The sequence below is a fragment of the Cupressus sempervirens genome, chromosome 4, assembly GCF_028749045.1.
Source record: "Cupressus sempervirens isolate cs-2001-9-10 chromosome 4, ASM2874904v1, whole genome shotgun sequence".
Classification (NCBI taxonomy): Eukaryota; Viridiplantae; Streptophyta; class Pinopsida; order Cupressales; family Cupressaceae; genus Cupressus; species Cupressus sempervirens.
This window is the reverse complement of record NC_143121.1, coordinates 859092711-859381068: the sequence shown is the minus strand read 5'-3', so window position 1 is coordinate 859381068 and position 288358 is coordinate 859092711. Positions and strand designations below refer to the sequence as shown.

Here is a 288358-nt window from a genome sequence, read left to right as displayed (position 1 = left end):
CAACACCCAACTTACCCTTGAAGAATACAAACCTATCCTCCACCAAAGCCTTGTTAGTATATTTGCCATTTGTTGTTAATAGAAAGGTATTGGAGTTCCACTATCCAATTCTCCACTCAATCTTCGATGAAAAAAATTGCGACAACACTTCCTATCCAACGTCAAGAGCAAGAATAGACTATAAGATTGCCACAACAATTATATAGAAATAACTTTAGCTCCACGATCCTCTCTTTGCTAAGAAAATAACTCTCATTGAATGTGCACACTAGAACTTGTGCTAATAGTTGTCTTCAGAAGAATCTAAAACATCACAACAAAAAGTATAGCAATTTCTATTTATAAGAATAATTGTCTTTGCTTACCTTGTTGAGATTTTCTCTCTTCTTCTTCTCCAATTTCTCTTGGAAATCCCTTCCATACAGTATATTATCTAGGAAATCTCTTTCTCTTAGAAATCTCTTCCCTACAATATGTCCATGAAATCTTCGCCTCTCAACATATATGCTAGGAAAATCTCTTCCACTCTATCAAGGAAATCTCTTCCTGCCTCTTTATATCTTTGGGAAATCTCTTCATTTCAATATCTAGGGAACTCTCTCTTCCCTTCACATTGGTTCTCCACTACCAATATACCACTCATGACTGAGAACTGAACTTGAGAGACAAGCAATGCATGAAAACTCATTTTCAAATCGTGTTGCAAACTCGTCCACTTTTTCAGTAGTTGTAGCTTGGTTATTGCCCTTGTTCTTCTTACTAGCGCAATAACCAACATAGTGATCCAACTGATGATAGAAAAAAAACTTCACTTAGATCTTTCTTTATCTCTCTGAGAAGAAGACCCTTCACTTGGCCCTTTCTTGGCCTTTTGCTTTCCTCTGCTTACAAGAGTCTTCAACCTTCTTGGTATGATTTCCTTATTGAGAAACTTCATGAATCTCCTCTTGGACAAAATCATCCCAAAGCCTTACCCAATCAGGTAGTTGATCTTTGTTGACAACACACTCGACAAAAACTTCCCAAAGCTTTGAAAAACCATTCTAGGCTATACACACTAACTCATCTTCAATAATTATCTTTAACAACAACGAACTCATCCTTGTCCAGAGTCGACTTGGATAAGTAAGATGTGACTTTCTCTCCCTCACACATCTTGGTACTATGCAATTTATAGCATCATCTTACAACTCTGATAGTTTCTCTAATAGGGTTTTGTGTGCATATCCCACATCTCCTTGGCAGTGTCTTTCCTTGATAGATGAGGAATTAATTGATCTCTTATTCTATCAAGGTTGATTCTTTGAGCTTTGGCCTTCTTGACTTCATGCAAATCCAAAGCAATAAGATCATTTGTGGGTGAAGTCATTGTTGTACTAACATAGAACCACAACCTGCTCTCCTTGAGAACATATGTAATCCAAACCATCCACTTCAAGAAGATAGACACACCCTTAGTAATGTCCTCGTATTAAACATTGGTTGCCATAGCCATAAGAAAACTTAGAGACAAAAATTTGATTTTTTTCTTCTTCTGAAATCTGTGTCACAAATCTTGCCTCTGTATTCAAAGTTTATAGCTCAAAGTCTTTCGATTAATTGGACAATAAATTCACAAAAAGAAACTCTATTTGATTTCTAACAATTAATACTCTGGGTTATTTAACTAAAATTAAATAGTGGAAGCAAAATTACAGAAGCCAAAAAACACATACACAATAGCACAAATATACCTAAGAAACCCCAGTTTGGAGAAAAACCTGCAACTGTTGGATCTTCTACTCAACCTAATAACAAACTTTCTCTTTCTCTGTGATTGCTATTTCCGTGAGTCCACTCACATACTCTCTACGACTGAAATGCGATTGCGACTGGAGCTGTATTCATTAGAATGTTAGAGGGAATGCGACTGTGATTGGAGTTGTGATGATATCTACCTGGTGTGCAACTATCATGAGACTGCCTGGTGTGAGTATGTCATTGATTAAAAAAATTGACATCTCTGCTATTGTCATGAGTCTGCTGTTGCCGTTGTTGTTGCCATGTGACCGCAATTTTCGTGAGATTGCTACTGTGACTAGAGCTGTTTGCAAGCCTAGTCCACTCTCCTTGTTGGGAGTTGTAACTGTTAGTGCTATTCTTGCATGGGGCTAGTCCACTCTCACTCACTCTCTTGATGTGAGTTGAGACTGTCGGAGCCTACCCTTGCTGCTGCCTTTAACACATGGGTGCCATAGTACACGGGTTGGGGGAGAAGGCAACATTTGGTTGCATGTGAACCATTTGACAAAATGGCTGACTGGTGCACTATACCTTTGTTCAATGTTGTGTGGTGGTATTTGGTGGAGGCATTTGATGACATTGTGATAGGTGTTTGACAGAATGCCTAGCCTATGGTAAAGCTGTGAATTTTTAGGAGCGCCCTTCTTTATGAGCTATGGCACCCTTATCTGATCCAATTACACTCCAATAGCTTGCTGATCACTTGAATGCAATGGAGTCTACTAATGCTGTCCTACAAAATGTTGTTGCTCAATCAACTTCACTCTATGTTAAACTCGTAGAATGGTTAGCGTTGTTGGAATCCAAGAACCACACTCTACGAGATACAATGCAATCTCTAGTCGCTGAAAATACATGCCTTAAGGTAAACTGAACTTTGCTACCATGCAACTCAGGGAGTTAGATACTATTAAAGAAAAACAATCGAAGATCGTGGTCGTGAATAGGCATTCTTCATTGTTAACGAAAATTGAATTGACGGTGAAGTCTTGGGCTTCTTTATGCAGCTTTGTGGCTGAGACTCCCCTTTCACGTGTTGAGAAGTTAGTACAAGGGAAGATGGACGATGAGCAGGTTAGGCAAACTTGTGAACTAAACCTACAAGTCTGTGGTCTCCTCTCCATTGATGATCCATTGAATGCTGGATACTCTTTCCTCAAGGATCAGTTGGACATTTCAAACATTGCTCTTGACAGGTGTTGGTTAGGCCCAAATGACACTCTCTTCATCCAGTTCCTCTCCCTCTCTAACAGGTTGCAGGCTCTTAGGGAAATGAGAAAATTATTCTCTCTTTCCCTTAAGATCTACCTAGATGAGGACCTCACTCGATCATAGGTAGCGGAACTCAAGCAAGCTCGTGTCCTTGTTATGGCAGCCAGACAAGAGGGTAAATATTCAGTCATTAGAAATCTTAAAGTAGTAATTTGTGACACCTTTCCTACAAGCTAGGTTTCGAGGGCGACCTCTAAGGCCAAGTGACGGGCTCAACGACAGTTCAGCACAAGCTCTTTGCGCCTCAACTATTGGAATGATAATAGTATCCTCTGGTCTATGCCTGGCTTACTTAATGACACTATTGGTTTTGCCAACCTTTTTATTATAGAGACACATGAGAGTCCCATGTGTCCTCTTTGTGGTATTTCTGGCTATCAATGGCTCTCCTCTTTTAGAGATGAAGTCCGGTGTTCTAGTGGGCTCAGAGGTTCTAGTTTGAGACCACCTTTTCAATACTATCTCCTTGGTTCACTTCGATAGCTATGCCAGATTCATGTGGATTCACATTGATTGAGGGACCTTGCTCTATAGAGATACTTATATCATTGTTTGCTACTTCCTGCCAACATCTTTGTACTATGCAGTTCATAGCACTGAGAATGGGGAACCCTATGAGGACCTTCTCGAGCACATTACCAGATTCTTTGCCATGGGGGACATCATCATTTTGGGAGACTTTAATGCAGGGACTAGAGACCTACAACCTCCTCTCCATGATTGTAGGGTTGATCCCATGTGTACGACTACTTCTGATCTTGGTTCTGTGGGTTGAGGATCATCAGGGGCCCTTTACTAGGTATGGTCAAAATTTACTTCAGCTTTGTGAATCCTCTGACTTAGTGATTTTGAATGGGTGTCTCTTGCTTTCCTGGCTCTAAACTCTTCACTTGTTGGCCACATGGTGGTGGTGCTAGTGTTGTGGACTATGTTCTCTCTACAGCCTCCTCCATCCATCTCATTTGTTGCTTTACCATCTCTCGCCTTCCTCTAGCTGACCATGCCCTCCTTAGCATCACCCTTTGGGGGCCCCTGACACCTCCTCTCCCTTGTTTATCCACTTCTTCTTGCTCCTCATCTTCTAGCGGCCTCCCCCCTCTCCCCCCCCACGCTCACACTTCTTTTTGCTTCATCGATGATGATGCAGAGCTCTTCATCCATCACCTCAAATGACTTCTCCCCCAGGACCCCTTCTCTGACTCCGAGGATGTCACCTTCATGTTCCACTCACTTGCATCACCTTAGACCTTCACTCCCTTGCCTCCCACACCTCCACCCTCTATGATATTCCTGGCCAACCCCCTCTCCATATCATCCTCCCCCCAACCCGTTGTCACTTCTTCTCCTTTTCCCACATTTTTGAGGCAGTTAGAGTTATGACCAGTAGTAGAACTCTAGATGAGGAAGGATTCTAGGCTAAATTCTTCAAGTTGGGTATCTCTGTACTGAGTCCCTTTCTTATAGTGCTCTTTAATCAAGTGTTTTGTGTTGGATTTTCTGACTCTTGGTCACGACATATTATCTATTTGATCCATAAATCTAGGCCAACTTTTGACCCAAGGAACTACAAGACCATCATGGTTGGGCATACCTTCACCAAACTCTATGTGACTGTGTCCAGAGAGCTTGAATGGTATCTTTTCTAGAGAGCTTGATCAACGACATTGTCGAGCTAGAGGTCAAGTTGGGTTTCGTACAGATTTTAGACCACTAATCACATTTTGACCTTACGGACCATCACTGAGGAGGCTTGCCACCGCTCAACCAAAGTCTACTACTATTTTGTTGACTTTCGCAAAGCCTTCAACTCTGTTCCTCAAGCGTCTCTCTTTCAACATTTTAGAGACTTTAGGATCTTAGAGATTCTCCTTACAACTATTACGAGGTTATACACGTGTGTTGTGGGAAGATTCAAGACTCCATAGGGCTTCTTTGACCCTATCCAGAGCACTATCGGGGTGAAACAGGGCTACCCTCTCTACCCCACTCTCTTTGGCATCTACATTGATGAGCTAGAGGCATTTTTTGTATGATTGCTCGCTTCTTGGTGATGGTTGTTACTTGCATCAGGTGTTGATCTCTATTCTCCTATTTGCTGATGATGTGATTCTCCTAGCGTCTTCCCTTGATGGTCTTCAACGACTCCTTGATGGCTTGGCCTCTTTCTGCAACTCACTTTATGGTCTTAAATTTTTTTAAGACATCAAAAAATTTGGGCAAGACTTGGGTTATGGTCTTAAATTGTAAATCTGGGCAAGACTCAGGTTATGGTCTTCAATTATTTGAAGACATCACACCTCCATTTTTTCTTCCAAGGTATCTAGATCGAGATTGCATCTTCATATACTTATTTGGGGGTTAAGTTTTCTGGACCTCAATTCAACTTGAGACCAACCATGAAGCCCAAGGTTAACAAGGGGCTCGATTCCCTCACCATTCTTGAGTGACAGTGTTTTCAACACCACTTCTAGGACACTGTGACTAAGATGTCCCTTCTTGACTCCTTGGTCAAGCCGACTTTTGTCTATGGCTCTACTGTTTGGGGCACTTCCCTCTTGGAGTTTGACTGGGCCTCTATTGAGAGAGTCCAAACTCTTTTCCTTCGGTGCATTATCAGATGTCCTCGATCCACACAACACAACATTGTTCTAGCTGAGTTTGGTGCTCAGCCTTTCAGATTGGGGAACATCTTTGATTTAGTTAGGCTTCTTCATCGACTTCGAAGCTTTGCTGGTTCCTTCGATGGTCATCACATATATTCCTACTTGGCTTACTATTCCTCTATGGAGGTTGCAGGTTTAGACTCTGGACAAAGGTTTCATTGTTGATACACCCAGGTCTCTGTCCTCTTGGACTCAGTTGGTATTAGTTTGGATGGTTTTCCCTCTTTTTAGTTTTCTCTGGATGCTCTAGCCCATCTTCTTCCATCTTAGTGGGAGTTGAATGAGCATGTTAGACTTGACATTTACAGACAATATGTTATCACGAACTGGAGGAATCTGCCAAGTAGCCTCCGCCCATGTATGGCCTTCTATGCTAAGCACTTTCTTGATATCCAAGACAAGATCATCTTACAGCCTTGGTATCTCACTCATCATTGGACTCACACTCTTTGCATCTCCTTGGGATCTTTTAGAGTGGGATCTTACTAGCTACATATTCAGATTGATCACCAGATTGGCAAGGAGGACAGGATCTATCAGCTTTATCACCTCGGGGAGGTTGAGCCCGAGTCTCATTTTATTTTTTGTTGTCCCATTTACTATGAGATCTGAGGGAGATTCTACTATTTTTTCAGAGAGTGTCGGTCTCTTCTCTCTTTCCTCACATATATTGACCAACACTATCTTTTACTCTACCTTCAGGAGACCATGCGACTTTGTGAGCACACTATACAGCTCCAACTTTGCTCGACATCGACCCCCTCATCACCTCTTTCTTTAGTCCTATAGTCCCTACCCTAGGATTGAAGCATCCTCCTTGTACTATCTCGGGTCACACTAGATCTATGAGACCCCACAGGGATCACACTTGACAACGACCTTCTAGAGTACTTGATTTCTCTAATGTCCACCTTTGCATTATCAACTACTTCTCTCCTATGAGGAATTCTTAGTTGTTGCTATTCCTTTTCTTGGTTCTTTTGTTGTTTTTCTTTCATGTTCTTTCTACGAACACCGTTTGGTGCTCCCTTCTATTGGTGTTTGCCCTTTGTACTGTTTCTAGTCCCTTAGACCCTCATTGGTCATTTGCTAGACATTAATAAACTTATCTTATCTTCTAGAATACAATAGAATCCAATTACAAGTTTGTTTACTATAATCCTACATATATAGAGCCCAATTGCTTTACTTAGCATGCAAGAAAAAATGTTTAATTTTTTTTCCCTAGGCTTTAAAACACATAAAAGCACTTCTTGTTTTTTTAGCAATATTTTTTTAAAGAATAAAAGACAAAGTTGTTGCTAAATATCTAACTCAAGTTTCTTTAAAACAACTCTCACCTTCAGAGCTAAACAACAAAAAACTAACAAAAAGTGATGCTTTTCCAGATGACTCATTTGGTTTATGGCCCACAAAAAACTTTTACTAACTTGTCCTAAACTTTGCTATTGCTGGAAAGGATAGTAATCTTTTTTTAAAATATCAACATGAATGATATGTTTAATAGTTGTCCACTTTGCACATTGAAAGCGATTTATTTATAACCATCTATTAAGCGCACTCAGGTTGGAGTAGTATTGGGATGGGTGACCTCCCAAGAAGTCTTGGTGCTTCACCCCTATGAGCATCACCTAGATCCAATGAGTGCTAAGTGTTCCATTTATTTTCATGAGAGATGGATTCATGTTGAATCACTACTCATGAAACATGGGTCAATGAGTTTGACTCAAAATCACACAGTTAAATCCTTATAGCAATATCACAATTTGACTTGTTGTGGAAATTATCTCCTACTTATCTATTGATGAGCTTAAGGGGCTTTCTAATGAATGGTTCATAAGGCACAAAATTCAGTGAAGGTTTTTCAAATGGGGTTGCAAGCTTTGGGTTTAATCATAAACGAAACTCTATAGTTAAGCGCACTTAGGCTGGAGTAGTACTGAGATGGGTGGCCTCCTTGGAAGTCCTAGTGCTTCACCCCTGTGAGCATCACCTAGATCCAATGATTGTGAAGTGTTACATTTATTTTCATGAGAGATAGATTCATGTTGAATCACTACTCATAAAACATGGGTCAATGAGTTTGACTCAAAATCACATAGTTAAATCCTGATAGCAATATCATAACCATCTATTAAGGTTAAAAAATTAGCATGAATATGTTTTAATATTTCTTTTTGTAAATATGTACTTTACTTTATATTATAAATATGTTGGAATATTTTATGTGACTAGGTTCTTTAAATTATAATATTAATGGAAAGGACACTATTTATTAAATATTTTTAACATGAATCATTTATTTAATGTTTTTCTTTGCACATTGACATTGATATATTTACAAACATCTATGAAAGTTTAAAAATTAACACGAATATGTTCTAATATCTTTTTGTGGATTCTTTTTTAAAAAAATGAATAATATGTTCAATGTTTGTCCACCTTGCACATTGAAAGTGATATGTTTAGTAAACTTTTGAATTTTTTTTTAATGATTAAAAAATGCAAACCAAAAATATTAGACATTTGAGCCAAAGTTGTTTGTTTTTGACATTTTCATTAGTTGACAATAATATTTAAGTATTGATTTAAGGTGCTAATAAGCTAATAATAACAATGATTCTAACAAAGGTGAAATAATAAAGGAAAATAATAATTTGTAAATTGTTTCATCTCTATGAACAACACTATCTAGATCCAATGAGTGCTAAGTGTTCTATTCATTGGTATGAGAGACAGGTTTGTGTGAACCACTACTCATGAAACATGGGTCAATGAGTATGACTAAAAATTTATGAAGTTGAATCTTGATAGTAATATCAATATTAGAATAGAGTAAAAAATTGATTACAATAAGTTCATCATAAACTGTTTAGCATGAGGTATTAGAGTACCATATTTAAACACTACCATAATACAATAAAGTATGACTTATAGGGTAGTCAACCCATTTTTATTAAGAATTATCAAAATTACTTGTGAAAAATATCTCCTATTTATCAATTGATGAGCTCAATGGCTTTCTAAAGATTTGGTGAAGGTTTTTGCAATTGAGGTTTGCAAGAAAGCGGAAATTTAACCATGGAGAAAAATTTGTAGTAAAGTGTGCTCGAGTTGTAGTGTGGGGATATGTGATCACCTACTTAGTCTTAATGGTTCACTTCTGTGAGAATCACTTAGATACAACGAGTGCTAAGTATTCTATTCATTTCATGAGAGATGGGGTCGTGTAAACCACTACTCATGAAACACGGGCTAATGAGTTTGACTCAAAAGCTACATAGTTGAATCTTAATAGCAATATCACAAAGAGAATTAAGTTGTGAGAAATGACCAAACTAGTTAGGAGATTTGTTATTGATATCTTGAGTGGGAAAACTTTATAACCATTAATATCAAATTCCAATCCTTGAGAAAGCACAAGTAACATTATCAAAGGAATAAGGATAGAGAAGAGGATTGAACTTACATCACAATCCTATTTGTCTCTATTGTCTCTATAGTTTAAATCAAACACAATATGACATGGTGTCATGTTTTCCATGTAGAGCTTGAAGGATCCAATAGATTCTTGAAGGTTTGAATTACAAAGAAGCATTTATCTTTGAGTATATGAATCCTTACTAGTAGAGGGCTATTTTCTTGGAGAAGATGAGCTAGTGGCCAAATGATTTATGGGTCCCAATCAACTTTTGTGAAACCAATTGCCAAATGGTTCATATATAGTTTACAGAGCGTCATTAAGGATCTTGAAGTAAGGAGCTAGGATAATTTTGTAATTCTAGTGGATAATGCTCAATGCTTTACACATAATAATTGTTTGGATGTGGTATTGAGCTTATAGTTTCTATCCCTTGCATGAAATGATCGGTGATGTTTGACATATCCCTCTCCTTTTGGAGTATATATTGGGACTAATAAGTGACATGCACATTTTTTATGTATAATTAAATCATAAAAAGCTACAAACGAGTAGTGTGATTTGTTTGTAGCAAGCTTTGGAAGGTAACCAATATGATAAGATATATACATGGCTAGTCAAAAGGATGCTAGTCACTTATATACTAAAAGGCATAGAAAAAAATGTTGAGGCCAATAGTTTGGATTTGAACTTGTAAAAAAAACTTCCACATGTCTTTCAAAAGAAATTTCCATTTCACGAGGGATGTCAATGTGTCTAGTATGAATCCATGTTTGATCAGTTCCATTCAATGCAATTGAGGGTCATGACGTGTCATTCAAATTTAGTTTTGTGCATGGTTAAGGGAGATCCTGAAACAACAAAAAATAAAAACAAAATCTAGCAGATCAATATCTATATCTACAATTTTTATGCATTTCTTTTTAGTTCTTTTGTGCATTTCTTATTCCAAGTTATTGGAGCTTGCTTCCAAATTCTATGACAATAATTTGGGCTTCATCTATCTCTTTTCTTCATTGTCAATTTTCATTTTTTTTGGGTAGTTGGAACTTTGATGATCTATCATTTCTAGGTTGTTGTTCATTACTTTGCCTTGGTTTTCTAGAGTAAAAAAAGTTTTATCCATGGAAACGTTTTCTTAGTGAATCTCTTTTCTCCCCTCTTCTTTATGTACAAGGTTTTGAGGTCCCTTCAAAACCTATTTTTACTTTATTCAAAAATATCTACAACAGTTTGGTTGAAAATTGTATTGTCATTAGCAAAGCGGGAGTTGAGGGCAACAATATTACTAGGGAATACAATGCCACAACTAAGATCATTCTATTGGGAATGTTGAAATAGGCATCCAACAACATTGGTTGTAAGGCTTTAAAGAAATAGAGAAAGAGGAAAACCTTGATGAATGAATTTTTGTAGACAAAATTCATAGGGAAAGGGCTTAGTTGATAGTTTTTATATATATATATATATATATATATATATATATATATTTCCTTAAAGAAGTTAGGCTGTTTAGGATAGAAATTTCTTGGGTAATGTCTTTTTTTTTTGGGCTATGACTAGCGATGCTCTTTTAGGAACACTTGAGTAAGGTTATTGGATGATAATTGTTACCACAAGATTATCTAATATATGTTAGAGTAATTAGATATTTTCTAATTAACTCTAGCCTGCTTAAGCTAAACTTTAGGTATCTAATAATTAATTTCTTTTATTAATTATTATGACACAACCTAGATTAATTTCTCTTCCTATATTTAATAATCATCTTGTAATTATTAAATACCTAGATTAAATACTCTTCTTGTATTTAATAATTATCTTGTAGTTATTAAATACCTAGATTAAATACTCTTCCTGTATTTAATAATTATCTTGTAATTATTAAATACTCTGAAGAGTTTTACGTTACCTTTTGGGGTTTTGATCTCCTTTATAAGGATGATCTCTCATTGTAAACATTGACTTGAAATAATTCATTTTTTATAGCAATTCATTTTTTTTACTTATCAAGAATGTCTCATCTATGGATCTAGCTATTCAAGCCTCCATAGCCTTTTGTTTCTCTCTTCTGTAATAGGTGTTTGCATGCAAGTGATTCTTGGGAGCTGGTGGGTTGATCATTTATCAACTTCAACATGCTATTAGAGCTTCAAATCTTCATACCCCTGTTCTGTTTGTGAGAGATTTGGCATCGAATCTGACATTGGTTTTCAGATTTGAGCTTTCAATGTTATTGGATTTTTTTCTAGCACCGACCCTTTGTCTAGCATTGTGTTTTTGGTGGTCGAACATTATGGCATTTTTTGTCTTGACAACCATTTGACCATCAAATTTGGGCTTGTCATTTGCTGACATTAGTGCCATGTCAGCACTACATCACTACTTTATGTCACCTCCTCAGCCTCTATTTGGACCTATCTTTATTTTTTGCTCATATCTTAGGCATACAGACTTAGATTTTTGCAAACGAGATATCATTAGAAAGCTGGTTCAGAGCCCATCATTGTGGTATAGTTAGTTTTTAGTTTTGATGCTATTTTGATGCTTTTTTCTACTATAAAATCCAGAGTTCTTTTTTGCACTCTGGGAGGCATATCTTTAGCATCCAATCTCTAATTTGGGAATTCTTTATATCTTTGGAAAGCTCTTTCCAAGCTCTTTCTAGTGATCTAGTTGTTTTTCTAGATTTTGCTCTAGGCACATTCTATTCAATCTTCTACATTTTTGCATTCTGGTGGATAACTTGGTTGTTTTAGGTTTGGGGATTGATTTCTTTGCTTGAGATGATTCATCATGACTTGTACTATCTATTGTATTAGTTGTATGCCTTTTCTGATCTTTGATGAGACCTTTTGTAAGCTTTTTTGCATATTACATTGATATAAAGTGCCAGTCCTTGCTTTTTAGGATCTTTTTCATCATTGTGACTTATTGTACTCACACTACATTATAAAGTGCTATGGGGGGATAGTTTTTTGCCTTTTATTGTCCTTTTTCTTTGTTGATTGAGTGTACCTTCCACAACATTAGCCCTATGATGTGTCGATGATACGTGACTTTATAGGTGTTTGTACCTCTTCCTCACTCTCGATGTTCTTGGTTCTTTCTGCAAGAGAATTTTGGCCCACTTTCTCAATTGCCTATCACCTCATCCTATCTACATTAGGGGGGATTCTTCTACTATTTCTAATGCTTCCTTGGTTCGTTGGAGTGAGCTATGTATTTAGGATTTGATCCTATGCACTAGGTGATTGTAGTGGATAGATACTTATGCATTTCAGTGAGATAGATCATTTACCATATAAACACTCTTCTTTCCATTCCTACTTTGGTTGCAACCTTATATTTTAGAGGAGGTTCTACAAATTAGCAATTTCCTTTTGACACCGTTTGCAACTTCTTCATGCTTTAGTGGTTTTCTTCATGATCACTCTTTGCTCCTTTCTTCTAGGACATTCCTCTAGTTGGAGGCTTCTTTAGTCCTTCACTAGGTTTTCAACTATCTCTTTTTGGAGTAGATTTTTTCTCATTGAGTTTTCTCTATTTCTCTATTTCATAGAGATTTGGTTGTGCTTGGGTACCTCATCAGACCTTGTTTGCCGGGATCCAAATTTTCTTTCAGTAGTAGTTTCTAAGGTTTTAGCTACTCCCTAAGTTTATCTTAAGGGGGGTGTTAAAGTAATTAGATATTTTCTAATTAATTCTAGTCTACTTAAGCTAAACTTTAGGTATCTAATAATTAATTTCTTTTATTAATTATTATGATACAACTTAGATTAATTTATCTTTCTGTATTTAATAATCATCTTGTAATTATTAAATACCTAGATTAAATATTCTTCTTGTATTTAATAATTATCTTGTAATTATTAAATACCCTAAAGAGTTTAATGTTAACTTTTGGGGTTTTGATCTCCTTTATAAGGACGATCTCTCATTGTAAACATTAACTTGAGATAAGTCATTTTTTTCCTCATCAAGAATGTCTCATCTATGGATCTGGCTATTCAAGCCTCCATAGCCTTTTGCTTCTCTCTTCTGTAAAAAGTGTTTGCATGTAGGTGATTCTTGGGAGTTGTGGGGTTGATCATTTATCAACTTCAACAATATATATGTTTCCTTAAAGAAGTTAGGTTGTTTAGGCCAGAAATTTCTTGGGTAATGGCTTTTATTTTTTGGGCTATGACCAACGATTCTCTTTTAAGAACACTTGAGTAAGGTTATTGGATGATAATTGTTCATAATGCCATATATATATATTTTGGGAATATACTTGAAAAATCCTTGGTTAATAATAGCTTCTAGAGACCTAGTTACAATATTTTAGAATTCCTTTTGATATGAGGTCAAATATTATTTTAGCACTCATGAAGTAGGCTGTCCATCATCAAGCTTTTCTTTGACTCCAAACTATACATAGACTCCTCAATCTCATCTAAGGTGAGATAATGATCCAAAAATTAATACAATACAATATTTATAGTACATTAAACAAGTCTATAACCTATAAAATAGGAAGATATGGATGATGTAAGAGCTTGCAACACGATAGTAACTTGTGAGTCTCTCATGTTGGAGGTCTTGGTTTTGAGTCTACTAGACCTAATGGATGATAATAATTAATTTAAAATAATAATAATTAATTTAGACTTTGACCCATTATCTATCAAATAAAAGGAGTGAATGATTAATAAATATTATTTGTAGCACTGGTAAATCATAAGAGTTGCACGAATAATAATATATGATATTGAAATTGTTGGCTTTTTAAACAATTTTTTTAATTATCTCTATAAGTACCTAGCTTTAATGTTTAAGATTTCTCCTCTGCATTTTAGCCTCAATTAGGTGGTTATCCCTTATTGCAATATTTAGATATAACCTTTATGTGTATGAGATGTCAACTAAGTAAAAAGGTTATAAAAAAGCTCACATCTATATGATTTTTCGAGGTAACTACATCCTTAGAAAGACTTCATTAAAAAAATTTGAGAACATGAATAAATTATACTAACCTAAAAACATGAAAATGCTAACATAGATTTTGTATTTTTTATTGAAATCCTCTAGTGACAAAACAATTTGCCACTATAGGTTCATAAATTTTATTTTTAGGAAATAAAACTACACACCCAAGTGCTACAAGTCCTTAAGTCTATTTTCTACAAAATGTATATATAATATAAACACATTAAAGCACCACAATTGCCTAAAAGGCAATAAACTAAAATTTCCAACTCCATGACATCCAAATAATTTGCAATAGAACCTTGTGACACACAAGACTATCAACAACCCAAGGATCCACATGTGTTTTACACAAAAGTATGTAGATATATGAAATCCAAAAAATATGACATCCAAAAGTGATAGAGCATGATTACTTATTCCACTAAACTAACATATGAAAAACCTCCATCCAAAACATCAATGTGGAATAGCTAAACTTAATATCCCAACATAAACTCTAATGATTTTGCATTGAGAAAGGTACAACCAACCGTCTCTATGATGCATGTAAAGTGAAACTATCTCCATTTAGAAAACCCCATGGGAATTATAATTATGAATATAATCCTCCCATAGATTTACAAAGTTGTAGATTTATTTAAATGTAAAACCTATAAATATGCATCCAAATTTGAATTTGTTAATAGATATAATAAATTGAAAATATGACAACATTTCTTATGCTAATAATATGAGTACAAACATACATTATATTAATTATTCAACAATTTCTATTGTATATTGTAGACACCTAAATTTGGTTATTGCCTTGTTATTATGTCATTCATAACATTATCCTTTTTATTAGAGTTTATTTATTCAACCTCACAAGCAGATAAAAATACTTCTCACAAATGAAGATCACACAAGATATATTTTCTCAACAACATGAGCATTGTATTGATGAACAAAAGATTAATAGTATAAGTAGATATAATATATCATTAAAGAAAGGATGATGAAGCCCTGGATACAAACCTTAGAAAAAGATTAAAGAGAGATTGTTAAGCCTCTACATGATAATGGATGAAACAACATATGTTGAATAAAATTCAATATAATAAAAGAAAAACGTGCTAAGTTTAGTTTTGGTGTATAAAGATATAATTAGTTTAAGAATATAATTAATTAGATAATATTTTTGATTAAGTGGAAAATAGGTTTTGAAGGGACCCAAAACCCTTTACAAGGTAGGATTTGGAAGGGCCTTAAGCTCAATTTAAAAGATATTCAAGACTACTCTTAAGGTGAAAAAAAAATATTTGACACCAAAGACAAGAAAAAAAACCTGTAAAAATCCAGCCAACAACTCTATCCATTTAGGATTAATGATGATTTTCCTTTAGTCTTTCCCTTATGGAAAAAATAGTCATATGAAAATAGAATTGGGGAAAGTTAATCATTTTTTAATTTGATTGTGATCCAAGCCTCTTCTACCCTAGCAACAACATTTTTCCGAGGGATCGAATCAAGCACATAAGATCCCCCACCTTCGGAAGGAAGACCAACAAAAGTAACCAAAGGAGAGTCAAAAAAATCATGAAGATATTGTTAGCATGAATTTTGATAGTATTCCTTTGAGGTAGTATCCTAAGCATTGGAGAGTATTGACATGTTGCATTCATGACTTAAGTCTGTGAAGACTGACAAAGTAGTAGACAAAGATCATACTTGTATAGATAGAGTTTTTATTTACAAGTGAAGCACATTTAAGGACATGTTGTACCTTGTGTCATGATGATGAGGTTAAATATGCAAAGTCTAAGTTGAAGATGTACGAAAGTTACAAGTGATTTACAAAGAGCAGTGTAGAGACAAAGTGCATAGAAATTAGTTTATGATGATCCTATTATATCTTCTAGCAGTGATATAATTTGGTGATGTGCAGTTAGCCAATGATAGAAGATATTCTGATGGCAACGTCAGTGAGTGTGTAAACCCTAGTATGGCATGTGTGAAGTTTTGTATAGATTATGAGCCGACAATGTTATTGTAATTGCAAATTAATTAATTATCTTATTATAATTAATTGGGAAAGCCTCAAGGCTGACTCAAGGAATTAATTTGAAGACACAGTATAAAAGAAATATGTTTTAATTATTTTTAAAATGTGATAGAGTATATGTTTGATGTGAAGTGCAAAAAGGAGCAGAGTGTTTGGTGAATGTGAGTAAGCAATCCAAGGGATTATTGGATGTGAGATTTGTGATCTGGTTATAAGATCAGAAGGAGTAGAAGTTTGGTTAACAAGATAGAGAAAGATGAAGAAAGTACATTTGGATAGTGGGTTCATTGGTCTTGCACTTCAAGCTATTTGGACAGTGGGTCCATCTGCCTTCCACAACTCCTAATAGGGATTCAAAGTCTCCTAACAGGGACTGATATGTATTGAATTTTGTTATAGACTCCTAACAAGGTCCATCCTCTAACAAGGAATATTTATACTAGTACATCATCTTGTGGGTATCATCCCCACCGAGGTTTTCCCTCTAATCAAGGGTTTCCCTAGTTAACATATCTGGCATTATTGTGCATGAGTATCTTGTTGTGGTTTTTGATTATATTGCTCAAATGGTTAAATTTTATTAAGGTTGATAATTGTGATGATAGTTGGATAATTGATTCACCCCCCTCTTAATTATATTGGTGGACTATATATTCTAAAAATTGGTATCAGAGGCTCAGGACCTTGAAGAGAAAGCTTAATAGCTTTGGGAGATCAGTGGTGAGTCATTTTAGAAAAGACAGTCCTAAGTTTGATGGAGGAAATTTTGACACCCAGAATTGGAGCTTCTTGGTGAGACATCATAAATTTGTAAAGAATTGAGCATTGTGTTTCTTGATTGAGAATCCTTTTCTTGCATTCAAAAGAATAGAAGCACAAGTAAAGATAGATCAAGATCTAAAGAAGACAAGAAGATCAAAGAAGGTATTGATCTGCTCATGAAAAGAGAGCCAGAAGATTGGAGAACAAAGATCTGAGCCTAGAGTAGAAGAAAGAGTTGAGTTGACAATTCCCAACAAAAGTATATCAAAGAATCACCCCCATAGCAAAAAATTTGAAGCAAAGGATATTCACAACAAGAAGGAATAGACTATGACGAGACATATGCCCTATAGTTAGAATGGAAGAAGTAAGAATGTTCTTGGCTTATGCAATGAACAAGAAATTCGAAGTGTATCAAATGGATGTAAAATAAACCTTCCTGAATGGAGAATTTAAGGAAGAGGTATACATTGAGCAGCTCGAAGGTTTCCCTTTGACAAAAGAAAAAGACATGGTATGTAGACTGAAGAAATCTCTATATGGTCTGAAGAAAGCACTTAGAACTTCGTATGCAAGCTTGGACAACTATTTGACAAAACTTGGATTTGCTAAAGGTATGAAAAATAGTAACTTGTATTTGAAAGAAATGGAGAATGATTTTTTGATAATAGTAATATTTTTTGATGACATAATATGAGTATGACAGGAGAAATGAAGTTTTTCCTAGGTTTGTAGATTGTGCAAAAAATTAATGACATTTTTATTTCACAAGCTAAGTATTTGAAAGACTTGTTGAAGATATTTGGCTTGGAAATTTGTAATCTTGTTGGTACACCAATGATAACTGGTCACAAGTTATCTCGCAAATATGAGACACCTACAATTGAGGAAAAGAAGTATAGATCCATGATTGGAGGTTTGCAATATCTGACTCACACCAAGCCAGATATAACAAATACAGTTGGGATTGCAACTAGATTTAACAATAAAAAGGATATTCAAATATTTGAAGGAGACATTTGATTATGGAATGTGGTATGATAGATCGAGTGATTTCACTATATGTGCATATACTGATGTGGATTGGGCAAACAATATGGATAATAGAAAGACTGCCAGTTGGTAAAGAATTATTTCTTGGAGGAAGATTGGTTTCTTGGCTAAGTAAGAAACATGATTGTATCTCGTAGAGTACAACTGAGGCAGAGTATGTGGTAGCAACAAATAATTGTAATCAAGTGATGTGGATGAAGCAGATGCTACAAGATATTAGGATAGAATTTTTAAAACCTGTTATCATATACTATGATAACACAAGTACAGTGAGTATGTCTAAAAATCCTGTATTGCATTCTAAGACTAAGCATATATCTATTAAGTATCATGTTTTGAGAGAGAAGATAGTAGGAAAAGAGATTAGATTAAGATATGTGAGTACTAAAGATCAGATTGCAAATATCTTTATGAAGCCCTTACCTAAAGATACATTTGAGTACTTGAGAGGTATACTTGGGGTCATGCCCCTGCCTACTTCAAAGTAGATGATGCAGAGATTGCATCAGTCCAGTGGTACAGGGCACTATTGTTTGATTGGATTGAAAGTTGATGCTTCCTAAATGGAGGATTATTTGTGATGTGCAAAGTCATTAAAGTCTCTTGGTATTTGGTATTGTACAATGTCTTTAGACACTTGAGTTGGTTAAAGTCTTTGAGAATCAATTGACATAATGAGGTCTTTGTCATTGATGTCAATGGGGGAGAATAGTGCATGAAAACCACCTCCTAAGTATGTATGGGGGAGAGATACCTTATTAACTAGGGAGATTTAGAAAGATTCATGAATATCCATATAGGGGAGATATACAACATGAAGATATAGAACAAGCAGTGTTCTAGAGGATTTTCAAATTTGATTGATGAAGATGATTTGAAAAGATGAGAACAACAACAACAATATAGTACTGTTTGGTATTCTTGGAACTTAGATATTTTTCATCTATGTTGCCATAAATGCCAAAAGGGGAGATTTTTAGCATGAATGTTGATGGTTTTCCTTTGAGGGAGTATCCTAAGCATTGGAGAGTATTGACATGTTACATTCATGACTATGTTTTTCATTGATGTCAACATATCAGTAAGTTTGTAAAAACTAGCGGAGTAGTAGAAAAAGATCGTACTTGTATAGATAGAGTTTTGATGTACAAGTGAAATGTGTTTAATGACATGTTGTACCTTGTGTCTCGATGACAAGGTTAAATGTACAAAGTCTAAGTCAAAGATGTACTAAAGATACAAGTGATTTATAGAGAGCAGTGTAGAGAAAAAGTGCATGGAAATGAGTTTCTAATGATCCTATTATATCTTCTAGCAGAGATATAATTTGGTGATGCGTGGTTAGCTAGTGATAGAGGACAATCTGATGGTGACATCAGTGAGTGTGCAAGCCCTAGTATCACACGTGTGAATTTTTGTATAGATTGTGAGCCAACAATGTTATTCTAATTGTGAATTAATTAATTATCTTACTATAATTAATTAGGAATGCCTCAAGGCCAACTCAAGGAGTTTTTTTGAAGATATTGTATAAAGGAAATATGTTTTACTTGTTTGAAAAATGTGATAGAGTATATATTTGATGCAAAGTGTGAAAATGAGAAAAGTGTTTGGTGAATGCAAGTAAGCGATCCAAGGGATTATTGGATGTGAGGTTTCTGATCTGGTGACAAGATCAGAAGGAGAAGAAGTCTAGTTGACAAGACATAGAAAGAGGAAGGGAGTACAATTTAATTCTATTATTCTATAAGGAATAATATAGAGATCATTTGGATAGTGGGTTCATTTGCCTTCCACAACTCCTACCAGGGTTGGAATCTCCTAACAAGGATTCAAAGTCTCCTAACAAGGACTGATATGTACTAAATGCTGTTATAGACTTCTAACGGGGTCCATCCTCTAACAAGGAATATTTATATTAGTACATCATCTTGTGGGTATCACCACCACCAAGGTTTTCCCTTTGACCAAGGGTTTCCCTAGTTGAGATATCTAGTGTTATTGTGCATGATTATCTTGTTGTATTTTCTGATTATATTTCTCACATGGTTAAGTTTGATTAAGGTTGATAATTGTGATAATAGTTGGATAATTGATTTACCCCCCTCTCATTTATATTGGTGGACTATATATTCTAATAGATATGGAGCAATAGAGACATGAGTATGAGAAGTACCCTTGATAGGTCCAACATAATCCTAAGGAATAGGACCAAAAACATCGAAAGCGGGGCAACCCCCAACTAGCAACCAATCAACAAAAGAAGCATGTTCAATTCAGAAGATGTGGGAGAGGAAGCCAAATAAATGTCACCAACACAACCATCAATCTGAGCCTCATTGGATGTAGAAGAATCAATAACAACAATATTGACACCAAAATAATCCTACATAACTACTAAAGAAAAACTTTTCTTTCTAATAGAGTAATGTTTAAAAGACCCTTCTACCAAGTAATGAGTCTTTTTGTTTTCTCTAATTCACACTAAGAAGAAACATAACCATTTTTAAGACATATTCATCATATGAAGGGGATGCCTTCATAGTCAAATTGTTGAATCTAAGAATATGTGGAAGAGTCAATCTTGATTAGAGAAGGAAGTCCACTAGAAACATCCATGTCACCAAAATCTAGATAAAAGTAGAAATAAAAATATCAAATGAACCATTATCTATTATACAAAAATTCCCATAAAGCCTTACCCACTTCCTCTAAGGAGTTAGTCCATTAATGAAAAGGTAGGTTGGGGAGGTTAACCCAAATATGGATTTTGTCAAACTTCTTAGAAGAGGAGTTAAAATTTGGATGTAGAGGTTTAGCCATCAACTAAAGAAATCATTACGTAAAATATTAGTTATATCCTTAGCATTATTGAATTTAGAAATGAAATAAACCTTATCCATGAGATAAAGTCAAATGAAACCTATAAGGATAGGTTCTCAATATTGTGAGAGCCAAACATGCAGTTCAGGAAGGCTAGTGCAAAAGCCAATAAATCAACAATTCAAACCATGACATAAGAAAAGAAAGGTCTTGTGAACAATCTCCTTCTTTATATTTAAATAAAATATGAAAGAAAATGAATTACACATAGGAACAAGGGCCTTGTGATGTAAATACAAAACCCTAGACGTACATGCAGTCAAAGTTGAACACTTAATAACAATTTTTGAGACTAATATTGAACCCAAAGTGCATTGAATTTTTTTTCAAGACTTGATTTCTTAAATTTTGAACAAGAACTTAGTAGATCCAATGCTTTGATAACACATTCGACCTTATAAGTTTAGCCCCACAAGCTCATGAATCACATGTAGGAAAAATAATTGACAAAAATGAAAACCAAATACTCAACGACTTGAGAATTCTATTGATGCCCAAAATAATAATAATGCATATAGATACAATGGATCCTTATAAAAGGATAAATAAAGTTTTGATACAAAATCTAAAGGAAGATAGAAAGAGATTTTGACAAGTGTCCACATCATAATAATTGAAACCACATTTGCTAAATAAAGCTCAATCTAAAAAGAAAAGATAAAACCACCTAAGTTTAATACTAAAAAGAAAAGATAAAATCACCTAAGTTTAGTGTAACACAATAAATGGCCTAGTTGTATTATTACTTACATAATATCTATAACCACTCCAGAACCTGTATCATTTGTAATTTACACAATTTATAATTATTTAATTAATATTTTCCTACTAATTAAATAATTTTATTATCCAATTATTTCATTGTCCTTTTCCTCTAATAATTAATTAAGTTTAAATTATTTTACTATTTCATTAACCTCTTCTATCCATAATTATTTAATGTTTTTTATTTGATTAATTTAATCAATTTTTCTCTCATTATTAATAAAATAATTTTATTATTTATCTAATTTCCATCCTATAATCAATCAATTTTTGAATCCATTCAATAAGTTTAAAACACTTTCTCAAATTGAATAATTCAAATTTAATTTCTCATCTTAAATAAATAAAATTAATAATTTTGCATTTCTTTATCCATTTATACCTTACCTGATAATTGATGTGCATTATACGTCATTCTCATTCTATTTTTTTTCTAAATTGATCTTTATAATTAATCTCCACCATTGATAAAAAATAATGCGAGACATAAATAAGACCCTTAGTTGGTCATTTTCCTCTAAGCACCTTGGTTCACTTGCACTATAATCACTTATCACATTTATGAATAGTCTCAATTTAGAGAAAGCAACTATCAAGCATTTGTCAAGTATGAAACCTTCATTATCATATCATTGTGCAATCATGGTTGTGTTATTTTGAAGAGAAACTTACACACAACTCATTCAAGCAATTCTCTAGTAACAATGAAGTCTCCTAAGGTATTTGTGTTGGTATTATTGTTTATCTTTTAATTTGTGCATAAAAATTATGCTTCATTTTGTGACTTTGTAAATTGTGAGTTTGGAATATGTGTTGCATTGTTCCTTATTTAGGATCATGTTTTCATACATTTGCATTTTTAGCATTCTTGGTGGAATTTACATTCTCAAGTTATATAAGAATTTGTAAGAAGTGTGGCAGCTCCAAAGTTGTAGGTAAGATCCATGCATTTGAATATACATATTGTGTATTTGCATTGATATGTCAGACATTTGGTATACATACATTGCAACTATTTTTCTTTACACCTAATTTTATTATGTGTATAGGTCAAAATTATGCTTTTGGTGATTTATTTTGTATACCCACATATCTTGTTATACTTCTATGGTTCTAGGAATCCTTCTACTAAGGATCTAATAGTCATTTTAGCATTTGGTTGTACTTTTATGCATGTATTTAAAATTTTGCATTATTTATTATTTTTTTTCTATTTTAGCATTTGGTTTCACAAGTGTGGTGAGTTTTGTCTCTCTTTTGGTGAAATATACCACAATTTTATCAATTCTAGTACACTTTTTGTTAATACTTTCATGCATTTAGCCTTTCCTTGGCTCATTTGTTCAAGAATTGGCTTGACTAATTTTGATACTATTAGTTAAAATTAGTGATCATGATTTTTCTTTTTGAGGGGCCTACCTAGATAAGTGATCACATAGAGAATGATCTTTATTGGGATTTCTCAAATTCACTAGGTTTTTTTCCTAGTTAATTCAGTGTCTGGATATGGTTTGTAGGAAAACATAAATTTCTTATTCCTAAGTCTAAAACCTCAAATCCTAAGTTATAAGCCTTGCTTCTTTCTTCTTTTTGAGCTCCATATTCTATTTCTCTTGATTTATTTCAATTTGTTTTCAATCACTCAAGTCAATTCTTAATTGACCCCTTAGTTCTTATTATCTCAATATGCTTAATCAACCTTGATTTAATCAAAATATCTATATCCTTAAGCTCTTATATTCAGGATATACAACTCAAGTTCAACCATTTACCTACTATTCCTAGTTGGTGATGCTTTAAGTTACATCATGTCATATCATATGTCTATTGACCCCTTGTCTTAGTTTCCCTTTTTACTTGGTAAGCATGGACATGTTGTCATTGGTTATCACACCTTTATCTCTTTTAAGTTGAGTTGTCAACATTTGTTATGACCATAAGTGCAAGATATGCACACTTACACATACCTTCGATATTGACATATTTTCTTGTAGATAATTCATGATTGAGGGTGAAGATGCACTACACAATAGTGCATATTCAAGATCATCATCAAAGTTGATTTTTGTGTAAGTGTACACATTGACATGTCAAAGTCTTGTTAAATAATAAGTCCTTTGCAACATGTGGATATCTCAAATACATTATGTTCTTGTGCTCTCTATCTCTCTCTGTGTGTGAATGTATATATCCATATACATGTATATATCCATACATACATGTGTATATATATAAAACATACACACACATATATTACACATACATACATCAATACATATAGACACACACACACACGCATATACATATACATATACATATACTTACACACATACATATACAGATACATATACATACAAGGAAAAGAGTGCAATCTCACATATCAAATTGTAAAGACCTTAACCATCAACATCTTTAGGGTAGTTTAATGATGAAATAATTTTTGTGTGGCTGTCCAAGAAAAAATCTTCTTTGAAAATTGCAGACTATGCAAGTGCATAGTTGAAAAAGTCAATAGATGTTACGGGGGACAAACCAGTAGTCATGTAGGATAACTTCATGAACATGTAGCCTTTGCATAGAATATCATAACACCTCCATTAATTTTAGAAATATAAATTGGATACTTAACTACCTAAAACTAAGGTTTGAAGGGGTGACTCATTATGCAAGTCAATAAAATAACATGTCTACTATGAAATGTTCAAAAAAAGTTTTTAAAGATTCAACCAAAGCTTAATCTAAGAAACCCTAGTAATTGAGTTAAAACACACACACACAAACACACATGCACATATGCAACTTAAATGGACCAAATACCAATTATTAATCATAAATATTTATTATATATAACATTTAATATCCAAAAAAAAATGGCTGATAAGTGAACAAAAAAATATATTTGTTGTTATAAAAACTGTTAGTGTAAATAATAATTATTTACGCTTTACTTAAGTTTACTTAGGATAAATGCATTATTTTATTATTTATTAGTTAGACACCTAGGAGTATGTGTACTCATATGAGTTATCATGTTGATAACATAGGAGTAAGCAACTCTATTTTAGCACATGGTGTTTACAACATTGGAGTTTGCATAATTAACTGAGTTGTCATGTAGACAACACAGTTATTCACACTCTTATTTTAGCACATGGTGCCTACAACACTGGAGTTTGCATAATTAACTGAGTTGTCATGTAGACAACATAGTTATTTGCACTCTTATTTTAGCACATGGAGTCTACAACATAATTTTACATGACACACCTATGTAAGCTTATCCTCTCATCATCGCACTAACTCCTGTGCTCAATGGAGGATAATCCACTTTTGGTGGATGTATGCTTAGTTGTTGAGCTTGTCTCTTCACTCACTCCTAGACATTTTAGAAGCATTCTAGAGGCCTTTATATACATGCTCTCCTAGTGTATCTATACATCGATTATTCTTGGAATACATTTTATCTCACACCGTTGAGATTTTCCAAGCTCTACTTTTTTCCTTCTCTAGTTTCTCTTCAGCACAAGTTATTTGCATGTAAGTGTTCTTGGCAATTTGTGAAGTTGATTTTCACAACTTCTACACGGTAGCAGAGCATCCCTGCTACTGCCTGATTTGGAGATTTTGAAGCTGCAATTTAAAGACAAGCTAATGTCATTTTTCCAACACTAACGTCATTTTTCAGCCACCTGACATCATTTTTCTACAATTAGGTTTTTTTTTTGGTGACCAGATTTATTTTCTAGTAGATAGCCATTTGATGGCCATACAACTGTCAATTTTTTTCTCGAGCTTGTAATTTTCTAGAGAGCTTATTTTTGGAGGAGCAGTTCATTTTTTGTCCATAACTTGAGTAGATGAAGATCTTTTTTTAATCTGAAAGAAGCCTCAAAAAGCTATTTCCAAGCCGGTGATAATGATCAAGTTTTATTTTGTTACAAGGCCATTTGAGGTCCTATTTTTGGCATTAAAGTAGAGGCTTCAGTTTCCTCCCTCTCTGCATTTGGCATCCAATTTTTTTCTCATTTTTTGTGCTTTTCATAGTTGTTTCTTTGGTTTACAAGGGATATATTTATACATTATGTGGGGGGTACATTTTCTTTTTTGTAATTTACTTCAAAATTGACCCTTCTACTTCCATCTTCTCTCAATGTCAAACCCCTCTATGGCTTGGTTGATGCCACACAACTACCACAATTGGAAAGCACACATGACTCAGCTTCTTATGTCATGTAACTTATGGTCATGTCTGGATGAGAACCAATATGTCTTGTACTAGTGCCCTTTTGAGGTTCTTTAGCATAGGAACAAAATGGATGAAGCCATGGGATTGATTGCACTGAACATCTTCCATAGTCTCCTATTTCACCTGGATGGTTTGACCACTCCTTGGGCTATCTAGAGAAAGTTTCACAACTTTTTTGGCATAGTGAATGAATTTCGAGCACTACAACTTGATGCAGAGTTGACTTCTTTGACACTTACTACCTTTCCCACCATTGAGGACTTCTTCATGAAGTTCAAATCTCTATGTTCAGTTTTGCAGGGATGTGGGAAAAATAAAATAGATGATGAGTGTATTTTTTTTTATACTCTCAAAGTTGTGAAGATAGTATGAGATCTTTTCTTCCACTTTCTACTCCACTATGGATGCCTTGGGTAACAGACATCAGATGCCTTCTTTTGAGATATTTTGTGATAGGTGAACTCATTAGCAATCCAAGCTCATTCAAATGGATTCACTTATAGGTTCACCATTATAGGCATTTCTTTTCAAGGATACATAAGAGCATAAGCTGAAGTAGATATCAAATTCCTCTTCTCAACACTCTACTGGTCCATCATCTTCTTCTAAGAAGGCAAAAAAGAAGACCAAGATTTCTACATATTCCTATTGTGAGAAGGGACCTCATGATGAATCACATTGTTTTCATAAGAGATTTGATGGCTATGAGAAACAGATTATAGATTTGCAAGCTCTTCTTCAGAAGAGCACTCTTTCCTCTCCATCCTCTTCTACCTCATAAGGGTCTGCCTTCTAGTCTTCTTCCATATCTTGGACATCTACACTAGATTTTGGATAGGGTCATGCATTACAGGCATCCATTGCATCCCCTACCCAGGTCCCTTGGATATTGGATTCAAGTGCTTCTCACCATATGACATCTTCTCAAGGTGTCTTCTCTACTATTGAGGATTCTCCCATTTCTCATATTCTCATGGCGTTAACACTGCCCTACCTATCTATGAGAAAGGTTTAGTTGGCATTCAAGATGGTATATTCAATGATGTATTATATGTTCCATCTCTATCTACAAACCTTCTCTCGATTTCTCAAATTACATGCAATGGATCAAGGAAGATAGTTGAGTTCACTGTAGATTCAATCTTCATTTGAAATAGTGCAATAGGAGGCCTTATTGCTATAGGGACTATTGATCATACCACCTATCTCTACACCTTCTCACACTTTGGTCCACCATCTCCATTGTCAGAGTGCAACTCTTCTCTTTCGTGAGAGCATCATGTGGTGTAGTCAGAATACTCAAACCTTTGTATTATTCCTGAGATCACTATTTTGACTCCCACACCACATCTAGTTGAGGTCTTTTATCTTTAGTAGGATTCTTCTTTAGCTTTGCCTGACCCTCTAGCTCTATTCATCGAGCCTCCAGGTGCACTTGTTGAGGATTCTATTGAGGAAATTCATCTCCTCTTTTATTACAGTGTCAACACACCTTCCTTGGGGATTCCCTTTTAGGATCCTCATTTTTCTTCTTTGAGCATCAATTAGGCCTTCCAATTTCACTTCTCATTTGGAGGTTTCCATGTTCTATTCCCTTGTTTCTTGCACATTGGAGTTTCATTGGTTCAATCCTTTCTACAGGGGCTCCATCATTATGGGGGGGCTGTTTGTACTTAAGGTTTTGAGAGAGTCTCTTGAGCCATTTCTAGGCTATGCTTGGGATTATAGAAGTTGTCCTTGGGGGGTCTCGTTGAGGCCTTCCTTCCTTCATTTTTTTTAGCATATTTTTTCTATCTCTTTTTGGAAAGGAGTTTTTCTCACTGGGTTTTCCCTCTTTCTCCATTTTCAGAGAGTTCATTGCATTATTGCATTGCACTGTACTTGGGTACCTAGCATGGCCTTGTAATCGAGGCCCATTATGCATTTCATCATAGCTTTTGTGAGCTTAAATGCATGCATCAAAGTTTCACTTAAGGGGGGTGTTAGTGTAAATATTATTATTTATGCTTTACTTAAGTTTACTTAAGATAAATGCATTATTTTATTATTTATTAGTTAGACACCTAGGAGTATGTGTACTAATATGAGTTGTCATATTGACAACATAGGAGCAAGCAACTCTATTTTAGCACATGGTGTCTTCAACACTAGAGTTTGCATAATTAACTAAGTTGTCATGTAGACGACACAATTATTTGCACTCTTATTTTAGCACATGGTGTCTACAATGCTGAAGTTTTCATAATTAACTGAGTTGTCATGTAGACAACACAGTTATTTTCACTCTTATTTTAGCACTTGGTGTCTACAACATAATTTTACATGACACACCTGTGTAAGCTTATCCTCTCATCATCACACTAACTCCTATGCTCAATGGAGGATAATCCACTTCTGGTAGACGTGTGCTTAGTTGTTGAGCTTATCTCTTCGCTCACTCCTAGAAATTCTAGAAGCATTCTAGAGGCCTTTATATATAGACACTCCTAATGTATTTGTACGTCAATTATTCTTGGAATACATTTTTCTCTCACACCATTGAGATTTTCCAAGCTCAATTTTTTTCCTTCTCTGGTTTCTCTTCATCACAAGTTATTTGCATGCAGGTGTTCTTGGCAATTAGTGAAGTTGATTTTCACAACTTCTACTAGGTATCAAAGCATCCCTGCTGCTACTTGGTTTGGAGATTTTGAAGCTGTGATTTAAAGACAAGCTAATGTCATTTTTCCAATGTTGACATCATTTTTTAGCCAATTGACATCATTTTTCGATGATCAGATTTATTTTCTTGTAGATGTCCTTTTGATGGCCATGCAACCGTCAATTTTTTTCTTGTGCCTATAATTTTCCAAAGAGCTTAATTTTGGAGGAGTAGTTCATTTTTTGGTTGTAACTTGAGCAGACAGAGGTCTTTTTTGATTAAAAAGAAGCACTGAAAAGCTGGTTCCAAGCCAACGACAATGATCAAGTTTCATTTTGTTATAAGGCCATTTGAGCTTCTATTTTTGGCATTGAAGTAGAGGCTTCAGTTCCCTCCCTCTCTGCATCTAGCATTGAAGTGGAGGGGTGCATTTTTCTTTCTGTAATTTACTTCAAAATCAACCCTTCTACTTCCATCTTCTTCTCTCAATGTTGGAACCCTCTGTGGCTTGGTTGATGCCACACAACTATCACAATTGGAAAGCACACATGACTCAAATTCTTATGTCATGTGACTTACAATCATGTTTGGATGAGAACCAATTTATCCTGCAGTGCCCATTTGAGGTTCTTTAGCATAGGAACAAAATGGATGAATCCATGGGATTGATTGCATTGAACATCTCCGTTAATCTCTAATTTCACCTGGATGGTTTGACCACTCCTCAGGCTATTTGGACCAAGTTTCACAACTTGTATGGCATAGTGAATGAATTTTGGGCACTACAACTTGATGTAGAGTTGACTTCTTTGACACCTACCAGATTTCCCACCATTGAGGACTTTTTGATGAAGTTCAAATCTATGCATTTAGTTTTGCAGGGATGTGGAAAAAATAAAATAGATGATGAGTGTATTTTTTTTATACTCTCAAATTTGCGAGGATAGTATCAGATCTTTTATTCCACTTTCTACTCCACTATGGATGCCTTGGGTAGCATGCATCAGATGCCATCTTTTGAGATGCTTTGTGATAGGTTAACTCATTAGCAATCCAAGCTCACTCGGATGGATTCACTTATAGGTTCACAGTCATATGCATTGCTTGCCAAGGATACATAGGAGCAAAAGATAATGCAAATATTAGATTCCTCTTCTCAGCACTCTACTGGTCCATCATCTTCTTCTAAGAAGAAAGCAAAAAAGAAGACAAATTTCTACTTGTTCCTATTGTTAGAAGGGACCTCATGATGAGTCACATTGTTTTCATAAGAGATTTGATGGCTATGAGAAATAGATTGCAGATTTGCAAGCTCTTCTTCAGAAGAGCACTGTTTCCTCTCCATCCTATTCTACCTCATAGGGTTCTGCCTTCCAATCTTCTTCCATATCTTTGACATCTACACCAGATTTTGGATAGGGTCATGCATTACGAGCATCCATTGCATCCCCTTCCTAGGTCCCTTGGATATTGGATTCAGGTGCTTCTCACCATATGACATCTTCTCAAGGTGTCTTCTCTACTATTGAGGCTTCTCCCATTCCTCATATTCTCATGGGGATAACATTGCCCTACCAATCTATGGGAAAGGTTTAGTTGGCATTCAGGATGGTATATTCAATGATGTATTATATGTTCCATCTCTGTCTATAAACCTTCTCTCAATTTCTTAGATTACACGTAGTGGATCAAGGAAGATAGTTGAGTTCATTGTAGATGAGATAGTGCAACAGGAGGCCTTATTGCTATAGGGATTGTTGATCATACCACCCATCTCTACACTTTCTCACACTTTGGTCCACTATCTCCATTATTGAAGCACAACCCTTCTCTTTCGTGAGAGCATCATGTGGTGCAGTCAGGATACTTGAACCTTTGTATTGTTCCCGAGATCACTATTTTGACTCCCACAACACATCTAGTTTAGGTCTTTTCTCTTTAGCAGGATTCTTCTTTAGCTCTGCCTGGTCCTCCAGCTCCATTCATCGAGTCTCCATGTGCACTTGTTGAGGATTCTATAGAGGGCATTCATCTCCTCTTTCATGATAGTGTCAGCACACCTACCTTGGGGATTCCCTTTCAGGATCCTCATTTTTTCTCCTTTGAACATTAGTTAGGCCTTCTAGTTTCACCTCTCATTTGGGGGTTTCCATGTTCTATTCCCTTGTTTCTTCCACATTGGAGTTTCATTGGTTCGACCCTTTCTACAGGGGCTCCATCATTATGGGGGGAGCTGGTTGTACTTATGGTTTTGAGAGAGTCTCTTGAGCCATTTTCAAGCTATGCTTGGGATTACAGAAGTTGTCCTTGGGGGGTCTTGTTGAGGCCTTCCTTTATGGTTTTTTAGCATATTTGTTCTATCTATTTTTGGAAAGGAGTTTTTCCCACTGGGTTTTCCCTCTTTCTCCAATTTCAGAGAGAGTTCATTGCATTGTACTTGAGTACCTAACATGGACTTGTGGCCGAGACCCATTATGCATTTCATCATAGCTTTTGTGAGCTTAAGTGCATGCATCAAAGTTGCACATAAGGGGGTTGTTAGTGTAAATAATTATTATTTACACTTTACTTAAGTTTACTTAGGATAAATGCATTATTTTATTATTTATTAGTTAGACACCTAGGAGTATGCGTACTCATATAAATTGTCATGTTGACAACATAGGAGTAAGAAACTATATTTTAGCACATGTTATCTACAACATTGGAGTTTTCATAATTAACTGAGTTGTCATGTAGACAACACAATTATTTGCACTCTTATTTTACCACATGGTGTCTACAACACTAGAGTTTGCATAATTAACTGAGTTGTGATGTAGAAAAGATAGTTATTTGTACTCTTATTTTAGCACATGGTGTCTACAACATATTTTTACGTGACACACCTATGTAATCATATCCTCTCATCGTTGCACTAACTCCTGTGCTCAATGGAGGATACTCCACTTCTGGTGGACGTGTGCTTATCTCTTCGCTCACTCCTAGAAATTCTAGAAGCATTCTAGAGACCTTTATATACAACTAATCCTAGTGTATTTGTACATTAATTATTCTTGGAATACTTTTGCTCTCACTCCGTTGAGATTTTTCAAGCTTTGCTTTTTTCCTTCTCTAGTTTCTCTTCAACACAAGTTATTTGTATGTAGGTGTTCTTGGCGATCTGTGAAGTTGGTTTTCACAACTTCTACAAAAACATCACATTATTATAGAAAAGAACTTATATTACTACACAAATGGACCAATAGTTGATCACTAAGACCAAATATTATTATGAAATTCTCCATTAGATATGCATTGCTACCCCAACAGTTGTACACATAAGAAAAGTATTTTTCAATAAGATAAAAATACTTTTTAAAATATAATGTCAAGAAGTTTGGATTCTTGATCTCTTCAAAATAATGTCGTGGGTTTTAGATTCCCTCTTTGTAAGTTCTATTGAGGCATGCACTGTATTGGTAAACAAATTTGTTCTTTCTAGTTCTGACTAACAAGTGCCCCTAATTTTTGAATAAATTCTAATTACAAGAGTTTGGAAAGTGACTTCTTGAAGACTTCCTTTCCTTTGAATTGTTAGGTACAACTCCCTATTGTGAAATTTGCAATAAATTTTGTTTATTCCTAGATCTAAATAGGGTATGTTCTTAACTAGAGAACAGGAAAGGTAAACTAAGAGAATACTATAAGGGATTCAACATAGGCAAGAAGTAACATTTTGAGGATTAGTTAAATCTATGAACTCACACATCTTATGAATTCATAGTTAATACACACTAAAACTGATTGATCTATTTGGGAACTAAATTACAGGGAAAGATTATATTGAATAAAAACATATAAAGGATCTCTTTGAGCTTATAGTGACAATTCCTATCATATTTAGCTTGCTATATTAAAACAAGGGTAGTAAGACTCTATTTATTTCTTGTTTTAATCCAAGATGAAGAGAAACAACAAGAAAATAACAATTATTTGAAAATGGAACAGAAAATGGTTGATACAAAAATACCATTCAATTGACTTTGCAACATCAAGTACTTCACACCAAAAATTTGCCGACCTTTTATTAATCTTTCATTATCATACATATAGGATTCTGAGATGACCATTACAATGGAAGTTTAATCAATTCATCTTCTCTAAAATGAAAAATGGCAAAGAGCCAATTCATTTATTACAATGATTACACAACAAAAATGGAAAGGGCAGAATATGAATCACTTTACCTTCTTCCCCTTTTCTACTTTTTCCCTATAGGCTTTGGCGGTAAAAATGATTGGAATTAACTCTTCATGCTTATGGACATGCACATTTGTGTACCTCAAGAGCCACTTAGAATGCTCTCGGGCCAGATCTCTGGAGGTGCCCAAGTGGTCTTGTAGTTCTTCCATGGCCACGTGCACACATCCGCCAAGCTTCTAAAGCTAAATTTTTTTGTCCTGATGACTAAAAGATATTCCTATCAACTCATCTATGAAGTTCATGAAGTTTTTCTGCATGATAGTTACTCCAATTATTGCCTTCCCTTGTCCACTAGACTGTGAATCAGTATGCAATCCTCTTAGCAGTTCATAGTCTATGTCCTACTCCTTCTTCGCTTTAGCTTCAATTTCTTTAAGTCCTTCTTTCGCTGCCATAATCATTTCAGATTTGAACTGCATACTCTAGAACCACTCAACTAGGGGCTCATCTCCTTTGGGTAAAATCTTCGCTTCAACGACCTCCTTCACTTTCATGTGGATGATCATTTCCAACAAAGAGACAAAATCATCACTCTTGACCTTTTCTATAGCCAAGGTGGCCCTATTTAATGATATATTATCTTTCTCTATTTCCAATCTTAAAATAGCATTACCAATCTGGTCTATAACAAAGAGTCCTTCTGCCTTGATCTTCTCACTCCACTCTTTGTAGATTTACCCAAAATGCTTATCTTCTTGAAGTTGAGATATAAGTGCTTGGATGTCTACAGTAATGGGAATTCTAGATATGGGCATCCTAAAAATGCTTGCCAATGGAGTGACCAAATGTATAATATACCCACTCAATTCTTGTATCTCTGCTTTCATCCAAACCTTTGGCAACTTAAGACTTTCTAGTTTTCCTTCAATCACCTTGTTTGTGGACTTCCATAAGCCGAATTTGGTATTGTTTATGGCTTCCCTGAGATCTACTAAATGCATGGTGAAATCCTCTATAGTCATATCCTTAATCCTTCCTTCTTTGTTAGGTTTGGCTATTTCCATTATTAAATGCCTTGTTTCAGGATCTTTCCGAAGGATAGACAAGGTCTTCTATTTCTTCACTTTAGTCAATGCAGATCTAGAACGAACAACAAGGGATAAGGTATCCTTGTTGGGAGCACCTTTTTCTTTCCTCTTTCTCTTCCTATCCAAAGTGTATTCTAACCATGAATATGTTCCTATTACCTTTGAGGCCATCCCAAGAGAATCTATGCTAAACATATTCCTTTTGATCGGAGTGATTGTTTACACGGTCGAAGAGAAAGGATTCTTTTGAGCTTGAGAGACAAGCTTTGAGGACTCTTGGCCTTTCTCTTTCTCTGCAGTCTTATTGGTTACTTCATCTAACTCGATGGACTCACTACCACTACTTTCACATGAGGACTACTTGAGAGGAGAAGTGTAGGGCTTGTAGATGGGACTAGACTACTAGTAGGTGAAGGAATCGAAGTAGCAATACTATCTTTTGTCTCAACTTCTAGCTGTGCACCAACCATTGGAGGGAAGCCGTCTTAACAAGTCTTAGTCAAAGGAATGTTTTTACCTGGAGGTTGGTCAACTCCACCCACCAGTTGAGCTCGTCCTTGAGTTATGGCCAGGGTCACACACCTGATGTGTCAGCTTGTGAGGAAGTAGGGGCAAACATTGAAGGAGCTTGGGTGGGGGTGCTTTTACTTTGGATTCTTCTTGTTGTAGTCCACTCGACCCACTTCGTAGTCCTTTTAATAATTTAGGTCATCATAACATCTAGATCATCCCCAACATCTTGTTAAGGCTCTAAACTGATAGGAGTATTTCTTAACTTTGTTAAATATGTATTACTCTACATATTCTGTCCATCATCTTCAATTCCTTCAACATCATGGTTGATTTTATACATTTTTATTTGATCTACTGTGAGCCTGGAAAAAGTATGGTCACGGCTCTCAAACTCATCTTTGCAATCGACCCAATAGTCTTCAATATTGGTGACATGTTTGATCACACTACCAATATGTAGAACATCCTTTGCATATCTGTTTGGATCAAACATAGGTCTCAATACCTCGTACATCCCCAATTGATACTTCATTTCGAACACTTTTAACATGTTCTTTGCATCAAAATAAGACTTATAGCTGAAAGCTCCCACCTTCATCAAAAACTTTTAACCTTTCTTCTTCAAACTCCTACTCAGCACATTCACTTGGATTGCTTGTCTCACGATCTCAATCAGTACAATCATATCGCTTGGATACCTCGACAACTTCAAGGTGAACCTATCAAAAGCTGCAAGAAGTAAATATGAAAAAGATGAGAATTGGATGAAAAAACTTCCAAATCATTAGGGAAATTTTCTACCCTTGGGAGGCCCGACCATAACTGTAGAGAAGCTAACATGTAAATTAGAAAAGAGGACGTATAGAAGGTGTTGTACAATTTTGCAGCATTGAGAGCATTGGATAGGTTCTCACTTACCTCATGAGCCCAGTCAATATATTGGGTATCTGAGTAGATGACTTGCACCAAAAAGAAATATTGCTCAACAAAATTTAAATCTTCTACCTCACCTTTCAATCTGTGCAGGAGAACTAGGATTTCTACAATCTTGGGTTTGAGATTAGTACCAAAAAGGGTCTTAGGGACCTTAATTTTGGTGCTCCATGGCTTTTGAAACCATGACTGCATAATCTCCTTTCTCCAGACCATTTTCTTCATGGAAAACTAAGAGATAGCTCCACCAATTCTCAAATCTGAAAACTCCTCTCATTATGGAATTCGTAGACAATTTACCATTGATTTTCTGTCAATGAAAATCAATACAATATCATCCAGAAAGACAATCTACTTGGTGTCTGGATTGTAATGACTTATGCATTCATAGATCAATTCTGGTGCTTGGACTGCCACTGGGAAACTAGCTACCTCGATTAGCCTAAATTCTCAGAGCTTCTCAGTTATGGGATGAATAGGATCCGATCTTACTCTCTTATGAAATTATTGCATATGATAGAAATGGAGAGAGGTTTTCATGAAATTTTGCAACGTAAACTTGATTCCATTCATCCCATCAAAACCCTCAAATCTGGTTGTCATTCTGTTTAGAGATGAATTCCAAATGTAGGGTTCAAAAGGAATAGAAAATGCAGAAATACTAGTTTTTGAAAAAGCGATGTAATTTTAACAGAATAACAGTTCAAGTAAAAGTGGTAGTTTTGTAACTGTTCACACTTCCATCTATATAGAAACTTCAATTCACCTGTTGATCTTCAAAATTCGCACCACATGAATGATTTAAAAGAGAGATCTATTGGAACAGTAAATGCATAATTTTAATAGATAATAAGGTTTCCTTTCACTATTTTTGTTGGACCAATGGTAACATTTTATCTCTCATATCTAGTTTCTCGTTTTCCACTAAGTTTCAAAAAATTATAAACAAAGTACCCCGTAACAAAATATCTGCCAAAGCAAATTCTTCTTAATAGATGTTTCTCGCAATGTTTATATTGTTTTCATTTATCATCTTGAGGAATTTAGCGCATGAAATATGGGTTTAATATACTCATCAACTTGATTGTCTTTAAAATCCAGAAACTGTCTTCATGGGTTGAAAACTATCGAGGAGAAGATGATTTTCAATTCTCCGCCCAACCTTTCCTTTTAACTTTTTTTTTTTGACTTACTCCTTCCTTTTGGGTTCGAAGATTTCCATAAGGAGTGTGAATCTTCATTAGGGACCCACCTTTCATTTCCTTTCCTTTACAATTAACTTTTGTAGAAAATAGACTTCATGGGTTGAAAACCTATTGAGGAGAAGTCAATTTTGAGTTTTTCGCCTAGGATGATTTTGAGAGTTGTGATGAATCTTTAATCATCCTAAGGTAAATAATCATAAAAGGAAACAATAATTTATCATAGTGGCACCTCATCATCTTTTTATCATGGCTCATATGCATCATTTGGTGCTCTTTGTAGGAAATTGCCTTCATGGGTTGAAAACCCACCAAGGAGAAGGCGAAGTCTGGATTTCTGAAAGCTTCTCTTTTCATGGCGAAAATGATAGGTTGCAAGTAGATATAATTCTTGTGAATGATCTTTGCATGTTATCGAAATCTCCATCTAAGGGGGCTTGAACTTAGACCTGAACACCTAGGACTTTAGTAGGACACACAATTTCCACTTTGCAAAATGGTTAAGAGATAAAAAGTGGGGCAACACACTGCAAGTTCAAATTGTTAAAAAGTGAAGTACACCCACACAATTGAGAGGGTGGGGGGAGGGGGGGTAAATTAGTTGTGTTCCAATCAAACTCAAATTAAACTTATTAAATCCAATTTCAAATACCAAAATAGTGAGAAATTCCAAGAGATACAATATGCACACTAACACAGTAATCTGTCAACAAGGGGAACCCTTGATCAAAGGGAAAAATCCACTATCAATGGCACCCAAAATATGATGTACTAATATACAATTTTCTTGTGAAAGGATGTGATCCTGTAAAGAGCCAAATATAATACAATCACTACAACAATCCTCGTAAGAGGGCAAATCTCTGTTAGGAGACCATGAACCCTTGTTAGATGGCTCTAGCCTTGTAAGTATTTTGAGGGAAGTCAAACGGACTTTATATTCAAATTAATTAAATAAATTTATACAAAAAATCTTCAGGATATCAAATCCAAAAGAGTGAACTGACAAAAACTGCAACTTAATTGCCAATATAGTTCCTTTGGACTTCTGTACCATCAACCAACTCTATCTCTAGTCTGTTCTATTATGATGATTTTTCCTTTAAGTTTGCATCAACTGATCACATACATGACACACATAACAATGCTATTTTACCCAACCAAAACATCTATTGGAAAATTGGCTAGGTTAGATATTTTGATGTTTTCATTTATGACAACATAATAGTCCTGTAAAGTCAATAGATTACAAGGATGAAGTTTTGGAATGCATACTTAGAAAATTGTCTAAGTATTATGTAGTTCACCTATTAGAACAATTAGAGCCTTGATCAAAAGGATTCATAGAATTCATATTGGCACGTACGCAACTTGAGGATGTACAATACAGAGTATGAGGACTCTACATCTAACACTGCAAACTTGTATGATCAGAATGGATAGAGTTATGATGAATTTTTCCAGTTACAACAGTGTATAGGCATCTTAGATGTTAACCCTAAATCAACAAGATTTAATATTGTATTTTGATAAATGTATAAAGGCATGAAGACAGACAAAGAAGATATTTGTTAATTAACAAGGTATAAAGGAAGATTGCTAAATGCAAAGTTGTGAGTGAGTGAATGCAATATTGATGTAAAGTTTTTATGATATGAATTCTGATGTATGATTAGAGGAATGTGAATTGTTATAAAGTGTTGTGAAGAGAAACAAGGCAATATAATATATTGAAGACATCAACAACACTACAGAGGTTGTTGTATCTATCTCTTTGTATTGAAGAACTTTATTGTATATTGCATGTTTGGGTAGTGGGCTCATCTTGCATGCATTTGTAATTGTATTTGACAAATCCTAATAGGGTTGAGGCTTCTAACAAGGTCTAAGTCCTCTAACAAGGACCAAGACACTATACGATGTAACAAACTCCTAACAAGGTGAATATCTTTAACCAAAAACTTTTAATTAGTTGATCATTTTGTGGGTACCATCCCCAACGGAGTTTTCTCTTAGATTGAGTTTCCCTAGTTAAACAAAAATAGTGTTATGAGTTATCTTATTGCATGATAATGTTTACTCATCAACATAATTAGTTTACTTTCTTATGCAAGTTATAAATTTATTAAAGATATCCAATTTTGGAAAAAAGTTTGTGAAATACTGGTTCACCTCCCTCTTAGTATTTCCCATTTCTAACAATTGGTATCAAAGCACAATTACTCAAAGAAGGCTTAAAACTTGAGAAATATCCCTTTGTATATGAAACAATTATAGAAGAACCTAGAAGAAGCTCTTGAGCAGATTGATATTCTTACTAAAGAAAGAGATACTATGAAGGAAAGATATGAAGATGCTAAAGACTACATTGGAAAATTGAAAGATGAGATAGATCATCTTAAGTCCAAGAAAAATCCTTACATCAACATAAGGATAGTGATGAAGTTTCAAGACTAAAGAAAGAAAATGAGATCTTGAAGCATGAACTTAAGATTAGAGAACCAAAATTGAGGTTGATAGATGATACCAATAAAGTTGAGTCAGATTTGAAGTCTAAGCATGCAGATATGAGATCCAACCATACCGAAGTGACATTGAAGCTTGAGTCTACCAAGTTGAAATATGTAGAAATTCAGCAATACAATACCATTATGAAAGGACAATTAACATAGTCTAAGCAACAACTTGATAAATTTTATTCTAGCAGTGAGAAGATTGATGAGAAGATCTTTATTTAGAGACCTTCTTATGATAACTGGTTTTGGATATTTTATTGAAGAAAATTCAACCAAGAGGTCTAAAGAAAGAAAGGAACCAAATTATGAAAATCATTAGCCTATGCAAGAAAAATAGATTTGAATAAGATTGAGTCAAATCAACATGATAATGTATCTAAGGAGGTTGAGAAAGCTAAACAACCTAAGAAAGTTGATGAACCTAAACAACTTGAGAAAACTCAATCACTTAAAGAAGTGAGATATGAATTTAAACATGTTATTGATTTTTATTGTTATAATTGTCATGGTCTTGGTCATAGAGCAGTTAACTGTAAGAAGCCTAAATTTGATAATAGTAATAGCAATAGTAGAATGTTTAGAGGTACTAACCCTGTAGGAAGAAGATTTGATGAAGGAATCAATATAATGAGATGCAACATTGTGTGTTATATGTACAACAACTTTGGACACATTTCTAGAGATTGTAGAGCACCTATTAACCAACCTAGACCTAGATTTGGAAATATTGCACTAGTATACCAGTTATGTAACAATTTTGGTCACATAGAAATATTATATAGAATGGACATGAGGAACAACATGAGGAATCCAAATTTTAGAAGGAACATGAACAAGAATTCCAAAAGGAATGATAACAATAGTGATAGCCAGAAAGATAACATGAAGGAACTTGCAAACAAATTTAAAGAAGTATTTGTCAAAGCTAAAGATCCATCAATTTCACATGTGGTGTTGGAAGAATAGTCAAGTGAAGCACATAAAGGTAGATTGAAGTGAGTTATAGTGATTGATCCATCCTACTTGAATTGAACACTTTTATAAATAAAATAGCATGAAAAAGGTAAAAGAAGTGTCAGACAAAGAATTGAGGTATGCACAGTTAATATGAGGTACGACATGATGATTTGAAGCTATGGTTAAGTGTGTAGAAGATTTGAAGTTCATATGTAAGTGCACAAAAGGAAACAAGTCTCTTGGTAATTAGAAACAACTTTTATTGATTGTGTACTTGCACAATTAATGCATAATTGAATTGGATGTGATTTAAGGGTCAAAATTAAGTTATTGAATGCCCTTCAATTGTGCAAGTGTTAAAGGAGAGTTTAGTAGTGAATTTAAGGTGAATTCAAAGTGTTTTGAAAGGAGAATTGAAGCAAGCCCTAGTTTCACAAAATCAATGTATTTATTGTTTGTGCAATCATAATTTGAGGTTTTAATTTGAAGAAATGGAAAATCCTACATTAGGTGATGTGAATGAGAGGCCTAGGTACAAGTTTAAGAAGCACCAATATATTTCTATAGAGGGATGATCCCATAGGAGAATTTAATGAGTTTGCCATAGTATTTTACATGTAGAGGATGTTTTAGATTAAGGTAAAAAAAAGTTTTGAAGGGACTTGAAACCCTTTACAAAAACTAAAGATAAGCATTAAAGCACCATTAGGTTTTACAAGGACCTGAAACCTAAAGTTTTAAACATCGAAACTGTAATCACCTAAAAATGGTCATCTAGACTATTAGCCCCCTTCTCAGCATTTTGGCTAAATTAATTTAATCATTTACCTAGACCAAATTGCTAATAATCAATTTATTTGATTATAACCTATAGTTGACTATGTTATCCTAAGTTCATTATTTGATTAAAAGAAAATGTCCCCTTTTAATTAAATAAAAGACCCCATTCTTCTAACCCACTTAAAGTGCAGACATAAAGTCCTTTTTCTATTTTACAATTAAAAGAAAAGGTTTGTGAGACTTTTGTCTTATATGACAAGTCAACTTATATTCTATTGGTTGACTTGTGTGTGCACATGGATCACTCCTATTTTCGAATTCAACCGTTGATCATCCACCATCTTCATCTTGATCTCCATCATCCGTACATCTTTAAAAGGGAGAGAGCTTTCCCCCTCAAAGGATCCATCCTCATTTGAATATTTTTATGCTGCAGGTTTTCTAACAGGTTTCTTCGGAGCTTTGTGGAGAACTTCTCATTTCTTGTCTCATTCTCTCATTCCATCACATTAGCATAAGATCATATGGCATTCTTAGCATAGTTGCATTTTAGTTTAACTTTGATTCCTTTGAAAATAATTAGATCACATAGATTAATAGTTGGATTTGTAACATTCCCATCTCATTGTTAGCATAGCTTGCATTGTGCATCTCATCCTAATCTAGTTTCATTTTTGCATTGCATGATCTAAGAGTTCTTTGACACTAGCACTCTTGCTTGTCTAAAGAATCTCCCATTTTGTGGTTTACTAGCAAGGGATGTATTTCTAAGGCTCAGCTGAGAGCTCCTATATACTCATTTGTATGCCCCTTGCACTCCATGACTAGGGAGCTCTAAGTCGGCATTCGAGCTTTCCAATCTATGGAGAATTTTGGATAGAATGATTTAGAGAAGTGCACCTTTTCTAGTGTACCTTTTCCAAAATGACTATGAGATCGCTTGTTATCTAAACGCAATTGAACCTGTCATTTCTTCCACCAGCGAACCCGCGGTTAACATGACGGAATCAGATATCAAGTATATCACCCAAAAAAAAATTTAAAAAAATTAAAAAAATGAAAATGTGCCTTGGTGAAAACCACTTCTTGTGGCACCTTGGTAGCAAAAGTAAAGAGAAATAAATTTATCCTATGGTGAAAACTACTTCTTGTGGCACCTTAGATAAGTACCATGATGAAAACCTGGCAAACAGGCATCATGCGTAATTCTTCCATCATCCATCTATCCCTTCTTCTCTCTTTGATCTTGACAATGTTGAGCTATCTTTGCATATTGGCTATCTTATCTACCAGATTTTCTATTGTGCTCTCCCATTCACTCATAGCCTCTATCTTGAGCTTTATTCTTATTGCTCTATCCCATTGCTATACTATCTAGTTGACCCCTTGCTCTTGATCATAATAAATGAAACATGGTTCTCATAGGTCTCTTGACATGGCTACTCTTTTGGACTACACACTTCATGCTATCTCACTTGTTGGCTTCATTTCTTATCCTACATGCTATCTTGCTCATTTCTTCCATTGCTTATCCAAAATATGCTTCATATGACTATTTCACCTCTTTCCCTAGCTTGGGTACTCCTGAGGAGTCAGTCCTTGAGGATTACTTTTACTTGCTTCTTACTCCTTTCTTATCCATCTCTGCTTATCCACTGGCTTGTTTCTGCATCGTGTCCTATACCTTGCTAGACATTAGGAGAAAATGATGTGATCTTGCTCTAGAACTAGTGATATCTAAAACCTTCTAAAAAATCCAAAAAATCATATATGATGCTGAAAAAATCCTAAAAATAAAAAAATGTCCTAAAAAATGATCATCTTAGTGAAAACCTAGAATAGGCACTTTGATGTATCACCAAAAAAAATACAAAAATATAAAAAAATTGAAAAAAAGTCCTGAAAAAATCTGTCAAGTGGTGAAAACCTGGAAATAGGTGCTACTTGAGACCCTTGCACCTATGTCTATCAGTCTCAATCACCTACTTGGCTACACATTTCCTAGCTTGGAATTGTTTCTTGTCCTCGTCTTGGGGGCACAACTGCTTAGCCTATTGAGGTATTCTTGTGCATTAAGGTTTCTTGGACAACTCACAAAATAGTGTTTCTCAACACTTCCCCCACTTTGACATCAAGTGTTTTTCAACACTTTTTAGATAGTTTACCTACGGTCTCCGATGTCACAATATTTCTCACTATCAGAATCAAGTCTTGAAGAAATGGCCAAGTGACTTACACACACGGACTTTAACACTTAAATGACTGAGCTATGCTGATCTTTATCTACTTTGTGTGCTGTCTATGATGATTTCTTTGCCATGTGTTCCCTCCATAATAGTCTTTCAAGGATGTCATTGACTAGAAGACTAGGGGCATGGGACATATTTTCTTGATTTCTGCTTGTGGGTATACTTTTGTTTGTCTATAGTGTTGTAAGCATTTATGTTGGTCCTATTCAACACGTTGACTTACAAATCTATCATCCTTGACTGTTTTGCAAGATCGCACTCAGGGTTTATCATGGCGCTCATGCCTTGATACAGGTGTAATCTTGTTAAATTAAACTTAGGGAATCTAATCGCGTAGTTATCTTGACTTACATGTCTCTGATGCTTAGATTGGATTTCCACATACATATCTGATATTGATCATATTCATATCCTCATAGTTATACTAGTGATGGTTGTATGATCTCATGATGTCCCTAATAAATGCTTAATGATGAAATTAAGAGTCTAAATGTTATGCACTTCTTGCTGGTAAACCAATTTGCATATTAGCTTGTATTTTAGGTTCATTTTCTAGCTTAGTCTTGCATTCTTGCATATGGGGAGAGCTCTCTCTTCATCTTTTTGTGGACATATTACCTAACTCCTTTCATATATTTCTTTACTTTCTTCTTGTTCATGTCTTTTCACCTTCTTAATCTTTCACTTCATCTCTTTTCTATCTCATCATCACATTATATAAATTTTTGACCTCTTAAATAATTTCAACGTCCTAGATTCATTTTCGGGATCAAAATCCAAATTCGAGCTCATCTTGATGGTCAAAATTGTCTTTTAAAATTTTACCTTCTTCTGAGCAGTTAGCTGACCGTTTGAGGTCTAATCTTTGAATTATTGCTGGGGCATCTTCATTTCTTCATGTCTTCATCACTTCATATCTACTTCAATTCATCATTTCATGTCTAAAATCACCTTTCTACTCGTTTTGACCTAATTTTTATGCTATATCCTTTAAGGTCCACTCTAGTCAAACTGGGGCATTTTATCAATTTCTTATAGTCATTCTTGGGTTCTAATCATTTATCTGTCATCTTGAACATTAATTTATTCTATTTTTCTCATGTCTAGCTAGTTTTTGTATCCCCTTACCTCATTTCAATTTCGATCCCGAGGGGGCAGAAATACTCTATTGCTGATTGTTACAGCTATCTATTTCTTAGGAGCATTTGTTTGACCTTATCACTTGCTCTCAACCTATTCGCTTTGCTAGGTGTTAAAATTCTTTTTGGATCTAAACATCATCTTCCTAATGTTCAGTACTACCGCTATTAGGCTGTGCATTTAGGACTTGCTATCTATTTTTGCATTTCATTTTTTGGAATCAGATATCTATATCTATCATCGCCTATTTGGCTTCGATTTTCTTTGACATAATGTGTTCCCAGATCGATCACGCATTAGTCAAAGAGGAGAAAATGTAATCACCTAAAAATGGTCATCTAGACTATTAGCCCCCTTCTCAGCATTTTGGCTAAATTAATTTAATCATTTACCTAGACCAAATTGCTAATAATCAATTTATTTGATTATAACCTATAGTTGACTATGCTATCCTAAGTTCATTATTTGATTAAAAGAACATGTCCCCTTTTAATTAAATAAAAGACCCCATTCTTCTAATCCACTTAAAGTGCACACATAAAGTCCTTTTTCTATTTTACAATTAAAAGAAAAGGTTTGTGAGACTTTTGTCTTATATGACAAGTCAACTTATATTCTATTGGTTGACTTGTGTGTGCACATGGATCACTCCTATTTTTGAATTCAACCATTGATCATCCACCATCTTCATCTTGATCTCCACCGTCCGTACATCTTTAAAAGGGAGAGAGCTTTCCCCCTCAAAGGATCCATCCTCATTTGAATATTGTTATACTGCAGGTTTTCTAACAGGTTTCTTTGGAGCTTTGTGGAGAACTTCTCATATCTTGTCTCATTCTCTCATTCCATCACATTAGCATAAGATCATATGGAATTCTTAGCATAGTTGAGTTTAACTTTGATTCCTTTGCAAATAATTAGATCACATAGATTAATAGTTGGATTTGTAACATTCCCATCTCATTGTTAGCATAGCTTGCATTGTGCATCTCATCCTAATCTAGTTTCATTTTTGCATTGCATGATCTAAGAGTTCTTTGACACTAGCACTCTTGCTCTTGTCTAAAGAATCTCCCATTTTGTGGTTTACTAGCAAGGGATGTATTTCTAAGGCTCAGTTGAGAGCTCCTATATACTCATTTGTATGCCCCTTGCACTCCATGACTAGGGAGCTCTAAGTCGGCATTCGAGCTTTCCAATCTATGGAGAATTTTGGATAGAATGATTTAGAGAAGTGCACCTTTTCTAGTGTACCTTTTCCAAAATGACTATGAGATCGCTTGTTATCTAAACGCAATTGAACTTGTCATTTCTTCCACCAGCGAACCCGCGGTTAACATGACGGAATCAGATATCAAGTATATCACCCAAAAAATAAAAATAAATAAATAAATGTGCCTTGGTGAAAACCACTTCTTGTGGCACCTTGGTAGCAAAAGTAAAGAGAAATAAATTTATCCTATGGTGAAAACTACTTCTTGTGGCACCTTAGATAAGTACCATGATGAAAACCTGGCAAACAGGCATCATGCGTAATTCTTCCATCATCCATCTATCCCTTCTTCTCTCTTTGATCTTGAAAATGTTTAGCTATCTTTGCATATTGGCTATCTTATCTACCAGATTTTCTATTGTGCTCTCCCATTCACTCATAGCCTCTATCTTGAGCTTTATTCTTATTGCTCTATCCCATTGCTATACTATCTAGTTGACCCCTTGCTCTTGATCATAATAAATGAAACATGGTTCTCATAGGTCTCTTGACATGGCTACTCTTTTGGACTACACACTTCATGCTATCTCACTTGTTGGCTTCATTGCTTATCCTACATGTTATCTTGCTCATTTCTTCCATTGCTTATCCAAAATATGCTTCATATGACTATTTCACCTCTTTCCCTAGCTTGGGTACTCCTGAGGAGTCAGTCCTTGAGGATTACTTTTACTTGCTTCATACTCCTTTCTTATCCATCTCTGCTTATCCACTGGCTTGTTTCTCCATCGTGTCCTATACCTTGCTAGACATTAGGAGAAAATGATGTGATCTTGCTCTAGAACTAGTGATATCTACAACCTTCTAAAAAATCCAAAAAATCATATATGATGCTGAAAAAATCCTAAAAATAAAAAAATGTCCTAAAAAATGATCATCTTAGTGAAAACCTAGAATAGGCACTTTGATGTATCACCAAAAAAATACAAAAATATAAAAAAATTGAAAAAGTCCTGAAAAAATCTGTCAAGTGGTGAAAACCTGGAAATAGGTGCTACTTGAGACCCTTGCACCTATGTCTATCAGTCTCAATCACCTACTTCGCTACACATTTCCTAGCTTGGAATTGTTTCTTATCCTCGTCTTGGGGGCACAACTGCTTAGCCTATTGAGGCATTCTTGTGCATTAAGGTTTCTTGGACAACTCACAAAACAGTGTTTCTCAACACTTCCCCCACTTTGACATCAAGTGTTTTTCAACACCTCCTTATAAGGACATGTCCAACTCTGGAAACATTGATCAATAATAATTTGCTAAACCCAATCTAAATTCTAGTAGATAAGGATACAACTCCACACTTTTTGACTATAATTGCAATTTAAGAAAAGTTGATTCCTATATTCAGAATCCTTTTTACGTAGGAAACATCTATTAACCACATAAACCCCTCTTTTTTGCAAATTGTCCACAGTTAAAATTTTGTTTTGAAGCAAGATTTTAAAAAAATGTCAATTTTAGGAATAAGACCTTTAATCCAGGCTTTAGTCCATAAAGGTCTAATTTCCTTTTCCTCAGTTCTAAAAATAGAAGAGACTTTAAAACAACCTCTTGGGTCAAATCCCCAAACCATTTTATCTTCAATATGAGGATATAGGCTAAAAGCATTCAAGATTAACTGGATACTATAAAAGGTCATATTACTTTAAACTAGATTAACCCATTCATTATTAATCTAGTAATTCTCCACAAAAATACCAAAAGTTTGTTTACATCTGTCAACAAGAGTTCTATCCTCAAAATCCTCAATTAGAGGATGATCCAAAAGCCACACATCATCCCAAAACTTGATCTTCTACCCATTACCCACTTTTCATATACAACCTTTGATTAAAATATTTTTAGCTCCCTGAACAACTTCCAAATAGCAGAGGAAGATAAAACATTAGGATAAGAAAGAAAATGAGCCAAAGAAGGACCATCAAAGAGGTATTTATGTTTCCAAATAGAACTCCACTCCTTATTGTCATGATAAAATCTCCAACCCTTCTTAGCAAGAAGAGCTTTATTCATACTCTTGATAGACCTGATCCCCAAACCACCATCTAGCTTAGGCTTACAAATTTGATCCCAAGCAATTAAAGCCATTCTCTTCTTATCCTCAAAACTAGACCAGAGGAAGTTCCTTTGGATTTTGTCAATAGTATCCATGTATTTAGCTAGAATCCTAAAGAGACTCAAAGCATACGTAGGAATAGTTTGGAGACAAGCAAGTAATTTTTCTAGCTTGACTCAATAAATTACCTTTCCAACTTGCCAATTTCTTGTTAAATTTCTGAATAAGATCTTCCCAAAAAGAATATGAAGGATTTGGCACCAGAGGGAGTCCTAAATAAATACAAGGAAAAGAAACTATAGACTAACCAAGAATATTAGCAATTTTATTTTGTCTTGAAACATGGGTATTGATGAAATACAAATAACTCTTATTCTAGTTAATCAATTGACCTGACACATAAGAGTAGAGATTAAGGGCCTTTTTGAGGTTCCTCACTTCCCTAACCTCAACCTTTCCCAAGAAAATTGTATCGTCCACAAATTGTTCATGGGAACAAATAAGAGGATGAGAAGAGGGCCGCAAACCATTGATATCCCCTAAAGAAACCAATTTCCCAATATATCTGCTGAAGCAATCAACCATAATAGTGAAGATGATAGGAGATAAAGGATCTCCCTATCTCCCCCCTAGATGGTTGAAAGAAATAAGAGGAATCCCCATTAACTAGAACAACAACCATAGTAGTAGAGATCATCTGCATAATTATCTTAACCAATTGACACTAAAACCAAAAGATAATAAGATCTTATGAAGAAAGGACCATTCTACTCTATCATAGGCTTTAGTAATATCAAATTTCATTATAAAGTCCTAATTATTAGAAAGAGATAAAAAATGGATATTCTCATGCACAAAGATAATAGAATTAAGGATTTGTCTACCAGGAATAAAACCATTCTACTGCTCAAAAATAAGAGAAGGAAGTAGAAGCAACAACCTCAAAGTTAAGACTTTCAAAATAATTTTATAAAATTAATTGCAGAGATTGATAGGCCTGAATTGATCTAGAGAATCTGCACCAAGCTTCTTTGGAATAAGTTTCTTCAACATCCTTTTAGCCCCAAAAAATTCTTTAACAACATCACATACATCTTTCCTAATTAGATTCCATTCTTTTTGAAAAAACAACATAGGAAAACCATCCAGCCCTTGTGACTTATCCCCACCTAACGAGCAAACAAATTTATAAATTTCCTCTTCCTTAGGGATAGCACACAACATTATATTATGATCTATAGTAACCAAAGAAGGAATAACATCCAACAACTCAGCCTGATGAATCAAATCAATTCTAGGATCTAAGGACATCAAAGAAGAGAGAAATGAGACCATCTCCTCTGAAATTTCCTTTTCCTCAGATAACTTCGTACTTCATTTAGTAAGACTTGAAATTCATGTTTTTGCTCTATGTTTTAAAGTAGATAAATGTTTTTTTTTGTATTTCTATCACCTTCATCTAGCTAAATAGATCTGGATCTCTGCCTCTAGTAAATCTCTTCTTTAGTAACAATATCACATGATACTCCACCATCTTCTCATTTTCTTCCATCACTAAATCCATAGAATACCCTTCCTGCTGAATTCTATCGATCATTTGCAAATCCTCTTTAATTTTAGATTTGTTATAAAAGTGTTCCCAAGACATCTTTTATCCCAAACTCTAACTTGCTTTTTAACATTTCCTAGTTTAGAAGCCACATGAAATAGAGTTGTTCCTTCAATATTTATGTTCCACCATTCAGCCAATCGATCTTTGAACTATGGATGCTGTAACCACATTTTCTCAAATCTAAAAAGAAAATTCTTTCTATTATGGATAGTCTCAGCTGTAAAAATCAAAGGAAAATGGTCCAAACCAATCTTCTCGAAAGCCTTAAGATTACACAAAAAATCTTTAGTCCAATCTAGAGATATAAGAACTCTATCCAAGTGATCTTGGATACATTCATCACCAACCCTTTTGCTACTCCAAGTGAAATCAATCCCAAGAAGATCAACATCCGTTAAATCTTCCTTGTTTATAAAATCCATAAAATCTAGTCTACTATCCAGTTGACTGACATTTCCCCCCTTTTTTTTCATGCTCATAAAGCAGAACATTAAAATCTCCCAAAAAAATCCATCTACCATAGTAATCATTACTCTTTATGTTAGAAAGAGTAGCCCACAACTTTTTTCTTGCACTCTTGATGTTAGGTGCATACACATTAACAATATACCATTCATTATTCTAGGCAATACTCTTTATCTTGACCACCATAAAATGTTTATTATCATTCAACAAGGTACCTGAGAACAATGATAGCTTCCACACAATCATTGTTCCCCCTGAGGCTCCTTCTGAGCTACTAACCATAATACAGTAATTATTAAAAGATTTAAGCTTTTCAGCTTTCTCTTTATCCATTTTGGTTTCCCAGGGAACTAAAATATCCAGTTTGTGCTCTCTAAATTTTTTTTTGAACAATATCTAATTTATGAATACTATTCAACCTCCATATATTCCAAGTAATAATATTCATCATAATTTTCTAGGGGTAAAATCCAGAATAGTTTCCTATTTCCCATCAACAATATTCTATAAAATTTCACTTTCTCTAGTTTTTTTAGATTTTTTCCTTCCTAGTTTCTCTGGAGTACCAACATTCGGTTTTAGTTTTGGAAAGCACATTTCCAATTTACTACTTCGAGTCTCCACTCCTTTAGATAAAGTGTTACCTTTCTTCTTTATTTTCTTTCTTTGAGTCTATTTCTATTTACGTTCCTTCTTATTTGAATTCACATCTATTCCTTTGGATTCAAGGACATTCTCAAAGGATATAGTCTCTTGACAAAGGGGAGGCTCTTGAAATTGAGGTTCATCAACCTATTCATTCTCTAAAGCCAGAGTACGACTCCTTTCCTCAAGAATTTCTCTTTCCCTTGTCTCTTCTAAATCTTCCCATTCTAACTCATTTTTCTAATAGATAACCAACTGATTCATTGGATCTACAATATTCTCTTTAACTTGCACACTATAAATCTCTTCTAGTTCCATCTACTTACTTGAATCTTGATTATCAAGGATATCTTTATCCTCAATCACCTTCTCAAGCATTTCTTTAAGTTTCCATACCCTTTTCTAGATCTTGGATTCTTTCTTTTTCTCCACATTAGCCTACTTAGGTTGATTTTTACTTTTCAAAGGGTAGTTTTTCGTCCAATGACCCTATTTTTTACAAAAAAAACAAGCATTTGTAAGATCTTCAAAGATTATCTCTTGCATCCTTTTACCAAGTTTTGAATTCAATTCCACCTTCTAGGGAAGGTTCTTCAAATGAGCAACTTTCACATAGATTCTAGCACACTGAAGTTTTGATTTTGAAGCTGTGACATTGTCAATAGCAATAAGTTCACCAAAGATCCAACTATTCCTTTGAAGATATCTTCATGCCATAACTCCAAGGGTAAACTAGGAAGTCTTACCCAAACCAAAGTGGCAAGGAAGAACGCATCGAATAGATCCATATTTGGCTCCCATTTTTAATCGTAAGAGTACTATTACCACAAGACCAAGGTCCACCACACAACACCATGTTTAAATCTTCATTACAAGTAAAAAAAAGGAAAAGAAACCATTCATCATAGGTGTGATGTCTATTTGACCACGGATAACCCATTTTCTTTTGATCATTTTTCTCAAAGCATCAATATCAGGCCTAGCCCCCAAGAATTTTCCAACTAAAGAAAAATCCATAGTTGAGATAGAAAAATCAATAATCAAATCTGAAATAAAGATTTGAAACTCACCTTTCTCCCAATAGGATTTTGATGTAACTGGGGGAAAATATGATTTTCCTCCAGGTCTTCTCCCAAACAAAGAAGATCACTTCTGTTGATCACCTACCAACTTCTCCTTCATCTGGTCCTCTGTCCTACACACATTTGCATTCTTATCCACATTTTTTGAAAAATTCCTTTCCTACAATGGGTCCCTTTTGAGCATGTGACATTTGGGCAGGGAAACGGAAAGAACGTTCCCGTACCCACATCTTGTGGAGCAGGATCCCAATAGTTTGTCTTTTTCTTCCAGGGATCCATCAGACCTTGCAAAACTTGTCAAAATCCCCATTGTGTGTAATCTGATAAATAGAGAGAAGGTTAGAGGAAAAAGATGGAACACAAATTACATCATGAAATGTACCATCATCAATGTCAATAGAACCTTTCCCACATACAGTCATAACAATGTTATTCCCCATCAAAATGTGTGGAGTAGGAGAAGCCTCAAAAGAAGAGAACAAATCTTGAGAAGATGTCATATGGTGTGAAGCACCTGAATCTAGTAACCAACCAGAATAAATCTCACTGGCCTCAAGGAGGGCTTGCTTTGACACCATGTTTTTGAAATTAAAGGAGCCAAAAACCATGGGGTTGGCCCTTAGTACAAAAAAAAGTTCAATCCATTCACGATAGAAAAAATTTGCTCAGGACCTAAGAGAACATGGAAAGGGCTAGCCTTTTCCAACAAATCCCTTCTTATAGGAGTACAACATCATATCAAATTGAGGAGGGTTCCTTTTATGAGGGTTTCCAATAATAGGGTCCACCCCTCCTCCACCATAAAGGCCTTTTTCTACCAAACTTGGAAGCCCAAGTCTTGTGATCCTAGGGTAGTAGAAGAAGAACCAATGACCATGACAAATACATTAAAAAACTAGAAACAACATCCGAACTAGTAATAGAATTAGCAACATCAGCTATATGGCAAGTAGTAGGAACAACAATTGCAACAAAGGCGTCAATAACCACAGAACTACTAACAAAAACAACATCCTTTTGAATGGGGCTAACAAAATCACCATCACATTGGTCAACAACATCACTCTTAGATTTATCCACCTCCACATCCTTAAGCACTGAGCCAATAGGACCAACAAAGCTACTACCCTCATCTCCAAACCAACAACAACCTCTATCTTGTCCAAGATACAAACACCAGTAGGCAGAACAAGCCCATTTTGGATAGCTTGACTTTGAGCTAATCTGTAATAAGCCTCTAACACTTTAGTGTTATTCACATCCTATTTATAGGACTTCTTGTAGTCTGTATAGTGCTCTAACAAAGATCCCTTCCACCAAGAAGAGGACCTCTTAGATTTAACTCTGACAGTATCACAATTAGCTACCACATGATCCATTTTGAAACATTTTCTACATCTAAAAGGAATTCCTTCATAATCTAAAGTCTAGGTCCAATATCCCTTTGGAGAAAAAAGCTTTATCTCTGCAGGTAAACCCTTGGAAGCATCAATTTCTAGTAGAATCCATAGCATAGGTAGAGTGCAAAATATCTAAAGATGCAAATATAAAATTAAAAAATCTCCTAAAGGTTCCCCCAAGTCTTCAAGAACAAAATCTAGCCTAAGATGGAGGGGAAGGTTTGGAAGATGAACCCATATAGGCATCTTACAAAAAAATTCAGAGTAAGGATCAAAGCCATGGTGCCAGGGATTAATCATCAAGGGGAAACACTCTTCCTAGGTAAAAAATGGTCACAAAGAATGACCCTTCTATCCTCATGATTATCAAATCTAGCAATAAAAAACCATTTGCTAGAGGGAAGATTTGTACTGCATCTGAAATATGAGGTTCCCAATTCTTAGAAATCCAGGTGTGGAGCTCTAGGAGAGTAGGCCAAAAGCCCATAAATCGATAGATAGCAACATCCTCAATAAGAGCCTTTGTTCTCTAATCTATCTCCAAAATTGTTTTGTCATCTAGGTTCACCAAAATACAGTTGTAAATAGTGGAAGTCTTAGAAACAACCCTAACAACAGCCTCTGAGTCCCCATCAACAACCCCAACAATGATTCGTGAATAAGAAGGACCCGAGGAACCAACTATATAGGGCCCTTTCCACTAGAAGAACCCTTTGAAAAATAAGCCACTTGAATATTGGAGACCATAGAATCAATAGGGAGAACCAAAGAAGGGCCCAACTTAGCACAAGCAGGCATAGAGCACAAAAGGCCTTTCAGGCTCATCTAATACTTGCGATGCTCCAACCAAAGATGAGCTATTTATGCCAATAGGGGGCGTGGAGCTATTAACACCATTGATAAGACCAACCATAGAGATACTCACCAGATGTGAAGCCTTCTAAGTAGAAACCCATGCACACATGGTCAACATTTTAAAATCTCTAGAGAAATGATACCATGTGAAGGATCTCATTGTATGTATATTTAAATTACCATGTAACTTGTATTAACACTTATTTGATTTTTGTGTGTTTCAAGTTACTCTCAATGAGTATATATGATATAAATAGACGTGTCTCCAATAGAGACATGTCTCTTATTAATTTCTTAAATTACATTAGTTATTGGTTTAACATATATTACAAATAATATTTGTAAAATATATTATCATGATTTTTATAATAACTTTATATATATATATATATATATATATATATATATATATATAATCAATAATAATGTTCCATGATAATAATAGTGAAGGATAGATATCAAAATTTGAAGGCCAATAATCAATTCAAACATTTGATTTCATCGACTGGAATCGTCCAACCAAAGCTACAATCATTAACAGGTGGATCGTTTGTTGTTTGGCTAAGGGTGCGAGCTTGGGGCCTGTAGTTGTTGTGCCTTTACTTATATGTCATCATCATTGTCAAACTAGACAAGGAGATGATTGTTGAGATTGACCAATGTACTTCTAATCTCTCTTCTAATGCAATGATTTCCAAGTTTAGGGGGTTTGGACCCAGTCTTCTTCGACTCCATGCTTGGATTTCTAAGAATTAGGACCCTATTAAGGACGATAATCAATTCAAACAATTGATTTTATTGATTGGAATCATCCAATCGAAGCTACAATCATTAATAGGTGCATCATCTGTAGTCTTAGGGGTTTTTCATGACTCCTATGTTGACCGTTTGGCTAAGGGTGTGAGCTTGGGGCCTAAGGTTATTGTGACTTTACCTATATATCATTATCATTGTCAATCTGGACAAGGAGATGATTGTTGAGATTGACCAATGTACTTTTGATTTCTTTTCCAATACAATGATTTGCAAGTTTAGGGGTTTCGGGCCCAGTCTTGTTCGACTCCATGCTTAGGATTTCTAAGCATTGGGACCCTATTATTTCAGATGCAGTTCATATTTTCCCTATGACCAAGGGTTTCTTCATTGTTAAATTTAAGAATGCAGATGATAGAAAGGTCATTCTTTGTGGGCATTGTTTACTTGGGAAAATTATTTTTCCCTTGATGATTAAACCCTAAGGATTTTGACCTTAGTTTTGAATTATTCTATAAAATGCCTATTTGGGTTAGATTCCCCTACCCAACACTTCATCTTTGGCTAGGTTTGATCCTTGATGCAGTGGGTGATGCACTTGAAGACTTTCTTACAGTGGACGTTGAGTCTTCTGATATTCTCAACTCTACCAATGCTCGCATTTTGGGTACATATAAATGCTTCCAAGGGGTTACTGAGGTAATTAAGCTCATGACACCTAAGGGTTGTTATATCCAACCTTTAAGCTATGAAGGGATCCCTTTCATATTTAGAAAATGCTTCAAAATTGGGCATGTTCTAGCGAAATCAAAGCTATAGAAAGTGAAATCGAAGAAGTCCTCATTGGTGGTTACACAATTGTTAAGGTATCTTACCAGATTTAGATTATGCTAATTCACATCTTGTGGATCTTAAGTGGATTCTCAAGTAGATGTAGTGGCTACAAATTTCTCTGCTATTAGTCTTGATGTTATTTCTCCTAGGTTTGTTGCAGTTCTGGTCTAGCTTCAGGGGATCTTGCTAGATATGTTCCTCTAGCTCCTTTAGAGGGTGTTAGGATTGTTGTTGGTATGTTGACTAGCACAACTCTGGTGTCCACAAATTTTGTTGATCTTGATCATGCTATTCCTCATTTGGAAGATGTTTTCCCTCCTAAAGATAGCTAGATTGCAGTCAAAGGAAAACATTTGAATAAGATTTTGCCTTCTTTTTAATATGGCAGATTGTTTTCATTAGAAGGGTGCCAAAGGAAATACTTATGTTTCCCTTTGGTCGTCATTTTTTAGATTGCGTGAGCCTACTTTCAAAACCCACAAGGGCAATTTAGGATTTTTTTAATCTCATTTCTTAGTTGTCACTTGTAGTTGTCTTATGTAGATGGAGCTCTATTATTGTATCCCTTCATTGTGATTCCTTGTATGTTGGTTTTGGGTTTCTAGACAATAAGAGTTTATCCTATGGTGGGATTTGATCTTTGTGGGGATTGTTCTTCCCCTCCTTTAATGTTTAGGGTTTTGGGGCCCTTTCAAAACTTGCTTTTGCCTAATTTAAAAATAATATTTGTTTAAGTGAGCATCCTATTTTATTAAATGAACATATTTTTTTTCAATGACACATTTAAAGTGGATTTATACGATATCTTATTTCTAACAAAATATTATTTATTTCACTTGCTGGTGAATTTATATATATTTTTTTAACATAACATTTATAGGTTCTCATGTGTTCTAGTATTGGTTCATTTTGACCAACATTTAGATTTTTTTAATTTACATGTGGATTATTTTATTACAATATATAATATAAATGTGGGTATATTCACAAGTGGGTATACAACTATTGGATCCTATACAACTACTAGTCCCTTTGCTCTATTCCAAAAGGCTACATGTGAAACAATGCAAGGTCTAGTGATATTCCATGTGGCTAAAGCTCAATGGTTTGAACCCATTGTGATAAATAAAGAAAAAATTGGCACATAGCTTGATTACAAAAGAATTACGAAATGGGGGCAGTAGTTATATAGGGGCTTGTGACATGACATCCTAGCTTGTTGGAAGTAGTAAAATGCTCGATGGAGGCAAAATATTGGCTGAACTATTTTTGGAGTACCAAAGGAATCTTTGTTATATGTTGGGAACTTGCATAAGATTTGAATTATATTCAAATAGCTAAGAGGCACCAACTGTTGATTATTTGGTTGCATAAATGACCTAAATGTAGAGTATTAATACCAAAATTTGCTAAATTTTGCATTCACCAAGAGTTCAAAATCAATCCTTTCGCACTAATTTGATTTTTGTTGTTGCAATTTTAAAGCTTGGATTATATAAGTTTTATGTTAGGAGTTGATTAAGGTTGGGAATTGTAAATTGCTAATTTCATGTCAATAATTTCTTCAAAATCAAATTAGAAACCCTAGATAGCCACTTTAGAACCCTCTTTTCTAAAAATCATGAAACATAAAATGACCATCTATTTAAAACAAACAAGAGGAAATTGCTAGAGGATATAATTACACAAATACCTAGCTCCACTTATACTCAAAAAAATAATAGGGTAATAATACATTTCAATATTTCTTTAAGGAGTAGTGCCAAATGTTGTTACCTAGTCTTTCCACCATTTGGTATCACAATTGCGGAGGCATGTTCCAAATGTATTTTTAGTTGTAGAAATTAGTAGGTCATTGAATAAGAATCTTAATCTAGAAAAAGATCAATATAAATGTTATTGCTTATATGGATATGGTATGATAGTAAATAGGGAAACTATTTTTCCATATGAATTATATAACTACGTTTCCCAACCCTATTTTAAATATATTCATTTAGATAAGGCTAAAAAGTTGTGGCCAGATTTAGGAAAAAACAAATGAAAACTCACCAATCCAATGAGTGAAAATAAAGGTTGCTATTTCATAAATGAATAGGTCTTTGAGCAGTAATTATTCATACATCTAGAAATTATTCCCCTACACCATCAATCAACTTCATTAATTCAGAGGATATATATCAAAACACTTCTGGAGTATACATAACATTAATACAATATGGTGGGAATTGAAGTACTATAAGATTAGACTATAAAGACATTGCCAAGCAAGCTATATTATGAGAGGAGTGGTACATCGTCATATATGGTTGATTGCATTGGTGACTCAAGATTGAGTATGTGGCAATATTTTTACAAACCGTCTTACATACAAGGAATTCTATCCAAAAAATTATACATCGATGATGGATTTAGACAGAAAATTCCAAGAGGTTGGCATGAACTGCCAAACAATCATTATCTTGTCGGGTGAAAGCAAATATGGAGCCAACAAATATTATCAAGTATGTTGGTAGTTCAAGTATCTATGGTAGCTGTATTATTAAATTAATAATAAGGATTATCATAATGATCATAAAATGGTAGTTATCTTATGGGGGTTTGAAATTTGCTAGCACCGCAGAGGGATGTGAAAGGCAACAATATGTTAACAGTGCAATGTTGAATATAGTCAAACTAATAATACTATTTGGTTTTGATAAAAAAACCATGATAATCAAGATTTAATATGAATCAATTAACAACCCACGTAGAAGTAAGTGATTCGGATATATAACAAATCAATTAGTTGGTAAATGAAGTGGTACAATTCATTATGAAGAGATATAATTATTAAAAGACACTTTGTATGTTTTTTTTCATACATCCTCTCGTACTTCGAATAAGATATAAGGAAACAAGGGGCGCATGTGCCAAAGTTCCTGCCTTCATGATTTTATGGTTGATTGAAGTAGGTTTTGGTTAAAATATAATGTATTTAATTTAATAAATATAACAAATAAATAGTAATGAAAAATATAATATTATAGTGCTAAACTAAATTAAATTACAGAGTATAGTTAGTATATTATTAAATTATATAACTACAATGATATATATTAATTAAAGCAGTAAAAGAATATATAAATAAACATTATAGTATCATGCTAAATTAAAATTAGATGAGATCCTAAAGAATATTTATCATACCAAAGATATCTATCAACTAATTATATCTAAGATATAGATAGAATAATATAATTTTTTTTAAAAAGAGTTAAATTGATTAATTTTAAATATTAAATTGTTTGATATATCTTGTTTAAGTGGTAAATTCATCCAATTGAAAATATGAGATTAGTGAATTTTTATATATGACTGGATAAGTCTAATAACATGATTAAAATTTTGAATTATAAATAAATTGATAAATATTTGTAGATTTCAAAATAAAGTAATATTTATTATTATTTTTTATTTAATTATGTTGTATATGAATAATACAAATAATAATGTATGAATTAAATTTCTACCACTTAAATTCATATGAATTCTTCTTCATAAACTATCTTAAATAATAAATGCGTTTAAAATAAGAAATATATTTAACTTTATATTTGATCAAAATATGCATATTTGAATAACATTTTACAAATTACAAAAATAAACATCAATTAAAATTGATTTAATTTAAAATAATTGATTTTATTTAGATGATATTAATGTGGTTTGTATTCTCGCAGTTGAATTTCTAGAAAGACGGCCTGGCACAGGGTTGAAATATAAGGACATTTTTCTCGAGGGTTCTTGAATAGACAAGGCTTTGATTGTTGTGCTAAATTGTGGAACCGAGGCCCTCCAAAGAGATTTGGGATTGCTTTTCTTGGTGAAGGTGTTGTGAGGAACTTTAGGTTAAATCTTTGACTTTGGATTTTCAGTCATAGAAGGGTAAGGATTTTGTTTTGTAGTCATCAGACATGGGTTCAGGAAGGGGAAGTTTGGAAGGTGTTCGCAGGGGGATTTGAACTATTTTTTTTATGGTGATAATGTTGGGATCTCTTCTAGTTATTTCAGCGCTGATTTTTGTGGCTATACTGGACATTATTGTCTTGTCTATTTTGCTTAGGGTTTTCAAATCATGCCATGGATTGAAGATGGACTGGAATACCTACAATTTTCGTTCTTCTTTGGTCGACATTCCTTTCATTTCTCTTATTCATTCCATCATTATAATCTGTAAGTTTGTCTCAGTGTTTCTCCTGCAAGTCCTCACAATTGATTTCTTTTTGTCTTTTGCTAAAAAAAATGAACATTTCAGAGCCCATTTTGAGGACCAAATGCTAATTTGATTAGTCCGTTAGATAATCAAGATAAGAATAATAAATAGTTGGGGGAGTTATTCCAACTACTTATGGTTCTCTAGTAGCATGCATGGTATGCTTAAACATATAATGTGATACTCCAAATGCTTTATCACTTCTTCAAATTCTGTAATTCAAATATTGGTATGGATATCTTTCCTCATTGCACATAATTTAAGTTGTCAATGCAGAAGGTGCAAATTTTTCTAAAGCATATGTATTGATCGTAGTATGATATTAAGTACCTAGTGCGATATTGGGGACTTTGGGCTCTTAGTCTTGGGCTTAAATGCCCAAAGATATAATAATATAGCACGAGAACTTAACAACAAAATATGAGCTATCCTATCAAATCACAAGCACATTTCTAGGATGAGAATTTAACAACAAAATATGAGCAATCCTATCAGATCACAAGTGCATTTCTAGGCAAAAATTAATGCATTCGCAATGTTAATTTAGATTCTCACTCATCTACACTTCTACAACCATTATGCATTAGGCAAGAACTATGATGCATTTCGTCTCTTGTATTTAAAGGGCAATCATAATTCATTCAAGGGGATCTAAGATCTAGATCATAACTTGCATTCTTATTTGCACAATTATATATGAACATTCATTAAATCGCTTGTATTGCATCATCTAAGATATCAATTACATGTTTGCACCTACTATCTTTTATCATTTTCACAAGCATTTTGATAATATTGTTTGATATAAAAGCATCTTAGGTGAATTAGCAATCTACATCAACCAAAAAAAATCCCATTTGTTTGCTTCAATTTAGGCAAGCTTTGGAATAGACACTAGTCATTTATCAACAAGGAATTTATTAAATGTTGTAACCATCACTACCACAATTTATATGTATGTAAAATATGGAGTTTTGGAATGAGTGAGCATCCATCAAGTCATGCATGGATTCTCTTCTTTATAATCATGTTACCAACATGTTTACCATTTCAACACTAATAGCTCATTTGGTAATATTTCATATTATAGTACTACAACCATTGTAAAAGTTATGGATGTTGTCATTGACCATGATATCCACATACTATTTTGTGGAGATATAGACAACACACTTTAATTGTTTACAAAGAAATGTCACTGCATGGAATATAATAATTGTTTTGCACCAAAATGGTTTTGTTCAAGAAACCTTCATATGAATGTAGTGGCATAAGTAAAACCACAATATTACCAAGAATCTTTTTTATGTAAAATATGGACATTTGATTATTTGACAATGTGACATACAAGGAAGTGGATTACCAAAGTCCCCAATATAGCACTAGGTACTTAATGTCATACTACGATCAATACATATGCTTTAGACAAATTTGCACCTTCTACATTGTCAACTTAAATTATGTGCAATGAGGAAAGATATCCATACCGATATTTGAATTACAAAACTTGAAGAAGTGATAAAGCATTTGGAGTATCACATTATATGTTTAAGCATACCATGCATGCTACTAGAGAACCATAAGTAGTTGGAATAACTCCCCCAACTATTTATTATTCTTATCTTGATTATCAAATGGAACTCACACTATTTTTAATCATTAGCACTAGACAAAAACTAGGATAGAGATATAGATAGAGATAAATACCAATATACAACAATAACAAAATAAATGTATATGTAGAGGGAAAAAAAGGATAGATAATATAGAGGAGGAAGAGGAAGAGAGATAAAATAGTAAGATAGAGTGATAACAACATAAGTTGTGTGTGTGTGTGTGTGTGTGTGTGTGAGAGAGAGAGAGAGAGAGAGAGAACTAAATATAATTATTTTTCTTAATAAAACAAATAGTCAAAATAAAATCATGATTATAATAAAAAATTAAAATATATTATATTTTTATTAATGAAACTAAGAATTTAATTTTTATATTAAAACTCACATTTCCATAAGAAAAAATGAAATATATTGAAATGTAAAAATATTTTATAAGTAAAACTAATTGTTTAATTTTACACAATTAGAGAAGGTTTACTATTTAATATTTTGTATTTCCAAACTTTTCATACAATTAAGTAATTTTTAATTATGAAATAATATCTATATAATTTAATATGTACATTTGTAAATAATAAATAGATGTAATATATATAAATTTGATGTCGATGAATAAATATGATGTAATAAATAACAAATAAAATATAATTATTTAATTTTAATACATAGTTTATTAAAACATAATAATAATTTATATATCTTTTATAATTGAATTATTTCTTTTTTGTGGTTATTTCTTTAGTATGTTTTTTTGATATAAAATATAATTATTAATTTAATATTAAAATATATATTTAAGTTTTAACTGTATTTAAACTAAATGATAAATTGTTTAAATAAAAAATATTAATAATAATAAATGATATAATTTATAAATTGTAACACTTATCAATTATACATATTGCAAACACTATTATAAAATATAATTAAAAAATAATATTCTTTAATTTATTTTTATAAAAGTAAAATAATAGTAATAATTTAACTACTTTTATTATAAAATTTTCTTTTGAAAAAAATTAGAAATTCGAATACAAAGATATAACATATTGAAATTATATTAAAAAAGACACATTTATTAGTTATATATATAGAAGTATAATTTGAACTTATGCATTACATGAAGTTTTAGGAACAAGTTATATCAAATAGTCAAAAATAAACATCAATGTAAAACTAATAATAAATATATTTAAAATAAGAAATTAAAAATATTTAATAGATTGTGATAATTAATATTGATTAGACATGTTGTGTGAGGTGGAAGATAAAATGATTGAAAAAATAAAATCCAACACAATTTTCGGTAACGCCAAATAATGCCAACTTTCATGGCACACAAAAGTGGCACCTTTATATGGTAGGGAGGGGTTTATAAACCGTTCACACCAACCGGTTCCTTTGCCTTTCAATTCAATCTCTATTCTCTGAGTAGTCTCTCTGTTTTAAGATTTCTTTAGGGCAGAAAATGGAAATGTATCGCAACGCTTTCATTGCATTATCATTTCTTCTGGCGGCGCTCATCAGTGGGGCGGCAACTCGGTAGCTTGAGGTGGGCGGCATATGTAAAATATTGTATTTATAATTATAATAATTAAAATAGTTAAATTATTACTATTATTTTAATTATATAAAAATAAATTAAACAATATTATTTTCTAACTATATTTTAAATAATTGTTTATATTATATGATAATGATTTGAAGTGAAACTTATAGTTAATATTTTATGATTATGATTGTAATAATTTTAAATAACATTAATTCAAACTTATAATAATTAAGAATTACAAGAAATATTTTATTGAAATACTAAAAAAGCAAGCATTAATCAATAGATAAAATTTAACTAATCAATATTTAATATTTTTTAGACTATCTACAGCCTATTAAAAAAAATCTTTCTAGTATCTTTTAAATTAATTAAAAACTAATGCAAATTTAGTGATAAAAATAAATATTAACTAGCACTTATGCCATAGGAGGTGCAAGGTAATAGTTAATAGAAAATTTTGTACATGTTTTAACTTACCTATATACCCAACTATATAAAATTGAACAAATTATCCAAGTAATTCCTATTGTGTGCATCATTTGCCCCAATCAAAGAGCTTTCTTGGCTCTTGTATTCATGTCATAAAAAAATAGAGTTGCCTAATAGATATGTTACTCTGACACAAATTCTTGTCATGATAGATGGACCCAATAAGTCAAGAAACAAGAAAAGGAAAGATATCTCAACTACTCGACTAGTTCCTGCCTTCATGATTTTATGGTTGATTGAAGTAGGTTTTGGTTAAAATATAATGTATTTATTTAAATAAAATAAAAAATAAATAGTAATGAAAAATATAATATTATAGTGCTAAGCTAAATTAAATTATAGAGTATAGTTAGTATATTATTAAATTATATAATTGCAATGATTTATATTAATTAAAATAGTAAAAGAATATATAAATAATAAACATTATAGTATCATGCTAAATTAAAATTAGATGACATCTTAAAGAACATTTATCATACCAAAGATATTTATCAACTAGTTATATATAAAATATAGATAAAATTATATATATATTTTTTAAAAGAGTCAAATTGATTAATTTTAATTATTATTAAATTGTTTGATATATCTTGTTTAAGCGATAAATTCATCCAATTGAAGAAGCTGGACAATATTCTTAAGCTTAAATCTAATACATAAAAATAAATAAACATAAATAAATTTTAAAATAACATTTATGCTTTAAAAAAACCAAACACACTTATAATAAATAAAGTTGATAATATACCAAACTAAACAATTTGAACTTTATTAAAATTGATACAAAATTAATATTATGTATTTTAAAGTATAAATTAAAAATATCAATATAATAAAAATTATATATGTTAAATAAATGTATAATCTAATAAAATTATATATAAAAAATAAAAATTAAAAAAAAAAATCTATTAAAAGCATTGGTTTAGATATGTACAAATAAAAATAATTAAATTCTAATTTAAACTTATATAAATTAAAATTAAAATAAATATGAAATTAAACTATATAAAAAAATATTTTTTGAAAACTGAGAATTTAAAAGAGTTAAAATGTCTATATTTGATTAAAATATCTATATTTGAATAACATTTTACAAATTATAAAGATAAACATCAATTAAAATTAACATTGATTGTCTTTTTTTAAAAAAATTCATCCACTTGTCACAAATGTGGAAAAGATAAAATTGAAATTAATGCATTCATTAATAGAAGTGTTAGAAAAATGATTATTTAAAAAAAAATTATCCGTTTGGCACAAAAGATAAAGTTGCCATTAATGCTTGCATTAATAGAGGTGTTGGAAAAAATAGTTATATTTTTGTTGAAGAAAATTGAATTTTTTCATTGCCTTTTTCATCACGAGCCAATAAAGTTTTAAAAAAATTGTATTTTTCAATTCCAAAAAAAAATGCAAATTAATGAAACTTTTGCAAACATTAGTATATCAATGAAATTTTTGTATTATGAAACTAATATGGAACTTGGTGATTCCATTAGAGCCCTTTGGTGAGCGGAATAGGAATACGTATTCTGGAATACATATTCCGGAATACGTATTCTGGAATAGAACGTATTCCTGTTCTCCGTTTGGTTCAGCCAATATTTGAATGGAATTCGCAGATCCGAAAATTTATGTTTTCTAAAATTAAAAAAAATGGAATAGGAATACGTATTCCAATACCACCTATTTTGGTGGAATTGCAAAACCCCATTTTTGGGCCAAAAATAAAATAGGTATTCCATTTTTGTTTCGTATTCCAATCCCGTTTTGGTGCATCCAAACAAGAAATTCACAATTCCAAAATACATATTCCTATTCCACTCACCAAACAGACCCTCCCTTAATTTCCTGCAGGAACTAATAATACCATCTCCATTCGGTGGGGGAAGAAAAATCATCTATTAAAATGTAAGTTTCATCCACCAATCGGGAAGTAATAAGCAATACAGATAAAATGCAAAACAAGTGAGCAATACAGATAAAATGCGAGGCAAGTGAGCAGGTTAAAGGCAGGACCGAATAGAATCCAAACAAAATTACAATTCCTTAAAGTTGCAGATTCAATAAGCCACAACAGACAAATCAACGGATACATGAGCCATGTCAAATCCATCCCACACTAAAGACGAGCAAAAAGGAAGATGGAAATATAATACCCCAACTTACATCGTTGACAGAAGTCAGAAGGAGATAATAACGATTCTAGAAAACAAGGGAGGATCAACGATAAAGTGAGTGTTGCATAAGCCCGCCAGGAGAAGATAAATTTATATCAACAGACAAGGAATATACATAAATAAACAACGTTAAGTGTAAACTACAAGAGATACTACAAATCACGGGGATAATAATAATTACCATTATGAATGGGACTTAATCAAAAGATATTGAAATGATAAATTAAGAGATAAAGCATCCAACCAGAGGATAATTACAGAGTAGATGTATGAAAACTGGATGTCAGAATTAAGTGTATTCTTATAAAATCGAGGGAAGAATGGTTGCTTCAGAGATAATGATTTTAGTATATTGTGGTTTCGTAGTATAGAGACCAAGTTAATCTTGGTAGAGGATATCCATTTATGGGTATCGAGTGCTAAGGGAGAACTCAAAGGAATGTTGGGAGTTCCAAGGGGATTCTTAAGAGAGAGATTTGTAGAGACTCTTGCAAAGATAATATATATTATAGTGGTCAAGCATATGCATATGTCAAAGATAAAAGATTTAGTTAGGGGTTGGATCTCTACCAAGTAGTGTTCTAGTCAAAGATTCTATAGGCCTTAAAAAAAGCGCTCTCCATACGATGATTGCCTAATCCAGAATTAATTCTCTTAGAGGGTTAGGTGAGTTTAGAGTCTCTTTCTAAGGATTAAGAGGAATTAATAAGGGTTGATAATTAGATTGATATTTAATTACTTTAATATGTCTTACATGTTAGTAGATTTTAATATATTTTTCTTGACGTATTGATGATTGTTGCAAGTTCCAACATTTATTTTCTTAAACCAGAAGTAGGGGCATTAGACCATACCACTTGGACAAGCTATTCAAAATTTTATTTAATATAAATTAGGTCTGCAATGATAAAGATTCATATGGATTATAAAAGAAATCATTTAAGATTTCAGAAGGTGACATTAGATCTAGAAGGGGACATTACAAAAGGCAAGTACCAAGCTCTAATAAAAAAAAAAATTAATAATGTTTTTAGAATTCATAGGGGTACCAGGTTGCTAAATAGATGCAGATGAGTTATCTACTGTACCAAAATAATTTAGGAAAAGCTATTAAAATTCATTTAGGCCACATAAATTGAACAAGCCAAGGGTACACTTGACACTTGTCATGCAACCCCCCTATCATGAAGAATTTTTTTTAATAAGGATGCAAACATATTATGCTTTGGGCCAAATTTTAGGCTTCAATGCCAATTTGAGTCTCTTTCACTATATGTTAGTTTTGCGTGTAAACATACAATTTCAAGGTCACACACTAGCTTATAAAATCCACATGGTACCAAGCATTCTTTTTAGCAGAGTGTGACGGATATCATTGCAATTATAAATCATGGGTTGAAAGCCCCATCACACCTGACATTGTTGGTCAATCATTTAACGATACAATAGAAGATATTCAAGATGTTAACACATCAAATAAATTAAATAAAAGGCTAATTGAACAACAATGTTAAATAGGTGAATACATAGGAATAATCGAAGTCTCGTCTACTTTATTTCTTGAAATACTAACAAATATCTTTTTGAAATTTCGAATGCACTAGATAGAATTACATCCATGATTGTAGTGGTTGAATTATTTGATGAGCTAATCATAGAAGTCCAAAAAAAATAGCTTGATTTATTACAAACATTTATAATTAGATGTCCAAACCCTTTACTCTATTGGATAGACTTTAATGATTTCAAGAAGTAATGCAACAAATGTGTTCCATATGTACTCCTCCATAGATGTGGTGCTCGATTGTCCAAGAGTAACAATATTTGCTATGTCCTTGATTTGAAATCTATGTTTCTGTTAGATAATATTAAATATTTGTTTGTATTATTCAAAAAAATAAGTGGGTTAAAGAAAAATTACAAAAAAATTTAGATTAAGGTACAAATAGGTTTTGAAGGGGCCTCGAAACCCTTTACATAAAAGAAAAAGATAAACTATGAAGCACTACCAAGTTTTACTAGGACCTAAAATCAGTTAAAAAATCAAAACCAGGTTATACAAGGACCTGAAACCAAAAGATAAGACTAGAAAAAGCAACCAAATTTTACAGGGACCTGGAACTTAGAGACTAAACCAACTGGCAAGCAAAAGCCAGCAACAACACACTAGTACCACAACCAGCACACCTGCTTAGCAGCCAACACCTCACTGAAAAAGCCAGTGACAACAAGGGAAATTATGATTTTCCTTTTAATTTAGTGCCTTCCTTGCACGACCAGAGGTTCATATCTAAAGGGGGAGCAGAAAGCTTAGTTTTCTTTCTTTTTACCGCAATCCAACCGTCATCCACCTTCGCAGCCTCAGCTACCCAAACTCCAGAAGAAATGGAACAGTGGAACCTAGGGGAAGCAAAAGCCACAAAAATCTCCCTAAGAGAGCCAGAAGAACACTGGTCCCCAAAAAGAGCATCCAATATAGGGGTAGGAGTCAAAGTGGGCATAGGGACCAAACCTGAAGTCCAAACAACTTCCTCTACCATAGGCACCAAATGATCACCAGAAGCATCATCAGGAGGAGAATCACCCACAGATTTTAGGGGTACAACCAAAGATTTATGCACCGTATAGTGCTCAGAAGAGGCCCCTGACCACCAAGAAGGTGGTCGTCTTGATTTCTTAGCACCACAACGATCAACAATATGACCTATCATGTGACATTTTCTGCAACGAAAAGGGATACCTTCAAAATCCAACATTTGAGTCCAAGAACCCCTTGTAGAATCCAAGCAAATCTCCACAGGAAGGCCCTTAGAAACATCCAACTCCACAAGAATTCGTGCACACGTTGAAAGAAAAATATCCGAAGTGTCAAAATCCACATATAAAATCACAAAAAGTTAATAAAAGTCAAATTCAAAATTACTATTTTAGTTCAAAGATGACTAAGGTAACAAAATTTGCCCAACAATTTTTTCATTCCAAACTATAAATGGATTGAAAGTGGCTTCTCTTGCAAATGATTAAGAGTGCAGTTTAACCAATCAAATGAACGGTAAAATAGTGACAAAGTACAATTTCTTGGCAAACTTTTGAGATAAAAGGGAAATCAAATAAGATAAATTTCATAAACTTTTGACAATTTTTCTATACTACAAATGTGAACACTGTGTTATCATCTCAAAACAATAGAGGATTTTCACGATCAAGAATCTAAATCTTGAATGCATTACAATGCACACAATTTATACACAAAAATACATGTGTCTAATAGAATTAAAATAAGAGCAACCATTGATTACAACGATAGATGACTAACGATATTGTTCACCCCAAACTTTGCTTGAATTTGAGGAAAGCTCAAATTTTGAAGAAATTGGAATAGTAAACATTGAATTGTGAAATCCAAATTCTATATGAAAAATTAGGTATTGTAGAATTCCAACCAATCCATGCCAACAATATCGATGATGCCATTGATGGTGATGATCATGGACTCTTTGGGAACTGCAATGGTGACATTGATGTGATTAAGTGACTTTGAGAGACTTGGGACACTTCTAAAGTATATCTCTTCATCACATAGCTAAATGTCCACATCTAATTTTTTGGAACTTTAGTTTGCAAACTGACTTTATACAAGTAGACAGTAACTAAAAATTTGAGATTTGTAACCAACACAATAAGAACATAAATGAGAAAAATGTACTTCGCACAAATTCATAGGTTAAACTCCCGTTTTCATTTGTTTTCTATATCTAAAACTATTGAAATTCCTCTGGATTGAAAAGGATTTTCTTATTTCAGTTTTTACATTTATTTATTTATTTATTTTCCCAATCTTTTTTTTATAAGAGAAAAAATATCTTTTGGTCGGCCAATGTTTTCCCCTAAATTATTTTTTGGGGTTATGCATATTACTCTCGTTAAAATGCTCCAACAGTCTTCTCAAAAAATACTTTGGAAGTGATGATGCAACAAAAGAAAAGAACTTTCATATACTTCAACAACAGTAACTATTTTCAGCTCCTACATTCAAGTGTGGTAGCAAATGCCTAAAATATTTTAGACGGTTAAGGAATAAAAAGAAAACAAATATACTTAAATGAATAAGGCACTGCTTAGGTTTCACACTGGTTTCTTCCATGCGAAGTAGAAAATCTTCATGTTCTGATGATTACAAAATTCATTTTGCAGTAAAAAAAGTTAGCTATTAACTAAGGAAAGATTCTTCCAATATTACAAAGGTCGCACTTCTGCCGGCAGGAAATAAGAGAAATGGAGAATTAAGAAAGAAAAAAGTAGTGATTTGCTTTGGTTTGGATACTTGACTATCAGGCTCTCGTACTCAGAAAATAATCTCCAACAGAAAGATACAAATGTTTATGAAGGACGACCTCAACAGGTGGTTCGCCTTCAATGCTCGCTACTCGGATCTGCAAATTTCAATAGAGTATCAGATCCTGCTATGTTGAATGTGTGTATGAAAAACTAATGCCTGCATCTGAAACCTGCAAAGAACTCTAAAAACTCTTCACTGGTTGGTAAATCTGTGCCAGTAACCACATTTACATCCCTTAACAACATTTCCTATCAAAACATTTAGGAACATAGCCCTATGTTATGATGTTCAATAATGTAACATTTAAATGGTTTACTCTTGCACCCTGAGAAGGATAACCGGATATAACTTTACAGGGTTGTTCCATTTTTCATGGTACTCGTAAACATGACAAATCCTTTTAAAATTCCAGAAAGTTTAAGCAGATATATTTCTCATGATCAATTGAAACTAGTAAATTAGTATGTCACAGCAAAAGAATAATAACATTTCTGAAGAAATAGCAGCAAGGATAAGGGAAAACAAGCCCTAGTCTGTTATGTTTTGCTCCTGTTTAAAAAGTGTAAAACAGATTGGAGAAAAAAAAGTAACATTTCTGAAGAGATAGCAGCAAAGATAAGTAAAAAACAAGTCTCATTTTGTTATGTTTTGCTCCTGTTCAAAAAGATGTAAATAATTGGCAAGGACCTTGGATGAATTCTGTGAAGGATTTCTTTGTTTGCTGGCCTAGGCCTACTTCAAAATCTACTTTGTGAAACATTTGGATGGTTACACCTTCAATTGTGGTGTGGTAAATCTGGAAGCAAAGGAATAGGCAAAATTTTCAGAAGTCTCTTGAGCATTTGTTTTGGAGGATAAATCATTCAGTGGAAGAGGTCATAAGTGTGGCCGCCTTTAGATGTAATCAGACAAAAACGATGTTTACTAAGGCTGACAGTTTGATTCAGAGATTGTGGCCAGGAATAGAGATTAGTAAGGAAGGATGTTTCAAGCAGAAAAATCAGAAAGAAGCTCAAGATGAGGTTAAATTGGAGGCCCCTGAGGAGGGATGGACGAATGTAAATATCGATGAACCAGCTAGTGGGAATCCAGGCCCTTTGGGGGCAGTGGTTATTGTTCATGACTGGAAGGGCAAAGTTATTGCATTGGCAGCAAAACAACTTGAACAAGGAACTAATAATCTGGTAGATATAAAGGCAGCTTTGCTGGCTGTTCAATGTGCGAGAGTCCTAGGGGTAAGGAAGCCGCACTTGGAAGGGGACTCTATGATAGTGATTGAAGCAACAAGACTAAATCAGATACATGCTTGACATTTGTCTAATTTATTGCAGAGGATCAGAGATTTTTTCGATAGTTTTGAAGATTCTAAAATAAGCCACATTAGACGGGAAGGTAATAAGGAGACGGATGTTTCGTCTAAATGGGCGACAAAATTTGAAACTGTAGGCAGAGGGGAATTTGAAAGATTTGACCCTTGGGAGAATGGTGTGGCGGGGATCTTTCTATAAGGTCTTTTGCATTTAATAATGTTCTCTATTAATATGGACGTGATAAGAACTTAAATTTTTTTTTAAAATTATTTAAAAGCAAAGGTGCATGGGTAGTTTTGATGAAGGGATGGAGTGACGGTGCTCTTTCTTTTTGAAGAAAAATATGCATTAAATGCAGCCTGGACGGACAGCTTGAAGTGTACGAGGTGTCTTTATAATGAGGGAATGGAATAAGGATTGCAGGTTCTCTTTTCTACTTTTTGTTGGGTAGGTTTGAGCTGCAAGTTTCGGCTAGATAGGGAAGCAATTCATGAAGCCAACGTTTACCTTCCATGCCAAGAAGCAACAAAAGGCTTTGTTCGGACCGGTGACAGAGTACCGTTTGAAGCTCCTATTGAAATGTCCATTTGGTGTCATTCAGGCGGTTAAGACGACTTTGGGGTTGCTTTTCTAAGATTCCAAACATCACTGGAGAGTAAATGCAGACATTGCAGCGATAATCATGGTCTGGGGATTCAAATCAAATGAAAAGGAGGAGATCGTGAAGTGGGTGATAGTTGCTCTTCCCCAGTGATTTGACTGTGGGATTGGAATCTCTTTTGGAGTTGGTTGCGCCTGGGTTTGGGTTCGATTATAGTGTATGTTTTGCAGATTGGAATGAAGGGCTGAAGGTGGGACACTACTCCTTTCTATGGTGGCCAGTGTGCTATGACCAGCGAGCTTATAAAGCTTGAATTTCTGTGGAGTGTGAGAATTTTAAAAAGGAAATTCAGAGTTTTCAAGAAGCAAAGGGCAGACGTGTACTTGGGTTTCCTATGGCTCACCCTCATCATCATTGCTCAGCGACCCCAAGACATGAAAGAGTGATGGTGATGGTGGTTTTCCAGAAAGTGTGATGGAGTGCAAAAGGAGTGAATCTTGTTTTTAGGGTGGCGCCGATAGTGTTAAAATGCTTGGAGGTAGACGGGTTTTTGTGCAAATTAAGAAAGATAAATCGGAAGATTAATTTTTTGCTTAAAAGAAATGGAAAGTTTGAACCTTTTGAAGGAAATGAGCAGGACATTTTGAAAACCTTAGCTGCAACAGTGATGCTGGAGAGATTGTAAGGGGGTTTTGAGCAGGTCAAGTGCCTAGCGTGATGAAGCCGTGGATGAAGTCTCGATGTTTGAATTGTAGTTTTTTATGATGGCCAGCGGTTTCAAACCCTGGTGTGGTGCCAAAGGGTAGTGACATCGGAGTCCTGGGTGGCTTGTCAAGGAAGCTGATTCTAATGGTTTTTTGATTCCCGCGATGTAATGGCTGTTTAGCCTCATGTAAATTTGCTTATGTGGCTTATTAGGGGTGGGTTTAGAATGTATATTATAGTGTTGATGGTTTAGGAAGGTGGCTGTTATAAGCATGTAATGGGTGTAAGGATGTTTAGCTCTCTTATGTAATTATTTAAATGTACATTTCTATTATATTAATCAAATCATATATTACTGAACAAAAAAAAACGTAAATAGAAAACTCCAAGAAAAAAAGATTGGTCATCCAACTTGAAACAATTAGCATTTATTTTCAGATTTCTTAAGCCATTACCAATCAGATATGAACAGGATACTTGTCCGTTTAAAAGGCGATTGATCACATTCAAATATGTGTAGCCATTTCATTACAACTTTTTTGAAAAGCTAGTGTATATAGCAATCATATAAGCTATAGAAGACTTGAAAGATAATTTGTAGTCACATTTCTTTCAAGAGAACCTAAAAGAAAGCACATTTCAGACCTTAACAGGGACCTTGTTTACTTCTTTGACTCTCCCTACTGTTAGAAAAAAATACCTAGTACTATCAGTACAGAATCTACTGGTATGTCAGGAGTTTATAGGGTAGATCTATTGGCATTTAGGCCATATAAATTGAGCAGGTAAGAGGGGCAATTTGCACCTACCATGCTGCCCTCCTATCATGAAAAGTTTTTTGAAATATGTAAGATTGTAGCTGCGATAGAGATCTTTATCTCTGATTTTGCTATATGCTTAAATTGGGACAATGCTTCTATATTGCAACAACAGCTAGAGAAGATATTTATGATGATATTTCCATCATATTAAGTGAGCACAACATGGCATTCAATGTGTGCTAGGTGTTCATTATATGAAGAGACATTGACATACGAAGAGTTGTGCATTTGGAAATATGAAGAGACATGATTTTGAAAATTGAAGAGACCTTGGGTTGTAATATGCAGAATCTCTCAATTCAATATGTGTGTGTGTGTGTGTGTGTATGTGTATGTGTGTGTGTGTGTGTGTGTGATTGCTTTGTGTGATAATGTACTGTATCAAGTGGAAAGTGGATTAAAAACTACAAAAAAAGTGTTGAGATTTTGCCGTCTTAAGCACTACAGTTTTCTATGCAATGCAAAAGCAAATTGGAAAATGATCTAAAGACTAGAAGGATAATAGCCAGCAAAAAATCACCTAGTAACTGAAAACAAAAAGAAAAGGATATAAATCCTAATTAATTATATAGCTGTTACTTTAAGAAATCCTCTATGAGCTGCACAAACTTTGGAGATTTGAATGCCACAGTGATTTTATGAGACAAAATCTTGCCCCCAATTTCATGAGCTAGACTTAGAGAGCAGCATGAGGTGGGGAGGGAGTGGAAAATACAACCAGATGAGTGGAGGGAATGCTCACAAGTAGTAATATTCTATTAAACCAAGTTTATACAATTCAGCACAAAACATAACATATGCAGCACTTACATAATGTTCAAAAAGAAAACAGAAACAGAGGAGGGCAATGGGTCTGATAGCAAATTGAAAAATAAAGAATAAACTTAACAACAAACTATTTGATTGATTTATTCATCAATAGAATACAGATTTATAATTGCTGAAGACTCAAAGAGCTTCCTATAAAATAGCTAATTCATTTCACAACGCACTAAAACAATTGACAACAAACCAAAAACTAGTTACATCTAACTAGAGTTACTAACAGCTAATTAAAGATGTCAACAACAAACAGGATTATGGCAGCTGTTTATGGAACACATATTCCTACAAAAATAAATCTTTGAGGGCCCATTTCGTTGCAAGAATTGCCGAATGCGGCATTCATCTATGCTGGAATAAGCTCTCTTCTGGTATTTGTGCATTCTTAAAATAAGTTCTGGAATATCATTTGGACCTGTCTGGTTGACCTTGAAGAGGAGTCCGAAGATGTGCATATTTTGTGTTTGGTTGCGACAATTGAAATAGGAATTGGAATACGTATTTTTTTACTTTAATAATTTTTATTTTTTTTAGTTTGGTAATATTTTAAATAACCAAGTTTTATTTATAAAAATTGGCTTTTTTATTATTTTTTAAAAGCCAAAGTATTTTCAAGTAGCCAGTTTTCATTTTTTAAATTGACTTTATCAGGGAAAGGTATATCACAACATTTGAAACTCAAAGGACATATTATATTGTAGATTGTATTTTTTATTCTAAATTAAATCAAATTATTTTAAAATCATATTCAATATTGTTTACAGCTACTTAAATTCTAAGTGAGATTTTTAAATATTTAGGTTCATTATTAAAAAAATTGAAAGTTAATATTTTCAATTATAAATATTTGATAGCATTTTTTAAAAATTTAAACGTTAAATATAAGTATAAATTTGCACATAAGATCAAAACTAAAAGCATTTTATTTTTAAATATATTAAAGAAAATAAAAAATACAAATAAGTCAGGATAATTAATATGATATTTAAATGATCTTTCAATATAGTTTTAATTATAAGACTAAACACAGGCAAGAGCCTACAACACAACGGTAAATTGTGAGCCTCTTAATTGAGAGGTCTTGGGTTCAAATCTACTCAAGCTTAACTAATAATTCAAATGATTAATTATAAACAAATAATAATAATTAACCTTGGCTTCAGCCTCGTACCCATAAAAAAAAAACAAAAAAACAAAATATTTATAAGACTAAACACAAAATTTATTTGTAAATATAATTTTATGGAAGTTTATAAAAGATATCAAATTTGATATTAGACCTTTTTGTCATTTTAAAAAAATCACATATTAAACTTTAAATAATATTGACCTAGTTTATATCTTATGGTGAACAGAGGAAACAGTCCAAAAATGCATTTGAGCGGCAAAATCATGGATCCGCCAACCCATCAAATTGGGTTTATTAAAAAAAGGTATAAGAACAAGCTATTCTTATTTCACCTTTTTATAGGAATACCTCTATGCTCATTTTGGGGTAAAATTATGAGAGACGAATTCTAATTCTTATTTTGTATTTTGCAAACAAACGTCAAATTGGCAAATGTGGGTATTTAGACTTTCCTATTCCCACCCAATTCCTGCAACCAAACAGGGCTTGAAGATTGATATCTAAGGTGCAACTGTATTCTCATGATGTGCTCTTCTTGTTACATGCCTTTCGACTATCGTGGGATTGATCTTTTGATCATGTCTGCAAGTTTTAATTATTTTGATATTTTCCTGCCATGTGTAGGTCATGGTCCACAGACCCAGCAGGTCATGGCATGAGCTGCTGACACAGTGAGTCACGTGGGTAACTGACCATGACTCACCGGGTCACCATAACTGGCCCAAGCCAGCTCATCTCACTGAATCAGCTACCCGCATGACCCAAGGCCAGTCTTGGGACACTGATTATAATCCATTATAAATGTACAACCTACAGTTTGTTCAATGAGGCTAAAATATTAGCACTAACAGCAATAACAATGTAATATAGGAAAACCTGCATTTATAAATATCTATTTTCTCAATGAGCTAACCTTGGCTTTTCACAAAATACTAGAAAAAATCTACAACCATGTACACATACAGAGAAAAATTAATGCAGCATGCATAAAGGAAGTACATACCTTTCCGTTTGCTGAGTGAAACTCGGCTTTTAGATTTGAGTAATCCCTAGATAGCAAATATATTTGGACATCTTCTGCATGCTTCTCATTTGCTGGATTCAAATCATATAAAGAAGACAAAAGAACAGTTAGTAACCAATGAAATCTTGCTCTCTGCTTCACATCATAGAATGGGTTTGAATGCATACCTGAGCACAATGCATCAAATGCTTCGTTTATGAATCTCAAAGCTGGCCTTGATAGATTGATTGTAAATGACATCCCACTAATACCAGTAAATTTCTCTGATGCTAGGATTACCTGCAATTAGATTAACAAATGAATTTAACAACTGGGTTGTGAAAATAAACAGTGTCCATGTAAATATATTGCATGGAAATGAACAATAAGCACCAGCTACAAATGAGAAATAAACTCCCACTAGAGGACAAGTGCTTACCCCTAGAGAATGAAAATTAGATACAACCTGGAGTTTATTAGCAATGCTAGGGCTAATTAGTTCATCAACACTACAAGGAAAAGCTTAATACCACAAATGTTAGAGGTTCCACTTTGGTGCATGTTTTTCTAAAGCAGGCCAATAACAAAAAATTGATTTAGATCTTTTGATTCTTAGGGTTCATTTTTACTCTAGTTATTTTATAGTGTAACTGGTTGCACATGTGAGTTCAATTAACCTGCTTAGGCCAAAAGTTCCTGTACTAACTTATGTGGGTTGAAGATTCCTTTCAAAACAAAGGTTTGTGGGTCCAAAGAAGACATCATAACAAGCCTTAGAGGCAGAACTCATTACGGATAGGGGTTGCCTCTGATACCTCCTACAGATAGAGAGATGCAGAAGACACCATATGTCAAAAAAACAGATAAGTGGGAATGTCAGCTAATATTTTTGTGTGTCACTGGGACCACAACTTACAACACTGTGACTTTCCACAACAATAAATGAGGTTACTCTCTCCTCTCAGCAATAGGGGACACTCTATTCTTACCATAGGTGGCTCCAACAGGGACTTAACTAATAATTATAAAAGGGATTGTTCTCACAATCTATTCCTCTTTTCCCAAGAACGGTTTCAAAATATTTTTCAAACAGCACTAAAACTTAAACAAAAAGGACTTGTTGCTACAATAATATCGATAGTTTTTAAGTTGACATAAGAACAACAAAAAAGATACCAATCTACTTCCTAGTGTGGAAGAGTTACAAAAAAACCAAGCTTTGTACACTTAACCCAAATGATAAATTAACAACTTGAATCAAAAGATTGAAAGTAAGCAACTCAGTGAATCAAATATTGGAATAACCTATGCTAAATAAGAATACATAATTTACTCACAAGCCTCACAACACAAAGTTTGGTTAAACTTGTTCTTTATTATACATTCTGAAACTTTGTACAATGAAATGTGAAGTTTTCACTACACCAGAAAATTTCAGCATGGTCTACTTGCCCAAAACAAGAGAAAAATTACAATGATCACCCTTCTTTATTTATGGGTGAGGGGCTGAGAGAAAAAGGTGGAAGAATCCCAACAAACTTTGACCTATTTCCTAACTAACTTTGACTTACTCAAACTGCAAGTCCCAATGTACCTGACTTGAAATTTGATTACATGCAAATGACTTTACAAGTGAAAAAAGGTCACTTCCAATTACAACCTATTTCTCAATTACGTGTAACTTGTCAATAACAAAATAACAAAATCCATGATAAAATAAAACTATGAAGAGGTATTCTTGTCACTAGATTGCCAAGTCTCAGAGATCTTCAAATCTATACATGGGTGGGAACATTTTGCAGAAAATAACACTTTGACTTGTGCATTTGGTGGTATCAACAAATCAATGATTTTCACTCTCACCTAAGACTAGAAAAATGTTCATGATCCCTCTTATTCATTCGCTATCACCCACTTAAAATTAGTCTTAAAAGTATTATTGTGCTCTTAAACATTTCCACATTTTCACCTCCTTGTAGGCTCCAACATGTGGTTGTTCCTACTTCATGTACTTCTGCAAAATAGGACCAATGAGGAATTTTGGGATTTTTGGTGGGCATTACAAGTAGATAGACAAAATGCACTTGGGTGTCAAAATGATAGGCTTTTGTGCACAAATGCATATATATGCAAGGGAAGGTCTTTCTACACTTGTAATCAAGGTTTTAAAATTCAATTGCAAGTGAATTTGGGAAGGTATTTTACTTGTAATGAGATTTTCAACTCCAATTGTAAGTAGGAAAGAGTCTGAAGAGCACATGATTATACTGAGAGGGGGGTGAAATAGTATAATAACAATTTTGGCAATTTAAAACTTTAATCCAAACAGTTACTTCAAATACTGAAATAAACAATCATACACACGAATACAATAACACAATGTTTTACATGGAAACCCAATACAGGAGAAAACCACATCAAATAAATGCTTTCTTATATATATTGTTCTTTTACAAATTGGTTTGTAGGCTCCCACATACTACAGGCTACGACCTCTATGTTTATGAGCATCAATGCACTGGAAGCTCAGACTCCCACACTTCGCATGATCTGACCTACTAGAAGCACCAACCCACTACGAACAAATGTTTTTCCACCTTGACAATGTTGCTTTCTCAATTGATGATGGACAATCAAATATCTACTTCAAGTTTGCACATCATTTCTATAATTTGCATTCGTTTCTTCTACATTTGCATATATGTCTCATAAATATATCTTTTATGTATGTCCCCAAACTGCATGATATTATACTTCTTTTTATGCTGGTAGGAATATCAAGGCCAAAACTACTAGAGGGGCGAATCTCCGAAGGCTCGACAAGCTTAGGGTCGATAGGACAAGAAGGCTCCTAAGGAGGGTTAGCAACAACAATACTGTGAAGAGGGGATTTTGGAACACTAGGAGCATAATTAAGGTTGGGACAATTGTTCTTACTATGACAATTTTTATTGCAAAAGAAATAGCTATTTTGATTTCCTAAAAGATTAACCTCCCATTTAAAGACAAAATCGTCAAGATTCAAAGCCAATTTCTTAGGAACATCAACTTCAAGGTAAAGGGCAATGAGGACCTTGGCATTGAAGTGAGGCAATGAGGTGAGGACAAACCCTAATTTCTTCAGCATGTGAGGAAGGAACAGCGAAATCTATGGTTGGAGATTGATGATTTCTAGCTAGTGGGATGGGAATCTGGCCAAAATCTCTCAAACTTACCATCCAAAGACCAAGAAAAAGCCCTAAAAGTAGTCTTGCCCACATTCTAAAGTGATCTTTTCAAAAAGATTCCTGCATAGTGTGATTTTTAAAGAAAATAACAAAGAATACTTTTTGAAGCATTCTACAAAAACTAATTTGAAGGCCTAAAATTTGTTCATTCTGAATAACTAAATCCTTAGTAATAGTGTTATTAATGGCATTTTTCTCTGTATTAACATGGGTGTCTCATCATATGTACTATCCCTTGTACCTCCACAATCGTCCGACGCCATCTACTCAAAAACACATAAGTACAACCTATCTAAACCAGCTGGAATCCAATGGCAAGGCAAGAAAAAAACATACACGGGCAAGGGGAAAAAGCACACAAAACTAGAGGGAAAAAGAACAAAGGAGGGGCACACGAGCAAAAAAGTCAGACTCAAAAGAAGAAATAAATCAACTAAATGAAGGACATAAGCAAGAACAATGGTGCAGATCCACAAACAAGGTTATTTGGGGATCACACCCAAAGCCTCCACAGGTTTGCTTCAGCGCCAAGGGATGATATCCTACACCAAGATGCATAGCTGATCCTCTTCTTCGTCACTTCCATCGTATTTTAATTACATATCACCTAATATATAGAATATATACTAATTACATAGTATTTAATAAGTGCAAAGTAATGTTCTTACCCTTCAAGATATTCCAATTGCAGAGTATTTAATATAGAAAACAAAATCTAACGTATTTTAATTGTGTTGTATGGGTACCTCCTTACATGTTTACATGGATCGCACCTTCCAATGCTTGATTTGATTATAAACAATAACTTACCATAATGATGACAGATGACCTATCTCTTATATTAATTCCTATGATTTTCTTATCTTTAATTTTTCTTATGATTGCACTTATGTGCCAACACTAAACATTCAACCCATCTTGTTTCTTGGACAATTTTCCATGGTGACAGCTATGTCTTGCTTTATTCCGTTGGTCAAGGGATATTTGTTCCTTGCAACCTATCTTGGTTTCACCTGTTTTCCAATATTGTTCCTTTCGTCCTTTCCAGTTGGTCTTCCATTTAACTTTATTCATGTCTAATACTTTGGGGTTGTATGGGTACGATGTACATGCCACATGTGCAATTACTCTTTGTCCCTATGTTCTGTTTAAGATCAATGCAATTTTGTCACTCCTTTTAATATGTTTGTTTGATACATTTGTTTTCCAAGTCTTTTCCCGTCGATGGGTGATACAAATCGTATTTATATTAGATTTCCTTCACTTCAAGATCTACTTCCTTTGCAATGTCGTGGAGAATTCCCAAAGACTAACCTCATTTTATTTTTATTTTTCAACTACAACATACCTTAAAACTTGTTGTCGTTTACTTTTCCTTTTTATGGATATCTTAGGGAATTTATTCCAATATGAATCTTTCACCGTCATTCATCTAAAGAATTCCTCTAATCCATGAAGATTATATATCTAAACAAGAGGGAGCATATAGGTGTGAGTCTTCCCAGAGCCAGCATAGGAGCCCAAAATGATGCTATGTCCTTTTAGTATTGTGGGTATTCCCAGGCACTACACTTCTATGGGGAACTGATATATTCAATTTCTCAACACTCATTATCTCCTCTAAAGCCCCTTCTTACCAAAAGATAAGACTGAGGGAATGGGAGCCTTTTTGCTTTCCTTTATAGAAGCACCATTTGTTCTATTCTTACTTTTGGACTTAGCATTCTAAAACTGAAAATATTTGAGTTGCCTCAACCTCAGCTTCTCAAGAAGAGAACTTGCGTGAGCCTGATGAGTATTACTGTCATCATCAGTTCCTTCCTTGGAATTATTTGCAAGTACACCCGCTGAGAAGGACAAGTACAAAGCACTACTTACTCTCAACCCCTATTATGCAAATTCGCTGATTGAGATAAGTGATTACCGACCTCCTAATATGGAACCCACACTATTGTCTCTTGTTATCTTACATTTGCACATTGGCTCTGATACCATGTTGCACTACCATGTTTTGGTATGTGTTTTCCAAGGGCAGCAATCTCTCTCTCCCTGTGTATTGAGGATGAGATATGGAGAGACATGTCTATTCATGTTAATTAATATAACAATTTATTATTGTAAGAATTTGCCTAAGGGCAAAATTCACCCAGTAACTAAAAACTCAAACACAAGCACACAGTAGACCAAGAGAGAGTATGATCAGAATAACAATGTATTCAATAGTTGGTCCATCATAGTACACTAGGAGTGCCTGAATATAAAGGCCTCAGGAGAGCTTCTAGAATGCATAAAAGTTAGCATCATGATGTGTCATACAACCAAGCACATGCCCACCAGATATAGATTATCCTCCATTAAGCACGGAAGTATGTGCGATGATGAGAGGATAAGCCTACAAGGGTGTGACACGCAAAATAGTGTTGTAGACACCATGTACTAAAATAGAGTTGCGTACTCCTGTGTTGTCAACATGACAACTCAAAAGGTGTGCAAACTCCCAAGTGTTTCACAAATAAAAATAATAAAATAATGCATTAACCTAAGTAAACTTAAGTAAGTGTAAATAGTAAAGTACATATTTACACCAGCAATTATTTAACTACACACATATATATAAGCTACCAAACATTTAGTCTCATGAGTTTATCCAATTAAAGCTACCAAACATTAACAACCCGACCTAGCTTTTAGACTTTTGATTTCATATCTCAAGTTTGCAATAAAGAATGATGACTTGCAATCAGACTTTAAAACCTCACTTGCAAGTAGCTTTATTCTTCATTTTCCCTTGGAATATAGCATCTATAATTAAGCCTGTGATAGCTCAAAATGAGCAGGTATTCAAAAAATAAAAGACCTAGGACAAAAAGGAAAACAAAAACAATCTAAACAAGAAAGATCAAACGACTTAAGATTTCCAAAAATCAAATACTTGTACTCAAAAAAGAAAACTCAATTTTGTAAAGAAATACAAAGAAGACTCAACAAAAATCTCTGAAAATAGTATTTGTGAGACAATAAACTTAGGCCATTTCAAGGTAAAATTGATTGCCTTCAGAAAACGTCAGAAAAGTGCTCATCTTAGAGAATTTAAATAACAAATTCATGAACAATTGTGTAGGGTTGCCTTGTTTTGTTAAAACAAAATAGCAGACAATAGGAAATAACCTCATTTTCATATATAATTCAACATTAACAGTTTATTATACCTTTTCAAACTTGTCCTATGTCTCATATGATAGAATATAGAACACTAAAAATAAATATTTGGGTTCAAATGAAAGTATAGTGCGCAAGGGTGTCTATTTCGAGGCATGGTGCACGTGCCATGTAAATATGGTCCATATGGTCACAAGTGGTTTAATTACAAGGACTCAAGAAAGCTTTTATGCATATAATACAAACCTACATCTTGGACATAGAAAATGATTCCGCTTTATTTGCTCAACGTTCCTTAAATGCTAAAGTCATAGTTAGAAGACTTGGACTTGAAGGTAGGCTCAATAATTTTTAAAACTTCAAGAAAAACTAGACAACTCCACAATTTCATTGTATATAAAATGTATATCATGACTTAAGTTATTGTAAGATCGTCAATTTCCAATAACTTCTACAAATACAAGTGATAATCATTTGGAAGTCGTCACTTCCTCATGAAGTACACAGGGGGTAGGTCAATTAAAATCATGCAATCACACACATGGATGTTCAGACTCCCTCTCAATATCAATCTTCTAAGCTCCTCATTCAATGTTGCCTCAGATGAAGTGTCAAACACCCTCTGAATCTGATATCAATCTTCTCTTTCCTACAAGAACATCCTTGAAGAGAAAGAAACAATCAAGGCAAATAGCTCTTATAGTAATGAAAATAACCTTCAATAATTAATCTCAAATAATATTGATATATTTTAATTATAAGAACATTAGAAAATTGATTTTATACTTAATTCATGATGAATTAATTCTACTCCAATATTCGATTGACTTATTAATGTATTTATCATAATTTATTTCCTGCCTACATATAAATTCATCTCAATCTACATATTTAACATCATAGTAAATTATTTCATATTTACTATCGATTTTAAGTTTATCACTTAACAATTTAGTTATTAACAAAATTCTCATCTCTTTTAACATATTATAACTACATAAAATTTTGGCATATAGGACTTATTCTAACATATCATATAGTAGGCATAAGGATCCGTACCTCACTTTTGTGGACCCTACCTCATGTGCTTGTATGGACCAAGCACCTAAGTCTAAATTGAGGAGTTTCCATGCATTCAACCCACAATTCTTGTCATTACAATCGACGACAAGGTGTGCGAATTAGAAACATTTGTTTCTCCTTGTATTGAATGCTTTGTACTCACACTTGACATTGTCCTGTTGTGTGTTGTCTATCATAATCATGCGTAAATCCATTTTCGTAATTTGGTAACCACCAGGCGCCTGTCATTTGGGTTTGGACAGTTTGCCACCCAACCACATTCACTGTGGACCTCTCCAGTACTGGCAGCATTCATAATGTCTTACGTACACATCGACAACATAAGGTGTTGGGCTTTACTCTCTGATCCAAGGCTCACACACCCGCAATGCAAAGGGTTTGTTGCAAACATGCAACCCAAATTTGAGCATTCACAACCAACAAGGCAAGTCAACAATCAGGCACCCTCATCTTGACATTAGAGATCTTCCCTACGTAGCACCTGATAGCTATCCACTCATTCCACTTGCTGATATTCTTTGCATGCACAGTCATCGAGAGTTGCATCAAACATTCAGTTCTGACCTAGGCTCTAGGGAATTGGTTAAACCCCCATGCTCTCTTCTTGGCCATGAGATCCACAGTGATAACAATCACTTCCTTAACAACACTCAAGCCCGATCAGATTTACAATTTCTAATCATAAACGCCTAGTCTATAACATCATTTTGCGAGCGTGATTTCAAAGACATCCAAGCTCGAGGACCCGCAAGCAAAGCTTGCCCCTTGCAGAGATGTGACATCTCTCACCCCGTTGAGATTAACTTCCCCGAGCAGCTACCTGCAGAGATCCAATCTAAGATTGTTGGTCAAACAATAGTCACAGATTTGTGATTGCCAGTAACAATGTCCTCAATCCACATCCACAGAAAATTGGCAATTTTAATTAAAAAATCTGCATTACCAATTGTTAAGGTTATTATTCTTTGAATGTGATCCACTATCGTCAGTGGCCCTAAAAGTATACCATATCTGCTATTGATTCTTATTCTCTTACGTTTGCAGCTGCTCTAATACCGTGTTATTTTATCAGGATCACTGCAAATGTATTAACATTGCCTCCCTGGTATATCTTTTCCAAAGGCAGCCATCTCTCTCTTATATTGTGGATGAGACATGTCCCTTCATGGGACATGTCTATTCATTATTATTTAACTAATATAACAATTGAATATTTAACCATATACTCTCTCTCTCTCTCCCTCTCACACACACACACACACACACACACACACACACACACACATCTTCAGTTTAGTCTCATGAGTTTATCCAACTAAAGCTACCAAACATTAACACTTTTGTTATATCATATCAAATACAATGTGTATAAAATGTAAGAAGGGAACAGTGAAGAGAAGCAGGGGCAAGTATAAAGGAGATGAGGACAGATCAATAATCAGTGAGCCAAATTGAAGGCAGTAAAGCTTAATAGATAGAAGAAAACAACAAAACTCCCTGAAGCCAAACACAGCCAAGACCTTGGCAAAATCTTGACAAAGGTAGGCAGAACTTGGACAATTTCAGGGGTAGAGGCAAAAGCATTAATTAAACAAAATCTAAGGCAAGAAAGAAGAACACATGAAAGAAACCAGCATACTCCCTCGATGCTAAAGGAAGCCAACACCTTGGCAAAAACTTAACACAAGTAGGTGAAGACTAAACAATTTTGAGGTAAAGGCAAGCACAAATCCATTCAAATTTTCAGTTTTTAATATGAAAATCAGAATAGATAACAAAATTTGAACTATTAAAATATGAAAAATTAGTTGAAACTCTCGTAGAGTACCATGGTTTCTATCAAATTTATACTCGATTGACTTTCCAGGACAAGCACAACAGGAGATGGTTGGCCATGTTCCCACTAGGGGGGCTATTTTGGGCCAATTTTAAAGGGCAGAATGTGAAAACTCTTTAAAAATATGGGGAATATTTTTAGAAATATAAATAAATTTCAAATATGCATATCATATCATTGATAAAGAACTCATCGTAGACATTTTAGAAAGCTTAATAAATAGCACTGAGCTTGAATTGAGATTTTATCAAGAATTGACAAGCATATTAACAAAATTTGTTTTCATTGTCAATGTGCATAAATATTAATACTAGATAATTAAAATTATAGCAAATATACGAAAAGGCTCCAGTTTCAAGTACGAGATAAAATAAATTGTAAACTACTAAAAAATAAACATAGATGTCCATAGTCAATTGTCCATGTTAATCATAATTTCAAGATAGAGCTACAAAAATGTATGGCTATCCATAAACAACAAATGGTAGGTCTAAGAGTCTAAATCAAAATCAGATCTTGAATTTGAGTTACTAATAGTATGAGGTAATGCCTCAACCAATGAAATCTAAACCAATCTTGAAGGCGTCTCCACCTCCCCAATCTACATAGCATCTTCAGGAGTGGACGAAATTGTATGTGGACCAATTCCTCTCTACATAGAGGAACTGGCAACCTGTGAAAGAAGAAAAACAATAAGTACTCCCAAATCTAATGCATCCCTACCATGCCACCTCCACCATCCAATAGGATTGACTAAACTAATGTAGCTCATTCCATCAATGTCTCTGATCTTCTAAAAGGCTAGACCACAAAGACTTGCAAACGCAAGCCACTATGTGCAAACTTTAGTAAATTCATTTTCACTATACATTTTTGTAAAGGCCTTGAAGAAGTTGTCTTTCACCTCTTCACTAGACAAAGCCAATCACCTAGGTCTGAGCGCATACCATTTGCGATTTAGAGCATAGGCTGCCATATGAAGCAAGGTGTTGATAATGTTCCACCATCGTATTACAATGATCCTAAGATATTCCTCATAAAATCACAAAGTAGGGTCACTACTATGAATAGCTTGCTTGATCTACCCAAGCACACTATCAAAGGTCTCATTAATCTATCAAATGCAGTGTAACACTAGTACTAGGGTACGTCGAGATGACAAAACGTTGGGATGAGTTTTTAGAATGGGGGTAAAATGGGCCTCATTTTTGGGACAGCAGGGCAACGATGGCAAGGGGAGGGCAAAGAGAGAGGTAGGCGTATTGTATAGTATACATGTAAAACTTGAAATGTCAGTTATGAAGTGATGTTTCAGTAGAACATACTAAATTAAAATACTTGAACATAGCAAAATTGCAACATGAACTAGAAAATTCAACATTCAACATAGTTACATATTACATACCAAATAGTAACATTCAAAAATCAAAATTCAAATAGAAATTCAAGTACCCATCCCAGCGGTGGCATGGTTGTGGAATGATGGGGGTAGGCAGGGACCTCTTGGGGATGGGCACTTAAAGGTTTGGGAGTGGGGTGCCAGTCCCCGTGTTACACTGAAATTCGAACATTAGGAGAATTAGCATCAACGTATCTAATCACTAACACAATAGGCTCAATGAAAGAGCAAAAATATTTGCGAATGCAAACATGTTAGCATCAAATACGAAATTATAATATTTAACTATAAATTTTTAGAATTTATTTTTAAATAATAAAATCATTATTTTCTTATGTCATCATGGACCACCAATTACCATCAAGAATTCTCACTTCACACTTCTTCCCTCTGGTGTGCTTGCCCCATGCCATATACGCCACCCTTCACTGACCATCATGGATTGTAGGCCATCCTAAGCCTCAAGCATCCTCTGTAACAGAATAAAGTAGCTAGCATATCTAGTCTCCACATGCTGAAGAAATTCCTTCCTTAAAAGTGTCCAAAACAATGCAAGAGAAGTGTTACGGTTGCAAATGAACATTTGCACATCACTAGCCTCGGACACTATTGTTAATGTCCTTCAGCATATTATTCAATTTTTCCCAAGTCCTTCAAGCTATTATTCAATGTATTAAAGTAGATTAGATCTATTGCAGATTAGAAAAATTGTATGTCTTTTAATTGTCTTGTCTCTTGAATAATATCCTCACCGACTTATATCTATTTGGAAGATTATAATCAGAATAAAGCTGAAATTATATTTTGCAAGTATTGTAAGGATCCTGAAATACTAAAATTGTGAATTTGATTATTATATATTTCCAGATCTGAATATGAACAGAGATTGAATTCTAGGAAGGCTCTGCATGATTGATTTTTTATTGCCTTGTAGACTGAATGGGCAAGATATATATATATATATATATATATATATATATGTACAATTTTGGGACATGCCAATGAATAAACATGCCTCCACGAAAGTGGAGACATGTCTCTTCATAGATGACAACCGTTTATTATCTTAATAATACCGATTAAATGGACACTAATACATTGTAACTAATGCAGATTGTCATTGGCAATGTGAGCATATATAAACAGACTCGGATATGATATCTTATTTAATAATTTTCTCATGTATTGATTAGATACTAATTGATAGTTCAAATTTATACTTTGAAATGATAACCAGATTATCGTGGGTGATAAGTAATTATTGTAATCAATATAATGCTTTGATATTAATATGTATGTATATGCATCAATATACACAAAGTATATTGATGTATATGCATGGATATAATCATTGTATTGATTTTATCATCCATTGTTTATCTGACCAAAACTATTATTTTAACACTCCCTCTTAGTTAAGGAAAATAAAACCTATGCAAATATAGATCATAACAATATCACCTTACTCGTGATATTAGAAGATATGATATGCTTATGAATATCAAGTCACATGACATTCTTCATAACACAAATATCCATATTATGGTATGTGCACTGACATCAAGTCTCATGGTGTCTACCATAATAAATCATGGTATATCCATGGATACAATATCCACCATGATTATCTCTTAACGATCATAATCATTTTCAAATGATGTCAGGTCTCATGATATCTATGAAAATGTCCAAGAGACACTAACTATCATGACATGTCCACAGATCAACTCACATGAAATCCATCACGATAGTGAAGCAAATCATTGTAAAGTTGTCACCATTTAATAATGTCCACAAGGGCCCATAAAGTCATGGCGTCACACACAGGACAACAAAAGAGTTTACACATTAAAAATCTTTTTATATATTTGTATGAATAAATAATAATTTTGAGACTGAATCTCAAGTTTGACTTACATTTTAAACCATACCAAGTTTATTCTGAAAGTGTTCAACTTTTACCCTTGATAAGAGGTTTGGCGAGAATGTTTGTTGTTTGATCACTTGTACTAATATACTATAACTGATAAACATTACTTTCTACCATGTCTCTAACATAGTGATAAGGAATCTCAATGTGCTTTGACCTATAATGGAACATTGGATTCACTGAAAGCTTGATGCAACTCTAATTATCGCAATGGATATTGGTAGGATTCAGGGGCTCGCTAAATAATCCCACAAGCAATTTCCTGAGTCACGTCACTTCACTTGCTCCCAATATTTATCCAACTGAAGCTATTATTTTAACACAATGCATGCATACAACATGCAGTCCAAAAAATGTGCTTATAACACACTCCATCATCAATCCAGCTAAATACACAGAGTGAATAGTCACTACATGCACAATATTAGAGGCTCCAACCCTCTTCTATGGCATTCTTCAAAATCTAAAATAGGAAGGTTGGTTTCTTCCTTTTCCCTAAACAATCTATAGCTCTAAGAATATGAGAGTTTGCTATGCTAGTTACAACAAGATTGACAAGTGGCCAATGTTCAATATTGGCACTAGTCCATGATCACAGGGCATCAATATGCCTTATCCATGTATATCTCATACATTCCATCAAAATACTCACCTTGGAGCACTCTCTATCAAGAAATGTGGTGCATAGCGTAGTTTTTCCAGGTGAAACAAATGAGGGACCAGCAACGTAGATATCTTTGCACATTTTTATGAAATTTAATCAATGTGATACATGGAATGGTATAGCATTAGAATGGAGAAAACTGAAAATAGTTTCTTCAAGCACATCTCGTGCTTGCATGTTAAATGTAATGTCCCCTTTTTAGCATTCATAGCATGATGTTGTCGTTAGCCTATTTCCCCACGGTCCCGTAGACTAACCAAGACATTAATGGGACTTAGAGGCCATTTGGCCTAGATAGTTTCAATTGCAAGTTTTTCTGAGGGGTTTTGAGGCAACTTTGGGCATACTTACTATTTATAGTAAGTCATCTTGGGTATGGGCGGACATCCAGTGGCAACGATATGTCGATGGTAATTGCTTAAAATCGACAAGAATACTTGTTTATCACTGATAAGATTTGTTATGCATTGATAAAGCTATTTTATAAAGGTAAATTTGAATATTTAACTTTATTAATGCATAGACTATAGTTTGTGGGAAATATTTAAATTAAAAGAGTCCCCTTTATTTTATAACACATTGGAGACATAAGTTACATAAAGGGAGTTATGTTTTATCCCACATTGAGAAAACGAAGGATGGAGCTCTTGTGAGAACACTATAAAAGAAATAGAAGAGCTTCTTTTAAGTATGCTTGGAAATTTTAAAGAAATTGGAAAATTTTCGAGAGATTATGTCTCAATAGTTTGAAGGACGAAATCCCTTCAAGCTGAAAATCTTGACGCCATTGAAAGATATGGTCTTGAGATTCAACAGGGTAGCAGTCCGAAAAAACAAATACGAAAAAGCAGTCTGAAAAAGGAGAACCGAAAAAGCAGATACGAAAAAGCAATCCGAAAAAGCGGAACCGAAAAAAGCAGTTCAAAAAGTAGGTCCAAAAAAGCAGTTCGAAAAAGCAAATCGGAAAAAGCAAAGCAAAAGGGGCAGCATTGAAGAAAATTATTACAGCCATCTACAACTAGGTTCCTTTATTAGTATTGCTTTTTTAGGTGTTATAAGTTTCAGCTGTAAGTGTGCATTATACCAGCATTATCATTTTGTAATCCATGTAAATGCCAAAAGTCTTGGCCATATTTCATGAGCATTGTATTAGAAATTTCATTGCAAATTAAGAAGATAATAGTTGCTGGTGTCATTTAAGCAATTCAATATCATTATTTATCAGCTAGTTAGTTTGCATACCAACTGTTTGTAAAAATGCCAGTTGGTTGTAAGCAAAGAAACGTGAATCGGAATCGGATCGGAATCGGCAAGGTCGAATCGAATCGTGAATCGGCAATGAATCGGCAATGAATCGGCGATGAATCGGCAAATTTGAAAAAACCCGTTAAATTTAAGGATTTTAACAATTTAAAACTTATTTCATGCACCCTTTATTGAATATAACTTAAGCACACTATAACATCATCAAATAGAAGTTAAAACTTAACATACATAAACATGAAACATAAAATCCATCACATACGTAACTATGTTATCTAAGATTCTAAAATGTAAATTGTAGGCTAGCTGAAGTAAATAGAAATCAAATGATCATAATGATTTAAATCATAGAATGTATGTAAGATGATCCATAAGACATCAAATCATAAATTTATGTAAGAATCTAAGATGAAGATCCATGAAAGTTTGAAACTTTGAAACATATGTCTATCAATGATTCCGTATCAATATCTGTAAACAAAATATAAAAACAAGGCTCCAGCTCAAGCCTCAGGCTCATAGTCATCATCATCCTCAACATCATCCTCAAGCTCGGCTACAGCCTCAGCCTCAGCCTCTGAGTATCCAGTCTGCCTAGTAGCAAGGCGTCTAATGTAGGTCCTAGAGGACTGTCGAGCCATATCTCCCGCATATAAGATGGGCTCACGAATGTCGCTAGGGCCTGTGTCTGTGCGTGCACGTGTGCGTCTACCAATGCCTGAAGAACGTGCTCTAACTGCCTCAGCCTCTATATCCACCTGGTCAATCCACGCACGGTCTTCCTCAGTGAAGACTGGATCTACAACCTCTGTGAGCCACTCTGATTCTGGATCAATCTCCTCCAGAATGATCGGAGAGGAGTCAGTGCCCAAAATCTGTCTGATCCTAAGACGGAGGTTGTAATGAACGAAGACAAGATCATTCAACCTCTGCACTGTCAACCTGTTTCTCCTCTTCGAGTGGATGTGCTCGAACATGGACCAACTGCGCTCACATCTAGAAGCGCTGCTTGGCTGACTCAGAATACGAATGGCAATTTTTTGAAGTTTTGGGGTTGTGGCCCCAAACATTTGCCACCATCTATCTGAAATAAGGGAAAATAAAAATAATTAGTCTCATTTACAAATTACAAATTACAAGTTAACTCTAAAATTACATAATCAACTTTAAGTTTAGAATCTAGATTCATGAACATTGAATATATTATTTAATTTTTACCTGGCTGTATTGTTTCCCGAGCATCTATGGCTACCCTGCTAGAGAAAAGTGGCCCTTCTTTATTATTGAACTTATCAAGCTCAATAATTGCAGCACTGCTATCCTCATCAGTACTCAACCTCTGGATCACTGTATATAATCCGGTGAGAACCTCCTCATCCGCCTTGAAGTCAGGACGGAAACGAAATGCCAAATTCAAAAAGTAAGCTGCTGCATGGATGGGTCTGTGGAGCTGATTCTGCCATCTCCTATCAATGATGTCCCAAATAGGGGCATACTTCTCCTGCACTCCTGCATACTGAGCTTTAATGGCCTCCTTGGCCCTATCCATGCCCTCATATATGTAGCCCATAGAGGGCTTCTCCCCATCAGCAGTTCGTAGGAGAGATACAAGAGGCTCAGTGGCCTACATATAAAGTAAAACAAAAATTTGAGTCAAAACTTAAACATAGAATAATTCAATAATATAAGGTAAAACTAAATCATTAAACAATTAGCATAGTAAACTGTAAAATATTAAATGTTAAATTGCAATAAAATTACCTTAAGTATTTCTCTAGCAGGTTTCCAAAAACCATCATCATCAAATATGCAATCCACCACATCTATCCCTGCAGTGGTCGTAGCATAGGAAGATGAAATCCACTCCCGCCCAACAAACATGCTCCTCAAATCATCCCTTGATGTCCACAAGGACTGCAAGGTGATGAAATTCGAGGCAAACCTCGTGATCCCTGGACGAGCTAACTCTTTGTCTCCTGTGTACTTCCTCATTGTGCTAAGGACAAATGAATGATTATAAATAAACTTACATATGTCTTTTGCCCTTTCCACACATGACTTGACCCACTCAAGTTTGCCAATTTCCTCCAACATGAGGTCAAGGCAGTGTGCTGCACAAGGGGACCAAAATATGGTGGGGTGCCTCTCCATCAAAAGTTTGCCTAGAACAATTTTAAGATAATTAGAAATTCAAATTTCAAACATGTTAGAACTTAGAACTTAGGAAACTTAGAAATTCTAAGTTAGAATTAGAAAAAGTTCAAAACTCAAATAAATTTATTTTCAAAACTTAAAAAGTTAAAAGTTTACCTGCAGCAACATAACTTGCTGCATTATCCGTCACCACTTGCACCACATGTTGTTCCCCCACCTCTGCTATAACTTCCTCAATAACCTCACATAAGTATGTGGCGTTTTTTACATGAGCAGAAGCATCAATGGATTTGAGGAACATGGTATATCCTACAAGTAACAAAACAACGAATTATAATTACTATTAGCAATCAACAAATCAAAATTTGAAATAGTCAATCACGATTCAAAATTATGTATGTAGGAAAGTAGAATGATCAATCACCTCCACAGGATACAAGAAAATTGAGGAGTGTTCTTCCCCTCCTATCTGTCCAACCATCAGTCATGATGGTGCAACCCTTTTCGATCCACTCCTTTCGGTTGTCCTCAAGCTCATGCCTCATATCCTCAACCATTTCCTCCAGGAGGTATCCACTCAACTCAGCCTCAGTTGGGGCTTTAAACCCCGGACCACAAATGGCAACTGCATCTATCATGTTCTGCCAATAAGGAGTCCTGTCACAAATAGATAATGATATTGATTAGAAATTTAGATGTCAAAAACTAAAATCATAAAACAAATAGATATAATTAAAGTTTTACTTTTACTTTTAACTTTAACTTTGAAGATAACAAAGAAAAAAGAATCAATTACCTGGCTGCAATAAATGGAATGTTGCAAAAGTACCAGAATTTGCAAATCTCTTTTCTGGCAGCATCATGAATCTCCTTGTTCAAACCCATGCCCTCAAGCGTGGGTTGGGAGCCAGGAGTAGTGCGGGGCACAAAGTAACTATCCATTCTGCTTTTCCGCACTCTAGGCCGCAATAGGTTGGTGTTGGACTCTGTCTCAGTATGAGACCGACTACCACTAACACTCACATGAGCACTAGCACTAGGATGAAAAGGAGGCCTAGAAGAACCCTCCCCAACACAACCTACAGATGCGGAAGCTGATGCAGATGCACTTGCAGATGTAGATGCGGTTGCGGATGTGGGAGCACGGGAGCCAATACCTCTTAACCCTTCCAAGTTGCATTTTCTTAGTCAACTTGTCTTGTTCAATTTTTTCTAATGCCACTAAACAAGAGCGTTTTGCCTCAGCGGTTTGTTGAGTGCAAACTGTGACATCATGGCCAGGTATGCCAGCAATGTGGTATTTCAATCTATAGATACCTCCCGAATTTATTTTTTCTTTGCAAAATATACATTTTGTTTGATATTTGGTTCTCCCAGGAAACTCTTCATTATATTTCCAGCATTCATCTTTTTTACCCATTGTGGAAATTGGAAAATGAAAGCAAAGGGCTGCTGCAATAAAAAAATTCATGTAAAAAATCAAAGTTTGCAACTAATAAACAAAAACTACAAAACAACAAACCCTAGTTTGCAATTTAGTAAAACTAAAAATAAAAAACATTCAAGATTTGCAAATGAACACTAAAAAAATTTAACAAAAAATGCATACTACACTAACATGCAAAAAAAAAACCAACACTTACCTCTTGCAAATGAGTTGAGGAGTGTTGATATTGACTCCTTAATGCTCCCAATGCAATTTATGGCCTCCCCAAATGGACTTCTGATCTCTTTGGTGCTCTTCCTTCTTGCCGGTTGGAAACCTATGGATTCTCTTTTCTCTTCTTCTCTCTCACTCTTCCTCTCTTCTACTCATACTAAGCAAATAGAAGGCTCTTTAGGGTTATAACAAAGAGGAAAGTCAACTTAGAAAGCAAATAAAACATGTGTTTTTTTTTAAAAATTGAACTTTCTATCCTTGCTGCCGCGGCCGATTTCTGGCGATACCCGATGGCGATTCTGGCGATTTTTTCCATGAATCGCCGATTTTGGCGATTTAGGCGATTCATGCGAAAAAATCGCCACCAGCGATTTCCGATTCCAAAAAAATCGGGAGCCATGAATCTTATCGCGATTTCGGCGATTTCGGCGATTTCATGGCGATTTTTGGAACTATGGTTGTAAGTGTTCATTTCTCATGCTTAGAGCATATATATGCACTGAATATTGTCAAAATTAGTAGCACACTCATGTTAGGCCATTGTGTAGTCCATTTGGAGTCTTCTAGCACAAGATTCTCATTGATGCAAATTGAAAAAAGAGTCATTTAAAGCCATCTGAAATACTATATCAGTCATACGTCCCTTGCATGTGAATTGTTTGATGAAATTCCTTGAGCTTTCATCAGCATTTTTTGAGAGCAGATTTGAGGAGGGCCATTACAATGGTATCAGAGCTATAAGTCCTGCCATTCTGTGGAGGTCTTATTTGGAATAGCCAGATAGAGAGAAAAAAATGTTGGACATCAGTCCGGATCAGGGAAAGGAAAGATTCTTACAGATATTAGACACCTTGGCACAGGGACAGTGATTAGAAGAGCAGAAAGCACAGGAACAGAGTCAGAGATTGGAGCTTATGATGCAGATGATGGCTCGTCAAACGGGGTTGAATGCTAATGTGGGTGGAGGAAATAATCAGAATGGTAATAATCAAGATGGGACACATAATGGAGGCGAACAAGTTGTGAAAAATTTCGGTCATGCACCCCAGCAAACTAGGACAGTGAGTTCAAGGCCCATGATTCTCACATTTCCTCCTAGAGCCCCAGAGCAGCCCGTACCAAAGCCCCAAATCACTGATATACAGAACCAGTTAAGGAGAGATTGGGAAGCCGGAGGTCCAGATTTTACTATTGCAATTACCTTTAGGGAGTATATAGATGTGCGGATGGAGCATATGCCACGTGGACATGACAGGAACCAGAGCTATGAGCTACGGAAGAAAGTAGGGAAACTTCAGTTACCATATTATGATGGCTCGAGGAAGTCTACAGCAAGAGCTTGGGTTCAAAATCTTGACACATACTTTCAAATGAACCCTATGCCTGAGGAAGAAACTATTAAGTATGCAGCAATTCACCTGGATGGGTTAGCACACAAGTGGTGGCATCATGGTATGGTCACTATGGGTCATGCACACATTACCTCATACATAGAGTTTACGGAGAGACTGATTGAACGTTTTGATAGGCCTAAGGATCAAACCTTCCCTATGACAGGCAGAAACTTGTATGAGGAGTTTAACAGACATGTTGATTCGATACAAGGAGACATTAGCACATCTTCATGTAATGGTTTATCGGCATCATCTTCACAGGCAGAAGGGGTTACAAAAGTTGTGCAGGTTGAGCCAGTAGCATCAGAAGGTGATATCACAGGCACACCGGATTGTGTGATTGACACAGATAGTGATTCCAGTACAGTTGGGCTAGATGAAGTTACAACAATTGAGGATACTGTCATGTTTGAGGATAGTACATTTGATCAACAAGTGAGCATTCAAGACTTTGCAGAAAATGAGTATCAAGCACAATTGGATGCTTCTTCACATGAGATAGAGGCTAGTAGCTCTTAACTTGGTTTGGCAAGCCAGTTGAAGACAAGGGACAAGAATATTGTCACGGCTTTATCTCATCATGACAAGATAAATGGATTGATTGAGAATCACATTTGGATGATTCAACTGCAGAAGAGACAAAAAGGAGTCACAACAAGTTCTTCTTGTGACAACTTACAACAGATCAAGGAAGGCATGGAGGCAATGAAGATAAGTTACATACACCTACTTTCAGATCGCGATCATCTCCTTAATCTTGCAGGGATCTATTTAGATGCATTGAAGAAGGAGGAGGAGCTTGACCGGCTTTCTCATGAGCTGGAGGATACTCAGAATTCCTTGGTGTGTATTCAATTGGCTCTCCAGGATTCTGAGAGATATGTGGACGAGCTTTGTCTTGAGGTGAGCTCAGTTCAGGAGTTAGCACGTATAGCAGGGACTCAATTTTATTTTACAGTCAGGTCACATGTTGATGATTTCTTAGAGATGACAGAGTTACAGGAGAGTCCCAAGATCTGAGTATTATAGATGATAGCTATTCTGAGGTTACTCATTTGGACAGTGTACCAGGGATAGAGTATAGGAGTTCGACCAGTCGGCACAATCATGTGTCTAGTCAGCTGAGAGTTGGTGAGCGAGACATTTCTATCACTTGCGAGCATTTTGATGCTGTTCGTCAGTTGTTAGCAATTTATGGATGGGGTTCTCCTACTAGTGATGAGCAGGGAGGCAGTTATCTTTCCTTGACAGAGATCCACTCTTTATGGGAGGCTATCCAAATTTTGAGACAGAGTTATATGCAGTTGGTAGCCGACAGAGATTATCTTATGGAGTGGGGCAGTACAGCATATGATGCATTATTGGTCAAGGAAGATGAGGTGAGTGAGCTTACTTAGCAACTCGAGGTGACTTCTGAGTTTCTTGAGAGTACACAGTTGGGTTTCAAGGAGTCACAGTTTCATTTAGCTAAAGTAACCATGGAGTTAGAACGACTTTAGTCTTTACCAGATTTTGTACAATCACGGACCGTGGTGTCTAGTGATCTGTTGATGTCCATGGTCGAGGTTAATAGAGGTAGTGGAGATAATGATATATCTGTCCACGACACTAGTATTGGCATATTTGGTCTGTTTCCACTGGAGGCAGGTTCAACTGAGTTGGGCGCTGCAGCTGAGCATTGTGATATGTTTGACTTGGAGGGCACAAAGACTAGTGATGTTGTTGTTGATTCTGCACTCTTGGCTATATCATCCTCTGACTTAGCTGATGATCAGTCACAGTTGGTTGTATCACATCTGCAGGATGAGTCTTTGATTGGGATTGGTTCTTTTTACCGGCATTATAATGTAGGATATGTTCATCGGTTTGCTTTTGATCCATGTGTTGAGGAGTTGATGGCAGACAAGTTTGGTCTGGGCTCTCGTTTTTGCTATCTACTGTGTAATGACTATTCACCATCAACAGTGCATGGGTGTTATGGTTATGAGACAATGATCGGTGACCTGCAGAGTTATCTTAATTGCAGTAGGTGTGCAATGTGTGGATTCTTTGTATTCGGTGCAGTTTCATGCAAGAGTATTCATCGTTGTTGCAGAATTGTATTGTATATTCCACATAGGCTAGTGGGATGTGTTGATGTTATTTACTATGTTGGCAGTTTGGGTTATCTACTCTACTTGGGTTCTGATATTTCGAGAGCTTGTTTCTCATGGGTTCTTGACTTTGGAGTTGAGTGAGTTGTATTCGCAAATTTGATTATGGATTCCTCTTGGTTAATTTTCAGAGGTTGTTGCAGGAGCCTATGTTGACTGACAGCAGTATAGTTCATGACTACATTTGGGATCCAAGTGGATTGATTGGGTTGTTGTTCGACCATTGCTTGGAGACAAGCAATTTTGGGAAGGGCAGACTGTAATGTCCCCTTTTTAGCATTCATAGCATGATGTTGTCGTTAGCCTATTTCCCCACGGTCCCGTAGACTAACCAAGACATTAATGGGACTTAGAGGCCATTTGGCCTAGATAGTTTCAGTTGCAGGTTTTTCTAAGGGGTTTTGAGGCAACTTTGGGCATACTTACTATTTATAGTAAGTCATCTTGGGCATGGGCGGACATCCAATGGCAACGATATGTCGATGGTAATTGTTTAAAATCGACAAGAAGACTTGTTTATCACTGATAAGATTTGTTATGCATTGATAAATGCTATTTTATAAAGTTAAATTTAAATATTTAACTTTATTAATGCATAGACTATAGTTTGTGGGAAATATTTAAATTAAAAGAGTCCCCTTTATTTTATAACACATTGGAGACATAAGTTACATAAAGGGAGTTATGTTTTATCCCACATTGAGAAAACGAAAGATGGAGCCCTTGTGAGAACACTATAAAAGAAATGGAAGAGCTTCTTTTAAGTATGCTTGGAAATATCAAAGAAATTGAAAAATTTTATGGAGATTATGTCTCAATAGTTTGAAGGACGAAATCCCTTCAAACTGGAAATCTTGACGCCATTTAAAGATATGGTCTTGAGATTCAACAAAGTAGCAGTCCGAAAAAGCAAATACAAAAAAGCATTCCGAAAAAGCGGAACCAAAAAAGCAAATACGAAAAAGCAGTCCGAAAAAGCGGAACCAAAAAAAGAAGGCCGAAAAAGCAGTCCGAAAAAGTAGTTCAAAAAAGCAAATCGGAAAACGCAAAGCAGAAGGGGTAGCATTGAAGAAAATTATTACAGCCATCTACAACCAAGTTCCTTTATTAGTATTGCTTTTTTAGGTGTTATAAGTTTCAGCTATAAGTGTGCATTATACCAACATTATCATTTTGTAATCCATGTAAATGCCAAAAGTCTTGGTCATATTTCATGAGCATTGTATTAGAAATTTCATTACAAATTAAGAAGATAATAGTTGCTGGTGTCATTTAAGCAATTCAATATCATTATTTATCAGCTAGTTAGTTTGCATACCAACTGTTTGTAAAAATGCCAGTTGGCTGTAGGTGTTCATTTCTCATGCTTAGATCATATATATGCACTGAATATTGTCAAAATTAGTAGCACACTCATGTTAGGCCATTGTGTAGTCCATTTGGAGTCTTCTAGCACAAGATTCTCATTGATGCAAATTGAAAAAAGAGTCATTTAAAGCCAGCCGAAATACTATATCAGTCATACGTCCCTTGCATGTGAATTGTTTGATGAAATTCCTTGTGCTTTCATCAGCATTTTTGTGAGCAGATTTGAGGAGTGTCATTACATTAAACAACGACAACATTAGTTTCTCTCTTAGTCTTTGTTGATGCGAGTTTTGTGTCACTAAATAACATATTAGTAATTGGATGCTTGATACAGAATATCAAATATACAATTCCTCTCTTGAAAAGTTATCTCTCATGGGACATGAGTATAACTCCAATGTTCCTTACACCGTTGGATACTCGCTCAGTTTTATCAATGTGATTTGCTGGTAATCACGTAGGCGGCCTTACGTTTTCCTGTTTGAGAAAAATTTGGATCTTCGTGAGAAAATGGAGATGGTGGTTCGGTGTGAATGCTAGATGATGTTGATGGCGCGATGATGGCAATGTAGGGTGAATGGCGATGGAAGGTGAGAATGCCGATGTTTTGGTTTACTTCTCTAACTAACCTCTTCTAAGCATGAAATTTGGCTGCTCAACTACTCCTACTCCTAAGAATGGAAGGTTAGCAGATGGACGGGGATCAAATCTAATGAAGGCTAACCAGCGGCCCTACCTCCATAGATGCAACGCTTCAAAGGAAAGTAAACTAGATCACCAGACAAAGCCTCCCAACCAGCCGCTAGGATGCTAGTGGCCTAGTGTTGACCCCTATCAAACATCTACCAAAGCTACCATGCAACAATCCATTTTATTTTACTCTTACTCTAACAACTTGAAATGAAATTGCTTCAACTTGAAAAGAAAATTTAACTATGTGGAAGTAGAAAACATGCAATAACACCCAATGTTCTTAGTCAACATGCAATGAAAAAGAGAGCACTTTGGTATTATTTTCGCAACAATTTCTCCAAACCCTCCTTCCTTTACAAATGAGAGCCAATGGCCTTATATAGAGGTCCAAAATACAATGGACGGTAGAGATCAAAACAAGATCGACGATCCAGATTGGATCCAAAAACCCTAATTAGGGTTGCCACCCCATCGGCCAATGAGAAGATGCCACCTCATCAATGGACCAATGAAAAAAGTGCAAAAGTGGCAACCAATGAGAAGGCACCAAAATGGTGGCCAATCAGAAACAAACACTTGTCATATTCTAGAAGAAAGAGAAAGTTGCCACTTGGGCTTACATAAGATGATCTTCTAATATAATTCTTCCTTTTTCTTTTGTTCTTTTAGCTAAGGCAATGAACTTAGCTAGCCTTTCGTTAACTTCTTCCATAGGAGGACAAGGTGTGTGCTTTGCTCGGAGTTCTGCTGACTTTGCCACGCTGTTTGCTGCTTGTAGTATCCTTTCGTGATCCTTCTCATATTCCTTTGCAAACCCAATAAAAGCATTGAGTGAGGAAAGGGTGTTCAGATGTTTCCTTTTGACGGCAGCCTTTCCTAACTCATCCAATCTCGATCCAAATCCTGTCTCACTGACATCCTCCTCTCTAATACCCTCAAAATCAAGCGCCACCCCAACGTCGCTCATCATGGTCGAAATGGAAGTGTCGACGCTTGGGCCGTGTTGTGCAATCTCATCATGAATTTCTTCAAGTGTTCTGAATCTGGTAGTCAATGCGACATACCAAAATTCAACTATGCTCAATCCTCTCTCATCAACCAACCGGGCTCTTTCCAAATATGCCTCCGGTAGCCTAATGAACGCCTGCAGCCTAGGAATAACCAAATCCTTGATGGGAAGAAAATTCTTCCATTCCTCTTCAAATAATCTGAATTTGTTTCTAACAGTCACCAATGACTGGAATGTTGAGATGAAGGAGGGCAAGAAATTTCGCCCATCTTGGATTGTATCATAGATCCAACCCCTTACTTCATGTAACTGAGCTGATACCTCTTCTGAATTGCTCCCGCTGTCTTGAGGAAGGGTTGCCTGATGCAGCTGTTGGATTGGCTGGCAATCTCTCCAATATTTGTTTTCGGCCTCCAACTTTACTATCCTTTCGTTTGCCTTCCTCAATCTTTCTCTGATTGATGCTATGCCTTCCTGAACCTCCTCACATTCCATATCATCTGTATTTCTTCCCAAATTATGTTCTACTATTTCGTACTCCTGGGCTGCAATCTCATCCGCTACCTTATTGACTGTTGGTATAGCAATCTGAACCCTTCGGTGACCATCACTGTGGCTTCTGATTACCCTTGCCACCGTATTTGCCATCTGTTTTTGGTTCTCGCTATCATCCTTTTCTATTAGTCCTTGTATATCATCAACTGCGTGAGCCATTACCACCTCGCCTCTCGGCATAAGCATTTGCCTTAACCATAGTGGTGCAGTGCATCTCCCCAAATCCGGATTCGGTTCGACCAACAAAGCATCACCAACGGCCTTAGACGCCTGACTTATCTCTTCAATATCAATCGGCCCATCTTCTTCTCTACTAGTTTCTGCCATATTTCCTTGCTGGTTCTCCGAGAGAGGGGAGTACTCCGTACTTTCACTGTAGCCACTTGATTCCGAATCAGAGCTCACCTCCACTGCGGCCCCTTTATCACTCGAATTGACCTCTTGGCTTCTAGCCTTAGTTATACTCTCCCTTGACGGCGCTGCTCGCTGTCTCTTGGCTGGAGGTTCCGAACGTTCTTGGCTTTTCTCTACCTCCAAAGCCCTCTTCTTGCTATTTCTAACTGCCTCCGATTGCCGGCCACTTCCTTCACCCTTCTGTCCGATTGATTCTACTAGACCTTCCTTCGGTTTCATCATCTCATAAGTAAGGAGAACCTTTTGTCTTTGTAGCTTTCTCAACTTGGCATTATACCACGACTCGGTATGCAAATCTACTGTCCTTGTGACTGCCTCCAAGGAAGGATCCTGATGATCGTCCCAATCCACTGGATTCAACTCTGTTCCAACTACTGTCTCATAGTCTTCTCTCAACACACTACGATCATCCTCCAATTGATCAGGAATATCAAGGCCTCTCCATCTGATATCTCTCATCATGTTCACCGACAATCTCGAGAAAGCTAGCTTTCTCACGTGAAAATCATCCTTTGCATTGGCCCAAAAGTCCTCTATAGTGGGAACATGCTTAAATTCGCTTTCATGAGATGCCTTGATAAGACCAACAGGGTCGAATCCTTGCCTTGCTCTGTACCATCCTAGATGATACCACTCCAATTCCTTTTCCGCAGCCTCAAAGGCGGCCCGATTTGGGCAACTATCATTGCCAATTATAATTGAGAAGGAAACGCCTGTTTTCCCCTCATTCCTCATTACTCTATCATAGTGCTCAAGCTGCCTAGCCAATTCCATCAAAACTACCTTGTCGGGCGGGTATCTTGGAAGCCTCTTGGGACAAACTGTACTTCCTGCCACTCTAATGTATGTGAATTGCGGGAATTGGATGAAACAACTCCCAAACTTCTTAATCCTTGCTTCTGCTTCCGATGAAAGTCTCTTAGCAGGCGCCCCTTGTAATACCCTTACTGTCTTCATGGCGAATGCATCGCAAAACATCTTGTAATCCTTGTTATTGTGCAAATGAAGCTGCGGATAGCATTCATGCACCAAATATTGCCCCGGCCCATTACCAATCTCTCCTAAGGCCTTAAGTCCCGGACTCTCATACAATCTAGCAATTAAGTAAAACAGATAGGATCCCATGTAGAATTGCCTTTGGTTTTGAACTGTTCTAAGTTGCAATTCTAAATTTTCACTTATGATCCTAGCCCAATCAAATTTTCCTTTTCCCTTTTCAATTTCATCAATGAAGAAGTACATCTAGTTTTCGAATTGCATAGCTTGAGCTAGGCCCATGATCCGGCTGAGAAGAACAATGAGATCGCCATATTCTGGCTTGAAATCTGCCACTGTAAGCCTTGTTGATTTGTTAACTCCTTTCCTTCCTTCGTGTATCCAATTCCGCTTTAGATGTGAGAAGTAGGCCTCTTGGTTACCTTGAAATGATTTGGTCGCCTGATCCACCATTACAACTATCATGCCCTTGCTCTGAGGAATATTAAATGTCTCTTCAATTGCTTGTTCGCCAATGTTGGCCAACACTCTCTTCCCTTCGCCAAAAATGATGGATTTACTGTCTAGATCAAATCTGGATGCACACTCCATAATCAATTCCGGACAAGGCAAAGTAGGAGGAAAAGCTGCTGCATGTACAATTCCGCTCTTGTATATCCTCTTTGCCAAGGGGGATTGTCCTTCCTTTAGTCTGTCCCTCATCCGTATCATGTCCACTGTAGCGAGATATTAGTATCGGTTATTTTCTTCATTTTCGAGAAGAAGGAAGTTTTGGGCGTCATATCCTCTTTGTCTTTCTTAGCGTTTGCCCGCTTGGGATTCTTACTTGCACTATCATCCTCCATGCTCGTCGCCCTATTACGGGATGGTAGAGTGGTGGACCAAAAGGCAAGAAGAACCAAGTAGTGCAATTCTTAGAAAAGAGCGAAAGAATGGATGTCAGCTTAAGCACTCCTTGCAACTCTAGATGATGACTTTCACCTTAACTAATAATCTTACAGCAACTTTTCGGAACCCGGGATATGACATCAAAGAATTACAAATCCCTTTGCAAATTAGAAAACAAAGCCTCTAAGCTAATCCAACACTTGCCTTCTATGCAAAAATCAAACTTTCATATGTATCTCTTCTCCCAACAAAATTGCCCAAATCTGATATAAAAAATTGCAGCCCCTCTAGAAAATCAGAATTTTGTCTTCCACAAATTTCGGCCCCCACAAAATTCGGCTAAGCATGAAAAAAAAAAATCTGTCCTTCCACAAAATTCACCCAAGCAAAGGAGCAAAATCTGTAAAATCTGCCACCTAGGGCACAAATCGCAGCCCACAAAGTGGAGCAAAAATCCCTAAAAACGCAAAAAATCTGGCCCTTAGACAAATCGCCTAACAATGGCAATGGAGAAATTGCCCAAAAATCGCCAAAAAACTGCCTTCCACCAATTTCGCCCAAGTCTGGAAAGCTGCCCTTGCTTCAAATTCGCCCAAGCATGAGGAGCAAATGAATTGATGAAAATGAAATGGGAGGGGACTCCCTTTATAGCAGCTTTCACCTTCCTCCTAGGCTGGCCGACTTGGTCCTATAGAGGAAAAAAAACCAAAATTAAAGCTAAGTTAGTGGCCCACTTTAAATACTTTGCCAAAATTTTAATTTTCTAAAATGAAAACTGCACTTTTAATTTACTAATTAACCACAAATTGCAAAACGAAATTGAATGGTGCCTTGGGGATGCTAAAAATTTCTATTTAATGAGGGTTTGCTAATTAATACATCCTTGAAGTTGAATTTTGGCTAACCAAAAGCCATTTCTTAATATTAATTTACCAATTTCATTAAATACCAAAAGCTTTCAAGGCAAATTTAATCTATTAAAGCCAATTTTTGCAATTTTCCTCTAAATCGATTTTGCTAAATAATTAAAATTTTATGACAAAAAAAATAAAATTGCCTCTAGAGTAAAAATCGATTTTGCAATTTAACTTCATCTTACAAAATTAAATTCTATTTCACCAAAAAAAAAATAAGATTTTCCAAGAACCTAAGTCTAACGAAAAATTTCCTTATTTGAAAATCATTCAAATTTACAATTAAATCCAAATTTTCAAAAGAAATCGTCTAAGTACAAAATTCACAATCTTATCCTGCCAAGTTGAAATCAATTTTGAACTTATTCGGCCTAAGGATAGAACTGATAGCTCTGGGAAATCAAGTTGAAACCGGGTGAAAAATACATCTAACCTTCTCCACTGGCCCTAAAGGCGATTAAAAAGGGGGTCCCCAAGATTTTGGGGCGATGTGTGAAAACCTCACAACAGTCTTCTTTCCTCTATTAGAAGTGGCAGCCTCTCCCCTACGAGAAGCATCATCCATGGATCTTGTAGTCATGGACACACTAGGCTGCATATTCTTCATTTTACTCCCTTACTTACTAATTCACCCTCCATATGCAATTTAGTTGCCTCAATTTTTTCATTTTGTGTTAGTTTTTTGCAACCTTTCACCCCTTGACCACCTATCCATAAAAGATGGCAATTAAGTCTACTATAGCCACCCCTATATTGTTTGTAGCACAAATGGCACTTCCATATTCTACAACCGTTGAATTTGTTTTTTTTATCATTATCAACTATTGTAGCAAATTTTAGAAGGGGCTTGAGTTTCAACAGGCTTTTTGCATAGGTTTGGAGAGTTAAAGGACAATCAAATGGGTTCAAACTTGCTGCTCCCGATACATTCACATCACTTGAGACACCCCCAATAGCTGCCACAATTCTAGGATTAGTTCTTTAAGATGCTTCTTCCATTTAAACTTCAACATCCAAACTATCACTTCTCACATCACTCCCACTACTAATTATGATTTAATTTCCATAAGAATGTCAAAGAGAACTACAAGTTCAAAAATAAAAACGATAAACCAACAATGCCCTACCTAAATGTGTTGAAAAACTGGAAAAAATCTTGAAAATGTCTAAAACAAATGAAAAATGAAAAACTCACCTCGAGTGAAGTAGATTTGATGTCAAAACCTCCTCTTTAACATGTTGTTCACTCCTTGGCTAGCTGCTTGTTTTGCTTCTCTTCTCCTTTGCAAAACGTGCAAATGTCTTTTCACTATTTCTAGTTGCTTTATCCTTTAAACTAAGGTTTTTATTTTTTAATGGTCTTTTATTGACCATGTGGGACTGCCTAGCAGAAGAAAGAATAAAAAAAATTGTTTTTTATGTTTGGGCGTGGCAAAAGGTTCGTAAGTCATAGGGAATGGCCAAATGTTCCTAGGATGGTTGGCATCCCTTGACCATCTCAAGGACTTCTAGTTGTTTCCTATGGCCCAACAACTTTTTTTTCATGTCCTTGAAACATTTATTAGGCTAAACACAAATTAAAATGCGCGGCACAACAAAAATCCATCCTCGGGATAGGTGTGGTGTAAAACTCAAAGAGATGTTATCCCTTTCAAGCACAATATCAAATTCATCAACAATTGGAGGAGCAATTTTCGTCGAATTATCTATACCCTAATATTAGTTTTCTATCTCTAGGGTTTTCATAGATCATATTTCAACCTATCAAAGCTGGGTAGCTAACGATAAGCAAATTGAGAAGGCCCCACAATTTATTCAAGATGTTGGATTAAATATAAAAGCATGGTAACCAAGTTTCTATTGAGAAAAAGAGATATCAACAAGCTACCCCAAGAGCTTTGATCAAAGGGTGTTTCATAGAAATCAAGAATGAATTGGTGGAGCACCTATATTGCTTGAGTTCAATAAAGGGGAAGGACAAAGCCACCTATTCTAAGCTGACTTAATATTCTAAGTCAACTGATCAAGCAAGCTATCAAGCTTTGTTAATCATTGCAAGTATAAACTCAAAAATTATACTATGAATACTTACTAAATTGGTGTCCCTTGCTAGGAAGTGAGTCATCTAGCAAGGCATTGTGTTGAGATTTAAAACATTTGTTCAAACTTAGGCCATGATATGAATCACCTATAGAGGGTGTAAGGGTGAAGATGGATAAGATGAAATCCTCTATCCTTGAAACATCGAGGGTAAAGGATCATCCAAAATCTAGGGATATCATTGCGGAAACAATTGTTGGACAATTCGTCCCCAATCCTTCAAGGCATGAATAGGATGGTAGATGAAGAATAATGTGTTAAAGAGACTTTTGAGGATGTTGCAGGAATTAAAGATTAGAACATCAAACAAAACAAACAGAAAGTAGCATCATCTTAAAGGTCCAATCTCCTCCACTACTAACACAAAAAATAGTAAGCAGCTTGGATGAAGATCAAAGGTTAGCAACAGAAAGGTGGAGACCATAGAAGTGGAGTATGAAACTCAAACTATGTCCCAATGGAGGAGAGCACCTCTCTCTGAGCGAAATATGAGGACTTATAACAGAACACAAGGCATTAAACTCCTTGATAAATTACCTCTAGTAAAATGGTTGCTCAAGGAGTACAATTTAAATCTATTGTTGCTTATGAAATTTTCAGGAGTTGTTCATTTAAAAGAGATTTAGGCATGGGTTGATTCAATAGGAATCATGCAACGGATTGTTCTACTCTATGATAAATGAAAAATACTCAAGTAGAGAGCTAGAGCCTTCTCAAAATTCCTTGCATGTCTCAAGTTTAGGGATTCGATCTAGATTCAAGGCTAACATCTTGAATATATATGGATCAAATTCGAAAAAGGACAAAGCAAATATATGGGGGGAACTCAAGGACTTACAAATATGCCACCTAACATAATTTGATTATTAGTGGGAATGTTAACAATACCCACAACTAAAAGCACAGGATTGAAGGCAACTCCCTTATGCAACAAGCCTAGAATAATTCAATGCATTGTGCACTTAGCTATCTTAGTTTTCAAAACTTCAAATTGAGCAAAGAAAAATATTTCAATGTCAACAAAATCCTCCTTGGAGCAAGTTCGTCGAACCTATTGGCCCATTTGGTTCGAAATGAGAAGGCGTTTGGAAAAACATAAGTTGACTTTCAAGATGGAACTTTTTCATTTCAAGGATCCGAATGTTGAGCTTGATCTAATGATTTGGTGAAAGAGGAATGCAAAGGTAACGATGGACTCATATTATTAAAAAAGGCTCAACACAATCAACGACAAGCTAAGGCAATGGATTTGGATAGTCATGAAGATTTAGAGAGAGAAATTAAGCAAAGTGGGCCTCTTTGTCGTCTATGAAGAAGGGGATGATTCTATTGAATCTGTTTATTTCATCCTCAAAATGGAGCGATCTTCTTGGATGTAGAAATCCAGCACAAGGTCGTTAAAAGGTGATTGGAACACAAAGTGCTTTCACCTCTCTATTGACATCAGAAGACATGTTAACAAATTGAGAGGATTATCCTCCCTCAAGAAATTAAATTATTGAAATTGTTGTGACCAACCCCAAATGGGTGATATGGAGGTTACAAGATGTCTCTTAAACAACATCCCAAAACTAAATGAAGAATATATTAACCAACTCTTAAAACCTTTCTCCTTAAAAGAAATTAGGGCACCCACTTTTTCCATTGGACCGAGGAAGGCTCGAAGGCTACATGGATGCCTTGCAAATTCTTCCAAAGGTTTTAGAACTCAGTGGATATTGATATATAGAAGACATTGATAGTCGTAAACGAGAAAAGTGGTCTTGAAGGAATTGAATGCTACTCTCCTCGCCATGATCCCAAAGATTCACAACCCCAATAATTTTGACCAATCCAAGCCCATTCCCTTGTATAATGTCATATCTTTTGCCGACAATGGTGGGGGAGCTGCTTTATAAACTCATAATTATAGCTCGTGACACCCTAAACTCTATCTAACATAGGAGGATGAAGTAGTGTTGAAACGAATAAAGCCATATCACAAATATAATTTTTGGGGGGTCAGATTATAAATGTTTTTATATATTTTAAGTATCATAAATTTAAAATTCTGGTAACATTTCATTGGTAAACTAGTCTAAACGCAAGTGTTAACTATTCCTTAAAAATCATTGTGAGATGAACAAAACAAGTGTTGTAGCCAAGAAACACAGCGATGTGAATGCAAGTGCTACAGTGTTGGGTGTTTGATTGTCTAATTTGGATGAATAAAGAATGACAAGAATGCTAGAAAGAAAATGTGTTTGTTTAATATGATTTCTAGTGCTACTAAGGATGAGGAAGGGTATGAAATATCCCGAACCAAATATTTACTAAATTTTCCTTTTCAACAATATATTCAGAAATAAAACATTGTAGATATTTTCCGGAACAATCGAAATCAGTAGAAACCCCAATAGATATTTAATCAACTTCTTAAATATAATATCCAAACTCAACATAGACAGATATAATACGATGTAACAATAAAATCAGCAAATTCTCCACAAGAAAATAACCGTCTTTACAAGATACTATTCAGGAGTTGAACATATGAAAGTGCGTCACAAATCAGTGACATAAAACCAGCAAACTCTTGTACAATCTCTGTAGATACGTTATTGCATTATACAATAGCAATACAATAACCAGCACTAGAAAACCCAATCTTAAATACAGATTTAATAGTCAGATTGGAATACTAGAATAAGAACCCATAAGCGCAAATGAAACATCTGACTTGATGTTTCCCCGGACAATGGGTTTGCATCCACTGTCTGTCGGCACAAGGGGCTACATCCTCAAACTGGCTGAAAGCTGAAGCTTTCTGAAAAACTCTCGCAAGAGAGCAAACTGAACTGAATCATAAATCAAGCATAACCAACGAGCCTCTTTCCCTTTTTAATACACAAACCAAGAATCTTTGACTCCCTCTGGCTTTCATCCTATTCCCTTGTGGCTCTTCAACTTCCCTATGGCATTTCGTCTTATTCCTCCTTGACCTTTTGCCCTCTTTATAACATTAAATTTACCTTTTAGTAAATTTGAGTCGTCTCATAGTCAATTTTAACATTATATTGTTGGGTGGATATTTTGCAACTGACAGTTTTGGGTAAAAATTCAGTCGCAAAATAGGATGACCTGCCACAGCGTGTGAGACAGAGTCTCTCCTACCTTAAAGGAAAGGCTCCCCCTTCTCACTGTTCCTTGGATCAACTCAAGGTAAGCAAAAAATTGAGAGATTTATAAACAGGGTGTTACTATCATCCTTTCTTCTTAACTTTCAAGAAAGGATCCACTTATTCGTAAACCGAATAATGGGCAATGTGAATCTCTAACTACACTTCTATCAAGAGCTGGAAACAGTGATACCGATAAACTTTAACTAACTTAAAGGCTAGCCAAAATGTACCAATTTCGGTCTAAATCCGATCGTACTTCTATATGGTAAAAGTTCTACAATTAGGGTACAAAGACTCCTAAAAGAAAGAACAATCTAACTATTTTGCGAATTAAGACGAAAATACAAGCTACAAACAAAGCCTCTAGCTATGGATTTTCACAATTGTTCCTGGTCAATGTGCGGGCTTCAATTGTTTCTTAACTCTTTTCTATGCTCTTTTATTGAACACACAATAATAACATGAATCAAGAAAATAGGCACAAATTACAGTCAAATTTTTTAATTTGCTCTATTACAATTACTTCCAGTCAAAGCTTCGAATCCAATTGCTTCTTTTATTCACTTTTCTCCCAAATTCGTACTACACAATCAAAGTTATGCTTGCACAATGTGGCAGAGCTTTCTTGCATACAACAAAAGATGATTTTTACAATGAGGGGGTACTCTTTTATATAGGCAAAAAAGTTGAGAAAAACGTGGAGGAAAAAGTGGGAGCAACTCAACCAACTTTGACCTAGTCTAACTACAAGAGAAAATATAGGGTTACATGCAACTGCACATGCAATTTGCATTACATTTTTTACATACACATGTAACTCGCATTACATGTAATTACACATCTTCATGTAATATATCCTCTTCAACTTCAAACATGAAAGAAGAAGAAAGAAGATGGAAGAGAAGGAAACAATTCTGAAGGGCCGTGTACTTGACAATGCAATCCCGGATGATCACAGGATCGGAAGTTCTTGTACTTTGTACCGCTGCATTCATCTCGATAACTATGCTCTTGCATCTTTTGATAACCTCTGACTTTGACAAATTGTTCATTGTGATGTGAAAATTTGATGTAATCCATCTTTTCTCGCTCAAGTTGTTATGAATTCTCCTTTGTAGATCAGCACAAATTGGAGTCTCTGACACTTTGAAAACCTTCTTGACGATATCTGGATGTACACTCAGAACAACTTTCCATCAGCACCTTTAATTCTTCTTCTTCTTCCTTTTTTTTGAAGTAAAGTGCTTGGCGCATGGGAATGTGTGCAAATGGAGATTGCTGATTTTCAAAATGTGACTTGGGCTTTAAAAATGTCCTTGCACGAAAAATGGATTACATGTAAATGCAACATATAATGGAAGGTGGAGGGTAAAATGAGATGCAAGTGCGAGTGAAAGATACACTACACGTGTATATGTGGATGAAGGCTAAGATAGAAAGCATGGAAAGATGCGGAAACATGTATTTGCTCATGGAGGTGCGAATGCATATGGAGAGGTGAAAATGACATCTTTTTGACTTTTCAAAAAGTGACTTTTAGTCAAAATTGGACCTTTTAAATGCAATTACACGTAAGACATTCCATGTAATCGTGTCATGCGAATGGAAGCGAAAGGTGAGATGGGTGAAAACGGAAGTGAAAAATGGGATTACATGCATATGCAGATAACAAATGGGATGAACAACATGTAATCGCATTTTATTAAGTGAGAGATGAAGTGTTGTGACATGCAAATGGAAAGTGGAGTGAAGTGAAATGTGCTCAAGTTCTTGGGAAAGAACTTGCAATTTCTTCCAAAATGGAGAAAACCAACAAGCAAGCACAAAGCACAAAAACAAACACATGCCTTTGGCAAAAGACTCAGAACATGTCAAGAAGAAAGCCACTTCAACATGCAAATTCGAATTTGGAGTTTAGGAAAATTCCAAAAGTGTGAAAACGAGAGTTTTCATCCTTTTTAAAGGCAAAATGCACTTTTCATTGCATATATATAGACAAATAGGCAATTTCAAGCTAAAATATGCAAGGAAATAGCAAGATAAGCACAAATTAAATAGCAAGAAAGAAAGAGTCCACTTGCATGAAGATTAAGTGCCAAAAATGAAGGAGAAAGAGCAAAAATAGCAAGTTTTATAGACTTAAGACCAATTCTCCCTTAAATCCGAATTTTCAAACAATCTTTTCACTTTTTCCGCACTTGCATGTAATGGACATTCAATGGTCGAATTTGACATGAAAGTGACAAATAAACGGTCTCCAAAGACAATATCATGCATTTAAAACTCAAAAACAATCCCTCTTAATCAAAGGTATGGGCTGGAAATGCATTTTTCTGAGTTTTTTGAACAAAAACATGACGTTTTTATGCAAAAATCTGGGCCGTTTTTGCAAAAACGTGGCAAAAAAATGCATGTTTGAGTCATTTTTGACTTGTGAATGCAAAAACGATTTTCCCAAATGGATATACATGGATCTAAATGCAAAAAGTTGTCTTAAAACACATAAAAGTGGATTAAAAGCTCAATTTTCTGGGCATTTCCAGCAAAAACGTGATTCATAAAAGACTTCAAATGAATTCGTTTTTAGCTTCTAAAGTTGAAAATGCGTATCACAATGCAATGTAAACAACTAATAAGGCCAAAACGACTTGTCTCCAAGCAAAAACGTTTTCAAAAATTTGAAGATTTATGTAGTTTTATGCAAACTCGTGCCCTAGATTGAAAGTTTCGAACATGTTTTTGGGTGCAATAAACTAATTTTTGATGAGAGCAAAATGATCACCACTCCAAAACGCCTTGAATGCAAGTGATTTCATCCAAATCTATGGAGAAAATCAAAAGTTATGATCAAAATTGGAGGTTTTTGGAGCAAGAACATGTTTTCTTCACACAATAGGACATTTTTATGTTCATTACATGTTTTAAAACATGTTTGAAGGCAAAATAGGACCTTTTAGAGTCCATTGCATGTTTTAAAATATGTATTGAGATATAATCTCACTTTTTGAGACTCGTTGCATATTTTAAAATGTGTAAGACTCTAAAAACTCACCTTTTGGAGTCACATATTTTAAAAACATGTCTCACCTTTTTTATGCACAAGCACAAAAACTCAACTTTTTATGTCATTGCATCAAAAAGGTCCACTTTTACAAGCTTTTGATGTAATGGCATGAAAAATATCCTCAAAGTGAGTTTTTATATGCAATAACATGAAAAGTTTCCACTTTTCATAATTTTTTACATGCATTTGCACATAAAAAATCCACTTTGAGGCATTTAAGTTATGTATTCACTTAATTTTATAAAAATGTCATCAATATGGGTCAAAAATAACATTTATGCATCATATTAATCAATATAATACATAAACATTATATTAAAGTGACATTTATATAAGTATTTGATTTAAAAAATCAAAAATTTAAAAAGTAACTAGATAGTTCTATAGTCACTTTAAGTTATAATTTAAAAGATAAAGCAACTTTAAAACATAACAAAAAGTGAGTAAATGTTATATTTTTTAAAAAGTGAATATCAAAATGAAAACATATCATCATTTTTTTAATTCGTGTTGTTGCACCTAAAATGTCCACTTTTGAGGCACTAAAATGACTATATCTCTTGACTGACAACTCCGATCGACCTCTAGGTTAGACCGAATCAAAGAGGAAATCAAAGGGCATCACATGAGCAAATTCAAAAGACCAAAAACAAGCAAACAAAAACTCAAAATCAAAGAACGAACTATGAAGGCTTCAAAAATCAAGCAAAGGCTCGACTGAAAGCAAAACAAAAATGACTTGACGAAGGCCTTCAGTAAAAGGATTCATTATATCAATTGGTATTGATTGGTTGATCAATACTAACCAATTAAATAACGAACTAAACTCAGAGAAATGCGAAACTAAGCTTGAAAAAGTTTCGTACTGTTACCTACATTTTGTGGTGACAAAATGCAAGACAACATATATAAAAAATGTCCTCAATATTTCTAATATCCCCTTTAATGTCCCAAAAAAAGGACATTACAAATCTCCCCTCCTTAAAATTGCTTGTCCTCAAGCAATCTATACCAGTATCCCATACAAGTTTGCAGGTAGCCCTGTAGTCCAAACAAAACACAAATCCGACCATACTCCGAATCAAGGTGCCCCTCTGTAATCCTTCTATCAACCGGATCCCTAGATCCCATATAACTCTATGAAAAAATGTTGCACCTATAGATTGTACAACTCAGATCATCACTGCATCCAATCTCAAACTGAGTAGAGCGGTGACCACATCCTCAATCAACCATAGATATATACTATCAACACCTGGATCCCAAAACCATAATGCACCAATCATGCTAATACCAAGATCCTGTATTACTACATGTGCATAATCTATCGTCTCAACCAGCCATGTGTTGCTAACATATGCGAGAGAATGCTGAATCCAACTGAGAACTTCACTCCAACTAAAATCACAAGCACTGCTAGAGTTAAAGAAAGATGGGAACTCAACATCACACCAACCAACTCCCTGAAACATTACTCACCATGTGGTTGGTCCCCCTGGGTCCCATAAACCAAAAAAAAATCCACCTCCCCAACTGTCTAGAATATCCTGTCATTCCATACAAGAAAAAAGTAGATTCTCCAAGATATCAAACTGCCACAACATTGCTCGTCCCACAGGTATGCTAAATCTATAACTGTATTAAAGAAGCAAGCTAGATATGGCTTCCTCCTTCACAAAGGGAAGTGTAACCAACCAAGTACCCACAATATGCTTGACATTTGTGATGGTAGAGTAACTATAAGTATTAAATAAATGATCAAAAAAGTCAATCAATGAATACCCATCAAGCACTGTCTTCTCTCCTTATATGCTCCTTGGCCATGTAAGTGAAAACAACATCATGTCCCTCTGCCAAATGTAATAAATCAGTCATCATCTGGTTGCAATCAATATCAATCGGTAATTGTTAATCAACATCAACAGCTATTCCACTGTCAAACTCAAATAAGGGATTCTCTAGTATCCATATAGCATCCATCTCAAAAAGTGAGATACTATGATCTAACCAATCATAGATATATTGATTGAAAGTATTATCATCATACGAACAATTATCCTCAAGTGTTGCTACACATTTAGCTGATCCAAAAGATGAATCATCAATCCTATAGTCATCAACCAACGGACATGATGTCGTAATGCATAAAGATTCCTTTGAATTCCCGTCATGGGTGTAGGAAAGATATGGTTCATCACACAAAGACCCCAACTTGCTATTACCTTGTGTGCAACCGACCTCATCCACCTGTTTGTCAAAGCTAATCTCCAAATCACCAACGTAGAAACTTGCACTTTGTGTCACCTCTTCTGCGTGACTAGCAAAAGGTTGCAAATCAATGGGGTTTGACTACTCTTCTTTTTTAAGGTCCTTAGATGATTTTGGTCTACTAAAAATTCTTCATACATAGTTTTGCACTGTTCATTTGCAAGGAGATCCTGAGCTAATTGAAATACTTCATTTTTGCCAAATCCGTCTTATTTTAGAGTTTTGGGTGGAAATCCATGAAACCACTGAAGGCTAATTCTTTTTGTATCTTTGGAGCGAGTTTTTTGTACTCATAATACATAACAAGTACCTCTGTTTTGAAATACCATTTCTGATTTTCGATTTGCTGAACACTTGACATGATTAATGAAGCGTCTTCATTCTTTTCCCAAATATGATCTGCTCTCTTTTCTAGTTTTGCTTCATAGTGAAAATTTTCACTATGTCTAGTTTCTGTAATGGTTCCAGCCAAGGTATCTGAAGGAAAACTCTCTGGCCAATGTTTATACTCCTTAGAAAAGTTATACAGTTCAGTTGATTTCTGAATAGTTCATCCGATGTCATCAATCACCCACTTACTTGTTACGCACCTATTATTGTCATTAGGATGTGAGCTTTTAATCGGTATCAACTTGCTAGAGTCAGTCCCCTTATCTGCCACTAGATGGTATTGAAAAATCCTTGGAATGTCCCTTCCCTGGTTCTATAACGACTTCAAACTTCCTTCATTGGCATTTTTGTGAACAGTTTGTAACCAATCCTAAAGTATGCTTGGAGACCAAATACTCTTGAACAAAAACCAATCAAGAAGATCAATGCAGGTCTATTATATTGAGAATTCCATTGCGTCAACCTTCCCCTTGTTTTATTGTTAATCTTTCTTTTGATATAAAGAGTAATCAATTGAATAGCCTTGCTCAGCTCATACAATTTGCAAGTTGATTATCAACTTCACTCCTCGAACTTACCACTGTCGTTAATGTTCAAAATCCCTCCTAAAGATATGCCCAAGGATTATTAAATGGGTTATTCTGAAATATCCTTATTTAATTCAACAACCATTCCTTCTTTACCCGAATAAGTTCAATATCACAAAAATCATCCCTCTTAGTCAATTACATCGTCTTCATGACCCAATAAATCATCTTCTTCTGCACCAGTCGCATCATCTTCAAAGGTAACTCTTGTAGTATTTTCTAATGTGGTACAAAGACATTCATGAAGCTTAGAGTGCTTCCGAATAAACTGTTCTAGCTGAGATTAAACCTCAACCTCGAAGAAGGCAAGAGGTCTTCCAACAATATGCACAAGACACACACATATATAATATAATTTATTTGTTTCTTGTGTTTGAACTCTACCCAGCAATTCAACCTACTAGTTGCCCAATGCACAAGACTGGTTGTGGAAGCTTGAAAGTTTGTAATATATCTGCCTATAAGCTTCTTTATCCCATCACGAATACCAACTCAATGTTTGCCTTCTGCAAATACTTAACAGCAAGTTTATCCTTCTACTGGTGTTTCTTCAATAGTTGAAGCGATAGCTTGAATGCAACCTTTTTAGCAATAAAAACATTGGACTTCGCTCTATCAGGAGTTAGACTGGTTCTCCGAGGACAATGACGTTTGTCAAGCATATGCAACTCGCACTCCCATCCAATACTTTACGACAGGGTTCAAACTCGTCTCTTTATATATTCGTTGCGTTCTAACAATTTTGAGTTCGACAATTGCTTTGCAGATATTTTAATTATACCTTCAGTGGATCTCCTAAAAACATTCAAAAATTGTCTTCACCCCACAACAAACGCTCCCATGATAACGTCACTTAGCAAAAATAAAAATAAAAATCCAAAGCATGCCAAAAAACGCTTATGAAGAGTAACGATTGCTAGTCACGACAATACCACATGATGGTCACTCCTATAACGTCTCTTTTGAGAATGAAGGAATAGTTTGACGATAGTCTTTAAAGTGATTCAGCGACATGTGATAATCCCCAGTTCCTTCATGACCAAAGGTTGCATTGGTGTTCAGTTTTTGCTCGGGCTGTGCTCACCTGAGATCCAATCCGTCATCTATAGCTGGATTGTTACTATCCAAGTTGTAATACTACTCCAATCCACACTATCCTAATCTAGACTTTACCCACAACAATCCTCGTGGGATGGATATGGGAATACCACCGTGAGTCCTGAGTCCATATGTCCATCGCACAACATTTGAAATATTATCCCAATTGAATATTCGACATGACTATAGTTTCCATTCTCGTATTAAATTTCTTTTGACAGAAATATAAGTTTTCCTTGAGCAACCTGACTCTTCTTTTCCAGCCAATGGAACTCCACACCAAATTAACCATATCATATTCCGCATGGAAGACCAAATAGTCTTATGCTAACACCCAATACTTTTGACAATACCTCCGTTACTAGCGCAATGAAATCAAAGAATTTCATAATGATGATAATACTGCTCTCGTAAATGTTGTATCGACTCCAACAAGGCTCCTCATAGCTATCAAACTATGCACCATTCGGAAATGGAGATTTATTGCCTGTAATATACTCCCAAAATATCTGGGTTTTTTATTATTATCTTTGCGCTTGCTTATCCAATCTGACGTGTCTATTGAATGGTTGAATATTGGACACTACTAGTTCACCCTACCCCCTCGTTCGCACACGACCGTACCTGTAGCCTCTGCATTTGATGGTCGGCATCCCCTTTCCTGACACTAGTCTCCATGTGCTACTAGTCTCACTAGCAATTTTTTCTAATGTGACACTTGTCAGCTGCCAACTATACCTACGGCTTGTTTGTGTCTGTGCATGGTTCAAGGTACAAACTAAGAAACAAGTTGTACTAGTCTACATCAGCGCATTCAAAGCTTGGAAGGGCACTTTCTTGAATATTAGCAAGCTTTGGAGAATGTGCCTACCCTTTGGAAGCGATGGCTCCTCATGCTTCTCAACGCACGGACCCAACTCCCGAGCACATGCCTCTAGTTACGCGCATACCCCACTTTTCTAGGTCTGATCTATGCATGCTTCTTCATGCACTTCTTTCAGGGTGTCCCATTTTGATGGGACAAAACTGATGCCTCGACCAATGTATGGGATAGGTTTGACTACCATGCCCTACACGTTTTTTGTGCACATGCCTTTTTCACGGGTTTGACCCTTTTATGGGCGATGATTTTGCCTTTGACTGTGATTTAGGCATTTGGTCACAACTAATGGCAATTTTTGGGTATGGACTATGCTCTTTCTTGGCATGACAACCATGCATGGCCACTGGATTATTTTTCTGACCATTGACCTACAATTTTCTAACCGACAGTGACTTTTCAGACAAGGGGGTATTTTCTAACCGACCACTATTCATTTTTAGGCATTTTTGCCTCAATGGCCATTTGACCATCAAATTTGGGTTCGTCACTTGCTAGTGTCAGTGTCTGCATCATCACACCTGTTTGCCCTTTTGGTTTAGTTTGGACCTACTGGTGGTTTTTTGCTGATATCTCAAGCATACGAACTCTGTTTTCCACAAACAAGATATTATCGAAAAACTAGTTTTGAGCCCGTCATGATGGTACATGTATTTTTTGGTTTTGATAGTTTTTCTTGATGTCAAAGTCAGGGGTTCATTTTTCCACTTTAGTAGACATATCTTGAGCATTTGATCTTTGATTTGAGAATTCTTTATAATGTTGGAAAGGTCTTTCTATGCTCTTTCTAGCGATGTTGGTTGTTTCTCCAAATTTTGCTCCAGGTACATCCCATTTAGTTTTTTGCATTTTTGCATTTTGGTGGACATCTTGGTTGTTTCAAGTTCGGGGATTGTTTTCATTGCTTCACATGATTTGTCTTGGGTTGTACTATCTGTTGTATCAGCCTTTCGTCTCTTCTAGTCTTTGTAGGCATTTATTGTATGCATTTTTGCAAACACACTGAGATAAATTGTCATATTCCATTTGCATTTTTGTTTTAGTAGTTTTACCTTGTTTTGCCTTCTAATTCGATTAGTGTCATCTGAGGACACTCATACAAATTAAGGTATTGTTGGCATTCACTATATCTTGTGCTTTAATGTACATGCACTGCTCTAATTAAGTGTCATGGGGGGTTGATATTTTGCCTTTGTTTGCCATCTACTGGATCCAACAAGTTTCCCTTTTATGACATTAGCCTCATGACAGGTATGAGATTGATCACCTCGGTACACCATTACGTATTTATCTGTGGATCTAGATTGTTATTCATTGACATGCAATTCTACTGGCCTACTTTTCCAATTGCCTGTCACCTCACCCCTGTCTACATCGGGGGGATTCTCTTATTGGTTCTTATGCTTCCTTAGTTCGATGGAGTGAGGTATGTATTTAATATTTGTTCCTATGTAGCAAGCGGATGCAGTGGTTGGGTACTTCTACATTTTGGTGAGATGGATCATTTACCATATACACTTCTTTTTTCGTTCCTAATTTGGATGCAGCATTCCATGTTTGATTGCGTAACTCTTCAAGCTTTAGTGTTTCTTGTGATCTGTATCTTCGAGTTTAATTTTTTTTTCCTGTGTGCCTCCTGATTCGAGAAGTGTCTTTTGAGGGCACTCATGCAAAGTATGCTCTTCTCTACCTAGTGAGGTTCTATTTTAGTGGAGGTTCTTCAGATCAGCAATTACATTTTGACAGAGCTCTATAGCTTCTTCATGCTTCAGTGGTGTTCTTCATGATCATCCTTTTAATCCTATCTTCTAAGACATTCTCTAGTTTAGAGGCTTTTGCAGTCCTTCACTAGTTCTTTCAGCATTATTTCCATCTCTTCTTGGAGTAGGGTTTTTCCCATTTGGTTTTCTTTATTTCTCCTCTTTACAGAGATTTGGTTGTGCTTGGGTACTTTATTAGGCCTTAGGACCAAAATTTACTTTTAGTAGAAGTTTCTAGGTTTTTAGCTATCCCCTAAGTTTATCTTAACGTAGGTGTCAAAGTAATAAGGTGTTTTCTTATTAACTCTATTTTACTTAAGCTAAACTTTAGGCATATAGTAATTAATTCTTTTATTAATTATTATCATGCAACCTAAGTTAGTTTCCTATTAGGGTTTTGATCTTATTTATATGAAAACATGGATAAAGCATGCACTTATACATAATGAAACCTTAATATATAAGAATCAGTAGGATTCATATGCCAAATTTGTGTTAATTTGAGAGTCAAAGTCTAATTTGTTAAACATGTCAAAGTCAAAGTCCCCAAGTCTCCAAGACATTTCCAGGCAGGGGACGGTTGAAAATATACCGAAGATGCATCCCCGAGTAACGCTAAGAAGTATAGGTCTCTAATAGGCACAATCGTGGCAAGTTAATGGATTCTCAAACAAATTCTAGGCACCACCTTATGGTACCCTCAAACTCTATGCCTTCCCCCATAATCACTCTCGAAGAAAACATATTTGAGACTCTCCGTCAAACAAAGAACGAAGGTTTTGATTCGGAAGGCACCTTTCCCTTTATGAACAGCTATATAACAATAGGGAAAATAAAAATATATAAAGCAATTTAAAATATTTATATGCAAACATGGATAAAGCATGTACTTATACATAATAGAACCTTAATATATAAGAATCAGTTGGATTTGAGACTCAAAGTCTAAGTTGTTCTAGAAGTCAAAGTCAAAGTCAAAGTCCCCAAGTCTCCAAGACATTTCCAGGATGGGGATGGTTGAAAATATATCGAGGATGCGTCCCTGGGTAACATTGAGAAGCACAGGTCTCTAAACATAAGACAAAATCGTGGCAGTTAATGGATTCTCGATTAGATTCTAGGCACCACCTTATGGTACCCTTAGACTCCATGCCTTCCCCCATAATCACTCTCGAAGAAAACATATTTGAGACTCTCCCTCAAACAAAGAACAAAGGTTTTGATTTGGAAGGCACCTTTCCCTTTATGGAGGATCTTGATGATATGACATCTAATTTCTTTGGTCACGATATTATGTTGGCACCCTCTCCCAAGGAGATGTTTGATTATGGAACTGTAAGCATCAAAACTAAACCTGACTATGGCTCCACAAAGAGCAAAAAAGGGCATAAGTCAGAAGTAATAAAACTTTGTAATGAAGGAATGGAGGTGGTGGATTAGAAGTCCTAAAGGACAATGGAAGCTCTCTTATTGTGTAATAGGAAAAGCATTTAGAATATTGGCCTTTGGCTAAGGTTTAGTAAGATTTTTTACAATTTTCAAAATGTCATTATGGGCTTTAGTCTCCCTCTCTCTTCTTTTTGGTTTTGTTTAGGCCTTTCTCCTTCTTCATGTATTGCCTTTAGTTGTCTTCTCTTTTGGCAGTGCTCCTTGTATGGAAAATTCAAGGCTCCATGCATTTTGATATGATTCAATAAAAGGAAGTGTGCCCTTCACCAACAACTTATTGATCCGAAAAAAAGGATAATAAATTTTACATTAATAACGACAATTCTTTTGCAAACTATGGATCTGAGGCATCTAAAGATTCTATTCATTCGCAATTAGGAGTATCACTATCTTATAGTTAATGATTTTGAACATATATAGTTTATGAAGAGCATCTTAGGCTCATTGTGACGTGATGGTGGAACACTATAAACACACCACTCCATATGGTAGCCTATGCTCTCAATCCAAAATGGTTTACAACAAGACCCAAAGAAAAAAGTCACATATATTGCACCCAATAATAGATAAAAATCGTGTTGGAGATATGTCTATGCCTCTATTTTTTTGCCTTCATCCACCTATTTCACTAGACAATGTTTTGCTACATAGTTAAAGTCTAAATCTTCTTATGGTATTTTGGACTAGTGCTCATGTAATATAAGTTAAATAAATCTTTTGGTGGGTGATATTTTGCATATTTCGTATATCTTCCTAGACAATGGCACAAAATACATAAAATTAGATACTAATCTATGTCAACTCTTAAATGGCATAAAAAATCTTTGCATGATATACTCTATGAAACTAATTTATTTTTGTCTATGATTATTAACTAATGGTCTAAGAAAAAATTTATCAAATGGGAAAGAGACTTTCAATTTTGGCAAGGACAAATTGGTGTAGGAAGCAAGAGTGGAGAATACAACTTGAAGGAGGCATATAAATTCTTGAGGTTTCTCGACATGAGCACAAAGGATTCCCTTCCTACAACATTATGTTGGGATAAAGCTTGTTTTCCCAAGGCACGATCTTTCACCTGGTTAGGCTTTAAATAGGAAGGTCTTTACCTCAAAAAAAAAATTAAAATGGGATACCAAAGCCCAAGTAGATGTCCTTTTTGTGAAAATGAGTAAGAATCCACTGACCACCTTTTTTTGCATTGCCCTTATTCGAGTCAATGTTGGAAATGGTTTTGTTCACAATTTGGGTAGGTATCAACATTTCCAAGAACTATAATGGATATGCTATAGGCTCAGGCCCTCCTTAGAAAGGATAGTATTTATAGCTCTTCATGGATATCTACACCTTCCATAGTCTCATGGTAATTATGGAAGGAACAAAACTGAAGAAGTTCTCAAGATAAGAAGATGAATGCAAAACAACTTCTAATTAAAATTGAGACTTTTGTCATTGAACTTACCAACAATTGGGCTTTGAATAAACAAAAGGCTATAATGTTCCATTCAGATAAGAAAATGGGAGACAAGTGGATAGGTCTAAAATTATCCTATTTATAGGAGCAAGGAAGAAAACTTCAAAAAGAAAACAAGATGTGCCAAGGGCAACCACCCAAGGAGGGATGGTTTAAACTCAATTTTGACGTAGCTGCAAGAGGGAATCTAGGCAGAGCAAGCATTGGTTGCAGTATCCATAACTCAGAAGGAATGGAGATAGCAATGTTAGCAAGATATATACCAAAAGAAACTAATAATTGAGCGGAATTAATGACTTTAGTTGAAGGACTAGAGCTATGTAAAACTCTTGGTTGCAAGAATGTAGAGATTGAAGCAGATTCTGCAATTATAATAAATGCTATAAGGAAAGGATCCCTCATTAATTGGAGATTGGACAGGATTTTATCTAGAGCCCGCTTACTATGCCAGACCTTTGACAAGATCACAATCAATCATATATATCGAGAGGCCAATTACTATGCCAGACCTTTGACAAGATCACTATCAATCAATCATATATTATCCAGGGGAAGATTCAGGGGTCTTTCTTTAGCTTTTACCCACTGCATACATCTCGCATCCCAAGACAATATGATTGGATAGGCAGATCCGCTGTGCAAGATGGTGTTGCAGCCTGGGTGAATGAATTTGAGGTGAATTTGGAGGTTCTAGAATCATCCAGTTTGGACTCAATGAACATTCAGAATGACATCGAACCTCTTTCCCTATATTTTATGTCAGTAGAGTAACATAGGTTTATTGCTGTTGTATTTTTATGTAACTAAGCTGGCACAACACCCTTCGCTGTAACAAACTGATAATCACACTGCTTAAGATATGTTTTCTCAGGTGAGCAATGACTACTACACTCTATTAGATGTATTTTTTGATGATTTAGATGTATATTTATTTTTGTTGAAGAAAATGTTTTTATCACTTCACATTTCGTTTCTATGCCCTTTCTGCATTCATGTTTGGTGACTCTTTCAGAGCTTTATCCTTAACATAAGTGCAAGATGTAGTGCTTACGATTATATACAAAACCTGATCAGAGGCAGAAGAAGAAGGGAACGATCATGAACGACCTAGAAGGAAGGCACAAAAATGTAACTTTGGACTAAAAGCTGATTATCCAGATGTATCTATGTACTTTACAATGTATCAAAAGGCTTAGACCATTTATCTATCAGAAAAAAAAAAAAACTACTGGTCTCTACGTGATATTAAGGGTGGATAAATTTTCCTCTGATTATAAAGTGGTGAGCACCTTCATACCAAAATCCAAGTGGAAAGTGATCATTATGGTGGCTATTGGGTGCCCTACTTAGGTTTATATGAAGTTAACTTACAATGTGTACAAAATTAACATAACCACATTAATAACATGTCGTGTTAAGAAAAAAATAAAACTCTAAAATAAGATAACATTTCCCTCAAAGAATGATAAAGTAAATCATAATATACAAGACCTCATATAAGTAAGAAGTCCAATAATTGAAAGTGTATTGGACATTAGAGTATCATTCGTTTAATTTTATGTTTAAACTTTCCAAGATATTAGTTGTGATTTTTCAGTTGGTAATTTAATAAAAAAATGTTCCTTAACATCTTATATCACGCATATAGTTGGCAGTGTTGTTGTGTTCAGAGATAAATGTGAGTTAATTAAGTATGGGTAAGTTGGCAATGTAAAGCCATTTGTTCCCAATGGGTAGTAGTTCACAATTGTTGGTGGTTAGCATTCTTAACCAACTGCAAGGTAGTATTTATGGTACCCATTTTGTGTAATAAAAACCAGTTCCGATTTTGTAAACATTGCTTATGGTATTAAACGACAAATCTTCCTGAAACTATATTGTGTTGGCATTATTATGTTCTATTACTTTTTGTTATGTTCTGAAAATGATATCTCTGTTTGCTCTGCTAAGTAATTTATTCAGTTCCCTACAAGAGTAAAAACGCAAACAACAAAGCATTGGATGACAAATAGGCCACTAAAATTATGACTTAATTCACAGTTATGGTTTGATGTTTTTTCCTTTGTACTTTCGATACACCAGCAAAAGCAATTTCATGGCCGAGTAAGCCAACGAGAAATATTGAGTCAAGGTACAGCTTAAAATAATAATAAAATGCATTAACTAAAACACTAAACTGAAAAAAATTAATCTACCTTTCCTATGTAGTTTTCTGACAAGAAGAGTAGAAATGAGCCCATATGACACAATAAAAATCTTTGGACAATTTTGGGAAACTTCAATAAAATGTGGAATGTTGCAATTACTTGTGATATATCATGAGATTTGAAGTAATGATACCATTCTTTTAGCTTGTCAAGGAAGGGACAGTTGAGTAACAATTTCAAGGCAAACAATTTACTAACCGCATATGTTGGGCAAAGATGAGATGGAAGCAATGGTGAACCGACAGCATCCCGAATGTAGTCAGCCTGCCAGATAAATTTGTCAATTCTCAGCTCTTGCAAACCAACTTCAGTACAAAAATGTGTTGCACAGATCATAAGAACTAGTCCCTAGATCAGACATGCCTGTGACTCAACCACTTGCATCAGTACAGTCTCATTCTCTTCAGATGGCTTAAAGTAAACTTCCACAGTATCAGTTGGTTCTAAACCAGCTTTCTTTCGGAGCTTTTGAACGCGATTGACAATCTGCCAGTAAAAATAAATAAATTATTAAACGAGACTTTATAATTTGAGAGGCACAAAGATTATCACACAGATTGCAAGAAAAAATTGTACACCTACAATCAAACGACCAAAAATCAATAATAGGGCCCTCAACTGGTAAGAAAATTTGCTGATGAACATGTCAATAGAAATGATACATTGACCCAAATATGAATTGTAAACTATTAATAAAATATCGATCTACATTAGTATATGCACATTTATAATGCAAGAAATCATATATTGTCATCTCAAAAAATGAAATATAAGAGTTTTAAAAATACAACCTTTACAAATTTCATGACCTATCATTCATCGCAGAATAACTGATTAGAGTGAAGATTCAAATCATTATTTATATATCAACTAAATTTTTCCATTTTTTCAGTTTGGATCACTGTTAATAAACTCCAGAATTTTGCAATAAATTCTAAGAAAATGCACATTAACTGCTTAAATACAAGAAGTGAAATGAGACATTGTGAATTGATATTGGCATTCCTGGAAACCCTCAAAATGAAATGCTAACATCATCAAGAATCCCTAACTTTAGGGGAACCAACTTAAACCAGGTAAATACGAGAATATTTATAGCAAATTGTTAAAAGCTATTTAATTTAATGTCCCTTGTAGAATAGAAACAATTTACAATTAAAGGAGATAAAATATCATATCCAAGGAGCAATCAAGGAGAAAATTAATTATTTATAAACTAGTGACAATGGTGTTCTGTAGATTTCAAACATCTTTAAGTATACGCGTCTTCTCATCAAAATTTTTGGGCTCTACTACGTTTTAGATCTTGTAGAATATTTCACAGCATCGAATGGAAGCCATACGAGTGGGACGATCCATCATTGGAAGTGATAGAAATTGCATAATCACAGTGAAGGTCAAAACTCTCTGTCCAGTTTCAAACTAATTTAACAGAAGAATTTGACTAATCTATTAATCCAACCCAACATTCAATATAAATACAATATGCAATTTAGTTTATGGCCAGGCTGTATCATTCTAATCAGCAATATACATGTATTATAGTCATTACACTAGAAGACATTTCATACTAACAAATATAAAACTATCCAACTGATTTATCAAAATATATATCCATATGGATTTTAGAGTATAAAAGAGATTTATAACAAAATAAATCTTATAAATAAAGCACAAAATACCTCACGAGCAACACCTGCTTCAAACAATGTCTCATCAGGGCGCAAATCCAAGACTACCAAAACATCACCTGTTATCATGGGAAAATTCTCAAACCCTCTTGCAAGTATATCACAATTAAATAAAGCCAATCAGCAATTGAATCATCTCTTATTACCATCACCAGCCGCATCCATGTCCTCTTTCTCTACACCATTAGGCAGTTTAAATTGTCGGAAAACCTGAAAGTTGAGGAAAGAAGCCATAATAGACATTTTTAAAAAATTAAGTACTAATCATAAATAACACAAATTCCATCACTATGTAAGAGAGAAATGAACTGTACATTAATAATGTCTACAAATGACAAAGCTGACCCCAGAATTACAGAAAATTACATTAGCAAACAGAGATGAAAGCACAACCCTAAAAATATGTTTGAAATGTTTTTTTATGAATAGATTTAGTGCACAACCAGAGGATGGTCAGTTTTCCCTGTCAAGGGAAATTCGAGCCATCCCTACCTATCACATCTGATGATCGTCTCCTATCTATCCCCATTCCTCAAAAACAACTAGGGTGAAAATTAAACATTAAGGATGGCTATGGGACAAACCCAGGCCATCCAGCATCCCAAAAATGTTCCCAAGATGGGTACACTTGAAAAACCCCTAGGGACGTGGACACTGGATAAGAGTGTTTTAAGCACCCAAGTTTGGTAGTGGCTGTTTCAAATTTACTATCAAACTTAGTTTGATTTGAGTATTGAGTTTAGTACATGAATACAGGCATCTAGATTGGCGAATCATTTGTGGTACATATTAAAGAAACTGTTGATGGTTTGTGGTTTGGTTCTTGTCTACTTATTGAATGATTGAGATGGAAGTATTGCCAAAGCATATTATAGCTATTTTTTGTTAAAATAAGGTGATATTGACCTTACAATTCTATGTCTAACATTGCATCTTTAACATCTAGAGAATGGATACTTGGATACCCATGTAGGTTGCTCCAAGGAACTAGGAGGGAGACTGGAGCATCTATTTATCATTGGATGGGACCCTCAAATATAGTGCCATCTATTCTACAGTCCCATTTCTGGGGAAGTGTGCCATTGATTGTAATAAACAAAGATGCTTGTATGAGTGGTATTATATACAGTGTATTGAACATATGTCACATAGGGGCATTTGACTTTTTCTTTACAATGGTATTATGGTAGTTGGCTTTGATGAATCTGCTCATGGTTTCATCTCTCCTATTACTGATAAGTTAAATGAATAAAATTGTACTTCCACAAGTCCTTTGCTGCTCGAGCATTGTTATATTCTCAAATTAAAAGGAGAAAGTTGAATATTTTGACATAATACACAGTTGATTTCTTTGATTGTAGAGTTTTACCACATAAACATTTCTCTACATACATTGCATGTTGCATGTTTAATTACATGTTTAATTACATTTCTCTAGATTCGTAGGAGTTCATGCCTATGTCCCATGCCCTCACTAGGCTGGTGTGCTCGCTGACCCTTATGCCCTAGCTAGGCTACCATGCTCACGAGGTTGTTGGGCATTCATGCCAAGAGAAGATCACAATTGTTGCATTAATGCCAAAGATGAGATCCACCATTTATGGGCTCACCTAATAATGGGCTAGGCTGAAAATTCCAAGACAAGAAAGTTTCTATACAATAAAATGTGATCTTCAAGGAGATCTGACGTTCGCTTATAGTTGAGAGACAAGTGGAAGTCTAGAATCAATTACAATTTGAGGCTGAATTAGAGGTTCTAATTAAACCTAATGAAGATAGCTCAAAGTTTTTGGAAGAATTAGTACTTCCATAGCTTGTGAGAAGGTCCACTTGGAAAAGAACCACAAGTGGAACAATAGAGCCAACCTTGTATTTTTTCTTTAGTTATTAATAATGATGAACCTCAAACTATGAAAGAAGCATTGGCAATGGATGGTAATGAGTCCCACATATTGTCAATGTACGACATTGAGAAAGAATGAGATTTAGGACATTTTAACACTGTGTTCAATTGTAATATGCATAGTGTGCTTGTCTGAAATGGGTCTTCAAAAAATTTAATTAGAAGGCAATCAAAGCAAATGGGTCTTCAAGAAGTTTGATTCAGAAGGCAATATTGAAAAGTGCAAGGCAGAATTGGTTGCAAATAGATATTCCCAAGCTGAAGGTGTAATCTTTTCTTATAAATTTTTCTCTGTTTCCAAAACTTGAGCATCTATTAGGTTCTTATTATCTATTGCAATTTAATTGTAAATGTGATAGAGAAAATGGATATGAAAGCTACTTTCTAGCATTCGAAGTTGGAGAAACAAATCCACATTACACAAACATAGCACTTAACTTTTTTTATGATCTCAAACAATCACTCAATGTAGTTCCAAAGATTTGATTCTTTTGTGTTGAGACTAGAAAGTTGTGGTAACAAATTTTGTTCATTACAAGCAAGATAGTGATCAATTCCTTGTAGCCACTTCGTATGTCAATTTTTAGTTCTTCAGCAAAAATAAGAAGGCAATTAGAGACCTTAAATGGCAAGCTTGAACACACTTTCGCATGAAGAACTTGAGGGGCTAAGCTCAGCTTAGGTATTGAAAACAAAAGAGATAGAACAAATATAAAGCTTTTGTTAGGCCAAAGCAACTTGTGATCTCCTCATTACAATTTTTTAGAATGACAACTTTAGACCTATGTGCATTCCTATTTTAATTCATGTTAAGTTATTAACTAGATAATTGATGAAGGGCACTCCCCTTTTACACTCAACACATGCTTAGATTCCACTTGATAAAGGGTAATCGTCTCACACTCAACAAATGCTCTAATACAATTCATGAAGGGTACTACCCTTACATACTTAGCATATCCTTTGATACCAGTTGATGAAGGGCCACACCACCCTTACAAACTCATAACCAAATACAAAATAACACAGAGACAAGAAACAATAAATATTAAAAATGCTTCACAAAGCATGGATCAATAATAATTGAAGATGACTACAATGCTTATAAATGCGTAAGGGTGAGATCCTTACAAATTCTTACAAAATGAGATCACTAAAACCTCTTACAAGAACAAATCATTACAACCTCTAAAAGACGAAATTCTTACAGCCTCTAAAAGATGAGATCATTACTTTAACTTCTTGAAGAGAGGGTTCATTACAAATGTTCATATGCCTTGCTTATACAGGTACTTACCACCCAAGAGATTACAAACACAACCAATGTTGGAAAAAGTTTGGAAAGAGTATATATGTAAAAATCCCAGCTGGCTATATTCTTAACAATCATCAATTTTCTTCATTTTTAAAAATAGGTTGGCATTTCATTGAACAATCGGGGAGCAGTTCAGCTATCACTGTACATTGTCTTAATTTCAATGCTCAATGCTAGAATGAGTAATGAGCTATTCACCATTACAAGCTTCAGAAATTTTGCAAAGATAAATATTGGACACTGATATCAATTATTGCCTTATAGGACGATACATTCTGAAAATATAACTCACTTGACTCATGCCATTCAAATAATAGCTACTGAAAATTCCACTGCTAATTTCAGTCTTTATGAAATGGACAAGAACAACTAACATCGAATATTCTAACACAAAATGCAGGAGAACCTGGTTTAATGACTGATGACGAATGGCCTTTCCCTACGGCTCCAACCAATAATTCGTTCCAACTCCTTACTTGCTGGTTCACTGCAGAACGTTATTATGAAGCTCCTTGCTGCCCCACGTTTGATGCACATACTCCAGTAATGGCGTCCAAAGAATAACGCAAGAACATGAGATTGCTCTTTGCACAATGTGAATGAAATACTCATCCCATATGCAGACGCAAAAGCCCTAGCCGGTTTAGAACACATCACTTCCACACACCCACGGTTACAAGCAGCTTCACATGTGGGTCAAGGAAAATCGCAGGCTTAATATCAATAGTCATTCAGTCTCCAAATGCCCAAATGAATCACCAAAACTTATCTATCGAGCCTCCTCTTGTTGAACGTTGCTTACAAAGTCATGATTCCCAACTCACAAATAACGCTGCCAACAAATATGCAGCTTCAGAATTTATAATGTCCTCCACAATCACAATTCGTAAATGCCAGTCAGATTCTGATCACCAAGTTGAAGACATTCACAACCAATCTCTCCTTAGCTACAAGAATACAGTAGGAGATTGTTGGCCAACTGTATACTTCAGTACAATTGCCAAGAACTTCTCAAACTTAACCCTTACACTTTAGCAAGGGCAAACAATTCAAAACTCAGGAAAAATCCACAAAAGAAACAAATGCAAATATATATTCAAGTGTGCTTTTCCCAATGAAATGAGCTCTCATTTATAAGCTTCTGTTGGCAAAAGTTTCTGTAAAATTCCTCTTCAAAAAACGTGGAAGTTTCCAAAAAGAACTCAACACTAGAAACTTTCCTACTTGCTTTTTAGAAATATCTCTAAAAGTCATTATTATAATAATGCAATTCAATGAATAATAAATAAATAAGCGCTCATGCAATTATTAGCCTGATCAACCGCAGGTGACGACTAACTCCAAATCCACCCACTACACTACCAAGAATAGAAACTACTAAAAATAGTAAATCCATAACTGAGACCCCCAAAATGTCGTGTCAGCTCACAAGGATCGCACTAATGAGCTAACTCTATCAACCGCACAGACTGGCCAAAAACGGGGACATTACAATATATAACTACCCTGCTACAAATATTAATTGCATGAGGTAATTTAATAAATACTTAACGCAAATTATTAAAATGGAACTTTCTTCTAAAATGTCATCTAATATAGTATGCACTTTACCAAAGAATAAGTTACAAAAGTAACTTTATGATAACAAACTTTTGCCAACTAGGCCTAAGTAAGCGTCATGTGTAAATGATTTTATTTTTTTTGTTATCTAATTTATTTAATTGAATTATTTGTTCTCTCTCCCTCTTTTTTATAATTTTCTTTGATCCTCCCTTTTTTCTCTTTTTTACTATTCTCTTTTTTTCCTTCTTTCATTATTTTCGTCTTTTATTTTTTCTTCTTTTCTCTTCCACCTCTCTTTCATTTTTTTGATGAATGATGCAAGATTGCTCTTACACCCTAGATGCTCATGCATCAGCAATGTCTATCAACATTAGTGAGGTGGAGAACATGTCACATGTTTCTTACACTAGTGTCGTTGGTAGTTGTGTCTATGCTAAGGTTTGCACAAACTAGACATTAACCAAATAGTGAGATTCTTGAGGCTTTTCATAGCTAATCCTGATTCTTGAGGCTTTTCATAGCTAATCCTAGTTGAGATGAATGGGTAGCAGTTGACAAAGTCTTCCTCTACTTGTGGGGCACCACAAACTACAAAGTATTCTATTTGTTATCATGTTGGTATGATATGTCACTTGGACCACATGTGACCTGGACTGTGCCTACATTAGCGGTTGTTATGCCTGTAAAGATTCTCTAGGTTGCCTACAATCAAACTATATAAGCTCTACTATGCAACTCTAAATTAATGTTTGGGCATATGTAAATTTTGTTTGGGTAAGAGATGTTAATAGCAAGAGATCTATAAATGCTTATTTCTTTAAATTAATTGGTTGTGTTATCAATTGGATGAGCAGGGGAGAAATTGTGTTTGCTTTGTCCAAAACAAAAGAAAAGTGTATGATAGCTACTCATGCTTTGTAAAGAGTTCTTATGACTAGTGATTATGTTCAGATTTTAAGTTCATTCTTAAAGCGAGTCAGATTGGACTGTATGGAGGCATCAAGTACAAAGATAGCCCAAAAATCAAAGCATTCATTCTAAGACAATGAGTGGTAATTAGTAGGCTCATTTGGAATGTGGCTTTAGAAACTAGGTATGCTAGACGATGAGTGTTAAGCTCACCATCAGCATTATTAGGCACATTGATAGAAGTTGCCCATGTTTGTGTGAAAAATCTATGATGCCATGTTGATACACGACGACCATGCCATTGCATCTCCTGTCATTTGCTTTGTCCTAAAAATATTCTACCATAGACATACTTTCTTTTCTGAAAAATGGTGGCAACCTATTGCGTTGAAGAGGTAGTTGTTGGCTACAAGATTGCATTCAGAAGAATATTTCCAGTTGCATATAAACGTAGTGTTGCCTTGAGAAACTATGGCCACATCATATATTCAAAGGAACATACTATTTGCACTCTTTAGGGCAACTACAAAACGTATACTATTGAATGGACATCCATACATGGGCAAGGCTCTATTTACATGCAATCTTCTATAACAAAAGTTCACTCAAGTATGCATTTTTTTTTTTTTTAACTTTGTCATTGTTCAATTGCTGCTATTGTTATAGCTTTAAATGTAGTGTTTTGCAATTGTGAATGTCATATGCAAATTCAAGAGTTGTAAGTTCTTCTACAATTAAATAGAATCGGAGTACATATCGATTGGGTGCAAAAAAAGTCAAGGATTTGATCTGTGCACTCCAAATTGCATCTCTTGTCACATAAGAAACCTAATTACATAGACAAAGGAGTATGTGCTCCAATTCCTTCCAGTTGAATAAGAGAACTCACAAAACTATAGAAATGTTTTAATTGTGGGAAAATTGAACTATATTCTACAATCTCTCAAGATGAGGGGTATGAGGATTTGGGGACCAAGGGCCTAGATTTAGTGATGACAACTAGTGGGGATCTAGGAGTGGAGAACCTAATGGATTTGCTAGAGTCGAAACACAACTATAACTTAAAAACAAGAATCTTCAAACATGACAATATGAAATTTATTGAATTGGTACAAGAAGAAGCCACAATGTAAGAAACCCCCAACTTGTATGGATCTAGTTCAAGGCAGAGTCCAAGATGGCCTAACGTTTACTCAAAGTCTACCTTGAGCTCTCTATGGATCCTTTGTAAAAACAAACCAATGGTACATAGAAGTAGATGCTATTGTTGCTAAAAAGGTCAGAAAATGTAGAGAAGATGCAAAATCTCGCTAGCTCTTCATGGCCTCTACATGTACAATAGTGTCTTCCTCATCTTCATCATATACAATTATAAATTCAAAGTTGTTGGTTCTAGTAAGGGTAGAGAAAAAGTAAGAAAATTCCCAAGGTGATGTTGGTTGTTGGAAGCACAAAATCTCCACCTTGCCTTTAGCTAAATCTAAGGCCTTAAATGATGCAACTTGTTGATGTTTTACCCATAATAAGGATACACAACAATAAATTAGAGAAGAATAAGTAAAAGAGACACAAGACATTTATCTTGGGAAAACCCTTCGAATGGAAGGGCTGCAAATGCTCCTCTAGATAAAAAAGTCAGAAAATTTAAAGAGGAAGCAAAATCTCGCTAAGTCTTCATGGCCTCTATGTGTAAAATAGTGTCTTCCTCATGAAGTAAGAAAATTCCTAAGCCGATGTCGGTTGTTGTAAGCACGAGATTTCCACCTATCGCCTTAAGCTAAATCTAAGGCCTTACTAGGGAGAGGACTCTACGAAACAAGGTGATTAAAGAATATTTGGTCAGATGGAGAAACCTGCTAGAGGAGGATGCTACTTGGGAGAGTGAGTAGGTGTTACAGCAAACACAACTTAGATTGCTTGAGGACAAGCAATTTCAAGGGGGGCAGATTGTAATGTCCCCACGTTAGCAATTGTCCAGTTGTGTGACCGTTAGCCTATATTTGTGTGGTCCCGGAGGCTAACGAAGAGGTCAGTGAGATCCTAAGATGTTTTAGCCTAGTCATTTCCAATTCGAGCTAGAACGGAGTTAATTTACATGGTGTTGGGCAAACTTACTATTTTTAGTAATTTAGCAAGGCATGGGTGATGTCAGAATTAATGATTGGGTTTGATGCTCCTCGATGAGAGCTTTTCGACAAGCTATCACTCATATTATTCCAAGTCCAATTACTATTTTATTTTAATGCCTAAAGTTTATTAAAGTGACATTTAAATTAAATGCGAAAATAATACAGTGTTACTTTAGTATTATTCATGTTGGGTTGTGTGTCAGAAAAGGAAAGCCCAAGGGAGACATAAGGTGTTATTTTATTTTATTTTAGAACACTTGATCCCACATTGCTTGCGAAAGTGAGTCGACCCTATAAAGTAGGAATAAAAAGGAGAGCTTGTGGCCTTTGTTCGACAGGTTGAATATGAGAAGAAAATGGATGTATGAGTTGTAGATCTGTTCCTGGCATTAGAGGACGTCTATCCTCTTGTGTGAAATTCTAGACATCATTCCCTTGGGGTTTGGCCTTTGGAATTCATTGTTATCAGCTTTATATCCAGCAGATTGGATGCATTTCCAGTTCCTGTAGCAAGTTCCTCTAGCTGTCGAGTTACTGTAGCACCACGTCACTATAGAAGCCGCGTCATTGTAGCAACCGCATCACGGTAGTAGCACGTCACTATAGCAGCATGCCATTGTAGCAGACATCATTGTAGCAGTCACGTCACTGTAGCAGTCGAGTTACTATAGCAGTTGCATATTGTCTGCAGCAAGTCAACGCAAGGGCCACGCCCTCAACTATTTGATGTAAACAATGTTTGTTCCAATTTATTGTTGGAGTATTCAGTGAGTCAGCTTTGCACTTGTTAAATTTTGGAAATCAATATAAATGTAGTGTGCTGGTTATTTCTGCAATATATGTTATGTTTTTTCAATTCCTATATTTATGTTACATGCCAAACACAACACAATATAGACACCTTTTAGAGCCATAAGGGTTGTAGCATATAACGGAGACTGCAAGCCAAGTGTTTGATAAAATTACCATATAGTTGTGAATACTTGTAAGCAGATTTTGGGGGTGTCCATTATAGTGGTATCAAAGGTAGCTTATAGGGAATTTAGAACAGCCGGATAGAGGGAAAAGTGTTTGACAAAATGTCAAAACACTAAAATCAAAAATAAATAAAAAATAGGCTAAGCATTTATGTTTGAGCATGCAACAGGGACCTTATAATTTCCACAATACCAAAGCAAGACAAAATAGGATTTCAGACTTGCAAAGCGAACAGTCTAGTTCATCCGTGTAGGTGGACATACAATCCAGTCATAAAGACACAAAGGGAATTTGGAGCAGCCGGATAGAGGGAAAAGTGTTTGATGAAATGTCAAACACTAAAATCAGAAATTTAAAAAAAAAAGCTAAGCATTTATGTTTGAGCATGTGACAAGGGCCTTATAATTTATGCAATAGCAAAGCAAGACAAATAGGATTTCAGACTTGCAGAGCGAACGGTCTAGTTCATCTATGCAGGTGGACATACAATCCAATCATATAGACACAGAGGATATATTCTTTGATTAGGATAGCAATATGGGTGACTGAGATGACAGGAATACAAGATTAGGCGGAGGCAAGAATACCGGTCTAGATCAGAGGAAGGTAATGTTTAGATAGTTACTGGATACATTAGAAAAGGGACAGCGTATGCAGCAGGAGTAGAATAGGCAAATGGACATGATGTTGCAGCTTATGGCTAGATAGATGGGCATCAATATTAATCCAGGTCATGCCAACAATGGAAACAATAACAATGGGGGAAACAATAATAATAGGGGCAATGATAATAATGGAGGCCGAGGCAACAACGGTCCTAAGAATAACATGAATGGTAATAATGGACATGGCAACAATGGGAATGAGGCTGATAACTTTAGATACGTTGCACACCCAACTCAAACAGTGAGCTCGAGACCTCTTCTATCCACCTTCCCACCCAGAGATCCAGTTCAACCAGTAAACGAACTGCAGATTACTGAGTTACAGGATCAATTAAGGAGGGACTACGAGGCTAGTGAACCGGAGTTTCAGGGGGACAATTCTCTTAGAGATTATATGGACTTGATGATAAGACACATGCCTAGGGCAGGAGGGAGGAATCAAAACTTTGAGTTGAGAAAGAAAGTTGGAAAACTTTCTTTACCTTATTATGATCCTTCAAGGAAGATGACTGCACGAGCTTGGGTGCAAAAGGTAGATATATACTTGTAGCTAAATCTTATGCCTGAGGAGGAGGCTATAAAGTATGAGGCTATTCATTTGGATGGCCCAGCGCATGTGTGGTGGCACCATGCCGTGGTAACCTTGGGGCATAATTAGATCACATCTTATGAGGAGTTCATTGAGAGGCTCATAGAGAGATTTGATACTAGGGATCTCGAGTTATAGTTTAAGGAGTTGGCACAACTCAAGCGATGGGGATCAGTTGAGACGTATATCAATGAATTTCAGAGGTTAATTGTGTTGGTCACAGATATTTCAGAGAGGTTAGTAGTGTTGTTTATGGATGGACTCTTAGATCCCTTGAGGGGTTGGGTCAAGGGGCATGACCTAGCTACATTACCGGAGGCTACTAAGAAGGCTCGTGACTTAGTACCTTCTTTTAGGAGCAGATTTCAGCCTAGGGATTCACATAAAAGAAGGATAAGGAGAAGGACAAAAAACATTTTCATCGGGATGCTCAGCCAAAAAGGGATAATAAGTTGGATAATGACAAACTAAATGAGTTGAGGAGGAAGAAGCTTTGTTTTCATTGCAGAGAGCCTTGGGATTTATCTCATAAGTGTCCTCTCAAGGCTAAGGCAAATCAAATAGAGTATTTCTTAGCAGAGGAGTCACAATCAGAGAGGGAGGATCAGCACTCTAATTCAAACGAGGGTAGCACTATAGAGGAGAGTAGCATTCTTGATGATGAAAAGTCATTGGAACGATTAACAAGGGCTCAGAAGGCAATCACATTTAAGGTTAGGGGTACTATCTAGAGGCAAAAAGTGATCTCGCTCATTGACACTGGGGCTACACATTATTTCATAGATGCACAATTGGTAGCCAAGAGAGGTTTACAAATCGAGGAACATGTTGGGTTCAAAGTCATGGTGGCGAACAGTGACAAATTATTATGCACTCGAAAGATATCTAACCTTCATATAATATTTGGAGATGGCTATGAGTTGGAGGATGAGTTCTATGTAGTAGACATGGGAGATTATGATGTCATCCTCAGCATGACATGGATGGCCTCCCTGGTTGAGTTCACACTCAACCTAGCAAAATTGGAAATGAGGTTCCAACATGAGGGCAAAACTGTTGCACTTAGAGGACTTTCAGATGAGAGCTGCAGAGTAATCTCATTGAGGAGAATGCAGAAACTGTTTCAGCATGATGATGTAGAATGGGCGTCAATTTCACCATGCCAGCCTCACAAGAGCCATAGGTGAAGAGTCATCCACTAGATATCCAGTAGATACCTGATAGGCATGCTAAAGTTTTTGGCGAGATTCTGTATGGGGTTCCTCATAACAGAGGGATAGAGCATGTTATTGAGCTCGAGGAGGGAGACAACCCAATTATGATTACTCCCTATCGTCATCCAAAGAAATACAAGGATGAGATAGAGAAGGCGACTCAGGATTTTTTGGAGATGGGGCATATCAGGCCTAGTAAGAGCCCATTTGCTTCAACAGTAGTATTGGTAAAGAAGAAAGATGGGATGATGCACATGTGCATCAATTACAGGGCATTAAATAAGAAGACCATTAAGAACAGAGATCCCATCCCACGGATAGATGAGCTGCATGGTGCATGCTTCTTTACGAAGATTGATATACAGTCAAGGTATCATCAAATCAGCATGAGGGTAGAGGACATCGAGAAGACAGCCTTTCGATGTCACTATGGCCACTTCGAGCTTTTGGTTATGCCATTTGGGCTAACCAATGCCCCTGCTACATTCCAGAGTTGCATGAATCAGGTATTCATGGGGCAACTTAGGAGATTTGTCCTGATTTTCTTTGATGACATTTTGGTCTTCAGTAAGACTTGGAAGGAGCATTTACAACATCTTGAGATGGTGCTGTCCATTTTGGAGAAAGAGTCACTATATGCAAAGGAATCTAAGTGTGAGTTTGGGTTGACTGGGTTACTATACCTTGGGCATATCATCAGCGCAGATGGAGTTCGGGTAGATCCCGAAAAGATTAGAGCTATTGTTGGCCTACTCCTATGAACCTCACACAGCGTAAGGGGTTCTTTGGTCTCTACGGTTTTTATAGGAGATTTGTTAAGGGATTTTCACAGACCGCTGCACCCTTCTTGTTAGCATCTACATGACCTATCTTGATGAGGACTTTGTAGAACTCCTCCATATATTCCTAGACGAACTTTCCTGCTTGCTTCAATCCTCGCATCTTCTTGAGAAAATCAATCTCATAGTTGATGAGAATGAATAGTCTTTTTAATTGGTCCACCATTTGATCTCATCTTGTTATCTTCTCCTTTCCTCTCTGATTCCTCTCCAAATGGACCTCTTGCCATTAAATTTTGGCATAAACTTTCAATTGGGCCTTCGTAAACTTGACCCTCTCAAGATCTTCAACATCTCCTTACTCAATATACTGCTTCATATCATTGATCCAATCGATTACCTCTTCTAGATTAAGGTTTCCAAAAATATGGACACTTCAATTTTGGGTCTCCTTCCAATTCTGGAAATAACCCTCTGAAATCTATTAGCCTTTGGATCCCTATCTACTTCTTGTTCTTCTTCAACCTGCCCTTCTTCAAATTCTTCCTCACTTTCATCTGTAGCCCCAATATTGATTCCTCTTCCTAATTGTTCTTGCAATACTTCCACTTGTCTCTAGAGACTAAAAAGCCTCTTCTATAACACCTACAACTCGTTCACCATGATTTCTTCGTGGAGGCATTTTTATTCTTATCTCATAACCCATGACCATAATCCTAGTGGAAATTGCCTCACAATTGGCAATCTGTCTATGCACTCAAGAAAACCTACATTGATACCACTTGATGAGGGCACAACTAGAGACACAAATGAACAAAAAACTGTAAGAAAATTTCTGTTATCTGAAATTAGAAGTTATTACATTCATTACAATCTAAACAGGCCCAACTATATTCCCTATGAGCTACAATATTATCAAATTCTAGTGAAAAATCCTTCACAATACCTTCTCCCAAAATTGACTTTTCACAACCAAGATGGACCTTAAATAGCCTATTTTAGGTTTGCAGCCAAAATGACATTCACATTTTGAAATTTGGTCGTCGGCCGCCAAAATAAAGGCTCTGAAAACCAAATTAGAAGTAGGTGCGAGAATAGTTAGTTCTCAAAAAAGTAGTCCAACTTTCAAGAAGCATAACTGTTGATTTGGGACTTTGATTGACAAACCCTTTAGAACATTGGAAAGCTTTCTGAAATGTTCTACAATGCAATGGACATTCTATGAGCGTCCTCAATTTTTCAAGGTCATATGAGACCATTTAGTGCCTCAAATTTGGCTCTAGAGGTTTCTCAAGAGGTTTTTGCTTCAGAAACTTAAAACTGCAATAACTTTCAAGCGATGAAACATTTTGACCTGATTCCTTTTTTTGAGCGTGCTTAAAATTCCAATTACCACCTTCCCCTAAACTCACATCTCCAGTGCTTTATAATTATGGCTCTCCTATAAAATAGCTCATATTTCCTACATTTTTTATGTCGATCTAAAATTTTGAAAATCAACCTAGAAAAGAAGCAGTGGAAATCTAAGAATTGGAATCTCTAATTTGCCAAATGAGTATCCAGAAATGCAAAAGCATCGAACTGAAACTATCACTAGACATATTTTTGGGTGATGCCAGATTACCCTAACATCATTCAATGCTCCTGCATTAGAATTATATGGTTGCATAACTCTTATGTTTTGTTACATCGAGTATGGATCGGCTATTTTATGCTGGGTTTTCAAAGGTCCTATATATTGAGAACCTATAAATTTTAATAGAATCATGTTTTGGTATTTACGATTATAAATTTATATTTGACAACAAAATTGCATTATGTGCTTGCCTCTTCTTAAAGAAAACTATTTTTAGGATAGGTACTGCAGTTTACTTTTTATTTATCTTTAAATTCTTATCAGAATTTCGTGATAATCTAATCTTATGAGTTGAATATTGCGTAGAGGCAATTGTAGCCCTTTTATTGCATAGTTGATAGTTGTCAACTAGAGTATGGCTTGAGAATCCAATTCCACCTTTCTGTTGTATTTATGCTTTAAGTTGAAAGGGATCAATGATCATTAATCATAAGTTTCCATTTAGACGAAACTCACAAATCACAAATTGTAAAACTTGTGCCTAGCTTGAGAGTAAAGAGTAGGTTCAAGTTCATTAGTTTTGCATATTCGCAATTATCCTGCTGTTTTACATTTGTTTTGGTTTTCTATGTAAGGGAATATAACAATGTCCTTCACACTTCAAAGGGGAGCTTCCCCTTCAAATCCAAAGAAAGATTTCACATATTTTCATTTTGTGGTGTCCTGAAAGGGAGAAACTAAAATGCTAACTCATTTGAGTGAGATTTGAGTGTAGTATAAACTTAGCTGCCTTACTGTTTAAGCGACGATGCTTGCTAGGTTGCTGTTTTATATTGGTCTTGAATTATCAATCATCAACTGTATTATATATTTAGTTAATGTATATTTTGGGCAGATGAACAAAATATTTGCATCTACTTGATATGTGATAATATCTATATCAAGGTATCAAATGGTGCTGAACCAGTAGTGGTATGTTTCTTTCACATAGTACAGCTGAACAACCTAAAACATAAAGCCTTGTGTCCCAGAAAATAACAAATATAGTTCAGTATATGATAAACAATGCCTCACAAACAGCTTTAAATCCTTCCTGCCAACAAGAAAAGTTACAAGCGCATATTAAAAATTATCAGACTCTTCCAATTATGGGTAACACCCAGGCCATGTGAGAACTTTCAAACAAATCCATCCAATTTTCTCCTGTCCCAGAGCCATCACTGTTTGAAAAGCTTGAAACAAATCCATCCAAGGTTGGGTTTATCCAGTCCTATAATATATTTGGGTACAAAATAGTAGATTTCAAAGTTTCACTTTTAAAACACAAAAATAAACCAGGAAGCCGAAACACAGAAATATTATATGGGTTATAACTTTCTATCTATTTCCAGGAGGTCATAACTATGAAACTCGCTAATAATTTGTATGCTAACTCAATTTTACTATTCGTTCTACCTTTATTTCACTCAGCTGTAGAGTGTGTCCAGCAAATGTTACTTCTCCTGACTTCTCAAATGCTAGAATGTTGGGCTGTCCCATAGATTTCACTTCCTTGGCAACAGCTCCCATTGCTTTTCCCAGTCGTTTACCTAATATACTGCACATATACGGCACTTGACATTGTCATCTTTTGTCAAAATACTCATAAACTGGCCTAAGAGGACCAGCTTTAAATCAAGGAAGAAATGGCAAAGAGCAACAGAAACTGCACCTAAAATCTGGTTCTGCTCGCAAGGTTGCATACTTTAAAGGATCATTACAGGGTATCACAGATCGCACATTAAGTTCTTCGCTGACATACTGAGCAATTGCCAAAACCAAAAATAAGTTCCAGAAAACTTCGTTTAAATAAAAAGACAAGACAATGTTAAATTGCATAAAACAATATAATAGATAAACACATCACTAATCACACAAGAAGCAATTGTGCAACACTAAAAAACAATGAGTTGGTCCTTTGCAGAGATAGTATCCAGTTATTGACATCTTTAGCTACAACATTAAAGTACCGTACACATGTTTCACTTAAGGATTCACTAAATGTTTTTAGATTAATAATTTCTGTGGACAAAGCTTCTCAAAATTTGAGAACAACTTTGTTGATCTTAACATTCTATACTACAACTTTTGAAGAAAAGAAAAAAGTTTGTTTAAGACAAATGCATATTCTGGTGAATAAGATTACTTTCTTTATATTTAATATAAAACATTAGCATTGCTATGTACCCAGAGATATGATATTTTAATTTATATAGGGGCTTGGAGATTACAACATGTTGGATACATCCCTTAAGTTAGTTAAATTGGGTAAAGAATTATAATTTATACCAAGTAGTTAGGAAGCCTACATGGGTTTAGTGGTCTACCCCTCCATAAGTTATTAGGAGGAGGCCTTTATATCAGTGTATCCCGGAGACTCGCACCTCCCTCCCAAACCTTGAAGTACCCATCCCCGAGACGTCCCCGCAATGGGTACTTGAGTACCAAGCACCCCCACCTCTGCCATTCCGCAACCATGCTGCCGCTGTGATGTGTACTTGAATTTCTATTTGAATTTTGATTTTTTAATGTTACTATTGGGTGTGTAGTACATTACTATGTTGAATGTCAATGGTTCTAATTCACATTGTGTTAGTACACATATGGACCCAGTTTTCAAACTTTTAGTTTTAGGTTCTGAACCTCTCCGAAGTACTTCAAACTTAGTTCAAAGTGGTTCGAAGTGGTTCAGAAGTTCAAGGTAGTTCATTAGTTCAACATACAAATTCAGTTCCAGGCTCAAATTGTCAAGTTAAATGGTTCAGTGCAGAAGTTCAGAGGATAATTATCATAGGTGCAAGGTTATGGTTGGGTTCTTCGGTGTAGTTTTTCAGTGGTTCATCCCACAGGTTCAGAATAGAAACATGGTGATCTGAAGGTCAAAGTCATAATTTCAAAATCTTGTGTTGCAAATTCAAAATATCAAGTTTCAGACTGAGATTCAAATACCCGACATATAAAAATGATTGCCGTTATTAGACCCATAAGCATGAGGTTAAGGGTTCAAGATTTGACACTGCATCATGGTTCAAGTTCAGAAACTCATTCCCAGCTCAGAAATACAGATTGGTTAGTTCAGAAAGTTCAGAACGCTGTCTCAATTCATAAATCAGGTTCAGACTTTATCAGTTCAATGGTTTCAAGAAAATGCAAATTAAGACTATGAAGGTCTTATCCAGTTCAAAAGATCAATATTATGAGACCCCTGATCCTCACAGATGAGAAGCTTTATTCAAGGACAATAATTTTGAATAGGCCTCGAAAAGTAAATGCACTTTCAAACTGTATGAATTGTTGATTGAAAGAGCTATATTTGAAGTGGGAGAATGATAACAATGTTAATGTATTGATAATCAAGGGTATAGGAAGGGCATTTTGTTCTGGTGGAGACATTGCAAATGTTTGTCTTGTAGACAATTCAGGTGATTACAGTCATGGGGCACAATATTTCTGGAATGAATATATCATGAACTATACTCTTGCAACTTACGAAAAACCTCGAGTTGCTTTCCTGAATCGGATTGTTATGGGAGGAGTTTATGATATTTCCATTCATGGCTAGTTTCAAGTCACGACAGAGAAGACTCTTTACAATATGCTGGAAACAGGACTGGGACTACACCCTGACGTTGGTGCATCACTTTTCTTATCAAGACTTCCAGGATTCTTGGGTGAATATGTGGGTCTGACTGGCGCGAGATTGGATGGAGCGGAATTAGTCACTTGTGATCTTGCAACTCATTTTGTGCATTCTATGAGGTTGCATTTGTTAGAAGAAGCTTTAGCCGAAGTGGAGAAACCAGATTCAAATCTTGTTAATTCTGTGATTGATGGATTCTCAAATAAGATATATGTGAAAGATGGTAGTGCACTACAAAGGTCGGGAATTGAACGTTACCAAACACGAACTTATCGGTTTTTTGGTATTACAAAAATATAGATAGCGAGCGCCGTGTGTCCATGCATTAAGGGTGAAACTCCAAGTACTTAAAAGAAATGGAAAGCCTGAGTAAGATTTGTCAATAATTTCAAATCACGGGGGTATTCACCATATAATATATCAAGCCGAGGCCTTCACATTTCCACTTACCTCTGCCGTTTCGCACCAATCATTATCTTGATAAAGGAGTGACATAGGCATCCAGAGACCCACGTGCATGTATAAGCCGTCTCATGTGAACACAATGAAAACAGTGATTTTCGCCACTAAAAACATTAATGCTGGCCTCCAAATATATGGAAATATGTTCAATAGTTTGGGAATCACGGGTTGATCATGATGATACACTCTGGCGCCAATTAATTAGAACCCTGTAGCTATAAAAAAACACAGACCTGAGGTCTCTCCTTCTTATAACAGACATTTCATTATAGAAATGTAGCAGGCTGAGGCAACGTCAAAGGAAAGGAGTAAATGTTTTCCCAATATACATACCTGCGGCATCAAATGCCCGACATCATACATTAAACTAAATGCTCAAGTCAGAAATCATCGCCTTGGGGATCTACGAGCATGGCTTTAGGGTTGGATTGAAAGGAAGCCTCAGTGGGAGCCTAATGGTCCAAATGAAATCATAAAATCTTCAAGATAATTCAATATGTGATTGCCAGTTAGCAGTTTGATAGAAATTTGAAATAACAATGTAGATAGAGAAGGCGGCTTTTGGAAGCTCTCTATTGACCCCCATGATGTGGATCCTGGCATGAACCTGTTTTATTTGGGAATTAATGGAATTATTGTAAGTACAGAACAATGTAGCCACAAATGCTAACCCAACTGTTTCTCCAAACAGAAGAAAGAAGTATTTATATGCAGTGTGCACTTCACTTCTTCCCAAGCTTAAAAGAATGTGGATGCGGCATGATAGATTCATCAAAGCTATAATACAGAGTCAGATATCCGCATGATGAATCAGGTTGGAGCATAGCTAGCAGTGGAGCTTTCAAATGACATCTATCTTTGTGCCTACCAATGTAAATATATCACAAGCTGACCCTCACATAGGCATAATATATATTCTAATCTGTGCCCTCTTCACTGAAATCGGGATCAAATCAGAGGAACCAAAAGTGTTTGATGAGTTGAATTGAAAAAGGCGGGGAGCCCGATAAAACATGAGCAGCAGTCAAAGAATGGCGACAGAGGTATTAATAACCAGTTTTGATGCTCTGATATTTTACTGATATCACAGGTGGTTTTGACAGGTAAGTTAAGAGAAATGGACAATGTTTAAACATTGCAAACATTTATATCTACCTTTCACATCTATCACGAGAAATGTGGTGTTGGTAAGTAATAACACATGGAGGTTATTATTTAAGCCTAAAGATGTTATGTTTCCTTTTTCAAAATTTGAAGATGCCAGCTATCCGTGCATATATTATAGAGGTCTCGTATTTGTAAGAATATGAGATGATGTTTATAGGAATATAAAACAGAAAAGGGAAATCATAAGGGCTTTTCAAGATTCAGTTAGGGAAACTGAAAAGCCATGAGAAGTGGAAAGATAAATAAGCCAACACCAACAGGAAAAGGGGTTCTATCTTTTCTCTCGGAGGCTGCAGACTGTGGGCTACAGCAAAGGGAGAAGTTTTCAGAGTTATGCCATTTTCTTGCGAAGGTTATAGGGAGCAGAGCAAGTTTCCATTTTCCTGTTCTAAACTCTGTGTTAGCAATAGGAGAATTTTGATTTGTTACAATTTTCTTTAATGGTGATTGCAATTGCAAATGCATAATAAGGTCTTTACATCTTTTATGCTTTAGGGAAGGGAGACATGAAAGTTGATTGTATGTCAAAACTTTGAGTTTGAGTGATCCTCTTTCCACTAATTGTGAACTTTATGTCACTTTAGTTTTCTCTAAACGTGCTTTTACCATCATTGTTTCTTGTATACATTCTTTGTTTCTGCACTTTCTCAAGAAGATGGAAAACGTATTTCTTGATTTCATCCTTTGTAACATGTCAGGGTGAATGAACTTTGTGTCATTTACCATTTATTTTCATGTAGTTGTTTCGTTTTCTCGCATCTACTTTGTGTTTACTGGTAGATGTTTGAAATCCTTTTGTGCTTTCTGGTTAAAAGCATCCGCAATCAATTCTTTGTATATCTTGCATGGTACCCGATAAAAATTCAAAGGAAAGTTATCAATCCAATGATAACTTGTCCAACTGTTGGTGCTGATTAGTTCTCCCACTTGGGCAGTCAGGGTTATAGTTGCACATATATTTTTGGAGGACAATCTGTTCACTAACACATTGCAATTTTTCTATGTTCAAGTATTTTAATTTGGTATGTTCTAGTGAACTACTAAAACATCATTTCATAACTAGTGTTTCAAGTTTTATGTGTCTACTATACAACAACCCTCTCTGGCCCATCCTCCCCTTACTGCCATCCCCTGGCCATCCCCCCGCCATCCCAAAAATGAGGCCCATTTTCCCAATGTCCTAGAAACTCACCCCGCCATCCCGCCGTCACGAAGTACCCCCGTACTGGTGTAACACTGCTTTATATAGAAGGTGAGTATCATCATACACATTTGGGAAAAGTAAGATATGATTTTGGGATATATTGGAAATATGGCATGGAGTGGCTTCTCCATAAGGGCATTAGGGCATCTTGGTCAACAAACATCTAATGTTACATGTGACCTATCTTGTAAATTATCTTATTGTAAGTATTATTTGTATGGAATTTATTGATTGGTATCAAAGCTAAGACTAGGACAAAGGTGAAGATGAAAACCTATTTTTGAAAACTACACCTAGGTTCTTCAAAAGGCTACGAATTTTCTATAAAAGAAATTAGTTTAGTTGGAAGACTAGATGAAGAATTCCCAGTCCAAAATTTAGCCATTCTTCAATATGGAATTATTACAATTTTAAGTTATTCAAAATTCACTCTCTACTCTGCAAAGCATGATATTTTCTAATTTGTTTACATTTCAAGATAGAGAATTCCTTGATTTTTTATCTATAGAACAAAATTATGAAAAATCTATTTTTAGATTTTGAGGCTGCCAAAATTATGAAAAAAATTATTTTTAGTTTTTGAGGCCAACAAAATTATGAAACAGTCCAAAGCCAAAGGTGATCAATTTTTTTCTTAAAACCATAGTTCAATGAAGCTTTCTGCTTTTGATGGAAGCACATATGCATTAGAGTGTTGGCATAACATAAAAGAGCTTGTCATCAAAATATAGTATGGAAAGTGTTAGAACCATTAATCTTCCCTTGGATGTATTTAATTGGGATATTCCAAGGATCCCTAAATGTAGTTTGTCCTATTGTACACATGTGGAGGACATGTCATTATTTGTCCTTTATTCCACATTTGAGGACAACTCATTTTTATAATTCCTTTATTAAGCAATTTAGTTTATCCTCCTTAAGAAGATTGCGACACTTTGCACATACCTATTATGAATGTGGCATTCATAGAAATGGGAGTTACACATGCGAACACATGCAACTCCTTTCTCATCTCTTTAAAAGAGATGCTCCTCTTTCTTTCTTCTTTACGCATCATTTTGATGTTATTATATTGAGCTATTTTGCTCCAACACTCTCTCTCTCTTCTCTAGGCATTTGCCTTCATTCATAATACTCACAAGGGGTTTTCTTTGCTTTCCCCTTATAAATCCTTGTCTCCATTGTTGAACTCTTGGTGTATGCTCTTGGATTTTGCTTATCTCATGGTAACATTGTTTCACACTTACTTGGATTATTTCTCGTTCCTTGCTCTACCTTTTCGTTTCTTTCATGGTATCAGAGCTTGGTTACTAATCTTCATTTTTAAGTTTTGTGTTGAAGGTTGCCATTCATTGGAGCACACCTTATTTGGAGATGTCATTGAGAGAAGAAGTTTGTGTTGTGGTTGTTTGCTCATTCTAACATCTTTTGTGTGCAGATTTTATTGTATCATTTTTTATCATTGTTTTCTAACCCTCTTTGGAAGGCTTGCCGCCAAAGAGTTTTCCTTTCAAAATTTCATTTTTTTTGCTCTTGTTTTGGAAGGCATGCCACCAAAACAAGAAGCATTACTTCATAAGCACTCATTTATTATAATTTGTGCAATTTAAAAAAAAAAAATATATATATATATATATTACTCTTATTATTTCTCCTTAACATTCTTGAAGGAAATCATAATTCTAAGTGTGTCAATAAACAAACCTTAGTACTCACATAGATTAGTTTAAAAAATTAAAATTTAAAACATTCCTTATATCTCTATTTTAAATTTTATATTTCATTTCAATATATATTGAGATAATTTAAACATTTCATATTCATATTTGAAAAATAAATAAATTTCTAATCTTTATCTTAATATATCTATTTTGAATTATAAAAAGTTTTTTAAATCTATGAGATTTTAAATATCTCATTTTTTTCCAAATCTTTGTTCAGTTTTTTTAAGCAACTTTCTTTCCAATCCGATTATCTTTTTGGAAAGAAACCCTATTTTTTTCCTTTTCCAACTTGGCTTTCTTGTCATAAATTTTTGAAAAGTTGCTTTTGAAGTTCATTCATCTTCAGAATCCTCGTTTGAGAGTTCTTCACCATTTCAGAGGAGCAGAGCTGGGCTTAGCCTTGCTACCAAGCTTTTCCGCAGAATTATTAACAGGTTTTTTGGCAGGCTTTGCCGCGGGCAGAGAAGGACCTTTCTGTCTCTTGCTCTTCTCCCCACTCTCAGCTTCGGCCTTTCTCTTGGCCACCAAAGCTTCCAACTTTTTTTCCGGTCTTCTGCTTTGGTTTTAGAGCATCAAGACTTTGTTGTCCTATGAATCGAAATGAGAAACCTGTAATAAGTGCGCAGCTGGTCAGCAGGGATTAGATTTGAAGTTGCAACCTCGGATCGGCTAAGTTCTTTGGCCTGAATTCGTGGTGTTCTTCTTTTATTGCTGTTCTACGTTTTTTTTGTTTTTGCTGCCCTCTGGTCTGCATATCGTGGTGGAGATCTTCCCTTCTGATTCGCCCATCTCTTTCCCACGCATATTAGGTTTTATTTTTGCTTTTCACATTTTTTTTAACATTTCTCCTGCAGATACGTTTTTTATAACGCATCTAAAGTTGTTTACAAGTGTTGCGTCTTAAATGTTTGCATGCTGTTTTTAACAAACAGTGTATTACGTTTTCATTAAAAGCGTTTGGAGTATTTATTACATTTTTTAGAGTTAAAAGTTTTTTTGTATTAACGTATTTTTAAAAGAAAGAGGAGACGTTTAGTAAAAAGAGGTATATTAAGTTCTTTTGAGTTTTTTATTTAGGGTTGTTAAAAAATAAAATTCGTTTCCTTCACTCTTGTTTAAATTATTTCTTGCATGCAATTGTTTTGCATTCAATCATTTTTTTGCGTATCATTTTGTTATAAGTTTTTTAATTAATCCATTTATATATACTCTTGATTACGTATAAGTTTTTTTTCTCATTAAGTTAAATATTATAAGTAATCAATCTTTTATTCTTTTCCTTCATTAAGTATTCATTGGTTTATTCTTTAAAAGGTTATTATTTTGGTCATAATAGAGAGTTATAAAATTAATTTATAACTTCAAAATTTGACCACGTATAAGTTTGTTTTCATCATTTTACATCAATAGGAATCCTAAATATAGAGAGTTGGATTCATTTGTCTTTCATTCATTTTAGGCTATAATCATTTAATTATTCTAAAACATCTCTAAATTATTCTTTTTGTTTCAGACTAATCATTTTTCTAACGTCTCTCTGCAGGGCTATATTATTATTTTCCTTCAGAATCTTAATCATAGTTTCTTTTGCAAGTTTTTTTATTCCAGTTAATTTTTAAGTCATATTTCTATTAGGGGGGACATTTTTTTTTCATAAAAATGTCAACCTTAATTCCAAAAATAAAACTTAATCATACTAATTATCATTCCTAGAAAACTCACATTTCGTTCATTTTTCGTTTTAAACACCTCTTCAAGATAGCCACTGATCCTTCTGTTGAACCTGGTTCAGCGGCTACTCAAAATGAAAAAAATACTTGGAAACTTAAAAATGAAGAATCTTTAGGATTAATTGGTATTTCCATTATTCCAGATTTATATGTGTTAATTGCTCATTGTTCTAAAGCTCATGATGCTTGGTTAATTTTGCAAACCAAATATGACAGTGGAGATGAATATCGCAAAATACCAAGGTCACCGGGAGACGGGGAGACTTTGAGGTCTCCGGTACTGGTACTGGTACTGGTACTGGTACGGCAATTTTTCAAATAGGAGACGGGGGTACTTGGAGACGGCAATTTTTTTTTTTTTTTAAAAATAAATTTTTAATAGTTTAAACTTAAAGAGTCTAATACTAAAAGTAAATACAAAATTTCAAAATTTCAAAATAGTAATACCGTAAGACTAAAAGACTAAAGTAAATAATAAATTAATAATACTAGTGTTGTCACATTAAAAATTAAAATAGATTCATAGAGTCAAACTGTCAAAGATTATAATAATAATAAGCACTCAGATACAGAAGTACATTACTGAAATAGATTTTAAAACCTGACAAATTGGCATTGCTACAAAAAATTTGTGAAAATTATTGAATTATTCAACATCAATGCATGCATAGAGACACACTTAGGACTTCTATTTTCTAACTAAGAGTTAGGATTGCTTAGTTTAAAAGGGAGTAAATCATTTTGTAATAGTGTTTTTTTTCCAGTTACACAAATTCAACTAACAAAGATTCCTATATTGGTACTAGGATATTGCCAACAGCAGATAAACAGGTACGAATAACAAATACGACTTATACATCAAACTGAAACATGATATCCTCTTGAAAAAACAGAAATATGGGACCAAATACATTCATGTTAACATACATAAAACCTCTAGTCTATCACTGTTATCGCTGAGTCTTTATCAGCAAATAGATGCTTGGTTTTCATGAGGAATAATACTATTATCAAGCATTTGCATATCAGATTTTTGTAACATACGTAATACTATCTTCTAATGCACTAACAACAGTTTTTGCACCCTAATTCCTCAGCCGCATAAATTTATGTGATTTGGGATCTTTACTGCAATCCTGTACAGCTTCCAATATGTTGTCTTAGACTTGTATTGTGTTCCTGTAGGTCACGTACATCACCAAGCAGTTGTTACGGAATTCATATAGTACCTTAGATTTTTGCATTAAAAACATTTAAATGAGGGCTAAAATATATAAAATTATTTAATATTATATTTTACATTTATATTTTATCAGGAGACTTCGGGGAGACTTCACTTTTTGGATTAGGAGACGGGGAGACTTCAGGAGACTTCGTCATGAAGTCTCCAACCTTTTTTGAGGTCTCCGGAGACGCAAAAAGTCTCCGAGACGCGTCTCGGTCTCCAAGACGCCACTTTTAGGGGGGAGACGGGTCTCCTAGTAACCATGCAAAATACAGTTGCAGGATCAACTTGAAGATCTCAGGTATACAGATTTTAAGACTATGGATGAATTTTTGTTGAAATTTGATTCTATTAAAAGCCAAATTATTGCTTTAGGTGTTCAATTAGATGACATTCGTTTAATTCATATTATTCTTAAAAAATGTCTTCCTAGACAGTTTCAACAGTTTATAACTAATGTTCATGCACAGCTTGCTATTCCTACATTAACTACTCAGTTAACTTATGTTATTTTTCAAACTTTATTAAGACAGGAAGAAGCTAAGCTAATTCAGTTTGGTACCCTTAAATCAACTGAACATGCATTTATGTCTCGGAATTCAAATAATAATAATTTTCGTTCAAATAATAATAATAATCATAATAACAAACACTATACTAATAATTCTAATAATTTCAATAATAAATCTAATACCAAATATTACAATAATAACAATAACCATAACAATCATCATAATAACAATCGTAATAATCATAATCAAAGGAATCATTCAAATTCCAAACTCATTGTTCTTATTGTGGCAAAGATGGACATGTTGTCAATAATTGTTTTAAAAAGCAAAATGATAAAAAACCTATGAACAACAGTAACCATAATCAAAAATCAAATCATAAAAAAGGTAACTCTAATGGTTCCACTTCTCGTCATGCTTTTACTTGTAACTTTAATGTTTGTGGACCTTTAGAGTGGATTGTTGACTGTGGTGCATCACAACATGTAACTTCTCATAGAGATATTTTTGATTCTCTGCAACCTGATATTGCTAACATTCCTATTCAGTTAGCTAATAATCAGACTTGTAAAGTTGAAAGTTTAGGTGATGTAACTATTCCTAATGGTAAATTGCATGATGTATTGTATGTACCTAATCTGAAAACTAATTTGCTTTCTGTTTCACAGTTATGTCAGGACTATAAAGTTGAATTCTATAAAGATACATGTTATGTCATAGATCCTCAAACTAAACAGGTGATTGCTCATGCTAAAATGGATAATGACAACTTATTTAAATTCCATGAATTTGCTAGTTCATGATATTCTTTACATACTTCCATTGATTTCAATATATGGCATGAAAGACGTGGCCATTTAAATTCGGATTATATTTCTTTAATGCACAAAAGCAATATGGTTGATGGCTTGCCTCATATTATTCCTTCTAAGATTGCTTGTATTGGTTGTATGAGTGGTAAGATGCATAGGGAGCCCTTTCCAAGTGGTAAATCATGGCGAGCAACTCATAAGTTGCACCTTGTCCATAGTGACCTTTTGGGCCCCATGGAGAATAACTCCATCCAAGGTTCTCGGTATGCACTTACCTTTGTTGATGATTTTTCTAGACAAACTTGGATCTATTTTTTGCATAGCAAGAATCAAGTTCTCGATATATTCATTGAATTTCAATTATATGTTGAAAGGCAATCTGGTTTTAAACTTAAAATTCTCAGAACTAATAATGGAAAGGAATATGTGAATAATGTTTTTCATTCTTATTTGGAATCATGTGGAATTAAACACGAGCTTACTATTCCTTATACACCACAGCAAAATGGTGTGGCGGAAAGAAAGCATCGGACCATTGTTGAAATGGTCAGATGCATGTTGCATGCTAAGAATCTGCATTATAAATTTTGGGCTGAAGACATGTTTTGTGCAACTTATATTCTTAATAGGACTCCTACCAAAGCTCTCAAGGATATTACTCCAGAAGAGGCGTGGTCTGGTAAGAAACCTGATTTACATCATTTGCAGATTTTTGGATCTGTTGCTTATGTTCATACTCCTAAACACAAAAGGCATAAATTAGATGCTAAGTCTTCTCCTTATATGTTTGTTGGTTATGATGAAAACACTAAGGGTTATCGTGTTTATGATTCCACTACTAACAAAGTTCAAGTTGCTAGAGATGTTTGCATTGCAGAAAATGGTGTACATGACTGTTCTACTACACAAGATGCAAAATTCAATGGCACTAAAATTGTGCTAGTGGAGGACCAACCTCCTTCTCTTAACCCTACTCCTTCTCTTAACCCTACAACTCAAGCACCGCCTATTATTTCTGCTTCTACTAATAATGATATTCAAGTAGCTACTAATGATGCTTTTATTGATAATGATTCTTCTTCTAATGATGATTCCATTACCACTAAACATAAACCTAAATGGGCTCAAAACTTAATCAATGAAAGTGATAACTACATTTCTAGATTTGGTGGAATTAAACATAGAAGGATTAATTATTGTAATTATGCTTTGATGACTACTATTATGAATTCTAATGATCCTAAGTCCTTTGATCAAGCTAACTCTCAACCTCATTGGCAAAGGGTCATGCAAGAGGAATATGACTCTTTAATTGCTAATCAAACTTGGGACTTAGTCAAGTTACCTCATGGAAAGAATATAGTTTCATGTAAATGGTTATACAAAACAAAATTGAATGCTAATAATGCAATTAGTAAATTTCAGGCTAGATTAGTTGCTAGAGGTTTTTCACAAATAGAAGGATTAGATTATAATGAAACGTTTGCTCCTGTTGCTAAAATGCCTACTATTAAATTAGTTCTTGCTTTAGCATCTAAAATGAATTGGCCTATTCATCAAATGGATGTTAAAAGTGCCTTCTTAAATGGTGATTTACATGAAGAAATCTATATGGCTCAACCTCCTGGATTTGTTAAGAAAGGTAGTGAAAATCTGGTTTGCAAATTAAAAAAATCTATACATGGTCTTCAACAATCACCTAGAGAATGGTATTCTAAAATTAATTCTTTCTTTATTTCTCAAGGCTTTTCTAGAAGTAAGAATGATCCTAATTTGTATATTAAACATACTGAAGATGATATTATCATTGTTATTGTTTATGTAGATGATTTAGTTCTCACTTCTAGTTCAGATGCTTTGATTTCTAATATTAAGTTTCAACTTAAACAGAAATTTCAGATGACTGATTTAGGTATTTTACATTACTTCTTAGGTGTGCAAATTTGCCAAACTCCTAAGGGTATCTTTCTTTCTCAAAGCAAGTATGCTCATGATCTTTTAGAAAAATTTAAGATGAATGATTCTAACCATGTTTCATTTCCATGTGAATTAGGAACTAAATTAATGGCTGATACGAATACTCCTTTTGTTGATGAAACTTTGTTTAGGCAGTTGGTAGGAAGTTTAAATTATTTAACTCTTACTAGACCTGATATTGCTTATAGTGTTGGTTTAGTTACTAGATTTATGTCTAAACCTCAACAAACTCATTTTAAAGTTGCTAAACGAATCTTAAGGTACATTAAAGGAACTATTAATATGGGATTATTTTATGATGCCAATTCTAAATTTATTTTACATGGCTATACTGATTCCGATCTAGGTGGAGATCCCAATGATGGGAAATCCACTTGTGGCTATTGTTTCTTTGTTGGTTCAGGTCCAATTTCTTGGAAAAGTAAAAAAGAACACTCTATTTTCCTTTGCTCAACTAAAGCTGAATACAAAGGTTGTACCAATGCAACTAAGGAAGCTTTATGGCTTAGAAGACTTCTTGAAGATTTGGGTCTACCTCAACAAGCACCTACCCCTCTACATTTTGACAATCAAAGTGCTATTGCCTTGGCAAAGAATCCAATTTTTCATGCAAGGACGAAACATATTTCACTTCAACATCACTTCATTCGAGAACAAGTTGAAGACAAGCAAGTTACTCTTCTTTATTGTAAAGGTAAACATCAAGTGGCTGATATTTTGACAAAACCACTTTCTAAAGAGAGATTTCAATTTCATTGTAAAAATTTGGGTTTGCAACCCTTTGATGCAAATTCCCCAAGTAAAGATTAAGGGGGGATGTTAGAAACATTAATCTTCCCTTGGATGTATTTAATTGGGATATTCCAAGGATCCCTAAATGTAGTTTGTCCTATTGTACACATGTGGAGGACATGTCATTATTTGTCCTTTATTCCACATGTGATAACAACTCATTTTTATAATTCCTTTATTAAGGAATTTAGTTTATCCTCCTTAAGAGGATTGTGACACTTTGCACACACCTATTATGAATGTGGCATTCATAGAAATGGGAGTTACACATGCGAACACATGCAACTCCTTTCTCATCTCTTTAAAAGAGATGCTCCTCTTTCTTTCTTCTTTACACATCATTTTGATGTTATTGTATTGAGCTATTTTGCTCCAACACTCTCTCTCTCTCTTCTCTAGGCATTTGCCTTCATTCATAATACTCACAAGGGGTTTTCTTTGTTTTCCCCTAATAAATCCTTGTCTCCATTGTTGAACTCTTGGTGTATGCTCTTGGATTTTGCTTATCTCATGGTAACATTGTTTCACACTTAACTTACTTGGATTATTTCTCGTTCCTTGCTCTACCTTTTCGTTTCTTTCAGAAAGAATACTTTTCTTTATACTTAGAATTGTAAAGCCAAATATTAAATTGTGCAATTGCAGATTGACAGGTGATAAGTTGTTTTGAACATTTTGTTCAAAAATAGCCTACTAGCAAAAAATAGCCCAAAAAGGCACCCTGGTCTTGATAATCCAGCTTTATTGACAGATATCAAATGCTTGTGTAAACAACAAATCGAAAAATGATTAGACTTCTGTGCAACAGAATAACATATAAATTCAAGAGCTGAACATTTCAGAATTGGCTAAATGAATTCTTATGACCAGAATTAATGGCAGTAATAGTTTTCTAATTCAGAATAAGGTCAGTAGTATTACAAAGAAAGGTAAAATTACCTTGGTCTTCATAATTTGCATATCTTGAAACTTCTAAATCACTAATGCCTACTATAAAAGATTATTCATCTTGATTGACAAAAACCGAGCACTTGTGAACAAAAAATTGACAAATGATTAAAACATGGAGAAACAGAATACCAATCAAAATTCAGCAACTGGACTTTGGAGCAGTCCAGTCAATTCTTATAATCAGAATGTTGGCTAAATTGAGGATAGTTGCCAGTTTTACAAAGTGTCTTCAAACAATTGTGTATCACAACAATATTACACAAAATAATGTAAATGGCATACAAGGAATCACCAATCTGACTGTCCCACATCCAGAATGTACAATTTCGGGAAAAAAAACATTTTCCAATACATTAATAAGGCACACAACCAAATAAATATAATATTCACTATCCTCAAGAGTAAGCATGGAAATGTTATTTCAGTCATTTCACTCACCTCTCCTAATTTCCCAGTTATATCCTCGAGGAATCCCTCATCAGGATGGACTACTACCATCTCCCTGCAAAGCAAAGTACAATGAATTGGAGAAAACTACAGAAAAGTAAAATAAAAACTTTATCACAGTAACTGTGTCTTCTTTGCCTACTAAGTAGATCACCTGAGAGGTGTTTTCAAAGGCTTATTGTGTCGTTCCCGTATATTTCGAGCCAAATCAATGACAGTCATCATTCTTGTAACACTTTGTTCAATGCGTTGCTCTCTCTGCAATCACAAAAACTATTTTGAGAATTAAGAGGACCACCATCTCGTGGCAAATTGGCTCAAATGCAGGTTATAATACGCTAACCTAAACAAAAACAAATTTATATCTAAGAGCTGTCCAAAAGAAATAGTGTAGTAATGAATGTGATACACTCATATAGAGGAGACCATTATTCATATCACCGCACTCATCAAAGCAGCCTAGAGTCCAGTGGCAACCTTCAAAGTGTGTACATTCTGTACTAATAAGGACTTTAGCTGGGCTAGTAAGGCCCTCATTTCTACCCCCAATCAATCTGGGACCAGTAATGTACCAAATTTTAATAAAAATGTGTTAGAAAAATAAGCTTTACCTTTCCTCCAACTTCTGGAAAACTACAATAATGTATACTTTCCTCTGCTCCAGAATCAAGAACTTTAACCAGATTTTGATACATGGATTCAGTAAAAAATGGAGTGAATGGTGACATAGCTTTACATGTAGTCAGAAGGACCTGCACATCAGACAAAAAAAGTAGGTTAGCTATTTAATACCTCGTTTTTTCCTTCAACCATAGGAACTAATTTCACAAGTGACAGAGATTCAATAAATTAATTTAGCCCCATTAAAACTTCAAAATATTCTTTCACTAGACAGCAATATTTTTAATCACAATGTAGATAAGATAAGCTAAATTTATTAATGTCCACCAAGAGACCACAAAAAGGGTCTAAGGGACTGAAAGCTACAAACAGGGAGACTACTAGCAATGAGAACACCAAACGGTGACTGGGGAAAGCAAAACAAGAAGAAACGAGGGGAGAACTACAAGTCCTTCCTCAGCTGAAAGAAATCCGTGATCGAAGGATATATACAAGTGCAACCAATCCCAAGCCGTCTCTGAGTACCACTGGAGGTAGAGTACTGCAGTCTGGTGAACCCCCTGTGGGGTCTCACAGATCTGGTCTGACCCAGGGTCTCACAGAGTGGACATTTTGTGCCTCTGGGGGACACATGTTAGTAGAAGTTGTTGATACACTGATTCAAAACCTGGCTCTGGGGAAAGAGCAGCTCCAAAATTGTGATCATGGAGCTGAGTAGTCTCATGGAGGTAAAGTGCCAAGCAATGCTGATCAATGTATCTGAAACATACACCTTTTATAACCTTGCAACAAAAGTTAATACCTTGAACACAAGAATGTCTCAACATTTTGCATCAACTTGATATTGCTGCATTCAACACAACTACATCAAATATCATCTTTATAATTCAACCCATCCAACTGACAGAGTTTTAACCATTTTGCTCATGTAGCTTTTATCATGAATCCTACAATGGGAGAATACTTCATGGAATTGGCTATTAGAGATGATCTTCTGGTATTCCCAACATCCTACTTGTTACAAAAGCATCTTGTGCTCCCACACCAACTTTTGCCATCTAACCCACACTTTGATCTCAACAAAATCTATATCCATCCACCAAAAGACTCTGTCACTAAGAAACAAGAACTTAGTTTTTAAATTTTAATAGTCTATGAGACCCTGTTTAAAAGGAAAAAAAAATGCATCCATGTCACATGAACAACCTAATCTTCTATAAAAGATCGTTGCTCCTCTCAAATCTGCTAGTCTGATTTTACACAATAAAACCTCAATACTCTAACCTTGTTCATTACTTTTGCAGATGTGACTGTTTGGTATGGTTTGGAAGTTTAGCGATACGATGAGACAACTCCATATAGGAATTGGTTTGCTCTTCACGTCTGAGGACGTCAAATGCATGTACCTGATACTATATTAATCAGATAGTTCTCCCAACAAGATTAGCTTCTTTCTCAGCTGTTGATATATAATCATTTTTATGGCGGTAATTTTCTCCTAGTATTGACGTTGTAGATTTTGGCAAGATAGGTTGTCTTGTACACAAAAGGACAAAAGAAAATATATGAATGTACACATACACACGGTTCATTGAGAATGATCTGTCATTAATAGTAGGATGTCACATATGCTATCCTTTTGAAATAAACTTCAGCAATTTCAATTAAGATCCATCCACTAGGAAAAACACTTCATTTTTGAAGGAAAGGTTGATTGTGAGAGATTTTTCAATAATTAAAAAAATTCAGCAAAGGTTATGTAGTTTGACTCTGTGCTTTTTGTTGTAATTTGACACTGATTGTTTGAGTTTAAAATCCATTCTACAGATTTTCTTCTCATGTCAACGTTTTCATCTCCTTACCAATAAATGACTACCAATCTCCAGATTGCTAAAAATATGGGAACAGCCCACTTCACAAATGAATCCAATAAAACAAATCGATTCCTCTCCTGTGTCTGACATATTTTTCTATGGGTTTTATCCTTCATATAGCATATCTACATAGCCTTTAGGTATGGCACCAGTCATATCCTTCTTTTACCATATTCTTTGTCCTATTTGACTTTTTCAGTTCTTCTAGCTGTGGTATATACTCCATAAAGCAAAACCTTCACTTATGGCACAATATTGTAAAAAGAATTCAGATTATATATTGCTAGGATGCCAGGCATTTTAGAAGTCACTAAAATTCTGTACTTTTCAACTTTCCTATTTAAAAAACCCTATAGAGAACTTTCAAATTCTGTCAAAATTCACCTCAGAACTCAACAGATCACACAAACAGAAAAATTATAATTTGGGATTTTATATCAAGCTGATAAAACTGAAAAGCATTACAAAAAGTTTTCAGTTCTATGTTCTCTATGTTTCATAGATAATGGAATCAACTCCAAAAATGTAAAACCATAGTCACTCGGAGACCAGGAGAATTTGAGGTCTTTGAGACTGGTACTGGTACAGCTATTTTTTCAGAAATTGAAAATGGGATTACTTGGAACTGGGATTTATTTATATAATTTAATAATTTCCAAGAAATATCATAACATAGAGCTTTGAAAACAAGAACAATGGAAAGTTTTAAGTATGAACATTAAAACCATTGAATTGAAATATCAAATTTGAAATTTGAAATACTAATTAGTTGTTGAAGATTGTTGCTGCGATAGAGATTTTCATCTCTGATTTTAAGAGATAGAAATATGTTTGTTATGACTGTTATGGTCATCTATAGCTGAAAGAGATAGTTGTGATTATATTTAAGTTAATTTTATGCAAAAAGACATGTGTCATACGTCATGTGAAGAGGTATGTGTCATACGTCATGCGTAGAGTCTTATGTGATCTATTTATACGATTGCTTGATATATTGTAAATCAATCAAGTGAAAGCCTTGTACGATGAACATTTCTTGATCAATAAAAGAGATATTTCGCTTGTGTGCCTGGATTTTTCCCTTAAGTGAAAGGGTTTTCCCAAGATAAAAGTACTGAGTCTTTTGTGTTTTGTTTATGCTCTTTTTATTGTTGGTTATCTCTATTTCTGGGCTAAAAACTTAACAATAGTAATCTTATTTACTCATTGAATATTGTGTCATATAGAATCAAACAATTCAAAACTCACGCTCCAAACAAATAAAAAATAAAATGGTTTATTCATAGTTACACCACCCTCGTGGATGGGGAGATGTCGGGACAAGGGGAAGTTTCCAAGTAGGGGGACCATAGGGGCCTCAATTTGGAGATGGCAACGGGTGACGGTAGGGGAGGTTTGTGTATCTACTATATACTATAAGCTAATTATGAAAAGATATATAACACTAACAATATAAGACATAAATATGTACAATTAAAAATACTAATTTTCTTAAATTCAAATGCTTGAACATTGCATTGTGATTGAACATTGAAGTATAAATATTAGAACTTTAAATACTTGAATTAGAAAAGCCAAATAATAATAGCCATACATATCAAATTTTCAATAGTATCTCATCAATCATCATAAAGATGATTACATTAAGCAAGTGCCAATATAATTTCAAAATGATATTCAATGTTCATACATCAAAACAATTATAAACTGCATAATCAAAATGCCAAGAGCTAAAGCTTAAAATGTAGTGAAGGAAGCCTCTAATCATCCCTCGAGAGGTCAGCAAGTTCGTCATCATCAAAACTATCAGACTCTCCAAGGTTTAAAAAAACCACTAGGATTTAAGTGAAATGTTTTATTTTTATTTTAAAATTGCTTTTTCTTTTCTGTTGATAAGTTAGACATTTATCCGTCCTGCTTGAGGGGTCGAGGGACGCATCCATGTCCCCATGTCCCCTCAGGAGATGCCGAAACGTCTCCCTCTCTCCTCTACAATGACAACCATTTGGTGGCATCGTCGGAGACACCGAAATAGCGTCTTCCTACCCGTGATGCCTCCCCATCTCCGAGACGTGGGCTGTTTTGGGGGAGAAGTGTCCCAATGTTACTCTAGTTATATTTTTATTACTTTTTAATACCTTTTCCCCTCCACAGATGCGTGGGAGACGTCAAAACTCATGGTGGGAGACTTTGATATGAAGTCTCCACCCAAATTTGAAGTATCCAGCAACAAGCAAGGTCTCAGAGACACGTCTCCATCTTCGAGCCGTGCCTTGGAGGGGCAGATGAGTCTATAAGTGACTTTATGTAAAATATAACATTTTGCTAGGTGGCACTTGCTGATTCTCGTGCCTAGCACTTTTGGTAGTTTCTCCGACTCCAAGATATAACTCATTTCTGCTCTTCCATGCTCCTTATCTCTTTATTAATAGAACACTTTTTGGGAATTGTCAATATTGACTAATCCTATTAACAACAATTTTCACAAGCAGACATTTCTTTTGTGAGCATTATATCATGCACATTAGTAACAGTCACATAAAAGGTAACACAAAGCACAGAAGTATCTCCGAGCTTTGCTAATAGTGGACCAAGAAGATGCTAAGACATCAATTTTCACTCATGCATGTTTAACTTTGGACTTTCTTTTACTTTTCAGAAGACACATCCAGATCAAATTTTGCCTTCTCTGCATGTTTCAATTTCAAAAGCAATGAACCATTATTGTTGAAAGGATAAACATGATAGCATTTTTTACTTCAAGAAAAATAAATCCTAAATTAAATGATGCACAATTGCTAACTCGGTTTATGGAAAAAACTGCCAACTTGATTGATAAAATTTCAAGCATTGATAAAATCTATCACAGAATGGTTCATAGTACAAAAAGCAAAGTTCTCACATGATAAAGATTTGAAAGTGCCATTCTGCAATCCTCTTCCCCTGTTCGTCCTTTCAATCGCTTACGGTTAAATCGTACATAGATATTAGTTAAGTTGTCAATGAACTTCAGAAGGTAAGGTACAACCTGTGTAAATATTCATAAATAAAGTGAATAAACTCATAACTAATCTTTAACTCCACTAAAATCAAGAAGTTTCCTACTTTAGACCTTAAACTACCAACTAAACTAGCATGCAAATATATTAAAAGAGCTCAAATAATATGGTGCTAGCTTCAATGCATCAACATCCAAAAATTAAAAAGAGAAATCTCACTGTGTACAGACGATAGCTATCCATCTCCTGCCGCACAAATTGAACAAGGCTCTGACTGGCCGAATTGATCCACTGATCAAGCACATTAAGTGATCCTTGCAATTTACTATGCTCAACGGGCCTAAAAACATTCAGACCTTCAACCTCAAGCCTACGTGCATTCTGAACTAAGAATCTATAAGCATTGTACCATGGAAGGAAAACATCTTTGACCTGCGCAAAAATCATGTTATCTAAGAATGGAGGAGCAAAGTCAGTGTTCTAAAATGGACAGCATAGCAAGTTTTCTGTCCAGGATTAAAATAAATTTTGCAAAGCATATTGCAAATTAAAAAATGTTTTTAATATTTTATTATAACCTCCAATGGCTATACATAGGCTCCCAAAAAACATTACCACACCATAAACTCCATCCTTCTTAAATCTCATTGGCTCTGCTCTTACAACAGGCGAATTTATGAGATAAAGCCTGAGAGCATCCTACAGAAAATATAAAGAAATCATTAAAAGAAAAAAAAAATTCAAAAAATTTAAAATAATGAACAAACAAACAATTTGTAAAATGACAATATAAATACAAAGAGCTTGAACAACACATAATGTGGATGCTAAGAGATATAAACCATATAAGTCATATTTAGTTCCAAAAGGTTTGTCAACTTACAGACTGACCTTTCAAGGGAGACACATTGCAAACAGAAACTTAAGAAAGTAAAGCTTGTATTAACGCTAAACTTGCACCTTGGTACAAACCATTTCAGAACAAATGTTTAAATAACGTTGGCCATAGGCCTGTGGGGAACCTTTCTAAAATAATAATAGGAAATAGGCAAATGATCAAGACAAATCCTAGAAACAATAAAACCACAGCTCAAGAGGCCACGAGGGTGGAAGAGCCTGGCCCAGCCCACCGAGCAAGCACTAAGAGACCAGCGTAAACGAGAAGAAGCTCAAGACCGAGGGTTAAGCCATAGGATCAAGCCACTGAATATTCAAAGTCTGACTGGAAGAGAGCGGCCTCTGAATGTAGTCCCTACAGGGTCTCACAGATCTAGAATGACTGGAAGAGGTAACCAACTGCCATTTGGTGCTGCCTGCAGCAAGCGTCCCGGAGAAGGCGGCAACAGCTAGCAAGGCTGAAGGCATGTGGGTCACTGAAGAGAATGGTCCCAAAGTCGAGCAAACTCATGTAGGTAGAAAGCTAGCATCTCTGATCTGTGAACATGAAGATGGTAGAGCGAGATTGGGTCCATCGGATAAGGCAGTAGAACCTGCCCCTAATCTCATAGTAAATAGGGCAGCAAAAGATGAAGTGCTCCTCTGACTCAACCTTGCTAAGGTTTCAAAGCTGGCAAACTCTATCAGTCCTATCCAACTGCTGATTTATCTCAACCTGGAGCTAATGAGGGCCAATTCTAAAAGAACCAAGAGGAATCCCGATGAAATACAACCAATGGCGAGAGATTTAAGGAGGACAAAAAATAAGATCATCCTATAACTCATTAAAGTGCTCTGCATAGAATGCCATCTTAGGGCGAAAGCCCCCATGGGGGTTGACCCAAGTGGTACAAATAAACTAATTGTAAATGTTGGTTTTAATACACAGGTTCAGCTCCTGCCTATAAGGGAGGAGATGGTGAGGGGCACCAAGAGAGTACTTGAAACGAGGGGTACAATCACTCTCAATCCTGATAGAGCCAAGGAAGACCGAGGACCCAACGAACCAACCGTGCACCCGAACAAAAGGTGTAGTATGAGAGGCAATAGACTCTGACGAGCAGTAACCAAGGTAACGATACCTGTGGCACACCATATTGGAATCAGAAAAACCACGGAAGCAGTGTAGGAACAAGATGAGATCAAAGATGGCCCCAATTCTGAAGGGGCGGACACCAAACTTAGCCCAAATGATATTGTGAGAAATGGATTGTTCATGAATCATACCGAATAATGAAGTCAATTGTTTACACAAAAATAAATTGTTAGAGATGAACAAAGAAATGCTCAATCCATCATCTTACTTTGCATTGACTCTGCTAAGTTTTCCATCACCAACGTTATCTTAAAAGTCTACTCTATAAATCTCATTATTTTAATAGTTCTCAAGTTCAACCATAACAAATGCTATGAAGCACCATTATGCAGCAGGCTCCCTAAATAGAAACACATTATTTAGAATTGGCTAGAATTGCATATCAAAGATGTACTGCACAAAAAATAACATTAAGAAATAATAGCAGCAGGGATACCTTTAAATTACATGGAAGTCCCTCAAAAATGCAAAAGTCTAAATTTACACTATAGCTTCAAGGTTTAGGATTAATTCACTGAATAAATAGAGGAAAAGAGAATAAACTTCACGGAACAGCATGCAAAGAAATGGAGAAAATTTATAAATAAAAAGGTAAAATATACAAGCTTCACAAAGTAAACAGTGTTATGCTATAACATGCAAACACACTTAGAACAAAGAACAAGAAGAAAGTGTGTTGATATTAAACATGAAGCATATAATTGTTTGAATTATAAGACTTATCACATGTGATGCAAATCACATGAAAGAGAAAAATAGACATAATGAAGAAGAAAGGGCAGATGACTTACAGCTCCATAATCATCTACAACTTCCATTGGTGGGGGATAATTCTTAAGTCGTTTGCTCATTTTCTTTCCATCCTCAGCTAAAACAAGGCCATTGCAAATTAGATTCTTGAATGCTGGTTTACCAAACAAAGCTGTTGATAATACCATCAGAGTATAAAACCTGCCATGACATTAAGGAATTCATATTCAAAAGCATTACTGATGTATAGAAAGTGGGAAAAAAAACATGGAAAATTTAGGCATATGGAATCAAAATAAAACCAACAAAAACTAGCAAATTACATTAGTTGCACAAAATGATTTTCATTAACTACGAATTATATATTTACAATTTCTTATTCTTATTACTCATAAGAATAAGCAGTCTCATTCAATTTATTATATTTTGGTCTACATTATAAATAAGAAATCAATGGCAATGCTTAAAAAGATGTGCAATACACAAGATTCGTTCTATATTGAGCACTAGTTAAAGAGCGGTAGCACAAGGGCCGATTTGTTCCTTGGGATTTCATCAATCCTTGAGGGTGGTCAACTCCCAAGCAAAGAATACTAATTCTAATATGCCCTAAATATGTTTTGCAACAAGTATTATTACTCACGCACAAATGGACAGCACTATCATTTCCATTTGAGAACAAAACACATTTATTCACACTACAAAATTACTTCATTCTAATATTCATAAAATATATTCTTGACTATTTGATGCAAATGCATTCCATATCTAATTTCCAGGGTTTCCTCAGCATCATCATTGCCAATAGCTATACTCATGCATCCATTCAATTTCTAGTAACATAGACAATCAACCAAGTTGCAGCAATATTAAAACAATATGAAACGAAGGAACATTAAACCTATGTACCTCATCCTTAATCACAAGTATCACTTAATTACAAGCTAATGTATAATGCACTTAAAAATCCATCACATAACCTAGCAATTGGTCAAATTAGTGAAAACCATGCATAAAACAATCAATCAAAGAAGATGGTTTTGATCAATATTTTACAGACCATACTGATGGAACATATGCTTTGTGATAAGTTCTTTTACAAAAAAAGCATATCGATTGAGTACAAGGATATATCGATATACAAAAACTCTTTAATAGTCATCAACCTTTTGGGGATGCACAAAATAACAGCAAAAACAATGCACTAAATTTACAACCAAAAGCTCATAATAACCATGATTCCAAACATTATACACATGGAAAGCTATTTTAAAAAAGCATAAACTAAACTAGAGATAAATATGGTAGTTCAACAACATAAAGAAGAATAGGGAAAATTGATCTGATTGTTTTTAATTAGAAGAGTGAAGATCTAATTTATGTTGTTGAATTTAAGAAGCACACAACCTTTTGATTTACAATCCCAGCTTCGCTCTAACTACATAGTAGAATGTACCATTGGTTTGTAGGCTACACTACCCAGTTCACACCCTAGACCCTAGAACCTGATTCAAGTGGAAACCAAATTTGGGTTCACAGAATGGTCCATGATGGGTCCAGACAAGGTTTGTGCTTGGACATGTGGGTTCGTATGTGTCCAAACCACGATGGATCCATACGAACCCACAAGTCCAAGCATGGACCTTGCACAAACCCAAGGGTACCCAGTGCAAAGCTAGGAGGACCCTAGGCAAACCCGCAGTAGTTAAGTGAAAAGGTGGAGCCAAAACACATAAAAATGACTTTTTTTTCTTTTTTTCTCCAAACCCTAAAACAACCCTAATAAGGAGCCTCCACCACAATTTTCCCACATTTTCTCCCTTTTTTTGCTCTCTTCATTATGTAAGTTTGAAGTGAGGTGATTGTAGTCAAAGGAGACTAATCATGGAGTCCCAAATACCTTCTAAAGAGGATATTTTGGCATTTAAGGTATGCATCTCAAACATATTCTTTATTTTTTGATAAATTGTTTCAATTTTTTTAAGATTAAAAAAATAAATTCAAGTTTTGTTATAGATTGCAACAATGAGTAATCAATACTCAATAGGTAGGTCTACAAAATTTAAAATTGATAAATGGTCTCCTGTATGGAAATACACTACAAGAATTTCTCAACATCCTAGAGGTAGGGGTTTGTATGGAAATGTATTTTTTCCAACTTAAAATATAGAAGCTCCTACTACATAGTAGAACTTCATATTATGGGCCCTAGGGATAAATGGATTTATAAGTGTCGGGTCCACCAAGTGGAGATAGAAGAGTCTGCCTCCAAGATAAATAGAAGAAGTTTACAAGATGTAGATAAATTAGTTGCAAAAGGAAAACAAAGTGGTTATACTTCTAGGAAAAGAAAAACACAATACCACCACCACTCTACTCAACCAGCCTCTAGACATCCCTTCTTCCATATGCCTTCTAGGAAAGATGGAGATGAACCACTAGTCACTACCCACAAGAGAGGCCCACTAGATCAAGAATTTCAAAATGAGGCAAGAACTATTGCTCACGAAAAAATTACACGTTTCCTCTATGTGAATAGGCTTCTATTCAACTTAGTGAGGTACCCTATTGGAGGGAGATGGTGACAACAATAAATAATGCACTTTCTGATTACCAAGGTCCTAGACTTGAAAAGGTGTACACCACCTTATTGCATAAATATTAAAGATACAAAAAATGTTGTGCTCCATGAGGACGTGTTTCCTAGGGTTTTACCGTCATACCCGTACTGAGTATGAAACAGAGACATGGGTACCCCTTTTGGCTGCCCCTCGTGTCGTGCCAAATGGGCAATTTTGGGTACCATCCCCAAAACATCGTTTCTTGTTTCACCGAAAACTTGGGTACTAAAAATTGTACTGGGGATGTCATTCCCGTCCCTCGAGCATCCCCGAAACCCCATCCTGTCCCCTTTTTTCCAGCACATGATCAGTGTTGAATAGAGTTTTTAAAAAAATGTTTTTTTTGCCTTTTTCTCCCATCCGCGCAGGCCCACATGGACATTAGGTATTTACAAAATATTGTAAACCCTACTTTGGCGTTAAAACACAAAACAATCAAGCCTTTTGTTCATTTGAGTTATTTGGGTTTGAAATCTCATTTACACTTGTAGTATTTACTTTCATTATGTCATTTACACTTCTAGTATTTACTTTCATTATGTCATTTTGATTTCATGCATAATGATGATACATTGATACTTGGAGCCTTTGGGCATTTTTGCTAATTGTATTCGATATTCCGATATATCATCATATCATATTCTCATTTTGATTTTAATCTTGATAGTTTTCAATTTCCATGTATTCTATGGTGAATGGTTTATCAATGTCATGATATGCATATTTGAAATATGTCTCTAAAGTCTAATACTCCATATATAAAAATATAAAAATCCCCTATATTTTGTAGTTGTCCCCTGAACCCCGTCCCCTATATTTTGTAGTCGTCCCCTGAACCCCGTCCCCTAAATTTTGGCTTCAACCTGTACCCCTACCAGAGACATGTTCTCATCCCCTAAAACGTCCCCGTCCCAGAAACTTTGTGGAGCATAGTTTTTTCCCAAAATTGCCATATTTTTCCAACCTTTAAAACTATCCAAGGTGATTGCAGATCAAAGAAGGGTGACTGCTGAAGGTTCTGAGACCAATCTGAAATCAAAAGACCCCGAAAATGTCCATTTTCAGAACAAAGTCTCAGGGTTTGTAGAATAGGGGTGGACTTTTGAAAAATCATATAAATTCATTTAAGCCCCAAACTTCCCAAAGCTTGTTTGCAGATTAATCCCCAGGCCAAGACACATCTTTTGCAACCAATTTGAGGCATTAAAGAGCTGAGGTGAGTATGTTATGAGCAAAAGTCTGAAAACTCCATCTAAAAATCGGCTCTTTCCCATATAAATCTGAGTTTTCTTTATGGTAACAAATCTGGTTGAGAATTTATTGCAGACATTTGTACAACATTTTGGGCTCTTCTTAAGCCATTAAAGGTCTAAAAATCTTGCATTTCAAAACCCAGGTCTGCAAACATTAGCAATAGGGTGATTTTGTTTTTTTGAAATTCCCCATAAATTCTCAACTTCATCAGTCCTTGAGTTTGATATTGTAATGTCCCCATTTTTAGCAGGTTCCTACATTTGGCTTAGTCAGTTCACCATCTCAACCCTTGTGAGCTAACATTGGGGTTTGAGGGTCTTAGTTGTCGGGTTATAGGCATTTCGGCAGCCTATGGTGTGTTTTGGCTCCCTTTGAGGGACTATTTATGGTAAGTCAAACTGTTGGTTCCGACGAGCTCAGCTGAGTTAGAGGTGATGGGCAATGCTCTCAGTGTTTATTTCGGGCTTCCAATTTGGGCTCCAAGAATCTTGGAGGGAGTGTCTATTTACAGTAAGTCACCCTGTCAAGTTCATTCATCGTCTTTCATCATCAAGATTCACCTTGGTGTTGTGAAATTTTGATTTTGATGCTTCTTTAGTTGTTTTCGCAAGACAGGTGAATTATTATTATTATTTATCTAAATACATTGAGGTTGCTATTTTTGTTGTTGTTGTTGGTTGGTCACCTCAGTATCATAGCTCGTTGGAACCGGGACGAAAAGTTTTAAATCGTGGGAACAAGAAACAGTGGCCTTGCATGTCAAAATATTAAGTTATGGTAGAAAAGGTCATTTTTGGAGCCAAAAGCAATTAATAAATTATATTAATGACACTTTATTATATTTTAAAATTGTGTAAGTGGAGTTCTTTTGGGAGACTGGTGCATTTTGAAGATTATAAATATGAGGACATCTGATGAGAAAAACATCCAATTATTTGTTTATCTCTTTGCTTGTTGTCTTTGTAACAATTTTGAGTCTATGGCTTTATGCCCTTGCCAAAGTATAAGGATTAGATTTTGAGTTTATCTTACAATTTGCTGCAAAGATAAAGCAAATTGTAATTGCTTCTCTACTGTTATTGAGAAGTTGATTGAACAAGTGTTGAAGATTGAATTCTGGAAAACGAATTGAAGGCTGATTTATTTATTAATTCTGATCCTTCTTTAGTTGTTTTTGCAAGACAGGTGAATTATTATTATTCATCTAAATACGCTGAGGTTGCTATTTTTGTTGGTGTTGTTGGTTGGTCACCTCAGTATCATAGCTCATTGGAACAAGGACGAAAAGTTTAAATCGTGGGCACAAGAAACAGTGGCCTTGCGTGTCAAAAATTAAGTTATGGTAGAAAAGGTCATTTTTGGAGCGTAAAGCAATTAATAAATTATATTAATGACAATTTATTGTATTTTAATGTTGTGTAAATGGAGTTCTTTTGGGAAACTAGTGCATTTTGGAGATTATAAATATGAGGACATTTGATGAGAAAAACATCCAATTATTTGTTTATCTTTTTGTTTGTTGTCTTTCTGACAATTTTGAGTCTGTGGCTTTGTGCCCTTGCTGAAATATAAGGATTAGATTCTAAGTTTATCTTGCAATTTGCTGCTGAGATAAAGCAAATTGTAATTGCTTCTCTATTGTTATTGAGAAGTTGATTGAACAAGTGCTGAAGACTGAATTCTGGAGAATAAATTGAAGGCTGATTTATTAATTGCAAGGTTGTGTTCACCTAAGGAGGTTTGTGTGACATTTCTAAGAAGTTGTGTTACAATTTTCAAGAGCTATGTCAATTTATATGGCCTACGATATATATTATATTGGCTGTTGTAGATTCACATTGGACTGCAAATTAAAAGTCAAAAATCTATATTTCCAGGTTCTTAGCATTTTAATATATTATTGCATGTGTTCCACGGTGACACGTTTTCGGTCTTTTCAAAGCTCGTCCCTGTACTGGGTACGCAACCGGGATGCAGGTACCTATTTTCTTTCCCCTACGACATCCCAAATTGGGAAAAAGGGGTATTGTCCACAAAACTCACCAATTTTTTGGTTAGAAAACAAGGGTAAGAAATCCTATAGTGAGGACTCCATTCTCGTCCCTCGTCCCTCCCCTACTGCTGACGCCGTCCCCTTTTCCCAGCCAGTGCCGGCTAAGTTAAAAGCCAAAAAAAAATGATTTTTACTGCTTTTTCACATCCGCCCAAGCCCCACGTGGGCGTTGGAGATTTTTAAAATAAGGGAACCCTAATGTGGCTTCAAATAACTGAAGGTAAATACTTAAAGAGTATTGTTCATTTCAATTTGTAAACGTTTGCATGTTGGGAAGAGGAAGAGGAAGAGGAAAACTTCAAAACAGCAACAATAAAAAAGGAGTGCGTTTTGCAAAAGGAGGTTTTGCCTTCATTTCTACTTCATTCCAGGTATGTTTTCTAAATTTTTTTTGTTTGATTCAAATTTTATTGTTGTTTGTTGTCATTTTTCAATTTTGCCAATAACATAGAGAGGGCATGTTGAATGGAACATTGAAATGCTCTTTTTCTCCATAACTTGCAGCAGTATAATACATTGTAAAATCCAAAGGCAAAAACATAAGGAGCAGTGAGAGTGAAGGAAGTAGTGATAGCATGGATGTTGCCATGCAAGAAACTCAAGTGTCAGATTTACAAAGACCAAGAAAAAGACCTAGGACAGCCATGGATGATATTTCAAGTGAGCCTAATATAAATGTCCATATGGAAGATGCAATGCCTAATCCATTTGACTGCCCTTCCAAAGCCCTACAAAAATGCCAAAGGCCCATTCAACCCTAAGAAACCTCTCCTACAATTTTCCACAAAAGTAGACAACAATAAAAAGAAAAATTCAAGGGATAGTAGGGAAGGGGGGTGTCATATATGTAAGAAACATTCTTTTGGGAGCTACATAAGAGTGTATTGTCATCTTTTATGGATAGGTGGGCAAGGGGTAAAACGTTGCGAAAAATTAAGGATGATGAAAAACTTGAGGCCAATAGGTTGCATGTGGAGAGGGAGTTATTGAAATCCGGGGCTCCTACAAGTAGCACACCCACACCCTCATTGACTCCCACACCCACTCCCACTCCCACTAGCACTGTCAGTAAAGGGAAGGGAAGGGCCAAGAGAGATACCAATATGACTGATTTATTTAACATACAAGCAAAAGAAAGAGCTAAAGAGCCCATTGGCAAATTTCTTGTTGCTCATGGCATACCATACCATGTTTCTCGTTCCTCATTCTATAAACAAATGTGCAAAGATATTATGCTGCTAGTCCCTCATTTGTACCACCAGGAGAGACTAAATCACGCACCACTATCCTTCACAAAGAGTACTCAAAAGTAAACATTTTGATGGAAGATATGAGACAAACATGGATGAGTGATGGATGTTCTATCATCATGGATGGTTGGACCGATATCAAACATCAGCCACCCATCAATCTTATTGTCACTAGTACAACAGGGGCCTATTTTCTTAGAGCCATTGATTGTTCGGAAAAAAAGGACGCATCCTTCTAATTTGAGATTTTGAACAATGCTACAAAAGAGGTAGGGGCTTCAAATGTTGTGCAAATAGTCACTGATTCAGCCCAGGTGTGTAAATCAACTAGATTGATAGTAGGGAGCACCTATAGACACATTTTTCAGACCCCATGTTGTGCACATGTATTGAATAACACCTTGAAGGACTTTGGGAAAATTGATTAGATAAAGACTATGGTGTCTGAGGCTAGAGATATTACAAATGTTTTTTTGCAATCATCACACATCTCTTGCATTATTTAGGACATTTTCCAAAAAAGCATTCCTCAAGCCTACGGAGACTAGATATGCTAGCTACTTCATTTTGTTGGAGAGGATGTTTGAGGTCCAAGAGGCCTTACAATCCATGGTGGTCAATGCAAAGTGGAATAGATGGCATGAATTGAGCACCCCGATTAGAAGACTTGTCAGACGAAGAATCCTGGATGAGAACTGGTAGACCACAATGAGGTAAGAAACTTAAATAATTGACATCATAATTGTTATTGCTGATTTAATAAAAATATTTCTGTTTTAAGCACTTGCTGATGTTTTTAAGATATGATGTTTCTCACTTACAATTTTCTTTCATCTGCAGATACATCTACTCCTTCACTGACCCTATTGTGCAAGTCATTAGATATGTTGATACTGACTCTCCTAGCCTTGGAGAGATTTATGAGACCTTTAAAAGCATGCTTGAGCAGATCAAGCAAGCTATTAAAGAGAAGGAACCTATTTTGGAGTTCTATGAGAAGCATCTTAAGCCCATTGTAACAAAAAGGTGGAACACTATGAACACCCCACTTCATATGGCAGCTTATGCAGTCAATCTGAAATGGAATGCACCAAGGCCTAGGAGAGTGTCTCCATCTAATAATGAGGAGGTGAGTTCAATCTATGTTTAAGATTTATGATTTTATAATATATTTTAATAATTTTGATTTTATTTGTAAAGTTTATAAACTCTAACTTCTAAATTTTTGTTTGTTCAATATAGGTGAAGGAGGGCTTCTTCAAGGCCCTTTCAAAAATGTATAATGCAAAGGATACTGCAAAATTTCGAGAGCAATGGCTTGACTTTGCCAATCTTTGTGGTCCAACATTTGGTAGACCAGAGGCGAGAACTGATAGAGCTACATTAGCTCAAAGGGACCCGATTGGATGGTGGACATGGCATGGTAGAGACACACCTGAGTTGAAAGGCCTTGCCATTCATCTTCTCTCACAGGGTACGTGTTCCTCTGCTACAGAGAGGAATTGGTTTACATATAGCTTCATCCAATCGGTCAAGAGGAACAACCTTACCTCTAGACGATCAGAGAAGCTTGTGGTTGTTCACAGTGTATTGAGACTATAGGAGCGACAGAGTCTTGAGTATCGACAAACTCCAACACTATGTTGGGATGTTAATCATGAGGATGCATTGCAAATTGATGAGGATAACACACCTTCAAGGCTTCTTGGTGTTCCATTGGATGAGGACCCTCCGCCTACCCTTGCAAATGATTCAAAGGAAGAGAGTGGCGTTGACCTTGATTTAGATAGAGATATAGATTCCTAGAGGACAGCCATATATTTGGCTTTCCGCTTTGCAGATACTCAGATACATTATTGCTTTTGATTATTATGGAGTTGAACATCTCATTTACACTTCTAGTATTTATTTTCATTATGTCATTTTGACTTCATGCATGATGATGATACATTAATACTTGGAGCCTTTGGGCATTTTTGCTAATTGTATGTGATATTCGGATATGTCATCATATTATATTATCATTTTATATTTAATCAGAAATCTTGATAGTTTTCGATTTCCATGTATTCTATGGCGAATGGTTTATCAATGTTATCATTGTTATGATATGCATATTTGAAATGTATCTCTAAAGAAGTCTAATTCTCCATATATCAAAAAACTTAAATCCCCTATATTTTATAGTCGTCCCCTAAGGTCACGTCCCCTAAATTTTGGTTTCGACTCGTACCCATACTAGAAACATGTTATTGCTCCTTAAAACATCCCCATCCCAGAAACTCTGTGGAGCATACTAAAAATATAGAGGCTCAATTAAAACCAATTAGAGATTTTTTAGTTCAAACAGGTATGTATATTGTCTCTCATGGACGGAGAGATTGCAAAAATCGTCCCTTGATCTATGTTAATCATCCAAGGAGGCAATATTCTTTAAGTCAGTTGGCTGGGATAGGGAAGTAAAAGATGCAGAGATGATTCCATAGAGTCAATGGGTAGTGATAATGTTGTCCAAGTAATTACGAACAATGCAAAAATTTGTAGGGCTACATGTGCTTTGGTGGACGATAGATATGATCATGGCACCCAAATAGACTAGGTGAAACAAACTTATGAGGGTGAGGAGATTCACATGTTTGTGACAAATCACCATATGTCACAAGCAATTTTCAAAGCTTTCTCCAAATTGTAACTATTGAAGGTAAATTTCAAAATTTTATTTATTTAGTTTCAAATATCATTTTGTCTTGTTTAGCATAATTGAGTAAAATATTTGTATATGTTGTTTACATATTTTAACTGACTACTAACATGTTCTTAGGTGGTTGAAACCCATTTTTGTCTCTCACACAATCATCTTGAGATGATTTGTGAAGGTAAAAGAGGCATTGTCACATATGGTCATTAGCAACTATTGGGCCATTCGAGAGCAATCCAACATAACAAGGGTCCAAAAAGTAAACATTATGATACTGGATGATGATTGGTGCGGTCCTGTAGAGTATGTATTGGAATTCATCAAGCCAATCTTGTTTATGCTTTGGTTTGTTGACACTAATAAGCCATACCTCGAGGATGTCCATGGTGTCATGGACACCATGTTAGAGAAGATAAAGTGGTATGTTATAAATTTTTAATTATAATACATTCCTCTATCATTTTTTATAATAATATAACTTACATGAACATCATTTGATATCCTAGGTGATACAAAGAAAACAGAATGATCCTAAGGACACCATATAAAAAGGTGGAAGCAATTGTTCTCTATCACTGGAACAAAATGACTACACCTCCTCACCTATGCTCTATCTACCAGATACTATAGTGCAAATGTTATTCTCAGTAGACTACAACCATATAGGAGACCACTTAGTAGGCTCTTTAGTGATCTGGAGGTGGGGGACAGATGTTAGGAGAGAATTTGGATCATTCATCTTAGGAAAAGATCTTTTCCCTCCTATAAATGACGAAAGCGAAATGGGGGCAATTACATGTGGTACCTTCATGGTCAGGATTATGTGTACCTCCAACCTCTTGTCATTAAGATCCTCTTGCAAGTAAATTTTAAATTTTTTAATTTTAGTTCTTTTATTTTTTATCACTTGCGTTATAGAATTTAACACTTAACATTCTTGATTTTATCTTGTATTTTTATTTTTTTTGTTTTCTCTTCAAGTTGCAAGCTCTTCTTTCATTCAGCGGAATTGGAGTACTTAATCATTTATCCACTCAGTCAAGCGTAACCGGTTGGCTGCCAAAAAAGCTGAGAACTACTTGTTTATTCACACAAATTTGTTCTTTCTGGCATGCAACGATCTAAAATACAAAAAGGGAGTCAAAGAAGTTGTGGGATGTAGCACCCAACTTCTCTGACTTGGATATGATCATTCACGATCTTGTTAGAACAACTATGCCTGATATGGATGATGACAAGGACATGGCATTTCGTGGATCTAGTGCTAGCAAAATTAGTTTAGGTCAATGAGGATCTACTAACAGTTGCGGAAAATGAAAATCCTATAAACGATGCATTTTTTGGTAATACATTGCATGATTGATCAAAACTTTGATTATAGATGAACATTAAACTTTGAATCATGTTTCAACTTTCAAACTTTCATGAACACAGGGATGCATCCCCCCCCCCCCACTTTTTGCCCCATGCCCCGGAGACTTGGATGCACCGGGGACTTGATGACTCCATTCCCCATCCCCAACGGTGCCACCAGATTCCACCGCCTCTGTTGAGGATGCAGGGAAGTCTCGGTATTAACTATTCGCTGATTTGACTATTTATGTTCAATGTTTGATGTTTCAATTCAATGCAATGTTCAAGCATTTACTCTTTTACATCTTTATATCTTATATTGCAATAAATCTTTTCATAACTAGCATTTTAAGTACCATATGTATAAGATATACAGCCCCTCCGGTCCCCCCACCGCCATCCCCTTGTCGTCCCCTACCATCCCCAAATTAAAGCCCCTTTGTCCCCCTGTCCCAAAAACTTGTCCCCCTGTCCCGGAAAATTGTCCCCCCATTCCCCTATCCCCCAGAGTGGTGTAACTATGATATATATATATTGATAAAAAAAAAAAAACCGGGCACTCACACCCGAAACTGTCCCGGAACCCGAACCGGTAACTTAGCTTACAGCTTAGCACTATAAGTGAATGGAATTTCCTCAACATTAACAGCCATTTGAAATTGTGAATTTTTTAAGCTGTTGTCCTACTATTTATTTTGTCCGTCGAATTCCACTCAACACTAAGAATATTTTCGGCAGCCTTATATCTGTTAGGAGACATTGATCACAGTGTCCCATCATTATAAACCCTATTGCTGCCCATTAATTGCATTTTATGCTCTACATGGGGTCCTCTTATTTTAGGCCTGCTTCCCACACTGCAGCACAACAGCTTTCATGTGCCCAATCAGTTCATCATTGATATTGGCTGGAGAAAAGTGAATGATTGTTTCAGAAAGAGATGGCTTTTCTTAAGTTGTTTTCACTGGTTCTAAGTGGAGTTGGTCTTAGATGGGTTACCAGAGGTAATAAAATTATCAGAGCTCGAAATATAAGCCCACCCTCTCCAGAAAACGATTGATTGCAGCAACTTGAGTAATCGAAAATATGAAATTTAGATGTTAGTTGTCATATATATTTCGATGAAAAAACAATCATTCAATTGAAAATAATGTGAACATTGTAAATCTGAAGAAGAACAGATATTTTCTGAATATTGTCCTATAAACTATTTTAAGCTTAACATCTAAAATATTAATAAAATCCCTTGTAAAGCAAAAAACGGCTGCCATATTTACCACAAGAATCATTTTGTGTAGTAAAAAATTTGAAATAAGTTACTCGGTGTCTCCTGCATTGTGTTTAATTGACTGCTTACCATCCACGAGTCTGATCAAGGCCTTCTGCAATGAAATGCCCTGGGAAGTTGCCCTCAAAAAATTCCTTGTTCTCAAAAGGATAGTGAATATAAGCATAAGGCATTGATCCACTCTCGAACCAGCAATCAAAAACCTGTTCACAGATACTTAATCCTCATTTTAAAATCAAAAACAATGATTTGGAAAATGTTCAATAACATCTTCCTTAAATCGACCAAAATCAAAAGAAGCTCTCAATTATAATACACTAGTGACATTCAAAGTTGTAGTAAACCGCCAGTATTACTAGAAGTGTCTGCTTTAATCTAACATTAAGAATTAATAATGTAAGCTACATCATACAAGAAATTTCCTTAACATACATCATCAACACGCCGGAGGACACCAAAATTAGGACCTCTGCCAGATGGAATTGTGATGTGATCTATTTTATGCCGGTGAATATCAGTCACCTGCAAATGAGTGTGCAATAGCCTTAAGCATAATTATACAATAGTGGTTAGATCCGGTCTACAAGATTTATCTGTTGTCAGATGCTCGATAACTTTACAATCTGAAGCAAGGATGTCAAAACAAGAACCAAGAGCACACAAACCTTGACACCTGAAAGCTTTTCCAGCTTTTCAATTGAACCTATGATTATTCTTTCCTGTCCATCATCACTGATCCATATGGGAAGGGGTGTACCCCAAAATCTGCTTCGACTTACAGCCCAATCCCTGGCATTCTCCAGCCAATTGTGAAAGCGCTTTTCCTGCAACCCAGAGAGAAATAAAGTAACTATTCATTAAGCAATGGTCTATGCATTCAAGTAAGATAATATCAGTAACCAATATCATGTACATTCCTCCATCAAAGGGGTTTATCTGATGCACTTCAACTTCTTCCTTGAGCTTTTGAAAGAAAAGATTCAAAAAATCATAATAGAGATCAGATTTGAGAACACTGTGGTAAACTCCTATGATTACATTTGATCAGGATTCAGAACCAACAACCAATAAGAAATCTTGTAAGCAGCAAGAGAACACAATGAGTGGGCTGAGTAACCTCCACTAGATGAGCAGATGATAAACAAAACTCATGCTAAATGGACTTTAAAACATACAATAATAAAAATCAACCACTAAAGTCTATTCTGATTTGGCAAGAGCCTACAACACAACGGTAAATTGTTAACCACTCATCTGGGAGGTCTTGGGTTCGAATTGTTAAATCTATAACTTCGAAATCATGCTGATCTGATGGTACAGATCGTACAGATCTGATTATGAATTCAATGCCCTACTAATGATAGGCTATATAAATATTTGTCTTGTCTTAGTTGAAATCGGCGTCTCCCTTGGATAATTTTATAAGTATAAACTTAGTCAAATTACTTAGGTTAAACACTAACTAAAGGTCTTCTCCTTTGGACACTGATTTCAAGGAAACTATTCAGGGCCGACCTAGATAGGGACATGTCTCTTCTAGGCACATGCCCTTTGGTTGCATATTTATATAGGGTGTGGTTGTAGACAAAGGACACACAACATAACATAGTCTGCTCCTTTAACAATACTGCCCTAGACAAATACTTGCAGATATAAAACAATTCCAGAATAATATTTATATTATTGGTATCACTTCAGTCAAGTCTGGTTATAGAAGATCATCAACAGCAAGCATCAAAGAAGGTATTATCTCAATCTGATTCGAAGTAGAATTTGCAGAAAGTTTACATGGCATTAGAGCTCTGGTAGTCGAACCTAGGCTCTGCAAATTGACAATCAGAGTTCATAGATCTAGCAACATCCTTCTATCTTCAATGGCAAACACACTCAGACCCAAGCACAAGTTTGATGCAAAAGATGACTTCGTTCCTTGGAAATTCAGAATTATGATGATTCTTGAAGGCAACAATGTGAAACAGTTTGTTGATTCAGCATCCAAGCTGCCTGATGTTGAACCTAATAAAACTATCTAGAGTAAAAGAAACAGGAAAGCTATGGAGATCATATTAGATGGAGTGGAAAATGAAATAGTACCTATGTTAATGAAACATCAAACAACATTTTATATGATGAATACATTATTAAATGCATATGAGGTTAACAATGCGACTAGAACCCTTGCACTAAAAAGGCAACTAAATCATATAAAGATAAAGAAGGGAGAATCTATGAACTCTTACTTCCTAAGGGTGGCTAGTCTAAGAGACGAACTTGCAAGTATAGGGACCATAATTGAAGACAAGGAACTAACACTTACGGCTATAGATGGGTTACCAGATTCATGGGAAACATTCTCACAAGGAGTAAGTGCTAGAAACAATCTTCCAAACTTTAATAGATTTAAAGGAGATTGCCTACAAGAAGAATTCAGGAAACTTAAGAAAGGAGGAAGATTGAAAATTGAACATGAAGAACTTCATGCACTCAACACAAATTTCTATAAAGGTAAGAAAAAGCACTTCAAGAAGAAGAAAGGTAGTTAAAAGAATGACAAACCTAAGAAAGATCTATCCAAAATAAAATGTTTCAAATGTGAAAAATTTGGACACTATAGATCTAATTGCCCTGAGAATACAAAGCAGCAAGTAAACTGTAAAAACATTACTAGGAAAGAAGACAACCATGATCTTGAGAATCGTGTATTGTATTTTGCACTATCAAATGAAGTATCAAGCAAAGCATGGGTGATTGATAGTCGATCATCTTGACACATTACAGGAAACAAAGAAGCACTAGACATTATATCTGAGGAAGTTGATGGCAAAGTTACTATCAATGACAATTAAGCCCATTCGGTCAAAGGAATTGGGAATTGCACCTTGAAACTGAAGTCAGGTAGTTCTCTACATCTCAAAGGAGTACTCTATGTACCAGGATAAAAAAAGGAATCTACTCCCGGTTACAACACTTGAAGATGATGGACTTAATGTAGCATTAATGGATGGTAAAGTAATGACTTGGCCTAAGAACTCTTCATTTAAGAAATCAAAGTTGATTGGTCAAAGAAAGGGATACTTGTATGAATTAAATACAAATACTTGTCAACGTATTCAAGCCTTAATTCATGAAGCTTCCAACATAAACAAAATATAGCACAGAAGGTTAGGACATCTAAATTTCAAAACCTTATCAACTATGGAGAACATGGTAATTGGTTTACCTAAGTTGAATAAAGAGCACTCAAACATATGCAAAGGATGCGCTTTGGGTAAGAACACCAAAAGTACATTTCATGATAGCACTAGAAAAACTAACAATGTTTTGGAATTAATCCACTCAGATTTGTGTGGACCTATGTTTATTCCTCCTCTTAGAGGATTCTAGTACTATATACTTTTTATAGATGACTTCTTTAGGAAAACTTGGATTTACTTCTTAAAGAGTAAAGAATCAGAAGAAATCTTTAAGAGATTTAAAGGATTCAAAACCTTAACCGAAAACTTATCAAGACACAAAATTAAAAATTTTAGGACTAATAATTGAGGGGAATATACTTCAGATTTGCTTAAAGAGTTTTGTAACGAAGTAGGAATTAAGAGGGAATATATTGTTCATTATAACCCGCAACAAGACGAGGTAGCGGAAATGAAGAATAGAACAATTATGAAAATAGCAAGCGCTATGATAATTAATCAAAATTTAGAATATTATCTTTACGCAGAAGCCTCTTGTACTGTTCTACATATTCAAAACAGAAGTCCTCACTACTGCCTTAGAGATAAGACTCCTGAAAATGTCTTTACTAAGGTTAAACCTAATGTAAGCCATCTTACGATATTTGGGTCCCCTGTATAAATACATGTTCTGAAAGAAAAGTGAACTAAGTTAGAACCCTTCGGGAAGAAAGGTATTTTTTTCGGGTATAGTAAAACGTCTAAAGCATATAGGATTTCATACTTGGTCAGAAAAACATTGATCTTAGTTGGGATGTAATATTTGAAGAAGATTTAGCATTCAAGAGAGCCCTAAGTTCTAGAGAACCCTCTAAATCTGAGTTTCAGAGGGAGAACATTGAAGAAATTGAAGATGAAATTCAAAATCTTAATCTTGAGAAAACTCAAAATCCAAAGAAAAGACCACTTTGGGCCATTAAGACAGTAGAGGAAGCACAAGACTTCGCTGCACCATTTGAAACATTCAGAGAAAGCAAAAGACCCAAAAGATTTTCTAGTTATGCAACAAACATGAGTGATTTATCTAAATCAAAACCAACCAATGTTTCTGATGCTATTAAACATACAACTTGGAAGGATGCTATGACATAAGAATACCAATCCATTATTAAGAATGATGTTTGGGAAATTGTTCCAAGACCTAAAAGAAAATCTGTTGTTTCTTCTAAGTGTATATTTAAAATCAAGCATGCTACTGATGGTAGCATTGAAAAATATAAAGCCAAATTTGTAGCCAAGGGATTCTCTCAGAAAGAGGTTATTGATTATGAAGAAACCATTGCTCCTGTCACCAAATACACCTCTATAAGAGCAGTCCTAGCTATTGCAACATCGAAGGGATGGAAAGTACATCAGATGGATGTAAAAACAGTATTTTTGAATGGAAAGATTACAGAAGAGGTATATTTGGAATAACCTGAAGAATTTGAAACTCATAACCCTAAAGTTTTTGTTTGCAGGCTCAAGAAAGCTCTCTACGGGATTAAACAAGCTCCAAGGGCCTAGTATGAAAGAATTGATAAGTATCTCGCCAGTTTAAAATTCTCAAAGAATGAAACTGATCTAAATCTCTATTTTAAAAAGGATAACGATAATATGATAATATTGATACTATATGTTGATAATTTACTAATTACAAGTGATAATCATTTTATAGATCAATGCAAGAAAGATCAAATCAGAGAATTTGAAATGAAAGATTTAGGACTCCTTAATTACTTCCTAGGACTGGAAGTATGGCAGAATTTTCACAACGTCATACTTAATCAAGGAAAGTATACATTAGACATCTTGAAGAGATTTGGAATGTGGAACTACAAACCTATGTCTTCTCCAGTGGAGCCTAATCTACATAAGCTTAAAGAAGCAACAACAGAATCACCCTCCATAGATTCTACGTTTTATAGACAGATAATTGGGTCTCTTATGTACTCGGTAAATACAAGACTTGATATTTGCTATGTTGTTAATGCCTTAAGTCAGTTTATGTGTGAGCCAAAGGAGATTCACCTAGTTGCAGTTAAACACATTATGTGATACTTACAAGGCACTCCTAACCTTGGGCTCAAATATGAGAAAGTTGACTTGCACTTATATGGATTCACAGGCTCAGACTGGAGTGGAAGTGTTAATGATAGAAAAAGCACTTCAGGATGTTGTTTGAGTTTAGAATTGGCAATGATATCATGGATATGCAGAAAGCAATCATCAATAGCACAGAGTTCCATAGAAGCTGAATACATTGCAGCAGCAATGGCCTCTCAAGAAGCAGTCTGGCTTAGAAAGTTACTTGTGGGATTATTCGGTCAACCCATGAATCCTACTAGTATTCATTGTGATAATCAGATTCCATCAAGCTTTCTGTGAATCCAATTTTCCATGACAAGTCCAAGCATATTGACATTCCCTACCATTATGTAAGAGATATGGTAGACATGGAATACTGTAAAACTAGAGTACATTTGCACTGCAGATCAAACAGCAAATATTCTTACCACACCTCTCTCTCAAGTGAAGATAGATCACTTCTAGGAAAACAATTGGTATGGTTGAATTATAAAACATCTGTATTCTTTAAATTTATTAATAATATATTTTTTATTGTCAAGCTATTGACTGTTATGGGCTTCACCATTTGTATTCATTATTTAAGAGGTGATCTCTGAGATAATGAACACTTGTATAAAAGACATTATGAGAGATGACTATCTCTTATAATGTGTTGAACAGTAAAGAACTATTGTCAAATCTAGATGAGTTCAAGATTACAATGTGATATAGACATTTATATGCCTATAAGCCACAACTTGGATAAAGGAACAATTTGATCATTCTCCGGATTTTATCCTATGAACTGGTAGATCTTAACTCAGGATCATATTGTGATATAGGCCTCCCAGTACCTATGAGTCACAACTTGGATAAAGTAAGAATTTTCCAGATTTTATCTATATATTGCATTCCATGCAATATCATTATCACTAGTATGAGTGATAAGTCATATCATAGGTATAGTAATATGACATAGTATCATGTGTTCATGACACCACATGCTTAGACGATTCAAATAGATATTGAGTATCAATCTATGCTTATTCATCTTAATTGATGATGCTAGACATCTATGATTATCAAGTTAAGAGGGAGTGTTAAATCTGTAGCTTTGAAATCATGCTGGTCTGATGGTACAGATCGTACAAATCTGATTATGAATTCAATGCCCTACTAATGAGAGGCTATATAAATATTTGTCTTGTCTTAGTTGAAATCGGTGTCTCCGTTTGATAATCTTGATAAGTCTAAACATAGTGAAATTAGTTAGGTCAAACATTAACTAAAGGTCTTCTCCTTTGGACACCGATTTCAAGGAAACTATTCAGGGGCAACCTAGATAGGGACATGTCTCTTCTAGGGACATGCCCCTTGGTTGCATATTTATATAGGGTGTGGTTGTAGATAAAGGACACGAAATATAACACAGTCTGCTCCTTTAATAATACTGCCCTAGACGAATACTTGCAGATACAAAACAATTCCAGAACAATATTTATATTATTGGTATCACTTAATTCAAGTTTGGTTATAGAAGATAATCAACAGCAAGCATAAAAGAAGGTATTATCTCAATCCGATTCAAAGTAGAATTTGCAAGAAGTTTACACGAATCTAATCAAGCTTAACACATAATATAATCAATTAATCTCAACGAATAATAATAAATAAATATCTAGGCTCCGGCCGATTACCCATCATGAAAAAAGAATCTTCTGATTAGGCAAGTTTATGACTTGGGACTGTTATCAATTATATTCTGTGTGTCTTCTTCTTTGGACTTCATAATATAACTTGCAGAACATAAATTTGATTTCCTCTTGATGGGACATAATCTTGCTTGTGCCATACATCTTTAAACTTTGGTAAATCTAATTCTCAGATCGTTGGTATAATTTGTTGTTCGATATTTAATGCAATTTGTTGTAAATTGTAACTTTACAAAAGAATCCATATTGTATCAAAATGTAAATCACAAGTCACATGTTACTTTTTCATGAGAAACCCTAAATACACATCTTGTCATTTCTTAACTGTTTCTAAACCCTTACTGCCTACAGTTGCTAATGTCATTCTGATCAATTTTAAGCCAACAAATATGCAAGACTCAAGAAATAAGGTTTTTCAGACAAGCTGGGTGGGTGCAACATTTTAGCCAAGATACAAGGAAGGGTACTTAACGAAGATCATGTAACCAGTTTTTCTCTTGGGGACCCTTCATCCAAGTTCAGTTCCAACCCATTTTAGTTCCTATGTTGATCAGCGGGAGTTAATGCAGGGGATTTTTTGACAGTGGGTTTTCTCGGTTTATTACAATAATAATGTTTTAGTTAGTCTAATTTTAAAAATGTCATTTGAACAGAGAGGTGGCTTCCTCTGTATTGCCTACTTAAGTCGTAGTTTGAACCATAGAAGCAAAACACTGGAATAAATTGTGATTATACGCAATTAATCAGGAAGCAACACCAATGCTGTGATTTTTCACCAAAACATCGCGACTAATTTGTAGCAACTACTACTGTTCTTTTGGTAATTTTTAGGGTGATTAATCTGGTAAGCATTGTGATCAATTTGCGGCGCGAAAAATGGCATACATTTTGGAAACCCTAAACAGAAAGAGGTGTGAATTGCAGAAGGGGAAAAACCTACCAAAACATAACATGATACTCTAAAATGGGTATGTGACAGTCATAAGACATCACTAGGCTTGATTCCACCATGAACACAAGGGACATGAAGGCGTAGAAAGTGTTAAGCAATCAGGAAGTGTTGAATGTCAGGAGCTATTGTTTCCAAGTCAGAAAGTTGTGTGGGAGGTAGATGTATATAAAATCAACGTTTTTGATTAAATGCTTCTTATAATTTTGCTTGCTAGTTGTTATCAACCCTAGTGACTTTGTTCGCTGATTTTTCCCTGCCTTGCAAGATACTTCATGTGTGTTGCTTTGGTTGAGTTTCCTAGTTTTCATTCATGCTATACTAATTTGTTAAAATTTGGGAGAGCTGAAGTCATTACCTCTACATTCACTTTTATGTTATATTTGTTTGTTAACTTGTCACTAGTGTGTTGCCTTGGTTGAGCTTCCTAGTTTTCATTCATGCTGTACTAATTTGTTAAAATTTGGGAGAGCTAAAGTCGTTACCTCTACATTCACTTTTATGTTATATTTGTTCGTTGACTTGTTACTAGTGCCCGCATTTCATTTAAGTTGTTTGTCTGCTCAGTGATATGAAACTGGTTCCATATTGCTCGAGTAAATAACTCTACAAAGCCCTATATGCTATAAATCCCGTCAAATCATCATGAATATGTTAAATAAAAATATCTCAATCACATATTTTACCAGAAGTTTGCATATAAGCAAACTAAACTGAAAGAACAAGAAGGTAAACACTAGCCAAAGCTCCTATCAATAATATCTGACCTTCACATAGTCAGGAACCCAATATGTCTGTCTGTTGTTCTCCAAAAGCTGGTCTTTAATCTTCTCCACTGCAACAAACCTGCATCAAGAGTGAAATGAAATAGCAGAGACAAGTTAGAGTTTTCTAGAAATCTATTCCGTAAGGAAACATACAAGACAGTAAACAGTGAGCTTGAGAACCTTGATTTGTTTGTAAATTTATTTAGCAACTAATTGGATACCAAAGATCATGTAATAAAGCTTCCGTTAGTTAGTTGGATCATGAAACCAAACCATTAGATGTAAATTAATAAGCAGCATTATGTTGCAAGCTAAAACATTACACCAAGATTAAAATGAGCAGAGGGCCATAATGACTTCCATTATCTTTGTTAACAGCTTTTCTTTTATGTGTGGCAGGTGGTGCACACAAAAACCTGGTTGGAAATATCCTTGTTGTTTTAATTTTTAAATGAACTACAGAAATATTTAGGGCAAAATACAACAGAGAAAAATTTCAAAACAGAACAAAAGGAAAATCTGAAAATTGGAGACTTCCCCTGCAATGAATTATTAGTGCACACCAGATACAGATCAGATTGGAAATTTGTCAGCTCCAGACTTCTATACAAAATGAATGACTAGACAGGTTGACCACATAAAGTAGGTTAGAATCAACTTGAGGCACTGATATTAAAGAAGGCCTGTTGAAGTAGAACATTTCAGGATTTATTAACATGAGGTACATGCTCGAAGATTAAAGATTATTCATTATAACATATTGTATGTAACTAACATTTCTCGAAACTGGATGACAAATCTGAGAAAGAATAAATATATGTTGATGTCCACAATTACAAATAAGAAGAGTTCCCAGACCAGCCAAGACTTGCCTCGACTTGGCGAGTAATGAACCAAGTGATCCTGGGCGAGTCCCAAGGACCTGGACTCGGCTGAGTCATGGCCAGAATTAGCTGAGGTTAAGGACATAAAAAATGAAAGTTTTAGGTTGTCATTTTGGTTGTTGTTTGTTCATTTCAATCCTAAAAAGCATTTCATTCAATTGTATTGAGAAGAAAAGACAAGTGTGAGATTGGAAATAAGAGTCCATAGAAGTGCAACCGGCAAGAAGGAAGAGCTAAAACTCTTCAACTAATTACATTCGAACAGCATAATATTTGCATTTAGAGCATCAAAGAGTCCATACCAGGAATTGCAAAGAGCTCTCATCTCATTTTCCTAAGTTACTGATTTGGATGTGAATCTAGTAGCGGAACTGAGATGCATGAATTTTATTTTTTTTGGGTACAGATGCATTTCTGTGTATGCATGTGTGTGCATGTGTGTGTGCGTGTGTGTGCGTGCGCGTGTGCGTGTGTGTGTGTGCGTGCCCGTGTGTGTGTCTGTGTGTGTGTGCGTGTGTGTGCGTGTGTGTGCGTGAGCGTGCGTGTGCGTGCATATGGGTGCGTGAGCGTGCGTGTGTGCATGCGTGTGTGTGTGCGTGTGAGTGGGTGCGTGCGTATGTGTGAGTGTGCAGGTGCGTGCGTGTGTGTCTACGTGTGCGTGTGCGTGCGTGAGAGTGCATGAGAGTGCGCGTGAGTGCGCGCGCGTGTGTGTGTGTGTGCGTGTGTGTGTGTGTGTGTACACACAAGCAAACAATTTAAGAAACTTATACATACAAGAACTTGGAAATATGCAAACATACATCATTTGATAGTATCATAACACATGATAATTCACCATTGATCAAGATTCAATATATTTAATATTTCAATTAAATAGTTCTAACTTTAAATTAAAACTTCACACGCACAAGTATTCATGTTCTAGACTCCATTTCCAAACTACAAATCAAAAATAGAGTTTATGATTCAATGTCTTTGTTCACTAATTAGAATCACAAGGATTCTCAAAAAAATCTAGATCCTCCCCATCTCCATCTGCTGCAAGGTTGCTATCATTTGAACCAAGAAAGGTTCCACTTGTGCTAGATGAAAACAAAATGAGAACAGTAAACCCAGCCGCAAACAGAATGGAGATTGAATGGTTGAAAGGCCTCTATTAGGTCCATTTTAGGTTTCGCACAAAAAAATAATAATAAAACATGCAAATAAGCACGCGTCTTAAATAGTTTTTAAGTGAAATTTGCATTTTTTTTTTTAACTTTTTATGTGTGGATGCTGACGGAAGCTCTTGGGTGCCCTGTGGGTACCACCAGGATGCCACTCACAGGTGCCCGAATGCGTTTGGATGCCTTAAACAAGCATTTGTCCGCATTCAAGTGCCTGTGAGTGGCATTGAAGTGGCACCCATAGGGCTTTCGTCCTTAACCACGCTTCCATACATATCCGCTTCCGGCTCCACACGTTTCCTGCAAGTATCGGTATCTGAAGTATTTTCTAATAAACAATCTTCATTGTTTTTGGATTATTTTTTCTCTTCAATTATTGAAGTTAAATGTTTTCCTTTCAAATCCAAATTTGAAACTTCAATGGAAGAACCCTATTTCTTTACAAGAATAATTTGTACATTTGTCAATAACTATTTACATCTTTTTCTAAACAAAATGTAGGTTCCACAGATTTTTCTTTCATTAAACTTCTAAGTTAATTTGAGTTTGAGAGGAAAAGCATCAAGATTGAAAAGTTTTAAAAACTCTTTTGTTTGGACAAACCCTATTTTTTTGTAATATATATTAATAAAAGTTAAAAATGCAATTCAAAAATGGTATTTTTATTGACTTATTGCAGCATCTTTGACATTTTGAGAACCATATTTTTTCCTCAATGTCTACGACTCCGCTAACCTAGGGCTAAGAAAGAAGGTGAACAATTCGGCAAGTGAAATGTAAATTTTGTAAAGAAAATAGTAGTGGTTTCATTAATAGATCTAAATACCACATTGTCAGAATACATGGCCATGATATTGCATTATGTAGCAAAGCACCTCACGATGTTGCTCGTGCATGTTATGTACAACTAGAAATATTTGAGAATTTACATGAAACAAAGAAGCAAAGACAAGAGTTGGCTACCATTAGTTCCCACTCCCATTTAACCCCATCCATAGGTTGTATTGGAGAGGTTTGTTACATGACTTCATTTTTTCCTAGTTCTTCTAGTGCCAGTGTTATGTCCCCTTCTCCACTCTACGCCATATGGCGCCTTGTTGGTCTATCTTTCCATCCAGATAGGCTAATGGCATTTATTTTGAGGATGTCAGCCAATCATAGGATTCTATTTGGTTTCATTGGGGAGATAGTTAAGTGTGGAGCTTCCTATAGTTAAGTCACTTTATTCTATAAAGTTGATTTATAAAGTTACTTTATGACTTAAAGTCACTTTATGACTAAACTAACTTAAGTGACTAAAAGACGAAATTGACATTTCACCGACATTGCCTAGTTGTTTATATTTCCCATCATATCAAGGTTATAAAAGCAAGGAGCTACATAAGGATTCTCACCATGAAATATATCTTTATCTTGAAGACAATCTCAATTGCTTAAAAATTTGACTGCTTATCTTAAGGATGAAACCCCTTAAGTTATAGTGCAGGAGTCAGACACAATCCCAGCAACTCATCAAAGGCTCATACATTCCCAAATGTAGCACATGGAAAATGAGTTTTAGTAAGGTGGACGACATTCAAGTGAGTCTTTGTATTAGACAGTGATTTTGTGATTAAGGGTGACTATATAGATACCTGAACTGGGTTCAGCTAGTGGCCAGCTTATCCTCAGTAGCGCAATTGTAAGCACTAAGATTACAGACCAAGGCAAGTCTTTAACGTAAATTTTGGAGGAACAACACTTACAAATTTTCACTGCAGGGAAGCACATGTGAAGAGATTGACAAGCACAATCGGAGAAGCCACCGGTGATCTGAAAGAACGACAAGGAGTTAACAGGCCCATAGCACGCCGCGGGTGATAATGGTGTTGATATTGGTCATCGGGAGTCCGGAGCAGTAGGAGACCCAACATTAACCAAGGTGTGACGTGAGTAAAGGAATAGACCTTCATAGAAACGAGACTTGACTGCCTTTCCACCATCTAAGGAGAAAACAGTAGCATCAGTCTAATACGAGCTATCGGGTACAAGGACAAGAAGGAGATCATTGTCGGCAACATCGGGTGCACCATCGTTTGAGTCAATACTTCTTGTGTAAATTTTGAGCCTATAATATCAAAACTGCATTGGTCATTATTGTTTGAATTATTTGATAACCATTATGTAATTTCCACTCGGGAGATCAATTATTGCAATTGATGTGTTTGTTAGTATAACAAAATCTTTGAATCTCCTTGTGTAAATGTCTTAAAGCATTACTAAATCTGCGGTATTGTGGGAAGTCAAAGGGTAAGGTAAAATCACTAGGTCACTGCTCCTACTAGGGATTTTAATCAGGATCGTCTTTCTTACTGCTAAACAAGTGCAGTGCATGACGTTGGTACCCCACACTCTTCATACACGAGTTGCACGCAAATTGTTTGTTAAAATTCCACTACTCAAATTCTAGCTTCCTTTGTTAACTCAAGAAGGGAATATTACAATGGTATCAGAGCCACAAGACTTGTCAACTTGTGGGTGAAGTTTTGAGTTACAGACCAGTTTAAACAGAAACAATGTCAGATAGGAATGAATAGGAAACCTTATAAATTTAGTCACATCCAGCCTGAATAGGCAGGATATTCAGGTATACAATTAATGAGGAGCTAGCCTTTGGGACAAACATACAGGGTGAACAGGTTTAACAAGTACAGGTCTTTCAAATGGCACACGAAGAAAATGAACAGGAACGGGAAGTGAGAGAAACCTTACGGGCTATTAGAGATCGACATAATAATATCACTACTCCACTTCAGTAGCTTACAGGTGCTATGCAGCAACTAGCTCTAACTCATAGGAGAGCACCGAGTCATCACAGTGGAGGTGGTAGTGTGAAAGGATCACCTCGAGCTGTTAGGGCTCCCACATAGAACACTGACAAGCCACTAATGCCCATGTTTGTTGAGAATAATGCCGAGAAGGAAGTAGCACAACTCGCAACACCAGGCTTATTTCCGAAAAATGTTATGGCTATGTACGATGAATGGGATCGGTTCCCTGATCAAATTAAAAAAAATCTAACTTTTGTTCAATACATGAATCAGAAAAGGGAGACAGAGAGACCACAGTAGGACAGGAGGCCTAGAGCACAGAGTAGGGACTTGAAGCACGCCTTTTGATGGCAATAGTAAAACATTCACTAGAGCTTTGATTCACAAGCTAGACACCTACCTGACACTTAAGCCCATGTCGGAGACAGAAGCCATTAGATTCATCACAATGCATTTAGAGGAAGCAACATAGGATTGGTCGCATCATGGGTTGGTCACCTAGAATCTTGGTCTTGTTACATCTTACGAGATTTTTAGCTCTAAGTTGATCAACACCCGTTTTGACAGGAAGGACATTGAGGTCTATTACAAGGATTTGGCACAATTGCAATAGGGTGGACCTCTAGATGACTTCGTTGATGAGTTTCAGCTGACCTCGGTGATGGTTTCAGATATGATAGAACAGCGTAAGCTAATGTTGTTCATTGAGGGCTTACAGGATAGATTTAGAGGTTTGGTCAAGGTCCTTAAACCAAACACTTTAGATAATGCTATTAAGATCGCACATGATCTAGACTCACCTTTGATACTACAACCTCCTAAGAAACCTTATAAGGGGTCTACTTCATTCTAGAAGAACAAGAACCAGCATAAGACTACCCCTCCCAGATTGGACTTTGAGACACAGAATGAACTCAAGAGGAAGAAGCAATGCTTCACTTGTAGGGAGCCATGGATATCGGATCACAGATGTCTTGGCAAAGGTAAAATACATTATGTCGAAGTTTTGTTGTAAGAGGAGGATGACCAGCAGGGGGCAACGATGTTGATGGAAGCGATCCGGAAGAAAGTGAGGAGCAGCCTTCTAAAAGGAGGAAGAAGAAATCCACTCCCGAACGGTCTCCTATCATAGCTTCTCTTTCTAGCGATCCCACACACCACCCCTTTCGTTTTAAGGGTACAATTAAAGGGCAACGTATTGTGTGTCTTTTAGATACAGGTGCATCACATGACTTCATAAACACGCGATGGTTTTCAAAGAGAGTTATAGATCGATGACATACCCGAGTTCGAAGTTAGAGTCGCAAGAGAAGATAGACAAACGTGCATAGGGAAAGTGCTTGGGCCATCGATTCACTTTAATGACTTTCTTCTAGAGGCAGATTTTTATGTTGTCGATTTGGATGGATTAGATGCCATGTTGGGAAGATAGTGGTTGCAGACTATTGGCAAGTACACAGTTGATCATGATAAGATGCAGTTGGAATTCTTACAGGATGGCCAACAAGTGATTCAAAATGTTATGCTAGAGGTTGAACCCAAGTTGATTTCGGCTCACAGAATGGAGGCTATTATGAGGCATGATGACATAAATGGAGAGCACACTGTTTCATTTCCTCTAAGGCTACATTAGGTCCACGACAGCAGCTTCAGGTTGACATTTAGTCGGTGCTCAATAAGCACAAGAGGGATTTTGAGGACATACCCCCAGCCATTCCCCCAAATAGAGGGTTTGAGCATATCATTAAGTTAAAGGAGGGCGCCAAACCCGTCATCCTAGGCATTATAAAGAAGAAATAGAAAGTACGATTAAGGAACTCTTGGACATGGAACACATCAAACCTAGCACCAACCCCTTTGCTTCTTCAGTAGTTTTGGTGAAGAAGGATGGCACCCTTCGCATGTGTATTTATTACCGTGCTCTTAACAAGAAGACTATTAAGAACAGGTATCCTATTCCTCGCATTGACCATTAAGAACAGGTATCCTATTCCTCGCATTGATGAGTTACTAAATGAACTACATGGGGCACTCTATTTCTTGAAGATGGATCTTAGATCTGGATACCATTAAATAAGAATTCGTGAGGAGGATATGCATAAGACAACTTTCTGATGTCACTATGGACACCATGAGTTTTTGTTATGCCTACCGGCCACGTTTCAATTATGTATGAACCATATTTTTAGAAAACAGTTGCTCAAGAGTGCGTTGGTATATTTTGATGATATCCTGGTTTTCAACAGAACTTGGAAGGAGCATTTGCAACACCTAAATGAGGTACTTAGCATTATGGAGAAGCACCTATTGTTTTTGAAAGAGTAAAAGTGTTAGTTCCGATTGATTGAGATTCTTTACCTTGGACACGTGATTGGTGTAGATGAGGTGAAGGTACACCAAGAAAAGATATAGGCTTCCTTGATCTTTGCTTTTATTACAAGAGGTTCTTTTAGAGGTTTCACTTAGACAGCAGCTCCCCTCACCAATCTCACATGGCAAGGGCATTCAAGTGGACAGACGACACAAAGGTGACCTTTGATAAGCTCAAGAAGGTGATGAGCACATGTCTGATTTTGGCACTACCCTAGTTCTCTCGCCCTTTTGTCCTAGAGTGTGATGCTTCAAGTAGTAGAATTGGTGCAGTTTTGATGCAGGATAGGCATCCGATAGCTTATGAGAGTCGGAAGCTCAAGGATAGTGAGATTGTACTCCACCTATGACAAGGAAATGTTAGCCATTATGCAGACTTTAGCCAAATTTAGACAGTACATGGTGCATGCCAAATTCATGGTCAAAATAGACCACAACAATTTGCAATACTTCTTAGAACAGAAAGATCTTAATAAGGACAGCAAAAGTGGGTCAGCAAGATTTAGACCTATGATTTTGACATCGAGTATGTCAAGGGTAAGAACAATATAGTTGCTCATGTGATTTCCAAGAGACCTTCAGTAGTAGAGTGTCGTTCCATTTTTGAGATATTGGCAAATTGGAAAGCCCAGTTGTACTCAAGCTTGTCAAATCGTCAATGGGCAGCTTTAGGACAGCAGGTACAAGGTAACTGATCATGTGATTTTTATAAGGATAGGATCTATCTTGTACCAGAGTCTAAGCTCAAAGGAAAAATTATGGAGACTCCTCATGATGCACCATCAATCAGACACCCAAGTTTCTTCAAAACCTATAGGCAGGTCAAGGAAAGGTTTTCATGGAAGGGCCTCAAGGATGATGTCAGACTTGTCAGCAGAACAAGATGGAGCACAAGTTTCCAACCAGATTATTACTGCCTCTTCCTATTCCAACACAGAACTGGGAGAGTGTCTCCATGGACTTCATTACAGGATTACCGAGAGTGCAAGGTAGAGACTCCATTTTCGTGGTTGTGGACAGATTAACTAAGTTCACTCACTTTTTTACTATAGTGGCAGATTGGAAAGCCTCTCAACTAACCAAGTTATTTTTTCAAGAGGTTTTTCGCCTACATGGTCTCCCTCGAACCATTGTGAGTAATAGCAATAGCAAATTTGTCAGCACTTTTTCGCAGGAACTATTCAAATTGGCAAGTACGGAATTGACACCCATCACAAGTTACCACATACAAATGGATGGGCAAACTGAGATAGTAAACAAATGTGTGGAGGGTTATCTCCGGAACTACGTAGCAGGGCAATAGAGAGCTTGGGTTAAATGGTTATATCTAGGAGAGTACTGTTAATACTCCTCCTACCACATGTCCATCCGGATAACACCATTTCGAACTCTCTATGTCAGCAAACCTCTATCATTCGTAGATCTGGCCTTGCAGGACAGTGGAGCACCGCTAGCTGGAGATTGGATACAGAATCAGTAGGACATTCTTAGATCTCTACGAGAGAAAATTCTACAGGCTCAAAATCAGCAGAAGATGTATGCTGATCGCCGTAGGGTAAAGCCGAGTTTTGAGTTAGGTGACATGATTTACCTTCATCTCCAACCTTACAGTTAGAGCTCCTTGAAGAAAAGTGGGTTCGAAAAGCTTCGGCCTAGATTTTATGGTACCTATCACATTACTCGAAGGGTTAGAGAAGTTGCTTATGAGGTAGACTTGCCAAATTATAGCAGAATTCATAAAGTTTTCCACGCTTCTTGCCTCAAGAAGGCGATTGGCCAGCATGTAATGCCTAAAACATTGGATTGCCCCCACTTGATATGGAAGGTAACCTAGTTTTGATTCCAATAGAGGAGGTTGAGATCAAATAAAGGAAGTTGCGTAATAGGTCCATCAAGGTGTATCTAATTCGTTGGAAGGATTTGCCATATGAAGATGACACTTGGGAGGGCGAATCAATCTTGCAGCATCTGACAATGAGATTGCTTAAGGGCAAGCAATCCCAATAAGGGAGGACTGTAATGTCCCCATCTCCGCACTAGGCCGTATGGCACCTTGTTGGTCTATCTTTCCATCCAGATAGGCTAACGGCATTTATTTTGAAGATGCCAGCAAGTTAAAAAATTCTATTTGGTTTCATTTGGGAGATAGGTAAGTGTGGAGCTTCCTATAGTTAAGTCACTTTATTCTATAAAGTTGATTTATAAAGTTATTTTATGACTTAAAGCCACTTTATGACTAAAGTAACTTAAGAGACTAAAAGACGAAATTGACTTTTATCCCACATTGCCTAGTTGTTTGTATTTTCCCTCATATCGAAGTTATAAAAACAAGGAGCTACATTGGGATTCTCGCCATGAAACATATCTTTACCTTAAAGACAATCTTGGTTGCTTAAATGTGATTGGCTATCTTAAGGATGAAACCCCTCAAGTTAGTGGAGGTGCTAGACGTAGCCCTAGCAACTCGTCAAAGGCTCATTCCCAAACATAGCACATAGAAAATGGATTTTACTAAGGTGGACAGCATTCAAGTAAGTCTTTTGTATTAAACAATGATTTTGTGATTAAGCATAACAATATAGGCACCCGAACTGGGTTCAGCTAGCAGCCAGCTTATCCTAAGTAGAACAGCTATCAATACTGAGATTATAGACAAAGGCAAGTCTTCTAATGTGGAGTTGGGCGGAACAGCACTTAGAAATCTTCACCACAAGGAAGCACATGTGAAGAGATTGATAGGCACGTTGGAGAAGCCATGGGTGGTCTACAATAACAACAAGGAGTTGGCAAGCCCATAGCATGCCGCAGGTGACAGTGGTGTTGATATCGGTCATCGAGAGTCTGGAGACTAGACATTAACCAAGGTGTGATGTGAGAGAAGGAACAGACCTTCATCAAAATAGGACCCGACTGCCCTTCCACCATCGAAGGAGAAAACGGTAGCATAAGTCTAGTCCTAGCTGCCGATTTGAAGCACGTGGTCATTGTCGGCAACATCAAGTGCACCATCGTTTGAGTCAATACTTGTGTAAATTCTGAGCCTATAATATCATAACTGAATTGGTCATTACTATTTGAATTATTTGTAACCATTTTGTAATTTCCACTCCGAAGATGAATTATTGTGGTTGATGTGTTTGTTAGTATAACAAAATCTTTGAATCTCCTTGTGTAAATGTCTTAAAGCATTACTATATCTGCAGTATTGTGGGGAGTCAAAGGTTAAGATAAAAGTTGTAGGTCACCGCTCCTACTAGGGATTTTAATCAAGGCCATCTTTCTTACTGTTGATCGAGTGCAGTGCATGACATTGGTTCCCCACAATCTTCATACACAGCTTGCACGCAAACTATTTGTTGAAATTCCACTAGTCAAATTCTAACTTTTTTTGTTAAATCATGAGAGGAATCTTACAGCTAGCGCCTCTCCTTTTGCTCCTTCTAGTGGCACTATTAACATCGCTCCTAGAGTTTGAAAATCTAGGTAGAGCAATTATTTTGTGCCACATTACTCCTAAATCACAACCCTCACTTGAGAGCATGTTGTGGACCAAGGAGGTCCATGATACTTACAAAAAAAGCAATTTTGCAACATTCCATTTCCTGCAACTAGGTAATTCCTTTTTATTTTTGTTGTTTTAAATTTTAAATTTAAAGTTTGAACTTTGCTTCAACCCAATTTCTTTCGAGCACTCTTGTGTTCAAGCATAGTCTAGGCTATTTCAATGATAGTGCGGTTTCTCAGTTCAACAACGTCGTTTTGTTGAGGGATGTATGATGACTTTTAATTGGTGCTTTATATGATGTTCACAAAAATGGGAGAAGGTAAAAGAACAAAATTAACCAAACAAACAAACTTCAATGAAACAAACAAACAAACAAACTTTAATGAAACAAACAAACAAACTTTGTAAACATACAACCACCTCTGATTTCTAATGAAGTAAATAAACCTACGTTTTACAACTGAAATCATAAACAAAACTAGAAAATACCTAGACCCAGGAACAGAAGGAGTAGCCATATATGTCAGCATGGACCAATTGTAATGCCTTAGAAGCTCTATAATAGTCACCATCTAAAAACAAAGTGTGATACTGCTTCCCAACCTAATACCTGATTGCCTCCCATACCATTGATGCGAAGCGTTGGGCTCAATATAAAGTTCCTAAGAATCACCAAAGTTTGAACAAACCATGATCTTCAAGACCCACAGCAACAATAGACTTAGTTTCCCTATCAATAATACCGCATTGTTGAGAACTGAAGGTCATGTATAGCCAAGAAAAATGTTTCAAACTTTGACTAACTTAGAAAAGGTTGAGTTTTGTTCCTGGAACATATTACACATTAAGGAAAATAAATTACTTCCCTCCAAACTAAATTTGTATATTTGTATATTGCCCTTCCCTACAATGGTGTACTCTTTTGTCCTTCAAAAGTAACTGATTTTGCGAATGGCAGAAAATTTGTAACCAAACCCGACAATGAGAGATGTGGTTGAAGGCACCTGAATCAACATACCAAGCAGAAGATTTTATATGATCTACAAGTCTTTCAATCATGAAAGTGTAAAAGGTAGAATCATTCTGCTCAATGTGCTTTGCTACATTTGCTTTAGGATGGGAACCAGCTTGTGCTTGGCTTGTGTGGCTAAGCATTTATGACACTCCAACTTCATATGACCAAAATTATGGTAGTAGTTACACTGAGTATTTTTCTTCTTTGACCTTTTGATGACTAAATAGAGGGATTCTGCTAAGTAACTTGAGAAAACAAAGAGTTGGCTAAGATAGCTTGTTCATGAGAAGATGAATCAATACTACAACTAAAGTGGTGTTTCTAGTATCTTTTTGTAAAAGCATTATACAAAGATCGAAAAGCCTCACATCAGCATGATTGGAAGCAATGTTGAGTCTTAATAAAGTGTTCATAAGAAGACAGAAGACTTTTCACAATAATCACCGCCATGTCTTTTTCTTCCATATTCCGTCTAATTGCTTCTAACCATAGTAACATGGGGTCATGTCCCCCTCCCCTCCTTTTTTGCCTGTCTTGGAAACAGGGACGCACTAAGAACTTGGGGACTCCGCTCCCACATCCTGAACGGTGCCACTAAGTTTCGCCACCTCCACCAAGGATTGGGGGATGTCCTGATGTTGACTATTTGCTGATTTGACTATTTATGTTCAATGTTCGATGTTCCAATTCAGTGCAATGTTCAAGTATTTACTCTTTTATATCTTTACATCTTATATTGCAACACATCATTCATAACTAGCAAAAGGGTTCTCGCAAAGAGAATGTATGAAAAGATATTTGCGCCTAAACCAAAGATAAGCACAAGCCATTTAGTTCTAGCCACTGCAGCAAAGTTGTCTGGAAATTCTATCAAATGGACATTAAGAGTGTCTTTCTCAATGGTGACTTGGAGGAAGAATTGTGCATGGTTTAGTCTCAAGATTTTCAGGTTGCAAGAAAAAAGCATCGGGGATGCAAACAAACAAAAATTTTATATGGTTTGAAGAAGTCACCCAAGGTACATTAAGATTGATAGGTGTTTGATTCAACAAGAATTCCAAATAAGTCTCGGATCCCAATTTGTACGTCAAAAGCATTGGTAATGAGATTACTCTATATAAGAATTACGTTAGGAGCTAGAGAAGAGATTTATGATAATATTTTCGTTATATTCATGTGTATCTTTCTTATAACCAAGTGAGCACGACATGGCATCCAAGGTGTGCTAGGTGTCTTACCCTAAATATCTTGCACGTTATTATATGAAGAGAAATGCAACATGAATTTGGAAATAAGAAGAGACTCACATTTAGATAATGAAGAGACTTTCGATTATGATATGAAGAGTCTCTCAATTCAATATATATCATAGTTACACCACCCTAGCAGAAGGGGAGATGTTGGGACGAAGGGACAAGTTTCTGAGCAAGGGGGGCAGAGGGGCCTCAATTTGGAGACGATGGCAAGGTAGTGGGGTTGTTGCATATAATATATGTTAGTTATGAAAAGATGTATAGCATTGACAATATAAGACATAAAGATATAAAATTAAAAATATTAATTTTCTAAAATTGCATTGCAATTGAACATTGAACTATAAATATTAGAATTTTAAATACTTGAATCAGCAAAGCCAATTAAGAATAGTCATAGCTATCAAATTTTCAAAAGAATATCTCATCAATCATCATAAAGATGATTACATTGAGCAAGTGCAACATAGTGTCAATATGATATTCAATGTTCATAAATCAAAACAAGTAAAAACTACATGATCAAAATGCCAAGGGCCAAGGCCTAAAATGGAATTAAGGAGGTCTCTAATCATCCCTTGAGAAGTTAGCATGCTCATCATCATCAAAACTATCAGACTCTCCAAGGTTGAAAACGACCACTTGGATTTAAGTGAAATAGTTTTATTTATATACTTTAAATTGCTTTTTCTTTTTTGTTGAGACAAGCGACATCCAATCGTCCCTTGGAGGGCTCGAGGGAAGCGTCCCCATCCCCCTATCCCCTCAGGAGAGGTCAAGATATCTCACCGTCTCCTCCAGAACAATGGCCATTTGCTAGCATTGTAAGAGATGTCAAAACGACATACCCCTATTCCCAGCGACAACTTGGATTAAGTGAAATGATTTATTTTTTAACTTTTTCTTTTTGGTTGAGATGGGCGACGTCCAGTCGTCCCTAGGAGGCATCGAGGGACACATCTCCATCCCCCTATCCCCATCCCCATGTTCCCTTAGGAGAGGCCAAGATGCTTCCATGTCTCCTCCAGAACGGTGGCCATTTGGTGGGGCCGTTGGAGATGTCAGAACGACATCCCCCTATCCCTAGTGCATCCCCATCTCTAAGATGTGGGACTTTTTTTTTGTGGGCAGCGAACACGTTCCCATGTTACTTTAATATATATATATATATGATTGTTTTGTGTGATAAGTATGGTATTCAATTGAAAGCATCTAACTCGAACCTCTATTATTTAATAATAGAGAGAATTTTTGGTGTGAATGGCTTTTTCCCCTCAACTTTGGACAGTTTACCCAGGATAGATTGTTGTGTCTCTACGTGTCTTATTGTCTTTCATTTTGTTTATTGTTGTTTATCTTTGTTTCTAAGCATAACATTAACACACTACTAGACATTTATGTAGATAATATCATCATTGCGAGCAGTGATGCGCATCTGATTCAATAAGTTAAGCACAATTTGACTAAGGCTTTTGACATGACTAACTTAGGCTTCCTATATTATTGTCTAGGTGTACAAATTTTGCAGATAGGTGGTGGAATATTGTTTCTTAATCTAACTATGTCAAGAGTTTTCAACAAATTCAAGATAGCAGATTGCAAAATCATATCTACGCCAATGGCGAAAGGGTTGAAGCTTTCTACCAAAACAAATTCAAAGGCAAAGTCTTAACTACCCATTTTAAATTGTCCAATCTATGGCCCCAATATCACAAAACATTTCAAAAATTGAGCAAATGTGAGTTAAAAAGTAGTGTTGATTTTCACCCTAGAATCAAAAGGGTATATTTAGAACTTTAACAATTGAATTTTCAGATTTCAAACATTCCACAATGTGGTATTGAGATATTATGGTTTTGCCTTTGCAATATATTTTTCTAGGAAAAGAAAACTTATTAATATTTGAGATAAAATTTTGAGAAACTGTTTAACTTTATAACACAATTTGGTGCATTTAAATATATATAACGTTTTGACATGATAAAGCTAACATTTGGAGTATAAGGTGCTTGACATTGTTGGGATACAAAAGAGTACCAACCTATAAAGGCCAAGAGTTACTAAGTGATAATTAAATTGCAATGCGTAAACAAAAATAACAAAGATGCTAATCTTGCAGCACACCTAAAAGCACTAGACGTCAGCGTGAAATTATCATGAACATGTTGCATGAAGATGTCATTAAGGACAGTCATGGACATGGAACACTCTAGATGTCATCAGAGATTTTCATGGGCATACCTCGCTCTAAATTTAATTGGAAATTATAATGGACATGTCACAATCTGAATTTTATCATAAATTGTAATGGACATGCACAAGAGTCTTTGGATATTGTTGACTGAGTACCCTCTTAGGGAAATGACAATGCATCCTCAATCAGACTTAACTATCACCTTGAGTTGTTGCAATGAAACTCGCTACTTCATCTCTAAAATCATAGTCCTTGATGCCATTGGATTTATGTTCAACTAGGGACCCTTCTCCAGCCATGTTGTAGTCAGATTGTTGATGTTATTGTAGCTATAGTCGAGTTCCTTCACAAGGAGAAAGATTTTGTGAATGAATGAACGATGCAAGGCCAAAGCAGCTTATGGGACCCACACACAAGCCAAAAATAAACATTAGGCCTTTTGGAGTTGCTTCTCTATGTCTACCCTTCGACAGTGAATATTAACCAGTAAATTTGTTGTCTTGTCCAACTACTCTTCCTCAAAAAGAGTATCTAACTTGCCATTTACTAGAATATCCTAATAGTTGTAGCGAATGTCATTGTATGTTGGACATTCCATGATGAAGTGTCGCTCGATCTCAACCTCTTCCCTACTACAAAAAAGACATTCTCTCTTCTCATTCTTCCTTGGGTATCGTCCATCTGTTTATTTCGCATCTCAAATGATGGAAGCCCATCCTAAGTTGTGCATGAGCATCTTAGCTCTCCATTTGATATTTGCTCCTATGTATGCTTTCTCCTCATGGGCCCTTGTTGGCTTTAATTCTTTAATATAGTAGTCTTTTTAGCGCCCGTTTTGCTTTGATCATATGCAGCTCCTGAATTTTTCCTTCACAAATTTCTTTATCCTAGCGTTGTTATTCGGACATTCATCTATGTTGATATTGCATTTTTCCATCTATTTAACATTTTGATTCAACCACACATTCTTTTTTCTATCCGACTTCTCTTCCATGATCAGCTTAGGCCAACAATGGCTTTCTATATTTTGGGCTTTCTGTAAATAGCATAATAACTGAATCATTGCAGATAATATAATTACTAAGTTACTGTATTTGCTCACAGACAGGCAAAATCAAAAGTCAATTCGCTCTAAAGTTGAATTTGGGTCAAATTTGTTGTTTGACTGATAAATTCACTGCACATTCGATAAAATGGACCATCATTGAATTTGGGCATATTTTTAACGAATTTCCTTTTAAGTGATCGAACCTGGGGGGACTTTGGGTGACATTGGCCGAATCTCTGATGACTTTGGGCGAAATTGATTAATTATGTTGCCTTTTCTGTTGCACAACAGTGCATGGCAATCACATAATCAATACCAATGACAATCCTTAGAATCGATGGGTGAGCCTATTACAATATATAGTCCACAAATATAACTGAGAGGGGGGGGTGAATTAGTTATCCAATTAATATCACGATTATCAACCTTATTAAATTTTAACATATGAACAATATAATCAAAAACCACCACAAGATACTCATGCACAATAACACCAACTATGTTAACTAGGGAAACCCTTGATCAGAGGGAAAACCCCGATGGGGATGGTACCCACAAGATGATGTACTAATATAATTATTCCTTGTTAGAGGACGGACCATGTTAGGAGTCAATAACAACATTCAGTACATATCACTCCATGTTAGGAGACTTTGAATCCCTGTTAGGAGTTATGGAAGATAGCTGGACCCAATGCCCAAATAGCTTCAAGGGCAAGATCAATGAACCCGCTGTCCAAATGATCTCTGTATTATTCGTTGCAGAATAATAGAAATGAATCGTACTGCTTCTTCCTCTTCTTGCCCTGTCAACTAGACTTTTGCTCATTCTGATCTTGTAACCAGATCATAAATCTCGCATCCATTGATCGCTTACTCATATTCAGTAAACACTCTGCTCCTTTTTGCACTTCACATACACTCCAATCTTACAATCATATCTAACAAACAAGGAAAACATCTTTCCTTTATACCATATCTTCAAAATAATTCCTTGAGTCGGCCTTGAGGCTTTCTCAATTAATTATAATAAGATAATTAATGCAAACAATAGATTATATCACTGCCAAAGGATATAATGCAAACATCAGAAACCACTTCTCAAGTACTCTGTCTCTATACTGCTCTCTGTAAATCAAGTACAACTTCCGTACGTCTTCGACTTACGTGTTGCACACTGAACGACATTATCAGGACACAGTGAAGAACATGTCAATGAATGCACATCACCAAACAATCAAGACATTGTCCGTATAGTGAAGATCTTTGTTTACTACTCTATTAGTCTTCACAGACTTACTGCTATGTTGACATCAATGACAAACACAGTCATGAATGCAACATGTCAATACTCTCCAATGCTTAGGATACTCCCCCAAAGGAAAATCATCAGCATTCAAGCTAACAAGGCCTTGCTATTGAAAAACCAACAGCGATCACCAAATCAATGAAAAACATACAGAGAATTAGGTGTCAACGGAGGTATGCATGGAATGAACTTCGAAAAGAAACATACTACTTCGAAAGGAATATCATCAGCATTCAAGTTAACAAGGCCTTGCTATTGAAAAACCAACGCCAATCACCGAATCAATGACAAACACACAAAGAATTAGGTGTTAATGGAGGTATGCATGGAATGAACTTCGAAAAGAAACATACTTGGCGATCATTGAATCAATGACAAACACAGAGAATTAGGTGTCGATGGAGGTATGCATGGAATGAACTTCGAAAAGAAACATACTTTCAGTTGTGTCTACCATCTCTCCTTGTTGTGCTATTGACATTATTCAACATAACAAAGAACTCCCACCATTAATGTTGACCATTTTTGCAGGAAGCATTTCTTCATTCGGGCGAAAGTGATGTTTTGTGGACTACGTCTACAAATACTAATTAATATTAATTATTTTTTACACTAAAATTATATTAACATTTGTTTTATCATTTTTGGATATTTATTTTATTTAATATTATTATATAGTTATATTGAAATTATCATTATAATAATTTATTATTAAATTAAGATTGTTGTATATTATTTAATTAGATTTTAATAGTATTGTTGTGAGGTTTTCACACCATCACCCCAAAATTTTGGGGGCCCCCCTTTTTTTTGATCGCCTTGGCAAATTTTTGGATTCTCCAACATTTTTCGATTTTTCAAGAATTTTGAGCCTTGGACACCTTCAGGCCGGTGGGAGAGACTTAGTTTATTTTCACCCGGCTTCGCTTGATTTTCTAGAGCCACCAATCCTATCCTTAGGCCGAAAATATTTCAAAGTTAATTCCAACTTGGCACGATAAAATTGTGAATTTTGTACTTATACATTTTCTTTTGAAAATTTGGATATAATTGTGTAAATTTGGATAATTTTGGTCTTTTGGAAAATCTTAATTATGTTTGGTGAAGAAAATTAATTTTTGTGATGGTGAAGTCAAATTGCAAAATCGGTTTTTAGGCTCTAGAGAAATAATTTTATTTGTGTTAAAATGCTAAAATTGCTTAGCAAAATCGATTTAAATTAAAATTGCAAAATTTGGCTTTAAATGGATTAAATTGCCTTGAAAACTTTTTGCCATTTAATGAAATTGGTAATTTAATATTGAAAAAATGGCTTTTGCTTAACCAAAAACCATTGTAATGACATATTAATCACTAAATCCTCATTAAATGGAAATATTTAACATCTCCAAGGCACAATTTATTTTCTTTTTGCAATTTTGGTCCAATTGGCAATTTAAGAAGTTAATTTTCATCATGGCAAAATTAATTTTAGCTAAGTATTTAATTGTGGGCCATAATTTTGCATTAATTATTTGTTTTTCTTTCTCCGAAGGTCCAAGTCAGCTAGTTTGGAGAGAGTAAGAAAGTTAGGTATAAGAGGAGGCCTCTCCATTTCCTCCTCACTTCTCACTTCTCCTTCTCAAAGAGTTGGCGATTTTGCAAGAGCAAATCTGCACTCTTCTTGCTTGGCAAAATTTGTGGGAGCTGAAATTAGTGGGGGCTGAAATTTGTGAGAGCCGAAATTTGAGGGGGCCAAAATTTGTGGGAGATAAAATTCTGATTTTTGCAAGAGGCTGTCATTTTTGCCCTGGGTTGGGTAGTTTTATTTGGAGGTGAATTACATGATAAATTTTTGATTTGCAAGTGGATTTGAAGTTCTTGAGGTCTAGTCCTAATTCCTAAAAGTCGTTGTACAATTATTGGTTAAGGTGAATTTTCATCATTTAGAGTTGCAAGGGGTCCTTAAGCTGACATCCTTCTTCTATTCTAAGGATTGCTTCCCTTGGTTCTACTTGCCTTCTAGTCCACCACTCTACCATCTGCGAATAAGGCAAAGAGTATGGAGGATGTTAGTGCAAGTAAGAATCCCAAGCGGACAAACACTAAGAAAGACAAAGAGGATATGATGCCAAAAACACCCTTCTCGAAAATGAAGAGAATAACCAACACCAATATCGCTAGAGTGGACATGATACAAATGAAGGACAAACTAAAGGAAGGACGATCCCCCTTGGCTATTGGTAAATGTAATTTCAAATCATTTAGAGTTGAAAGGGGTCTTTAAGCAGATTTCTCTCTTTCATTCTAGTCTAAGGATTGCTTCCCTTGGTTTTACTTGCCTTTTGGTCCACCACTCTAACATCCCGTAATAGGGCGATGAGCATAGAGGATGTTAGTGCAAGTAAGAATCCCAAGCGGGCAAACACTAAGAAAGACAAAGAGGATTTGATGCCCAAAACGCCCTTCTTCTTGAAAATGAGGCGAATAACCGATACCAATGATGGTACAATAAAAGGATATACAAAAGGCAGTTGCACATCACAACCCAGGCATTGACACTTCCTTTACGACCATGATGAGCAACGTTGGAGTGGCACTTGATTTTGAGGATATCAGAGAAGAGGATATCAATGAGACAAATTTTGGATTGCAGTTGGATGAGTTAGAAAAGGTTGCTATCAAGAAAAGGCATTTGGGCACCCTTTCCTCTCTCAATGCTTTTTTTGGATTTGCAAAGGAATATGAGGACCGTGAAAGGATACTACAAGCAGCAAGCGGCATGGTAAAGTCAGCGGAACTTAGGGCGAAGCACACACCTTGTCCTCCTATGGAAGAAGTTAATGAGAGGCTAGCTAAGTTCATTGCCTTAGCTAAGAAAATGAAAGAAAAGGGAAGATTTATATTAGAAGATCATTTGATGTAAGCCCATGTAGCAATTTCCCTTTCCTCTAGAATAGAAAAAGTGTCTATTTCTAATTGGCCACCATTTTGGTGCCTTCTCATTCGTTGTCACTTTTTGCACTTTTTTCATTGGTCCATTGATGAGGTGGCAGCTTCTCATTGGCCGAAGGGGTGGCAACCCTAATTAGAGTTTTGAGGATCCAATCTGGATCGTTGATCTTGTTTTGATCTCCACCGTCCATTGTATTTCTGGCCCCTATATAAGGCCATTTGCTCTCATTTGTAAAGTGTTGGAGAAATTGTTGCGAAGATAATACCAAAATTGCTCTCTTTTTCATTGTTGCGATTTGCATGTTGATTAAGAACATTGGGTATTATTGCATGTTTTCTACTTCCACTTAGATTTCCTTTCAAGTTGTTGAAGCAAATTTCATTTCAAGTTGTTTAAGTGAGAGTAAAGTAGTTGGATAGTTGTATGGTAGCATTGGTAAATGTTTGATAGGGATCAATACTAGACCACTAGCATCCTAGCGGCTGGTTGGGAAGCTTTGTGTGGTGAACTAGTTTATTATTCCTTTGAATCATTGCACCTGTGGAAGTGAGGCCACTGGTCAGCTCTCATTAGGTTCGATCCTTGTCCATTTGCTAACCTTCCATTCGTAGGAGTAGTAGTAGAATAGTGAGTAGCTGGGTAGTTGATGCTTAGAGAAGCAAGTTAGAGGAGTAAGTTAAGTATCAGAGCACATCCATTCACCTTCCACAACCATCGCTTTCCCATCAACATCATCACTGGCAGACACATCCTTCATCACCACCACCATCAACATTATTTGCCACCTGCACATTTCACAAAACGAACCACCATCACCTTCATCCCACCAAAGTCAAGGTCATCCTTGAATGAATAGCATAAGGCCGCCTACGTGATTACCAGCAAATCACATCGATAAAACTGAGCAAGTATCCACAAGAGTAAGGAACATTGGAGTTATTCTCATATCCCATGAGCAATAACTTTTCAAGAGAGGAATTGTATGTTTGATACTCCATATCAAATGTTCAATTGCTAATATGTTATGTAAGTGATACAAAACTCGAATCAACAAGTATATCATATTATTGTCTTAATGATTATTATAATATTTTTTTTTTTTTTTGAAAAAGAAAATCTTGTACTAGTGAACCCAAAACAAACCCAAACCCAACCCCCAAAAAATTTGAATGAATTTCGAACTCAAATTTCGACCCGCATCTGAACCGACAACTTAGTATAATTATTGTCAATACAAAAATTATATTACATATTATATTAATTGAAAGAATAATTATTATACTAATAATTATATTATATAATAATATAATAACGTATAATTATATAATAATAATAATAATTTACATGATTATGAAAAAGTGGTGTCTCTTGGTAAAAGGGCACCACACACGTATGTTAACGAAGAATAAATCTTCCTCCATAATTGAATGGAATAGAAATATAAAGACTAAAAAGTTCAACATGATATCAGAGCGGGTTCCCTCCTAGTGCTATGAGGTTTCTAAATATTTTACCAGTTATTACATAAAGAAAACTAAATCTTCATGGTGCCCCTCATGCAAGATTTCAGTGACAAATCTTATCAAGACAATCATCAAACTGATTGGATACCATCTTTATGAGTGGGAATGTATTCCAACTTATAAACAGAAAAATGGGTAATTGATGAAAGTGCAGGCAAAGTAGTTTATGATACCACAATTCTACTTTGCGACACACTAATTGAATCATTCGCCAATTTCATCACTCATTTTCAATTCAAAATCAAATGGACTCCTGGGCGTACAGATAATGATTATACTGGCAATGGGCTTGCTTTCTTCATGACATCTCTGGCACCTGGTTTTCAAGTTTCGTACAGCGATGGAGGATGGCTCAGCTTTTTCTTTTTAACCCCAAAAATAATGATAAGTTAACCAACATGCTTGTGGCTGTAAAATTCAACACATATAAAAGTTACTGGAAAGAAAATAACCTCGGGGATGAAAATCACAATCACAATGGAATTGATGTCAATAATATTACACCTAAACTCTATGTTCCCCTATCTCAAAGATAGAATCGTAGATAAGAGATTGGGATGATAAGATGCTTATGAATTAAGTGTCTCATTTGGAAAAGACATCGAATGAATAAAACACCAAATTCATGTACAATTAGCAGATATATCATGACACATCTGTAGTTCAAGAGATGGAAAATTATCATGAGTCATATGGTAAGATGTGCACCAAATATATGGGGACTTATCATGTGAATCAGATAGATCACAAGACCTGCAAAATCAGTTTTTTGAAATGATATACTCTCTTCCTTCCCATCGAACGATGGGTTAGAACTTAGAACACAAAAATAACAGCAGGAACAAGTTAGAGACATTTTTTATGCGGAGAAACATTTGTATAATGTGAACCTCCAATATTGTGGAATCAATATGAGAGTGTGGCTTGGGGTGACTACAGCATCTTGGCATATAATTCATTGACAATAAAATCAACCTTTTCAATACCTCTATGACTTAATGAAAAATGAATTATCTATTGTGAGCTCAATTTGTTGAGTGAGTTTTGAAATGCTGAAAAGGATCAAGAATCGAAATATGAAGATCTGGAGAACGATTCAACAGTCTGTAACGGGCAATTAATTGTTAATGTTGTGAAATAATCGACAGTTATGATGTTATCTCCTCCAACAATTTGATCAATATTTCCTCTCAATGAATCTCATTGACAAATATAATAGGTTGTTTGTATGCCTTATGTTGTAGATTATAATACTAAACAAACATGAGAGCCATGATCCTCTTTATATTTGGAAAATATAATAAGCTGTTTGTATGCCTTAGGATGTTGAAAGAGAATCATTAACCAAGTATTGGGTGTGTATCGATGACTTACTGATCCATAGAGCAGCTATGTAAGAGAAGTGATAATAATAAGACCCAAAGGAAATGTGATTCATGCAATGACTATACAATGGAGCGACGATAAATAAAAAGACCACATAGGTCATGCAATCGGCAGGGAGATCCGAGTATAACAGGCCATATTATGGGAAAAGATACTCCAACTTTAGATGGATGTGATGAAGAATATGCATAAGCATGATCTGCAAATACTTGGAATTTCAACAAGAAATTGAAAATTCTACTGAAATTTAAAATTGGATGTGATAAAGTATGTACTTCGACAGTGAAAAGAAAATCACACTTGGACATCAAGATTTGTGGTGTGCATGTATTTATATTAAGTGTGAGAACTCTCCACCACGAGGAGAGTTATGTTGATATGCATGAGGCATTCCTATGATGAGAGTGTCTCCTCTAATGCAGGTTCATACTCACAGGCTATAGCTATTGCTAGGTGTTGGTTGTCATCACTTCTACATTGTGGCTCAAGCTATCCTTTTAAATGTATGGAGTATATTGGTAAACATGGATATAGTTTTGATTATTGGTCTAGTCCTATTACTCATTTTCTGTGTGTGGGATTTCTTTAGCATTGGCTTCTTTGACTGTTGCAATTATATATACATAGATAGATACCTCTGAGTATGGAAGGTTATTGAATAAAAGAAAAAGTTGTATTAGCTGTACACGTTAAGTATAATTTCAGTTCATAACAAGGAGGTCAGAGAGGAGACTGTCGAAACACAAATGGATATCAAAGAGCTTGCGCATCATAATTGTGTAAAGGAGGAACTAGACTATGTAAAGTGGTAGTGACAAATACTTTGCATAATAAATGTATGGTGAAAGATTTGGGAAAACAAAAAATAATGTCAGGATGGATGTTGATGAGCATTTGATCAAAAATAGTAAGATAGGTATTATCTCCTGAATACAATTTGGTATATATTTTGTAGTTAGAGCATGTTCCCATGCCACTGCTTAGCTTATTTTGGCTAGCAGTGGCTGCTCAACATTTTTAAGAAATAATTGTGGAGCTAGTGGCCACATGAATAAATATTTTACTGCTAAAAAATAAGCAGGAAATTTGAAATGTAAATTAACTAATTGAATAATAATTTTACAGACAAAAAATAGAAATAAAATCTTTAAAAATAAGAGGGAAATGAGTTTGTGGAGCCATGTGGCATTTTTCGCAATAAGCAGGCACTGCTTATTTTCAGCCTCTCCTCTTTTCCTCTAGCTTAAATTCAATCACTAAATAATAGCTGCTCCACCAAAATAGCTAAAGATTCTAAATTATCCTTTTTAGACAATTTTAAATGTCCATGGGAACACATAACTGCTGAAGTTTAAGCACAAAACCCACTTAAGCAACCGCATGGGAACACAAGGTTAGTTTCTTATTTGTATTCCTATATGCACTATAAGAGATATTTGCCTTGTTCTTTCATTTGGTCTCTAAAGTTGATCTTGCAAGAAAAGAATAATGATGCATTAGGAATGTTGCTGGGGCACTTATATCAGTGATGGTAGCATCTGCGATTATGAAACAAAGTTGACACAAAATTTTCTCTTCCATTGCGAGGGAGTGGACTGCGAGGAGGTTTTGTTCAAACTTCAATATAGTAATATAATTGTCTGGTCTAGGGTTTGATCTTATGACAGTAGGTCCAAGATGGTCTTGAAATAAGCTCCTTCAGCCACATGTGACTCGTGTCAGATGATAAGAGTCTTTTGGAGCAAGATATCATTCACGATTGGAACAATGTGAGCAGGGTATCCTTCCGTGACAGGGGGAGCAACTAGAGGATTTGTTTTAATTGACTGTCAAGGATACCTCTGAGTATTCAAGGTTATTAAATAAAAGAAAAAGTTGTATTAGCTGTGCACATTAAGTATAAATTTCAGTTCATAACAAGGAGGTTAGAGAGGAGACTGTCGAATGGATATCAAAGAGCTTGTGCATCATAATTGTGTAAAGGAGGAACTAGACCATGCAAAATGGTAGTGACAAATACTTTGCATGGTAAATGTGTGGTGAAAGATTTGGGTAAGCAAAAAATAACATCAAGAAGGATGTTGATGAGCACTAGATAGATACCTCTGAGTATTCTTGGTTATTGAATAAAAGAAAAAGTTGTATTAGTTGTACAAATTAAGTATAAATTTCAGTTCATAACTGTTGAAGTATAACATCTGTCGAAGTGATATTACATTGAGTATTTGTATTCATGATTTATATGAACATTGTCTTATGTCTTATATTATTGATAAGAATTTTATATACATATATATATATGTTATACATTATATATTATTATATAATAATATAATAATATATTACATATATGGTTATTAATATTACATATATGCTTAAAGGTGAGTTATACATATAGTTAACTAAAGATGATTAACTATAGAGACAAGAGACATGTCTCCTCCTCTCATATTTATATGAGGTCCAAATCTGCATCTGGAAAGCATCAATCACATTGGCAATGTTACTACATTTACAGAAACGATCCTAGAAAAAACAACATGATATCAGAGACAAACTGTGAATGAAATAAAGAATGAGTGCCTGGATAACTTTCATACATGAGATTCAAAATTTATTATCAGCACTTGTCTCCTTGCAACCAAACGGTACAGAGGATTGAATGATATCAGCATTCAAAAGACCATTACATTCATTACCTGACAAAAGACAATAACCTTTGCAGGGAGGCAATTATAACGTGGACAAGACATAAAGCGTCATTTTGAAAGTAAGAAGACATATATGCCATTATAGGAACTGGATAAGACAATACCATAGAAAATCGTCTCCCAAATCGAGAACTTTCACAGATAGAAAACAAACATTAACTCATGTTGAATCACTACTCATGAAACATGGGTCATCGAGTTTGACTCAAAATCACACAGTTAAATCCTGATATTCACATCACAATTTGACTAGCTGTGGAAATCATGTCCTACTTATCAATTGATGAGCTTAAGGGGCTTTCTAATGAATGGTTCATAAGGCACAACACTTGGTGAAGGTTTTGCAAATGGGGTTGCAAGCTTTGGGTTTAACTATGGAGGAAACTCTGTAGTTAAGCACGCTCAGGCTGGAGTAGTACTGGGATGGGTGACCTCCCGGGAAGTCCCGGTGCTTCACCCCTGTGAGCATCACCTAGATCCAATGAGTGCTAAGTGTTCCATTTATTCTCATGAGAGATGGATTCATGTTGAATCACTACTCATGAAACATGGGTCATCGAGTTTGACTCAAAATCACACAGTTAAATCCTGATATTCACATCACAAACATTAACTAAGCTTATCAAAATATGCGAAAACACAGGTCTGATTTACTACAGCATTATCATCCTTAATTTGATATATAGAAGAAAATAGAATATAAGGGATAAACAAGGATGAACATTGTAATATGCGAATATTTTATATTGGCAGAAATATATTATAATAAAAGGATCAACAATAGATACAGACGCACAGTGATCGATATACAAAGAAGCAGACAAGTACAATAACAAGGAGAAAAAGACAATAATAAGAGATGAGAACAATAAAGTGATAAAAACTTCATTTGTTAGTTAAAAGCAGAGTTGGCGAATTACATAGTAAACACTGAACAGATAAGTTCAGTAAGGCAATGATTTAGTAAAGCATAATAAGAAAGATAACGTGAGTAATGGAACAGTTAATATCATCCCAGCAGCATACAGAATACATGCATTAGTTTATGTCGGATATATCCACCACTGCAGAGGTAAACAGAGCCAGTTATTGGTGGGCAAATATAGTCAAAGGGTCCACCTCATCGTGGATGTAACTGGCATTCAAACCAAAGCCAGAATAGAAGGCAAGTGGAGGAAAGCCGGACCTGCAGGCGAATTAAAGAAAAGAAATATTTAATAAATTCCTCCACGTGGCATCTTTAATACGCCCAAACACTGCGAAAGACCCCACCACTCCCTTTATCGTTAATCAGAGAGGCATACCATTATGGGGACCACGTGTCATGAAGTGACAAGAAGATACACACTATATTCCATACAGACATCATATGTGGTGATAGAATAATTTTGTGAAGCGGCTAGAGTTATTGAGTCCCATATATATTACTAAGCTATGATTTAAAGAATCTTCCCTTATATAATGATATGAATATACTAACATTAGTTATAGTTATAGTTATAGTTATATATAAAATAATAGAATCAAGTGTTAATTCATAAATAAATAAAAAATTTAATATGAATTGTATATTGGAGAAAAGATTAAAATAGAAAGACCTAAATTGATCGAAGATGATCTTGGCGGAGAGCGTTAAATATATAATAGATACATGTACATATTTCACAGTGGATTATAGAGAATGGGAATGGTTGTAATCTATAATAAAATCTTAATTACCAAGTGAAGGATGGCGACATGGATGAAGGCACATGATTATAAAGGTGAGTATAACGTATATTCTTCTTGATATTACTATTGAACAATATACACTTTATTAGATGTTCCTCTACATTATTAAGTTAATGAATATATAATATGCTTTGTATTGAATATTGTAAAATGTATATTTCTATATATACATTTATTCAAAATGATATTTGAATCTTTGATAAATCCATATAACGTTTGATAACCATAAAAGAGATTTATTATGAGAATACAAAAGGTAAAGACGAAGTACATTTATATTCTGACTTCTATACATGACTAAGTATTTTTTGTTATGCATGTGTTAAAATACTAACATTCTTATTCGTATTTCTATATGTACTATAAGAATTATTTTCCTTGATCTTTTCCTCCGAGAATGTTATTATAGGAGGAAGGAGATTGAGATTAAGAGGGACCCAAACATTTGACATTTCATCAACTGTAACCTTGAAAGAGAGGGAGCAAATAGAGGATATGATTTCATCAACCTTTAGTGAACTCAATCATATTGATTCAGAGGGAGTAAACCATGTTGTGATGGAATCTTCAATGATTGATAAATTGTAACAGTCAAGAGGACTATAATTCATGCAACTATGTGATTTTAATGAGCCTACCCCTTGTGTGCATCATATGAAAGTGGTGACTTACATTGAACCATCTACGATAAATGATAGATGATACTTGACATACGAGTTGTAGAGTCATTAAAGTCGCACAATCATACTCAATCAAGATATTGGTGTATTATGGATGAGTTTGTGTTTGCTTCTACTATTAAGCTAATGAATGTTTGAAGCTTCAATGGATGAAAAGAGCAAGTTGGAACTTATAAAGAAGTCGTCAAATTTGTTATAATGTAAAAGTGTCCAATGATATAAGATTGGGAATTTTACATTGTGGGGAGGAATAATAGGCAATGTTTCATTCCCACTTGAACCATCCTTAGAAAAGGAGATATTCCATGACCCTCATGGGCAGATAAGTGTTTTTATCTTTTACATTTATCTATTCATTTTTTTGTAATATTATACATACTATAAGCGTTCTTTTCCTTGATCTTTTCCTTTATGTCTAAGGATGTTCTTACAAGAAAAGAAACTTGGTACTTTACACATGCTACCAGATATTGGGCAGACTCAACCTAATGATAGTAACTCCAAAGACCCTAATGATCAAGATGGATAAAATAAGGCTCTCATCAATGATGATTGAGATTATGAGATTCTTCTACATTAAGAGGGAGTATGACACTTCTTCATAGGCAATGCAAGTGCCTATGACACTTCTTCATAGGCAATGCAAGTGCCTAGCAGATTTATATTCAAAGGGAGTCTAGAAATACATGTGGTTGACTGCATGATGTTGATGGGCCTACTCCTAAGTATATCATGAGGGAGTGATTAGTTCGCCAGAGATCCTTGGGTAAAGAGAGTTTCTAAGGAAGTAACTAGAGGACTTGACTTCCCAGGTTCGATATTCAGAGGGAGAAATTTTGAGATACAATCCTTTGTGGATGATATCTTCTCTTTGAGGAGAAGTTCTAAGAGAAATTCTTTATAATGTGCTCTTCTCCACGTGAGAGAAATATGAGGTGAAAACCTTTTGTACCACCCTCTGACTAGGTTCATGGTGGTTATTATTTCACATATGATATGTAATGAAAGGTAATGATCTTTCATTGACATATATAAACAAAAGGTAACCATTATAAGATGACAATCTTATAAATGGTCCTGTTATCATAGTTCTTTGGGCCGGATTTTGCCAGACACTATGATAACAAACAGACAAAAGGTAATCTTTGTAAGATGGCGATCTTGCAAATGATAGGCCTGTTATTGTGACATTTTTTGTTCCGGATACGCTAGTAGTCATTGATAACAAAAGCATTATGATTACTCTAGATATTGTTTCGGACAATTAGAGATCATAATATATGTTATGAGAGTGTTCATAACATTGTGATTGTAGTTATTTGACAAGTCACTATTTCAAAGTGTTAAACTCAGATAATATGTTGTGTATAAATATCCTTGATACAAATATCTCATAAACTGTTTTTTGTAACTTCTCCCTCGCTAAGAGAGTGTTGAAATATAGCATCTGTTGAAGTGATATACTCATTACATTGAGTATTTGCATTCATGATTTATATGAACATTGTTTTATGTCTTATATTATTGATAAGAATAATATATATTATATATATTATACATTATATATTATTATATAATAATATATTATATATATGGTTAATATATTAATATAACATATATGCTTAAAGGTGAGTTGTACATATAGTTAACTAAAGATGATTAACTATAGAGACGAGACATGTCTCCTCCTCTCATATTTATATGAGAACCAAATCTACATTTGGAAAGCATCAATCACATTGGCAATGTTACTACATTTGCAGAAACAACCCTAGAAAAAACAACAATAACAAGGAGGTTAGAGAGAAGACTATCGAAACACAAATGGATATCAAAGAGCTTGTGCATCATAATTGTGTAAAGGAGGAACTAGACTATGTAAAATGGTAGTGCCAAATACGTTGCACAATAAATGTGTGGTGAAAGATTTGGGAAACTAAAAAATAATGTCAAGAAGGATGTTGATGAGCATTTGATCCAAAATAGTAAGATAAGTATTATCTCTTGAATACAATTTTTCATATATTTTATAGTTAGTCTCTTATTTATATTCCTATATGTACTATTCGAGATATTTGCCTTGTTCTTTTCTTTGGTCTCTGAGGTTGATCTTGCAAGAAAAGAAGAATAATGCTTTAGGAATGTTGCTGAGGCACTTGTATCAGTGATGGTAGCATCTACGATTATTAAACAAAGTCGACACAAAGTTTGCTCTGCCATTGAGAGAGAGTGGACTGTGAGGAGATTTTGTTCAAATGTCAATATAGTCATATAATTGTCTGGTCTAGGGTTTGATCTTATGACAGTAGGTCCAAGATGATCTTGAAGTTAGCTCCTTCAACCACATGTGACTCATGTCAAATGATAAGAGTCTCTTGGAGCAAGATATCATTCATGATTGGAACTATGTGAGTAGGGTATGCTTCCGTGACAGGGGAGCAACTAGAGGATTTGTTTTAATTGATTGTCAAGGATCTTGATCGTATTCATTCAAATGGAGCAGATCATGTCAAAATGGCTCTCTAGTAACCAAGAAACTATATCACTCAAAGGACCATGATTCATGTGATGAAGTTCCATGTGTGTAGGTTGGATGGATTTATTCAAATTTCTTGGTCATGGTATTCCTAGATAAGTGAAGGCTATAGAAATAAAGACAAATCTTGTTGCATGAGGTCAAAAGGTTGATATAAGATTCAAAGGGAGTCTATCAATTCATCAGAGGCAACCTTGGAGGAGGAAGTCAAAAGGTTGATATCAGAATCAATAAGAGACTATGACATTTCACCAGAAGCAACCTTGGACAAGGAGTTCATTAATGAGTTCTTTTCCGTGAGGGAGAGGTTTGAGGTGCAATCCCTCCTTAATGAGTTCTTCTCTGTGAGGGAGAAGTTCAAGGTACAATTCCTTGTAATGCATTCTTCAAGGTGAGAGAGAAATTTGAGGTGAAATCCCTTTATTCCAGCCTCTTGCAGAAAACGTGGTGGATCCACTCTTTGATATGGTTCATGGTGACTGTCATGTGTATTGTATCATGACAACACCACGTGATAGAAACTGTGGTGAATTTCCTTGCACCTGATATATGAATATTTTTGTGAGATGATCTCACAACAATAAGACACTTGTAAACTATTACCTTCACAGTAAGGTGACAATCTCATAATGATGGTTGAGAAATCTATTATGGTGGCTAGAGCTTGTGGTGCCACCCGAGGACATGCCATAATGGTAGATAACTTCTTGATACTCGAGGATGTTGAATGAAATAGAAATATATAGACTCTAAAAAATTCAACACAGATGAGACCATGAGTTCATGTGATTATACTCGAATTATATGTTTCATCCTTAGCCTATTGCCCATTTTCTATTTATCAAGCTTGGTGGCTTGCCTTGTATTTAATGTTTATCATGCTTGGTTGCCTTTTTCGCATTTGATGTTGATCACACTAGTTGTTGCATGTCTTGATGATTTGTCTCATTTGATGCCATGTGGATCAGATGTTTGAGTCATCCTACTTTTACATGAGTGTTGCGGTTGTGCCAAATGCCCATCACCTAGCATGGGCGGGGGTGGACCAAAGGGTATTGTGCTATTGGGTGTTGTAGAACCACCATTTGTGATGAAAGCTCTTAATGGCTTCATATTAGAGGATCTTTAGTTAGAATTAAATGGAGGTTCTCTACTCCATTCCTTAGATTCTCATTTTTTTCATATAATACAAAATGTAGAAATTCCAAACTTTGAGTCATCTCTTTTAACTAGAACATGTTATTATGCAACCTCCTATTTTGGATAAAATCAACACCAGTACTAGGGTGCATTGGGACAGGTTTCTAGGTCAGGGGAAAATGAGCCTCATTTTCGGGACAACGATGGGGGGGGGGGGGGGGCGGGGGGGGGGGGGCAGGCGTGCAACCAAGGGACAGCGACAAGGGGAGGAAGGGGCGTTGTATAGTATTATATAGAACTTGAAATGCTTGTTATGAAATGGGGTTGCAAGCTTTGGGTTTAACCATGGAGGAAACTTCGTAATTAAGCGCGCCCAGGCTGGAGTAGTACTAGGATGGGTGACCATCCGGAAGTCCCAGTGCTTCACCCCTATGAACATCGCCCTAGATTCAATGAGGGCTAAGTGTTCCATTTATTCTCATGAGAGATGGATCCATGTTGAATCACTACTCATGAAACATGGGTCAATGAATTTGACTCAAAATCACACAGTTAAATCCTGATACCAATATCACAATGAAATGATGTTTTAGTAGAACATACCAAATTAAAATACTTGAACATACCAAAATTGCAACATAAACCATTGAACATTCAAACATAGTAACATATTACATACCCAATAGTAACATTCAAAAATCTTCAAATAGAAATCCAACTCCCCATTCCAGCAGAATGGCAGAGGTTGGGCTACTTGGGTATGCAAGTACCCGCTGCGAGGACATCTCGGGGACGAGTACTCCGAGGTTTAGAAGGGGGTGTGAGCCCCTGTGTAACACTAATAAAATGTAAAACTACCACATAATTGGCAATGTATCCATCTTTATTTGGTGTCAAATGCTATTACTATTCCTTAATGTTTCATCATTCTAGTTGGTCAAATGAACTTAGTGCACATTTTCGTTTCGGCTTGCAGTGAATTTTTCTTTTAAGTCTTACGGTGCCTCCCAATTTGGGTCCAACCTATGTTGGAACCCACAACAAAGCTAGGTTAGAGTGTGTTTAGAATCTTTGCTTTTTCCCTCGTGTCCTTGGACTCATTTTAGACTCCCTTGTAGGCATCCCATACTGTGTGAAGCATTTCTTAGTCTTCTAGTAATTTTTGACCATTTTGGATTCCACTTGTATTCTATCCTTTTTTTTGTGATCGAGTGTTGTCCCTAAGTATGTGACTTGCACACAATCCCCATTCAATCTTTGGCCAAGAATATAAAGCATGCTCAAGGTACAACACAAATTCAAGGCTCACAAATGTTTTTTAACACCTATGCAATTCCAGGATGCCAACTGATTTTGGGGACACTAAAGAGCACACGATTATACTAGGAGGGGGGGGTTTGAATCAATATAAGAATAATTTTTCCAATTCAAAACTTTTATCCACATAAGTAACTTCAAATAAATTTAAATACTGGAATCAACAATTATGCACATGAACACTAACAAAATGATTTTACATGGAAAGCCAATGTAGGAAAAAACTACGACAGATAAATGTTTTCTTATATAAATTGTTCTTTGACAATGAATTGTAGGCTCCAACCTGCCAGAGGGTCCAACCCCTATGTTTATGAGCACCAACTCACTGGAAGCTCCAACTCCCAAACTTCGCAAGCTCTGACCTACTAGAAGCACCTTCCTTCACTGTTGTCTTCGTGAGCACCAACTCACTGCATACAAACTTCTTTTCCGCCTTGATAATATTGCTAACGTCAACTGATGACGGACGCTTTTATTGCACACTATTCCTCTTCTTAAATTTGTATAGATTCTTTAACATTAATACACCCTTTGAAAGTTTGTCTTCTTGAAGTCAGCCTCTTGTATGCACTTCTCAAATTCATAATTTATATTTTTATTTATTTATCTCTCTACTTAGTTCTTGGTGCGTTACAGGAATTCCTTGGATGTTGGTGTCAGTGCTCAAGGATGCACGGATGCGTTTGGGAGCTGCACCGATGCGCACAAGAAGCTCTTCCAACTCTTGTGGATGCGCGCGGGATGCGTCCGAAAGCATATGGAGAGAACCCAGAAAGCATCTGGGCGCATCTGTATAACAAAATCTATAATGTTTCTTTCGATTGATGGCAGGTTATTCATAACAAATAGCTATGTATAATAATTCTGAAGCAACCTTTATCTATTTAATAGATGACTGCAGTACTGATTCGCAGAGGTAAACATAGATAAATCTGCAATTAATTGTCTGACCTTAATGAGCAGCAACTTGTCCATTCTGGGAGCTCGATGAAGACAATACCTTATTTTAGAACAGCCTATATGTTTCAGACAATACTTTATATGTTGAACAGCCTATATTATATATATGGACACACCCAAACGCATCCAAAATCCCAAAAAAAAAATCTACACATCAGCACTTCACACCCACGTCACCGCATCAGTAACTTAGTTTCTCTATATAAATTTTTCTTCTTTTCTACTTTTCTTTGATATCCAGATATTGTTCAATTTTTATATTCTTTATTTAAATCCTGTGATCTGCACTGCTTTCTTTCACTTCTCCATCTTCTCCACACAGCCCACTGACCTCTATTCTTACTCAATCTTCACTTTCTTATAATTCTTATTCTTCACACTTTACACTTCCTCTTTTATTCTTCTATCTGCTGCACACTGTTCCCTGTCTTTTCAGATATATCTTTACGTTCTCACTATATACTCATATTCTCTCATTTACTCTTCACTTCTCATGTCACTCTTACTGGAAATAAGACTTTAGATATTTATATTGTGCACACAAGTGGATTTGACTTTTCAGATTTAAAAGTCACGTTATTTAGTTGCATCACTTAATTTATTAATTAATAAATTATCCTTATCTTTTGTTTGATACTTACTAAAATAAACTTCAATAGTTATCCTTATGTGCTGATGACTAACTTCTCCTGTTCACGATATTGTTGCTACCATTCCAATAGTTCAAGAATAGCATAATAAACACTGACTTTCTTCTCTTGGTGGGCCTTCATTTTAATTGCAGCCCAGTCATCGTTTGCTTCTACCATTACCTGTCAAACACCGCAGATTCATTCCAGTCAACGCAGATCTCCAATTTGAACTTGTTCTTCTAATTCAATCGTTGCATTCATTATGTCAGACAAAATATATATTTGTCCCTTCCATGTCACGGCTAATTAGTGCATAATATGGTTGATTCTGCCAGGTCTTTGTCTTTGGTGGCTTCAACGTATTATATGCATGAGAATTCCCGATGGCATCCCAACTCCTCCATGTTCAAGTGTAATCATATTTCTTATTCACCCTTTGACTGCATACATGTGTGCTACTGTGACTATCGCTGTAGCACATTTTGGCTCTTTTAATTATACTCTTGAAAGCTCGACACTCCTCTGTAGTTGATGTGTTTATGATATGTCTTCAGCATCGTAAATTATTTCATGACTGTCAGCATTTATCAATGATCTCTTTCTTATCGATGTGGCTCCTTTTGATTTTGCACATAGTTGTCGTTACTTGTTTCCTTATTGGGATAGAGCTCATTGCTGTTCCATTTGAGACTTGATAAAGTTTCTGTTTTAAGTGGCTCCCTTAACTTTCATACGCTTACTTTCTATATGGTTCGGCACCTTCATTCTGAATGCCGCCTTTGTATACTCATTGCTGCTGATTTGGAAACTCGTGGTGACTCGCATCTAGTCAACACACGATGCCACTGGGTATTGTTGTTATTTGGATATTCAAGTCGTTCTTTCTCGGATACTTATTGCTGCTCCAAATTTGACCATTTCTTGTTGTTTCTTGCCACATCTTTTATGGAATCACACCATTATAAAATTCTTTCCAAAGTCATTAACATCTGAGATATTGAATTTCTGCCATTTTGGACTTGAATTGTATCTAGTCTTAAGTCGAACCATTATACTTATTTTTGTGTCTCAAACTGTTGCTAATAGTCACTGCTTTTAAAATTCAATGGCCCATGCATCTGACGGAATACAGTGATCCTGATTGCCGCTTACAAACTTCAGAAAGTGATGACTTAATATATCATAAGTCTGACTTGATTATCTCTGCACATAGTAAGAACTCTATTCAATATATATTCAGACTTGATTATCGCCGCCTCTGACGTTTAACTGAATTCTTAGCACCAACAAATTTGATGTATATATTCTCACTGCCATGCAGTTGTCACCATTCCTTTCAACACCTTTCAACATTGTTTTTATATGGTTCAATTTATATTCTTCACAACATCAAATATTCATCACTTCCGGCCATATATATATTAATTATACACTTGCAGATATATGCAATATGGAAGTCACAACATTACTATGTTGTGTCGCTGATGTTAGTATAGGATCTGCACAATTTTGTTTCTATACTTCATTGATATTCTTGAGTCTGCTGACCTGTCTTTGTTTATCTTTGTAAGTCGCTGATTCCAGAATACTTGCCATTCACCAGTGATGCTTCCACATAGACTTTTAGTGTTTTGCCCTTCCAACTCATCGACTGACATCATGGTAGGCTCCTCTGACTGTGTCTAACAAACATTAATTTTTTCTTTTAAACAATCAATATGCTACCTATCTGTGTATATAGTTGATGACTCATCCACATATAGTTTGTTGACTTGTCTCTGAAAGTTTCATTCTTGCAACTTTATTGATTAAATATTATTATCTTTATTACTGTCTCCGATCCATTTTCCGTTATGTTACTATCTTTATTACTGTCTCTGATCCATTTTCCGTTATGTTGCTATTTAAATACTTATTGGATTACTATAGCCTTTACCGCTAAGCACTTCCTCTTATTCTTTTGCCATTAGTCTCCCTTTCAAGCTTAGTCAGTATTTATCTTCTTTTGAGTCTTTATCAACTTTCACTTTATCATCAACTATAATCAATGTGAACGATAATGAACTGAACTACATAGAGTGCTATTGACATCAATGGTAATTGTTTCTATCAATCTCCTTGAAGGTCTCTGACATCAACAACAATTTTTCTATCAGGCACCTAAATCATGTTACTGTCCTTCCAAAGCACTACTGTCCTTTATGGGTGTTGTTGTCTTGTGGCATACTATTGTCCTTTGTTTTGTTGAGCAATAGCTTCTTCTAGCCATGTTTCCAAGTATGCTTTCTGTACATGTAATATATTCTCCTTAGCCTAGAGACAATTCCCATGTTGTAGCTTTGTTAATAAGCGTCGCCCCTTGAGAGTTATGACACCTTTTGCACTGGGAAGTATCTTTTCTTTAAACCAACTTGTTTCCACTAGTGAAAGGCTTGTACCTCCATGTAAGGAAACCACTTATAAAAGTTTGCACACTGATGATAAAAGATGTTAATTTGTCAACGATTATGTGTTTTAGTAAGTGATTTTTATACAAGTAGCATTAAGTATGTCTTTAGAAAGAACAACTACTTTATTTATGAAACAGAGAGCAGCATCAGATATGCATGCCAGCATGGCAACCAAGAAGTCAACCATTGGTCAAGGAATCGATATTATCATATTTAATAATATCAATTAATATTAAGACATGTTTAAGAACGAGTGATATTATTGGTGATAACAATTATGATTCCTAAAGCAAATCTGCTATCATGAGACACAAATTGAAAGATTAAGCAACAATTTTAATATATATACACACAATTGTCTAAAGGCAGTGATCAGATACAGTAACCACGATGACTACAAGTTAAGACCTATAAAAATAGAGAATATTATTCATTAGTCATGCGGATCACTAAATACCATATGATTAAATAATTTGACAATAAGTCAATGCTGTTACATAAAGAAAAACTTCCCAATAACTAGTGAGAATTATAGATAATCATCGGTTAACAATTATAACAATAGGAAAAGGTGTCAACTAACATAATTACTATGCACCGGTATAAGGAGGAAGACAAGGATTAAGTTAATCAATCAATGATAATATGAAAGGGACGCAATGAAGAGTCTTGGGACATGGCTCTTAATCATCAGTTACTAGCATAAATATAAGTAGACACTCGGTCAATTCTCAAAATGGTGGGATCGATAAGAAAATTATAAAATATATATAACAATTACCAACCAAACGGAAGATGAGAAATTATATGTATATTTCATAAACTTCAAGGAAGAGTAAGGAAGTAAATATTTACAACATTGGTAAACATTGTGTGATAGGAAATTTAGAATATAAATCAAACCGGACACTTATCAATACATGGTGGGTTGCTAGAATCAACAAAAATAATTGGATCTCATATCAAGGGTTGTTCAGGCTATATTTTCTATTAATTGAGTAGCAATGCTATCGTATGAGGAGCAAGTTATATTTATACATTCATATGACTAATTAATAATATATATATAGTGAATATATATTTAATATTAAAAACTAGAATTACATGTATTATATATTTGAGTCAATATCAAGGGCATATGATTGGATTATTAACAAAAAATAAAGATTATATAAAAATATGTTGGAGACTCTGCATAAGGAAGAGATGAAAAAGGAATATAAATGAGTTCTCAGAGATATGCATAAAACTATATCCACTCTTATTATTATTTATGTTGAGAAGAAAGAGGTTATTATGTTTCCAAGGATAGGCTTGTTAAATCCAATCACTTAATAGAGAAAATATGGGACAATCAACGAAAAGAAACTTATTGTTGTTTTGTGGACTTCAAGAAAGCCTTTGACATGGTGCCTAGAAACAACATACGGAACATAACGAAAGAATTGGGCATTCCAGATGAGTAAGGAGCAGGAGTGCACAAGTTATATGACAGAGTTAGAGCCAAAATCAGAACTAGAGATGGAATGTTTGAATGTTTTGGTAGTAACATGAGTGTTAAACAGGAATGTCCTTTATCTCTCACCTTATATGGGTTATACATCAATAAACTAGAAACTTGGTCAAGTAACACAAAGGAGGAAGGTGTCCATTTGGCAAAGTATGTGGTGGAGCTTCTCTTGTATGATGATGATCTTATTTTGATATCAAAAACAACTCAAGCATCAAGAGATCATTTAGGGTCCTTAGAGAACTTTTGCCAAGAAGTTGGATGCAGGTGAATATTTCAAAAATGAAAGTCATGATGTTCTCTTTGAGGAGAAAAGAGAAGCATATTACATTCCTTTTTGAAGGCAACCCATTGGAAATTGTGAAAGTGCATAAGTATATTTGGATTGACTTCCATTAAAAGCTCAGTTGGGAGACATGTAGAGCGCGAATGATAGGGTGGCTCAAAAGCTTTGTTTTTACTCCAGAATAGATACACAACAGTGGAACTTTGGGATTGAAAATTCAAGAAGCCTCTTTTTGGTTTGCTGGTCACGTCGGTGATTCTTTATGGCTTCGAGGTTTGGGGTAATAGCATGTCAAACTGTAGATGGAGTCAACTAGAGAGAATTCAGAAACATCTAATCACAAGGAATCTCAAAGTTAAAGCCTATGTGCCTTATGAATTTCTTTTGGCGGAGGCTAGGACTTTTCCGTTAGAGGCTTCAACGATAATTCAGTTAGTTACTTAAAGAAGGTGGAAAACCTACATGACCATCGCTAGCAAAAAATTGTGAAAGGAGACGTTCTTAACTATAGAAAGAAAAGTTGGACAAGGAAAAACAAAAAATGATTGGATAAATGGAACATTAAGCTACATGAGTGTCCTAACACAAATATGGACATAAAAAAGTTTGTTTTAGGTGGACTAAAAACAATGGATGAAAAAAGGCTTACTACATTCAAGAATTCATCCCAAGCAAGGAGCAATATAAGAAATTGTATCTTGGGGTTTAAAATAAAGGAAAGGAAAGGCTATTAGTGGCTCAATTGAGAACAACATCACAACATCTCAAATGCGAGACAGGTAGATGGAAGAGGCCTAAGGAGGCTTGGGAGGAGATTACTTGCATGTTTTGTAAAATGGGTGCAATTGAAACAGAATGACACTTTCTTTCAGAATGTGTTGTGTACGACGATATTCAGACTCATTATGAGGTCATTTTAAAAGCGGACAATGTGCATAGTTTATTGAAGAAGATGATATCAACCAAACAGCTAGTGGTTAAGATCCATTGCAGGAAATGAATTTAGAAACAGCTTAGTGCTACAACCTTTCAGTCCCTTAGACTATTTGGTCTCGTGGACGTCATCAAAATCTTTCATTGCATTTAGATCAATAGTATAAGCCCCAAGAAAGGGTAGGGGTAAGTGTTATGGAAGTCAGTCAAGTCCCAAGATAGGATATAGACTTGGACCTATAAACTTTGAGGGACCCTATTGCAATTGGTCTCTAGGCACCTTGTTTGCATGTCTAACCCATCGTTGAGATGAAGCAATAATTATGATAAGGTCGGTATGGATGTTAATAATATATATACAAATAACTTAAAAGTTAATATAATAAGATGAAAATTAATTCTCTTTACTTCGAATGTCTTGGACTAACTCATTATATTTTATTCCATTTAGTTTAGGACATAAATATTAAATATGGGTTAAAGCATGCCTAACAAGGTAAGGGACATTACACTTATGGAGTCCATGACGAGTTTTTTTGTTGAGTCTCAAGTTCAAGTCAACATTTTCTCTTGTCGAGTCAAGTCAAAGTTTTCTAACTATCATTTTTCATGTAGCAACACTGAGGTTCTTCATATTGTTAGTATCCATGTGGTGTGTTTCACATGACATTTGTGTGCATTATATTGCATTATCATGCTTATTGGTGTTGTTATGTCAAAAAGAAAATGTGTTCAAATTGGCTAACATCCTAGGTGTATAGCTTGGGGGATTACAATACCCTCAATACAATAGTTAACCCAAGCTATTAAAGGTCATAGAAGTAACTAAGTACATATAAATATCTCTAAAATCCCTTCATTACAAAAAAAGAAACAAATGATTTAGATGCTATTTAAGATACCGCAAGCCTAAAGTACTCCATCTAAGAAACAAATCAAGTTCATCTATGCCAATCTGAAAGAGAGTTGGTGAGAGCGCACACCCATTTGGCACAATCTACATCTCAAAATGTCAAAAGACCTTGTTAAAACCATTTGATGTCTTGAAATGTCTCTCATCAACAATGATAAACTAGGTTATACCAACAAGTACACTCAATCAAAATAGCTAATCCAAAGTCAATAGACATTTGAACTTCATAAAGAAACAAAAAAAAGCCAAAAGACCTTGTCAAAACCCATTGATGTCTTGAACGGTCTTCTTGTCAACAATGATAAACTAGGTTATACCAATAGCACATACTCTCAAACAACATGGCTAATCCAGAGTCAACGAACATTTGAATTCCATAGAGAAACAAAAAAACATAAGACTATTAGTATGCTTCCTAAGACTATTAGTATGCTTCCATGAGGATAATTAGAATAGTAAATATATAATCAACCGTCTAAAAATTTAACATGGGCAGCATGTAGGTGCCATCCCTCTAAATTTACCACTCCATTAAGAAAGCAACAAGTCAAAATCATAGTACAAAATGTAAACATGTACATATTTAGTTTGATTTGTCAGTGTTGTGACCAAATAAACTGCCATGTAAACGAGCAACCTCAATAGATATGTTTGCAATCAGAAGAGCACAAAAAATCCAACCATATTTGAGAAAATCGGACAAAATTTTTGACACAATTTGTTGTTTTCTACAAAACAACATTTAGATAGCCCTCATGTTCTCCCAAGGGAAAAAATCAGACTGTAAACTATTGGGGAAGGAATGTGAATAAAGAATTGGTCAACATTGTCAACAAGAGAACTAGCTTAGGAGACTAAATATTTGGAATCTTTTTTTAAAGAAGCACCTTTTCTTAGGAAATGCATGTCAAAACGTCTTCAGGAATCATGGAGAGCATCAAGGAGCTCATATCACCTACACATGAGAAACTCGCATTTCTTTCAAAAGAGATTGCTATACCTCTCTGCATTGGTCAGAAATGGAAGAAACGTAGTAGATTAGCACAAAATCAAATCTCTGGTGCACTGCTTTAAGTGCTTCCATGGATTTGACAGATTATGTGGAGAATAGAATCAAGAGATGCATCCTAAAAGTGCAAGAAAAGTCATTTTCGTGATAAAAGAAAGGTAATAACGGTCCGGGGTAAGCTTGATAAATTTGGGCAGAGTAAGAATCAGCATGCCAAACATCTCAATGAAGCTTGTGTAGCTAACCAAATTTCATGAAAGCAGGCCCAAATAATCTTGTTTATATGTTGAATTAACCTAAGAAAATATTAAACACAAACCAGAACAGAAGGAATTTGATTGGATAAAAGAACTGGTTATCAACTAAGCAATTTGGTATTAGTGAATAAATGACTAGAAATAAATAATTTGATAGAAAAACATGAGTAGTAATATGCCTGCATCTCAATGGACCATGTATAGGATGTAACAGGATATATATAATTCCATTATCTTCAAACAGTAAGATTATTATGAGAACAAGTAAGATATGAAGTCCACAGTAATATGCCTAGAAATAAATAATTTGATAGAAAAACATGAGTAGTAATATGCCTGCATCTCAATGGACCATGTATAGGATGTAACAGGATATATATAATTCCATTATCTTCAAACAGTAAGATTATTATGAGAACAAGTAAGATATGAAGTCCACAGTAAAGAAGTTTTCAAAGAACTAAATTAACTCAAATAAAATCCCAACCACGCAGCTCAGTTTACTCATATGTGTCAATGACAACTGTGTGTTTATGTTAATGTTTTGGTGCATATACTAGAAATGAGGTAAGTAGGAATGCTTCTTATGATGTGAATAAACATAAAATGCAATAGAATTGTTAAAACATAGCTATCCATTGTAAGTGCACAATCTTTCTTCACAACCTTCTTGCACCATGTAATTGATGGGAACTGTTCAGTTAATTCTTGTTCAAAATGTGGAGTATAGGCCTATAATACAGATCAAATCCATAAAGTCGTGCCTATAAAGCTAACTCCTTGAATATAATTTGGCCTCTGAAATAACATAAGAAACAATTGTCACTTCCACTTTTCTTTGAGGGGAATGAATGTTGGGGAAGTGGGGATCAGGAATTGGTTTGAACATGCTGATTCCAGAAGGAGCTGAAACACTAAAAATCTCTGCTTGATTTTTGCCTGCAATATCTGATGGATTTTGAGTTACCTGCACAAGTACACATCCTCTTTTTCTAATTCCAATTTAATAGCAGCTAACTTATAGTGACCTTCCATTCCTCTCTGATCTCGTATCACCATTTATCATAACCATGTTATTAGTGTTCAATGTGTTTTCATTACACTTGCAGTCAGCTCATTTTGTTTTATATCCAAATGATGTGACTTTCTCCTTGGGATGACAGAGAAGTTACCCTAGCTCTCTCTTATATTATTATATAGATTCTCACCTAGCTCTCTCCTAGGGAGAATATTGATTTAAAAAAATTGCTCAAACATGTTTGTTGAACGGTCTAAGACAAAGATGATCAATGACTTACTTTAGCCAACAACATAAAAATTCAATACCTGATTATTTTGAAAAACAAAATACACATCAAAGTAGATACTGTAGTTCCGAATTCATACCAGCTTGGTACAGCCCTATAAAGCAAAGGTGTTTCTGATCTCCAACAGAAGGGATAAGAATGCATTATATTGCCTGAACTAACCAATCTTCCCTTAGCCTGTTCATTGCTTTTATCACAAAGGATTGATGCAGGAAAACAAATCAGTGATCCAGTCTCAGTTGTCTAAAAACAGAAAACTCTAATTCATAAAACAGACACTAAATATAAATCTATTGAGTTTTAGACCACTATTACTGTGATTTGTTGATTCAGAAATGAGAGAAGGAAATTTGAAAGAAAACGTTTAAAAAAATCATTAGCAACAGTGTACAGGATGTCATGAATAATAAGGCCAGGTAAAAGCATTAAACCCCATGCCTTCAAAGCAGCTATAATATCCTTGTCAGCATCTTTTACATATCGGCCTTTGAAATCAACAATCTTTTCTGTAAAACGCCCATCTGCATCCACTGGGACTATAAGATCCCCACCCTGTGATAAAACCGTTTCCACACAGTAAGTGTCCAATTACAGATTCTTGGGCAAGGCTAGATTTCTGCTTACCTTGACTATGACAGAGCATTCATTTACAAACCTTACAACTAAACAGCACAAAACTGTAAATCATCTAACCAAACCTTATACTGCGCATATATTTTCATTTTTCCTCTTAAGTCAAGATAAGTTCCACGATTTTCACTTGTATCAATTATATGGTACGATATTTTTCTAGGAGATTTATAGAAATGTCAAAGAAACATAAATAAGAAATTGAAGTGCTTCCGTCACAAGGCATTCACATATTTAAACTTAAAAGCTCACACTACAACCCACCACGTTAAAATGAACTCAATCTTGTTTGAGTTCAATCCCACCCCAAAGCATCTTGAATGATTTAAAGATTTACTTCTAAATTTAGCCAAAAGTGAGTGTTATTATGCTTGATCAATCAAAAAACATATATATTTATGTAACTAATCGAAGTACAACACATGGGACATTTCACCTTGTAAATCAGTGGAGTCACCAATCCACATTTTTAGGTAGTGAATTCTTTAACCCGCATTTTGGTCAATAAATCCAGATTACACATATATACTCTGATTGGTACAATTCAATAGATATGTAACAGATGTCTTGAATAGAGGCTACAGAGAAATGCTTGTTGCCTTGTTGCCTCTAGGGGAATATGATGCCTAATGTATATTAGAGTAAAATCTCTCTAGTTTTATTTTTCTCTTCCATAGATTTACTTCTATTTCTAATGGTCACTCTTCTTCTATGTTTCCATATTTTCTCCCTGTTCAATATGGAGACTTTCTTTCTCTCTTCATAATGTTTCTATTTCTCTCTCTTTGTTCATTATAGAAATATTCTTGTGTATACTTGTATATAGAGATCATTTATGATCTCTGTTTAATAACAATTACAAATTCACTATTTTACTATAAAATAGTCTCAGAGCTATTTTTTCCGAAAAAAATCATTATTGAAATTTTATAATTTATTTTTAGAAACAGGTTTTGAATATCTATAATTTCATGAAATTTTTAGACTCAGATTTTTTAAATCTTTGCCTGGGTGTGTTCATTTTTTTGTTTTTTCTGAATTTGTTTTTTTTTTCCTTCAAACCCAAGTAGGGTTTTTGGGCGTCATTTTGAGTTTGGTTATTTTGTGCATCTTCTATCTAGTATTTCTGGGTTTCGTTTTCATGCACATTTTTTTCAGGGAGTCATTGTTTTGAGCAATTTTTTCTGCAAAACGGTGGTTGTTGTGCACAATTTGTGTAAATCGTGGCCATAGTCTTGCATCCTGGCATGAACAGCCTGCAGCTGTGTGAAAAACAACCATCATTTTTTGTCAATTCTCCGTTACTTTTTTTCTACAAACGTTTTTGCATTCCACCTACATTTTATGAGTTTTTCGACCCAAATAATGGTTGATTTCTACTCCAAGGGATTTTAATAACCCTCTATCTCTGATATACGAACTGACCACCTATTTCCACCATTTTTTCACAACAATTTGCCATTTTTGAAGGTTTTTTACAAACAGCTAAAGTTTCTTTCGAAACTCTCAGTTTTTGTGCCGGATTCAAAATCTTTTTGCAGATCCTACTTGATGGGTTTTTGCAGATCTCAACCGGGTCAGTCTCCGTTTTTTTGGTGCATTGGTTTATGTGTCTCGATTTTCGAGCCAGCAGAATCATAATCTAATTTAGTTTCTTTCTAGGTTTTTTGAGATCACTTTTGGGCATCCTTTCATTTTTTCTAGGTATTCTATTAATATACCTCAAAGTTTGTGTCATTTTTTATATTCACATTTTTTTGCATTGAAAAATGTTTCATTGCATCTCTCACCAACCTTCTCTTCGAAGGCAGTGAACAATTCAAAGGAAAGAACTACAACACCTCAAAGCAAATAATGATGACAATCTTTGGGTATCGTCGCGTTGAAGCGCTTGTTCTAGGTACTGAGACTCGTACTACCACAGTCGATGCAACTCAAGAAAAACATGATGAGCGTAATCGTGAAGCGATTATGCTTATTAAGCTTTCAATTACTGATGATCAGCTCCCTAAAGTGTTGTCTGGCAAGACAGTTGTAGATATCTGGAAAACACAGACGGCCACAACACATCAAATAAAAGAAGAGCCTTCTTTCTAAAGAATCAACTATTCTCTATTATTATGGATGAGCACATGTCCTTACAGGAACATCTTCTAAAGATTAAGGACATTAGAAATCAACTTAAGGCCATTGGTTGTACAATGAAGGAAGACGATATGGTGGTCATTACTCTGAAAAGTCTACCATTATCCTATAAGAACTTTATTGAGACGCTCAACATTATTGCAACTAATTTTGACCTCAGATTTCCAGATTTGTACACCAAACTTCTATAGCAAGACCGTTGGAAACAACAGTTTGGCAATAGTGCTCCTTCATCCTCCTCTGAACAAGCATTTTAAGCCCAATCCTTAAACAAGGATAAAGGCCCATCTCAGTCATTTGCTCGGTCTCAAAATAGCTCCAAGAAGAAGAAAATCCAATGCAACTATTGCCACAAATTTGGTCATGTGATCCAAGAATGTAGGACTTATTGCTTCTGACCAGCAGAAGTAGGAAGGGTCTCAGCCATAGGCCAATATTGCAGAACATGCAAAACCCACTGATCAGCCCGAGTCTGCCTTTTACACCTTTTGAAGATTCTCTTGCAAATTTTTTTGTTTTGAAGTTAAACTAACCATTAAAGGAAAGTATTAGAGTAAAATCTCTAATTTTGTTTCTCTCTCTTCTATAGATTTACTTATATTTCTAAGGGTCACTCTTCTTCTATGTTTCCATTTTCTCTCTCTGTTCGATATAGCAATCTCTTCAAAATGTTTCTATTTCTCTCTTTTTGTTCATTATAGAAACATTCTTGTGTATGCTTCTATATATAGATCATTTATGATCTCTATTTAATAACACATTCATTATTTTACCATAATAATGAAGCATTTTCCACTTTGCCTCTTGGCAAAATGCAACACCCATGCAAGTATTTCAATGCCCTTGGCCTGTGTTAGTATCCATTCTTTATTACTTTCTCAATAAAGTTCTCTTCTGTATACTTCTACTTTTAGTATAAGCTAAATGTAGAGGTTACGTTACCAGTACACTTAGAAAAAACCCCCAAATCTGCAACCAGTTCATTCCGGGTACACATTAACAGTCCACCCCCTAGATTACTATGAACATGGACTCTAGCTTTGCAAATTCTATTTTTTGTTTTCAATTTTAAAAATTCTGTGCTTTCTCTTCCCACTGTTTGTAGTCATCACATTTCACAGAGAATCAAGAACAAAAAAGGAATATAATATTTTGATTTAAGATCATACAAACTTTAAAAGTTGTGGTGTTTTGCCCACACAAATAAGGAGCATAATTAAGTCATAGATAAGGCGTGAATCAGCTACTCATTTTAAATTCCTATGTCCAGATAAGATGTTTGACCATCTTATCAAGATGGTCAACCATAGTGATAAGGACATACAAAATGGCCACAACTCTCCAGCAAAGATGAGCCTTTTTAGGAAAGCAACCACCACAGTCACATACGAATTGGCCACTGATATGCCACAACATTATCTTGAACATTACTGTTCTGCTGGTGTTTCACGGAAAGAATATTTAAGTGGAAAAAACTGTGGCATTTTGATAGTGATATTGTTTATTTTAAGTTTGTATGCTGCTCTTTCTCTTTCACTTTTAAATATTTTTGAAGTTTTGGGGAGTTATTCAGCCGTACGAAGCTTTTATGGCTCAACTTTTTATAAGAAAACTTGAAGGATATTATCCAGTGCATTTCTCTATAATAAAGAAATCATTACGGATCTTATATTATTAGAAAACATATATTTTACTTTTTAGCACCTTTCAAGAGTCCACATAAAGAGGTGTTAAGCTTTTCATAAAGAAGTCCATACAATCCTTTCATGGTTGTTTTATTTAGTGCATAGTTGAAACTCAGACTCAGCAATGACTACGCATATTTATCAAACATTTGAAAATATATAATTTCTTAAAATACACATACACACAATACTTGTAGAACATATTCTGTTTACCGTCATATATAAATCAACGTTTTAGTTTAATAGTTATCATTGACCAAAAATAAGCCCAGCCTTGGAACATTTTTCAGTTTAACTATTTAATACATATCCTAGACAAGAGAACAAGTACAACCTCTTAATAAATATCAACGAAAATTTTGTAATAGTTGAATAGAAAATAAATATACTTAATTGTAAAATATCATTCTGTAAGGATAACCTCTACCTCAAAAATAAATAGCATAATTATATAAAACTACAATTCAAAAATTGACAAATTAAATTAACAGATTTCTATAATGGATAACAATTAAAAGATTCCTATATCAATAAAGTATAAAACAATTATAATGCATGAATAACAATTATAAATTATAAAACAAACTATATTTATAAACTATAAAAAAAAGTGGATTAGGGGCCTGGCTTGATTGGTGAGAGCTTCATGTCATAAAGTACAAGGTCCAGTCTCCCTCTAGCTCACATGGTACTAGAAGATGTGTTGCGTCAATCACCAGTCTTAATAAAAGTTTACCAAGAGCACTGTAGTTTATAGATGTGTAATATCCACTTCTTGCAATCTTAAAAAAACTATAAAACAGTTATAATCTAGGTTGCATGGATACACATACCCACACCCCTGGTACGCATACCCAAGTACCCCATCCATGTACCCAAGTACCGGGTCCACATACCCCAAGTACCAGGTACTGTGTGTAGAGCAACAGACCTTGATTAAGATTTCTGAATTTTTTGGGGCATTTTTGTTTGCGCATCAGTTTGTTGTTTATCAAGCTTAATTAAATATGTAACAGTAAACTTTATCACTGTTCAAATCAGAATTTTATCATTTGCAATATATCACTGTTATATGATTTATTATCTTCTTATTCATGTTTAAAGTATGCCTTCTCTATTATGCATCTAAACATTTATCATTTATTATTATTACAAACATATAGAAAATCTGAAACTGAAAACAATACAATACAATACATTCGCAAACTTTCTCACTGTTCTTGATTTGAAAAACCATTGTCATGAATTATAATTTCAGATTTTCTATAAATATGATATTATAATTTTACAAAAAATTAACATACTCAAGTACCCCTGTCCCCTATTTTGAATAATGGTTTTACCTGTACCCCAGTACCCTAAGTACCCAAGTACCCCCTGTCCCCGTGCAACCTTGGTTATAGTGTATGGATAACAACTAAAAAAACTATAAAACAAGGATGAGGTGAAATAATGACAACTTAATTTTGAGAGGAGAGATGGAGCCCAATCGGAGCAAAAGGTGAGGGTTTTCAGATAGATATACCAATGGAAGAATTATTAGAACAATAATGTAATGTTTCTAATGGTCGTCTTTAATAGGCTTAGTTTCATTGTTTAGTTTCCCTTTTTATATTTAGTTAATGATTGTTTTGTTTAGAAACATTGTATTGCACTTTAATATTTAAAAAGACTTTGTCTCCATTCTTTAATATTGAAATATCAAACTGTCAAGTTTTATAACTTAACAAGGTATCATAGCAGGTTCAGCTCTAACTGCCTCACAGCTCACAGGAAGCCGAAAGTCATGTGGGTTGCATATACTTGCATGTTACTTGCAATGTGCTTCTTGTAAGTTGCATGATGCTTACATATGTATTTTTCCATGCAAAGTGTTTTCTTGTTTTACCATCTGGTTTGGTCATTTTTTAAGCTATCTTTCCCACGCGAAGTCATGTTTGCCACAGTTGTGACCTGTTGTCTCCAATGCAAGGGTTTTGCATGATTTTATCCTAGAAAACATGGTCTTTTGGGTTTTTTATTTTTTCTCTACAAAAAACCATGAGAGGACTTTCATGCTTTTTTCAACAAAATGTGGTGTTTTGTTTTTGGGTTTTCTAATTTTTGTCCTTCAAAAATTAGTGTGTAGGTTTTAATAATTTTTTCCCTTTAAAATTTAGGTTGGGTTTTAATAAAATGTTCTTCAAAAATTATATTGTTGGTTTTTAATAATTTTTCCCCTTGAAAAAATTATGGGAGGATTTTGTAATTTTTCTCCTTATGAAATTATTGTGGGTTTTCTGCAATTTTTCACCTTAAAAATCATTTTGTAAAAGGGATTTGTCAATTTCACTCATAAACAAAGTTTCTATTTTTATCCATGTCTTGGATTTAGTCTTCTGGATTTTGATTGTTTTTTTCTCCTTAATAGTGTTGGATTTTGATTCGGGATGCTATGATTACAATTTTATGGTGTTTTGGTTGTTTTTATGATACTATGTGATATTCTAATCTTTAATCATGCTTCTAGGTTGCATAAATGTGTATGCATGTAAATATTTTACATGTTTATTATTATTATTATGTGTATGTATAATTTTTACATGTTTCTGTACTAACAAACCCAAAACCCTTTTCAAAATTTTGTCGTACCAGTGAACTGGTTCTTTGAACCCAAACTAGTAACTTATCAAAATATAAAATTGAAAACAATTATAAATTTTCTACATAGATTTTTTGATAAAAATATTTATAGCCAGCATTGGCATGTTGTAGTGGTTAAGTTGTGTTGTTGTTGCCATTTGGAATGAGATCCCTCGCCAGTTCATAGCTCCAGGTCAAAACATTTAGCCATTAAAAAAATAATTTATAGAAGATTTTTATATAGCTTTCATAAAACAAATCTAATTATTTATAATTAGATTACTGAAAAAATAATTATGCAAAGCTATATGGAAGTCTTTTAAAATGAAAGATCATCAAGAAAATTAGGTTTTGAACAGAGCTCAAACTCCCACTACAATGCCACTACATCTTTATTGCCATGGAAAACCTCACTGTCTCAGCAAAAATTCATTGAATAATCTATCAGAAATTTTAGCTATTCAAAAAAATTGCATTGTTGGCAAATTTTCACATGATACAGGAGAGCTTTGGTGTTTTTTCATCACAAATTGCTGCGAGTTCAGATTAAAAAAATCGGCAACCAGTATTAGGGCAAGTGACTGGCCTACAGATATGCCTCAGGAGTGCTTGCAATCTCAGCAAGCCTGGGACGATTTTTTCATCTATGGTTTAGTGCAGGAATGTTTTGTGGCTACTGAAACTTGATTAAACAACTTCTGCTTATAAGCTTAAATATGTATATATATTTTTGTATGGATGTACCTGAAGAATACCCTGTCTCAAACAAATATGTTGTACCACTGTACCTGGGCTGGTAATTTACTGTAAAGAATAAAAAATTTAAAACAACCATTTTCAGGTCATTCCCATGGCCTACAACGATTTGATGCACTAGAAACCCTTGTCAAGCCCCACGAGGGCCATGTATCTCCATTAACCTTGCACATTTTAAACAAGTATACAATTTACATCAAAATATTTCCTTTGTGGCATTCAAAAGGAGGTTCTCATATACCAAACTCCCATCAGTCTTGACTGTGGCCCAAAAACTGGCTTTAACTCTTTATTTAAAAACTCAAATCTCTACTTACAGAAAATCCACAATTTTTAGATCTGAACTGTTAGGTTTTGGTACTCTGGCAGATTAGTTGGGTTAATAATAGCCTGTCTCATAATGTTAAAGTGAAGCAACACTAGGCAATGGAACTTCTAATGCAGCATAAACTTAGGAAGGAACTCCCAAAATGTTAAAGTAATCCAGCAGTACTTTTGCAAATTACGTGGGTTACAAAAGCCTCTGTCTCATTAAAGTAATTGCAACCCTAATAAATGAAGTTTCTAAGGCAGAGTAAAATTGTGAAGTAGCTCCCAAAAGGATAATATTGGAAACTTCAAATATCTATAGCTTTTAAGTTTTAAGTTCGTGGAATATTGGCAGCTTGTCACTTCAGAAAACTGCATATCACAAAAAGATTCCTTTTTTTTGTCAAATTTATAAAAACTTGAAGGACTTGCAAATCTTGTTTAGTAAATGTAGAAAACTTCTAAGCCCACAAGGGTGATATTTTGAAAACCGAATTTGGAATAGACTAAACATGCATTCTGCTTTTAAGTTACTATGTGTGTGAACCTTCCAAATTCCATACTCCTATGTCTTTCAGGTTTCTTAGTTGGATGAGAGGCTCCAATATGTTGGTTTAAATGAAATAAAAAATAGAACAATTCCTTTCAATAGTTTGGATAAGCATTATTTTGAGCTAGCTTCTAATCTTAGTGAGTGTAGAATCCAACCTTACAAATATCTTATGGGAAGTATAGCAAAAAAACAAACCCTTTTTCTGTAACTCAATAAATATAGCCAAAGCAAGAGAATGAAGGTGCAGAGAAACACAGATGTAATGGCTGCAACATAATATCATCACATAGCAATGCACGTCAATAGTCAGAGGAAGATATATCAACCAGGCAGTCCCTATCATCAAGGGAACTAAAATCATTAAGATCAAACCAGGTACCTTTGTTGCCAAAAAAACTCAGATAAAAAACTTGGCATAAATAAGATAGTAGAATAAGGAGCTTCAGGACCATAGCAATATAAGGGATACCTTCTTAATAATACTCGCATCTGAACAGACACGATAATCATCTTCTCCAAATGAAGGAGCACAATGCACTACCCCAGTACCACTGTCATCTGTTACATAGTTATCAGCAACAACTCTGAAGGCAACATCTGAGAGCTCTAAGAAGAAGTCAAACACTGGCTGGTACCTGAATAACAGAGCAGCTCTACTATATCAACCTTCAATTAAATAAATGCTTATACAGCATTAACTATAAAGGAAAACAAATAGGACCTAGCATGCTGCAAAATCATATACATCACATCAGTCAACAATAAACAACAAATTGCTAAATTAATTGTCACTGCTAAAGAAACACAATTGACCCCAGAAAACACAACTCTAATTCACAAGCAATATTACAAAGTGTACCATAACTTTGCAACACACAAGTAGAAAATTGCTTTTGCTTCTTATTAATCAACTATATGGGGTGATACTACCAAACTTTGCAATACTCAACAAGAAAATTGCTTCTGTTTCTTATTCTCCAACAATTTGAAATGATACACATAGTTAAAGAATAATAAATAAAAGCAATATTCTACTTCTGTACAGCAAAGTTAAGTACACCTTATAAAAACATAAATTATCCAACATAATTAAAGACTTGTGATTCCTACACATAAGGATATTTCAATTGCATGTACATGGTTGAAAAAAAAGAAACATGTTCTTGGCATATCCAGCATAATGTCGCTATATTTCACTCCTCTCAAATAATACGATAAAAAGCACAATAAACACTTTGCATAAACCTTAGCAACAGTGGGAATGAAATATGTAGAGGTACAACATGCAATTATTGCCACTGAGACTATAGTAATTGCATGTGGGCATAAAAATTCAAATATCTACTTTTGACATGATAGATAACCTCTTACAGAGAATGAATGATAAATACATTATCCTATTTTCGAGATAAATAAGATGCTGAAAGCATGCAACACATCACTGTTCATCTCAACTAAGTGACCATAAAGATTACACAACAGTCCACAGAAGCAAGCCTCAAATATAAGCTATCCCACCTGAATGCTGTTAAATTTGTATAATCACTTAGCAATCTTCTTATTTATTTGCTAATGTCTGTTTTCTTTGCTTATTGTGTATTCTTCTACTCGGTATTGTAAAGAGACCATGACTAGATTTTCTCACCATGATGTCTGAGTTCAAATTTGGTCTATACTGATTGAAGACTGCATGGATCGATATGATATTTAACCAAATAATACATCACTGAGATGTAGTTGATCATTTCAAGATTTCCGATCAACGAATACATCAAGGGCATAAAACAGCATGGGTGAATATGCCTTTGGTGCGCATCACAACAGAGTACTTTACAAGGACCATGTGTCCCTTCTCATTGTCCTAGTAAGAATAATCCCACACATGCAAGTGGTTTATTCTCTCTATAGAATAGTCTAAACCATGGAGACAGAAATACTGAATGTGACATTTACAAGTTTGCCCGTGACTAGATTAAGACCTTCAAAACCAGACAAATCATCATGGCACACATCATTTTCTTGATATTTTGAGAGGCACAAAGCAATGTTGACAAATCATAACAATTAAGATTTTGGTGTGTTTAGCCAACGTATGATGTCAACCAGGGATTGAATGGCTTCTCATGCACTCCCCGAGATGATGTTCAGCGCGATTGACCACCTATGAACATTGTCATACCTTGTGTGTGTTGTCGTGCAATGAAATAACGGTATGTTGAATGATTTTGTACCACAAAGAAGGAATGCTGGCATCATGGCATTGTGCATGATGAACAACAAATTATCACCATATAGTAGAAAGGAGTGATGTTGTGTGATTCCACTAACCCACTATACAATACCCTGCCACACAACGACAACAAATAGGTACTCAAGACATACAATGGGGAGTCTTTGCTCATTTGAGACATATATAATGATAGCTATTGTGTGACTTGTCATATGGTGGTGCAAACCCCACACTTCCCTCTCATAATGTTTATGTCATATTGTACATCGTGGTGGAAGTGTTGCTGTACAATATTGTACAAGATAGTGGAGTTGCCCACGTGTGAAGAACAAGGAGCTTTGTCATATGGAGTCGCCATCTCCTATGATGCCAGCCAGAATGTCACTTTGCCACATGAGTGAATTTGTTTCCAAATGGTTCAAGATGCTCAACAAATGATAACTTGAATGGATGCAGGAATGCTCTGATAGTGTTGTCCAATATAAGGAATGACTGGAGGCTTCGTATAACTTATCCTCTGGCCAAATAAGTTTATTTTATGTTGACGTACTTTATGATTGGCTTTCTTTCTTTTTCTATAACTTTTTTGTTAACTCCCTTGAAAAAAATTTGTATGCTCCTATTAAATATTTTGCTCTTCATATTCTCAAATGTACCATCCGTATTTTTCTATGTTTTCATTGGTTGCTCTAGCTTCAAGATAATTACAAGTCCACGAAAATAATTCATCATCATCCATTGCCATGTCAAATGTGCCATAGAGAAAATGTTTCATCCTCCAAACATGACTATAACTCATAAATTACTTTGTCATTTGGTTCCATCAGAACTTGATCTCCATTCATTCTTCTCCAAAGTCTACATCTGATGAATCAAAAAAAATTGATTGCTCCCTGATTACTTGATTCTTTAGATCAATTATATATTTCTGACAGTTATTCTCAATCAAGATTCTACAATGTTACCCCAAGTTTCCAGGACAGCAAATGTTTTTGCCAATTTTAGGGACAACTAGGGGATGGCTATATAACAATGGGGAATATTAAAATATACAAAGAAATTTAAAATATTCATATGAAAACATGGATAAAGCATGCATTTATACATAATACAAGCTTAGAATTTAAGAATTACTAGAATTCATATGCCAAATTAGAGTTACTTTGAGAGTCAAAGTCAAATTTGATCTAGAAGTCAAAGTCAAAGTCCACAAGGCGTCCCCAAGTCCCCAAGAGGTTTTCGGGAAGGGGACGGCCGAAAATACCAAGAACACATACCCATGTAGCACTCAGATTCTATTTTTTTTTCCAGTTGTGATTGGCTTTGGCTGCTACCAATCATCCCCTATCCAACAATGCATCGTATGCTACTTTCCTTAATGAGATGACTGCAAAGTTCATTAAAAAGCATGGCTTCCTATAATTGCCTTTGGTCGCCTTATAACATTAACTACCTTAATACCTTGTTGATTTGAGCTCACTAGTTCAAAAGTTGGGGACCAAATGGCTGGTTTGCTGAAACTTCTCCAAGTGTCTACCATAAGTAAATTCACAAAAACCACCAACGATTGTATTGGTGAAATTCCTTCCAGGATGTCCATATTCACCATCACTGGTTTCTCTATCATATTTGTTGTAACATTTCATCAATCACCAATTATATATAATGTCCCTTTCCTAACCACATCAGTTTGGTGCACTGTTACCCTATTCCACGGGTTCTCATAGGCTAATAAGATAGGTTTTGGGAGCTCATGATGACAGTTTACTTAAGCAGTTAGTAGTGAAAGATGTTCTAATAAGCTCTGGCAATTGAGACATGCATAGTGACCTTTTCTACAGTAGTTTTTGGTGATCTTTTCCAATACTTGCTATTTTTGCTAAGTCAATCTTGGGCACTAATTAACCAAATTGTTAGTGGCACTATTTTTGGATATGTTGGCAGGTGTAATTAATATTGATATCCAAATATTTGATATAGTTAGTGCTTTAACTTAAATAACAAGAAATTATAAAGTTAAATTACATATTGAACTTTTTTTTTTTTAAATACTGACTATAAGTGTTAAACATTAAACAAATAAATTTTACGAAGTTGGGTGCCCACTTTGGGAGACAAAAGGATTTAAGTTATAACTATAAAGCATCCAAGGCTACAGAAACCTATAAAAGCAAGTTTACGAGCTAATTTCATTGTGCTGGGAATTGATTTTATGAAGCCTTTTTCTGCCAGTTGAACTTATTCATCCTATGGCTTTATGAGGAAAAACATCCTTTGCAAGGAAGATCATCCACGTTGGTGAGAGATCCAATTTGGAGAATTCACAATAGGTTCAACAAGAAGCAGTAGACATCATTGATGAAAGTAAATAATAGCTATCTATGGCTGCAAACGAATTATTTTGTTAGTTTAGATTTGTTCATATATCTGTTCATATATCTGTTCACAAAAGGCTTGTAGCAGAAGAAGCAAATCTCTAGAAAGGAGATGATTGTTGACTTCATGGTGTATGTGGAGAAAGAAATTTAAAATCTTAAGCTGAGACATTGAGTGGTGAGGATTTGGGAGTGTAAGGATCCAAACTCCAACAATGCAGCAATATGATTAAGAAAGAACAAATGCACTATGAAAACTCGGAAGGAAATAGTTCTGAAATTGTATCATTCACCAAACACATCTGGCCTAGTACATTGATTTGTTTGCTACTGAATGTGCAGAGTTAGCTATTGACTGAGTCAAACATCCATATTCTGAATTCTGAACATCAACATTACTATTCATGAATACAACACACAAAAATAAAGAAACTATGGAACCTGGATCCACCCACGGTGAGCTAGCAGTTTATACGGTTCCCCCTAAGTCTGCTCTTTAAAGAATATAAGTCTGGAAGTATCAACGTTGATGTCCTTCCCGTACTCACATCTGCTGCCGGGCTCTCTCTCTCTCTCTCTCTCTCTCTCTCTCTCTCTCTCTCTCTCTCTCTCTGTGGATGAACCTGAGTCTGCGGCTTCCTTCTTTATCTATGGCCCTCTCACTTACCCCCGCTGTATGCCTGTCTGTGGATGGTGGTCAAGTCTTCCAGTGCCCAGCTAGCTGCCTCTGTCCACTGCATTCAGACCCTCCAAGCCTGGTATAACAGACGGTATAGTCTGTGATGGCCTCCCCCAATAATGGTGACACCCACATTCCACCCTTGGCTTACACTCCCTGCGAGTTACCTGCCATAGCCGCTCTCAATGCCGTTCTTGTATCAGAGATTCCAGCAGAACTTAAACTCCCACATTCTTGTATACAGTAACTCTCCTGGCCGTGTCTGCTATAATAGTCTTCTCTCTCCTGCCTGTATTGAGTACCTAGACTTGCAGCTGCTCCTTACTAATGACAGCTAAATGCTCACTTATTCTTTCATGCTACTGATGGTAGATTTGACTGGAACATATGCATTGTACTGCAATGCCCATACCTGGATTAGTAAGTCATCATTTAATTATTTCATTTATTGAAAACTTAATAAAAATCAATTTAATAAATGTTACCTTAGAAAATTGGGGACATTACGATTCTCCCAGCCTAAACATTGCTTATCATCAAGCAATTCTTCTGAGCCACTAGGATCTCAAATCAGTCATACGAGAAGCACTATATCACACTGTTGTTCCAATCTAATGTAATCAACATTATTGAAATTTGCAACTCTATCATGCAAAAGTATTCCTATGATTATGCTTATCAACTCTCCTTCCAACAATGTTTCATCATAATGCCACCACTCCATATTCATGTTGTAGGATGATGGTGTATACTCATGTTTGTATAACCATCTGTTCTACATACTCCAATCTGCTCATCATGGATGGATAATAGGTTTTAAGGTCGTGATAAAAAACATACCTAAGAAATCACTTGCATCTACATTCTCTTTGCACCGTGGGGAATCAACTGGTAAGATTGTTCCTTTATTCACCTCATGATACATTGTTGTGATCATCCTTGCTGCTGGTGCTTGCAATGATTCATTCGCCTAGGCCTTGAGATTTTTTTCTCTCTTCTACCATGAACTCCAATACCATCTATGAAATGTATCACCCAAGAAAATGCAACCATTGAATTCCTAATATGACATTGTAATCAACAATATCTGTCATCTAGAAACCGTTAATATAGTCATCAAACCCAATTTTCATTTGTAGTCTAAATGCCTAACACCTCAGAAGCTCTTGAAAGTAAAGTTGTGACACCATGCAATAAGGCTATGTTATCTTTCTCCTCGTTGTCACTCTTTAAAGTATCATCAACACAATCATCAACATCAAAATTAACTTCAAAATAATGCAATTGACCTTTACCACAAAATCTATGAAGATGCATCCATGGCTCCTTACAAGTGAACCACAACTTCTTCCTACACAAAATCCGTGCTTAAAAAATCCAACTTATTATCTTCCTTACTTGGCTTGGGTGGGACTTTGGGCTTCTCATTAATTTCTTTTACTTGTCCTCATAATTAAAGTTGTTCTTAGTCATTCAGTCGTTAGAATCAAAGGCTATTATTATGGCATGTTGTAAGGAATTTGAATTAAATGACCTTCCAAATGCCTTGAGTGGTTCAGCTAAGCCTTGAACAACTAGAACGATTAGTTTTCTATCTATTACATCCAAAACCATTAATGCTAGCCTTTGAAATTTCACTGGATAATCCTTCACCTTGCTCTCTTCTATCAATCATGCTAGGCCTTTCAAGTGAATTTTTGGATCTGTCCTATCAAACCTCTCAATCAACCTTTGACTGAATTCTTCTACAGTGAAAATAAGATCATGCCCTTGAATTACCATTTACCACCATTTCGTGAGCTACGCCCTCCAAATGCAAGGTAAGAAACTTAATAGTCTCCTCTTTACACATGGGAATCAAAGAGAAGTATGCACTAGTTTATCAGCCATGACCTTCCTAGTACCACTTGACCCATCAAAAATATTTCAGAGTGTCATCTTTCCCAAACAAGGTTGAATGACTTTCCTCTCATACCATTTCCTCCTTTGCCCTCCTTCAGCTTTTTGTCCACAATATTCGATGAAAGTCGTGTCATTATTAACTGCTAGTCAAAGCATGGTATTTAGCATGAAGGCGATCCATCTCAATCATTTGATAAAGTTGGCTTCCTGCAACATCTTCATCTATCAGAAATTTCACCCTGAACGATTTGATTGAAATTCTTTCTCCTTCTACAACTAACAATCCTTAACTGAAATTGCTCCCTTCACTACTCTCATTCATGGGCTTATCACCATTTTGTTTATGGGAGCCCTCTCAACAACTAAGTCACTTCTCTTAATGTTTCAAACATGTTAACATATAGCTCTTTAGATCTCTTGAAGAATGCATTAGCGAAATCCACATCTCCATCCCTCGCGTTGTTGCCTTTCTTCTTTCCTTGTTGTAGCTACCTTTGACTTCTTTCACTCATCAAATGACCCCCAGTCTAACCACTTAAAGATACTCTTCCTTATATGCCAAAATTACACATAAAAATACCTTGTAACTCAGCTCCCTCAAAATTCAATACTATAGTTACATGTTTTAACCAAAAAAACAAAATATTTGCATGCAATAATGAAATATTCGTAAATATGACATGACCCTTAATAGCATGCATAACTTCGGAACTTATGTGGCATGAAACCATAATATAGTCTTACCTTGAGCACCAACAATAAAAGATTGTCAAGAATTTATATTAGGATCTATCATGGTAATAGATAGTTTCAATTTCTATTTTAAGGTTATCTATTGTAATCTACTGTAAATATTAGAATCTTTCTAATATTTAGTTAGCTCTTAGTTAATTGGTAGTTAATTGTTAGGTAGAATAGAATGTTTCTATTCTTAACGATCATTTCCTAAAAAAAGATCGTTTATCCTTTCTTATATATTGATCTATTGATCACTATTAATAACAAACAAGTATTTATCCAATTACTTTCGATATCCTAAGTTGTTGGTTTGGATTCTAGCTAGTATGCGGATTCAACATTCGCTCGATTTTTTTTGGGCTGGGTTCGGTTCATTTTGGGTTCATTCATACAAGATTTTTTTTTTAAGGAGAATTTATATATATGTAAACATATGCTTCAGCAAATAAGTTTATACACCACAATGCTAATATTAAAAAAATTTAGCAACATAAACCACCATATATATTCAGGATTTAGTTTGAATAACATGACAAAATTGTTAGAGAAAAAGGTTAATTTCATTTCATTTATTAAATTACATTTTCTCCTTTCTTAAGATTTCACTTTATGCAGTTATGCATTCACATTTAATAATTAATTAGTAATTATTAAATGGCTTTTCCCTTTTAGGTTAACCTTTTTTCGGGTTTCGATCTCCTTCTATAAGGAATGATCTTTTGTAATTATCTCTTATCTTTTTCATTTCTGAGAATACAATTTGCACATTTTTAGAGCAAACACTTGCCTCTTATTGTCTTTTTCTTTTCTTTGACATGTTTTTACATGCAAGTATTCTTCGAGCTTTGTGGATTTGTATTACCCAAATCCTTCATGGTATCAAAGTCGCATCTGTTGTAGCTTGTTCGATATTTGGAAAAAAAGGAGAACAAGGGTTTGATAGAACAAGTCTAACATTTTTAAGGCATTTTCTTTGATTTTTGGAGGTGCAACAGTGGCAATTCAGGAAAAAATTATTACAGAGGTGATTTTCAAACAACGATATACTCACAGGAACTCCTTTTTTTGAGCAATTTTTTTTGTTTTGGGGTAGAATTTCATGATCTACACATTGCTGCAGGTTTTTTGTAATCTATTTTCCTGAATTTTTTTGAAAATTACAAATCCCAATTTTTGCAACTTCAGAGGCTTCGTTCGGGCTCATATGGACACATATTCAGGTGCTAGTTTTTTTTAAAGTGCATAATTTTTTTGTCTACTTTCCAGATCTGGTATCAGTTTGGAGTAATATTGAGTGGACATTGTACTTCAAGCATTTGGACTTTTTTTTTGCCTGCAAAAAACAATCCAACACCTTCTAAAACAATGACCTAGACCTCTTCTTGTCTAGAACTTCTAACCCCTCATAACTATCACACATGGAAGACCTTGATGGCACAGCTTCTCCGGTCAAAAGGGTTGTGGTCTTGTTTAGAGGTCATGCAACACAAGAACAAGATGGATGAGGCAATGGGGTTGATTGTTTTACAGGTATCTCACAGTCTACAGTTTCATCTTGATGGGTGCAATACCCCTCTAGCTATGTGGACCAGGCTTGTTTGGTATAGTGAATGAGTTCAGGGCACTTCAGATTGATGCAGAGCTTACCTCTCTTGTACTGGATTCTTTTCCTTCCATTGAGGACTTCTTGATAAAGTTCAATCAATAGAGATCTTTAAATTAGGGTTGTGGGAAGACCAAGATTGATGCTGAGTGCATCTATCTGATTCTTTCTAAGCTTCGTGGAAACTTTCAAATTTTTGCTTCAACCTTCTATTCCACCAAAGATGCTTTGGGTAATAGATTTACCATGCCATCCTTTGAATTTTTTCGCGATTGTTTGACTCGAGAGCAAGCTAAGCTCTCTCAGTCGGGGACTCTCACAGGCTCACAGACTTATGCATTGGTAGCTCAGCCATTTTCAGGGACGAAGGAGAAGACACAAATCTCATTCTACAAAATCTCAGATTGATTCTAGCACTCACAATTCATCAAGCCCACCTCCTCCTAAAGGGGGTAAACCAAAGCCAGAAAGACCTAAGTGTGCTTATTGTAATAAGCCTAATCATGATGAGTCACATTGCTATGAGAAAGTTAGATGGCTATGCCAAACAAGTTTCATATTTGATAGCTCTCCTTCAGAAGAGCAACATTGATTTTCCTTCTACTTCTCACAGAACTTCTTCATCATCATCATTTTAGTCAGAGGGTAAAGATATAGGAATGGGTCATGCATTATGTGCAACTACTATTCCTCATTCTTCTAGATGGTTACTGGATTCAGGTGCTTCACACCATATGGCATCTTCTCAAGATTTGTTCCCTTCTTTTGAGGCTTCTCCTACTCCACACATTTTGATGGGGAACAACATTGTTATGACTGTATGTGGGAAAGGTTCTATTGACATTGATGATGGTACATTTCATGATGTACTTTGTGTTCCATCTTTGTCCTCTAACCTTCTCTCTATTTATCAGATTACACACAGTAGGATAGAGAAGATAGTTGAGTTTGACAGGCAATATTATTGCTACAAGGACTATTGATCATGCTTCCCGACTATATTCCTTGTCACATTTTGGTCCACCATCTCCACTATCGAAGACTCGCTCTCTTTTTTCACGAGAGTCTGCTGAGGTGAATTCAGGTCATTTAAACTTATGTGTTGTTCCTAAGAGCAGTGTTGTGACTTCTACACCTCCACCTCCTGTTTAGATTCCATCTCTTACACAAGATTACTGTTCAGCATTGCCTACTATTGCAGCTCCAGTCACCGAGCCACCTACTGCAGTTGTTGAAGATATATCAGAGGACACACATCTCCTCTCAGATTGACAAATTCAACACACTTGTTATCCCACCTCCATTGGAGATTCTATTCCAAGATACTTATGCTTTCTCCTTTGAGCATCAGCTAGGACTTCCAGCTGCACCTTACATACATGGGTTTTATCATCCTTGTCCACTGCCTTTGTTTCCTTCAAATTGGAGCTACATTGGTATGTTCATCAACACAGGTGTTCTACCATTCTAGGGGGGCTATGGAGTCTCAAGCTTCTATCATTGAGGCTTTCATTGTACTTATGGTCTTGAGAGATTTTGTTGAGATGTTACATTTGTGCATCATTTTCTCTCTTTTTGGAGTAGGGTTTTTCCCACTGGGTTTTCTCTATTTCTCCGTTTCATAGAGATTTGATTGTGACTGGGTACCTCATCAGACCTTGTTGTCGAGATCTAAGTTTGCTTTCCGCATTGCATTGTAGTTTCCTTGCTCTTTCTACATTGTTTGTAGCTACATTGTTGCTCATCTTAAGGGGGGTGTTAAAGAAAAAGGTTAATTTCATTTCATTTATTAAATTACATTTTCTCCTTTCTTAATATTTCACTTTATGCACTTATGCATTCACATTTAATAATTAATTAGTAATTATTAAATGGCTTTTCTCTTTTAGTTTCCCCTTTTTTTGGGTTTCAATCTCCTTCTGTAAGTATTGATCTTTTGTAATTATCTCTTAACTTTTTCATTTCTAAGAATACAATTTGTATATTTTCAAAGCAAACCATTGCCTCTTCTTGTCGTTTTCTTCTTAGTAACAGGTTTTTACATGCAAGTATTCTTCAAGCTTTGTGGATTTGTATTGCTCAAATCCTTAAAAAATGTCAAAATACACCACTATATCAATGTTTCAGTTCAAAAACAGTAAAGCCAACATTACTAATTAGTAATCACTATCAGTAATGTGATCAAAAATCATCAAAGAATTCCTCATCATTAGGAAGTTGTAGATTAGAAGCACAATTAGTGCCACTAGCATCAATAGTCTCAGTTGTAGCCTCAGAATCAGCTTCAACATCACTATGTATCTCATCATAATATTCACCATCATCAATTGCTAATGCATCAAAGTGGGATTCCATAGACTCTGGTTCAACATCTCATTGTTTTGCCTCCCCTTTTTTGTAGGTATTCTCGCTATGAGTTGTGAACCTCAAGTTGGAATGCACAAAGACCAAGTTATATGCCTTCTTGGAGTTTAGTCGGTTGCGTTTTATTAAGTGGATAAAGGAGTGTGTGCTCCAATTCCTCTCAGATGGTAATGAACTAGCAACCTATCAAGATTTACAAATTTCAAATTATAGAGTAAAGAGTTTTGAATATTTTTGAACAAGAAATTTCAGATTAGAATCTCAAGATTAAAGAACTTACCTATGATAAAATTTTGATGGCAACGGGCTGCAAGAGCTGGTATAGTTGTCCATGAAAGTACCACCATTTATGAGCATCAGCATCGTTCTTGTCTTCAAGAGCATCAAGATAAAAATTATAAGTGCTCGCAAAACTCATAAATTCATACCTCACTGTAGGTCATAGGTGCTCGGGAAAGAGTCTTTGAAGGGTTGCCTTGTACTCTTCAAAAACTATAGATCTCTGTATGGAGCAACTCTAGTGGTGTTCCCCTTGAGGACAACTTGGCTATAGAACCTGGTGGTCAATGCAAAGGCAAGTAGATGCAAAGGGGTAGTCATTTTATTCCATCTCTCTATCATGATTACATTTAGCCCCTTGAAGAACTTTTCATTACAGTCTTTCTCTTTCTCATTTATGATGGCTCTAATATCTTCAATCATGGAATCAATGCCATCATATACCTCACCCAAGCAAGGCCTATCCATGTTTGTGTATCGGATCATGCTCAATATAGGCTCAGTGAACTTCAGAAGGTACGTAGCACAATCCCACCAAGAGTCTCATAACATCCTTTCCTTAATAACAACTGCCCTTTCACTATTAGATAGCCTCCATATGCTCCAATTAGCACTGGTTACCATTCTAGAGAATGCATCTTTCCCTTTGACAAGGCGTCTCAAAACAATAGTGTTGGAGGCAAAACGGGTCTCAGCAACCTATTTTAAGATCAAAACAACAGTAGATTAAAAATTAAAAATCAAGTAATCTATTTAAATTTAAAGGCATAAAAAGTTTACCAAACTAAGATGACTAGATTTCCAAACATGTTTAAATTCTAAACAATTGAACTTAACTTCAAACTATCTAGTTTCAAGAATTGTCTAAATATGGCTTGCATCATATGGTGGTTTGTGACAAACACTTGGATATCTTGTGCCTCTCTATACATTTGTTTTATCCACTCAACCTTAGTGCCAATTTTTTGCAGCATTAGGCTTAGTAAGTGCACAGCACAAGGTGTCCAAAAAATGTGTTTGTACTGCTCCTCAACCAATAAGTCGGCAGCCCTACAATTCTTGGCATTGTCGTTTACTACTTGAACAACATTCTGAGGGCCAACTTGCTCAATGGCTTGGACGAGAATGTTTGCAATAAAAGAACCGTCCTTTACTTGACCTTCACAATCAACAGCTCTCAAGAACATTTCACCTCTTGTAGACACTGTAATAACATTCACCAAAGGACAGTTCTCAAAACAATAGTGTTGAAAGATGCCCAAAAAATGTGTTCATACCGCTCCTCAAATAATAAGTCGGCAGCCCTACAATTCTTGGAATTGTTTACTACTTGAACAACATTCTGAGGGCCAACTTGCTCAGTGGTTTGGATGAGAATGTTTGCAATCAAAGGACCGACATTTACTTGACCTTCACAATCAACAGCTCTCAGGAACATTTCACCTCTTGTAGACATTGCAATATCATTCACTAGAGGGCAATTCCTTGCATCTTTCCATTCATTTGATACTATTGTGACACCTATTTCGGTCCATGAATCCTTGATGGGCAGCATGGCAGCCTCTACATGAGCCACCTCATCATCAAGTAAAGTGGTGCATATCTTCTCATAACCAGAGCCCTTGAACCCCATCAAAGCCTCATTAACTGCTCTCACCATGTATTACTAATATGGTGAGCAAACAACATTCAATGACAATCCATTTGCATATACACATCTCACTATGGCTTCATCAGCAATGCCTCTGGCTTCATTTTGAAATGATGCTTCCAAATGGTCCCATTGCTTTCTTATTTACAACCTATTGTTGAGGAGAAAGTAAGAATGAATGACCCTCGACTGGTGGTTCATTGGTAACAGAAGTTGAAGACATAGATGACATTTTCCCTTGCTTTGAAGGCCTACCAATTTGCAACGGATGAGCAGCACTTGCCCTCCCACCAACTTCATCTGCTTTCTTTTGTTCTTGAATGTATTCGTTCACAATGTGGTTTGGATGGAGGGTTTTATAGTAGCCTTTCGTTTACTCTTGTTTTCCCTATACAAAATTTAATGTCTTTCTAAAGAATAAAGCACAAATGTACTTTCACTCTACTATAGGAACTACTTGATTCCTTTTTGCAATGGCTGCAAATCAATTCACAACCTCCTCCACTTGGCATTGGTCGAAGTATTTCCAGTTATTTCCATTAGGGGGAGCATTTGTCGATTTTGAAATGGGTGTTTTTTATGCCAAAACCATTTGCAGCCATCATGTAAATCTACAAAGAACACACAGCCATTATGAGTTTGAAGAAATAGTTTTGGCCAAAAAGAAGAGTTTCACTATGTGAAAATTTGAAATGAATACTTGACATTGTAAAATTTGCAATCCTAAAAAAAAATTTAACCTTATAAAGGACTAGAAATGGTTTTTCCATTTGCATTTAGAGCATCATTTTAATATTGTCTTACAAAAGCTTTGTTGTAGTGATGGTGCTTTAAATAATAAAAAATGGTTATTCTTTGCTATGCTCTAAAATAGAAGTATCAACTTTTGTTATGTAACAAGAAAATCTGCAAAAAAAAAAATTAATGTGTTGTTAATTGTATTTACATACAGGTATATCTGCGGCTGTGTATATGCTCCAGGTCTACGTTTCTATCTTTCTATCTGTGGCTGTGTATAGCCTAAATGCCTTTCAATCTTCCCATCACGAAAGAGGAATGTCCCAGTCATCACAAATGTCTCAGTCATTGCATAACAAGAAGGGCTGCATTTTACTATTTTAACTTAGCTGATTCAATGTCGAGCACCGCTTTAGGGCTAAGTCGACTAACGTGGCAAACAAAATAATTTTAAAACTCAAAAACAATCCCGCTAAAGTCAAAATTCGTCTTGAATTCACTCAACCACGGTCAAGGTAGTTCCGAGGTGCAAAAATAAACAATGAATTTCATTAGCACACGTGGCAAATTCATCCAAGGTCCCGCGGATCAAATTTTCAGCGAATGCATCAAACTGTTGGCGAATTTATGGCACTTTCGAATTGCATACTACTTGGCATTGAATCGACTAGCGATTTTTCTTGAGAAGCAGCAAATATGGCAACTTAGCCGGTAGCAAATTCGTCTTGAATTCACTCAACCACGGTCAAGGTAGTTCCGAGGTGCAAAAATAAACAATGAATTTCATTAGCACACGTGGCAAATTCATCCAAGGTCCCGCGGGTCAAATTTTCAGCGAATGCATCAAACTGTTGGCGAATTTATGGCACTTTCGAATTGCATACTACTTGGCATTGAATCGACTAGCGATTTTGCTTGAGAAGCAGCAAATATGGCAACTTAGCCGGTATCATAGTAAATACTTCTAAAAAATCTTTTTTTTTTGTTTTTTGAAAAATGATTTATTCTGTGCCTAATTTTTGGACTGTGTTTTTCCAAAAACCTGAATAATTTTTTTTGTAACTAGGCAACCAAATCCTCCACTTTTTCATGGTTTAGTTTTTCGTTTACAAATCGCGCCAGTTATTAGTGGTTTTTGCCTAGGCTTTTTATTTGAAAATTGCATCCATTATTTCCTCCTATTGTGGATGAGTCTTTAGCTGCATTTCGAAGGGTTTTTTCCTTTGATCGCGGCTCTGTTTGAGTCCATTTCTGCAACTCGCACAACCCAAACAAAAACACCATTTTCAAACACTTTGTTGTCGCTCGCTGGATATCATTTTGTTGTGTTTGGCACCATCTAGGGTTTCTAAAACCCTTAGTATCAAGTCCACAACCAAAATCTGCACTTTTCCTACAAAACCTACTTTTTAAGCTCCTTTGAAGATTTGTATAATTTTTTTCAAAACCCTAAATTTTTGTACCTGATCAAAGAAAAAAACTATAGATTCTTGGTGGGTTTTTGAGAGCTCAACTAAGTTGTCATTCGTTATTCTAGGTGTCTGGACTTCCATGCCTCAATTTTTGATCCAACAAATCCAAATTTCGACAACACATTACTTCTGGGTTTTTTAAGTTCTCATGGGCACCTCTTCATTTTTTTTGGGTCTTCTAATTTGTTCCCTCGAAGTACGTAGCTTTACAAATTTTCATGTTTTTTCACTAAAAAACATGCTATGACATCTTTGACTGATATTTTGCTCAAACGAAATCAGAAATTTAATGGTCGAAACTATGGCACGTAGAAGCACCAGATGCCAACAATCTTTAAATATAGGAATACTAATCAGATTGTTCTAGGTGTTACACAATGTCCGGCTACAGTTGGTTCTGATCAAGATACATGGGATCAAAATAATTGGGAGGTGATGATGCTTCTCAAATTATTTGTAGCTGATGATCAGCTCCCTCAAATTCCATCTAGCAAGACAGTTGTCGAGATACGGGAGCATTTCGAGAAACTTCATGAGACTTCAGACAAAAGCAAGGCTTTCTTTCTTAAGAACAATTTGTTTTCTAATGTTATGGATGAGCGAGATTGCTCCAAAAACCCCTGAATAAGATTCAGGAAATCCGTGATCAGTTGCTTGCCATTTGACACAAGATTGAGGAAGAGGACCTATAAAGGCTCATGATTTGGGAGCTTAGCTTCCATTAGGTCCACCTAATGGAAGGACCCCAACAACTCCTGGAGTTCAAATTATACCGGTGATTCTTGTATAGACACCTTTGGCTTCTCCTACACAATCACCCAGATTTATAGATGCTTCACCTGATTTTGATCCAGATTCTTCTGATGAAGAACTTGATCATAGAGCAACACCTGATGCTAATGTTGGTCCTTCTCTCCGGCCTAACTAGTGTGCTAAGACACTTGTTGATCTTCAAGATGATGAGCTCATCGATGGGAGAATTACTCAAAAAAAGACCAAACCTATAGAGACAATTTTGCTCTCATGACCAACATTCACAGTGTGTTTGAACCTCAGACATACTCCAAGGCTAAAGGTATTCCAGAGTGGTAACAGGCCATGACATCTGAACACAAGAGTCTGTCACCCGGGTCCTTTCTGATCTTCCACCAAGAAAGAAAACCATTGGCTGCAAATGGGTCTACAAAATAAAATACAAGTCTGATGTTACTATGGATAAGTACAAAGCTTGTTTAGTTGTGAAGCGCTTTTCTCAGCTTCAAGGCATTGATTATGAGACCTTTGCTCCTACAACAAAGATGAGCACTATCAGATTAGTCCTAGCCATGGTAGCACAGTTTGGTTGGAAGGTCCATCAGATGGATGTCAAAAGTGTTTTCTTGAATGGTGACTTACAAGAAGAAGTCTACATGACATAGCCTCCTCGTTTCAAGGTTGTTGATAAAGAACACCAGGTTCTTAGACTGGTGAAAGCTCTAATCAGGCCCCTAGAACATGGTACATCAAAATTGATAAGTACCTCAAAGATCAAGGCTTCTAAAGGAGTTCTTCTGACTCAAATTTGTACATTAAGACTATTGACAGTAACATCATCCTTCTGGTCATTTATGTGTATGATTTGATCATCACTGATAATTCGGCATCTTTGATTAAGGGAATCAAACAGAGTTCATGCGAGTCTTTTGATATGACTGACCTTAGGCTCAAGGCGTTGAGGTTTGGCAATAGTCTTCTAGTATATTCATTTCTCAGTCCAACTATGTCAAGGCTCTGTTAGGAAAGTTTTGATGCAGGATAACAAGCCTGCATCTACACCCATGGAGAAAGGTCTAAAGTTATCAGCAAAGTTTGATTCTCGTCCACTTGATGATACTACATACACGTAACTAGTAGGTAGCCTCATCTACCTCTTTGCTACTAGACCTTGATATCAACTTCCCTGTCAGCTACATCTCATGCTTTATGGCAACTCCCAAGGTTGATCATTAGATGGAAACAAAACGTGTGCTTGGTTATGTTAAGTGCACTTTAGATTATGGACTTCTCTACTCTAGAAGTTCTAATCCTACACTCAATGGGCTCATAGATTCAGATTCAGCAAGTTTTGTTGACAATAAAAAGCCAACTTTCAGATGTGTTTAGTTTGGGATCCGGTGCCATCACATGGACCAGTAAGAAACAGCATGCAATTTCTCTCTCCTCTATAGAGGTTGAATATAGGCGGACGAGTAAGGCAAGTTGTGAAGTTGTTTGGCTTCATTAGATGCTTGGGGATATATAGATGTCAGCATCAGGACCAACCACTTTGTTTGTTGATAACAAAGGCGTTATCAAGTTAGCATAGAATTCAATCTCCCATGAACGAACCAAGCATGTGGATGTTCACTGTGACAACATATGGGAGCTAGTTAAAGATAGGACAATAGACTTGTAGTATGTTCCTACAGCGGATAAGACAACAAACATTATCAACCCTCTTGGTCCAGAGAAGTTTGTAGTTAACTGTTAGGTAGAATAGAATGTTTCTATTCTTGACGACTGTTTCTTAAGGAAACATCATTTATTCTTTTGTATATATTGATCTATTGATCACAGTTAATTACAAGCAAGTAGTTCACCAATTACTTCTTGTAATAGGCTCCAGGTACAATCGTTTTATAAATACCTAGGGTTAGAACTAGTATCAATTAATTAGCATTCAAGTAAAACAAGAGTATGCAATGTTAATCACAAGCCCTTCTATGAACAGACTTTTGATCTTGGTAGTAGGAGTCAACTTGCATCAACACCAAATATGCAAGGCACTACGAAACCTACATAATACATTCACTATCCTTCAGCCTTCTTGCGCTATGAACTGAGCATCATTAACAAATTGTAGACACATCCACACTAGAATTGGAATGGTTTGTACCGAGGTATATAAATGCCACCTAAACGCTCACCCTTTCATACAAATATCCCTAATCTTTGGTTTCCTACGCAAGCAAAATGAGTGTTGATAAATAGGTTTGTCACTATAATATTGCCTTGAAAATTGACCATGTTAGCCCTTGAACGGTGACAATCGTGCCAACAACTGGATAGACTACAACTCAATCACTATCAGATTGCAATCTTCCTCTACGTTTGAAAGGGGCAGCTCCCTCATATGATATGAGTATTTGATATTTTTGTGTACTTTTCACCTAAAAGTACAAAATAATACAAAAGAAAACTAAAAGGAATAGATGAAAGAAACCCCAACACTGAACATACGAATAGCATATGAGATTCCTTAAGGGATAACAATTTACAAGGAAGCTTCAACACATAACGAGTTTGAACATGCAACAATGAAATAAAGATGTCTCAACATACGAGGAGACAAGTTACTATCATCTCCAAGCCAAAGTACCAAGGCATGATTATGCTTCATCAATTACATATGTCATTAGGATCATAAACTAAAGGATTCTATGCATACACAAAGATATTAACTTGACATATGACAAATTAGCAATAATAATTCGGTAAGACATCTTGACATACGGACAAAATGCATTATTCATTATCTCTTTGAAAATATACAAGTTCAAAAAGCTTTGAGTACAACATATTAAACCAAAAGTTTCTCTAAAAATCTCCATTGTTTCCCATTAGCAAAAAGTCTCTCCCCTTCTAGATTACAAAATGTCTCATATTTATAGGCTTCATAGGATAACTAGTTTTTTTTCCTAGTTAGTAACTAACCTATTTTTGTGTGAATTGAACAAGGTTATGAGCTTCACAAATTTTGCACAAAAATGGTCAACTTCTTAACTTTGACCAAAATGTGACAACGAACATACTTACCAAAGATGATACTAATAACCATAACCAATGACTTATAGCATCTAAGTACAATAAGAAATGATATGTGAAGGAATATCCAGGATCCTGTTTCAATATTATTTCAGCCATCTTCTGAAAGAACATTCTAACTCTGACTTGTAGTTTTCCTTTGCCGCATATTCTATTTCAACTCTTCTTTTTAGAGCATATATAGATGATGTTGTTCCATGTTGTGGAATTTGAATTTATTGGCAGCTGCACTAACTTGAAAGTTTCTACAGCGATCTTAACAAAACCAATTTAGTTTATATCCTCGTGATCATTTCATCCCAAAAGGCAACATCACTTTGAACTGTGGCAAACAATTTATTTACCTTTTTTATTTCTCTGTATTCTGCAGAAATGTTTGCTAAAGCATTTCCATGTTAAATTCTAGAGGACTACTGCAAATTGTAATAGCACTACCATGTATTAGGTATGTGTTTTTCAAATGTAACAATCACTTATATTTATATTAAGTATAAGCCATGAATAGACATGTCTCTCCATGGGACATGTCTATTCGTTAATCAAATAATTAATATAATAATAAATTTAATCATTATTATATTAATTTATCTCATATATCTCATAATTTATTATATATAGGTTTATCTGACAGAAGCTATTAAACATCAACACTTCCTCTTCGCTAGGGAGGATAAACACCAGACATATATTACACCATTGGTAATATTAGGAATGAAAAAATTTTAATGATATCTTTGATCAAAAGATATCCACCATTTTGATATCACATTTGTATCAAGATCATTGGTCTCCCAAAATATAAATGATATTCACCAAGTACTCAAAATAAGGTTTATTATCACATCTGATATGAAGAGTATTGGCCTCCCAGAGTATCAATGATATTCACCACCAAGTACTCAAAATAAGGTTTGATATCACATTTGATATCAAGATCAATGGCCTCCTAGAATATCAATGATATTCACGAAGTACTCAAAATGAGGTTTGATATCACATCTGATATCAAGAGAAATGGTCTCCCAAGATATCAATGATATTCACCAAATACTCAAAATAAGAATATCACATCCGATATCAAGTGTATTAGCCTCCTAGAATATTAATAATATTCACCAAATACTCTTTGAGTAAAGGCCTTCCAGAAAGTTGAGATACAAAATATTCACCATATACTTAATTTGTTTGATCTCATAATACAAGTTATTGTAAGATCGTCATCTTACAATAACTTCTGCAAATACAAGTGACATCATTTGAAGTCGTCACTTCCTCATGATGTCCATAAGGGGTAGGCCCATTAAAATCATAGTCACAAGGAATATTCATGAATCACAATCCTCTTGTTTGATACAAATTATTGATCATAGGAGAATCCATCTCAACATGGTTTACTCCCTCTGAATCAATATGATCGAGATCACAAAAGGTTGATTGAATCATATCCTCTATCTGCTCCCTCTCTTTCAAGGTTGCCTCTAATGAAATACTAGTCTCCCTTTGAATCTCAATCTCCCTCTTCCCGCAATAACATTCTCGGAGGAAAAGATCAAGGCAAATAATTCTTATAGTATGTATTGAAAATACAAATAAGAGAGAGACTAATATAATACTCTAGATAAGATCTTTCTAATGAGATAAAGATAATTATAAAAAATGTCATACTTGGAAAATTATCCCCATTATTCCAATATAATTTATCATTTTTATAATTATTACTCTCCATTATAATCTCATTATTAATGATCTTATCCTAATAACAATATTATAATATATTCATAACAAAATAAACACTATTATAATATATTGACTCATACTTACCTTATTGTGGAGCCCACCTCTCATAAAAATGATACTAACAATCTCTTTCCATTGGCAGTGGGTTAGCATTTTACATTGCACACTAGGCAGTTAAACCCCAACCCCCTCCAAATTTCATCGCACTCCATGCCAACAACATTCAGAGCTTGATTCTTCTACTTCAAGTCTCGAGATTCGATCCTGAGCCACTCAAGTACTTCAAATACTCTTAACTCCTTCATGCACATTACTCCACACCTGCATTCGCTATGGTAAATAGTTAACACTAGGACGTCCCCCATCCTCAGCAGAGGTGGTGGAATCTGGTGGCACCGCTAGGGATGGGGGAACGAAGTCCCCAATGCGTCCCCGTCCGCGATGCACAGGGCAAAAATGGGGAGACGCATCTCCATGTTACTATGTTATTCCATTTTCACGCGCATTAAAAAAAATGTTTCATCTCATTCATTGGGATCACACAACTCAGACGTATACGAGCAGAAAGCTCACGTGCTTTGTTTGCGGCATTCAATCATATGATACTTGTGCTTAGTATATGGTTCCACAGTTAAAATGTACTTTAACCAACATGTCCATGTACATTAACCTTGCATCACAAACATTGTCCCTCATATTTGGTCAAACAAAAACTATTATAGAAGAAATCAATATCATTTATTGATACTATTTACGATGGTTTGCTGTTGTGGACAACTTTCGAGCGTAGTGTGAGAAGATCAAGATTGAACTAAATTATATCGGTAAAACCTACAGAGTCCTCAAGGCTATCAATGGTGCTCAAAAGAGGAGAATTGGTGAATTGCTAATTCAGCAAAGGCGGAGAGAAGACCTAATCAAGACTTTCTAGCTTCTAAAGGACATGATTGAAGTTAGGATGGAACATGTTGTCGATCTTATAATTGAAGCTATGAGCTTTCTGCAAAAGTTTCTTGTCTGCAATTGGACAGATCTAATGAGAAGTTGGTGAAGAGTAACAGTAGGAGTGCTCAATTGCAAGCAATTATTACCGATTGGAAGAAAAGTTTTCCCATGCTGAAGGAAAGGTACAAGAAAGTTTTTGTAGTTAAATCTATTGTTTTTTGTAAACTTGGCTTGGTAGTTTTGTTCTACAATTTTGTAGTGTTTGGCCCTTTGTCATTATGGCAAAAATGGGGAGATGTTTTGGTGTGTAAAATAAAAAGATATCATTTGCTCAAGGGAGCTCTTTGGATTATAATTTTTGGTATTTTCAAATTTCAATTTCCGAATATTCTTTTCTATTTCTGGAGGTTTCCCCATCAATGCCAAAGGGGGAGATTGTTAGACATGGCATCCTGGTGCACGTATTGATTGTTATTTATATAAAAACATCCATACTGACACTTTGTTTTTGACTAAGTAAAACAGGATTTTTACAAGGATTCTTGAAATCCACCAGTTAACAACAAAATACTATTGAAAGTTCAAGTCTAGCATCAAAGCAACAGAAAAAACAATAGGCCATACCCAGCCTTCAAATGTAGACAAAATACAGATAACCAAAAGGCAGGGAATGGATAAAAAACCAAGAGCTCCAATCAAGGCACCATTTCTTTCACCAGCTCTACATTCTTGAGCTCCAGCTCTACCATGGCCTCCGCCTTGTTAGTCTTCAATTGACTATTATCCGGAGAAACCTCCTCTTCCCTCTTCTTCTTTTCCGATCTCCTTCTTTTGGTCAAGCTCTCAACCTGCAAAGAATCATCATCATTAGCCGCCCTAGTTTCCTCTTTGTCCTTTTCCTCCTTCCCCTTTTTGCTATCCTCCATCATCGAGTGCAGCTGAATGATATTATCATTAAGTCCTTTTATAATGTTGAGGCTCTGGTTAGCCAAACTATGGAGAGAGCTCTCCATCCTTTCCACTCTTTTTTCAATCTCAAACACCCGAGCATCCAACTAGCTAATTTTGACATTCCCGTCCCCCCCCTTTCGGCCTTTCCTACCCCTAGATTGTTACATCCCAAATTTTTTCCCTAAATTTTAAATTGATCATAGTCGTTGGTTTAACGAATTATTATCATGTGAAGTGAGTTAGTTAATTATACGCGTTGCATCAATTTATTTCTTCCTGATCATATGAAGTGAGTTAGTTAATTATAGACGTTGCATCAATTTATTTCTTCCTGATCATGTGAAGTGAGTTAGTTAATTATAGCCATTGTATCAATTTAGTTCTTCCTAATCATGTGAAATGAGTTAGTTGAATTCTATATGTTGTATCAACTGATAATGAGATATTTTCATGATCATGAGAAATGAGTTAGTTATTTAGACGTTGATGAAATCGCTAACGATCACTAGATGATCGACAATGGTTTTGAATTAACAATTAATATATCTTGAATTAATGTCTTGGTGAGAATGTTTGTTTGAATGAATGTAGGAAGAAGACTGAAGAGAGGGGAAGTATTGCTAAACGGGATCATCGGAAGGGGATGGTCGAATAGTCCAGTCATCTGAATCGACAAGTTTGACCTAAGGTTACCCTAGCAAGGATACTAGGATTTGACAACATGTTGCATTATGGAACCGCATGAGCTATTAAAGAAACAATATAATAAATAATATAAATTAAAACTATAATTCATACCTTTGAAGAATTATTAATGAATTCATTATTTAATCATTATATTATTCACACTCAAATACGAACATATGTATATAAAAATAAGGTGACACCAATAAATTATACACTATAATCTAATGATGCCACTTTATCGATACATACACATGAACATATATAAGAATGAACAATAATAATAAAATAATAAAATCAAACTTTTCAACTTCCTATTCTTTCCCTCTATTTTTCCTTCTTTTAAAAATTTGATTTGTTTTGCATTCGAAAAGTCTTCTTGTAATTGTTGGTAGCTGAAGAGCCAAATTATTCTTTTAATATTAGAGTCTCATGATCGTATCGGACATCTATCTTTTCCTTCTCTGCTATCAATGGCTCTTAGCCCTCTATGTTTTAGGAGAAACTAAGTATAGTTTCTAACATCAATCTCTACTCTTTCGTTATCCCATACTACCTCCATGTCTCCATATCCGCGGGCTCTAAGCAAGGAGCGGAGTCATTCTTCCTGCCACAAGGATTCAAGAGCAGACAAAGTGTCACGTAAGATACTACTGAACTTTATTTTAATTCCTTCCACATTACTATGCATGTGTGAGTCTTGATTACCATAAGAACTGCGTACTGTAACCATCAAACCATGTTTTAATTCCTTTCATATTGCTATGCCTGTTGTGAGTCTTGTTTATCATAAGAATCAAGTACAGAAACCATCGAACCATGATTGCATTGCTTTCTTATTTCCATACCAGTCATGTATCTGGTTTTGTATAATATTCAAAATACTAATGCCACTTATTTACAGACTGAAATCGAGATGGATATGAATAGATTTCTAGTCCATTTAATCTGTCCATTATTTCACTGATGATCTTTATCTATAATAGAGTATCAACCATGTGCATAAGGGACGGATATGCAATGATAACCATGAATAAACAATTCTGATCAGAATTTACTACATTCATTTATACCATACCGAGATGGAAATTATATCCAACACTAAGTAATTCACCAACAATAATGCCATTAAAGGTGAAGAGGTGTAAAGCAAATATAGTGGATATGACTCGTGAGCACCTAGGAATCACCGCCATGGCAGCCTGAGAAGGTGAGGTGTAGAGAGTCTGCACAAACAAGAATGGAATCAGAATAAATTAATAATAAGCAAAAACTATAATAGCTCATGCATGTTCCAGTTATGAAATATGTTGTCAAGTCGAGTGGTGGAGATCAGGTTTGTAGATCCAACTTGAAATCCTTGGCCAGGGTAGAAATTAGGCAGATGTGCCGAACATGTGATCTTTGTTGCTTGTCCAGACCCTTCAGTCGTTTTGAAGAATAATTGTTGGGACACTCAACCCACCTGATTACTTAAATGGCTGGGCTTATGAACATCTCAAGCTCGATCCCAAGGTAGGAAGGGTCGTCCTATTAATTTAGGATGAAAGGGGATAAGTAATGGTCCACGGTTGGGAGGTTAAGCCTATGTCAATGCTTCTCTCACCAATGCCGAGGGTTGGACAACGAGATAAAGGGACTCTTTTGTTAATATTGTATGTTCATTTACTTTTAACCCTTAGATGAATAGATAGATACTTTAAATCATTTACTTTTATGTTGAATAAGCTGATATAAATTAGCCGTTACTTTATTTTCAGTTCAATATGTTAGAAGTAGATAAATTGTTAGCAATGCATAAATATTTCTTTTTGTTCCTCGTAAAATCAGCTGAATATGAAATACAGTTGGTAGAAATCAATGTCATGTGAAATGAAATCAGTTACTTGTAAAATTAGATATATATATGAGATTAAAATTTGTTATAAAAATCCGTATGTTACATAGATCCTGAACTTAATCTCTTCAACTTCATGGAAAACCCATTTAATGGACCAGAAATTGTCCACAAAACTGTTGCGGGCATTGTTTAGGAGGTTCATCCCCATTTCCCTCGCATTATCACTTAGGATCACCAAAGCCAGGTTTATGAGCTCCTCCAACTGAATTTTGCCATCCCTTCCCTCCAAAACCTCCGGGTGGATATGCTAGCATGAAAGTTCCTCCATGCAGTTTTCCTTCCCTTTGCATCAAGAGAAACAGTGGTTTTAGCCAAACCATCTCCCTCTTTCCTATGTTGATATTGGCTGTTCTGAGACATGTTTTGGTGTATGTCACTCAGATTGGTGACAGTATGGTCAGTCGGGCAAAAGCATTGCTCAGAATGAAGACATCACACATCTTCTGTTCAGATTGGTTTTTGTATATTCAGTTTCCTATATCGGTTCTCTAGGTACACATTCTAGAAACAATTTGGTTGGTCATCAGCAGGGGCACATAACAAGAATATCCTATATTTCCTGTTGTTGTGGACTCGTGTACTTGGTTGTTCAGGTTCTGCCTGTCAGTACACTTGTTGGTTCTCGGTTCATTGATTGGGCACTCATGTTCAGATTAGTGTTGAACAACAGTTTTGTTATATTTGGTTGGCCACAGTTGTTCTTAGTTCCTAGTTTCATCAGCATATTACCTGGGGTTGTCAATTCATCTAATGATCTTAAGGTTTCCATCTTTGGAACTTGGTTGTAGGGTTCCTGCAGCATCAGCAACTATATTATTTTATGTGTGACTTTATTTTGGAATATCATAACGTGGTGATGAGCTTCCAGATTTAGGTCTGATGCTTATAATCAAATGTATCCACAAAACCAATATATTGGAGGTTTCACACATTTTATCATTGGTGGCCAACATAGGTAATCTTGAATACAAATATATATATATATATATATAAAAGATAGTGTGAAATAAGTGCAATGCATTGGTATGCATTGTGCCTAGCAATGGTATGCATATCTGGGTGCATGTGTTGTTCTTGGTAATAAAAGTGTGAACAACTCGGTCAAGCTGATCGGGGAGCTGTAGACAGTTCACAACTGGATTTTGCAAAGGCCTGACGCTGAAGTCTTGTTCAGTCCATTTTCCATTCTGGCATTAAGCCCTCATTTCAAAAGTGAGCCTTTCTGTATTTCAGGGCGTAGCTACTCAAGCAGTTCGCCTACTGGCATTACTGCTTCTTCTTTCTGGTAGTTAGCCTTGTAGTATCAAGTAACCTAATTGGTGGCATTGTTTATTGCATGAGAATTAGTTTCTTCATGGTTTTTCCCTATTTGGGTTTCTGTGTCATATTTGGTGCTCATTGTGTCGGTGTACCTGTGCTCTTAATGCTTATCTTTTGATGGTGTATTGTTGTGTATTAAAAGAAATATCTTTCATTACAGTGGATGTATGTTTTGCTATAACTGACAGTTAAAAAAAAAAATTATGAGAGCCTACAATAACTCATTCACCCCCCTCTCAGTTATTCAACCTGTTCAACAATATGTTCTGTTGAAATGAGCCACAAGGAGAATGCTAAAAAAGGATGTTCTTAGGCTGAGATTGAATATGCAATAATGAGCATGAGGCAGACGAATGAAGTACAACATCTCCCTTGCATAACCCTAAAAGTGCAACTATCTGTACCGAACAAGAGCAGATGTCTCTCTGAATGCCTAGATACTGCTAGCAGCTAAAGTGAATTTGCAGCAGGTACTTTTACTACACGACATAGCTAGCACATGAGATGGAAAGAGATGGTAGCAGAGCTCAATATTGAAATGGATGTGAGGCTGTATAAAGCTGACTGAAATGAAGATACGAAAAATAATGAATGAATTGAATGCTGGATAAAAACTGCACATCCATTATTTTTCAGCAATTCTTCTTCAATCTGTTATAGGGTCAATTTTAGTCAACCCAAAGGCGCAGATAAATCAGAAATTTAATGAATTAGTAGCATTAAACAAAAAAAAAAAGTTAAGTTCTGCACTACAGATTACTATGCTTGTTGCTATTTACAACTTTCCATCCTGCATTGCAAGAGAATCCCCTTTAGATAAGCATTGAATTTGGGATAAGCTCCACAGGCTTCAAATTAAGTGGGATAAACAAATTGATAGAGGCTAACTAATTTCAATCATTTAGAAATGTCAAATTACCACTGTTACACAGGGACTCGTCCCAGCCCCTGGACCCCACACTCCCGGGATGGGGATATCCCCGGAATAAGGGGATGGTAATGAGGGCATCCTCCCACCACTTCCTAAGAACCACCCAACCACCACTGCCACCCAAGTACCACACATCAATTTTGGGAGAAAAAATATTCAAAAATGAAGAATCCAAAAGCAATGCAAGAGGGAAAATCAGAACCCCTCTTTCAAATTTAAAAACAAAAGAATCAATTGATGAGAAAATCATGTCAAATCAAGTTGATACTTTTATACCTACTTTACTGAGTTCCAATAACAAGGAGAAGTTTGCCTTGAGGAATGATTAGAGGGTTCCACACTACATTTTCACATTTTGCACTCGTTTTGATTTCATGCCATTCATGGTAATCATCTTTATGATATTCTTGATATAATAAAAAATTTCCAATCACTGATTCAACAATTTCATTTGTCAAATTGAGATTTTATTTAGTATTTGAATATTCTATTGATATTCAATGTTAAAGTATCTCTATTTAGTATTTGTAAATTTAGTCCTCATACATCTTTTCATAACTAGAATTTTAGGTACTATGTGTATAGTATATAGTATATACAGCACACACCCACCACCCCTTCGCCACCATCCCCACACTTAGTTCTTTTGTCCCCTGCCCATGTCCCCCACAGGCAGTGGAACACTGCCAATTACTGGAATAGTTTAATTTTATACATCTTATTCATTACAACATATGTGACATATATCTAAATATATCTCTCAAAGGCCAATATGAACACACAGAATAATTATTTAGGTTTCTCACACTAATTAAAGTCATGTTCATGAAAAAGTGCCAACAATGATCGTGCATGCTAAATTAACACTTCACTTGACATCAACCGGACTTTTCCGTTTCTCAAGCTGCTGAGTTTGTGTAACTCACTTAGCAAGAACTATTTTTAATTTCAAGAAAGATAAAAATTTCCACAAATTATAAAATCTTGAGGTACTTGCAAGACTCACCTTTTACCAACCAGAACAGAACCTTTAAATGTCTCCAGCAATTCATATGAATTAGTATCCAATGCAAGTCCTCCTGTTTTTTCCTCCTGATTACCTTTTGGCTTGCCTTCTGCTTTTGATCTTGAATCTTTTGATTTTGAAACAGGGCCATTAGAAACATCTGCTTTTACCTTCTTCACTGGCAGCTGAGATAAACGAGACAGCGCAAGAATGTATACTGCCCCTGTTGTCTTGCTTCTGACCTGCCCATTGTTTTCAACATTAGAAATATCTAATAACCCCAAGTTTAATATAATACACCAAAGCCTGAGAACAAATTTAGTTGTATGCCTGCTGATCTTTTATATTTATCATCACTGCCTTATGTTAAATTATTATTGCTATTTGTCATAAAATGTTTACAGATATCATTAAAAAGAACAAATTCACCTTCTAATATTCACTTTATGAAAGAAAATAGCTTCACACTAAACAGTTAGACTTGTTCAGATAAATAGACAAATCTGAAGAAAACAATACTAACAAAACTATCACAGGAGAACAAATGCTATCAGAATCTTAAATGCAGTAGAAAGAAATAATGGCACACTCGTTGTATAACATATTGATTTTACCCTGGGAAACCCTTTTGGTAAAAAGCCCAGCAAAAACAGCACTCGCTCGCTATTATAATTCATTGTTCACTGACAACAAGATAGTTTTAAACACTAATCCATGTTCAAATATTTTTAGGTACAAAAAGAGAGGGAACAGCACTCACTCACTATAATAATTCATTGTTCCCTGACAACAACATAGTTTGCAGTTGTTCTTAACCCTAATCCATGTTCAAATATTTAGAGGTACAAAAATAGAGGAAATAGCGAAGGGTTTTTAGGCAAGTTTTGTGAGGAAAGCAAACTAGTAGAGAATTGTATTATTGCTGCAAAAAGTCCTATATTGTGCTTGGAGGCTCCATTCGAAAAATTGAGTTGTAAATCTTGCTCAAGTGGCCAAATTCGCTCTTTTGGAAATCCCTTTCGTTAGGTTTGTAAGGGAAAATTCTTATTTATCCCTGCATGTGTTGTTTCAATTCTTAACTTGATGAAACTCTTTTGGATAGCCCTTTCGTTAGGTTTGTAAGGGAAAATTCTCATGTTATCCCTGCATGTGTTGTTTCAATTCTTAACTTTATGAAATACTATTTTATGCACCTACACAAGAATTTCTGTCACTAGCAACATCATACTTCTAGAGATAAATGTGATTTTCTTGTGTAGATCTTAGAGGATAGTAAGTATTTTTTTCATGTCAAATTTCACCAAATTTAAGATTTTTGTTGGCAAGTTAGGAATGGAACACATCCATAATTTTTCCTGCCAATTTTCAGCTACATCCATTCTCCCTTATAAACAATAAGTACCTCCTCCTAAAATTTAGCAATTCATTCAAATGCCCATCTTTCTTTTGATAAGTTAAAGTTCAATCAAGCTCTTAAAATTTACCAATATCTGGAAAAAAAAATCAATAGAAAATATTTTTAAGGTTTAGACTTTAGCCCAAAATTTTGAAAGCTTCTACAACCAAAAAATGTGCACAAAAAATCAAGGAGAAACAAGTTCAGCTATGCAACAAGATATTTTGTAGTGCTTCTCAAGGACTACAAAAGCTTTTTCCAATTTTGAGGACTTCTTGAGGACTGCAAAAGCTTTTTCAATTTTAAGGATGGTTATAAAAGTACTATACATAAATTAATTAGTTTTATAATATACATAAATTTAAAATAACAAAAACGAAATGAAAAATCCAATAGAAGCTTAACTTCAAATGTTAAAAAAAAGTTCATACAATAACAACCCGCCAATTCCATAATCCATTTGATACAATGATACTATGATAATGATCATGGAAGCAAATATCATTTTCTCAAAAATATCCCCACAAACCAAAAGACAAAAATGTTTTCAATTTCTAAAGATATTACTTGGAACCCAAACATATTAAAAAATTTGAACTTAAAGAAAAGATAATTGATGTTATTCATATTTGAAGCCATCCAATAGATATTGGAGAGTGAAAGTTAACAAAAGCGTACATTGAAATATGGTTTGTTTGATGTCATGCCCCTTCTTGGAATAGGATTACATAATATACAATACTATTTCAATTTAAAATATATAAAAATTAAACTAAAAAATAATTAAAGTTTAGGTAAAAATAAACAAATGTCAAAATGGCATGAATTGAAGAATTTTATCTCACTCAAAAATGAGGCATAAAAGAAAGTGAAGAGAGCTTCGCTTGAGGGGGAAACAGAGGAAAGAAGAAGAGGAAGCATGAGAAATAAGGATGGATTAAGGGAAGAAAATAATGAACTGACTCTTTTAAAAGATGAAGGGTTGTGACTCTTTCAGAAAGTGGTGATTGTTAAAGGGTGTGTTCGAAAAGTGGTGTTGTGAAAGGGTGTGATGATTGAAAAGGGCAGAAATGGTGAAGAGGTGTGACCCAACCTCACAAAAGATATAAAGGGAAAGAAGGACCAAATGAAATGGAGGAAAGGGAGTAGAGAAGATCTAGAGCAGATACAGAAGAAGTATACAGATGGATCTCAAATGAGAATTGAGAAGGAAAGAAGAAAATAAGATATGTAGATCTAGAAGAGGAGGATATGCAAATCTTAAATGGAATGTGTAGATCTGAAAAGCAGTAAAGATAAATTTGAGAAGTAAAAGATAGATGAAGATTAAATAAGGGAGTGGAAGGGGCAGTGCACAGATCTTAAATGTGACAAAGGCAGACTTGAAAAGCAGTAAAGATAGATTTAAGAAGTGAAAGGGGCAGTGCTTGTTCTCAAACAGATGTATCTTTTCATAACAAAAGGGTGTGGGCCTTTCATAAAGACATTAACAAATAAAGGGTGTGACTCCCTACAATCAAAGGAGATATTAAAGAGGAGAAGGAGACATCAAACGGGGAGATTGATTGGGAGAATAATATATTATTATCTAAGGCAACATTGACAAGTGGTGACTTGAATCTTATGAAAGATAGTGACCCTTTCACTTGTAAATTACAAAGGGGAGATAATTCCATGCAAACATCAATATATCATCACTCATCAATGCAGTGTGCAATCAAGCAATATATGAATCAGCAAAAGTTGAATAAAACAATCTATCAATTAGCAAAGATTATTCAACAAAGTGAATAAACAAGCAACCAAATCATCATCAATCAATTCATATCTTGCATTCAGAAAAAATCCCTATCAAACCCACATTCATTCATTCATTCAATCATCAAAAGGAGAGGACATATCATTAAAGATAAGAGCAGATTATAGATTCAGACCTCTGATCTGGGTATGAATATTGTGTGGCCCATATACACATTAAAAATCTATTTGTGACTATCTTTCTTGAATTGTATAAACAGCTCAGAACCTCAGAATGTATGATAATAAGCGATTGTTCATACAAAGATACATAGACATACATGTACAGATAACCTGCATAATTCTGATATAATCTATTGCATTGCCAGTTCAGAAATATTTTATCATAAAATTTGTAATATGAAATACTAAATGTACTTTCTGACAGCTGTAATCAGTCATGGTAGAAAAAATGAGGGGATCACAGACTGGGGGAAACGGTGATGAAGTCACCGTCTAAGCATGCCATCTCATGGTGTGCGACTAAGTAGTCCTATGGAACCAAAGGGAGACAAGGAACTGCTTTCAGGCTTAGGAAGGAGGGACTGAGTACCCTGTTCTGAATGTCCCTCATTATCCTCATCATGGTAAATAAATGCGTAGAGATGTTTAATCATTGGAGATAAGATAGAAATAACAAGACTGAGGGAAACAGTGATAGGACACTACACTAGGTACACCACCACATATGGATGGCATGGGCCACATGAGACCAAGGGGGGTGGTGTTGTGAGGTTTTCACACCATCGCCCCAAAAATTTGGGGACTCCCTTTTTAATCACCTTGGCAAAAAAATTCGAAGTTGTCCAAAAAAAAATTCGGTCTTAGAAAACTTTGAGTCTTGGACGCCTTCAAGGCCAGGGGGGAGAAAGGTTAGATTTATTTTCAACCAGTTTTAACTTGATTTTCCAGAGCCACCAATTCTATCCTTAGGTCGAACAAATTTCAAAGTTAATTTCAACTTGGCAGGATAAAATTGTAAATTTTGTAAAAATTTTGTTAAATTTGGTCTTTTGGAGAATCTTAAAATTTTGGTGAATGAAAATTAATTTTTGTGATGACGAAATCAAATTGCAAAATTGATTTTAGACTATAGAGGTAATTTTATTTCTATCAAATAAAATTTTTGGGCATAGCAAAATTGATTTGGATATAAATTGCAAAAAATTGGCTTTAATGGGTTAAAATTGCCTTGAAAACTTTTTAGCCTTTAATGAAATTGGTAAATTAATATTGAAAAATGGCTTTTGGTTAGCCAAAATCCAATTTTAATGACGTATTAATTACTAAATCTTCATTAAATGGAAATATTTAACACCTCCAGGGCATTATTTACTTTCTTTTGCAATTCTGGTCCAATTGGCAATTTAAAAAGTTAATTTTCATCATGGCAAAATTAATTTTGGTTAAGTATTTAATTGTGGGCCATAATTTTGCATTAATTTTTTTTTTTTCTCCCAAGGTCCAAGTTGGCCAAATAGGGAGGGTTTGTGGAGTTGGCTATAAGAGGAAACTCCTTTCTCTTCTTTCCTCACTTCTCATCTTCTCCTCCTTGCTTTTGGGCAATTTTTATTTGAGGGCAGATTTCTCCATTTTTGGGCGAATTTCTTCTTGAAGCAGTTCTCCATTGTTGGGCGATTTTCCTTGCAAGGCAGTTTTTTCTCCATTTTTGGCTATTTTGGTCTTGAGGGCAGATTTCCCTTCCATTGGCAATTTTCTTAAGGGCAGATTTGACCCTTGTTTTTGGGCGATTTTTGGTTGAAAGGCAGATTTTTTATGGTGTTGGCAATTTTTGCAAATTCTGATTTTTGCAAGGAGCTGCAATTTTTGCCCTAGGTTGGGCGATTTTATTTGAAGGTGAATTACATGATAAATTTCCAATTTGCAAGTGGATTTGAAATTCTCATGGTCTGATCCTAAATCCGAAATGTCACTGTCCAGCTATTGGTTAAGGTAAATTTTAATCATTTAGAGTTGAAAGGGGTCCTTAAGCTGACATCCTTCTTTCGTTCTAGTCTAAGGATTGCTTCCCTTGGTTCTGCTAGCCTAATGGTCCACCACTCTACCATCCCATAATAGGGCAACGAGATGGAGGATGTTAGTGCAAGTAAGAATCCCAAGCAGACAAACACTAAGAAAGACAAAGAGGATATGATGCCCAAAACAACTTTCTTCTCAAACATGAAGCGAATAATCGACACCAATATTGGTACAGTAGACATGATACGGGTGAAGGACAAACTGAAGGAAGGACAATTCCCCTTGGCCAAGAAGATACAAAAGGCAGTTGCACAACACAGCCCAAGTGTCGACACTTCTATTTCAACCATAATGAGCTACGTTGGCGTGGCGCTTGATTTTGAAGACATCAGAGGAGGATATCAATGAGACAAATTTTGGATCGAGGTTGGATGAGTTAGGAAAGGTTGCTATCAGGAAGAAGCATTTGTGCACCATTTCCTCTCTCAATGCTTTTATTGGATTTGCGAAAGAGTATGAGAAGGGTCATGAAAAGATACTACAAGCAGCAAACAGTATGGTGAAATCAGCTAAACTCAAGATAAAACACACACCTTGTCCTCCTATAGAGGAAGTTAACGGAAGGCTAGCTAAGTTCATTGTCGTAACTAAGAAAATGAAAGAAAAGGGAAGAATTTTATTAGATCATTTGATGTAAGCCCAAGTGGCAATTTCTCTTTCTTTTAGAGTAAGACAAGTGTCTATTTCTGATTAGCCACCATTTTGGTACCTTTTCATTGGTTGCCACTTTTAGACTTTTTCATTGGCCCATTGATGAGGTGGCAACTTCTCATTGGCTGATGGGGTGGCAACCCTAATTAGGGTTTTGTGGATCGTTGATCTTGTTTTGATCTCCACTGTTCGTTGTATTTTTGGCCCCTATATAAGGCCATTTGCTCTCATTTAAAAAGTGTTGGAGACATTGTTGCTAAGATAATGCCAAAATTCACTATTTCTTTCTCGTTGTTGTGACTTGCATGGTGATTAAGAGCTTTTGGCGTTATTGCATGTTTTCTACTTCCAAATAGTGAGTTAAATTTCCTTTCAAGTTGTTGAAGTTGGTTGCATTTCAAGTTAAGTGAGAATAAAGTAGATGGATAGTTGTATGGTAGCATTGGTAGATATTTGATAGGGATCAATACTAGACCACTAGCATCCTAGCGGCTGGTTGGGAAGACTTGTGTGGCAAACTAGTTTACTTTCCTTTGAATCATTGCATCTATGGAGGTGGGGCCGCTGGTTAGCCTTCATTAGATTCGATCCCCATCCATTTGCCAACCTTCCATTCATAGGAGTAGGAGTAGAATAGTGAGTAGCTAAGTAGTCGAAGTTTAGAGAAGTAAGTCAAGTATCGGAACACACCCATTCACCCTCCACCACCATCGCTTTCCCATCAACATCATCATTGGCAGACACATCCTCCAGCATCACCACCATCAACATTATCTGCCACCCGCATATTTCACAAACACATCACCATCACCATCATTCCACCAAAGTCCGAGTCATCTTTGAATGAACAGCGTAAGACCGCCTATGTGATTACCAGCATATCACATCAATAAAACTGAGCAAATGAGCAATAACTTTTCAAGAGAGGAATTGTACGTTTGATACTCTGTATCGGATATCCAATTACTAATATGTTATGTAAGTGATACAAAACTCGCATCAATAGGTGGTATATCCACTTTTGTGTCTAGGGTAGAGATTCACTAGGACACCTCATCAAGTCATCCTACCTTATCGCTTCTATGATTGAGACATCTTGAATCTGACTCAAGCAATCTATTGATTTGATCTACATTTTCAATATATGTTTATTTCTAACTCAAGAATATCTCATTACGAATTATGTTTATAAATTATTTCTAACTTGCTTGCAGGATCTCAATTAGTGCAAAAAAGAAAGGAAAAAAAAATCTAAACCCTATTTGCTTTAAATAAGATATTATAATCTAGGCAAAATTTGGGTACTCATAATTGGGGTCATTAAATTTCAAGCCTCAAAACCGACTACATGGTACAAACTACAAATTTCAAGTTAAAAAAGTAGCACAAAGAAGGCAGAGTAAAAGAGGCCAGCAGATATGAAGTACAATCAACTATTTGTTGTAGTTCCTGATGTTTGTCTGATGGATTTTAAACTTTTAAATAATGAAGTGATGCTAGAACATCAGGCCTTCTGATATGAACAAGGTAAATAGAATGTGATTGCATGCAATATAAAATACACAAGAAGCTCAAAAAATAAAATCATTGTCCAATGGATATGTCTGAAATTGGTCCCCATCATTAATTCTTTTAAGACTTAAAGTCAAATTGATACATATGTATTTTAGAGTTTGTGTTTTAAGTATTTTTTGTAACCGTTAAAAGAGACAGCACCATCATCGTGATTCAAATCCCCAAGACATCCCAGAAAGTGACAAAAAGAGGGATACCACCTTTACTTTGCAAAAAAGGGAAGTTGAAGGATATGTTTCTCCTGTCCCTGGTTGAAGGATATGTTTCTCCTGTCCCTGTTGGTATAAGGAAGCACTGAGAGGGGGGGTGAATCAATGCAAACAGGTAAACCACTAATTCAAACCACCGATCTGATTATCTTGAAGTAAACACATCATATAACTACTAAAATGAAAGCGCAGTAAATAACATCAATCTACCAAACATGCAACACACATAACACAGTGATTTTTGTACGTAGATACCCTCCACTAGAGGGGAAAAACCATGGTGGGGATAACACCCACGAGCCCTTTACTGCAGTAAAAATGTTTTCCCTATTAGGAGCTACAAATACCCTTTCTAGGGGTTCACCCTATTAGGATTGATTTGTACATTGTTAGGAGTACTGTGGAGATCTGTTAGGATCTACCTCATTAGAGGATTTAGAAATCCTTCTGAGAATCCACCCTGTTAAAGGATTTGCACAAAGAAACCTGTTAGATTCCACCCAATTAGGGGATTTCCCTCACTGCTACTGTTAGGAAACAACAAGTTGAGCGATCTATAAGTAGCATTGCTTGCCTTTTGGATCCAATCTACTCTCTCCATTCTGATACTGTTCATTGCTCAATCTATGCTTCATACCTTGATTGCAACTTCTGTAATCATGGAGTTCTCCTATCACAATCGCCAAATTCAAAATACTTTCTCTTAGAACAGAGGCATACAAAAAACTAGTCCTAATGTCGCTTAATCTTTGCCATCCATTCAAATTTCAAACTTGTCCTATAGATACAATTCACATATCCCGATGCACCTAACATGTTTTCAATCACCACCTTGATCAACATTAGGGTTTTCTTGTGTTATTCCCTACAATAGTCAAAACGTGTTTGAAATTCTCTAACTTCTTCTTGACTCTTCTTTTCATCCTTGTTTCGATCACAGAAATGCTAGCTCATCACATCCTCAATTGATTGGGTCGCATCATCATACCTTCTATTCTCACCACATCAATCATACCAATCACCAATCAATAATCTGTCATCAGTAGCTCAAGCATATAACATATGTGTCCTCCAACATCTTCTAACACTTAAAAACTTTGCTCGCCTATCATCATTGTGCATTGCGATTGCACACATAGTTTGTATACATGTCATACAAGTTTCACCTATAACCGCTCCACTTGATTCAAACTGCATAGTAACTGCCACCAAAATATCTAACTTATTGTTGCTCCTCCTGCATCCGATCACTTCCCTTGTCTTACCAATTAATCCATCTTTGTGTTGTGACTATGCTGCCATCAATGACAACCAAATACTTCACTACTTTTGACTGCACCCCACAACCAATCGATCTCCACCAATTCTCATGCCAATGCCAACAGTCCCTACATCCCTAAAATATTGATCAAGAGACATCATCATATTCCCAAGGCATCCCAAAGAGAGACAAAAAAAAGGATGCCCCCTTAAATTTGTAAAAAGGAAAGTTGGAGGATATGTCTCTCTTGTCCCTACATCCCAAACCTCCCAGAGAGATTGCAACATTGAATATTCTGTGAAAATGTATAGGCTTGGTTATTAATATTGGGTCTCGTGTATAAAAATGATAAATGTGCAGACTATTTACATAGACTTCAAAGCACTTAAATGAGTTGCATAAAACTAAATTCAACAATGAGAGAAAGAGAAAGATGGGCATTGTATACAAAGAGTAAGAAGAAGAGAGAAATTCAAGAAATATGCCATATTCACCTTTGCATAGTCAAAATTTGCATTGACACATAGCGCAAGATTACTAGGAAGAGTCCACGGTGTAGTAGTCCATGCCAAAAGAGCCCCGCCATCCATGTCATCTTTTAGTGGGAAAGAAACTATAACTGCTGGATCTGACACATCCTACCAAAAAATATGCATACATTCTTTCACAGAATAAGAAACATGCGGTACCAAAGAATGTATTACAAACTCTTATCTGATATTAGCAGAAACCAAAAGACTGCAAAAGAAATTAAACAAATTAAAAGATGCTAGCAAACCTTGTAATTCAGTCCAGCTTCAAAATTTGATAGAGGGGTATTGCAGCCTGTGCTGTATGGCATAACCTGTTAAGAGAAATACTGTCAGCTGCTTTAAAAAAGTAAAAGCAAAATATTAACTGGATCACATAAAACAAATCATCAGATAGAAGATGTTTATTTGCAAAGATAGATTAAAACCAATATATGGATAGTGTGCATTTATGACATGACTCCCATCCCATGTAAGTACTTCATCTAACCAGGCTGAGGTGAGTTTTAGACTGTGTATGCTAGATTTAAAGGAGCCATACATGTAAGAAACCAACTGTCTAGCACATACCAAGGTGCTTTTGGGATTGTGTATTATTAATCTGCTAAAAAAATTAAAAAGAGAAATCTGCGTAAGACATTTGGGATTATGCATGTTTAGTCTGCTAAAAACTTTTAAAAGAAACCTGTGTAAGACACCAACCTCACACACAACTTTGATCACAATTAGGTCAATTATTCTGAAGACTTTGTGAACTATTTGAAATCTAAATTATAATAGTAGTTGACACTAACGTGACAACACTAAAACAGATAGGGATTGTCCTTGCTATTACCCTAAATCTAAATCATCTGAGAACTAGAAAAAATAATGTTTACCCTTGATGTACCTCAGTCATCCAACGTCTGTGTAAACAATAATTCACTAGCAAACAAGATAACCTAAAGACTAGATTGCATTTATTTTAGACAAAGAAAGAGTCCACAAGCAAAGATTCAATTAAAAAATAATAATCAACTGATTTTGGACAATTTACAAAATAGTCTAATGTTGAGATAATTGCTTAATAGCAAGCCACAGCCCACCATTAGGTGTAACAGACCAAGGACTAATCTAAAGCCATGATGATCACCTAGATTTAATCCCTAGGGCATCCTTGCCATTTCATGCTGCTGTGGTAATGATGAAGATAATCTGGACAAAGCAGGTTACAAGCTCCATAATATACGGATAATATGGTCCAAGAAATAGATGTCCTCGGACTGAGGCTTATAATCCATATGGCATTGTAACTTAACAGCGAATTCTGCTGTAAATTACTTGCAATGAATGTGTGAGGATTTACATAATTACCAATCTAGAAGATACAACCAACAGCCAGGCCCAGTATCAAAAAACTTGAACAATGCTTACAAGGCAAACAACATAGAGAGAAGTAAGTCGGCATTACAAAACAACCACCCCAGTTGCTTTAGGCTATAAGACCTAATGTATGCTCCAGATTTTTCAGCTCTCCAGATTTTATTTGTATTAGGTGAATCAACTACTAACATCACTGAAACTTACCGAAATCAGCAATCTACCTATATAATAGACCAAAAAGATATACCATATTCGGAATGTACCTAAGTACATTGCTGTTTGGAATTAAGATTTCAATAATTTACGCTTCTGGATGTATAAACTGTAGGAGTGCTTCATTTTTAAAACGAAAGTCTGTATGTGTGTGTGTAAGAGGGGGAGAGAGAGAGAGAGAGAGAGAGAGAGAGAGAGAGAGAGAGAGAGAGAGAACCTTGAACCCTTGGTAAATCAAATCTTTCTCCCAGAGCTGCTCAAAAACCCACCAAACGCTCTCCATAAACTGAGGATCAAGAGTCTTATAATCATTCTCGAAATCAATCCATCGCCCAACTCTAGTAACAACTTTCTCCCATTCCTTACTATACCTCATAACAATACTCCGGCATTCTTCATTGTAATTATCGATGCCCATCGCCAAAACATCATCTCTGCTCTTAATTCCCAATTTTGTATCAATCTCGAACTCCACGGGCAAACCGTGGCAATCCCAACCAAACCTCCTGGTTACATGATGCCCAGTAGCTGTTTGATAGCGAGTAACTATGTCCTTGATAGTGCCAGCAAGAATATGACCGTAATGCGGAAGACCGGTGGCAAATGGAGGACCATCATAGAATACATATTCGGGTTTTCCTACCGTCTTCTTCAGCTGTGTATGAAAGGCATCCATTGCCTCCCACATCTCCAATATTTTCTCTTCCTGCTTTGCAAAGTTAAAATCTTTGCCCTCGCAGACATCCTCCATGCCTCTTTGTAGAATTTCAACCTTTAAGGGTTTCGGGTTTTTCAAATTTCAATCTGAAAACCAGAGCACATTAAACATAAGCACTGAGAGGATAACATGAAACGGTACAGAACTTGTAGTCTGGGTTTAAGGTTTCAGAACTTCGCAATAACAAACACAAAACCAGAAAACATTAAACCGAGCATTGATCAATAACATTCGGCATGAAGCACTTAAACTTTACATAAGACTACTAAAACATACATGACACAACTTGCGGCGTTTGAAAGCGATTCTAACACGATTTAAGCAGAGGCTATTAACTGAAGAGTAAAAGATACTGATTGCGAAAACGTTATATAAATTAAATTCTGAGAGCATTGAAAAAGCATACCTTGGGGATCAAGCAACCGTTGGGAAGAAAGGAAAAATAGCTGTTGCCGTTGCGGTAAGGCCTAAAGAAGCAAGACAGAAGTATTTCTCTGAACTTATGCTCGTGGAAAAAGCTTGGCGTAATTTTTTATTCAATATATTAAATATATTGGTTTTTGTGATATTGCTATTACGATTTAACTTTGTAGTTTTAGTCAAATTCATTGACCCGTGTTTCCTGATTCACACATGAATCTATCTCTCAGGAGAATAAATGGAACAGTTAGCACTTATTGGATCTAGGTGATGCTCACAGAGGTGAAGCACCAAGACTTCTCAGGAGGTCACCCGTCCCAGTACTACCCCAGCTCGAGTACATTTAACTATGGAGTTTCCTTCATGGTTAAACCAACTTTGCTTGCAATCCCATTTGCAAAGCCTTCACCAAGTGTTGTGTCATATGAACCATTCATTAGAAAGCCCCTTAAGCTCATCAAGTGATAAGTAGGAGATATTTCCATAGCGATTCAAATTGTGATATTGATATCACGATTTAACTATGTAGTTTTTTAGTCAAACTCATTGACCCATGTTTCATGAGTAGTGATTCACACATGAATCCATCTCTCATGAGAATAAATGAAACACTTAGCACTCATTTAATCTAGGTGATGCTCACTGAGGTGAAGCACTAGGACTTCCTAGGAGGTCACCCATCCCAGTACTACTCCAGCTCGAGCACACTTAACTACGGAGTTTCCTCCATGGTTAAACCCACTCTACTTGCAACCCCGTTTGCAAAACCTTCACCAAGTGTTGTGCCTTGTGGGTTCATGTATGAATCATTACTCATGAAACATGCAACTAATTAGTTCTATATTTCGTACAATAATTTTTTAATTGACAACTATGTAAATTATCTTCATCAATTTTCCCTATTACTTGATTCAAATAACAATAGAAATACCATAACACCCCAAAATTAATGGAAAACTCCATTGTACCCATATAGAACTCAAAAAACCCAGGATCAAAATAACCTTTTTTAACTTAGTGAGAAATAAAATTATACAGTTCAATAGCTACATAATAAAAACCAATACGATAAGTAGGAGATATTTCCACAGCAAGTGAAATGGTGATATTGCTATCAGGATGTAATTGTGTAGTTTTTTAGAAGCATCGGGACTGCCCTAGAGGCCAGCCATCCCAATAGTACTCCAACTCGAGCGCACTTAACTACAGAGTTTCCTCCATGATTAAACCCACTCTGCTTGCAACCCCATTTACAAAACCTTCACCAAGTGTTGTGCCTTATGAACAATTCATTAGAAAGACCCTTGAGCTCATCAATTGATAAGTAGGAGATATTTCCACAAGTCAAAATGTGATATTGCTATCAAGATTTAACTATGTAGTTTTATAGTCAAATTCATTGACCCGTATTTCATGAGTATTGATTCACACATGAATCCATCTCTCATGAGAATTAATGAAACATTATAATCTAAATTTTAACATTTATTGGAGTTGTTTAGATACAAAAAGCAATACTTTGGTGTAGTAAGAGTAGTGGGAACGTAATTATATATGGCCGGTTGATGATCTTTTTCTTTTTTTTGGGACCTCCTACAATTAAGAGCATTGAAAAATGGGAACTTAATTATATCTTGTTGGTTGATGATCTTCTATTCTTTTTGGAGATTCCCTACAATTAAGAGCACTGAAATGACATCTGGGTGTAACCTTAAAATCTCTCTTTCTTGGTGGTCCTTATGGCTAGAAAGAGTAGTCACGCAATTTTGGAGGGACCTTAGTCAGTATATACAAACTATAATACTAAAAAATGCATAATATACATTGACTTGATGTTTTAATTGGTAAATGAACTTTTAAACTTTTAGGTGTTATTATAGAAAAACAAATATTGGAAATATTTTTTATTAAGCTAAATATAGGGATTTGGAAATAGTTTTTAGTATTTTGGAAATAGATGGATTTAAAGAATTAAGTCTTAAAAAAAAGGATCAAAGCCTTAAAAATAATAAATCAAATGTAGAGAAAAGTTAACAAAGATCATTCAAAAGTCAAATAAAGTATAGCAAAGGAGATGTATGATGCAATAGCATCTTGGGTCTTTGAGCAATCTTACATCAACCAAAAATATTTACAATTTTATGTACTAGTATGTTGTTCGCAAAGTAGTTTTTGTTGCTTTTGTTTTCATGTTATGTGCAATTGTCATCATATTGAGGACCTTTCCTTGATCCTTGTCATAAGCACATGAACTCTTATGTTATATTTTTCTTGAGTTTTGTGACATTCATTAAGGTCATGTTTTCTTGTCATTTCTACCTTGTGTAGCGTGTTGTTCTGATTGGTGCAATTTATGTTGATTATGTGGCATCTTGCGTAATTAGGAGATGACTCCTAACACACGTGGAACTACCTTCAAGTGTGTGTCACTTCATATGACCATTTGCACAGGTTTTTGTTTACTCTTCCAATTATGGACCTAAACTATAAATAAATGCTTGACTATCGGACTTGTGGCTTAGCTGGCTATAAAAGAAGCTTTGTTGATGTAGGAAAGTAGTATTCTTATATAATAGAAGATAGAAGATGTGAACTAGGGCTCTGAGATTGAAGAATTCTTATTTTGTATAAGGTTGCATCCCGGAAGGCCTCACGGTCGAGCATGTTGTGGTTTCTCTAAATGTGAAGTTAAATAATTACAGCTACAAATATGTTGCATTTGACCTTATGTTGTATGTGGTTTTATTTAATCAATGTGATACTTTTGTATGTAACTATGAGCAGTGAGTGTAATGTTTAAAATGAGTTTATTCCACATGTTTTTATAGTTTTCCCTGTTACTTCCTACGTCAGGTGGTATCAGAGTGAGTTCTTTATTAAGGCTTGTGTCATGGAGAACCTTGTGAGTTTGGTTGTGGGGTGGCAGATCTGACATCTGACCTGTAACTTACAAAAGATTACGACCTTGCTGGAGCTATTGTCAAGATGGTTTGTGGTAGAGGAAATGTTGATAATGTTATTATGGACATGTTGAGGCAAATTGTGGTGAGACTTGAAGTTGTGGAGACAACACAAAGAATATTTGTTCATCTTGAAGATGTTAGTGATGATAAAGAGGCAATTCTAAATGTTAATCCTGAATCTAAGGTTTAACAAGATGAGGAAAGGCTTCTAAGAGTTTTGTCAAGGGCGAATGTTAGATGTGTTGTTGAAGTTGCTTGTTATGATGGAAAATTTGAGACTAATGTTATGTTAGATGGGGTTGCTGAGATCTATAAATACTTTGAGTATGAAGGTACTCCTAATAATAAGAAAGTTAAGATAACAATCACAAAATTGAAGGGACATTCTTCACGTTGGCAAGATCACTTGTAGACTAAGAGACAAAAAAGGGGAAAATAAAAGGTCAAAAAATGGGAAAAGATGATTGGAAAGATGAAGAAGAAGTTTCTCCCTACTAATTATCAAGTTAATTTGTTGATAAAGATTCAAAATCCAAGACAAAAGGACATGAGTGTGAAGGAATATATTGAGAAATTCTACAAATTGGATATCAGATATGGGCACGTAGATGATGAAGTTGAGAACTTGGCGAGATACCTAAATAATTTAAGGACATTAATTCAGGATGAGATCACCTATGTTAAAATGGACAGTGTGGAAGAAGCACATCATTACACTTTGAAGGCTAAAGAAAGATTGGTGAAGAAACATGATCAAACACAAAGAGGAAGAGGTGGAAGATTTCAGAGAAGTAGAGGTAGAACATATGGAGAAGGTAGCAGATCTGACAATGCAATACAAGATAAGGGAAAATCATAATGGAAGCAAGAACTTCTTGGCAGAAGAGGTAACCACACTAGAGGTAGCTATATTGGTTACACTAGGAATACTAGTTGTGGAAAAAGAGAAGAAAGATCTTGGTTTAAAGGTACTTGTTATAAATGCAGAGAAGGACATAGGGCTTTTGAATGTACCAACTCTAGGAAGAAGATTGGAGGTAATAGCAGAAGCACTTTGGCTTGTGAAGAAATTGTTGAAATGCCTAATGAACTTGAAAATGGTGAGAACCTAATGTTAAGAAGAAAATTTTGGAATGAGGAAATTGGTGGAGAACCTATTTTAAGAAGTTTTTTCAAAACGAGATGTAAATAGCTAACAAATATTGTAAGGTAATCATCAATAGTGGAAGTTTTGACAATTTGGCATCAAAGGAGCTGGTTAACAAATTATTGTTGCAGAGACTAAGGCATCCTAAGGCTTATCAGGTTGCTTGGATCCAAAAGGAGCATAAATTTCTTGTAAGTGAATAATGCATTATTAAATTCAAAATTGGGAATTATGATGATGAAGTCTTGTGTGATATTATGCCTATGGATTGTTGTCATATTCTTTTGGGTAAATCTTGGTAGTATGATAGACAAGCTTTGCATGATGGTAGATTGAATCACTATACTATTTGGGTAGATGGAAAGAAACAAATATTGTTACCCTTGGTAGAGAAACCTGAGGAGAATCACTATACCACAGTCAAAGTATGTTTGGTTGAAGGTAATCAATTTGTTATAGATACGAAGGAACAAAATGTATGTTTTTCTTTGACTCCTAGAAAGACTGGGAAACAAGATGAGTTAGGGCATGCACTTGAGATTGAGTCTTTCTTAGCAAAATTCCAAGACATAATTTTTGATAATTTACTTGATGTTTTACCACCTATGAGAAGTATAAGTCATTATATGGATTTGATGTTTGAAACTAGTTTGCCTAATAAAGCACAACATAGATTAACACTTGGTGAAAAGGCTGAATTGAATAGGTAAGTGCAATAATTGCTTGAGAAGGATCTGATTGGAGAAAGTTTGAGTCCTTCTGAAGTATGTGTTGTGACAAAGTGCAAGGCAGGAGTATCCCCAAAGGAGATGTCCAAGGCCCCAGCAAATAACCATGCAGCAGAAACACAATAACAAGAAGTAATAATGCAAGATCTGATACCAAATCACAATAATTTATTCATAGATATATAACTAGTTACATGCAATGTGTCAAGTTGTAAGGCCTTCTCGATTATGGCCAAATATAAAGTAAGTAATAGGTCTGCAAGATCCCTTAAGATCCAATCCAAACACTAGCTAGTCCAAATCCACACTTTGGTAGAAACCCTCAAGGAAGATCTCAACTTGTGCTCGCAATCCCACGAAGCAATCTCCTTGTTTTCCAAGCCACAACTACTAGCTCTACTCCAACTTCATCCAAGATCCAAGCGTAAATTGCCTCACATTCGGCGCTCTGTCCACAATCTAAGGAAAAATTCACTCTTCAGCTACCTCCTCTTCTCCGCGATGGATTAATAATGACTAAAGACTTCCCCACAACCCCTACTTATACCAATCTAAGCCACAAGTCGGCCTAGGACACAAATTAAAAACGAATACATAAATTAAATGCCACAAGTCACCCTGCAACAACAATTAAATGCCCAAAATCAATGTTTGAGTAAAATTACGATATCTCCCAGCTCCAATGGAATTAGAACTCGTGCTTCGAACCGTAGTTATTACTCTAGGCCCTCTTCAATCCTTGAAATTTGCATCCTCTAACTCATTGTTGAAAGTTATTTACATGGCCTCCAACGGACACTAGACAACATATCTCCAGAAGCAAGGTAACCAGGCCATGTTGAGTTCCCAGACCATGTCAAGCAACTATAGACCATGTCAAGCTCCATAGACCATGTCGAGCTCCATAGACCATGCCGAGCTCCAAGACCATGCCGAGCTCCAAGACCATGTCGAGCTCCATAGTCCATGCCGAGCTCCATAGACCATGTCGAGCTCCCAGAGCATGTCGAGCACCAGTCCAAGAACTCTCCAAAACAACTATCGAGCCTCCTCCCATGAACTCCAAAGTAGTCACCAAGAAAACCCAAGATGCTCCTGCATCATGTTGTGTTAGCACCTAAGAAGAATGTGGAATGGAGAATGTGGACTAATTCTAGAACTATAAACAATATAAGAGAAAAATAAAGATTTTATTTGCCTCGGATGGATAACATAATGGATAGTTTGAGTACAGTGAAGTATTTTACCAAGATTGATTTGAAAAAGTGGCTATCATCATATCAGAATTAGAGAAGGGAGCGAATGGAAAATCGCTTTTAAGACTAATGAGGGTTTGTATGAATGGTTGGTTATGCCTTTTGGTTTAACAACACATAATACTTTTGTGAGATTGATGAATGAGGCTATAAAGAGATTCTTGGGTAGATTTGTGGTTATATATCTAGATGACATTTTGATATTTTGTAAGACTAAGGAAGAGCATCTTGAACATGTACACAAGCATTACAAAGATTGAAAGAGGACAAATTGTTGATTATTGTGAAGAAATGTTCATTTATGAAGGGAGAGATTGTGTATCTAGGTTTTGTTATTTCACCTGATGGTTTGACGATGGACCCTAAAAAGGTAAAAGTTATTCTTGATTGGCCTACACCTGAAAATGTTAGAGAGGTAAGATCATTTCATGAACTGGCAAGTTTTAATAGAAAGTTCATCAAAAATATCAGTTATATTTGTAATGCTATGACTTAGACTATTAGAGGGGATAAAAGGGATTTCAAATGGACATATGGAGCACAAAAGAGTTTTGAAACATTGAAACAAAAGATTGCAAAATTCCCTACAATTGCTTTGCCTAATTTTTGTAAAGTTTTTCAAGTTGAATGAGATGCTAGCGGAATTACTATTGGAGCTATTTTCAGTCAAGAAAGAAGACCTGTAGCTTTCTTTAGTGAGAAATTGAATGATGATAAGAGAGAATATTCAGTTTATGATCAAGAATTATATGCTATTGTTTAAGCTCTGAAGAAATGGAGACACTATTTAATGCCTAAAGACTTTGTGTTGTATATTGGCCATAAAGATTTATAGTATTTGTGAAGTTAAAATCAGTTGAATCAAAGACATATGAAGTGGGTTGAGTTTTTGCATAACTTTTCCTCTTATTTGAAACATAAGAGTGGAGAATAGAACAAGGTTGTGGATGCTTTGAGCCAGAGAAGGAATTTGTTGACAAAAATGAGAATTGAGGTAGTTGGTTTTAATGATTTTAAGTATTTGTATGAAATTAGTCCTTATTTTGCAGAACCTTGCAAAGCTTGTAAGGAACGAATGGTGAGGGACAAGTGGACTAATTATTTCATTCAAGAAGACATGTTGTTTAAGGGAATTTAGTTGTGCATACTTATAAGGTCTATGAGGGAGAACATCATAAAAGAAAAACATAATGGTGGATTTGTTGGACATTTTGGGATTGATAAGAAAATAAAGTTGATTTAGACATGTACCTTTGGTTGTAGATATATAAAGATGTGCAGAAAATAGTAAAAAATTGTAGAATTTGTCAAACAACAAAGGGAACTAGCCAAAATTTGGGATTATATTCACCATTGCCTATTCCTGATAAGCCTTGGGAAGATATCATTATGAATTTTGTTCTTGGTTTTCCTAGAACCTAGAGAGCGAATGATATTATTTTGGTGGTAGTTGACAGATTTTCAAAGATGGTTCATTTCACACCTTGTAAGAAGACATTTGATATTGTACGTGTAGCTGAATTATTCTTTAAGGAAGTGGTGAGATGATGTAGTGCCTACCCCTAGTCTACATTTTTCTAGCTACATTTCTACTATTATTGCCAAACTCTTTTAGGCCAAGTTTTATGTTTGATAATTAGTAGCATTATCTTGAGATTATTAGATATTGTTTCAAACTCAGTTGATATATGATGAGATTACTTGG

The 288358-nt window shown here is 35.4% G+C and overlaps 2 protein-coding genes and 1 pseudogene across 4 annotated transcripts; 1 reads left to right on the top strand and 2 right to left on the bottom strand.

Moving 5' to 3' along the window:
* Positions 1-69110: 69110 nt before the first annotated feature.
* Positions 69111-280671, bottom strand: LOC149564130 (tRNA synthetase class I (I, L, M and V) family protein). Of its 2 annotated transcripts, none has more exons than XM_089827208.1 (28): positions 280546-280671; positions 279639-280225; positions 278095-278160; positions 277811-277954; positions 268388-268629; positions 239509-239674; positions 230778-230891; positions 230419-230516; positions 186568-186646; positions 178523-178681; positions 178290-178379; positions 177927-178060; positions 165382-165541; positions 163174-163257; positions 162778-162990; positions 162462-162587; positions 157676-157816; positions 157219-157322; positions 157056-157119; positions 142094-142182; positions 141838-141979; positions 126909-126972; positions 126754-126821; positions 125435-125557; positions 125270-125335; positions 76062-76173; positions 75874-75965; positions 69111-69576 (listed from the first exon to the last, which is right to left on the bottom strand). In XM_089827208.1, the coding sequence occupies exons 2-28, from the start codon at positions 280170-280172 to the stop codon at positions 69475-69477; spliced, it is 3576 nt and encodes a 1191-aa protein (XP_089683334.1). In that variant the 5' UTR covers positions 280173-280225; positions 280546-280671; the 3' UTR covers positions 69111-69474. The 2 variants fall into 2 exon arrangements, with proteins under 2 accessions (XP_089683334.1, XP_089683335.1); XM_089827209.1 differs by lacking the exon at positions 280546-280671 and adding an exon at positions 280416-280435.
* LOC149564132 (uncharacterized) lies at positions 90743-94567 on the bottom strand. Of its 2 annotated transcripts, XM_089827207.1 has the most exons (7): positions 94233-94567; positions 93386-94041; positions 93014-93246; positions 92746-92898; positions 92197-92597; positions 91654-92059; positions 90743-91519 (listed from the first exon to the last, which is right to left on the bottom strand). In XM_089827207.1, exons 2-7 carry the CDS (start codon positions 93529-93531, stop codon positions 90939-90941), a joined length of 1920 nt encoding a protein of 639 aa, XP_089683333.1. In that variant the 5' UTR covers positions 93532-94041; positions 94233-94567; the 3' UTR covers positions 90743-90938. The 2 variants fall into 2 exon arrangements, with proteins under 2 accessions (XP_089683333.1, XP_089683332.1); XM_089827206.1 differs by having other exon boundaries at positions 93386-94567.
* On the top strand, positions 143618-144361 carry LOC149564131 (3-hydroxyisobutyryl-CoA hydrolase 1 pseudogene; annotated as a pseudogene).
* Positions 280672-288358: the final 7687 nt, after the last annotated feature.

Bases quoted from the DNA above. Each gene is read 5' to 3' on its own strand.
- LOC149564130 (XM_089827208.1), bottom strand. From the start codon at position 280,172: ATGGAGGATGTCTGCGAGGGCAAAGATTTTAACTTTGCAAAGCAGGAA. The intron at 162,588-162,777 runs GTGAGATTTCTC...ATATTTACACAG, and splicing joins ATAGCTATCGTCTGTACACA to GTTGTACCTTACCTTCTGAA. The intron at 76,174-125,269 runs GTTAGTAAATTG...ATCTAATTGCAG, and splicing joins ATCTTTGCCCAACATATGCG to GTAATCCTAGCATCAGAGAA.
- LOC149564132 (XM_089827206.1), bottom strand. From the start codon at position 93,531: ATGGATAGTTACTTTGTGCCCCGCACTACTCCTGGCTCCCAACCCACG. The intron at 92,899-93,013 runs GTGATTGATCAT...TGTTACTTGTAG, and splicing joins TTTTCTTGTATCCTGTGGAG to GATATACCATGTTCCTCAAA. The intron at 92,598-92,745 runs GTAAACTTTTAA...AAATTGTTCTAG, and splicing joins AGCAAGTTATGTTGCTGCAG to GCAAACTTTTGATGGAGAGG.